Source organism: Octopus bimaculoides, chromosome 6 (genome assembly GCF_046866305.1).
Source record: "Octopus bimaculoides isolate indiv1 chromosome 6, ASM4686630v1, whole genome shotgun sequence".
NCBI classification, from domain to species: domain Eukaryota; kingdom Metazoa; phylum Mollusca; class Cephalopoda; order Octopoda; family Octopodidae; genus Octopus; species Octopus bimaculoides.
In genome coordinates, this window is record NC_142933.1 from 42,556,966 (window position 1) to 42,817,772 (window position 260,807).

Below are 260,807 nucleotides of genomic sequence, written 5' to 3' on the forward strand. Positions count from 1 at the left end.
GTTTCATTAATTATTATTTTTATTCTATTCCAAATATAAATGGTAGGTTACATAATCTTTGTCATCTTTATTGTTTTATATATACATATATATATATATATATATATATATATGAAATCATCATCAAATGATTCATTCCACATATTGACTAACATATATATTCTAGACCAGATATAATTGTGTAAATGTGACATGGCAGCGTCATCAGAAGTTTACTTCCCAAGCATATGGTTTCCAGTTCAGTCCCACTGTGTGACACTTTAGGCAAATGTCTTCCACTACAGATTCCCAACGCTATGGTAGAAGATGGAAACTGAAAAGAACCCCATCGTATCTTTTATCTTTTACTTGCTTCAGTCATTAGTCTGTAGCCATGCCACAGCACTACAGCCTTGAAGAATATTAGTCGAACGAATTGTATCCAGTACTTACTTTTTTTAAGCTTGGTAATTATTCTATCAATTTCTTTTGATGAACTGCCAAGTTATGGGGATGTAAATACATCAATACTGGTTGTCTAGCATTGGTAGAGGACAAATAAAGACACGTATACATGTATATATATATATATACATGCACAACAGGCTTCTTTCAATTTCTGTCTACCAAACATTAACTATCCATGAACTCTGAGTTCAAATCCTGCTGAAGTCAGCTGTGCTTTTCATCCTGCCAAGGCTATAGTAGAAGGCACTTGCCCAAGGTGTCATGCAGTGGGATGAACCAAGAACCATGTGGTTGGAAAGCAAACTTCTTACCACCAAACCATGCCTATGCTTCTGTGTATGTGTGTGTGTGTGTGTGTGTGTGTGTGTGTGTGTGTGTGTGTGTGTGTGCGCGTGCGTGCGTGCGTGTGTGTGTGTGTGTGTGTGTGTGTGTGCATGTTACTGTCTTCTTGTCTTGACATCATGTGATAGTTGTAAACAAGTATCACCATTAAGCAAGTTATGTCCTTCAATCCAATGTTCCACAAAAATATGTCTAGCCATGGGTTAATATTACCTTGATTGGAAACTGGTGAGGACTGATGACAGAAAGAACAACCAGCTGTAGAAAATCTGCCACAAAGAATTCAATCTACTCTATGCAACCATGGAAAAATGGACATTAAAATAATGATGATATATTCTGGACCACATCCAAAAACAAGGCCACCTGACTAAATAGCATCGGACTACTTAACCAACACATTCCAAAATCTGCTCCACAGATGTGCTGCCTTTCCTACTACTATTACAATATAGCAGTGTCTTCTCCTTGGACCTAGCTGGTCTTGTGCCCCCTCCACCTAATCTTGTGATTCTCAGGGTTTTGTAGCTTAGCATCTCCCTTCACCAAATAGCAGTTTACAAATGCATCCTTCATGTGTTTTGAACAAAAAAAAAAAGGTAAACAACAGATTATTTTAATAGGCACAGTGATACTTCGCAGTACGAGTTTAATTTGTTCCATGACCAAGTTCATTTTACAATTTACTCATTTTACAAATCAATTTTCTCCATTGAAATTAACTAAAATATAATTAATCCATTCCAGCCCCCAAATCTACCCAAAAATAATTTTCTATGGGTTTTAAAACAGAAAAGGTGGAGTTACAAGTAAAATGACAATTATCAAAAGAGAATGCAAAAGAAATATGTAAACTGGTTTTATTAACTGAAGCACCTTAAAGATGGGACGATTTGTACACGAGGAAGATGATAGAGCAAGGAGGAGGAGGATTACTGTTTGGAAGGAGAATCTCCTTCCATTAAGACTTCAGGAAGAACAATTTCTGGCGTTTTCTCTCTCACTTTCCTAAATTTAGGCTTTTTGGACACACTTTCTTCACTTTCTACACTTGCAGGTCGTTTCATTAGAAACATATCAAGAAAAGTCTGTTTTTTTTCTTGCCTTTGAAAATGTTATGAAAATGCGTTAGAGCAGAGTCATTAAATAAAGCAGCTGCACGACCTGTAGATACTTTTTCTAGGTGATTTTTTTTCCTACAAATTCAAAAAGATACTGCCACTTTGCCAACACTGCCTTTATGTCACTCGTAGAGATAGTATTCTCCATTACACTGTTCTCCTCCAGGGAACCAATCTCTTCCACCACGTCAGAATGCTGCTGCTCCTGAAGCTACAGGAGTTCATCTGTTGTCAGTTCCTCTGAGTGTGCCTTGATGGGATCGTTAATATCCCCATCATCAACCTCAAGGCCCATGAACTTGCTAAGAGATATTATCTCTTCAACTACAGGTGTCTCAGGCTCAAACCTTTTGAAGTATCTTTCAGATATGCTGTCAGGCCACAGTTTCCTTCATGCAGAATTCAGTATTTTCCTCATTACACTCTGTCAGGCCATATTAATGATTTTTCAGGCAGTTTACAATGTAGTTCTCCTTCCAAAACTCACGAAAGGTCAGATTTGCATTTTCAGTGACTTCAAAGCACCGACAAAATAGGTGCTTGGTGTACAATTTCATAAAATTAGAAATAATCTGTTGGTCCATGGGCTACAAGATAGGGGTGGTATTTTGTGGAAGGTACAGAATTTTATGAATTTAAATTGGTTCAAGATATCATTTTCGAAATTAGGAGGGTGAGCAGGAGCATTGTCAAGGATGAGAAGGGCCTTGAGAGGAAGACTGTTCTCCAAAAGGTACTTTTTCACTGCTGGTCCAAAGGCAAGGTTGACCTGCTTGGAGAAGAATTGTCTGGTGACCCAGACCTTAACTTTTTTCCCTCTATATGACCTGCAGCTTCTCCTTCAGGATTTTGTGTGACTTCAACACTCATGGGTTTTTGGAATGGTAGACAAGGAGTGACTTAATCTGCAAGTTTCCACTCGCATTGGCACACAGGGCGAGAGTTAGCTTTTCATAAGTTTGTGGCCTAGCATCTTCTCCTCTGAAGTTATGTAGCTTCTTCTGGGAATTTTTTTACCAAAAAGGCCAGTTTCATTACAGTTGAATACCTGTTGAGTGATGTATCCCCCGGCTGTGATAAGCTGATGGAATTCACACATGAAATTTTCAGCTGCCTTCCAGTCAGAACTCACCACTTCTACATATCTGACAACGCTATGAACACCAGTCCTCTTCTTGAAATTATCAAACCAGCCCCGACTGGCCTTAAACACATCTGCTAATGTCTCCTCCATCGATGTTCCAGGATTCAGGAGATCCCCATACAGCACTTGTTCTTTCTTGCAGATGATGGTCTCCGTAATCATATCCCCTGTGAGTTGCTGCTCATTGATCCACAAGAGATGTAATTTTTCCATCCTTTCGTGGACAGATGTGCATTGCTTAGAGAGCCTGGAGACAACCTTTGGCTGTTGTAACAACCTTGATCTCATCCATTTTCTTCAGGATGGTGCAGATCATCGATGTTTCAGCCATATTGACATGCAATGTCCATTACACATCTCTCTTATGCTTATCAATAATTTCCTTCTTCAATTCTATCATAATCAGTTTTTTCTTCTTCTCATCACTGTCCTTTGCACTAACCTTCTTAAGACCCATGGCTAACACAACTAATTATTATAAAATAATAACAAAAAATGGACAAAACTACACAAAAACATTGGGAAAAACACAACAGGGATGCTGCCACAATGAGATAAACACATGAAGTGAGCGAGCAGAGGCTGTGTTTGTTGGCAGATTTCTGCTCGTACTTCAAGACAAAAATTTGCACAAGCCTCGGTGCATGCAGCAAATTACTCAGTCAAAGGTGCACTCGTACTGCAAGGTTCTATTGTATTTGTGAGAATTAGTGCCCATAAGTTAAATTCTTGTGGACATTACTAAAGAACACAAGGACTTATATAATCATATTATATTGGACCTTGGCACATCATTAGTCATGATTCTGCTCTAAGAGGAAATACAATGTCCTACTCATATTTTAATCCCAGTTTTTTGGGGGTTTTTTTTAAATGTATTTAAAATATAAGTACTGTATCTGGTTTGTATATTTTATTTCTAGAAAAATAAAACTCTCTCAATATATAGTACTTACCCCCACTCACCAACCACAATGCCTCCTTGACATCTGCTGAGCTTACAATGCCTCCAAGGGACTTATGTTACCACTCAGTTTAAGAATCACTGACTAAGACTGTTAAAACGGACTCATCTCTTCTCCTCCTCCTCTTGCTACTCATATTGTATTTGTTCCTTCCCTACTCCAGAATCTACATGACTCACTGATCCAATCCTTCTTTCCCAGATCATCCTCCCTCTGTACTTCCCTCCCTGCCCATGTTATTTTCTACAGTCATCAACTTGTAGTGGATCAAAATGAACATTATCAGCTTTGAATAAATAGTCATACAAAGAAGAGTTAAATCAAATATCCTCATTATCACATATAAGTGCAATCTAACATGAGAAGACCATCATCATCATAAACATCATCCTTTAACGTCTGTTTTCCATGCTGGCATGGGTTGGATGGTTTGATCAGAGCTGGCAAGCTGAAGAGCTGCACCAGGTTCCAGTATGATTTGGCTTAGTTTCTACAGCTGGATACCCTTCCTAACACCAGCCACTTTATAACGTGTGGTTTTAACATGGCAGTGGCATGAGCACTTTTATGTAGTACCAGCACAGGACTCTTGCAGGCCAATCCTCTTCAGGCAGTAGAAAATTCTATTCCTAGAAATGTGTAAAAACACATTCTGAGCTGTGAATGATGCCACTGGATTGTAGGCCACATGCATTCCTGCGTTCTTTCACATCATCAATAACAAACACAAAGCACACAAAACAGCATTAAATAATATATATTCATGTAATAATATATATTCCTGTAAAGTCGGATTTATCACGCTCAAGTGTTTACAGATGTGAGAAGATCTTCCACTGTGGAAATGGTGCTGGGAGAAAATTCACCTACTGCACATGTATAAAAACGCATAATGGGCTGTAAATGACGTCAATGGATAGTAAGGATGCATGCATTTCTGCATACTTTCTCTTCATCAACTTCTAACACTAAATCTAGCGTTCAAAAAAGCTTGATAAGAATGAATTAATTCTTAGAACAGTTTATGGTATGTTTGAGGTGTATTTAAAGTTTGATCAAGCTAGAATTAAAGTCACACAAAGCAGCATTGAATAAAATATATTTGCATAATGTTGCATAATGTCCTATTCATCATATTCAAGTGCATTTGAATGTTAGAAAACCCTCCACTGCAAAAACAGTCTCAGTCTCAAGAGAACTAAGTAAAGTTGCACAAAACTGCACTGATTTCACCAATCACAGCATTGTAGTTCTTGAACTCAGAAATATTTCATTCATTCTATCTTTCTTCATTTTTTTCATCACACCATGTACTCCTGTTTCTGTTACAAACAAGTTACTTGACCTGCTAGAAATAAATGCCCAATCTCCCATATATAATAATACTATACTATCTTAAAAAGGGAAGGACTCATTGGTTAATATAGTTGTAGATATCATCATCATCATCATCATCATCATTTAACATCTGTTATCCATGCTGGCATGGGTTGGATGATTTGACTGGGCTGGCACGTTGGAAGGCTGCACCAGGCTCCAGTCTGATTTGGTATGGTTTTCTACAGCTGGATGCCTTTCCTAACGCCAACCACTCTAAGAATGTAACAGGTGCTTTTATGTGCCACTGGCATGGGTGCCATTTGCATGATACCAGTATCTGCTACAACTGCGATTCTGCTCAGCTTGATGGGTTTTCTTCTCAAGCACAACATAATGCCAAAGGCTTTGAAAGGAACTCAGCCAGTCTCCAGTTAATGTATGGGATGTGGTCAGTTTTGATTACTCCAGGGCTATTGTCTTCTCAACAGAAGTCTGAATAGGACTTTCCAACAGCAACAATCAATATCATACTTGGGGGCAAGTGAGTATACTGAACCTTGACATGAAAACATTTATCTCAAGAAAGATGAAAAGAAAGATATGCAATAGGGTCACTAAAATAGAACAGTGAATAAGAGGTATGAATAGGAAAAAGAGAGAGCCCACCCACCAAGTTATGCAAAAAGAAAGAAGAGTAAAGAAATTAAGGATACCAAAGCGAGAGATCTTCAAATAAATTTGCAACCCCTCAAATACAGTTGCAGACCTCCAAATATTGTTGCATATCTTCAAATACAGATGCATACATACAAATATAGCTACAAAAAAGATTAAGAACACATTTGTCATTCTCTTTTACTCTTGTACTCGTTTCAGTCATTTGACTGCGGCCATGCTAGAGCACCACCTTTAGTCGAGCAAATCGACCCCAGGACTTATTCTTTGTAAGCCTAGTACTTATTCTATCGGTCTCTTTTGCCGAACTGCTAAGTGATGGGGACATAAACACACCAGCATCGGTCATCAAGCAATGCTAGGGGGACAAACACAGACACACAAACACACACACATATATATATATACATATATATACGACGGGCTTCTTTCAGTTTCCGTCTACCAAATCCACTCACAAGGCTTTGGTCGGCCTGAGGCTATAGTAGAAGACACTTGCCCAAGTGAATTATGAGAAAGAATGACATTAAGCACTTTGTTTTAGTTATCGAAAACAGACGTTAAACGATGATGATGATGATCTCTACAAAATTCATTGCTACAACTCAAGAACTATGTAATGATGAACTGTTACTGCTGCTTCCATTATTTATATCAGCTCTCTCTCTCTCTCTCTCTCTCTCTCCATTTCAGTGAAAAACCCTTGATCTTTTGAGAAGCTCCAGAATTGGTGGGAGGATGGGAGAAAGTTATCTTCAGACAGAAAACCTGTTTGCAACAGCATGAAGTCTGCTAAAGGTACCCATATGGGTTTGATAATATTGTTAAAATATGTGAAAGATAAAATGTATTATCCAGAAAGATGAGGAGTCTCTCCAGTAGACTTTCACATGTTTTCTGTCAAACAAATTTTACTCAAAAAGCTTTGGTCAATCCAAAGATATGATTTCTCAAGCTATCATGCAGTTGAATCAATCTTGAAATCACATAGTTGTAATGCAAACTTATAAAAGACATAGCTCATAATGAACAGTAATGGATACAGAGAGACTGTTTCATAGACATATCCAACCCACGCTGGCATTTCAAAAAACAAACAAATTATTGTTAAAACAGTGGTAGAGGGTTGGTGGGGATGGTGATAGGTGTTGTGGTGGTGGTAGTATTAGTAGTGGTGGTCGTGAATCAAACATCTTGTAGAGTAATTGCAATCGTTGCACTTATTGACCAACAGTATGATTTGCAATATAGAACACAACCTGAGAGTCACAATAGAATGACCGGCTACTACAAACTAGTCTAATACAGATTAATTCCTCTAACGTACCTTTTACAAAACAAGAAAAGTTTAAAGTTGTCATCAGGCTAACCTGGAAATTATTTACAGCCAGCAACATGCCAGATGGCATGGGGCCAATTGGGTTGTCACAAAATTTATGACCAGCAGAGTGCTGTTATAAAACACATACACACATATATAAGTCAGTCAGTGGATTATATGAACAAATATTGACTGTAAAATTTATATTAGTGTCATTCATAGGGTTATTTGTGAATACCTTCCAGGATCCAGCATGCAAATGCCAAACAATGTGAAAAGCTTGATTATATCTAAACAGAAAGAAACCCAAATAATAGATACATAGGTTCATTCATGTCTGTGTGGTTGAGAAGTTTGCTTCCCAACCCTGTAGTCTTGGGTTCAGTCCCACAGCACTGCCCCTTGGGCAAGTGTATTTTACTATAACCCCAGGCTGACCAAAGCCTTGCGAGTGGATTTGGTAGATGGAAATTGAAAGAAGCCCAGAGTGTGTATGCATGTATGTGTGTGTGTGTGTGTGTATATATATATATATATATATATATATATATATATATATATATATATATATATATATCATATCATTTAATGTCCCTTTCCTCCATACTGTCATGGGTTGGACAGTTTGACAGGAAGTAATGAATCAGAAGGCAGCACCAAATTCTAATGCCTGCTTTGGCTTGGTTTCTACAGGTGGATGCCCTTCCTAATGCCAACCACTTTACAGAGTGTACTGGGTGCTTTTTGTGATACCAGCACTGGTGAGGTCACCAAGTACTCAATACAAAACCCCCTGAACTGAGCAGGGTATAGAATGGCAAGATAAGAAACTAAGATAGAGGGGCAGGAGCAGGAGTTTTGCTGAAGAGGTGAATACATGGCTCACCCATCTCAAGAAAGGGATGTTAGGTCAAGGAACAAGGTGAATATGAGACAATAGGATAGAGGAGCAGTAAAGGATGTGTAGGGAAGTACACTGAGAGAGAAAAGTGTGACTGACGATTAGAGATAGGGAATGAGTTGGATGCAGAGGGGAGATTAAGGAGATTTGTTAGCCCTTCATAATAGCTGCACCAGGCTCCAGTCTGATTTGGTATGGTTTTCTACAGCTGGATGCCTTTCCTAACGCCAACCACTCTAAGAATGTAACAGGTGCTTTTATGTGCCACTGGCATGGGTGCCATTTGCATGATACCAGTATCTGCTACAACTGCGATTCTGCTCAGCTTGATGGGTTTTCTTCTCAAGCACAACATAATGCCAAAGGCTTTGAAAGGAACTCAGCCAGTCTCCAGTTAATGTATGGGATGTGGTCAGTTTTGATTACTCCAGGGCTATTGTCTTCTCAACAGAAGTCTGAATAGGACTTTCCAACAGCAACAATCAATATCATACTTGGGGGCAAGTGAGTATACTGAACCTTGACATGAAAACATTTATCTCAAGAAAGATGAAAAGAAAGATATGCAATAGGGTCACTAAAATAGAACAGTGAATAAGAGGTATGAATAGGAAAAAGAGAGAGCCCACCCACCAAGTTATGCAAAAAGAAAGAAGAGTAAAGAAATTAAGGATACCAAAGCGAGAGATCTTCAAATAAATTTGCAACCCCTCAAATACAGTTGCAGACCTCCAAATATTGTTGCATATCTTCAAATACAGATGCATACATACAAATATAGCTACAAAAAAGATTAAGAACACATTTGTCATTCTCTTTTACTCTTGTACTCGTTTCAGTCATTTGACTGCGGCCATGCTAGAGCACCACCTTTAGTCGAGCAAATCGACCCCAGGACTTATTCTTTGTAAGCCTAGTACTTATTCTATCGGTCTCTTTTGCCGAACTGCTAAGTGATGGGGACATAAACACACCAGCATCGGTCATTAAGCAATGCTAGGGGGACAAACACAGACACACAAACACACACACATATATATATATACATATATATACGACGGGCTTCTTTCAGTTTCCGTCTACCAAATCCACTCACAAGGCTTTGGTCGGCCTGAGGCTATAGTAGAAGACACTTGCCCAAGTGAATTATGAGAAAGAATGACATTAAGCACTTTGTTTTAGTTATCGAAAACAGACGTTAAACGATGATGATGATGATCTCTACAAAATTCATTGCTACAACTCAAGAACTATGTAATGATGAACTGTTACTGCTGCTTCCATTATTTATATCAGCTCTCTCTCTCTCTCTCTCTCTCTCTCCATTTCAGTGAAAAACCCTTGATCTTTTGAGAAGCTCCAGAATTGGTGGGAGGATGGGAGAAAGTTATCTTCAGACAGAAAACCTGTTTGCAACAGCATGAAGTCTGCTAAAGGTACCCATATGGGTTTGATAATATTGTTAAAATATGTGAAAGATAAAATGTATTATCCAGAAAGATGAGGAGTCTCTCCAGTAGACTTTCACATGTTTTCTGTCAAACAAATTTTACTCAAAAAGCTTTGGTCAATCCAAAGATATGATTTCTCAAGCTATCATGCAGTTGAATCAATCTTGAAATCACATAGTTGTAATGCAAACTTATAAAAGACATAGCTCATAATGAACAGTAATGGATACAGAGAGACTGTTTCATAGACATATCCAACCCACGCTGGCATTTCAAAAAACAAACAAATTATTGTTAAAACAGTGGTAGAGGGTTGGTGGGGATGGTGATAGGTGTTGTGGTGGTGGTAGTATTAGTAGTGGTGGTCGTGAATCAAACATCTTGTAGAGTAATTGCAATCGTTGCACTTATTGACCAACAGTATGATTTGCAATATAGAACACAACCTGAGAGTCACAATAGAATGACCGGCTACTACAAACTAGTCTAATACAGATTAATTCCTCTAACGTACCTTTTACAAAACAAGAAAAGTTTAAAGTTGTCATCAGGCTAACCTGGAAATTATTTACAGCCAGCAACATGCCAGATGGCATGGGGCCAATTGGGTTGTCACAAAATTTATGACCAGCAGAGTGCTGTTATAAAACACATACACACATATATAAGTCAGTCAGTGGATTATATGAACAAATATTGACTGTAAAATTTATATTAGTGTCATTCATAGGGTTATTTGTGAATACCTTCCAGGATCCAGCATGCAAATGCCAAACAATGTGAAAAGCTTGATTATATCTAAACAGAAAGAAACCCAAATAATAGATACATAGGTTCATTCATGTCTGTGTGGTTGAGAAGTTTGCTTCCCAACCCTGTAGTCTTGGGTTCAGTCCCACAGCACTGCCCCTTGGGCAAGTGTATTTTACTATAACCCCAGGCAGACCAAAGCCTTGCGAGTGGATTTGGTAGATGGAAATTGAAAGAAGCCCAGAGTGTGTATGCATGTATGTGTGTGTGTGTGTGTGTGTATATATATATATATATATATATATATATATATATATATATATATATCATATCATTTAATGTCCCTTTCCTCCATACTGTCATGGGTTGGACAGTTTGACAGGAAGTAATGAATCAGAAGGCAGCACCAAATTCTAATGCCTGCTTTGGCTTGGTTTCTACAGGTGGATGCCCTTCCTAATGCCAACCACTTTACAGAGTGTACTGGGTGCTTTTTGTGATACCAGCACTGGTGAGGTCACCAAGTACTCAATACAAAACCCCCTGAACTGAGCAGGGTATAGAATGGCAAGATAAGAAACTAAGATAGAGGGGCAGGAGCAGGAGTTTTGCTGAAGAGGTGAATACATGGCTCACCCATCTCAAGAAAGGGATGTTAGGTCAAGGAACAAGGTGAATATGAGACAATAGGATAGAGGAGCAGTAAAGGATGTGTAGGGAAGTACACTGAGAGAGAAAAGTGTGACTGACGATTAGAGATAGGGAATGAGTTGGATGCAGAGGGGAGATTAAGGAGATTTGTTAGCCCTTCATAATAGCTGCACCAGGCTCCAGTCTGATTTGGTATGGTTTTCTACAGCTGGATGCCTTTCCTAACGCCAACCACTCTAAGAATGTAACAGGTGCTTTTATGTGCCACTGGCATGGGTGCCATTTGCATGATACCAGTATCTGCTACAACTGCGATTCTGCTCAGCTTGATGGGTTTTCTTCTCAAGCACAACATAATGCCAAAGGCTTTGAAAGGAACTCAGCCAGTCTCCAGTTAATGTATGGGATGTGGTCAGTTTTGATTACTCCAGGGCTATTGTCTTCTCAACAGAAGTCTGAATAGGACTTTCCAACAGCAACAATCAATATCATACTTGGGGGCAAGTGAGTATACTGAACCTTGACATGAAAACATTTATCTCAAGAAAGATGAAAAGAAAGATATGCAATAGGGTCACTAAAATAGAACAGTGAATAAGAGGTATGAATAGGAAAAAGAGAGAGCCCACCCACCAAGTTATGCAAAAAGAAAGAAGAGTAAAGAAATTAAGGATACCAAAGCGAGAGATCTTCAAATAAATTTGCAACCCCTCAAATACAGTTGCAGACCTCCAAATATTGTTGCATATCTTCAAATACAGATGCATACATACAAATATAGCTACAAAAAAGATTAAGAACACATTTGTCATTCTCTTTTACTCTTGTACTCGTTTCAGTCATTTGACTGCGGCCATGCTAGAGCACCACCTTTAGTCGAGCAAATCGACCCCAGGACTTATTCTTTGTAAGCCTAGTACTTATTCTATCGGTCTCTTTTGCCGAACTGCTAAGTGATGGGGACATAAACACACCAGCATCGGTCATCAAGCAATGCTAGGGGGACAAACACAGACACACAAACACACACACATATATATATATACATATATATACGACGGGCTTCTTTCAGTTTCCGTCTACCAAATCCACTCACAAGGCTTTGGTCGGCCTGAGGCTATAGTAGAAGACACTTGCCCAAGTGAATTATGAGAAAGAATGACATTAAGCACTTTGTTTTAGTTATCGAAAACAGACGTTAAACGATGATGATGATGATCTCTACAAAATTCATTGCTACAACTCAAGAACTATGTAATGATGAACTGTTACTGCTGCTTCCATTATTTATATCAGCTCTCTCTCTCTCTCTCTCTCTCTCTCTCTCTCTCCATTTCAGTGAAAAACCCTTGATCTTTTGAGAAGCTCCAGAATTGGTGGGAGGATGGGAGAAAGTTATCTTCAGACAGAAAACCTGTTTGCAACAGCATGAAGTCTGCTAAAGGTACCCATATGGGTTTGATAATATTGTTAAAATATGTGAAAGATAAAATGTATTATCCAGAAAGATGAGGAGTCTCTCCAGTAGACTTTCACATGTTTTCTGTCAAACAAATTTTACTCAAAAAGCTTTGGTCAATCCAAAGATATGATTTCTCAAGCTATCATGCAGTTGAATCAATCTTGAAATCACATAGTTGTAATGCAAACTTATAAAAGACATAGCTCATAATGAACAGTAATGGATACAGAGAGACTGTTTCATAGACATATCCAACCCACGCTGGCATTTCAAAAAACAAACAAATTATTGTTAAAACAGTGGTAGAGGGTTGGTGGGGATGGTGATAGGTGTTGTGGTGGTGGTAGTATTAGTAGTGGTGGTCGTGAATCAAACATCTTGTAGAGTAATTGCAATCGTTGCACTTATTGACCAACAGTATGATTTGCAATATAGAACACAACCTGAGAGTCACAATAGAATGACCGGCTACTACAAACTAGTCTAATACAGATTAATTCCTCTAACGTACCTTTTACAAAACAAGAAAAGTTTAAAGTTGTCATCAGGCTAACCTGGAAATTATTTACAGCCAGCAACATGCCAGATGGCATGGGGCCAATTGGGTTGTCACAAAATTTATGACCAGCAGAGTGCTGTTATAAAACACATACACACATATATAAGTCAGTCAGTGGATTATATGAACAAATATTGACTGTAAAATTTATATTAGTGTCATTCATAGGGTTATTTGTGAATACCTTCCAGGATCCAGCATGCAAATGCCAAACAATGTGAAAAGCTTGATTATATCTAAACAGAAAGAAACCCAAATAATAGATACATAGGTTCATTCATGTCTGTGTGGTTGAGAAGTTTGCTTCCCAACCCTGTAGTCTTGGGTTCAGTCCCACAGCACTGCCCCTTGGGCAAGTGTATTTTACTATAACCCCAGGCTGACCAAAGCCTTGCGAGTGGATTTGGTAGATGGAAATTGAAAGAAGCCCAGAGTGTGTATGCATGTATGTGTGTGTGTGTGTGTGTATATATATATATATATATATATATATATATATATATATATATATCATATCATTTAATGTCCCTTTCCTCCATACTGTCATGGGTTGGACAGTTTGACAGGAAGTAATGAATCAGAAGGCAGCACCAAATTCTAATGCCTGCTTTGGCTTGGTTTCTACAGGTGGATGCCCTTCCTAATGCCAACCACTTTACAGAGTGTACTGGGTGCTTTTTGTGATACCAGCACTGGTGAGGTCACCAAGTACTCAATACAAAACCCCCTGAACTGAGCAGGGTATAGAATGGCAAGATAAGAAACTAAGATAGAGGGGCAGGAGCAGGAGTTTTGCTGAAGAGGTGAATACATGGCTCACCCATCTCAAGAAAGGGATGTTAGGTCAAGGAACAAGGTGAATATGAGACAATAGGATAGAGGAGCAGTAAAGGATGTGTAGGGAAGTACACTGAGAGAGAAAAGTGTGACTGACGATTAGAGATAGGGAATGAGTTGGATGCAGAGGGGAGATTAAGGAGATTTGTTAGCCCTTCATAATAGCGCTCTCATACCTCTTTCTTTTTAAAATCACTAGGTGCAAGCATGGCATTACCTTCCACACATACACACTTCTCTCCTCCAACATCTCAATTTTCTCTAATAGACTGCCTTTGCAATGTGGAACACCTAATGCCATTGGTCCTCACACTGTAGAACATTGGCAAACCTCTTCTTTTCTGCTTCTCTCATTGTTAAATGGACTTGACTCTTAATTTCTCTTTTAGCTACCTGGTAAAGTTCTCTGCTACCCTCATTCTTCCAAACCTGCCTCTTTGCTTTTATCTCTCTCACAGCACCCACTACACTCATGGAGTGGTTGGTGTTAGGAAGGGCATCCAGCTGTAGAAACTTTGCCAGATCAGATTGGAGCCTGGTGTAGCCATCTGGTTCACCAGTCCTCAGTCAAATCGTCCAACCCATGCTAGCATGGAAAGCGGACGTTAAACGATGACGATGATGATGATATATATACATATGAGAGAGAGACAGGGAGAGATAGATATAGATATGTATATTTGAATAATGAGAGAGATGGAAGATACGAGAATATTTATTAATCACTACAGTTGTTTCGATCCATCTAGCATCAATTAAAATAACAACTGATCCGCAAAATATCATCTCAGTTTGTGTATATATAAACACACACATAATCTTACATATGTATTTATACATGGATGTGTCTTTGTGTCTGTCTCCCACAACCACTTGACAACCAGTGTCAGTTTGTTAACACCCCTGTAACTTAGCAGATCAGCAACAATTTCATCTTTGGATCTAACAACAATTTCATCTTTGGTGTCCATTTTCTGACAAAGACTACCACTATACATTAGCACATATTAGCTACTAGAACAAAATGGCAGATTCAGACAGCGGACCAGACACAGAAACAGTAGTCAGCAGACAGTAAAAAAATCAGCAGCAGACCAGAGCACTGTGACAGCAATGAAACAAAAAAATGGCTGACAGTAAGAGCAACACACAATGATGATCTAACATCAAGAAACTCACAGTGATTACTATGATACCTAGTTCAAAAACAATAAACTTTTAACTATCTCAGTGTTTCTCATTCATAGTAATGACAACACTTTTTTTTTTTTGAACTAAGAAAGGCTATACAATCCCTCAAAAATGGGAAAGCGGGAGGTGTAGACAATATTCCAGCTGAAGCAATGAAATCAGCTATAGAAATAGCGGTAGAAATGTTTCATCCATTATTTTCTAAGATATGGCAGGAAGAAAATGTGCCTAATGATTGGAAAGAGGGATTCATCATAAAATTGCCAAAAAAAAGGTGATTTAAGCGTTTGCGGAAATTATAGAAGGATTATGTTATTATTGACTCCCGGAAAAGTTTTTAACAGGATATTTTTGGAGTGGATGAGGACAGCAGTTGACAAATTGTTGTGTAAAGAACAAGCCAGATTTAGGAAGAACCATTCATGTGTTATATATTTTTTTTTTTTACAATAAAAAATTTTTTTTTCATCAAAAATCTCAAACAGATTTCAGCATTCTTTATTATAATAGCCTGGGTGTCCCAAGAGGATTAAAGACCAAGGACACACATACACAGACACGACAGGCTTCCACACAGTTTTCGTCTGTCAAATTCACTCACAAGTTATAGGTCAGAAGACACTTGCCCAAGATACTATACAGTGAGATTGAACCCCAAACCCCTTTGGTTGCAAAACAAGCTTCTTAACCACTCAGTCTTCATGATGTACAGTCTTAATTTTTACCCTTCATTGGGAGATCCCTTCAGAAATATCTACACGACTTCACTTTGTTTCTTCTGTTATTTTAGAAGTTTCTCATGTGCATAATTGTTTATAACTTCTTTAATAAATAGTATTTAAAAAAAAGTTACAACTGCAGAATTATAATGCTTAAACCTAAACTTTTACATGTTAGATTACTGAACTGTAGCCTGATGATTCACACTGCCCATGAATGTTGCATAATTTTAGTCAACATGAGAAATATACAATTAGTCTAATTACAGATAAAGATGTTGGGCCTCACGGAAGAGATGACAAAGGACTGAGACTCCTGGTAGGTTGCTCTGCTTGAGAAGATGTCAAGCTAAGTAAAATCATGGTTGTCCTTGCATTCAGGCATATCTCCTGAATCCCTCTTCAGCTGAGCAATCCTAATCTTGTGGGCACGTGGGCACTGGGACCATGTAAAAAGCACCTGTGCCCGTGTCATGTAAAAAGCACCCATCCTGGTGCAGCATAAAAGCACCCAGTACACTTTTTAAAGTGGTTGGCATTAGGAAAGCCATCCAGCTGTAGAAACCATGCCAAAACACATGGAGCCTGGGCAGCTCTTTGATTGGCCAACTGTCAAACCATCTAACCCATGCCAACATGGAAAACAGATGTTAAATAATGATGATGATGATGATGATGATGATGATGATGATGATGGGCAGAAAATACTATAAATTGAGGAGATGGCGTGCAAATCAGAGATTTTGTGAACCAATTCTACAGCTCTAGTTTAAAAACCACCTTTTGGTTTTCTCAGCAATATGTACATCCTTTGTCAATTATACACCGATGAAAGATATACAAGTACATATAGAAAAGGGAAGGCATGTGGCTTAATGGTTATGGTATTCAGCTCATGATCATAAGTTCGATTCCCAGTGGTGCATTGTGTCCTTGAGCAAAACACTTTTTTCATGTTACTTCAATCCACTCAACTGGCAAAAATGAGTTCCATCTGTAATTCAAAAGGGCCAACTTTGTCACATTCTGTGTCATGCTGAATCTCCCAGGAAACTATGTTAAGTGTATATGTTTCTGTGGAGTGCTCAGCCACTTGCACGTTAATTTCACGAATAGGTTGTTCCCTTAATCAGATCAACTAGGACACTCATGACCGACAGAGTACCAGGCCACATATATACATATACACACACATTATATATACCCCAACACATCATCATCATCATCTCTATTATCTCTTTTCAGTTGGGATACCCATATACCTCCTCTATAGCAAGATATCTATTCCTGTCCCTCTATCATATCTAGCCCCTCAACCTGAAATAAAGCCACCTCTATCAATGCGACATCCCAATCCCAATTCAGTTGGGAGGTCTTGTCTTTCAAATTATTTGGTGACCTCACTAGTGTCAGTGAGCTAACTCTATAAAGTGGATGGTGTTAAGGACATCCAGCTGCACAAACAATGCACAAACAAAGCAGACATTGGAAGTTGGCGCAGTCCTCAGCAGTGGTGGTGGTAGCAGCAGCAGAATGATAGAAATGGCTGAGTTTCATCCTTCTATATTCTAGTAGTGGTGGTGGCAGTGGTGAAGATGATGAAGCAGTGTTTAAATCTTAATAAGGACCTTTTCTGTTTGGCTGCGCTTTTTGAAATTTTAGAACTAAGAGAAAATTTTCGAATTTAGTGTATTGATGTAATTTTTCATGCTGAATCTTAGGGCCTAATTCACTTGTTCCAGAAATTTCTTTTTTGTTTTTTTTTTCAAAGTTACAGAGGTTTAAAGTTTGATAATTTTTACCCAGTCAGAAAACAGGATTTGGAAGCAGTCATTTTGTGTATGTTACTGCAATTGTCAGACGACAAAACAATAACGTAAACATTGCAATGATAGCATGCATTCTAAGCATTTAATAAGCAAGAAATAACCAAAAAAAGGAGTAAACAACTCATATTTTGTAGTTTTAAGCATTCAATATGCATTTAATGTGAAAAAAAGAGTAAACAACACATTTTATAGTTTTAAGACCCCCAAAACTTAACTGTAAACAAATGAAATATCTTTTTGTAAACACACAAGGTTTTACAGGAGAGTTGCTAATGCTTGGCTTGTTATTATGTTTGTGGCTTTCGAGTGGCTAAAATTACCTAAAATTTGCAAACTTTGAAAGTTATTAACTATTTTTTATTGATTGATGGCAAAAATGAATTTCGTGATAATAATGAGCATACAAAACTACATCAATACACAAAATTTGAAATCAATTGGAACAAAATTTAAGAAATTGAAAAGAGACAGCCAAACAGAAAAGATCCCTTAAAACCACTAACCTTCACTTGCAACAATTACCATGTAAATTTCATAAATTTCAACTTGTTCTTTAGCATCTGGTCAACTGTCATGCAGCAGCCCTTTGATCTACTTCATGTCCCAGCCATAACCATCCTTTTTTTTTTTAATGGAAATGTGTCCTTAAAACATTATCTCATTTGTGTTTTCTTCATTTAAGACAGTTGGATGCAATTTCATAGAGAGTTGCCAGTACCGCCTGACTGGCATTCGTGCCAGTGGCACGTAAAAGCACCCACTACACTCTCTGAGTGGTTGGCGTTAGGAAGGGCATCCAGCTGTAGAAACTCTGCCAAATCAGATTGGAGCCTGGTGTAGCCATCTGGTTTCACCAGTCCTCAGTCAAATTGTCCAACCCATGCTAGCATGGAAAGCGGACGTTTAATGATGATAATGATGATTTGGCTACTGTATCTTGCAGATCTAAACAATATGCTTAGATGGCCCCTTTTAGGCCATCCACGTTGTGTTGTTTTCACTCAGTAGAACACACTACTGAGTGACAATACAATTAATGTGACATTTATCAGTGGAATTAGACAGTTTTGGCTGACATATGTTGGTACACACTTGTCAAATGTCAGCTTCTTAATTCAAGTGCTACTGTTATCTCAAGAACAGACATCCTATTGACTTCCTCCTCTTCCTTCTCCTCCTCACCTTTGACCTTCACTACTCTCAGTTTACTAAATTATCATTCATTCATGACAGTGACATAGTTGACAGTGACATAGTTCTTCTACTACTACCAACACCACTCTTAAGGGGGAGGGATTCAGTCAGTATATGGCCATTCCCCACGCCCATGATCCAAGGAGCCTCCCCACCAGATCCAACTAGCATGGGAGTGGGCTTTATGAATTTCTGCTGATGGGGAGAGTAGGCCTCCATTAATGAAGTGAATGATCGATAACATTATCATCATCTCTATCACCACCACCACTATTATAATCATTATCATCGTTGCCACCACCATCATTATCATCACTATCACCACCACTATCACCCTCATCATCACTATCACCATCATTATATCCACCACCACCACCACCACCATCATCATCATCATCAACATCGTTGTCATCACCAATACTAACATTGTTATCACCACCAGTTGAGAGCTGGATAACCAGGAAACACAACATTAATGAACTTGTCAGGGAGCTTAAATGTTGCTCTACAGCTTTCAATATTATTTCAAGATCCTTGTGTATAGTTAGAGCATAACACAATGTGAATGAAAGAACAAGATTAAGATACCTTCATTCCTCTCAAGAAATCATTAGCAATACTGATGAGTCAAACAGCACTAATTAGTAAACGAACCTGTTTATAACCATTAACTTATCAGATATATTTAGCTCTGGCTCAGGTAATTGCTACAGAAGTAATTAGTAATGGTTTAGTAATATAGGCGTGGCATGGCTGTGGTAAGAAGCTTGCTTCCCATCCACATAGTTCCAGGTTCAGTCCCACTATGTAGCACCTTGGGCTGACCAAAGCCTTGTGAGTGAATTTGATAGATGGTAATTGAAAGAAGCCCATCATATATATCATCATCATCATCATCGTTTAACGTCCGCTTTCCATGCTAGCATGGGTTGGATGATTTGACTGAGGACTGGTGAACCAGATGGCTACACCAGGCTCCAATCTGATTTGGCAGAGTTTCTACAGCTGGATGCCCTTCCTAACGCCAACCACTCCGAGAGTGTAGTGGGTGCTTATATATATATATATATATATGTAATGCACTGTTTCCATGATGGTAAGATCAGCAAAAAAATAGTACTTCCTCTTGTGAGAGATAAATATTATTTAGTGGACAAAATATATGTTTTTAGGTGCTACTATTAGTTTCATGTGCTGTGAATACGCCAAACATTGTTTGATAATATGTCTAGTGTCCCAGCACAATCATCAGATACTACCTTCATGGCAGTGTGTGTCTTTGTATCTGTGTTTGTCTCCCAACAACACTTGACAACTGGTGCTGATGTGTTTACATCCCCATGACTTAGCAGTTCAGCAAAAGCAACCCAACAGAATAAGTACCAAGCTTAAAAAAAAAATAAATACTGGTGTTGATTCATGCAACTAAAAAGTTCTCCAAGGTGGTGCCCCAACATGGCCACAGTCTATTGACTGAAACAAATAAAAGATAAAAGATAATATAGATATAAGCTAATCAACGCTGAAGTAATTAATAAAGAGGCAAACCCTTTCATATTATTGACAGCTTCTTCCATACATAGCAAAAATATAAGTTTGTATCAGTAATGAAACATTACTTGTTCCTTTTTTCCACTTTCAGTACCTTAGCATTTAGCAGAACTCACCCATCATGTTGGTAGCCTTTCATACAAAACATTCATAACATTGATGGTTGAGATATCTCAAATAGTTCCATATTGACTGGAAAAATGCAGGGAGCCTTTTCTACTGATGTTAGACTAAATGTTGCATGCTTGTTCCCCCATAATTGAAGTTGGATTTTTTGAATTTTTACATGAGCTTTTTTAGAGTGGAAGGGTAGCATCCATGAGATCCTTTCAGAGCCCATGTGACTGGTGGAATGGTGGAAGGAAAGGAAAAAAATTTTCTTCAGACCAGAGATGATATTTGAATGTTTGCAATAAAGAGTAACCTAGAACAAGCATCTAATGGTATGGTGGTGGCGTTAAACTGGGCACTAGAATAGGTCTGATATCCAAAAACAAGAACAATCCATCTGATAGGTTTCTACAGTTTCCATCTACTGAATTACACTGACTAGAATTCCGTCAATCCCAAACTATAGTGGGGAAACACTTGCCCAAGGTACTATGCAGTGAGATAATAACTTCAAATTAATTACATAGTTGCAAAGTGAAATTCTTAACCATACAGGTGTGTTTGCACCAACAGAGATGAATGTTTGATACCTTAGAGAATTTCAGGACAACTGTTGCTAATGATATGTAATGAGTACTCTACAGTAGTCAATTCAAAGAACAAAATCAGAAACCATTTAAATGTACATGTACAAAAAAAAATTATAAGGCCACCAGCTGGAAACCATTTTAAGTATACATGTATAGCATACACCATAACACCTCCAGCTGAAGGTCATTTAAATACAGATGTACAACATATATTGTATGGTCCCAACTGGAGGCCATTTAAATAAACAAGTACTACATACAATATAACAGCTCCAACTACAAAGACAACCAACAAACTGTATTTAAAAACCAGATGACTCATTGATAGAAAGCAGGCATAGCTGTGTTGGTAAGAAGCTAGCTTCCCAACCAAATGACCTTGGGTTCAGTCTCACAGCTAAGCACTTTCAACAAATATCTTCAAAAAAGACTCGTCAAGCCAAGTGAAACCTGGTTGAGAAGACCTGTCAAGTGAAAGCGTAGTCATAGCCAATGCTGGTGTCATGTAACAGGTACCTGTGTCAGTGGCACATAAAAATAACCCTTTGAATGTTGAGCCTCATGGTAGTGATAAGTGACTGAGATCTTCAGTGATACGCTGTGCATGAGAAGACTCATCAAGCCAAGTGAAATCAGTCATGGCTGATGCCAATGTCACGTAACTGGCACTAGTGCCAGTGGCACATAATAAGCACCCATGACATTCTTGGAGTGGTTGGCATTAGGAAGGGCAACCAGCCATTGAAACCATACCAGACCAGATTGGAACCTGGTGCAGCTCTCCAGCTTAGCAGTTTCAGTCAAATTGTCTAACCCATTTAGCAGGCACTAAATGACGATAACTGTGGGCCAGTCAAAGCCTTGTGAATGGATCTGGTAGATGGAAAGTAAAAGGAGTTCATTGTATATATACATACATACATACATACATACATACATACATATATATATATATATATATATATATATATATATATATATATATATATATATATCACCATGATAGATCGCTGACCACGACATTTAATTTTTTTTCTCCTTATTTCTTTCTGTTGAAGAGCGTAGCTCGAAACGTTAAAGATTTTCTCTGTTCCCAAGCGTTAAACTAATACATCCTTTTGTTGTTTACACCACCTGTCCTCGTTTGTTGTTGTTTTTTCGTAAATTCTCCCATATATATATATATACATATATGGGTAGTATCCCCCACCCACTGTTTAACAACTAGTGTTTGTTTAAGTAGTACCCATGAGTAAACTTTTCAAGGTGGTGCCCCAGCATGGCCGCAATCCAATAACTGAAACAAGTAAAAGATAGATACATACATACAATAAATAATTCGTGAGCTTTACAGATACTTACAATTCCAAGTGTAACTCCTGCAGTTCTGAGTGTAAGTCCTACAATTCTGTGTGTAAATTTCAACTATCTAGACCTGTAGAATTGAGAAAAGTAAATATGTATGACGTAAGAGGAATAAGAAGTCACAACTTCAGTATATTTTATGCCAAATTTACTGATATTTGTGGGCCACCCTCTATGTGTTTGACTGAAACTTCAATCAAATGTCTATCTAACAACAATGAAAACAACTTTCTGACCTTTAAACTTTTTTCCTGCTTTTGAAATTTGAGAATGGCATGTGTATGTAAATATACATAAATATATATATATATATATATATATATATATATATCTTCTTTTCAAGTGAAATTCTTCACTGATATCGAAAAGGTGAAAACAAGCAATGTTAATTCTCTAAATGAAGTATTAACAGTAACTGCACGATAAAGTGTAGTATATTGCCACTTAAATATATATATATATATATATATATATATATATATATATATATATATATATATATATATAAAGAGAGATAGAGACATTACAGATATAATATAATCTTGGCTATCACCTCAGAGTTGTTGGTTGCAGGTTTCTAACCAATCAATCACTAATTCACTGCCTTTCTGTCACTCCTGTCAACAAACTGCTTAGTAGCTCTGTATTTTTCACAGATTAACTGAATAAAATGTCTTTTCTACTCTAGGCGCAAAGCCCGAAATTTTTGGAGATGAGACCAGTTGATTGAATTAACTCCAGTATGTAACTGGTATTTGATTTATCAACCCCGAAAGGATGAAAGGCAAAGTCAACCTCGGCAGAATTTGAACTCAGAACATAAGGACAGACGAAATACCGCTAAGCATTTTGCCCAGTGTGCTAACATTTCTGCCAGCTCACCGCCTTGAACTGTATAAAATGTCTATTATACCAATTGATAAGGTATCCAGCTGTAAAATAATATTCTAACAATATGTATTCATCTAACCCAGGGTAGCATAGAAAAAGATGTAAAACAAATAAATGAATAAATATGAATGTATGTAGGCGCAGGAGTGGCTGTGTGGTAAGTAGCTTGCTTACCAACCACATGGTTCCGGGTTCATTCCCACTGCATAGCACCTTGGGCAAGTGTCTTCTACTATAGCCTCGGGCCGACCAAAGCCTTGTGAGTGGATTTGGTAGACGGAAACTGAAAGAAGCCCGTCGTATATATATATATATATATATATATATATATATATATATATGTGTGTGTTTGTGTTTGTCCCCTCACCATCGCTTGACATCTGATGGTGGTGTGTTTACGTCCCCGTAACTTAGTGGTTCAGCAAAAGAGACCGATAGAATAAGTACTAGGCTTCCAAAGAATAAGTCCTAGGGTCGATTTGCTCAACTAAAGGCAGTGCTCCAGCATGGCCGCAGTCAAATGACTGAAACAAGTAAAAGAGTAAAAGAGTATGTGTGTATAATAAATAGCAAAATAAAAATACTGGTTTCTAAAGTCTAATTTTTTTTTTTCATTGCTTTATCAGAGAAGGGTCCAGCACATGACCCTTTATAGGATCTCCACAAATGGTGGGAAGAAGGGAGAAAGTTCTTGTTAGCTTCAGACTAGAAATTAGGTCAAAATGAACTCTGTTGAAACCATCAAAGGGCTAAGTGGGTTAAATCAGGCAACTGATTAATTCTATACAGCCAAAGATCAAGAGAATGAGCTCTACTAAAGATAAATCTGAAGATCAAATGTCTATGTTAAACTGGGTGTCAGATTAATTCTATTCCACTCAACACCACTTGAAGCATATTTACAAACCCACATCATCATCATCATCATAGTTTTTTAATGTGCACTTTTCTAAGCTTGCATGGGTTGGACAGAATTTTGCTGAGGCTGATTTTCTGCAGTCAGATGCCCTTCCTGTCACCAACTCTCACTTGTTTCCAAGTAAGATATTTCCCCTTCACCAAAATATCACAGAATATTGAAAATGAAGGACACCACTTGCATTCAGTGACACTTGTTTACAACTATCACACAATGTCAAGTCAAAGAGACAGTAACGAACACACGGTGCTCCAGCATGGCCACTGTCAAATGACTGAAACAAGTAAAAGAATATATATACATATATACATGGCAGGCTTCTTTCAGTTTCTTATTTCTTTATTACCCACAAAGGGCTAAGGGACAAACAAGGACAGACAAAGGGATTAAGTCGATCATATCGACCCCAGTGCGTAACTGGTACTTAATTTATCGACCCTGAAAGGATGAAAGGCAAAGTCGACCTTGACGGAATTTGAACTCAGAATGTAGCGGCAGACGAAATACCGCTAAGCATTTCGCCCGGTGTGCTAATGCTTCTGTCAGCTCGCCGGCTTCTTTCAATTTCTATCTACCAAATCCACTCACAAGGTTTTGGTCAGCCCTGAGCTTGAGTAGAAAACATTTTACTCAAGGTACCACACAGTGGGACTGAACCCAGAACCATGTGGTTGGGAAGTAAATTTCCTAACCACACAACCACACCTAAACATATTTACAAACCTACACATACACATTTACAAAAACATCAACATATATTTACAAAAACACAGGCATAGACATATCGATAAACATCTGTACCAGTAGATCACTAAGAGCACTGTCCGAGCGTGATCGTTGCCAGAGCACCAGCTGTCTGGCTTCCGTGCTGGGGGAACATAACTAGCACCATTTGAGCGTGATCGTTACCAACGTCGCCTTCCTGGCACTTGTGCCAGTGGCACATGAAAAGACATTCGAGCAAGTTTGTTGCCAGTACCGCTGGACTAGCTCCTGTGCAGGTGGCACGTAAATTACACCATTTCGAGCATGGCCGTTGCCAGTACCTCCTGACTGGCCTTTGTGCCGGTGGCACGTAAAAGCACCCACTACACTCTCGGAGTGGTTGGCATTAGGAAGGTCATCCGGCTGTAGAAACTCTGCCAAATGAGATTGGAGCCTGGTGTAGCTATCTGGTTCACCAGTCCTCAGTCAAATCATCCAACCCATGCTAGCATGGAAAGCGGACGTTAAACGATGATGGTGATGATGTACACATTTACAAAAGTCCCATAAACACATTCGCAAAAGCAAATACTTTCATAAACACACATGCACATTTACAAACATAATCATACATCAGCGTATCCTTCTATTGACTAAGCAATCAGGTGATGTTATACACCACTGGTCACAATGCACTTCCTTGCATTGTTGTAGCTTTCAAATGATGCCACTTCGCTGGCTAGGCAGGCCAACATTCCCCCTGAACAGAATGCCAGTCTGTTGCAGGATTACCCATTTAAATTAAGGTAAAGTTACATTCTTGAGTGAAATCGACTCATTAGGGCCAGTTTCCTGGTTTCTATGGCGTATCTATTCCCCACCTAGACGGGATGCTGGTCCATCAGGGGATTACTCATTTTTGCCAGCTGAGTGGACTGGAGCAACATGAAATGAAGTGTTCTGCTCAAGAACACAATGTGCCGCCCAGTCCAAGAACTGAAATCACTATCTAACAATCATGAGTCCAACAACTAACCACTAAGCGATGCACCTCCTCTAAAAGGTAAAGCTTCCTTCTTGAGTCATACCAACTCATAAGAACCATTTTCCCAGTTTCCATGGCGCATATATTCCCCACCTGGGTGGGATGATGGTCCGTCAGAGGATTACTCATTTTTGCCAGCTGAGTGGACTGGAGCAATGGGAAAATGAAGTGTTTTGCTCAAGAGCAAATGCACATCCAGTCTGGGAATTGAAACCACGATCTTGTAATCATGAGTGCAACACTCTAACCTCTAGCCCACACACCTTCATAACTCACACATACACATTTAGAAAAAAAGGCACATTTACAAACAACTACACACACATACATAAACACCATTTCCATCATCTCCATCTTTATTACAGTCCAGTCATCCAAGCCCAGTTCCAGAGGCTGGTTTGAACCAATAACCAGAATGAAAAGAACTGAAGAAGTTATGTAAAGGGAAAATGGCAGAAGGAACAAAATTTAGTCAACTGATTTAATTTTAGTATTTGACTGGTACTTTTTCTTATTAGTCCTGAAAGACAAAAGATAAAATTGATCTCAGTATGATTTGGGCTTAAAACATAAAGGGTTATAAATAAAGGTGCAGGAGTGGCTGTGTGGTAAGTAGCTTGCTAACCAGCCACAAGGTTCCGGGTTCAGTCCCACTGCGTGGCACCTTGGGTAAGTGTCTTCTACTATAGTCTCGGGCCGACCAAAGCCTTGTGAGTGGATTTGGTAGACGGAAACTGAAAGAAGCCCATCGTATATATGTTTATATATATGTATGTGTGTTTGTGTGTCTGTGTTTGCCCCCCCCCCCATCGCTTGACAACCGATGGCGGTGTGTTTACGTCCCCGTAACTTAGCGGTTCGGCAAAAGAGACCGATAGAATAAGTACTAGGCTTACAAAGAATAAGTCCTGGGGTCGATTTGCTCGATTAAAGGCGGTGCTCCAGCATGGCCGCAGTCAAATGACTGAAACAAGTGAAAGAGTAAAGAGAGTTAAGAGTATTACCTCAAAAATAGAAGTCCATTATCTACAACCACTGCCCCACCAAGACCACCACTAGCATTACAGCTATGACAACCATCTTCACCATAACCATGATCACTATCATCACCATCATAATGAACAACACCAACATCATCCCCGTAGCTCTAACTACCACCAATACCATAAATTACAATCACTATTACTAAATGCAGCTACCACCACCATCAGCACAAACACCTACACCACAACGACAACCATCACCACCACTGCAAACCATAAATATCACCACCACCACCAATACCACCATCATGGCAAACAACAACTACAAGCTTTCTTCTAGACAATATTCGAATTATTTTTATTGACTTCACAGCAGTTATGTAGTAAATTACTACTAGTTAAGATGCTACTAACACTAAGTTAGAAATTAATAATTAGTCAATTTGTAAGTAGCAAGTCAGTTGCAGTCAGTTAATTTGTCCAAGCAAAACAGCAGAGAAAATAGTGACAACATAGAGAGGTAACCAACAGTCATTCTGAGTTGGTAGGAATCTTAATTAATGTGTATTAGACACAACAAAGTAATAATTAGTGTGAAATTCATTTGACAGAAACTATTCTGGATAATCTTTGCTTTGTCACTTTGTTGCAGGTTTTTTTTTGTTTTGTTTTTCTAGAATTATCTCCATGAACCATGATAAATTGTAATAGACTTAAATTTTTATGTTTTTGACTGAATGCTCTCCAAGTACTAAAATGAAACCAAGTCTCACCTGAGAAACAGGATTTCACTGACATATTTTTCTACTTTTAATATATCACTAAGACATAACAAAAGCATTAATGTGTTTAAAAGCTGTCATGTTATAAATATACATTAATCTCTCGACTACCGCAGTTGTTACATTCCAGATGCAATAGGTGAAAATCCACAAAGTAGAAACAGTACTGTACTGTATATTTCTTTTTATCATTATAATATGTATATATTTATTTTATTATAAATGCAAAACAACACCATGGAGGAATCAACATAAGCTTAAATATTAAGCCGCGATAGGTAAACAACAATATGGCGAGGGATTACTGTATATTACAAAGTGAAATAAATTGAAATTATACAACTTATAGCCTCAGTTATCATGCAGTTACCTTAGACACATATACACACAAAACATGTACTCTTTAGCATTTAAACCAGCCTTATCCAGCCCAAATATTCTGTTATATGTTCAAATGGGCCAGATCAGGCCTCTCACATCTACCTTACATCATCAAAATTTCAAAGCTACAAGATATTGCATGATTAATTCAAAACAATGTCAATAAGCATTACAGGTGACAGAATAATCTGAACACTAAAAGGTTAAATCAAATCAGGTCCAGCTTTAACAATGTCAATGTTACAACACATCACTTCATCACTAAATAATATAACCTCACTAGTAGTGATATGTACTGTATTTTGACATGCATAAGGAACCCCTTAATCTGAGGGGGGGGGGGGCTTAAAATTTGGAAAAAAGGTCTTGTAAGGGATTATAATACTATCCATGGGTAAGAAACTCCCACATTTTTTTTAACCTGATTTTTGACAAAAAAAGAGTTCCTTATATACATTAAAATAAGGTAGTTCAAGATTGTATCAGCAAGTACTTCAAGATTGAATTGATAAGTAGTTGTAGCAACCAAGTTATTTATTCGTTTATTTATCTATTTAATAAGGCAATTGTTGAATAATGCTGTTGTTGGTTACACAGATATTCAAGAAGATAATTACTAGTTTCATGAGATTTCTTACAGCAAAAGTGAGATTGGAGTGCCTATAACTTAGAGCAAAACAAATATTCTTTTCTACTCTAGGCACAAGGCCAGAAATTTTGGGGGAGGGGACCAGTTGATTAGATCGACCCCAGCATGCAACTGGTACTTAATTTATCAACCCCGAAAGGATGAAAGGCTAAGTTGACCTCAGTGGAATTTGAGCTCAGAACGTAAAGACAGATGCAATACTGCTAAGCATTTCGCCCAGCGTGCTAACGTTTCTGCCAGTTTGTTACCTTGTGCAGAGCAAATACTGCAAGAAACTTTACACAAAGAGTATTGATTTTTTTTCTGAAGGAGAGAGGGAAGAGTGGGGGGGAATCTTAATATTTTTTCATCTTTTGTAGATATATAGGCGCAGGAGTGGCTGTGTGGTAAGTAGCTTGCTTACCAACCACATGGTTCCGGGATCAGTCCCACTGCGTGGCACCTTGGGCAAGTGTCTTCTACTATAGCCTCGGGCCGACCAAAGCCTTGTGAGTGGATTTGGTAGATAGAAACTGAAAGAAGCCCATTGTATATGTATATATATATATGTGTGTGTGTTTGTGTGTCTGTGTTTGTCCCCTCAACATCGCTTGACAACCGATGCTGGTGTATCTACGTCCCCGTAATTTAGCGGTTCGGCAAAAGAGACCGATAGAATAAGTACTAGGCTTACAAAGAATAAGTCCTGGGGTCGATTTGCTAGACTAAAGGCGGTGCCCCAGCATGGCCACAGTCAAATGAGTGAAACAAGTAAAAGTGTAGAGTAAAGAGTATACATTAGCAAGGTGTACACATTCAACTGCAAAAACAACAGAATACAAATCTCCTGGAGTCAAAAAAATGACAAGGGTGTATCTACAGGGTTGTTCAACCTTCCAGAAATAGCAGTCAACTTTTCTTCAAATCTTAAAAAACAAAAAAGAGGAAGGACACACTGGCCAATGTTGTCTTAGCTATACAAAGACAGGATGGTCTCAACTGGAATGCCTTTGATTATAGTTCGACTCGATCAGTATTGACCTGGTGCAAAGAAGAAAAAAAACGAGATCATAAGCTAACAAGGGACCCTCTACATGGTCATTTGGACTGCTAGAAACAGTAGCTAAATCCTCTTCAAATCTACATACAGCTAGTGTTAAGAAGAAAGGCCACAATGGATAATGTAAATCCTACAAAAACTACAGTTGAGAAAAAACTGTAATGGTCATAGTTGTGATGTGTTTCATTATGAAACTGCTTAACAGACTTGGATTGAAACAACAACCACCAAGGTTTGACCCATGACCAGCTGGTACTTAAACTTGTCTAATACGATTTTATCAATATCTAAATTTATTTTATTATTACATTAGAAAGAAGTGAGTCAGACAAGATTTTTCAGAGATCTAGTACACACAACTGTCGCACTATTTAGAAACCCCACTCTCCATCAGATTGATTCATGTACAGGTATATAATACCCCGTTGCATAGCAAACATTAAAAATTATATACATATAACACACAGATACGTGGTTAAGTGACAATCAATATCTTTTTACAGAGCAGTTTTACAAGTAATACCCATCTTAGATGAGTACAGAATTTCCATTCCAGGATGGCATGACAACAGCAAGATCACATGATAAGTTTTTTGTTTTTTTTGACTGACATGATTAATTCTTTCCTCACCATACTTCTAATGAACTACAATGTCCATATGCATTAATGAATTTTGAAAATAAATTAAGTTACTAAAATTAAAATTTATATTTATTTCTAGATATGTTGTTGTTGGCACTTCGTCGCTTACGACGTCGAGAGTTCCAGTTGATCCGATCGACGGAACAGCCTGCTCATGAAATTAACGTGCAAGTGGCAGAGCACTCCACAGACACGTGTACCCTTAACGTAGTTCTCAGGGAGATTCAGCGTGACACAGTGGGACAAGGCTGACCCTTTGAATTACAGGCACAACAGAAACAGGAAGTAAGAGTGAGAGAAAGTTGTGGTGAAAGAGTACAGCAGAGTTCGCCACCATCCCCTGCTGGAGCCTCGTGGAGCTTTAGATGTTTTCGCTCAATAAACACTCACAACGCCCGGTCTGGGAATCGAAACCGCGATCCTATGACCGCGAGTCTGCTGCCCTAACCACTGGGCCATTGCACCTCCACTATTTCTAGATAAAGCTGATATTTAAGAGTTTAGTTAAAAAGCTGAGATATAAAATTCATGAAGAAAGATTTTAATTTACATAAGAACATTTTATATTAAAGAACCAGGAGTGGAGGTCATGAGTGAGTTGGTATGAAGAAAAGGGTACAGTGTTTTTGTTTTCGTCATGGTATTTTGGGATAGTAAACAATTAGACTTGATACCTAACAAATGAATTTGTAGAAGACTTTAAGATGATTTTTCCAAGAATGAAGAATTTTGCTTTAGACACACTTCTTCCCAGAGAGTGAGAGGAGAGAGAGAGAAAGAATATACCATTTAGGTCACAAGCAAGACAACTGCACAAAATACTGGAATTTTTCTCTTCTCATGAGAAATTAACCCTTTCGTTACCAACCCGGCTGAAACCAGCTCTGGCTCTGAGTACAAATGTCTTGTTTTCATAAGTTTTGAATTAAAATCTTCCACCAAACCTTAGTCACAATTTATGTTCCTAACACTAGCTGAATGATAACTAAGTTATTTTACTAAATTCTTTGTTATATTTAAAGTAATTGAAAAAAACACAGAGCATCTCAAAATAAAAACAGTAACAAAAGGGTTAATGAACCAAACTCTTGTACAAACCCTCCTAATTTTTGCCAATGCAAACCACTAACAGTTTGCCCTGATTCTTGGTTGAACCACTGTCATTTTTCAGGCTATCATTTAAGCCCTTGTCAATTTTATAAATTTCTCAACAACTAACTTTTATACATCGGTGGTAAAGGTATCTTTTGATGTTATTTACCTCCAGGTCTAAATCTAACTTTTTTGTTACCATATTCTTACTAAAATATACCACCTTTGTTTCAATCAATTTTCAAAATAATGAAGAATTTAGTAAAACAACTGTTACTCTTAATTTGCATCTCCAAATATAAATTAACACGAAATATTGCTGATAGGCTTTAATTTAGATCACTTTAAATTAGAAAGCGTGTATCATAGAACCAAGGGAGGTTGAAAGTGAATTGGTCAAAATAAAAATAGAAACTAATTAAGATTCCTAGGAATAGTATCATTTATTTCAATTAATACATTTAGAATTATTAATCTAGATTATAATACTAATATAGAAGAGAGTTCTCCTAAAGATTTAGGAGTACATATGTTGTTGGCACTCCGTCGCTTATGATGTCGAGGGTTCCAGTTGATCCGATCAACGGAACAGCCTGCTTGTGAAATTAACGTGCAAGTGGCTGAGCACTCCACAGACATATGTACCCTTAACATAGTTCTCGGGGATATTCAGCGTGACATAGTGTGACAAGGCTGACCCTTTGAATTACAGGCACAACAGAAACAGGAAGAAAGAGTGAGAGAAAGCTGTGGTGAAAGAGTACAGCAGAGTTCGCCACCATCCCCTGCCAGAGCCTCGTGGAGCTTTAGGTGTTTTCGCACAATAAACACTCATAACGCCCGGTCTGGGAATCTAAACCGCGATCCTATGACCGCGAGTCTGCTACCCTAACCACTGGGCCATTGCGCCTCCTTAGGAGTACATATAGGACTATATCATCTATCATGTCCTTTCAGTATTTGAGATTATATGATGGGGGAAATTTTGTGGCTATTTCTTGCAAATTGAGAAATTCCTACATTTGATAATTTCAGTTCTAGGTTGGTGAGAAAAAGAAAAAAAAAATATGTTGAGATGTATATATTAGTGACAGAAGCAGTATTAATACTGGGAAGTAATATTTATTCCCACTTAAACATGGCGGTTTTATTTACCTCTCTGCTTCTGTTGCTAATATATATATTTTTCAACCAGCTCACTAGCTAATCGCAACATCAATACTTGTTCAGCACTGATTTTCTGTTTATTGCTGGCAGAGAGGTGAGTCATTGCAATTTCTAGCAGTCAAGTGTCCATCACCAATGAGACCAAGGAAGGTTGAAATCACATGATCTGGTGGTCTCAGCACTGAAGTTGATGGGGATTTATCTCTCCACTAGTGATGTAAACAAGCGTGTACACTTTACACCAAAAGCCAATATGAGAGTTTCTCTCATGGTATCTACCGCAGTAAAGTTTGTTGTAACAGAGCATCAGCATTTAAGTGGGAATAAATATGTTTTTATTACCATATTTCTACTGAAATAAAGTGCCCTTCTTTCTATCAATTTAGAAAATAATGGAGAATTTAATAAAATAACTTAGTCATAATTAAGGTGATATTTGGAACATATTTATTTGACATTTTGGCATAAAGCAAGCAATTTTAGGGGAGGGGTAAAGTCAATTATGCCAACCCAGTACTCAAATGGTACTTGAAAGGATGAAAGGCAAAGTCAACTTCATTAGAATGTGAACTCAGAGTGTAGAGATGGGCAAAATGCTGCTGAGCATTTTGTCCAGTGTAGTAATGATTCTGCCAGCTCGCTGCCTTATTTGGAACATATATTCACATGGAATTTTGATGGAAAGTTTCAATTTAGATCACTTTAGAACAGGACGTTGGTATCATAGAACTAAAGAAAATCTCAGGCAAATTGATATCAAAAAGATTAATGGTTTCTAATTTAGGTACACAATTAGTAATTTTGAGGGGAGGGACATTAGTTGATACCATTAACCTCAGTACTAGTACTTTATTTTATCAACTCTGAAAAGATGACATACAAGGTTGATCCCAGTTGGATATTGCAAGGCATTCTTTCCAACATTCAAGTGATTCCACTAGTTTGCCACCTTTAAGAGGATATTAAATGGAAACAGTTCAGTGATTCACAGACTTCAATTTAATCATAGACAAAATGGTCTCTAGGTGACAGACCATGTGAAGTGAGAATTCTAGAATTCATCTTTACTGCCTCTTAGGAGATTGGAGGGAGAGTATAGAGTTGGAGAGCAACCGTTCATATAGAGCATTATGCCTCTTTTGCTTTTTCAGAGGTAGAAAGGTAATAGCTATGATTGTTTAGCAGGATCTCCAAGACTGGTGGAGAGAGAGGTAGAATGAAAATATGATTCATTGGTTGTCTGCAGCTAGGAGGGCGTAGAATATCCAAGAAAAAGATTCAAAGCATCCTCAAACTTGACATCTAGTTTGAATACTTGCAACAGCATTAACAGGAGTGGCTAAGTGGTAAGTAGCTTGCTTACGAACCACATGGTTCCGGGTTCAGTCCCACTGCATGGCACCTTGGGTAAGTGTCTTCTACTATAGCCTCGGGCCAACCAAAGCCTTGTGAGTGGATTTGGTAGATGGAAACTGAAAGAAGCCTGTCGTATATATATATGTATGCGCATGTATATGTTTGTGTGTATGCGTTTGTTCCTCCAACATCGCTTGACAACCGATGCTGGTGTGTTTGCATCCCCGTAACTTAGCAGTTCGGCAAAACAGACCGATAGAATAAGTACTAGGCTTACAATAAAACAGCATCAGAACCCCAGGAGTTTATTATGGTTACTGCCTGCCATGAGATAAAGTACCACACATTCTTTATCACTTGAATTCTGCAAGAGAACCCCCTAGCAAGGGCAGTGAGCCCCTTTGGACCACTTTTAAAGTTCATATTATGGTCACAGCAAAGCATTTTAACTTCTGGAAATAACAGTCAATTTAAACGAAAGATGACGTATTAGTTACTCAAGTCCTACAAATGGAGTAGCGAATTTTTAAATCTCCCTGACTAAACTTTGGTTTGCTTAGTTAATTTTAGGATGATTGAATTTAATTTTGCACCCAGTTGTTTCCATGTAATTTCACCACAATCAAGTGTGGAATGGGGAGTTAATTTTTTTTTTTTCCTTGAGCTTTGGCATCCTTTCACGCTCCTAACCAAGAAAGCACAATTTAACCCAGGTGTAAATTTTAACACTTACTGTATGTGGATTGTTAATTACCCCACAGAATTTCTTAACTCCCTTAGACCCTCCTGGATTGCCACCACACTTATTGCTCCTCAGGAATTTGGAACGAGTCTGGTCATCCAAAAGGTGATGCCTCATGTTATTGAGGCAACAATATTTACAGGATGTGGTAAGTGGGATACTGTCTTCATACCAAGAATACCTCTCATTCCATTCTGTAAAGACATTTCTTTCACATTCAGAGGGCTGCAATTCCCTCTCCAGCTCAGTTTCACCATGTCGATTAACAAATCACAGGGTCAGGTGCTGACAGTTGTAAGGTTTAATTTAGAAGAACCATGCTTCTCCCATGGTCAACTATATGTTGGCAGCTCTCGAGTTTAAGAGTGAACAATCCAAGGCCCTCTTCAGGGCCACCAAGTTTAAATTGTTACCATCGGATTCATCTTTGCTGGCAGCACTGCCACTGAGATAATTCAAAGTGAACATTAAAAGGTTCTCTTCAGGACCACCAACTATAAATTATCACTGGATTTGTCTTTGCTGGCAGCACTGCTGCTGAGACTTTTAAGAGAGAATGATCCAAGGCTCTCTTCAGGACCAGCAAGATTAAATTGTTACCCTCGGATTCATCTTTGCTATCAGCACCGCAGTAGAGATATTTCATAGTGAACGTTCAAAGGTCCTCTTTAGGGACAAAACATGTAAATTGTTACCTCTACAGTCATGTTTGACGGAAGTCTTTTGGTTCATTTGAATGACTACTCTATTGAGAGTTATGCCAGGCAATGCTGGGTACCTCTGCTAATTTTGGTCTAAAAAAAAAAAAAAAATCGATTTGCATGCCAGAAAATATGATAATCGATTTCTGAAGATGGTTTAATAAATCTTGTCAGACTGACAGCTTATTTTTTCTGTCCACAGAGAGTCAAGATTGTGGATTAAACATGTTTTCCACAGTGATGTTAATGATGTTGATGCTTTATCTATCAATAATACCCATGTATCTATACTATATATAGAGAGAGACAGACAGACAGACAGAAGTGAGAAAAATATATACATACACACACACACACACACACATATATATATATAATATTTTACTTGTTTCAATCATTGTACTTGCAGTCATGCTGAAGCACTGCCTTGAAATATATATAAATAAAACAAATTTGGATAGTATGAGAAGAAATGAAGTAGCAAATAATTATCTGTACCTAGAGGCTAAGAAGAAAGCTAAACATAGGTTCACCGAACTAGAAGACAGCCAAACAGAATATATTTGTCATTAGGATAGAATGTTTCAAATTACAATAAAATGTGTCAGCACTAATCAGCTTGTCATTGGTATGAAGTGTGTCTGAAATGTCAAAGACACACCTGTTACCAAAATGATAACAAGAATGAAATACGGAAATTTTACAATGACAACGCAATGCTCAAGGGTGTCCAGCTGAAATAAGAGAGACAGGGAGTAGAACAATTAGAGATAGTTAAAGCTATCTGAGTTGATATTAGAAAGTAGCCATTAGGTTGCCTGTTGTTACCGTTTCTCTCTTGAAATACGCCTGTATTTCAATTAATTTTGAATATAGTGAAGTCTGTAGTAAAATAACTTTTGTCTTTATTAAACCAATGTTTGGAAGATAAATTAACATAAAATTTTAATTTTGATCACATTAAGCAGGAAGTTTGTACCATAAACCTAGGGACAGTCTTAGGTGAACTGGTATCAAAACAGTTAAAATGATGTTGAAAAGATTTGTTAATAAACAATACAGTATAAATTGTCAACCGTGGAGGCGCAATGGTTAGGATCGCGGTTTCGATTCCCAGACCAGGCGTTGTGAGTGTTTATTGAGCGAAAACACCTAAAAGCTCCACGAGGCTCCGGCAGGTGATTGTGGCGAACCCTGCTGTACTCTTTCACCACAACTTTCTCTCACTCTTACTTCCTGTTTCTGTTGTGCCTGTAATTCAAAGGGTCAGCCTTGTCACACTGTGTCACGCTGAATATCCCCGAGAACTACGTTAAGGGTACACGTGTCCGTGGAGTACTCAACCACTTGCATGTTAATTTCATGAGCAGGCTGTTCCGTTGATCGAATCAACTGGAACCCTCGACGTCGTAAGCGACGGAGTGCCAACAACAACAACAAATTGTCAACCGTTACAAAAGTAATGAAGTAAAGAAGGGAAAGTACAAGTTTAACTAATGGTTAAGGTTTTGAAGGAAGTTGACAAAGTTATAACAGAGATGCATCGAGTTGAGAGGAATGTGGTATAGTTTGGATTTGAACCAGAACCCAAAACAGATATTACATTCAGGTAGGAGAGAAATCCACAAGACATGAGAATGATACGGAGTCCAATCGCCAAACAGAAATGACAGTTTATATCATGAACCAGCTTAATTTTTTTAAAGTCAAATTATCATTCATTGGAATGACATTAGAAAAGTTATAAATATGGTTAGTGTGTGTGTGTATATAGGCAGCTAAATGAATCGGTGTCAGGAAGGACATCCAGGCATAAAATACTGCCTCAAAATGTTTTGTCCTGTGCTGTTATAGAAAACCTTTGCACTGAGAATCAGAGACATGTAAATAATAAAATAAAATTTCATGCCACACACACACACACACACACACACACACACACACACATACAGACACACACATGGGTGGACATGGATGCATACACATATGGAAATATACACTTGCTCAAGCTATCGAGATATGCATACACGTCTGTACTTGTGTGCGCGCTCGCGCACACACACTGGAAAATGCATTTCTGCCAAATGTCATTTAAAAGACGCATTTTAAAGTGAGTCATGAGGAAACAAAGTCAGAGAGAGAGAGAGAGAGAGAGAGAGAGAGAGAGAGAGAGAGAGAGAGAAAATGGTTCGAAACTTCTCGAAAAAAAATTCAGAAATTTATGAGGAAAGAAAGTTGGGGAGGAGCACTTAACCATAACCATACATACATACATACATACATACACACATACCCTGTTGTAGATGTTAAAATTCCAATGAAGGAACCTTGAATCTAGGTTAGAAACCGGGTCTTTCTCTATTGGCAAGAAATCTTGAAATAAACTGAATAATAACATACATACATACATACGCATGAGAATTACACGCATAAAACAAAACATACAAATATGCACATGCACTGACTCCAAATACTGCACATATACACGCATACATGCAAAAATACACTGTTGATGTTGAAATTCCAATGAAGGAACCTTGGATCGAGGTTAGAAACCGGCTCTTTCTCTATTCGCAAATCTTGAAATAAAACTGAATAAGGACGTACGCACACACACGAGAGGATACACATACGAGTGAAACACATACACGAGTGGACACAACAAAAACTGTTTGAAAGAATGAATAAAATAGACCATATAACTATATTAACTTATAAGATTGAATAAAATAAATGTATTTGGAGAATGAGATGAAAATCAAACTTCATTGCTATTTAAGAAATTTCATTAAGATCTTATTTACAAAAGTGGCTAAAGTAAATTTATCGTGTTAAATAACAACTCTTCGTCTTTAATTATAATTCTATTCACATCTAGAATACATTATAAGAAAATAAATCGAGCCCGGACTAAAAGGCAAAAGCTGATGTCATTGTGATTTGAACTTAAAACGTTAAGGGCTATAACTAAATACTGATAGTAATTCTTTTTTTAATAGGCACCAGGCCTGAAATTTTGTTAGGACGAGCTAGTAGATTTACATCGACCCCGGTATTTAACTGGTATTTATTTCATCGATACCAAAAGGAAGAAAGGCAAAGTCGACCCCGGCGACATTTGAACTCGGGACATAAAAACGGAAGAAATACTGTTAAGCATTTTTGTCCAACGAAGTAACAATTCTGCCAGGTTGCCGCTTTAAATTGCGTCAGACACTATTGATTATAATAGTCTACTACTGCCTTGTAATCGAAAGCTAACTGCAGCATTACAGCAGACAACCGGAACATTAAAGCTTCTACGTGGTTACTCCAAAGACGAATAATAGCAACCAAATCTCCCTCAACTAGGGTCTTGATAAAAAGAGACATTAAATAGTGTAATCCTATATACCCCTAAAAAAGACGAGATGGTTAAGTCTGTGACATCTTTGATTATAGGTCCAACAATAATATCTACAACCTGTGATATACGACCGCTACCCGGTCGTTCAAACTGCTAGCAACAGCAGCCAAATCTCCCTCAAATCACAACTTACTGTCTTTATAAAAGTCAGATTTTTCTTCATGTATGATAATTACAAATAATAGACAATCTAACATTTCGGATACTATCTCCAAACGATTTTTTTTTTTGCATATTCGTAATCTCCGACATCTAAATCCTAGGAACCCGAAGAATTTTTTTCACAAAAATGCATTTTTCAAGGCGAATCTGCATTAGCCCGGGATTACCCCAACACTGACTTTTCTTTATCAAAAGACGATAAGACTGAATTAAGAATTAACTTGTTTAAAGCCTTTCGTCACAGCTTAAGGGAACGTGTCCTAATGCACCTTCTTCATGCTATTATTAATAATAAAAGTGAAGTGAAATACAGCCAGTGCGTGTTTTTCACTGGCACCATAACCCTTCCAACGTATCACACTATTTACTTTAACACACGTTAATGAAAAATTTAGGAAAGCAAATACGAAAACGAATGTGCGTGTGTGTGAGAGAGACAGACAGAAAGACCCAACAACATAGTTCCCGGTTTAGTCTTACTGCGTGTTAACTTGGGTGTCTTATACTATAGCCCCGGACCAACTCAAAGCTTTGTGAGTAGATTTCGCAGATTTGTATATCTACGTGCATATGTGTGTGTGTGTCGTTGTGTTTATGTTTGTCCCCTACCACCGATTTGTTTACATCCTCGTAACTTAGCAGTTCGGTAAAAGACCGACAGAATAAGAACTGGGGTCAGTTCACCCTTTAGGGAGGTACCTGAACATGACCTTAGTCCTGTCTATATATACATATAACGAAATGTTAGCGCCAATCCGTTTGTAATTCATAAGATTGATTATTATTATTATTTTTCCCGATTGTGTGTGAGGGGGAGAAGCACAATTTACAAACGTAAACATTTTTTTTTTAAATTACAAATAAACAAACAAATCAAAGAAACATACACACACTCCCTCAATTATACAATTATAAAACCACTGTTTCCACAAACTTCAATTCGTTTTTATAATCATTTTTTCATGGCCAATATCCATAATGTGGATAGATGGACTAGAATGGCCCTAGGAACATTCATCGATGTGACTGAAAGAAAGCGATTCCAACCAGGAACCGAAACCGTGACACGGTCTATGTTTAAAATAAAATAGAGGCGTAATAGACTGAAAGTGATATTAATAAATACGGCACCTGTTGCGAGGTAAAAATCCAGTAATATTATCATTGAATTCCTCGAAGAGAAATCTTTGAAGAGCAAATAATTGAATTAACTTTCCATTTTGTGTCAGTCAAGTGAATGACAGAAAGAATATGTATGTTTATGTGAGAATATATATCAGCGTGAGAGTATGTGTGAACGTACGAATATGTATGTATGAGAGTTTAAGTAAAGTGAAATGTCAGTGTCAATATGCGAACAGTTTGTGGTCAAGTATGATAGACTTACTTGATTTAGGTCCAACACATTTATCGATAGACAAGGATACTGGTCAACTTCTAACTTGAGTCATACTGCCTACCACAAAATCAAACAGGAACAACGTCAGCCAAAGCGATTGATAAAATTAAAACCACATGTAAATGACTTCTTTTAACTTTTTCTGCACAATAATTTTTTAACTAGGTGATTTCACGAAAAAAAAATACATACATAATCACACTGGCATACAAACCACTATACTGCATTTATACTTTGTATATATATCAACATAGTTTCTACACAATTCAATTGGTGACATAAACTACACATACATGTATTTGTATTTACATACTTACGCGCACACACCTATATTTCTACACCAGTACACGCTGAGTAGATAAGCCGTCACTGATACATGTTATCTATGACAATTGCTATTTATCACAACGCAATAAACTTTTTATTTTCTTTTAGTTATTTTCTTCCTTCCTTTAACCAACGAGTGAATTACATTCAGACGCCGCTGATACTCATAAGTGAGACACAAGCATCATGAACAAACGCAGAGGTGACAGGTTAAATTTATCGTATATGATACTTTTTTTTTTTTTCCTATACAGCTACTCCAGACTCCTCCCACACCACTTGTTGAGGCCAACTATTTACATATTAAGTAGTCTGTGCGGTCATTAAGAATCTCGAAACTGGAATTTGTTCGTGAAGTAGGAAGGTGTAGCGAAACGAAGAAAAAACTGAGCTAAAATGTTGATAAATTAGATGTATCACTCATTCTGTAATTATAGCTAACTATAACAGTTGGAGGTGTGGTCGGCTGGAGAAATACAAACACGCTCTTGTTTCGGATCTGAATATATAAAAACAACCAGGAAGAAAATGCACTCTTGCAGATTGAATTACTGATATGTTAAACAATTAGTAACGGATATAGAGGAAATTAAACCGCTATCCCTGACCAATTAATAGAAAATATCGAAGGATGACTTTTTTGTTGATTCTCATTATCTTTCGTTATTATTCTGGAACAAACAAAGGATAGAAATAAGTTTTCTTTCCCTAAGTTTCTTAGATACATATTATAGAAGTCTCGAGAAAAATAAAACAAAATAACGAGTAAGAATACAAGATGTATAATTACGCTGTGAAGAAATCAACGTTTCGGACAATAGTGCTTCGTCAAAATCAGAAAAAAAATTACATAAGCAGAATTGTAGACAGCTCGGTGAATAAAAAGTTATATATTTGTACTGTTGTTTTATTGTAATTTCTTTTTCCTCAAAAGCTTTTGGATATTACAGGTGCAGGAGTGACTGGGTGGTCTTAGGGCGGTTACTCGGGGCCCTCGCGGGTCTGGGGACCCAGTTCTGATGAGGCTTGCTAGCAATAAATAAATATCATAGGGCCCAGGTGACTGATTAGCCCTGGGACCTACAATGCTGCTAAGACGGCCCTGCTTTCATCCTCATTTGAGCTGTATGATAGTATTAGTACCAGTGGTGTACAGGGAAACATTATAATCTTACTACATCCACCTCCAAAATGTGTTGCTTTGTGCCCCCAGTAGAAATCAATGTTATCCTTGTAATTTTTATGTTTTAATTAGAAAATTCTACGAAAGTTTGGTGTGGTTTTACATCACAGTTGATTTATATATCTGTATTCTTGAGCAGCCACTCTACGAATTTTATTGAAAAGAAGAGGTCTAGTAATGATAGCAAAAATATATTCATTTAACAGAAAGCTTCGTTAATCTACTAAATGTTCGATTTACTGAGTGCATTTCGGGTCGTTTCCTCATTGTTCTCACTGTTGTTAAAATTACATTTATATTAGTATGACGAGTGAACTATGAGCATTCACTCAACATGGTTGCATCAGGTCCCCCAAAATCAAGTATCATGTTACGCCGACTTATCAACAGCACCCACCACTACCGACGGCGTCAACACCAACTCTAAGAGCGATGAAGATACAAGAGCTGACCCGAGTGTAGCAAATCGCCGATATTCCTCACGGGAAAGCATGTTTTTATATGGTGCTTCGTCAGAAGTTAATTTTATTGATATTTTACAGATTTTGGGGCAGTTAAAAACAGAGAATTAATTTTTGACTTTTAACAAACAAAAGAAATATATCGTTCTCAGTTTCTCACATCTCTAAACTTGTAGCATATAGTAACTTGACTTCTAGAAGTTAATATGCGGTTTAAGAGTTTTAAAAAATGAAAATAGATTGAGCTGAAGTGATATTCCGTAATTTCATAAAGAAAACATAAGAGTACTGGTGAAATGCCTTAATTTTATTCTTTTTTAAATCGATCATTATGCCTATGTAAGTAGGTTTACATACACTTCCTCGTATAGTTCCTTCTGGCAGGATTTATATAAAAATAAAAAAAAGATTACACCTAAAACTGCACGTTAACTCTCTGAGGAAGACAACATTCCATTTGGTAGACTTCGTTTTTTAATTTCCTGTTGTTGTGTCGGTTATTGATATAGTTGTGACTATCTTTATTGTCACTGCTGTTGATCGCTCAGATTTATGGCCCAAGATCAGAACGATCGAGACCTAGTAACGAAGCAAGGTAACGTAGTAGTAAAAATCATGTGTCTATATATACGTCTATATGTGTCTTGTTTCTTTTATTTTCTTTCACTTGTTTCAATCATTGGACAGCAACGAACAAATCGACCCCCAGTACTTATTTTTCTAAGTGTGATACTTATTGTATGGCTGTCTTTTGCCGAACCGCAAAGTTATGTTATGGGGATGTAACCAAACCATTATCATTTGTTAAGTGGTGACAAATAATGGACACACACACACATAAGATTGGCTTCCACAGTTTCTATCTATCAAATTCACTCACAAGGCATAGCTCGGCCCGGGATTGTAGAAGAAGACGCTTGCACAAGGTGCTGCCCATAGGGACTGAACCCGAAACCACGTGGTTTGCCAAGCGAGTTTCTTAACTGCAAGGCCGTGTCTGCGAGTGTAAATTAGATATTTTATGAATGTGTGTTTACTAGTAATTGCCAAATAATTCGGTCAGTCTAGATTCTTGGACATTCTCTTTTAACACGCCCCGAGGTGCGGTGTAACTGTTTGTCACACCTTCTATTTATAGTCCTCTCCTTCATTTGGGCTCTTGCGTGGCGTTGTTTTTGCTCCGTTGCCTTCTCCTCTCAATCTTATCTTCGCACCTCTTTCTCACTGGTCGTCACTTTCTTACGTGTTACGTCATCCCTCTTCTATAAATAATGTTCTACGAAAGCTTTTATCGCATAGCTTTAAATTGCATTGTAAGTGATATGCCTATCTCCAGCACCATTTACGCAGCTTTTTTTCTATCCCTTAATTTCATACCACTTTCCCTTTCTACCTAGTCTGAGTCATTAACACTTTCCAAATTCCCTCTCCAATTCTAGCTTCACTCCAAGATAACCAACCCTCTCATGATCTCCCTATATCACTATTTTCTTCAGTCCCTTCCTAATTTAACTATTTACACCCAAAAGACAATACCACTTTCTCTCTTTCTTCCTCTCTCCCAAACAAAGATTCTGTATGTTATTATTTAATCTTGTAGGGAAGTGGTTATACACCATTAGGTGTATCTCAATTCCTTACATTAAATTTCTTAAGGAAGAAAACGGAACGCAGACTCTAAACTAACAACACAACAATATTTTATTACAGTAGAATTCTGCTCACTCTAGGAGGGAATTCGGTAGCATGTCGCCTTTTGGTTAGATGAGACGCCGTCAATGAAGTTGCGTGGTTAGAAGTCATTTCTCTCCTCTCTGGTTATCTATGTGGCTCCATTGTAGAGTTGTCGGAGAGCTGCTATTGTGACGTCTAGCTTCCACGAAGTTCAGCGTACAAAAGAGATCGAAAGACGCGGGAACGCTTGGATATTGGATGACTACGCATGCGCATGAGACTCTTCCTACATTCCTTCCGGAAGACTAGTCCCTGCGCATGCGTGGATAAACTCCAGAATGGCGACTGATATTAGGCGCCACTACAATCTTATTTCTAGATTTCTTGCCAATGGAGGAGGGACCATTTTCTAACCAAGAGCCACGACTCCTTCGTTAGAATTCCAACAACATGAACAGGGTAGTTGTGCATGTATGTGTGCAAGTATTTGAAGTCAGTACATGTGCAGATCTATATTTGTTTTACGTTTTATACTCATAGGCATCGTTCAATTTGATATCTCTTCTTCGGAGGCATTCAACATATGTAGCGGCGTGAAGCAGGGCTGTGTGCTCGCCCCCACACTGTTTGGCATCTTCGTAGTCATGTTGAAACATGCATTTGGAACATCATGGTATCTACCGTCACACCAGATCAGACGGTAAAACGGTAAACTGTTTAGTCTGTCGAGACTGAAAGCAAAATCCAGGGTTCGTCAGGTACTCATTAGAGAAACGCTGTTCGCGAACGACGCAGCACTGATAGTGCACTCTGAGGAGCAAATTGCAACACCTTGTAGACAAACTCTCAAAGACCTGTCAGGAATTCAGCCTGACTATCACTCTGAAGAAGACCAACGTACTGGTGAAACGTATCTTGGATATCAAGTGGACCGACCGCATCACCAACACCGAAGTCCTCAGCCACGCTAAGACACCCAATATATTCACCCTGCTCTAGCAGCACCGTCTGCGCTGGCTCGGTCATGTACATCACATGCCGGATAGGAGGATCCCAAAAGACCTCCTGTATGGGGAATTGGCCTCCAGCACAAGAGCACGAGGACGACCTCACCTTCGTTTCAAGGCCGTCTGCAATAGACATGTGAAGTCAATAGGTCTGGACGTCCTGAGATGGGAGGAGGTCATAAATGATTGCCCACGCTGGAGACAAATACTGCTAAAGGGGATAAAGCGAGAGGAGGAGAAACAGGAAATTGCCACAAAAGAAAAGCGCACTCGACGAAAGAAAAAACCAGTACCCCCGGTGGAGAGCTCTTTTAAATGCAGTCGCCGTATGCATGACTGCCACTCCCATGTGGGCCTCTATAGCCACAGCTGATGCTGCACCATCATCGGCAGCTGACACAATTTCTCCGGGTGCAAATCCATGCTCTCTCGAGACCGACGGATGCCTACTATATACAGTTGCATGTCTAGATATGTGCATATGTACTTGTATGTTAAACTTCCAGAAAGTTTTACATATTTTGACAGTTCTATTGATGACTTGTATCTGGAATCTTCTAATTAACTTTCTCCATTTTTGGTTGTAAGAAACCTAATTTCTCAAAACTTGTGCTGAGGTAGTATGCTGCTCTAATAATTATGGGCATAAATCTAAACTTGAATTTCTGGTAGAGTACCTGTAAATTTTTCAACAGTTCAGCGTAGATGTTTTCTTTTTCGTTAATCTTTCTTTTGCTTTATGTTGAAATCCGCTGGGCAACTGATTTCCACCACTGTACATAGTTTCTCTTCTCTGTTCCAATCTCTATGTTTGGTCTATTGTTTTCCTTTTTTTTTTTAATGTTTTCACGGGTATATTCCACCAATAATCTTTTATATTTTGAGTAGTTATAGTCTCTACCATGCTGTGAGTTGTTATATCTTTTGTTTCAAGTGTAGCGACCGTGCGACCAGGAGATGGTGACGAAGGAACGGCTCCTTTAGCGCATCGCACGGTCGGCACAAATATGAAAAAACAAAAGATGGAATGAGTTAAGTGCCAACAAGGAAAGAGAGAGACTCAACCGGTAAAAATGTATAAAAGTAAGGTTTTATTGGTTGTCAACTAGAATGTCTGTGTATGAGTGAATGCGACATAATAAAACACAATATAATACAGGCCGTCTTGTAAACAGAAAGTGTGTGTACACAAATATGTATGTGAATGTAAGAGATACAGAGCATAGAAAACAGTCTATAAATAAGGACGTTAAAAATCCAGACACAAGGATGTGAAATACCAGTTCGTAGCTAAGGTACACAGTAGGTTGAAGGGCTGTACAAGAGGTTGTGGGGTCGAGGCAGAGTCGAAGAGTCACATGTCGTGAGAAGTTGAGGCTTTCATGCCGAGCCGGTTACTTGGTACAGGAGTTCTCGCAGGTTGAGTTCTGGCTGTTATTCATGGTGAAGCGATTCACACAAACAGTGTTGAGAGAAACAGTGCGGGAGCTGTTGGTGGTGTGTACGTAGAGATGTCGGTGTAGATGCTGGCGACGAAGACGCTTGTAGTAAACAGTTAGTTGAACGGTGGTGTTGGATCTCCAGTGAAGTGCAGTCATGTCGTCGTTGGAACTGGCTGGTGCTCTGTGGTCAGCGGCTAGACCTTAGAAGGTCTAAGGCCGAGACAACTTTAACGCAGACGAGCATGCTATTTAAGAGAAAAAATCGGCTCAAGCAGGGGTTCAGAAACCCATTCTACGTGACATTATCAGAAGGCTGCGATTGGTTGGTATGCACCCTGGCGCGAAATAGAACTAGAGAAAAAAATACGCCAATACCAACCAATCAGAGTGGTGGACACAACAGGATCCAAGATTAACCTTCCGACGGATATCATTGTGCAAGATCTTGGCCACAACATCATGTCTCGTGGATATATAATAACACGATGACATTTTTGGACAACAGCTTACGACGTGAGTAATATCTTCGGGCTTAACTCTGCGAATTCTCACTTGGCTATCACATTTCGGTGTTTTTCCTGTGAATCTGTCACTTTTGTGCATCAGGAATTTGGTTGCTATACCCTTCAAAGGTATGCATGCATGTATGTATGTCTGTGTGTATGTATGTATGTATGTATGTATGTATGTATGTATGTATGTATGTATGTATGTATGAGTGAATGAAGGCACGTGGCTTAGTGTTTAGGGTATTCGGCTCACGATAGTAAGGATGTGAGCTTGATTCTCGGCGGTGCCTTATGATCTTGAGCAAGACATTTTATTTCCCATTGCCCCAGTAACATTTTGTGTCAGGCTGAATCTCCCTGAGAACTACGTTAAGGGTAAGCGTGTCTGTGAAATTGTCCGTTAATTTCACGAGCAGTATGTTCTGTTGATCAGATCAACTGAAACCCTCGTCATCGCAACCGACGTACATACATACATACATACATGCATATTTACATACATACATACATAGCAGAATTCAGCATGTGTTCTAGTACGAATAATTCTTAGACTTTAAAAGCAGTATCAATGGAGGACGCATCCGTACATGCGACCAAAGAACAACGATTTCCCCCACGTGTCCTCATGAGCATGACTTAAGACGGTACAATTGAGCTTTCTGACATGTAACGCATCTTCTGGTCTATTTACGGGAGTTCTAGGTGATACCAACCCATTCAAAACAGGCAGATATCAACTTCTGTGATACCAAGATGTAGTAAACAGTGCAAATCAGTGGAAAAAAATTGACGTTTATGCTTCTGTGGTACAAACGAGCATTCTTGACTAGTAGAGACGCCATACCAAATATGACTCGTAGAAGATGAGGTGACTCGCTGGAATTTCAAGGACAAAGAATTCTGGAGTTTTACAAGTTTTTTTGTCAGTTTCTTGATCAGCTGCGCAATATATTGAAGATCAATAGTGGCAATGGTGTGCAATGTGTTCGGCTGTATGCGAAAAAGTGCGTCGGTCGCTGAGTTAGCCAAACCAGTGATGTGATGTACATCCGTGGTATATTGAAATGTAAAGTCGCGACAGCAAGCTTCTCTAAGGGAGTAACGATCAGGCATCACGGAGAATGTGTATACGGGTGGCCTGTCAGCTACATAAAGAAAGCAGTACTTTCTAACATGCATCAAAATTGTTTTTTAACAGTCAGGTATGCTGCCAATAATTCCCGAGCGAGAAAGTACTGTATTTAGATTTCGTGGGCTACAGTCGCATGGAGGAGAAAGACAATGGTTGCCAAACGTTAACTAACTGCTGTAGCACATCCCCATTCCGACATCGAATACATCAACCAACAAGCAAAGAGGAGCACCAGCATTGCAGTTTATGAAAAGAGCGTTTGGTTCTCTCTCTCTCTCTCTCTCTCCCTCTCTCTCTCTCTCTCTCTCTCTCTCTCTCTCTCTCTCTCTCTCTCTCTTCCTCACTGGCAGATTATATGTATTATTCCAGCCTTTTGAACGGAGCCATTATTAGATGGTTTCACCACGCTTCCACGACCACCTAAAAGCTAAACTCGTTTACATTCAGGGTTATAGGCCGAGTTCTGTGTATGCTTGTTACGATGTTGAAACTCCTATAAAAATTTATCAAACCAAGATATTCATGCAGTTTTCGCAGTGGTGCAGGCACTGGAAAATCTACAATCGACTTCACTTTCACAGAGAGTAGGCGAATTACGTCCTTGTCGATGATGTATCCGAGGAACAGAGATGTAACTCCAAATACACGTTTGTTGGGGGTTCATAATGAATTCTGTACTCAGTCAACTGTTCGAAAAGTCGTCGTGGCACTCCGTCGGTTACAACGACGAGCGTTCTAGTTGATCTGATCAACGGAACAGCCTGCTCGTGAAATTAACATGCAAGTGGCTGAGCACTCCACAGACATGTGTACCCTTAACGTAGTTCTCAGGGAGATTCAGCGTGACACAGTCGTGATGCGATAAAGTAGTTGTATACTGTCAACTTAATGTGACAGTCCCATGAAGGGAATAATACTACTGCATAAATCTCTCTGAGAGATTGAGAAATATATTATTTTTATTTTTGAAATCAGTGAATGTGTTTCACTAGAATTATTATATGTTTACAAGAGCTTGACAGGCATCTCCAACTAGCAAGCCATGCTACTCCAGACTGATGATGAGCAAAGACTCAGAAACTAGTCTCTGGATGTAGGCTTAGCTAAATTGAGGTGCTTGTCTCCTCCTTGTAAACATAAGGACACAGGAAATGTATCAAGGCCGACAGAGAGCGGTGCTGCTTCCTAGGGCTAAATAGCAGTAATATTATTCCCTTCATAGGACTGTCACAATAAATTGACAGCATACAACTACTTTATCGCATCACTACTGCATAAATCTCTCTGAGAGATTTAGAAATGTATTATTTCTATTTTTGAAATCAGTGAATGTGTTTTACTAGAATTATTATATATTTGCGAGAGCTTGACAGGCATCTCCAACTAGTAGGCCATTGCTACTCCAGACTGATGACGAGCAAAGTCTCAGAAACATGTCTCTGGATGTAGGCTTAGCTAAGTGGAGGTGCTTGTCTCCTCCTTGTAAACATAAGGACACAGGAAATGTGTCAAGACCGACAGGGAGCAGTGCTGCTTCCTAGGGCTAAATAGCAGTAATATTATTCCCTTCATAGGACTGTCACAATAAATTGACTGCATACAACTACTTTATCGCATCACTACTGCATAAATCTTTCTGAGAGATTTAGAAATGTATTTTATATATATATATATACTAGCAGAAATACCCGGCTTTGCCCGAGTTAAAGAGAATAATGAAATCTAAAAACGCCGTCTAGACTACGCAACCCTCAACTGTTAGTAGCTACGATACCATATTTCTACATTAATAACTCTCCAATCCATGCCAGCATGGAACATAGACATTAAGTGGAATGCCAGTCTCTCATCTAGGAGGGCCTTGAAATCAATGTTACCAACTGGGGATTATGTGTGTCGCAGTGATAATAAAAAGACCCAAAGGAGGTCTGCAACGAAATAATTTTACTCAACACTTTGCAAGTGAATCAGTGGAGGCAAAGATGGGTCTCATTTACTTGACAATTTATGCACCACATTGCAGAAATCACAATGTAAGTATATCTGAAAGGGTAGTCTTACACTGTTGTACCGTTGAATTACAAATAATGCTCATCTGTTATGTTAGGGTTAAAATTTCATCAACATCAAAAATATATGAATTTTCATGGGAGTTATGGCCGTTATACATAGAATATAATTTCCAAATTTCATAAAGATCCGTTCAGTACTTTTGGATAAGAAAACAAATGACTAATGTGTGTGTTTGTGTGCATGTGTTTGTGTGTGATGGGTGTATATATGTATAGATATCTGTATACATGTATATATATATATCTCTTTTACTGGTTTCAGTCATTTGACTGTGGCCATGCTGGAGCACCACCTTTAGTCGAGAAAATCGACCCCAGGACTTATTCTTTGGAAGCCTAGTACTTATTCTATCGGTCTCTTTTTGCCGAACCGCTAAGTTACGGGGACGTAAACACACCAGCACCGGTTGTTAAGCGAAGCTGGAGGTACAAACACAGACACACAAACATATACACACACATATATATATATACATATATACGACGGGCTTCTTTCAGTTTCCGTCTACCAAATCCACTCACAAGGCTTTGGTTGGCCCGAGGCTATAGTAGAAGACACTTGCCCAAGGTGCCACGCAGTGGGACTGAACCCAGAACCATGTGGTTGGTAAGCAAGCTACTTACCACACAGCCACTCCTGTGCCTATGTATATATGTGTACATATTACATGTACATCTATATATATATACATCTACACATATGTATACATATACATGTATGCATATCGATCTATATCTATATATATATCTATGCATATACGTGTACATATACATGTATATGTATACATATACATCTCTTTCTCTCTCTTTCTCTCTTTCTGAAAGTATCTGTAATTACAGTATCGAAATGTGATTGTTTCAGTTAGTGGAATAACGTGTACATATACATCTATATGTATATATATATATATATATATATATATATATATATATCTTTCTATCTTTCTCTCTCTCTCTCTGAAAGTATCTGTCATTACAGTATCAAAATGTGATTGTTTCAGTTAGTAGAATAGTTTCATTTTTAAAGTGAAAGTATTTGACATGAGTGTTTTTGTTTCACTTTTGACACGTAATACTTAAATAGTGGAGGAGATATTATGTTGCCGTGGGCTCGAACTCTGCAAGAAGTTAAATTTTTTTTTGACTAAAACACAACTGGAACCCTAAGTAAGGCAAATACCACTGAGTAACCATCTAGCAACATGTGGTCATCAAACTTTTATTATATTTCCATTCCATAAACTTTATAACCGGAATGAAATTGAAAGAAAATGCAAAGAAAAGGACTTTATTAAGAAATTCAAACCCACTCTTAACAAACAATGATTAAATCCATCTTACTTGGGGTTTAAAAATCTTATCCCTGTAACCAAAACACAAAAAATCTCTCAGATATCATCATTTCTATAAATAGATTTGGCATCATTTCTAAGAACAGCCAAACACCTACTGGGGTTTAAAAATCTTATCCCTACAACCCACACAAAACAAGAAATTAAAATATCATCATTTCTAAAAATAGATTTAACATCAATTCTAAAAATAGCCAAACACCTACTGCTGCCATCCAAAGGAATTGGTATAAAAGACAGAAAACCAGTCAACTTATTACAGTCTGTTAAAGTCTGTCATACCGGCCATGACGAAGGGAAATAGCCCTGAAACTCGAGTCGCCTTTATATATATATATTTATATTTATATATTTATATATTTGATCCTTTATATTGAACACTCAATATTTCATCTACATTCAATACTTTCTTTCATGGTGCCATCCATTTTTATTTTATTTTATTTTATTTTATTTTATTTTATATTGTATATTGTATATCATATTATATATTGTATATTCCATATTCTATACCCCACATTAGTTCTGCAGGAATATAAATAAAACATAAAAAACAGACAGTGTTGGAACTCTTTTAAGCAAAATAATATATTCCTCTATACACAATCATACAAAAAAACCCACCTTTTTTGTATTTATTTTTACTCGCATATATATATATATATATATACATATATACGATGGGCTTCTTTCAGTTTCTGTCTACCAAATCCACTCGCAAGGCTTTGGTCGGCCCGAGGCTATAGTAGAAGACACTTGCCCAAGATGCCATGCAGTGGGATTGAACCCGGAACCATGTGGTTGGTAAGCAAGCTACTTACCACACAGCCACTCAGTTTTATAAAAAGTTCACAAAATAGAATAAATTACGTCCTTTGTAAGGAAGAAGAGGAGTGTAAGATTTCAAGTAGCAAGATAAAATCTTTACTAATAGTGCTGAATAAATAGATAACATTGTTTAAAAAAGAAAAATTCATTCTTCCCCCTAAAATGTTAGACTTCTCTTCCTCACTACAAAATTGTTTATTTCAGTTTGTGATTTTTTTATTTGCTGACACAGACTAACAGTAATTTCCTCTGATTCTACTTTTAATAGTAGTTTTATGGTTCCGTTTCCTAATGAATAAAAAAAAAATGAAAGAAATCTGTCTCATCTTGGAGCATATATATCTAAGTCCTTGCTGATCATTCCATACTGGAGAAACTGACATAATTGATACCTGGCTTGAAATATGCCCAGTAAATAACAGTACCCCAGGATGACTATTGCTAAAACTGGTTAAAACCAGAAAATGAGTAAAACTATATATAATATAGTTGATATCTTCTGAACAGACATTCCTATGGTTGGAGATACAACTGTAGTAGTAGTAGTAGTAGTAGTAGTAGTAGTAGTAGTAGTGGTGGTGGTGGTGGTGGTGGTGGTGGTGATGGTGGTCTTGGTAGTAGTAGTAGTAGTCATTGCATTTTAAAAAATTAACCTTATACATGAGAGAGAATGGAGGAATGCTCACTACAGTCTTAAGGCATGGACAGACTAGGTAGTTGCCTGGAGACCCCAGAGGTCTATGAGTCCAATTCGGATCTATGTATGATGTGGCTTGCTGTCAATAAATAGATATAGGGCCTAGTATATTGATTTGCCCACAGCCCTATGATGCTGCTAAGATGGCTTTGGGAATGCTCACCTACATAAAGGATAATTGAGATTAAGGTAATTATGGTCCAGTTATACATCTTAAGCAGATCAACAGCTGGAGAGGTAACACAAACAGAAAGATGTACTAAATGAAACATTTAGACCAGGCATAGGCAACCTTTCTTGAGAAGCAAGTCACATGACACATGGATGATCATCATGTAGACTGGACTACAAAAAGAAATTCAAAGTAATTTTTCATCAGGTGCACCATTCAGAAATTCATGTAAGCTGCAGTTCATCCATGACTGATTTAGACCAATGACTCTGGAACAGTGTACCATAGGCATGTGCTGGGATATCAAACATATAGGAAAACGTATCATTCATAATTTTGTTATACAAATATGATTAATAAAATAAGGTAAACATATAGGCACAGGCATGGTTGCGTGGTAAGAAGCTTGCTTCCCAACCACATGGTTCTGAATTCAGTCCCACTGCATGGCAGCTTCGGCAAGTGTCTTCTACTATAGCCTTGGGCTGACCAAAGCATTGTGAGTGGATTTGGTAGATGGACTAAAAAAAGCCCATCATATGTAGGTGTATGTCTGTGTCTTTGTGTCTGTGGATGTCTCCCACTGCAGCTTGACAATCGGTGCTAGTGTGTTTACATCCCTGTAACTTAGCAGTTTGGCGAAAGAGTACTGGGGTTGATTCATTTAGTTAAAATATTCTGCAAGGTGGTGCCCCAGTATGGCTACAATCCAATGACTGAAACAAGTAAACAAGATATAGAAAATTAGTCTTTAATCTTTTACTTGTTTTGGTCATTAGACCTATCATTTAAACCCATTTCTAGGTTTAAACAATCAAATCTATTCCAGCACTCATTCTATTGATCCCCTTTTGCTGAACCACTAGTTCAGGGATGTAAATAAACCAACACCAGTCATCAAGCAATGTGGGAGAGGGACAAACACAAAGACATGCACACACATGTGACAGGTTTCCACAGTTACCATTAGCCAAATTCACACATGAGGTATTGATCAGCTCAGGCTGGTGGACTGGACCTGAAACTACATGGTTGCAAAAGAGCTTCTTAATCACACAGCCATGTCTGTACCTAAATATTTAAAACTCTAAAACAAGGATTTTTCTCTAAGCTTTCCATGCCAGTCATTTTTAACTTTCCATGTGAAGTACACAAGTAATTTTTTTGTGTTTTTTTTTTCACTATATTATCTCCCGAAATCAAAAGGCTTGAGAACCACAGTTTTAAAGGATTCAACTGAAAATCAAACAACAGAAGAAAAAAAAAAAAAAAAAAATAATAAATATTCCAGTTTGGAAACTTGAAACATTTTCGGCAGTTAATTAAAATCTAATTCATGGGTTAAGCCACCATGATAGGTATTAAGGGGTAGCAATGTAGAAGTTGGTTTGCCAAGGGATTTTTCAATGAGAAGTGTCCAGGTAAATGTGATAAGATGCAGAGTAATTCCATGGTGTAAGTTGTTGGGAAAACAGTCCTATGCAGTAGTACGGTACCTAACTATTTATTTTTTGTCCTTTTCTTTGTGTTTCAGAGAATATTACACCTTAAGAAGGTGGGGTTTTTTTTTCAAATATTAGAATTTAACCTCAAATAGTCATACAGCTAATGAAATAAGCTCTCAACATAACCTCTCGACCCTGGATGATCCTGTTGAGTTTCATCTTTTTCACATCAAGCTATATCAGTAGCTATAAGTTTCACCCAGCTTTGTATAAGCAGACTACTAAACTATTTGTTGACTCACTCCCCTCAATTGTGATTCCTCCTTCATTAGTGTGGTGCTCCCTTGAAGCCCCAATTACTGACCTAGCTTTCTAGTCCATCTTTAGATCCAAAATGGCTAAGCTCAAACAACTTTTAAAATACCTTTAAATAGTTGAGCCCCACCAAGGCTTTTTGTATACTTAGGAATTACTTGTCAATTCCTGAGCTATTGTATTTTCTGAGAGTTAGCCCCTCTTACAGATTCCTGTCCTCCCTCCAATACTTTGACGACCTCATCTTCAGGAAACTCAAATTCCTGGTCAATGTCAAACTCTCTTCAGGAAACTCAAATTCCTGGTCAATGTCAAACTCTCTCCAGACTCCCATGACCAAGCTGCTTTGCCCAAACAGTTTGGGAGTTTAGGTCTATGCAAGTGCTCGTCTTTATCTCTTCCCTATTTTCTTTCCTCCATTCACACTTGCTCCCCTTTGGTAGGCAACATCCTCTCCTCTCCAACATGGACAAATTCAAACAGGGAGATGAATGAAGCTCTATCACAGTAGAGAGAGTTGGGTTTGTCAGTTCCAGTTACAGTGGAGGATAGAAGAAAACAGAGAATATGGGACAACCTGCATTCAGGTGTCACTTTCAACTATCTCCTTGATCAATCTGATCAATTTTCAAGGTGTCACCTACTTTCAGCTAGTGCAAAATTCTCAGGGGACTAGATTGATGCCCTGCCTGTGGCCAACATTGGAGGTCTGCTCAGTCTAGATGAACTCCTCATCTCCATCATACACAGAGTGGGAGCTGACGTTTGTAGGGGACTGAGATGTCACTGTAGTAGGCCCCTCAACCCCACAGGTCTTCACAGTCTGTCTTTCCACCTAAATGCTGGTCACTTTGCTCATCACACCAAGCTTAACCTAATCCTTAAGCAGGCCCTGGCTCAGATTAATATCCGACCAGTTCTGGAGCTATCAGGATTATCCAAAAGTGATGGAAAGAAACCAGATGATCTTACCCTCTGTCCCTGGGTTAGAGGTAGGTGCCTCATTTGGAACACCACAGTCTGTGACTCCTTTACTCCCTCCCACATCCTGGATGCCGCAGTTAATAGGAGGGTCACTGCTACCATAGCTGAATGGAAGAAAACCTTGAAGTATCGGGAACTGACAGAGAACTATCTCTTCTAGCCTGTTGAGTTTGAGACATTCAGAGGGACAGAGCAACTAACCACAAAGTTCTTGTCAAAGTTGGCAGCTCACCTCATCAAGGAGTCAGGTGATGCCCTTGAGGGCGCTTGGCTTTCCCCACGCCTTAGCCTCGCCATCGCCCGTAGTAATGTTGCAAATGTGCTGGCTTGTTTCAGTAGGTTCCGCTAAACCTTGTGGTGTGTGGCCAGTTGCTATGATAAAAAGAAAAATTCCCTACAAATGGTTTCAATACAGTTTTAACACAAAGATTTGGAAGAGTTAGATGAAAGTTCTCCAGTAATTTTCGTTCATGTAAATAAATGTTTATGTTAATTTAAAAATTTGCCAGCAAAATCTTATAAACTATGTTCTGAAAGATGTGCATTTTTATATGTTATATGTGAGAATTAATGACATTGTTACCGAAACATAAAATTAATAAATATAGAATACAATTACATATATTATAACTAATGAAATATTTCGCATTATATAAGAGAAATTAGTTAAAAATCGTTTGGTATGGGTCACAGTGCCCTTTTTTTTTTTTCTGCTCGCTCCTCCTAACTTTACAACCTGTCTATGCTACTGGATGAAAGGCAAGGTTAAGCTTCAATAGATCTAGTGCATTCTCTGTCTTGGTGATGTCATCCACAAGGTGTGTCTTACTTTGTACTGGATAGTGCTGCATTCAATAGCATTAAGTGGATCATCATCATCAACAATAATTGGCATGAGTTGAACACATCTACTATCTTGCTATATTGCTACTCATCTCGGTCTTTCGTTATCTCATTTCTGAGGTTCAAACAGATCTATACCACTATGTTTTCTATCTATAGGAATCCTCAACCAAATAACACATTATACTTTTTCACTTAACACTCTTCATCCAGCCCATACCAGTGCAACACACATCCATACAAGTCAAATATTACACATTCAAACAGCTCATCTAACAGACGATCATGTTCGCCTCACAAGCGATGTTCAATTACTGGAAATTAAATATCCTTTTTACGATAAAGACGTAGTTTTGCAGTTTATGGGTCAAGTGTCACTGGAGTCGAACTAGCTTTTCATTATGATATAATATTTAAAAAATTGTAATTGTTAAACTGATAAAGAGGCCACAATTGACTAAAACAATGGTAGCTAGCTGGTAGAATTGTTAACACATCGGATAAAATGTTTAGCAGCATCTCTACTGGCTTTACGTTCTGAGTTCAAATTCTGTCAAGGTTGACTTTGCTTTTCATTCTTTCGGAGGCGATAAAATAATACCAGCTGAGTATTGAAGTCGATGTAATAGACAGGTCCCCACTCTTCGTGTTTAAGTAGAAAGTTAAAAAAATTGCGTGAAATGTTCACCTTCACTTTTTCTTTGTTTTTGTTATTGTTACAATAAAGAAGCAGAATATTTTTATGACACCCAACTCTCAGATACAGACATGGATCTGTTGACAGAACATAAGTAAAATATACTATTTATTGTTAGTTCTGAAATCAATATGACATACTTAAAAATAGGTTTGACATATTTTGTCATAAAAATTACTTTAAAAAGAAAGCAGGGAATTGAGGCAGAACAAACTTTGTATGAACAGTTAAAAATATGAATGAATTTTTATACATGTTGAGTGTATATGTCTGGGAGTGTGAATAAGAGAGAAAGAGAGAGTGAGGATGAGAAATTTGCCGAAAAGAGAAAGAGACAGAAAGAAAAATAGATAACAGCATACTTTCAAACATTATAAACATAACTTCAATTTTTAAGTCAAGCTGATAATGGTTTCTACTGTTTTAATTTTCTGTATTCTTTTTTAATGAGAGAAATGAATGACTGGTAGACAAACAAACGGACAGACCTTTACTTATAAGAGGTTTTTGATAACCTTTCCTCCTCCCCCCATCTCACGAAAAATTTTATCCTGTTTAAAAAGAGTCGACTATGTTGTGGATATGAAAATAAAATTCAATTAATGACAATTGGTGTCTCTAGAGTGGAGAAAACTTAAGATATACGTGACTGAGGAGGTGCAAGCATGGCTGTTTGGTACGAAGTTTGTTTCCCAACAACATGGCTCCGGGTTCAGACACTCTGCATGACACCTTTGGTAAGTGCCTTCTACTATAGCCTTGGGCCAATGAGAGCCTTGTGAGTGGATCTGAGATATATATATTCAGTTATTCTGAAACTAATATCAGTCTTTGACTGTGAGCATGCTGGAAAACTGCCTTAAAAGGATTTTAGTCACAGAAATCAACCCTAGGACTTAGTCTTTGTAAGTCTAGTACTTGTTCTATCGTCTCTTTTGCTGAACCACTAGATTATGAGGACGTAAACACACCAACATCAGTTCTCAAGCGATGGCTAGGGAACAAACACAGACTCAACACATATAAATATATGCATATATATATATATATATATATATATATATATATATATATATATATATATATATATATATATATATATATGTACGACGGACTTTCATTTTCTGTTTACCAAATCCATTCACAATGCTCTGATTGGCTCAAGGCTATAGTAGAAGGCACTTGCCCAAGGTGCCATGCAGTGGGACTGAATCCGGAACCATGTGGTTATGTATCTTTGTACCTGTGTTTGTCCCCAACTCCACTACTGCTTGACAGTTACTTCCCTGTAACTTAGCCATTCTGCATAACTGACTAATAGAGTGAGTACCAGGCTTAAAAAAGGTACTGGAGTTGATTTATTCAACTAAAAATTCTTCTAGGTGGTGCTCCAGCATGGCCACATTCTAATGACTGAAACAAGTAAAAGATAAAAGACATTCAAAAGTAAATGAACATCAGAGCAGATTCTTGTCAAGTTGTACACACACACACACACACACAGAAATGCATACATATATATCATATACATGTATGTATTTGTGCATGTATTTATGTATGTGTGTATATGTTTATGTATATATGTTTTATCTTTTACTTGTTGCAGTCATTAGACTATGGCTATGCTAGGGCACCATTATGAAGAATCTTAATCAAATGTATTGACCCCAGTGAGTATTTTCTTAAGCCTGGTACTTATTCTGTTAGTTTCTCTTGCTCAACTGCCAATTCATAGTGCTGTAAACACACTAACTACAGTTGCCAAACAGTGGTGGGGAACAAAAACAAAGACACAGACATACATATATGTATATCTCCTTACATGTGACCAGTGTTCAGCCAGCCATGATCTTTCTTTCTTGGTTTGACTGCCAACCGACAACATCTCTTATGTCCATCTCCTGTGTTCCTGCCTCAAGGCTTTCACTTTATACATGCCAGCTCAATTTGTCCTCATTAGTCAAAAGACACCTGTTGTTATATTCTTGTTTGTATTTGTAATTGTGAAATATGTTCTCCGTTTTTTGTCTTTGTTGTCATACACATTCGCTTGCTTTCTTACAAAAAAATCTAATGCTCTTAGCTTAGACTTTTTGAGGGGCAACCAGACTGAACAGCCTCAAGTGTAACTGCCTGAAACTGTAAGGACATCTGGAAATCTGACTGACAAAAGAAGGCCACGAATGACCTATCCTTTTTTTCCCTATCCCTCTATTTGTTGTTTTTCCTGTCTGCCTTTGTATCATCTATCTGTCTGGATGTTTTATTGTCCTCTATTGCATTTTTGTTCAATTTTATACACACACACACACGTTTCTCTCCTACCACTACTTGACAACTGGTGTTGATGTGTTTACTTCCCCATAACTTAGCAGTTCAGCAAAAGAGATAGATAAAATAAGTACCAAGTTTTTAAAAAAAAGTACTGGAGTCGATTCATACAACTAAAATTCTTCAATGCAGTGCTCCAGCATGGCTACAGTCTAATGACTGAAAAAGATAAAAGATAATATATATATATATATATATATATATGTGATAGGCTTTTAGATTCCATCTATCAAATCTACTCACAAGGCTTTTGTTGGACTGAGGCTATAGTAGAAGATACTTGCCCAAGTACCACACAGAAAGACTGAATCCAGGATCATGTTGTTGGGAAGCAAAAAGCAAACTTCTTACCACACAGCCACATCTGTGCCAATGTGTGTGTGTTTGTGTGTTTGTATATATATGACAGGCTTTCATACAGTCTCTATTTACCAAATTACTCTCAAAGCATTATTAAACTTGAGACAATAGTAAAAGACACTTGTCCAAGATGCTATGCAGTGGAACTAAACTGAAAACCACATGATTTCCAAGCAAATATTTTGACTTTACAGTTATACTTGCAGCTATATTACTGGTATGTTTTTTTTAGAATCCACAGCTAAATGGGACAACTACAATACTCATTCACTGGATCTATAGGTTTGAATCTTAGACACTTGAACTTTTCTCTGATATGAAAACAAGGATGTAATACATCACATTATGATTTGTTAAAGTTTTATTAAGTAGTGATAGTGTTGAAGACTAATGTCTTCAGTTTCATCCCTTAGTTAAGATTATTTTACCTCTTGAAGTAAAGAGAAAAATGATTGATAACAACACTCAAGATAGAAGAGTAACAAGTGTATAACAAAGAATATAGCTTTCAAAGATGTTGTCTCTTAAGACTGTACCTTCAGTACAGCCTATGTAAACTTTTATACCTTCTCAAGATTAATTTGTTTTAGAAAATACAATTTCAAAAGAAATTATGTTTTTTGTGGTTCTCTATAACCTTCCATTTATTTCACAGTTTTCAAATAACTCAGGAATTTCTATCGGTGCTGCTAGTAAATATTATTCTCTGTTCTGTTTCACGTTGTCAGGATGGCTGAGTTGTCTAAGGTGCCAGACTTATTACAGGCACCAAACTCAAGGCATAATTTATACATTTTATTATAGGCACCAGATTCAAGGTATATCTTATTATAGGTGCAAGGTTCAAGGTACACCTTATTATACAAACCAGACTTAAAGTATACCTAATAGTATGTACCAGACTTAAGTATGCCTAATTATAGTCAGCAAATTTACGGTATACCTTATTACAAGTGCCAGACACAAGGTATACTTTATTATTAAATATATATACAGGTCCTCGTCGACTTACAACCTATCCGACTTACAACCAATTGACTGTATTTTCAATTGGCACACCAGCTCCCGGTAGCAATAATAAATAGTCCAGTTAGAAATTAATCCATCTACGGATGATGTCAGCTAACAAATGCTTCCCTTAGGTTTGGTTATCGATTGCCACTGTATTGGATGACTATCCTGTCAGGGAGACACTGAGGCAACCTTATATTTATTTATAAAACGACTGCTTGAGACTGAAATGTTTGACTAACGCCAGTATAATAGTATAATATAGAATGCTGTGTGACTTTTACCTGAAAATGAACCATAAGAATGTAAAAATATAAAACAAAGCTATGTAGGCCTATAGGCTGACTTATGATCAAATCAACTTACGACCAACTGCCGGAGTCTCGTGGAGCTTTAGGTGTTTTCGCTCAATAAACACTCACAACACCCGGTCTGGGAATCAAAACTGTGATCCTATGACCGTGAGTCCGCTACCCTAACCACTGGGCCATTGCGCCTCCACAACACACACACACAACAATTGCTAAACCTCACGAAAACTGAGCATCTCTTCGGGCAAATGCACATTTTCAATATAACAAAGACAACATCACGAAGACTTATGTTTCTTTTCTGAGTCAGAAAATGCTTCACCCTCCATCAATTACTAACTCTGTATATAGCTCTGGTGAAACCCACATTGGTGACAGGGCCATTGTCACATATAGATGGTGATACTTTCACGCATACAGAGTTATTGTTACACACAGTGTAACTACTTCACACACGGATGGTGTTACTGCTAAACATGCAAGCTAATAGACATAAAAAAAAAACATCACCAGGTGTTATAAAGTCAGGCAGCAATACATTCCAACCACTGACCAACAGACATGTTGTCTCCTCCCTCTGCCTTTTCTACTATTGGTCTCAAGCCACTTTCATTCAGATACTCCCAACTCATTTCCCACTTTTCTTATTAACCATATTGTGCTCACTCCTGCAACTCAGGCCCCACAGAAACTACTATGTCCAGTTCTTCTTTTCTCCAAAATACCATCCCTTTACAATTCTCTTCTTGCCCATGTTTTTGACTGCTGCTATCAAGAGAAGCATTTACCAGTTATGCAGTAGACATAGCTCCTTCCTCTAAATTAGTGGTTCTCAACCAGGGTCCACATGACTCTTGATGGTCCATATAAGATTTTGTCATTAAAATTTATCTGCAATAAATTAGTTATACTTCTACAATACACAAAATATCTTAACTTATTTTATGCAATTCCTAATAATATTTATAAAAATATGATAGGATATTTTAAACATCAAGTGGTTATGAGGATCCATTTGGGTCAAACAAGGGGTTCCTTAGGAAAAGAAATGGTTGAGGACCACAACTCTAGATGAATCCAATATAAAATCTCTGGAAAACAACGAAATACATGATGTCTGAAAAATAGACAAGATGATCAAAACTGGGACGTCTTTAACCATGGATCTAGCTCATTCTGGATTGACCTAGAATTAAACAACAATGACAGTGATGGTGGTGACAGTGACGACAACAAAGACAACAATAACAGCTTGAATATGATAAACAGGTATTATATCCTGTAATAATATTTTATTTGTACAGGTTTCTATGTATTAAGGAAGATATTTACCTGTCATCTACTTCACTGTAGTAAATCTGGGGCCAGGTTCTGGCATTTGCAATTCCTCTATGTTAAGGCATTGACTGTTCAACATTGATTCCTTGCATTTATTAAATGATAAAAAAAAAAAAAATGAAACATGGAAATTATGATGGCAATAAATACCTTATTATCACAGATGGATAATAATAAGGCAAAGTCACCCTTGGTAGGATTTGAACTCAGGAAGTAAAGAGATGGAAATGCAGCAAAGCATTTTATCCAATGCAATAATGATTCAACCAGTTCCCTACCTTAATAATTCTTTCTACTATAGGTACAAGGCCTGAAAGTTTGAAGAAAGGGCTAGTTACTTACACTGAACCCAGTGATCAACTGGTACCTATTTTATAGATCCCAAAAGAACAAAAGGCAAAGCAAGCCTCAGCAAAATCTGAGCCCAGAACATAAAACTGAAAGAAATGTCGCTGCAGGAGTGGCTGTGTGGTAAGTAGCTTGCTTACCAGCCACATGGTTCCAGGTTCAGTCCCACTGCATGGCACCTTGGGCAAGTGTCTTCTACTATAGCCTTGGGCCAACCAAAGCCTTGGGCCAACCAAAGCCTTGGGCCAACCAAAGCCTTGCGAATGGATTTGGTAGACGGAAACTGAAAGAAGCCTGTCGTATATATGTATATGTATATATATATATATATGTGTGTGTTTGTGTGTCTGTGTTTGTCCCCCCAACATAGCTTGACAACCGATGCTGGTGTGTTTATGTCCCTGTAACTTAGCGGTTCGGCGAAAGAGACCAATAGAATAAGTACTAGGCTTACAAAGAATAAGTCCTGGGGTCGATTTGCTTGACTAAAGGCGGTGCTCCAGCATGGCCACAGTCAAATGACTGAAACAAGTAAAAGAGTAAGCATTTTACCTAGCATGCTAACAATTCTGCCACTTACAGCTTACCTTAATAATGATAGTAATAATAATGATAATACTACTACCAATAATCTTTTTAGTATAGGCACTCCATTAATAATGGTTTCAAATTTTGGCATGAGGCCTGAAATTTTGGGCGATGGGTTAAGTCGATTACATCAACCCCAGTGCTCAACTGGTACTTATTTTATCAACCCTGAAAGGATGAAAGGCAAAGTCAATCCCAGCCAAATTTAAACTCAGAACATAAAGATGGATGAAATGCCACTAAGCATTTTACTCAGTCCACTAACAATTCTTTCAGCTTATGGCACTCAATTAATGATGACTTTGTAATTCCTACTTGTTGGAATTTTGATTGTTAAGGTAAAATCCATTTGTTGTCTCTTTTTTTTTTCTGTGAAAAATTGCTTAGTCAACAAAAGCCTTTTTTCACCCAAAGCTGGTTTTAAATTTTAGCTGGGAAATACTCTATCATTCTTTTACACATCAAACAAATGTCACAAATCTTCTGTAATTTTGAATTAAGGAAAATTATGTATGATGGTAAAAAGAAAAACATATTTTCAAAACATTCAACATTATCTTTATGCAGTTTGCCCATTTACCCTTCATGGCTTTACTTGGGACTTTGAGTCACATTATATTACCAATTGTCATCTATAGGAGAGAAACTTGGACAATGTACACAGCAGTAGAGTAGACAGAAGCCTTTATGTGGTGGATCTTTGGCAGATTGGGCAGGATAAACAGGAAAGATAGGGTAACAAGCACTGCAGTGCAAGAAAAGTTCAAAGTTCAAAAATACCTACATTTGAGAATCCAGTCCACGAAATTTTCATTTTTGGACATGCAATACACCATGAGTCACTGCCTCAGACCATCCTGACAAGAGATATGGACAGCTAGAAAGCACGAGACCGTCAAAGATGTTTGTAAATAGACAACATCAAAGAATGGACTGGAAATAAGATCCTGGTTGATTGTATATATGCAATAGAACACAGAAAGAACTGAAAAGTCATGGCAAGCCAATTCCTTGGATACAAGGAGGGCACTTGGCTGACTGATGGTATTGCAATATTATTCAATAGATTTGGTGATTCAAAGAAAATGAAGTTTCCCTCCTGGTTAACTCAACCATTGCTAATGGATATCTCTGAAGTTCCAGTGCAGTTCCAAGAAGAGTTATCAGAACTGTAACATGATGAATCAGTGAATACTTTGTTCAAAATGAAAGTTACCAAAATGTGACTATGTGATGAAGTTGAAAGGAAATACTCTAACACTTCCATTTCAGTAAAAGAATTTTTGATTCATTTTCCCTTTGTCTTATTTGGTTGAGTGTGGCTTTAGTGATGTTTGCTTCAAGCCAAGAGAAGCAGACTTGGAGCTACAAAATGTGATTTACAGCTGAAGCTAACAAAATTGTCTCCTCATATCAAGGAAATATGCCATAGTTGTTAGTCATAGGCTAAAGAACCCCTTCGATCATGAATGATCTTGGGATTGCACCTAGAAAGTTCCCCTCCAAGGCACAACTCAAGCAAGGTTGTTTATGGAAGACCAGAAGTCACCCATGCATACCAGCCTCCCCCTCACCATACCACTGATACAGCTTGGCACCAGTGGTGTTGCAACTCATTTCTACAGCTGAATGAACTGGAGCAATGTGAAATAAAGTGTTTTGCTCAAGAACACAACACGCAGCCCAATCTGGGAATCAAACTCACTACTTCGTGATTGTGAGCCCAATATTCTAACTACCAAGCCATGTGCCTTACCAGACACAAAGTTCTCATTTAAGTGATTCACTTTTGTTTTTTCTTAGTCAATAATGTACTTTTTCATATTCAGTACTTAATCAAAGAGTTACCAGTAGATGGTTTTGTATTAAATAATTGTGATAAAATATTAAAAATAGAGTTGTTTTTTTTTTCCAACCACTGGTAGGAAATATATTTTCCTGGAAAGTTGTCGTGGGGCCTGGGGGAAAATGGGTTGGGAAACACTGGTCTAACCCATACCAGCATGGAAAGTGGATGTTAAATGATGATGACGATGACAATGAATGTATCAGAAACATATACCATTGTTTTCTATGCGACACTGAAAGTTTCAAAGATGATTTTAAAAACTGCACCAACAGTTCTTTGGGTGATAACTAACTCAAGTAACATGCAGACTTTGCATATCAAACTGAATGAAGACTTGTATTTTGTAGTCTTGATTTAATAAAACTGACCACTTATTATTTGCTTTTTTTCTCTTTGATATTTATAAAAAAAAACTCTCATTTAATACATACAAATACATTCATTTGCTGATTGTAAATTGTAGATTTTTCTAAAGATAAATTCTATAGTTTTTTTTTTTATTTATTGAAGCCATTATTCTTTAAGCAAAAAGAAGAAAATATTGGTATTTAGCAATGCAAAAATTTGAATATGCAACAGATTTGTATTTTTATGTGTTTTTTTTTCTTTGTTTTTTTTTTTGTTCTTTGTTCCATTGATTAAAATTCTCCATAATTAAAAATTTTCTCTGGCACTTAATGAATGAATCTAATTAAAAATATCAAAATATATTAAAGCAATGCAAACAAATTAAGTTTAAAATTTTTAAAAAATATATATATATAAAACAAAATAAGAAAAATTAAAAGATAAAATTTCAATTGAAAAAGACAAAATAGTAAAGAAGCTATTTTAGAGATGAAAGTGATATTAAATGACATTTATTGAAAAATCATAAATTGATTATCTCTTATTACTAGTCATATTTCCTCAAACAGGCTCTTTATATGCTAAATATGTCAGTCAAAGTGAGTGCAGTTTCAAAAGGAACCAGAGAACAGCAGGCAGGCTGCCACAATTGGTTCATGTTTCAAAGAATCTTTTGTTGATTGCTTTAAGTAATCACTCACATTTTCCCCACTTAAATCATTGCAAATTATTACACTGTAGCATCAAACACAAACAGAACTTAACAGCAATTGTTTTTACAATTTGGCATAGACGCATGTACGGCTGTGTGGTTAAGTAGTTTGCTTTGCAACCACATGGTTTCAGGTTCGGTCCTGCAGTGCAGCACTTCATGCAAATGTCTTCCACTGTAGCCCTGGGCTGACCAATACCATGTGAGGAGATTCGGTAGAGGGGAAACAGCAGGAGCATTTCATGTGTGTACCTTTTCTTTTACTTGTTTCAGTCATTAGACTGAGGCCATACTGGGGCACTGTCTTGAAGAAGTTTAGTTGAATGAATTGATTCCAGAACTTTTTTTTAAGCCACATACTTATTCTATCAGTCTCTTTTGCCAAACCAGTAAGTTATGAGTTAATACCATTAATAACAGTAATAAAACATCTTTATTTAAAATTATATATATATTATATATTATGTTAAGAGAGTGCATATGGTGGCACCTGTTTATCCTGCCAGCCAGCACAGTTGTCCAGTATGTAATGGCGGGGCTTAAAAGTCATATAAGGGCAGGCATATATACATATATAAACAAACATATATATAAACCTATCTATATATTTATATATAACATAAATAATATACAGTTATATGCATATATCCATACATATATGTACATACTGACATCTATATGTATACATACAAGCATATATGGGTACAGGACATCACAAAAAAAACGTTAAACACAATGAGAAACGAAAACATATATATATTCCTTGTTGAGATTATCACTAGTCAATCTGTATGTTCAAATACCTATGGAATAATGAATTCTCTCACTTGAGAAACATGTAAGGGTTGGTAGCAAGAAGACCATCCAGCTGTAAAATCCTCCCTCAACCTATGCTAGCATGGCAAAATGGATAATAAACAAACATGCACAAAGCAATAAATATATATAATCAAAGATTATAGCAGAATGAATTGATCCGCCAAATAAGTTATTGTTAACATAAAAGGAGCATTTTACAAAACTAACCTGATATAAATATGCGGTGAGAAAAAGAAAAAAAAAAACACCATTAATCAATGATTGATATGATTTTCATTTTGGGGTGAGAAAATGATTCTTGTTAGTAAACAGTATATATAATTCATTTAGGTAAAGTAGCACAATGTTTTGAAAAAAGCAGGTTTTTCCAGAAAATAAAATATGTAAGGATAAAAGTTTTTTTTTTTTATTCTTTATTGTTTTATGTATTTTTATGAAGCACAGTATGAGTCATCTGAATTGCTTGGGTGGAACAGTTCTGAAGGAATCAATATTCTTAAACCAAATGAAGGTTTATCATTGATGGTTGCCAAAATCTTTAGAAAGTAATTTATCTAAAATATAGTGAATTCTTGTTATTATTTTAAGTATTAATAAACCCAGGTATAGCTGCTAGCATATACATACATATATGTGTGTGTGTGTAAATATATATATATAATATATATATCATCATCATCATCATTTAACATTCATTGTCCATGCTGACATGGGTTGGATGGTTTGACCAGGGCTGGCAAGCTGGAAGGCTGCACCAGACTCCAGTCTGATTTAGCATGGTTTCTACTGGTAGATGTCCTTCCTAATGCCAACCACTCCAAGAGCGTAATGGGTGCTTTTACGTGGGTCTTCATCGCAAGCTCAGCATAATGCCAAAGTTTTTGGTAATTTTGTCATTGCACTCGAAAGGTGCTTTTCACATCCCACCAGCATTTACCACCTTGCCTCTGTGAGACCCAATGCTCAAAAGGTGCTTTTTACCTGCCACCGGCTCGGGTCTCAGTTACATGACACCAGCATTGGCCATGACTGTTACATGATGTTAACATTGGCTATGACTATGATATGTATATATATATATATATATATATATATATACGAATTTACCTACTTAACTACCTGGTACCGTACAACTTTACAGAGGACTGTACCTACTCAGGTAATCACCAGGAGTGCCTTTGGATTTAATTATCCCTTAGAGATTTTAAACTCCTCTGATACCTACACTATATACATATATACGTATATATATATATATATATATATATATATATATACACACATACATATATATGTATATATGTCTATATACATACATATTCTTTTATTTGTTTCAATCAGCTGATAACTTAGTAGCTTCTAAGTGGAAGGAAGGGCAACAATGTTCTGTGTCTATCTCTTTAACTTCTTGGAGATTTTAGGCAAAATTATACTTATGTGTCCATCTGTTTTAATTCAATTAAATTCTCTGTCTTCATGCATGTAATGGTTGCATTGTTCAATTAAATGGAGTTGCGTGAAATGATCGTACTGCATTACCTCTGGATATCCTTGTTGCTTATTTTGATATATATAAATGTACAGCAATGAATTCCGGGTAGAGGTAGGGGTCCACCAAGGTTCCGTCCTCAGCCCCCTCTTATTTATCATAGTCCTCCAGGCAATCACAGAGGAGTTCAAGACAGGTTGCCCCTGGGAGCTCCTCTATGCTGATGACCTTGCCCTAATTGCGGAGTCACTATCAGAACTAGAGGAGAAGTTTCAGGTGTGGAAGCAAGGTCTAGAATTGAAGGGCCTTAGAGTCAACCTAGCTAAAACCAAAATCCTAATAAGTAGGAAGGTAGATAAAACACAAACCCCTTCAGGTAGATGGCCCTGCTCAGTATGTAGAAAAGGAGTAGGTAGTAACTCTATAAGATGTACCCGGTGCAAGCTATGGACACATAAGAGGTGCAGCAACATCAAAGGCAGGTTAACTAGGAAGTTAGTTTTTGTTTGTGGCAGATGTTCAGGTGCAATAAAGACTGTAAACAAACAGGAAACAACTTCTATCTCATTCCAGGGTGAAAAACCAGAGGTAGTCGATAGCTTCCGCTATCTGGGCGACCAAGTTAGTAGTGGGGGTGGGTGCGCTGAAAGTGTAGCTGCTAGAATAAGAATAGCCTGGGCAAAGTTTAGAGAGCTCTTACCCCTGCTGGCGACAAAGGGACTCTCACTCAGAGTAAAAGGCAGACTGTATGACGCATGCGTACGAACAGCCATGCTACATGGCAGTGAAACATGGGCTGTAACTGCTGAGGACATACGTAAGCTCGCAAGGAATGAAGCCAGTATGCTCCGTTGGATGTGTAATGTCAATGTGAATACCCGTCAGAGTGTAAGTATCTTGAGAGAAAAGCTGAACATTAGAAGCATCAGTTGTGGTGTGCAAGAGAGACGATTGCGCTGGTATGGACATGTGGTGAGAATGGATGAGGATAGCTGCGTGAAAAAGTGCCACACCCTAACAGTTGAGGGAACCCGTGGAAGAGGTAGGCCCAGGAAGACCTGGGCTGAGGTGGTGAGGCAAGACCTTCGTACATTTGGCCTCACCAAGGCGATGACTACTGACCGAGACCTTTGGAAATGTGCTGTGCGTAAGACCCGGCAAGCCAAGTAAGATCGTTGCCAGTGCCCCTGGACTGGCTCTTGTGCGGGTGGCACATGAGATGCACCATTTTGAGCGTGGCCGTTGCCAGTACCGCCTGACTGGCTCCCGTAGGATTTTCGAGTGAGATCGTTGCCAGTGCCCCTGGGCTGGCTTGTGCGGGTGGCACATAAAAGACACCATTTCGAGCGTGGCCGTTTTTGTGCGGGTAACACGTAAAAGCACCCACTACACTCTCTGAGTGGTTGGCGTTAGGAAGGGCATCCAGCTGTAGAAACTCTGCCAAATTAGATTGGAGCCTGGTGTTGCCATCCGGTTTCACCAGTCCTCAGTCAAATCGTCCAACCCATGCTAGCATGGAAAGCGGACGTTAAACGATGATGATGATGATGATATATATATATATACACATATAGGTGCAGACATGGCTATGTGGTAAGAAGCTTGTTTCCCAACCACATGGTTCTGGTTTAGTCCCAGAACCTTGGGCAAGTGTTTTCTACAATAGCCTTGGGCCAACTAAAGCCTCGTGAGTGGATTTGGTAGACAGAAACTGAAAGAAGCCCATCGTAATATATACATGTGTGTGTGTGTCTTTTGTGTCTGCATTTGCCCCTACCACCATCACTGGAAAACTGATGTTGACGTGTTTACATCCCTGTAACCTAGTGGTTCAGCAAAAGAGACCGATAGACTAAGTACTATGCTTACTAAGAATAAGCTCTGAAGTCGATTTCTTTGACTAAAAAAACTCTTGAAGGCAATACTCCAGCATGGCCACAATCAAATGACTGAAACAAGCGAAAGAATAAAAGAATATATATATCAAAATAAAAGGTCTGGGTATGTGGTTAAGACGTCTGCTTGGATTCAGTCCCACTGCATGGCCATGGGCAAGTGTCTTCTACTTTACCCCTGGGTCAACAAAAGCTTTGTGAATGGATTTGGTAGATGGAAATTGAAAGAAGTCATTGTGTGAGCACATGCACATGTGAGTGTGTATATGTGTCTGTGTGTACCCTTTTCTTGGCATAATTCTTGTAAAACAAGCATCACCATCAGATATACAATGCTGTTTATTTGCAGTCCCCCATCAAAAACATGCCTGGCCTGGGAAATATTATCTAACTTGGAAACAAGAGAGAAATGTCAACAGGAATGATATTTGGCTATAGAAAATTTGCCTGAAAAAATTCCATCCAGGGAAAAGTGGACATGCAACCAGGGAAAAGTGGACACTAAATGATGATAAATAAACGAATGAGTGAATGAATATCAAAACAACATCAATACATTGTTCTAGAATTTCAATAAATCAATATCTGACAAAATTTGATTCTTACTTCTCAATATTTGTACCAGAAATATAAATTTATGTTATAAAATGAACATTGGAATGAACAATATGGAAATAATGAAACTGTAAACCCAGCCATAAATGCATCATATAACATTTTATACTCTTTAACAAAAATATACATTCATAACACAGACTCAACAAACAATGGCATTGAAATATATTTATTATTTTTTTTTAATGAAACAAAATTTAATGAAAACAACCAGAATGCAAGTTCTTTAATCTTCAATAAGTTCCTCCAATAATTACTTTCAATTTTTTTTTTTTATAGTGTCTGTTTCACTTCAGTCTCCATATTTACTTCTCTTAAATGGCTAAACTTCAAAACATTCTCACATTTTTTTTTTCTCAAACTATTTATGGAGAAATCTAAAGAAACTGAATATCAGCCAGCGCTTGCTTCTACTGTTCTTCATCAATTTGTTTTTTGTTTTTGTTTTATCCATTATGCTCCCCCTCTCTCCTTTCAATTAGTTACTTCATTTTTTTTGTTCTCTCTCCTAAACTTGCATGACAATTTTGTGGAGTAAATAAACTAGATTGCATCAAATTTTGGAACAAATATTCTGTAGTCCACCATTGCTTTCATCCATTTTGATCTTCAAGAATATGTTGGGCAATGAAAATCCTTCCCACACAGCAGCTTGGCAACACATATACACATTTAAAAAAAAAACAATATTTTAATAACATTCTAGAATTTCAGATTAATTAATGGATTAAAAGTTGTTTGGTACATAATGCTAAACTAATTCTTTAAATGTTCCTTGTAACCTACAGTATAAATATAATTATCATAACAACCATCCACCTGTGTCTGCTTAACATTAATTAATATAATCATTATAACACAGTTAAATGTGTAATTATGTAATGCTGATATTCTGTTTGAGTAAATATTTTTTGTGCTTCACTAACAAAATATTTTAACAATAAGCTAATAAATTTTACATCATAGTATATTTGAGATTAGAGTTTATTAACCATGTTTTCAATAAATTTCATCAAGAATTTTTTGTAACTTTTCTTGCAACTCTGAAGAATTATAAACATCAATACTCTAAAAGTTCTTCGAAGAAAATCTACTGAGAATTAATCTTTTTTATTTTATTTACTTTTTTTTTTTTTTTTTGCAGAAACCAATCCACTGGAAGCTTCCTCTAATAGGTTTAGTTTTATAAATTACTTCAAAATGTTTTTAAAAAAAGGAATTTTTGTAATCTTAAGCATTTAAAGAGCACACTAAAACTATTGTTACAATTCTGGGGAATTTTCTCTTCTAAAAACACAATTAAAAGAATTAATTTAGCCTCTAAAAGATGATCACTTTTTCAAGATTCCTTCTGGTTAAGAATTAAAAGCTTGAAGAAGTAATTTTAAAAGTAGCAACATTTTAAGAATACTTTCTATCAAAAGAATATTTTAAAACCATCAGTATTTCAGCATTTGATTCTCCAATTCTTCCAAATTGGCATAAATGGACAAACTTGTACAGTATAGCTCTATTCATTCCTATTCACCATTATTTCATCTATAAAACCTAATTTTCTTATCTCAACGTCTTTACAACATATTTTGTCCCCTCATGCATTATTCATTTGCAATATATGTCTATATATAATGCAGATGTCTTTTTTTAAACACTAATCAATATTCTTGTTTTAATTCATTATACCTGGTCTAAATCTAAAGTTCACACAATTCCAGCAGTTGCTAACGAAAGAACTAGTTACATAAATGTTTTCTCCCTCTATTGTTGTTGATTTCATCTCAATCCTAATTACTCTACTTAACCAGTCAAATGTATTACATAAAAAGTATTGAGGAATCTTTGGCTATTCATTTTGGCAGTGTTGATCCTTTGTCAGCCTGTCCACGTAAAAGCCAAATTATACCTAATATCCTCCAACAGTACTAACTACCATCTATATTCTTCTACACAACATGGAATGTGCAGAACCTTCTACTACACTGTAATGTGATAACTGTGTTTATATTCATTTTGCCCAACGTATGTTATATATATTTATAACCAATCTCTTAATGGAAAATATGCACAAATGTTTCAACATGGTCTGTGAGCAGTGATTCAAATAAACAAAATGCTTTATAAATATCATCCATCTGATGGTTTAAAAGTTGAAAATTGCTGTTAATTCACAAAGGTTAAGACGAAAGCAAAAAATACAGCAATTTTGGCAAACTATAAACTATATTAGAATAAACAGTCAATGGAAGAACCTTCTGAAAACAGTACTGTATTGAAGGAACTGACAAAGCTATATATCCAGTATAGTTTATTCTTTTCATATTTAAAATGAATTTTATAATTTTAAAAAATTCCATAAATTTCTTACATGAAAAAAATTTCCTTAAGAATAAAATTGACATCCTTGATGTAATAATAACTTAATGAAGATGAGTGCAAGCTATTAAGTAACACTAACTTTATTGGTTGGCAATCAATATGATAATAGACTTTATGTTGTACCATCCATCTTTACTGACACTATGGAAGTTTATTGCTCAGATTTGCCTGCCCAGTCATCTTCGGACATCATACTCAGTTAGCTGAGGTGATGATCATCATTTCAAGTGATAGAAGAACAATAACAACAATCTACCACACACCACTAATTCTACAAGCAATATGTCACAGGTAAACTGGGAGTTGAACCCATTAATCTCGCATAATCACAATTACAAATTACATTTTTATCTTATTCAAAACAATAAGAATTCAATGTCTTTAGAAGCAAAATTTCACAAAATTCTTGTCAGGTCTTACGTACCACAAAATATTTTAACTGAATAGGCAGAATCATTAGAGCATCAGATAAAATTGCCTTGTGGTATTTTGAGGCAGCCCTTAATGTTGAATTCTCACTAAAGTAATTAACATTACTTTACAACTTTCCAAGATCAATAAAGCATAGAACCAGTTAAGTACTGAGGTTAATTTATGTTCCAAGACATGAACAGAATTATAATAGAAAAACAGTTTCAAATATATCTTCTTGAGTTTCTGATGCAAATATTTACAAGAGAACCAAACTTTGTGGTATTTGCTGTACCAGTCAGAACATAGGTGAATATTAGCTTTAGACTGGTCAACCAATTAGCTTGAGTATTAAACTATAAAATATGCCACAATTCAATTTATAATTATAGCAATTAATTATATATAGATTTGGAACTCCAGTAATGAATCACTTTAATTAAACAGCAGTCATTATGTTGTTGTAGTATCTGTAGTTGTTGATGTTATTATTACTATTATTATCAAAAAGATACAATGATTTTGTTTCTAAAGGTAAATACTATATTCTCATTAATAACACAACATTACTCACTTAGTAGACAAGACTTTAAATATACAAAGTTCGTTAACCAAATGTAATTAAAATATAAACCATCAAAAGTCAGAGAATTTCCTTCTAAATGCAATTTTTAATAAATATGAATTTTGATTTTCTCAAATTTGAGTTTGCTTTTTTTGTTTACAGTTAAAATTAAATTGAAAAACAAACAAAATGCATCAAATCCACTGATTAAACAAAGTCAGTTTATTTGAAACCTAATTTTTTAAAAATTCATAAATGCTTAGAATGCTAAATGTTTTGCTTTTTTTCTTCTTTCTTTCACTTCGAAATAGAAAATAAATTATTAAAAATAATATTGTGTTTTCTCTCTTAGCTTCTTCGAAAACATTTTAAATGCTTTATTGAATATGACTATATATATATATATATATATATATATATATATATATATATATATATATATATATATATATGAATGTATGTATACACATACATACATGTTAACACACACACACACACACACACATACATATATATGTGTGTGTGTGTATTTTTATATATATATATATATATACACATGCATACATATATATATATATATATATATATATATATATATATATATATAAATTTCTTTTGATTGAGACTTCAAGTTTGTCCTAATATCTTATTCAACCATAAAACTAAGTTAAATAAGCTGTTTTGTGAAACTTGAAGTCGCAATCAAATCTAATAATATAACAAATTTTTCTCAACATTTAGTATTGTCATTGTAAAAAATTGCTTTAAAATAACAACCTCAAAATCAATACATACACATGTGTGTGTGTATATATGTATGTAGAGATATATATATATATATATATATATATATATATAACAAACATGTGTATGTATATATGTGTGTGCATATGTATATATATTTGTATGTATATATGTGTATGTATGTATGTGTGTGTGTATATATATATATATATATATATATATGAAAAATGAGATTAACGCTTAAAAGAAAGTTTTGGGTAAATTCCCAAAAGTGGAAGAATTAAGGAATGTTTTAGAATCCTTTCAGAGTCATCAAAAATAACTTGCAACAGTCAACCACCTTACACTATTAAAAAAGGAATAAAACAATTAGGAATATTACTTAATTATTTCAAATTTCACAGAAAAGGAATCATTAATGCAGAAATATGTATATCTATTGTGATACTTAGGGATGGCATCTTTTGCTAATTAAACACACTATTGGTTTGAACTTTACTTTAGCTTTATTATTATTGTTTATAATAATAACAAAACTCAAGTAAAGACCAAGGATATGGTGCATGTGTTTAATTGGCAAAAGATGACCATCCCCAAGTGTAACAATATCTGTTTCAACACACAATTTCACATCAAGAATCTTGCAAAACATACATACATATATATATATATATATATATATATATATATATATATTATATACACACATATATAGATATGTGTGTATATGTATGTGTATAAACGTGTACATACCCACCTACAACTATATATATATATCACATATATACTTAGCCCATACATACTTATATGAAGGTGTATGTATGTATATGTAGATAGATGTTGCATATATATATTACATATGATGTATATTATATATGAATATATTATGTTTCATATGTTATACATATACATAGTATATATACTGCACATATATATATTTTATATATTACACCCATACATACACTATTATATATATATATATATATATATATATATATATATATATATATATATATATATATTTATATATATATATATATATATATATATATATATATATATTTATATATATATATATATATATATATATATATATATATATATATATATATATATCCCCAGAGAAGAGACTTAATTTTTTTTCCTCTTATGCACTAAAGCGAGAGGAGGAGATCCAATTCATTTGATAGATGATAAAATAACTAAATGTCTAAAATTCTACATAATTATCTGTTGAAGAAGCGTTTGTGTACAAAGAAAGCGCCGGCAGAGAGGACAGCAATGCCTGTCACCAAAAGCAGGGCTGGGTAAATATAATCTGTCATCGATTGCTTTTTGTCATGGTCTATTTTGCGATTGGCAGCCTTCTGTAAAAGAGAAAATAAACTTAAATGAACACCAGTTTTAAGTAAGTGTAAAATATTAACAGCAAATGTTTTATAAGTATTCAATTAAGGTATTATGTCAATATTAAACATGTTATCATTTGATTGATAGATACATTTATTTGTTTGATTGTTTATGATTGTGCGTGCATGTGTGTGTGTGTGCATGTATGGCTGCTTGTTTCTAAAAACCATCAATGTGTCTGAGAAAATGTAAGACAATTGCAAAATTATAACTAATTTGAAATGATGTAAGTTTTGACAGACATACAAATGAGGTAGTGAAGCTATTAATGTTCATGTTATATTTATATTATATGAGTTAGAAAAAAAGTAGTGGTGGATGAACTACATCTGGAGGTCCTAGCTGATGTATTCACCCAACCACACAGATCTTGATGACAGGCACAGTTGCTGCCATTAAGCTATCAAATAAGCTCCATTGGTAACTAATCCTTCCCCTTACAAAGACAAGTATTTTCCCAGTGACTATCGACTTCCACAGTGGTAACCAAACACTCTCCTTAAATTACAGAGAGACGCATCTGAGAAACTAGACAGTCTGATCAGCTATCAATATATAGAAAGGGTTCTACCCTCATCACATACCAGAGGCATAGTTGCCACAAGCTGCAATGAACGCAGCCCATCCAGGAGAGGAGAGCTGTAACCTTGAATGAAAAATAATACAAAATAGAACGAACTCTGTTTTCTGGAATTGGGTATTTTCAATTAAAATAACCATCTCCACTGGCAAACTCCAAATTTTTTTCACCATTCCTCTTGCCATATCCATAACTCCTATAAGCTCCATGAAAACCATGTTTACTCCTTCCCACATGTCCACTGAAGACTTTTGCTGCTACGAAAACTTCTAGATCTTTCATGTTTGTCATTAGCTTTTCTGGCACATACCAAAGCTTACTCTCTCCTTCTATCAGCAGAGCATATCTATCCTAAGATGACATACACTGAGAAGTTCAAACCACTAGTTTCATCATCGTCAACCTTACACCCACTCTAGCTACATTCATCACAATTTACAAATTCTTCAGAAATCAGGAAACCAACAACAGACACACTTTCAAGTAACCTTGCCACATAAATGTGTTCTTCTGTTCCTGCTTCCCCCTTCCCATTATTGCACAACTTCCTTCTATCTCACAACATATCTTTTATCTTCTACCTTTTATTTGTTTCAGTCACTAGACTGGAGCCCTGTACTAATTTTTTTTTTAAAGCCTGGTACTTATTCTATTGGTCTCTTTTACCGAACCACTAAGTTACAGGGATATAAACACACCAACACTAGTTATCAAGTGGTAGTGGGGAACGAACATTGTCACAAAGGCACACACATAGATATGTATATACGACGGGCTTCTTTCAGTTTCTGTCTGCCAAATCCACTCACAGAGCTTTGGTTAGCCCAGGGCTACAGTAGAAAACATTTGCCCAAAGTGCCACACAGTGGGACTGAACCAGAAACCAGGTGAATGGGATGCAAGTTTCTTACCACACAGCCATGCCTGCACCTATACGTTCACATTTCTTCTGATCAGTGCCTCTACCACTTCTCCTGATATCCCTACCATAATTCCTATATTCCATCCGAAACTACAGATACTGATCTCTTCAAGAGACATCAGGTAGTTGGCCATCAAAAAGGGACTGAATTCCTCCCTTACTTTGATTAGGTTTCCCACCTTTAAATTTGACAAAACCAGAGACAATTCCTACAAAGTACTTTGGGTTATGCCCCAACTATATGTAACTGTACTTATGGGAGTTACAGTTAGATGTCCTTCCTAACCCCTGTCAGTCACCACTTGTAATGTACTTTTTGTAAACCTTCAGGAAATGCTACTTTATATTCTTTTTATCTTTATCTTTTACTTGTCTCACTCATTAGACTGTAGCCATGTTGGGGTACTGCCTTGAAGAATTGTTTTTTTAGTAGAATGAATCGACCCCAGTACTTTTTTTTTTAAAGCCTGATACTTATTCTATCGGTTTCTTTTGCTGAACCACTAAATTAATACACCATCACTGGTTGTGAAGCAGTGATGGGGGACAAACACAGACACAAAGACACACACACATATACAATGCGCTTTTTTCAGTTTCCATCTACCAAATCCACTCACAAGGCTTTGGTTGGTCCAAGGCTATAGTGAATACTATGTTGCAATAATACAGACTAGACCCTCTCCACCAATGATTTCTTACTAATATCAACATGTAAGATGATACTCAAGATCAGGTTGGACATCATCTACATTAATGTCAACCGTTTGAGAGAACAACCAGCAAGTGCGATGGCCACTCCCATTCTGTCACTAACTTATATAAACAAAATAAAGAAGGGAAAGTGAAGGAAAAAGAAAAACAAAGTGAATTAGGATATGAGAGCGAGAGAGAGAGGGGATATAAACAATAACAGTGCAAGGGATATGACAAAAAAAAAAGGGGGCTTGTGTAACCTACCACAAGGTTATCCATTGCACCATGTTGGACCTTTAGTTTTACAACATTTCCAGCTGAGAGAAATATCTTGACTGCTTCACTATGTGGTAAATTCTCCAAACTCTGACCATTCACCTGAGCTCAACAACAATAAAAAGATAATATGACAATTATTTGAAATAAACCAAATTTTTTTTATAACAAAGAAGATTAGACAAATCCAATGCAACTTTATCTAATCTTTAAATAAGTATTTGCAATAATCTGAATGCTTAAATGGCTAAAAAAAACACCACGAGAAAAAGCATTGCAGCCATGACCAACTGTTCCCTCAGGCATTGTATATAGGTAGTTGTTGCTTTCTGAGATTCTGATTTGTGAGTTTTACATCCTTACAAGAATTTTCAGTGGCAAAAATAAAAATTTTGTTTTTTTCTTGTTGCAATTTAAAAAAATTTCTGATTCAATGCATGCTGCATCCCAAAATTAGGTCTGAGAGTAAATACACTGATCAGCTGAACCAGAGGTCAGATTATATTGGTGGGAGTTGGCAATATCTGTCTCTGCTTTATAAGTTCTAGAATCATCATCGTTGTCATCTAGTACTATGACTGGTGCACATAGTCATCTAGTACTATGTGCACCAAGTACACATCATAAAGTTGTTGGTAAATGAGTAGAGAAAGCTTAAAGTCACTTTAATCCTTCCTCTCTCATGAAAAGACTGTTCAAACTCGCTAGTGTTGGTGCCATGACGTCATGCACCTACTACACCCAGGTTGAAGACAGGAATGGCATCCAATCAAATGACATGTATGAGCTCTGGTCTATAAGTGCAGTGGCTCCCAGTAGGAAATGGCTTGGATTGTGACACCCTATCCAACCCATGCCAGCATGGAAAGCAAACAAAATGTAGACATAGACAGTGGTGGCGGTAACAGTAGTGGCAACAACATCCCACCATATTCCCTGGATTTGTAGGCTTGCAAGCTGCATGACAACCTCACTAGTGCATTCTGTAAAGTGGTTGGCATTAGGAAGTGCATCTAGTCACAGAAACCAGACACTGGAGTATGAGGCAATTCTTGGACCCATTAGACTCTGTCGAACTATTCAGCTCATGCAAGCATGGAACATGGACGTTAAATGGAGATGATGATGAAAAACAACAATTGCAACAAAAAAATTCAATCACAAAGTAAAGCTAATTTTCCAGTACCTTCAATCCAAAAGATATTATTTTCACTGCAAAGCAGTTGTGGTGTGTTGAACAGCAGTCTAAATTTTAAGTTATAATCATTTAAACGATTTATAGTTTGATGAAAACAAGTTTTCATTGGTCATTTTCACTGAGTATAATTAATCAAATCATATTAAAGCAGAAAAAAAATAAAGAAAAAATAAAGAAAAATGTGATTTACCTCTAAAATTTTATCTCCTTCTTCTAAACGGCCATCAATATCAGCTGCTTCTTTTTCTTTGATTCGAGCCACAAAAATTCCTGTATCCCAGGCCAGGGGCATATCAATTCCACCCCGAATATTAAATCCAAGACCAACTGAAAAAATAAATAAATATTATGAAATAAGAGATTGCAAAGAAAATCAAATCCAAAATAAGATCAAAGAATTTATGACAAAAACTCTGAACACGATACTGAAGTTCTCGCAACACACCACCCCACACCTTAAAAACTAGAAAACATTCTGAAAATGAATCTGTGGATGTTAATGACTGAAATTAATGAAAAGTATAAAAGTATTTTCAAATAATTTTGAAAATACAAGGGAGATAATTCCCGACAACCAAAAATTACTTTTTAACCGATGACTAAAAGCACACGAAAAACTTGAATAAAAATTCTGTTCTGTTCTATTCTAAGGTCTACTAAGCAGGGTAAAGTTGATCAAATTTTTTCATATGAAAATTTCCGTTCCAGAGTGCAGGCCTGGGCAATTTTCTTTCTTTTTTTTTTAAACACCGGCAGTTTTTTTCATTAAAGAAGTATCCTCCACCTCCCGATACAGCTTATAACGATCGATTCAGAAGAAATATCGCAAGGCATTTTATCTGACGCTCTAATGATTCTGCCAATTCACCTTCTATACTATATAAGGTGAATATTTAACACTGTACCAAAGACTGAAAGGGGAGGGGGCAATTTATACATTTCTGCGTTAAATTTAAACGCCAAAAAGCTTTTATTTTTATTATTATTCCACAAGAAATAATAGACTCAGCTTAAAGAAATTATTTTAATGGAAAATTTACTGATTTTCTGGAAAGGGGGGGGGGGCATTTAATTGAAAACAGTCGATAATTTGGAGTAACAATAAAAATGCTTTGGTTCTGTATCTTGTGACCAGATATTAAAGGGAAATAACTTGTGACTCAAGAACATTTAATGGCCAGATAAGAAAAAATTAGAATGCATTTTTCTATGTGCACACATATTTCTCCCAGCTGACACGTGATAGTTTTAGCAGTAAGCTTACGCGTGGGATTGCATTTATGTTAGACAACAACAAATATATTGCTCAAAATAATTCCTTTGTCAACCAACAAGCTTGACATTGCAACAGAGCTCACCTACAAATCCAATCGTCTCTGCATACATATTCAGTAATGTGCCTGGCTGATCGAACAGATGCAGTTACGAAAAGATGTTTTCGTTTCACTTGTGGACTAATCACCTCACCATGGCCATAACTCACTGGCGAAATGAAATTAACAGATAGTTCCTTTAAACACTTTAGAGTAACTTCAGTGAAAGACCAAAATTTAAGTTATATTATGTAAGAATTATCGGTAATTTTTTTCAGATTAAGACCCTCACGATCTTCCCTAGGGTGTTAGGGTTAGGGTTTTAGGGTCAGGGTTAGGATCTTAGGGTTACGGTTAGTGTTAGGGATGGAATTCCCTAACCCAAACCCTAACCGTAACTCTAAACCCTAACCCTGACTCTAAAACCCTAACCCTAACACCCTAGTGAAGATCGTGCGGGTGTTAATCTGAAAAATTACCGAAATTCTTATGTGAAGCAATACTTATTTCTTCGCACTACAAACCTATATACTTTGATTTTATTTTGTTTTATAGAAATTATTCCTGCTGATATAGAACACCGCAAGTTGCTTCAAATTCTAGCTATTATAAAAGAGTAAATGTTGGCAGTTGTGTCTAAAATAATGGAAAAAATACAAGAGACACATTTAGTGATGGTGATTGCTATCAAAAAGGATAACCCTTTTGATAACAATCTGCATAAAACTGCCCCTGGTTCTGTGATATAAATTTACTGTTTTCAAGTGATCTAAGTTAAAACCTTTCATCAAAATTTCATGTTAATTTATGTTCCAAACATCAGCTTAATAATGGCAAAATTGTTTTACTTAATCCTTCAATGTGGAGGCGCAATGGCCCAGTGGTTAGGGCAGCAGACTCGCAGTCATAGGATTGCGGTTTCGATTCCCAGACTGGGCATTGTGAGTGTTTATTGAGCGAAAATACCTAAAGCTCCACGAGGATCCGGCAGGGGATGGTGGCGAACCCTGCTGTACTCTTTCACCACAACTTTCTCTCACTCTTACTTCCTGTTTCTGTTGTACCTGTAATTCAAAGGGTCAGCCTTGTCACACTGTGTCACGCTGAATATCCCCGAGAACTACATTAAGGGTACACATGTCTGTAGAGTGCTCAGCCACTTGCACGTTAATTTCACAAGCAGGCTGTTCCGTTGATCGGATCAACTAGAACCCTCGACGTCGTAAGCGACGTTGTGCCACCAACAACCAATCCTTCAATATTTTCAAAATTAATTAAAACAAAAGCTATGTATTTCAGAAGAAATATGGTAATGAAAGGGTTCCGTCTTTCATACAAAGGGTTCCGTCTTTCATACGAAGGGTTCTGCCTTTCATATGAAAAACAAGTGAACTGAGATATAGATTTGTATCATATTTTTCTTGTTTATATGAAGTTTATACAAGCATGGATATATCATATAAAGGAATTATAAGGAATGGAGAAAAATAAGTGATGACAAAGAAAGGAAATAACAGACAAAACATCTTATTTAAGCACAGTTGATGGCAGATTCCACATTAGTTTTAGTGGTGAGCATCAAGATTGTTCAACCAGCTAAATTTCTATTCATGAAATGAATGTGTAAGTGACTGATTGAATCAACGCAGTTTCTAGAGCTTCACATCTTATACTGATAACATAATTCTCAGACCAAATCAGTGCAACAAAACTGGATCTTTAACTTAAACAAATAAGTAAAGAAAGAAAGAAAGAAAGGAAGGAAAGAAGGAATGGCAGACAGGCATGGTTAACTTTGGCAGGAGAAACAAGTACTGCAAATGATTTAGTCAATTTACCACATTGTAAATTCAACATATGTGAAAAAAAAAAAAGTCGTTGCCAGATTCCAATATATATATATATAGATATATAAATAATATATAAATATATGCATATATACATACATATATGTACATACCTACATATATATTTATATATACATGCATATGTGGGTACAGGACACCAAAAAAATGTAGACAGAATGAGAAACAAGAACATAAAAAACAAAAACATAGAAAACGAACTTTTTTTCGAACAACGAAAAAAACAAACAAACAGAGAAACGAGATAGAGCCTCCCAAGCTGGACAGGTCAAAGGCAGAGGCTAGGCTAATATGGAACACCTCTGCCCAGGAAATAAGTTAACACTAACTTAACCAGAAGTGCAAAAATATTTGTGGGCATCATATCACATACACTCTATTTTTAGAAAACTGGCCATGTAACTTAACTAAAAAGAGATCCTTAATAGCAGCAGTAGAGACCAGAATTGTACTCAACAAAACATTAGAATAGAATCAGGTTTTTCAAAAAGTAATCCTGTAAGATCAACATGACAATGTCTAAGGATCAATATCAGATATTAAACATTAATTATTTCATGTTGGCACTCCGTCGCTTACAACATCGAGGGTTCCAGTTGATCTGATTAACGGAACAGCCTGCTGATGAAATTAACGTGCATGTGGCTGAGCAATCCACAGACACGTGTACCCTTAACGTAGTTCTCGGGGATATTCAGCGTGACACAGTGTGACAAGGCTGACCCTTTGAATTATAGGCACAACAGAAACAAGAAGTAAGAGTGAGAGAAAGTTGTGGTGAAAGAGTACAGCAGGGTTCGCCACAATCTCCTGCCGGAGCCTCGTGGAGCTTTAGGTGTTTTCGCTCAATAAACACTCACAACGCCCGGTCTGAGAATTGAAACCGCGATCCTATGACTGCGAGTCCGCTGCCCTAACCACTGGGCCATTGCGCCTCCACAATTATTTCATATCAATATATGATCAGTCTTTGAGACTATCAATCACATCAACCAATTACTATCTTTTTAATTATCACTAATAATTCCCAATTTTAGTACTTTTACTGTTTTTATATTAACAACATACAATGGCTTTCAGCTTATTTCATCATCATCATCCCCATCATCATCATTATCATTAGCAACAGCATGAATTAATGCTAATTTTTCATGCTGGCATGGGTTAGATGGTTCAACAGAATCTGGTAAGCTGTAGGACTGTGTTGGGTTTCAGTGTCAGGTTTAGCATAGTTTCTAAAGATGGATGTCTTCCCTAATGCCAACCACATTATGGTGAGTACTTGGTCTTTGTTTTTTCATGTCACCAGCACTAGTGGGGTTACTGAGTAACCTGCAAGACTGAAAAAGGACAAGGAAAAAAAAGAAAAGCTCCCACTACTAAGTGAGGGTGGTTTTATCCCAGATGTTGAAAGGTTAAAAAGTATGATAGAGGGACAAGCACAAGTGTGTTGCTTCAGAGAAGATACATAACTACCCCATGTTACCCCATGTGGGTAGGGTAATTGAGAAGGAGATAAAAGAAGGTGGTGATGCAATGCCAGAGAAAAACTCTTGAGGTACAAGAGAGTGAGGTGAGCATAATACAGTAATTGCGTAATTATTGATTTCTTACATGAGCGTGGTCGTTGCCAGTACCGCCTGACTGGCCTTCGTGCGGGTGACACGTAAAAGCACCCACTACACTCTCTGAGTGGTTGGCGTTAGGAAGGGTATTCAGCTGTAGAAACTCTGCCAAATCAGATTGGAGCCTGGTGTTGCCATCCGGTTTCACCAGTCCTCAGTCAAATTGTCCAACCCATGCTAGCATGGGAAGCAGACGTTAAACGATGATGATGATGATGTACAAAGCTATATTTTGTCAACAAATGAGTGTGTGTCCCAACACTTAACAACTGGCATTGGTACGTGTTTACATCCCCAAAACTTAGCAGTTCAGCAAAAGTGAGTGAAAGAATAAACACCAGGCTTAAAAGTTACTTGAACTGCTAGAAAAAATAGCAGCCCAACTTTCCTCAAATCATACTCTATCATCTTAAAAAGGGAAGAACACAATGTAATCCTCGATATAAAAAAGAACAAGATGGTTAAAACTGGATTCTTTATGGTCACAGACCTACTCAGTCAGGATTGACCTAGGGCTATACATCATCAACAACAACAACAACAGATATAAAGATTGTGCTTTCCTCAAGGGCCATTTCAATGAAAGTGAAATCAAAAAATAAGTTGCTAGAAGATGGTAGGGGTTTGCTCCCTGCTTAATATATATATATATATATATACCTGTAAAAATATGTGACACTTATTCGGTAGCCATGATAAAACTCCGAGTTTCAGATGCTGGGGTGGGAGCCCACGCCAACATCTCTAGTTATCCGGCAATTGTTCACAGGAATTTTCAATGGCCAGATAACTGAAGAGATGTTGGCGTGGGCTCCCACCCCGGCATCCGAAACTCAGAGTTTTATCATGGCTACTGAATAAGTGTCACATATTTTTACAGATAAATTCCTCTATTTACATAATATCGAGGTCTCTTTCTTTCTTTTGTTGTCCCTCCTATCAATATATATATATATATATATCAAGTGCAGATTGCATTGATAACCAACTAGAAGATACGTCCTCTTGGGGTTAAAAAATGGTAGTAATGTCGGTTCGTATAGAACAGCCATGTTGAAGTGGTGACAAACATTACTTCTCAGTATAGTTACTACTTTCTTCTCTTATAGAGATTTTCTAAAAAGCAAATATATTTAGCCCAAAGCTTACTACTTGAACCTCACTACTGGCCCCCAATTATGTCATATATTGGAAATATTATATATATATATATATATATATATATATATATATATATACAACAAATAATAAATGAGTATATGCATATATACGTACAGGTATGTGCATACCTACGTCTACCTGTATATATAGGTGCATATCTGGGTATAGGACATTGCAAACAAAACGTAGGCAAAAAAATAATAATAACCAGAGTACAGAACACACACAGGCCACATAGAGAATATTTTCCTTCACCAGTTACCCCCATTCTAACACAGGCGTTTCGAAGACACACACACACATTTATCCAAGTTAAAGAAATTCAAGAATAAAGAAGAACAAAAATAATAATAATTCTTTCTACTATAGGTACAGGGCCTGAATTTGTGAAGGGGAAATTGGTCAGTTACATTAACTCCAGTGCTCAACTGGTACTTATTTTATTGGGCCTGAAAGACAAGTTGACCTTGGTGGAATTTGAACTTAGAATGTAAATAGCCAAATGAAATGCTGTTAAGTATTTTGTCCAATATGCTAACAATTCTGCTAAACAATAATAATTCTTTCTAATTTTGGCACATGACCAGCAGATTTTAAGGGTAGGGGAAAGTCGGTTACATCGATTCCAGTGCTCGGCTGGTACTTATTTAATTGACCCTGAAAGGACAAAAAGCAAAGTCAACCTCTGTAGAATTTGAATTCAGAACATAATGACTCAGAAGAAATACTGCAAAGCATTTTTTCCGATGTTCTAACAATTCTGCTAGCTCACTGCCTTAATAAAATAAATAAATAAATAAATAAATAAATAAATAATAATAATAATAATAATAATAATAATAATAATAATAATAATAATAATAATAATAATAATAATTAATAATAATAATAATAATAATAATCATCATCATCATTTCAGCAAACAAGTATGGTCCGTTTATCAGATGCCAACTAATTATTTACTTTTAGCTGAAAAAAGTATCCAGACAGAAAAGAACATGATGCCAAGTACCAAAATATGTATCTCAATAAATGAATTCATAGGAAAAGGTTGTTGAGTGGGGGGATTGCTTATCTTTCCCAAAATTTTCCTTAGATTATCATTTGAAGAACTCCAAATGCTAAGTTTAATTAAAAAGTTCATATATTTGAGATTAACAACTCAAACATGCAACTCTCAATGATTAGTGAGGAAAGAATATTTTTCCAGTTAGATTTGGCATGGTTGTTATATCCAATATATTGATAGCATATATAAGGAATGAATAATAACGTCATAAGCAGAAAGTACCAGGTTGGAATTTGTTAAATATAGAAAACTTTGAATTATTCAAAATAAAGAGCTACAAACCACATCTTTTTTTTTTTTTTAGGGATAAGAAAAACGTTTTGAATATGAATATAATAATATTTGCTATCTAAAAATAATTCTTAGATAAGTATTTTGGTCAATAGAGGTCAAATTAGAAAGGTGTATGAGTGTGTGTAAGCAGAATAATACTTGTTTCAAATTTTGGCACAAGGCCAGTAATTTCAGGCAAGGGGGTAAATCAATTACACCAACCCTGTTCTTGACTGGTACTTTTTTTTTATCAACCCCAAAAGGATGAAGGGAAAAGTCAACCTCAGCAGAATTTGATCTCAGAATGTAAAGACAGATGAAATGCTGCTAGTATTTTACTCAGTGCACTAACATTTCTGCCAGCTGGCTGCCTTATGTAACCAGAATAATATTAAAATGAAAAAATTTATAACTTTATTTTTATTACATTCTAAGAGAGAGAGAGAGAGACAGAGAGAGAGAGAGTGTGTGTGTGTGTGTTTTCAATGCATAAGTAACAGTTTCAAAATTGTAGTAGGTTAAGATATGCTATGCGAGGATGTCAGGGAATAAACAAACACAGAAGATGGTGGGTAATAGAGGAAAGAAAAAAAAGTTTGGAGAATTGTAAAAAGGACTGAAGCAAACATCAAGACACAACCAAAGAACAGGTAATAGTGAAACAGGACTTAATAAGCAAGCCAAGAGATCTTTTAGCAGGTAGGTAGATATAAGTATGCTTATGATTAAGTAAGAAGCATCTTAGTAGTGAAAAAAACTCTTGCTAAAGTTGATAAGTGCATCTAAATAAAATAAATACGTAAAATGAAGAGGTATAAGGTGCAGAGGGGGAAATGTTTGCCAACATACTGAACCAAGAGGACAAGAGACATGAAGTGTGTTGCAGGGCAAGACGTGTGTATCCATAAAAATCAGGAAAATCAACAGGAAGAATCACATCCCTGAGTGACAATGGAAAGAAAATGACACAAAAAGTGGAATCTACCATAGCCTTTAGTAGACACTAACTATGCTGATGGTCTCTTTCTCTCTCTCTCTCTCTCTCTCTGCGTGTGTGTATTCTTTTATTCTTATACTTGTTTCAGTCATTAGACTGTGGCCATGCGGGGGTATCACCTCGAATTATTGGTCAAATAAATCGACTTCAGTACTTTTTATTTTTTAGCCTGGCTCGTATTCTATCAGTCTCTTTTGCCAAGCCGCTAAGTCACAGGGACATAAACACCGGTTGTCAAGTGGTGGTGCAGGACAAACACAGATATACACACACACACACTTATATCTATCTATATTTATATATATATCTACATACAATTGGCTTCTTTCAGTTTCTGTCTACCAAATCCACTCACAAGGCTTTAGTTGGCCTGAGGCTATAGTAGAAGACACTTGCCCAAGGTGTCACTCAGTTGGACTGAACCCAGAACCATGTGGTTAGGAAGCAAGCTTCTTACCACACAGCCACTCCTGCACCAAAGTGATACAGTCATTACAGTTGTTGGAATGTCTTGAAGTATTTGTTCTAGCTCTCTGTGCTCCGAGATCAAATCCCATTTAGGTCAATTGTATCTTTTATCAGCAAAGTTTACCATCATGTCTGACATGTGAATCTCCAACAGGAACTATGTACAGACTCTATCCAGTTCAGCTAATTCCAGTAATTCGAACTTTTCACAAAATGACAACATTTTCATAAGTACATGATGAGTTTAGAAATGTTCACCAACCCTAGATTAATCAGATTAGCATTGCTCCATTATATACCCACTCTTTATTCCTTTGTTTTATCAAGTATTTTCTCCACAAAACTCAAAACATTATTCTCTTACAATCTCACAAGGTATCATTTTTCAGGACCTCTTGCTCTGTTTACTCTAAACTAAAGAATAATCTCAGAAAACTATCCAAACTGTTTTAGTGCTACTAATGTCTTTGTTTAAATTTGTCACTTCAAGAGAAACTACCCAACTCAGCTAACACACAACACCCCACCCAAAATTAGGTCAATAATCAGTGTGAATCCATCCCACCCCTATCAGAGGACACTCTCCTTGCTGCCTAATAATAATTTTCCTTTTATTATTGAAACAGATGTTACTGATAAAACTATTGCTGCAACATTATCACAATGTCACAGTCTGGTAGCTTTCTCAAGGTCTTTAATTCTTCAAAAAACTCTTACCATGTTGTCGAAAAAAATAAAAAGATTAAGTAGCAACAGAAGCTATGAGAAAATGTTAAACATTTCCTGGTGAAATATTTTAATTTAGTGACAGATCAAAAATCTGTTGAAGTTGAAGAAGTAAAATAAGCCTGCACCAACTTCAATGAATATAGTAAAATCAAACCTAGTTTTTGTCATCTGAAAGTGCTTCACTTATAAAAGCTATTCATTGATCTGAACATTTGTCAATAGATTCTAAAAGACTCTAATTTTAATAATTCAAACGTCTTCTATTATTCTTTTACTTGTCTCAGTCATTTGACTGCAGCCATGCTGGGGAACCGCCTTAACGGGTTTTAGTCAAAGAAATCGCCCCCCCCCCCACACCGGACTTATTCTTTGTAAGCCTACTACTTATTCTATCAGTTTCTTTTGCTGAACCACTAAGTTATGGGGACATAAACACACCACCATTGGTTGTCAAGCGATGGCAAGGTGAATGGGGGACACAAACACACACACACATACATATATATATATATATATATATATATATATATATACATATATATATATATATATATATATATATATATATATATGTATATATATATATATATATATATGACAAGTTTCATTCAGTCTCTATCTACCAAATCGACTCATAGTTTCTGGTTGGCCTGGGGCTATAGTAGAAAACACTTGCCCAAGGTGCCACACAATGGGACTGAACCTGGAACCATGTGGTTGGGAAGCAAGCTTCTTACCACGCAGCCATGCCTGCACCTGTTTACTATATTTTTGAAGTTTCCATTTTTCATTTGCCTATCCATGTTGTTGTACATGTATGTACACCATGAGAAAGGGTCTAACTTATCTCTTCTCTATTTTGAGCATGTCATCATTTATTCCTTCAGATAAGTGGTTCCTTTTGTATCTACTGAGTTGAAACAATTCCTAAATGACTATATGACTTGCACAGTTATGATCCCATATAAGCCCTCAAGGAACTTACCATACAAAAGCTATGAGATTATCTGGAACCATATAATGAATGTTCTTGAAAGCAAAAAAATAAAATATTTTACCAGAGGAGACTGTTATACCAGATGCTCTACATGCTATACAAACATAGCCATGTACAACTTCCAACAAAACACTTTATCATTATCACCATCATCATTTAATATCCATGTTCCATGCTAGCATGGGTTGGATGGTTTGACAAGAATCCAATGAGTCTAAGGATTGTATCATTCTCCAGTGTCTGCTTTGATATGATTTCTATGGCTGGATGCTCTTCCTAACACCAACCACTTTATAGTGTGCACTAGGTGATTTATTCGATCCACCAGCACTACTGAGGTCACTGTATAGCTTGCAAGTCAACAAACCTGAGGAGAAGTAGTCTATTCTCATTTTCCAGGAAAAAAATTTCTACCGGGGAAATGTTCCCATATGTGGCTTTTCAAAGTAGTACAGTTTATCTATGTGATCATGTATTTCAAAATTCAAATCATTAATAAAATTCATAGAACTTCTAGCAGCTAATCTCATTTAAACTCTCATCATAAACAGCAAGGAAGATAGTTTCTACAAAAGATCTAAGTTCTTGTGGACATACCAAACATCAAACTACACTAGTTATTCATAACACAAGACCATGCCAAACAAGGGCAGTGAATAGGTCATCTATGGCTTAAGAAAATCACAAAAGAGATCAAAGCCACTGATGATAAGCATACAACCAAGACCCCTAACTTTACTGTAAAGAGTCTCAAATGCATTTAGCTTCCCAAATCAAATTTAAACTTGTAAATGGATTACAAGTTTAAATTTGATTGGCTGTATTATATCACTTCAATAATTAATAACTGACATGAACTTGGAAACTAAGTGAGTGTGTGCAGGTAGTCACAATCTATAAACTGGAGGAGGCGGGTATTTTGATTAGAGTTGCTTGCCTATATCTTCATCTGTACCATACCAGCTATGGCATCTAATGATGTGGGTCTCTTTTAAACTGAGTAGAGAATAGTATTTGGAACGTTCTGTATCACTAAAACAGCTACTGAGACAATAACAATTCTTTAAGGGCGAGATATCCTGGGAAACTTTCTATATGTTGATAACCTGGCTGTCACTTCAAAATACGTTGAACTGCAGGGTAAGCTTTAAACTTGAAATAAGAATCAAGAGTTGGAGGTCCTGAAGATGTTAAGATGATAAAACAAAAAGTTTTAGTCAGTAGTAGGGAGGCTGGCGAGAGGGGAAGACAAAAACACAGCACAAGTGGGAAAGAGCTTTACTCAACATATAGGAACTCAATATTGCATACTCAATGCATGTAAGTAATACATACTCAAAGTGTGCAGTGGGATCTTAGTTAGCTGACTGAAGGGGCAAAAGAGAGATGAGAATTATTGGCAGCAAGAATAGCCATAGAACAAACTCAGATGTTGTAATGAGAATAACATACATAAACCCACCATTTTAATCACATAAGTATGGTCAGTGCCTGCAATTATAATTAAATCAATAATTAACCTCATTTACCTTGTCACTTAATGCGTTTTATAAGTAACACTATGGTATAAATAACACTTTTTTATAAATAATACTATAGTAAGTTTGTTAGGGCAATGATGAAGGCCATACTCCCACTGATGGAATCTAATAGAGCTTACATGTTCAGTGTTGTCTCCCTTGCTTGTTCAGCCACACAATAATGTTCATTAACACCTAATATATGTTTTTCTCACCACTGTATTTAATTAAAAAAAATTTTTTTTTTTTTCTGATGTTGAAAACATTTGAAATAATCAGACCTACATTTCTATTCAGAAAGTAGTTGTGCATTATAAGTGTCTGCCTAAAAGTCATCTGAGCTGGTATGGACTTGTAATATGAATAGATGATATATGTGGGATGAAACCGTGTAAAAAGTTTACAAATGGAGAGTACCATAACAGAAGAAAAACAAGGAATAAACAGGAAAGAGATGAAGTTCAGATGTAAGAATAGTAAGAATAACTGTTAAAATGGCACGAGATCACAATAAAGGGAATTATGTTGCATGACAACACAAGACAGCGAGAAGAAGAAGAAGAAGAAGAAGAAGAAGAAGAAGAAGAAGAAGAAGAAGAAGAAGAAGAAGAAGAAGAAGAAGAAGAAGAAGAAGAAGAAGAAGAAGAAGAAGAAGAAGAAGAAGAAGAAGAAGAAGAAGAAGAAGAAGAAGAAGAAGAAGAAGAAGAAGAAGAAGAAGAAGAAGAAGAAGAGAAGAAGAAGAAGAAGAAGAAGAAGAAGAAGAAGAAGAAGAAGAAGAAGAAGAAGAAGAAGAAGAAGAAGAAGAAGAAGAAGAGAAGAAGAAGAAGAAGAAGAAGAAAGGTGGTGAGCTGTAGAATTGTTAGCATGCCAGAAAAATGCTAAGAATGGTAAGAAGCATTTCTTCCAGTTCTTTATACTCTGAGTTCAAATTCCATTGAGGTCAACACTGCCTTTTATCCTTTCAGGATCAAAACATACCAGTTGAATATTGAGGTTATATAAAAAACTAACCCCTCCTCCTAAATGTCATGCTTTGTGCCTATAGTAGAAAAGATGATGATGATAGTGGTGTTGACTGTATGTGTGTTTTTCACCTTGTTCAGTTATTTAAAAATTACCTTTTCAATACAGTAATATATAATGGAACCTGTCGGGCTAATTGAATCATTAAGATGGTACACATTAATAGAGTTAAATTGTGTTTGCCAACTGAATCTAAGTTTTAACAACCCACTTAAAAGTTTTAAAGGACCAACTTGAAACACCTAGCCAAATTGGATTGTGTCATTCAGTGACCATAAATTAAATTACTAAAGATAGGCCAATAGCTTCAAATGTTGACAGCTGGCCATTTTTTTTTTTTAATATAGCTATCACAGAAATACAAAGTCATCATCATTATCTAATTCCCAGTCTTATTTTCTCTGCCTCTAAATTTATTATTCAGTGTCAATTCCTTGCAATCATTATAATCTGATACCAATCACCATTGAATGATTTTTGAACTTCAAATTAATACTGGTTTATAGATTTACGTTAATGTGGTAGGACTAATTCACAAGCAGTTACAACATGGTCAGTTTCAGGTAAGAGATGTAACTAATTAAGTAAATTTGTATTGTACAAATATTGTGGTTATTTCTTTTAATCTATTTATATTGAAGGACAGAAAAACTAAAATATAGTTGTGGCTTTTTATCTTAGTATCTTTTATCTTTGACTTGTTTTAGTCATTACACTGCAGCCATGCTGGGGCACCACCTTGAAGAATTTTCAGTCAAATGAATCGACCCCAGTACTTATTTTTTGCTAAGCATGGTATTCTATTCTGTTGGTCTCTTTTGCCAAACCAATAGAAGAAATATCAGACTTAACAAAAAATAAGTACTGGGGTTGATTTATTCAACTGAAAATTAGACTGCATGGCTGCAGTCTAATGGCTGCAACACAAGTCCAAAACTATACCAAATGGTGGCATTCCATCACCATCGGAACCAAAACCTTCAAAGCCACCAGAAGAGAAAGGGATGAAATCAAACGACAAGAGAGAAAAGCTTGAAAAATCAACCTTATCCTCTACCACCATTGCCATACAGTCAATGCATCAACTTTTCTTTGCAAGAATTGGTCTACAGAGACATCAACAGCATCACCACAAAGGAAGCATTCAGTAAAGAAGAAAATAAATACTCGGATATGAGATAAAGCTGCCACCTTCTATTGGTCTCTTTTGCCAAACTGCTGAGTTTCGGGGATATATATTTATTATATCAAAGGATAAAAAAAGACTAAAATCAATATTAAAATTTAATCTTATATTTAGATAATGGGGGTAAGCATTTCCTTTATTCCTTGACATTAGGTCATTTTTCTCAATCAACAATCAAAGGTGCTCTAGCAACAGCATTGATTTCACCTAATGAAATGCTTAGTGGCAATTCATCCGTCTGCACATTCTGAGTTCAAAATCCACTGGGTTGACTTTGCCTTTCACCCTCTCAAGGTTGATAAAATAAGTACCAGTTGAGCACTGGGGTCGATGTAATCAACTATTCCCCTCTCCTGAAATTTCAGGTCTTGTGCCTCTAGTTGTGTAAATCGGTTACTCTTAGGCAGTAAATATAGATCTGAAAACGAGACATAATCTTGGAGAATCTGTGAAGGCCATGGGTACAGTTCTGTCTTTCTAGCTAATTATTAAAACAAATACTGTAATACTTCTGTCAGGATTGGTAAAGTGGCAGACAAAATGAGTATGAATTGGAGAAATAGTAGAGTAGTGGATGGGTAAAAATAGTGGTGAATGCTAGTGGAAGAGGGTAAAGAAAATTCCTCAACTAGAGACGGCAGTGCAGTCAAGTGCTATTTTCTATTTCATTTGTGTCCCTCCCGAGGCATTTGCTGCCTTGTACCTAAATTAGAAATTAATATCACATATTTGGAAAACAATATTTTAATGTACAATTGGGAATATGTGAAAATATGCCAAAAATATAGAGATACAGCAATGGTAGATATTCTACAAAGAACATTTAGAGATATTGGGGATACTAAAAGTTTTAACAACTTAAAAAGGGAACAAATGGGTAGAAATCAAGAAATCAAATACCACATAAAGAACTACTGAGAACTCCTTATATTCTATCAATATTGTATTGTGAAGACTTCAATTAAACTATAGAAGTTGATATTACTTCTGTAGTTAACAAAAGAAATATAATGCTTTTAAACAGACCTTTCTAAAGTTCAATTTCAAAGGACAGTTGTGCATAAAAGGTGAGCTTGGTGATATATATCTTCTACTGAGTTAGCTATTCAAAATTTACTAATAGAAAGTGAGAATTCCACAAATCAAATAGCACAGACACATACACATACACACATACAATGGGCTTCTCACTTTCTGCCTACCATTTCCATACTCGAAACATTGATTGCTACATAGCTATAGTAGATGCTTACTCAAAGTGCCACATACTGGGACCAAACCTAAAACCATGTGGTTGCAAACTTTGTAATCACACATGTCCATGTATTCACACACAAAATATAGTTTAGTACACCTTTCTGTATATCATTACAGGGTGCATACCCACTGTTCATCTGTACAGGGAAACTGCATGACGAACAGTGCAATGTAGTTACAAATAAAACCAAAGCATAACATCATATAGTATTCATTAGTTTTTATGGATTACCCTGCCCAAAATATTTCATTAGCAACCACCACACCTGGGTCTCCTCAATCAGAGCTTATTTCAAATACTCAACTAAATATAATTTATTGGGATTGTAAAATCAATATTTTACAATTAACTATAGTAATTAACTAATTAACTATAGTAGGTTTAATATACTCTTTACTAAACAATTTAATTGCATCTGATAAAGGTTGAGGCAATCCTATCAAACCTACTTTATTAGACCCTTTACGTATTTGAAAATATCTCAACCCTTTTCGCTCCAACAATGTAAAAAAAGCAACCGCCAATAATGCAGAAATACATGATACTATATAAGAAACTAAATCAACAAACATTATTAAGAGAAAATAAATAAACTTTTCATAAAAGGATCTTAAATCCTTCACACTAATCTGCCACCTTAATATAAAGTAAAAGCTATACTTTTATAAAATAATTCTAAAAATTTTCAATAGAGAAAATAAACTATAAATTAACTATCTCTGATGTGCCACTATGTACCATTTTCAAAAAGTTATGAGTAGCCTGAATGTTTTTGAATGTTGTGATTCATGTATTCACCTGATGAAAATGTTTTTTTTCTAATGATGTAATGTCTTCATTAATCAATTAAAAATTTGTTGTAGTGGATCGACACATTATTCATCTGTTGTTATTTATTATTCACCACACTTGGAACCTTCTTGCGTAGATCCAAAGTATATTATGGACTGTACATTTAGTTCCCTGATTAACCTCGGGATTATTGATATACTCAGTCAGGTCCAGTTAATTGTATATATAACCTGAATATCTTTCTGCCTGTACTTCAATACATGCGTATATATTTGTCTATCTTTGTTGTGTACACATTTTATTTTTCGACCTGATCCAGTGCCTTACCATTTAAGTGCATGATTCACTCGAATCCTGATCTATTATATATGTATGTATGTAAGTGTGAATGAATGTGTGTACAAATGTGTGTGTGTGTGTATGTATATCATCATCATCATTGTTTAACGTCCGCTTTCCATGCTAGCATGGGTTGGACGATTTGACTGAGGACTGGTAAACCAGATGGCTACACCAGGCTCCAATCTGATTTGACAGAGTTTCTACAGCTGGATGCCCTTCCTAACACCAGCCACTCCGAGAGTGTAGTGGGTGCTTTTACGTGCCACCGGCACAAAGGCCAGTCAGACGGTACTGGCAATGGCCACGCTCAAAATGGTGTATTTTACGTGCTACCTGCACAGTCCAACAGCACTGGGAACGATCTCGTTCGAATGACTTTTCACATGCCACCGGCACAAGTGCCAGGAAGGCGACGCTGGTAACGATCACACTTGAATGGTGCTCTTAGCGCTCCACTGGTACAGGTGCCAGATATGTATATATATATATATATATATATATATATATATATATATATCTACTACATATGTGAGAAATTGTCTGTGGGTGTGTTTGTGAAGTTGTTAGCTAACTCCTCCTACATTGGTTTATCGATTTTGATGGAACTTGATACGTGAGTAGAGCTCATGTCTGGAAACCTCATGGCATACTTAGATTGTTGAAAAAAATCGATAAATGGGCCCCTGGAAGGGATCCTTATATATATCTAATATATTTCATTTTAACATCCAAGGAAAATAACCCATTCATTTTCCTAAATCATGTGTTACAAATCAAATGCTTATTTCTTATTTCAGTTAGTGACTTATTCACGAATATACCAACACTAGTGCCGCTGAGAGTAATATTCTCTGGGAACGCACAAAAGCCCTTTTCAAAGTTATTTACTTTGAATTGCTCTTATCTCATGTCTGATTAGCCTGTTATTACGTAACATGCTTCAAGATTTTAGTATACATACCTTAGTATTTCCTCCTATGTTCTATATACTCTGAGAATGCATTAAAGCCCTTTTCAGGGCTACTTTATTTGAATTCTCACTATCGGGTAACTAATTTCATGTTATTACATAACTGACTTTACAATTTGGGTATTCATAACTTATTGGGGAATTCCTAAAAACAAGATTCTGTGTAAGACAGTTTGGTATTCTCTGTAAATGCAGGAAAACTGTTTTAAGGGTAACATACTTTGTATTGTTGTTATTGGATTAGCGAAACAATTATGAGAATGGAACCAAGGGATAAACCCCACTTTCCCAGGAATTACCGGGTATGTCAGCTAGTATAAATATATATATATATATATATATATATATATATATATATATATAGAGAGAGAGAGAGAGAGAGAGAGAGAGAGAATTAAATATTAAATAACAATATGGTAATATGACATGTACACATGTAAATACATGACGTTACTGAATAAATAAGCTAGTCTGGCCTTATCCAATAATGTATAAGAGGTAAATGTATTTAGCACAAAAGAAATATTTTCATTGCTATGGACCAAATCCAAGTTTTACAGCCATAATTATATTTTTCCAATATCCCTCCACTGTTGAGAGATAGAGAGAGAATAAATAACCTGTGTTCATAACTTCAAAGTAAGGAAAATTAGTTACAGGAAGATTAGGTTGGTAGGATAATTTGATGCAACCAATACTCTCCTGAAATTCCTGTAGACCTTACCATAGTGAAAAATCAAAAACATATATAAAGAATATACCTAATTAAATAAACAAACAAAAATCATACTGTATCATTGATTGATCAGGAAACAAGATCTAGGAGAAAAACAACTGATAGCTAAAAATAAAATTTACTCTGCATGATAATTCAACCTGATGGAAATAGAAAAATCTCCTTCAAATCACATTGTATCACCTTAAGAAAAGGAAGGACATACTGAATAATGGAATATTCCTAGATACATTAAATCTAGGGAAAAAGCAACAAAAAAATTAAAGGATTTCTGTGAGTCGAATGGCTTTGATTGTAGGGCCACCCTGGGGCTAAACAGCAATGTCCAGTCATCATAAAGCTATCTACCTAGTAACTGGATAGAGAGGACAGACAAGTCTTATTCATAAACTTATTAAGTTAGTGTTACCATATTTAATATAAGGATCATTAATAAGCAAATTAAAAATAATTATGTGGTGAGCAAATGATAGTATTAGTCAGTGACAAATACTTTAATTATTTTGGAAAGCACAAGAGACAACTCCAAAGACTTCAATATACTTGCCAAAGTAGTGATGAAGGAATTACTCAGTGGATATAAAATATTGTATCATGGTAAAATATTCTCCAGGGAGAAGAACAATGGTTTGTGTTTGCAAACTTTGTATTCCTTGTTAAAGTTAAGAAGTTTCTGAAATTTAAATGTCAGGGAGCAGGAAAAGTTTCTCTTCATTCCAAGAACAAAGAAGGGCTTGAAGTAGTTGTATGCCGTCGACTTAATGTGACAGTCCCCTGAAGGGAATAATACTACTGTTGGTTAGATGTAGGAAGCTGCACCAAGGTGCTTGTCTCCCCCTTGTAAACATAAGGACACAGGAAATGTGTCAAGGCCAACAGAAAGCAGTGCAGCTTCCTAGGTGTTATGTTTCCCTCGGACTGACTCGCAGAGATAACATAACGAGTTATACAATTTAATTATTACATTTATTGTTCAATTACATACAAAGAACGCACTCACCCAATGTTCGTTATGAATAAACAAAAGTCATGTCCGCCATATATATATCAATGACCTTTTACTACGACAGTCCCACAAGACAACAACAATGAAACAATGAACTCAGACGAACCACATGACACACGGAACGTCAGACGAATTACATATCTAACAGTCCATATAACACCTCCCCACTGAAATTGATGCTACACAAGAAGTATCAACAGCAAAGTCTCTCTTGGGTTTTACGGGTTCTCTTGGACCGTCTTGGGTTGTCTGGTCCATACTCTGGAATGGGTAACATGGTCTTGGGTCTGGTTTGTCTTTGTGTTAGTGGCACAGTTTCCGAGATCTCCATCGGGTGATCTGTTGCAAATTCAAATACAGTGTTTTCTGCATCACCAGGTTCATTGTCTTCCTCAGTTGTGTACCGCGGTCGCAGCTGTTCCCAGTGTCGTCTCCACATCGGGCCATGAGGTATGACCTTCACGTTAAAGCAGCGAGTACCCAATGACTTCTTAATGATTGCTGGTACCCATCGGGGATCTTTGTCTCGGCGAGGTCCATAGTATAGTGCATACACAGGATCTCCGGCCTTGTACTGCCTGGTAACTTTAGCGACATCAGCCGAGCTTGGAGTCACCTGAGACTTATGTGCTTCCTTAGACTGTTTGCCTTGAGCAATGTGTACTGGCGATGGCAGCAGAGAATCAATCCTTGTTCGTATCTGCCGGTGATTCAAAAGTTCACTTGGAGAGAATCCACAGGATGTCGGTGTTCTCCGGTACTGCATCAAGAATTCTTGAAGTGCTCGTGTTGGCGGAAGAGAAGACTTCCTCAGAGCTTGTTTGAAGGTCTGCACCAAACGTTCCGCTGCTCCGTTGGTAGCTGGGTGGTAAGGTGCACCTGTCAGGTGTGTGATCCCGCGTTCTTTGCACCAGCTCTGGAACTCCTCAGACGTAAAAGTTGGTGCGTTATCGGTGACCAGTGTGTGAGGAAATCCGAAGTGCGCAAAGTCTTCCTCAAGCAGATTCAAAGTGGCTTTGGAGGACGTGGAGGAAGTGGGATGAATGCATGGGTACTTGGAATAAGCATCTGTGATCACCAGCCAATCTCTACCCATAAAATTTATTGCATGATCCAGGTGTAAGCGGCTCCACGGCTTTTCTGGTAACATCCATGGGTGAACTGGAGGCTTAGATGGCTGCCTTTGATGTTCGTTACATGAATCACATCGTCGACTGGCTATCTCTATAGCAGCATTGATACCAGGCCAATATACAGCAGTTCTTGCTAGCTTTTTCATGCGTTCCATGCCAAAGTGTCCGAGATGCAGAAGATTGAGGATCTTTGGCTGCAAGCTATGTGGAATCACAACTCTAGATCCATGTATAAGGCATCCATGACAGATACTAAGTGAGTTTGATAACTTACGGAACTTGTTGACTTCGTCATTGATCTCCATGTTCTTTGGTGGCCAGCCTTCACGGACGTAGCGCATCACTGTAGATATCACTGGATCTTTCCCTGACTCTTGACGGAGGACGTTAGCATCCACAGGTTGGACTTGAATACTAAGAGCTTTGATGGCACACACCATGTCTATGTCTTCACCATTTTCCTTTCTGTCAAAGTCGTTGTCATCACCGAATGGCAAGCGACTGAGGGCATCAGCATTGCCATGATCTGCTGATTTCCGATATTCAATGGTGTAGTCAAACTGGTTCAGCCACAGGGCCCATCGTGCTAGTCTGTTAGCAGCGAGAAGTGGCGTCCCTTTCCTCGGACTGAATAGTGATGTCAGTGGCTTGTGGTCAGTCACGAGTACGAATTTACGACCGTACAAATACTGGTAAAACTTCTGCAAGCCAAATATGATAGCTAGGGCTTCCTTTTGAATTTGACTGTAGTTACGCTGTGCAGAAGTGAGAGTCTTGGACATATTGGATATTGGGCGCTCGCTTCCATCAGGATAGCGGTGAAACAGGACTGCTCCAATACCAACGTTTGATGCGTCACAAGCCAGTCCCAAAGTTTCGTTTGGATCGAAGTGTATCAGAACTTGACTTGATGAAAGTACATTTTTCAAGTGATCAAAAGCTGACTGTTCCTCATCTCCCCACTTCCAAATAGTTGACTTTTTCGTAAGGCAATAGAGTGGCTCTGCTATACTGGCTAGGTTTGGGATAAACTTTCCATAAAACTGAACTGAACCTAGGAAAGATTTCAAGCTTGATTCGTTCGTTGGAGATGGCATCTTTAAGACTGCTTCGACTTTGGATCCCTTAGTGATCCCTTCAGCCGACAAAATGTGTCCAAGGTATTCTACACTGGGTAGTGCAAACTGGCACTTTTCACGGCGACATCTGAGTCCATTGTCGCTTAGACGTGTGAGCAGACACTTTAGGTTGTTTAAGTGACTGTTTGCATCTTTCCCACTGACGAGCATGTCATCATGGAAGACGGCCACTCCAGGTAGATCATGGGTCAGGTTTTCCATGATCTCCTGAAAGTAACCAGGTGCTGACTTGATTCCGAAAGGGAGTCGTTGTTGCAGGAGTACTCCACGGTGAGTGCTGAGTGCGAGTCTGCGTTGACTTTCTGGAGCCAGTTTGATCTGATTATAGGCATCAGCAAGGTCTATCTTTGTATATCTGAATCCACCTCCGAGTTTCTGCATCAGTTCAGCAGGGAGTGGCATTGGATGACGGTGATCAGCAAGTTGGTCATTAATTCCCACAGAGTAGTCACCACAAATCCGTAGTTTGGGCTTCAGGTTGCTTGAAGCGTGTGCTTTACGAATCGGTACCACTGGCGTTCCGTATTCATTGAATTGAACAGGCTTCCAGATTCCCTTGGCGATGCCTTCTTCGTAACCTTTGGCCAGGTCATCACGAAGAGCAAATGGGACCGGACGTGCCTTGTGAAAGACTGGTGTTGCGTCCGATTTGAACTTCACTTCCAGTTCAAAGTTCTTGAGACATCCCAATTCTTGCTTGAAAAGATCTGGAAATTCATCACACATGTTGTTACAATCTTGCTGCAGGGAAACATAGGGCTCGCTTGAGGTCTTTGGATACATCCCTTCTGCACCTTCCCTCTTAGCTTGGCTGTCTATGCTTTTCAAACCTAGAGCAGTGTCTACGGAAATTCCCAGAGTCTGGATAGCATTCCGACCCAGCAAATTAAGATCAGAGATCTTGGTGACTATGTAAGGTATAAGATCCTGCTGACCAGTTGTTGGATCCTTGGTTTGGCCCATGAAAGTTCCTAGAACAGGCAGGTTGTGCTTGCTGGCAGATTCATAGCGATGCTTGACATCTTGCAGCTTTGGTCTTCCAAGTTGTTTCCAGACTGACAAGGAAACAAAATTGCCTGTAGTAGCAGTGTCCAATTCCATTGTGAACAGTCTGTTCTGGATTGTTACTGGCACAATTAAACTGTGAGTGTCTCGGGAAACTTCACCTAGGATCGCCTTGACTAGCTCAGCTTTTGTGATTCTTTTCACGGGAGTTTGTGAACGGCCATTGCGTTGCTGATGTTGTTTTTTCCTACACACCACTTGCAAATGACCCTTTTTGTCACAAAAATGACATTTGGTTTCCCTGAAAGGACAGTCTGTTGCTTTGTGGGCCTTTCCACATCGGTAGCATTTCTCCTGGTTTGTGGAATAAGACTGCTGATGTTTCTTTTGAGGACTCTTATTCCTGTTCTGCTGGACCTTGTACACCTGCTTGGTTTTGGAACCGTATACAGTTTCTTTTGCAACCTTTGCTGCGTCTTCAGTCTCAATGGCAACCTGGACAGCACGGGCAAAATCTAGTTCTGAGTCTTTTATCTTAAAAAGCGCCTTCAGAACCGCTTCATTGTTAACCGAACATATGAATCTCTGTCTCAGAGCTTCATCCTGTGGGTTGGTGATCGCTGGAAAATCACAGGTAGCTGCATCCTGGCGTATACGTGCTGCCAGCTCCTGGAGAGTTTCGCCTGGCTTCCGCTGCATATCACTCCAAAACTTGAAACGCTCTCTCACAATGAAAAGTTTAGGGTCGAACTGTTCCTTCATGAAGTCAACGATTTCGTCCATTATCAAGTTGTTGATATCTTTAGGCGGATTTTGTTGGGTAGCCAGATTAGCAAGTTGTTTGTAAACAGTAGCAGTCTGATTGGTCAGGAACACTTGTGCCATGCGTTTTTCAGGTACAGCATTAGCAGCCACAAACGTACGGAATCTTGACCAGTAATCAGGCCATAGTTCTGTCGCTGAATCAAATGCAGTAAATGGTGGAATCGACACTGTTGTTGAAGCAGCTGAAAAATAGCCACTAGAATCACCTTCAACTTGTCGAGCACCAAACAGTTTTAACAGAGCGTCCATATCTCTCTGATGTTGTTGCATTTGCTTGTCCATTTGTTCCCTAAACAATTTAATAAGTTCTACTGTCTGTTGTTCAGCCATTGTTATTACGATGAATAATTTTACGGTAAAGTAAGCATGTATCCTACCGGCGACGCCAATAAACTCTGTTATGTTTCCCTCGGACTGACTCGCAGAGATAACATAACGAGTTATACAATTTAATTATTACATTTATTGTTCAATTACATACAAAGAACGCACTCACCCAATGTTCGTTATGAATAAACAAAAGTCATGTCCGCCATATATATATCAATGACCTTTTACTACGACAGTCCCACAAGACAACAACAATGAAACAATGAACTCAGACGAACCACATGACACACGGAACGTCAGACGAATTACATATCTAACAGTCCATATAACACTAGGTTTAACCAAGTATTATTCCCTTCAGTGGACTGTCACATTAAGTTGACAGCATACAACTACTTCATTGTATCACTACTGCATAAATCTCTTTGGGAGATTTAGAAATGTATTATTTCTAAAAAAGAAGGACTTCCTATGAAATATGGGATCAGTTCTCCTAACGACATTCAAATATAAAATCTTTTTTTAGCAAGATTGTAATTAAACTGGTGCACAAAATCTCTAAATTTTAAAGAATAAATTACTGGGAGACAAAACAGAAAAAAAAAGTGAGAGAATAAGGAGGAGGAGCAGCAGCAGGAGCCACCAACACCACCATCATTATCACCATTTAATGTCTGTTTTTAATGCTGACATGAATTGAATGGTTTGACAGGAGTTGGTGAACCAGAGGACAGCACCAAGCTCTGTCTACTTTGGAATGGTTTCAATGGCTGGATGCCCTTTCTAATGACAGTCACTTTACAGAGAGTATTGAGTACATTTTACATGGCACCAGCAAAGTCAGAAGTAACTTGTAAGACTAAGACCCCTCAACTGAGAGGGGAAGTAGTAATGAGGGAGGTGGCTTTATGCCAGGTGATGAGCAGTTAAAGTATATGTTACAGGGACAGGAAAAGGTGTTTGGCTGCAGAGGAGATACATGGTCATGCCAGTTGGAGAGGAGAGAAAGGGAAAGAGCAGATGGTGGTAATGAACATACCCTCATGGTACAAGGAAGGGAATATTAGTGAAATGGTACAGAGTATTATATAGGGCAAATGGGTAGGAAAGTTTGCAAGAGCGTGAAAGAAGAATGAGTGACAGAAGGGGGGGGGATGCAGTGAATGGTGAACATGGGAGGAGCTACGGTGAAAAACAAACGTTAAGTTTGTAATTAACATATATGATGCTTAAAACATACAAAAAGAAAGAGAGAGAGTCAACCAGTAGCGGAAAGTGTGTCTTGGCAGCTTTAGTAAAAAATTGCAGTCACTAGAAAGAGAAGGAAACTTTGAAAACCAGCCGAGGAGAAAAGTTAGCTATTTTGCTGCTCTATTAAGGATCCATGCTAACAATATTCTACTTACAAAAACCAACAGCACAGAAGCAGCAGATCAAAATGGTTGTAAGTCATGCTACATCTAGCAGTTTGGATATGCCATACTTTTAATTTTGTCTAAGAACAGACTGCAAACTTGTCATAGAGAGATTGTCATAGATCAAAATGGTTGTAAGTCATGCTACATCTAGCACTTTGGATATGCCATACTTATAATTTTGTCAAGAACAGACTGCGAACTTGTCTAAGAACAGACTGCAAACATGTGGGCATAAAGAGTGTCAGTTAGGGTTTACTGTAAGTCAGTGTTAACATGTATGATGTAGGGAACTAAAAGATTTCCACTCCAAAACGAAGATGGGTAATGTGAAATGTGTTGTACAAAAAGCTGAGTAACAACATAACAGATTCTTTGTTGGTACAGTCTCCCAGTGTGAGGAAAAGATCAAAGGTATGTGTGTGGTGTGTCTATGTGTATGAGTTGTGTTTGTCCTCTACCACCACTTGGCAACCGGTGTTGGTTAATTTACATCCCTGTACATTAGCAGTTTGGCAAAAGAGAATGATAGAATAAGTACCAGACTTTAAAAATAAGTACTGGGGTCGGTTCATTCAACTAAACACTTCAAGGCAGTGCCTGAGTGTGGCTGCAGTCCAGTAACTGAAACAAGTAAAAGATAAAAGATAGAGAAGTTGAACTTAAAATTCCAAGACATAAATAAACAGCTTCAGAATGCAAATACATTCTTTACATTGATTCCTACAACTGTCAAGATTTGGAAAGGAGAAAGGATAATGTAAGGTGGAGTGATAAAGATCAAATCCACATTTACTGACTCGCCATTAACTCAGGGTATTTACATTCATAGAAGAGTCATTATCTCCTTTGTATTTACATACACCTTACAACAGAATAGTTCTTTCAAATAATCACATAAGAGATTCAAAACAAAACATCTTGGAAAATTTAGTAAAGGAATTTCCAGATACTTAATGGCAAAATCATTATAGTGCACACAGGAGGGGAGAAAGTTGCAGCTGCAGTGGTCATTGTAAATTTATAGAAGTTAGCAGCTGTAATAATAAATATTAGTAAAAATAGCAAGAGAAAGAAAATGTAACAATGGAAAAATAAGTAAAACTAGAGAAAAAAATCTAAGTCTGCTAAAGAAAAATATAAGAGGGGAAAGCTTTTTATTTTTGTAACAATAATCATAAAATTACTTAGTTAGACCAGACTAAATCAATGAGGGACCTCTGGTTGATTTTTTATCATTACTGTTGCACTTTGTAACTGAGAAATGTTTGAATTAAACAGAAAAACTTTTCTGCTATATATATATATATATATATATATCACGTAAAATACACCATTTCGAGCGTAGCCGTTGATCGTTACCAGTGGCACGTTAAAAGACATTTGAGCGAGATTGTTGCCAGTGCCGATGGACTGGCTCCTGTACAGGTGGCACGTAAAATATACCATTTCGAGCTTGGCCGTCACCAGTACCGCCTGACTGGCCCTCATGCCGGTGGCACATAAAACACCCACTAGACTCTCGGAGTGGTTGGCGTTAGGAAGGGCATCCAGTTATAGAAACCTTACCAGATCAGATTGGAGCCTGGCGTCGCCTCTTGGTCCACCAGTCCTCAGTCAAATCGTGCAACCCATGCTAGCATGGAAAGTGGACGTTAAACGACGACGACGATGATGATGATGATGATGATATATATATATATATATATATATATATATATATATATATATATATATATATATATATATATATCTATATATATATATATACAATGTAATTACACACATGCTGTTGGCAATTTCTTTTTCTTTTCTCCTTTCTGACTAAGAGCTATGCTTGAAACATCAAACTCACTCTTTTCACCAAGCATCAAACTAATACATTTCTTGTGCATGTCCTCTTGTTGTCCATTAATTTTTACAGAATTTTTAGTATCACTGAAGTCATGACGAAAACACTTTTTAAATAGAAAACACTAATGAGGATTTCTTATTTTCTTATATCTTATTTTCCAGATGGTCGGTCGCTTGACTGTTCAGGAGTGAGCTAAGATAGCAGCACACTATAAAGTGTGGAATTCCATTGTTTTGGTTCAGAGATGGTGGCATGCATGGAAAGGTAAGCATACAACACTACATCCAGAGACAATAACAAGTTGTCATCCAAAGCTGATGACTACAGGCTCAGAGAACAATGCAAGAAGAAGTTGTCATCCAACCACATCCCAATCAGCAGAGAATGTGGCAACAGTGCAGGAAATATTTAATTGCAGCCTGCAAAAATCAACACATCAAGCACCTCATGAAAGTGGACTAACAAAACACACAATACATACGGTGTTGCATAAAGAATTGAATTTTCGTCCATGGAAACCCCATTATGTGCAGGAGCTAAAACTTGAAGACTGTGACTGCAGAGGTCCAGAAGTCCAGAACTCCAAGAAGTCCAGAACTCCAAGAAGTCCAGAACTCCAAGAAGTCCAGATCTCACTCCATGTGATTTTTACTTGTGGGGTTACACAAAAGAGGTGCACAAGACAAAACCTTGCACACAGAAGGACTTGGAGATATGGATTCAGGAGGTTCTCAATGATATCCCAGATGACATCCTTCAGAAGTTTGTTCATTCCATCCCTGGCTGTTTGAAGAAACTTGTTGATGCCATTGGTGCTTACGTTGAATTATGAAGATTTACTTTCACTTTCCCATGTAATAAAGAACATGTACAATTTGTTTCAATAAATTTGTAAAAGAAATATGGATTTTATTAACAATCCTTAATGCCTACTTACTTTTCACCCACCCTATATATAACTAGGAGAAGTATGTGTTGTGTGAAGCTGTCTTGCTGTAGAGATACAGCATGAAGTCAAAGTGTTCATTACTGACATCATCAATCTAACTGTTTATGAAATTTATCAACATAGGTGCAGGAGTGGCTGTATGGTAAAAACTTTGTTTCCCAACCACATGGGTCTGAGTTCAGTCCCATAGTATGAGACATTGGACAACTATCTGCTACTACAGCCCCAGACTGTCCACGGCTTTCTGAGTTTATTTGGTAGATAGAAACTGAAAGAAGCCCATCATCTATCTATCTATCTTCTATATATATATAAAATTCTTTATCTGTCTGTCTTTGCATTTTCAAACGGCTTGACCAAATCAAATTAAATTTTACTAGGTAATAATATCAGACCCCAAGAGTGTCAACATGTAATTGTTTTTTTCATTTGGATTAAAACAACATAACATAGGCACTGGTTTGGTATTACATGTCAAAAGTGAAAGAATGAGATCTATATTACAATGTGATATAATATTGTTTCATTTTTAATTCTAATGTGATAATGCTAAGATCATTTTATTTCTAAAGAAAATTAGCAGTTCATACATGTGCTTCTATTTGGTTAATTTATACTGCATGCAAAAATAAAGACATACTACATATATACAACTGCTTACAAAAATAGAGATTAATGTGTAATTTTTTCTATGTTCATAATTTTTGTTCACAATGTTGAAAAAAATATGCCACCAAAGAAAAGACGTAATCTCTCCAGAAATAAGTATAAAGCAAGGAAGATTGTAGAGAACTGAACATGAGAGTCTCAAGAGAGAAGGGAGATGAGACTTTCTCAAGATCACCAAACGCATGCTGCAGCACATCAAATGGAGTCTCAAGAGAGAAAAGAGATGAGACTTTCTCAAGATCAGCAAACAAATGCAGCAGCATGTCAAATGGAGTCTCAAGACAGAAGCGAGATGAGACCTTCTCAAGATCAACAAAGGCATGCTGCAGCATATCAGATGGAATCTCAAGAGAGAAGGGAAATGAGTCTTTCCCAAGATCAGCAAATGCATGCTGCAGCAAGTCACATGCAGTCTCAAGAGAGAAGGCAGATGAGACTTTTCCAAGATCAGCAAAGGCATGCTGCAGCGCACTTAATGCTGAATCATTAAAACAACATTTAGTATGCCAGATTACACAGAGGTCCAATAGAATAGCTCTCAGAAACAGACTACATACAAATTCATTCTTCACAACTCCTGGAGCTGCTTTCAGATATGATCCATCCCATTCTTATAAAAATGATAATTTTGTCCAAACTGGTGTGCTAAACTAAAATTGTCATTTGTGCAAAGCTTTAAAATTTCCAGATGAAACTAATGGGATGTGCTGCTCAGGCGGTAAGTTAACATTGCCAGCTCCTCCTCAACCTCTTATGGATTTCTGGAAGGCACTTCCATCCAGTCAAAAGATTTCCTGAACAATATCACACAGTACAATTCTGCATTTCAAAGGACATCGTTTGGTGCATCTAAGGAGATAATTGAACATGGATTTACGTCGATGTTCAAAGTTCAAAGGCAAGGCTATCACATCATTGGTTCCCTGTTACTCACAAATGAACAACCACAGTTCCTCCAAATTTACTTTATGAGTGAGAAAGGACAACAAACCCAAAGGAGGTGTCAAAACTTCAGATGATGGGTCGTGTAAGATGCAGTGCCGACTGCCACAAAGGAGAGTATATCCACTGACAGCTTTTTGGTGCATTCAAAAACCACATACCCCACCCACCCCCAATTTTCCATGACAGGTTAGGGCTTGGAATACTCCAAATGGACGCATGGTATGTTGCTTAGTCAAATTAGCTCATCATTTACTCCACAAATGTTTAGTCGTGAATGCTGCACTTTCTTGTATCACTTGTTTCAACGTAACTGTAATATATATACAAACTCTGCCATTTTAATCCTGAGCAATGCTAGGTATCTCTGCTTGTGTGTGTGCATGTATATATGTTATTTACACCACCTGTCCTCGTCTGTTGTTATTTTTTGTATAATCTCCCATATATATATATATATATATATATATATATATATATATATATATATGTATATATCTATGTGTGTGTCTCTTTGTGTCTATGTTTTCCCCCACCACCACCACCACCATTTGACAACCAGTGTTGCTGTGTACATCCTCATAACTTAGTAGTTCGGCAAAGGAGACCAATGGAATAAGTACAAGGCTTTAAAAAAATAAGTCATGGGATTGATTTGTTTGACTAAAATCGTTCAAGGCGGTGCTCCAGCATGGCTGCAGTCAAATGACTGAAACAAGTAAAAGATAAAGATATATATATAGATATATATATTGAGAAGTCTCTTTGAACATTGGGTCTCACGGAGGCAATGATAAGTGACCAAGACCTCTGGCAACATGCTATGCTTGAGAAGACCTGTCAAGCCAAGTGAAATAGTCATAGCCGATGCTAGTGTCATGTAACTGGTACCTGTGCCAGTGGCATGTAAAAAGCACCCATTGCACTCTTGGAGTGGTTGGCGTTAAGAAGGGCATCCAGCCATAGAAATCATACCAAATTGGACTGGAAGCTGGTGTAGCCCTCCAGCTTACCAGTTTCAGTCAAACCGTCTAACCCATGCCATCATGGAAAGCAAACGCTAAATGATGATGATGTGTGTGCACACATATATGTATATGCATATACGTATGTGCATGTGTATGTGTGTGTCCCCGTGTTTGTCATCCACCACTGTTTGACAACCAGTGTTGGTTAGTTTATGTCTTCCTAACTTGGCAGTTTGGCAAAAAAAAGATCAACAGAATAAATACCAGATTTTTAAAAAAATAAGTACTGGGGTTGATTCCTTCAACTAGAACCCTTCAAGGCAGTGCTCCAGCATGGCTGCAACCAAATGACTGAAACAAGTACATGATAAAAGAAAATACATGAACCAATGAGCAAAACTCTATGTGATCCCTGAACACAACTGATAATTTGGTTGTAGCTATGCTATGCCTGAATAAGATGTGGCTGGAATAATTTTGATCATAATTTCTGCTTGATCGGGACCGACAAGGAATTAAGCAACATGATAACAAAATAGTCACAGAGCATCTGTATGATTTCTATTCATTTGTACTTTGCTTGTTTATCACTGAAATAGTGCTTAATTGGTTAAACAACAACCAGATTAGTGTATCTTACATAAAAACCACTTCTGACATATTAACACTTTTTCTAATGAAGGCAGAATGCTGTATTTAATCCACTTAAGCATGTTGATTGTAAATAGATGTACACATGTATAAATATATATAAACAATGTCCTCTTTTTTAAACCAGCTTGAGCAAATAGCAAGAATGACCTACGTCTACCTCGAAAGATTTAAATGTTAACTGTAAAAAAAAAAAAAAATGGAGTAGTTTTAACTGAAAATATTTGTAATAGTTAAAACAAGTTGATAAGAGAATGGTTTCTTTTGTTGTAGCACTGAAAAATTGACAGTAGCTTTATAGATGAAACAATAGCAATGAATGGTGAATGTTTAAATAAGGATATAGAAATATTTTGAATGGATTAAGACTGTCAGTATGTTTGTGTATCTATGTATAGCTACTATAAAAGATATATTTAAAACAAGGTCTCTTTAATAGTTAGTTAAGATATGCATTTGACACAGAAACAAGGGCAGTGAACAAGATATCGGATAGTATTTCATTGTTCTCACTTAATCTTTTTAGAGTTGACAATAAATCCACTGGATGTAAAGTTTAGACTGGAGAGGAACACTGAGTAGTAAGTACATTACATTATTTAGTAGACAAAAGGCGGCAAAGTGACAGAGCTGTTAATGCATCAGACAAAATATTTAGCGGCATTTGTTCTGGCTCTTTACATTCTGAGTTCAAATTCTGCCAAGGTCAACTTTGCCTTTCATCTACCAGTTGAGTACTGGGGTCAATGCAATTAACTTACCCCACCCCTCATATTGCTGGCTTTATTCCAAAATCTGAATCCATTATTTAGTTAATAACATATTGTTCTTAACAGTTAAGAAATGCAAACTAGTTGAGCAAATACTTTACTCTCTAAGCTTTCAAAGCTCTTTTGGTTTGTCCACTCTTTTGATTTATATTTTCACACCAAGATTGAATATATCTAATATTTAGAAAGATCATCCATCCACAGAAACTATGCCAAAACTGCAGAAGGATCAAAGGCAGCGAGCTGGCAGAAACGTTAGCACGCTGGGCGAAATGCTTAACGGTATTTCATCTGCCGTTACGTTCTGAGTTCAAATTCCACTGAGGTCAACTTTGCCTTTCATCCTCTCAGGGTCGAAAAATTAAGTACCAGTTACACACTGGGGTCGATGTAATTGACTTAATCCGTTTGTCTGTCCTTGTTTATCCCCTCCATGCTTAGCCCCTTGTGGGTAATAAAGAAATAAGAAACTATGCCAAAACTGACGTTAGAGCTTGACACAGTCTTTTAAATTGTCAAAGCCTGTCAAAAGGTTCAGCCCATGTCAGCTTGGAATACAGATGCTAAATGATGATGAAAACATATTGTATATAATTTCCATAGACACATTTGATAATGTAAATACAAGGACATGCATGTATATATAAAATGATGTATGTACAACGTTACTATGTCAACTAAATTGCCTCATGATTAATCAATTCCTATTTATCCTTACAGAGTACTGCTTCCACATCAACCAAACAACCAAGGTTATCCAATATCAAGTCAGCACTTTCTAGAGACTTCCATCACACATTTTTCTCTCTCTAGATATTCCCCAATGTTTACTATTACATGTTAACAAGACTTTTAGGAATTAGCAATTGACAGAAGATATGAAAGCCCAGAGGGAGTAGTTGAAATTGCTGGTAAACAAACTAAAGACATGGAAAATGAGTGAAGACTATAAGGTTTCAGAGTGAAGAGGAAGGTACTCCTGGTTAGGACTAGTGTACACCTTTAGTAAAGTTAACACTGTTACCACATTTAATCCAGGTTTCCAGTTTGAGAATGATTTCCTCCCATCAATCTTTGAGACTCTGAAAAGGATCCAGAGCAGTGTTCTTTCTCATCAGACAAAAAGATGGCCTGGTATTTATTCTATTGGTCTCTTTTTGCCAAGCCGCTAAGTTACAGGCACATAAATACAGCAATGCTGATTGTCAAGTGGTAGAGGGGACAACCAAACACACACACACACATATATATACACACACACACACACACACACATATATATATATATGATGGGCTTCTTTCAGTTTCTATCTACCAAATTCACTCACGAGGCTTTGGTCAGCACAAGGCATAGTAGAAGCACTTGCCAAGGTGCCATACAATGGGACTGAACCCAGTACTAAGTGGTTGGGAAACAAGTTTCTTACCACACTGCCACGCCTTCACCTATACACACACATACACACAAATGTATAGCATTATCAGACTTAGCAACTATGAACATGGAGTTATGAAGGGTAAACAGTACAGAAGTAACGGAATTATAGTAAGTTGGAGATCAAAATACTTTCAATAGGGCGGTGCCATAATAAAGTACATCCATTTTGTAAAGTGGCATTAGGAAGAGCATCCAACCATAGAAATCATAACAAAAATGAAATATCCTTGACCTGTCTAGGGAAGCAGTAACATCAACTAAGAACAAGTTCCACCCCACACTAACATGGAAAAGCAAAGAAAATGGTTATGATGATGAGAGTTGAAAGAAATGCACACAATGTTTATAACAGCTTTGTCTTCAAGAATATGACTTGTAACAACCTCTGCTGAGAAAAGATGGGTGGAAGGAAACAAATTACATAGCTGCAATTGAAGAAATTGGCAACTTGGACTCACAAGAAGAAAATACATATTTTACACTCTGGACAGTTTCTCCTTACAAGAATTGCTCTTGTGTATGAATGTGTTCTGAGTTGTGATGATGGGTAATTGCCTCCAAATAATTTATTATAGGCTGTTTATTTTTCAACAACAGATGAAAGAATTTGATAATGCAAAAGCTATGAAGAGAAACATACAAGAGAATTTCTTTGTTTTCATTAACTTTCTTGTTTTAGATAGGATGAGAATAAAACTTATGCTTGCATAACATTAGTTTTTCCAGTTAGCTAACCACATTGAAAAATTTACATTAACTATTATGGAGTTTTTTTTAATAATGGTGAAAGAAGTAAAAATTAATCTGAAAATTTGAATCATTAAAAAGAAGGAGTGGCTGTGTGGTAAGTAGCTTGCTTACCAACCACATGGTTCCGGGTTCAGTCCTACTGCGTGGCACCTTGGGCAAGTGTCTTCTACTATAGCCTCGGGCCGACCAAAGCCTTGTGAATGGATTTGGTAGACGGAAACTGAAAGAAGCTCGTCATATATATATGTATGTGTATATATATATATATATATATATATATGTGTGTGTGTTTGTCCCCCCACCAACGCTTGACAACCGATGGTGGTGTGTTTACGTCCCTGTAACTTAGTGGTTTGGCAAAAGAGACCGATAGAATAAGTACTAGGCTTCCAAAGAATAAGTCCTGGGGTCGATTTGCTCGACTAAAGGCGGTGCTCCAGCATGGCCACAGTCAAATGGCTGAAACAAGTAAAAGAGTAAAAGAGTAAAGAGTATCAAAAAGGAACAGAAGAATATAAGTACTCAATACCACTGTAGATCTGAAGACATAGACAGGTGTTTTAGAAGTTCACCTCAACAATGTAGCTTCAGTTTTGATCCCAAAGAGTAGTAAATTGGGAAAATGTTTTCTACTATAGCTTAGGGTGAAACTGCATGGAAAGCAGTCATAAGGACTGTTCTTGTCCCTAGGCAGTAAATTTAATTCATTGGCTGGTGTAACCCTACCATCTGGTTCTTGCATGAGTTTAGTAGAGTCCATACTACTATAAGAATAGAGGCCAAATTTGAAGATAACTTCTACTTCCTCTCATCAGTTTTAGAGGCCCTGGAATAGTCAAGAATGTTGCTTTCCTCCTCTCGTTAAGTCATTAAGAGGACAAAAACAAAATTCATAAGAACACATAACAATTGCAGTAAGGGAAAAGGCATGCATTAATCATTGGTACCAAAGTTGACAGCACTCCTGATTAAAATGGGGAGCATTCAATGCTGATATCCATTGTAGATAAGTGGGAAAGGATGACAGAAGAGAAAGATGTGATAAAAAGAAGAAAAGTTGAAGTTCAATTCTGCTCTACACATAACAGATCTGAATACACTGAAAAGAACTAGAGCATTTAAAAGAGAAATTGGGTATCAAAGATGACAACAGGGCTCAAGAAAATGTGAACATATGTACCTAGTATAGTAGCATAATTATTTGCCAAAGGAGCTTCAAAATGTTAAAAGCTAAATTAATTACCAACAATTGCTGAGATCACATGTTTAGAAAACATGAATGAAATCATTATGTATGATTCAAAATTAAAGTCCCTTAAGTAAAGCTTTGAAATCAGAGCCTCTATTGTGGCTTATATTTGTCTTTTCTCTCATCAGTGGCATTTGTAAAATGATTAAATATTAATAGTATTCAAGTCAGTTCTTGTAACATTAGAGAGAGAAATAACACTTGATAGCTAATCTCTACTGCCATTAACAAAACAATAAAAGGAGAACTTTCAGTTTGAAACAAAAACGTCGACACTCAAATTTACCCCAAACTTTGATAAAAACCATGTTCGTACTTATTTGTGAGCAAGTAAAGGTAGAAGTCAAAATTTTCTTATTTCTTTATTGCCCACAAGGGGCTAAACATAGAGGGGACAAACAAGAACAGACAAAGGAAATAAGTCGATTACATTGACCCCAGTGCGTAACTGGTACTTAATTTATCGACCCCGAAAGGATGAAAGGCAAAGTCGACCTTGGATTTTTTTTTTTTTTTAATGCTTACAGCACCTAGGTTTTCCAAGCGGTCACCCATCTAAGTACTCACTAGGCTCAACGTTGCTTAACTTCGGTGATCGGACGAGAACCGGTGCTCTCAGCGTGATATGGCCGTAAGCGTGATATGGCCGTAACAATTCTTGTTACAGTTTTCTTAGTAAATTGTTTTATGAGTTTGCTTCCATACAAGTCATGGATACTTCAATCAAGGTAACATAAAAGAACATTAGCACTCTTTAGAGACAAACTGCTACAAGTAACCAACTGACCAGTGTCAGTGCAAGAGATAAGAAATGACACAGTAGTGAATGAGGTAAAGAGGTTTGGAAGATAAGGAGAAAGGAGGATATCAAGAAGCTAAGTAAAAAGTTAGACATTTAATTTACTTAAACAGAAGAGACACAGAGTGGAAGGGACTCTTTAGTCTTGATTGAGACAATCAAACTTTCTAGTGGTGGTCTGATTAAATTGCATCCAATCTATCAATCTATGCTATGTGTTTAATAATAGGAAGAGCATCCAGCTGTGAAAACTATACAAAAAAAAAAAAAGACCAGGCCAAATTAACATAGATAAGACAGGGACTTTTTAGTTTGTCAGACATGGCCTCTCTTGTGCAAAGGTATCAGGTTTTTGCCAGATGCAAAGGGCTATAGTAAATGATGAGGCACTGTGAGACCCGTCCAACCCATGTCAGCATGGGATAAAAAAAAGGGGCATAAGATAATAATGATGATGATGATGATGCTAATGTTAGAACTTAAAGCCAATGACAAGGAATGGAGGACTGAATTAGATATATTAAAACCACCAAGTCGGTTACTCCAACAATTCTTGAAAACATTATGATTTGTAAAACTGTTCAAACCCCATTAATATGAAAAAAACATTAGAAATGCAACATCAAATTTTTGAGAGCTTTAAATTTTGTTTTCTATGTAGGCTAATTACTGATGACTATAAAGTTAACTTTTAGAAATTGTCTGTATGAAATTAATGAATCTATATGGGAGTGGGGGGGGGTGATCTGATGCTTTTAATGAACTTTACCAAGAGCTTGTTGCCAAATTACACACACATAGTGAGACATACAATGACCTTGATATTTAGAGGACAACATGATTATGAATCTAAGGTATATTGCATGTATACTTAAAACTAACATTTGTAGATGTGTTAGTGTTGATAACATGAAAAAGTCTTGAACTTTCATGTCAATTCATTTGTTTACAGGTATTACCTTTCAAACTGTCTTATTTGTAGTCTCTTCCAAATCTATGTCAGTTCAAAACCTTCAAAATTATGAAATGTAACATTTTACACCTGTGCATCGAGATACCATCTCATCTTACATTCATGAGTCAATTTCAGTGCACTTTTATTATAGAAAGTCTGTGCTATTGGGAATTGTTATTAAAAAAAAAACCCAGAATAATGACCTAAATAAAATCTAAAATTTTTCATAAACATACCTCGTGTAAACACAATTATGACCAGTGGACATATATACATCAATAAGAGAGTTCAGTAAATACAACTACTATAAAGAGTGAACACTAACATTTTGAACCTTTGCCCTTTGTCTGGGAGTGAGGAAGAACAAAAGTGGTGGTGTTGCTTTGGTTACAAGCTAGTAAATAATAAAATTATCCATGCAATCAGTCAACAAAATCTCTATCAAGTTTTACACAATTTCTGTCGACCAAGTTTCACTTGCAAAGGTTTGCTCAACCCATGGCTCTGATAGTAAACACTCGCCCAAGGTGCCATAAAGTCGGGACAAATTCAAAACTCTGAAATTGTGAAGTAAACTTCTTAACCACACAGCCTTGCCATGCATTTACAGACAGCCTCTTTGATAGAAGGCACTCACAAACACAGTAGTACAGACACATACATAGATCCAGGAGTGTGTGGGAGTATACACATATATATGCCTATAAATCAAAACAACATTTATCTTCCAGTCACATGAACACTAACTGAACTTATCAAATTCTTCTTCCAACACTCCTGATGAACATGTAGCTGTCAAGGTAACCATCACTAGTTACCTTGGCCTCCAGGTTTTACTCTATTCACTGTATACTATGCACCGTTATTACAAACATTTATCTAACCAAACTATAGCAGTTCAACCACATCACCAGAAATTAGCTGTGCATAAAATTGTGAAAATGTAGAACACATTTGACAAAATGATAAACTTTATTTTCCCCATATATATATATATATATATACAGCTGATTAAGGAGAAATTTAATGAAGAATGCAGGTCAGCTTTAATCCACACATGTACCACATCTTGGCAACACCACTGCCTATGGTCAGTATATACGAAGCTACAGAGTTTCTAATTGCTCTAATTATAAGACAATTGTTTCAACCTGACAAGATAATGTTCTATTCTTGAAAAACCTAATAAATATACAATCTTTTACAATTGGTTGTTGTGACATCAAAGTATATAGATTATAATATAGCTTCTTATATAACTTCAGTCATCAGTGTTTCTTACAGAAAAGATGAATGAATACTCTTTTACTTGTTTCAGTCATTTGACTGCGGCCATGCTGGAGCACCACCTTTATTCGAGCAAATTGACCCCAGGACTTATTCTTTGTAAGCCTAGTACTTATTCTATCGATCTCTTTTGCCGAACCGCTAAGTTACGGGGACGCAAAGACACCAGCATCGGTTGTCAAGCGATGCCGGGGGGACAAACACAGACACACACATATATATATATACATATATACGACAGGCTTCTTTCAGTTTCTGTCTACCAAATCCACTCAATCCACTTGGTCGGCCCGAGGCTATAGTAGAGGACACTTGCCCAAGGTGCCATGCAGTGGGACTGAACCCGAATGATAAAGTTTTTTTATTTTTATTTTATGAGAATTATCCCAAAAGTACTGCAGAAGTGAGCATAACTTTTGGTAACTAACATGGGTCATTCAAACTGAATATGTTGGTAGAGTAACTCTTCTTCTTATTTTCCTTCATTGCAAACAAAAGTTAGGTTCCATGCAAAGAAATGAATTCTTGATGAAGGAGGGGTACGGGCTGTCCAACCGCCACTGAAGGCTACAGAATGTTTATGGATATTACACAATTGACAAGAGCAATGTGCACAGATGGATGAAGAAGTTTTAAAAAATAGAAACCAGGATTCACCATGACAATGCATTACACACATTGGCAACAAAGCACACAAATGGCAAATAGGATAGGTCAGTGATTCCCCATTCACCATATAATCTGAATCTGGTGCTCTACCACTTTCACCAGTTCAGTCAAATGAAGGACAGTCTTTGGAAGGAAAGATTTGATGACAGAGATAAAGTGAAAGCAGCTGTAAAGAAGTGGATACAGCAGTTCACACTTGAATTATTTCAGAGAAAATTTGAGAGTTGGTTTCAAGGATGGAGCAAATAAGTGCATCATTTGTGATAGAGATTGAGTTGAGTAGTATCTTTTATACAGAAAAGTCACTCTACCAACTTGTGCAATTTGAATTACTGATATCACTTGATAAAAAAAAAGTTATTCCAACTTTTGCATTACTTTCAGGACAACCCTTATGCAAACAGAACAAATCAGTGTGTAACACACAGCAAATGATTTTACAGAATATATTGACAACATCCGTGTGATTGATAAAATACATACCAGTAATAACATGGATATTAACTCTTTAACACCAGCCCTTTACACAAAATATATTGTTACTACTACTAAGAAATCAATATGTTAAAGAAATACAAGATTGTTTCTTTTATTTAGTGAATTGGAATTCATTTCCAGCTATTAAAAGTAAGTGGAAGGAGGCATGAGATTAAATATCAAGTTGACATTGAAGGATGCAAATGATCCTTATCAAATAAACATTAAGTCAATATTAAACTGCATGTTCAGTTATCAGCTACTCAAATTCTGATTATTTCTCCAACACTGCGTTTCCTAACAAGTTCTGCACGTCGTCTACTGCATGGCTGTTGGATGACACTGCTACCCCATCAGGTAAAATTCCATCATCGCAATTGTCAGTGTGTAAGTAAATCATAACTGAACACAGGTATACAGGTACACAGAGCTGTCAAACTTCAGTTTCAAAACCAGTTCAAAAGAGAAGCTGCTTTTTATGTATTTGGAAGTGAAAGTGTGAAAGATAAGAAATGACTAATAGTGATGAAGCAGTTGGAATTCAGGTCACCCACCTATCGATTGTCGGCCTCAATCGGAAATGCATATAACTACTGATAGCAAGAGAAACATTATTTTAAAATATCAGTGAGGAACGAAAATTCGATTACGAATTTGGCTTAAACGATTTTAACATAGAAGTAAAAAAGAAAAAAGAGATGCAACAACAGATACATTTTGCGCACAGCATCAAGTATCTGATGGCTTTATTGAAACTGAGAACATACAATATTTTTGAAAATATACAACCATCATTTAGTTCCTTTCCTATAGCGACCAACAATTCATATATATGTATATATATAACCTTCATCTAATGATAGAGGTTATTTGATTGATACGAGTATAGAAAAAGTGAAATTAACTGTTTTTTGTTAATTTTTAAATTAATTTTAATTTCCCCCCTTGTGTCATCTACGTAATTGAGGTTCAGGAAAAGCAGGAATTTTGTATACCCCAAAACCCAGGTCAGAAGAGTTAAGAGAGTTTAGCTTCTACAGGCTGGAATCTATTTAAAAAAAACAGTTCCTGATTAAATTTGGGTGTCAGCATGACAAAAAAATCTACGATTGAAAATTAGGAAAGAAAACAATACTTTTTCATTACGTTTGAAACAACCAAAGCCTAGTCAAATTTAAAACCGGACAATCAAGAACAACAGAACATTTTAATTATATTTGTAACTGCCCCAAAATCCTGAGCTACTGTTTAGTCTCATCTCCGAAAGGTGTCGATGGCTCGTGGTTGTCCTCTGAAGAAGGACATACAGACGAAACAAACAAATAAAAACGCCGAATAAATCTACTGAAAAAATAGTCGACGAGTTTCTAATCTTTGCGGAAAACAATCTACCTTAAATCACCGTTAAATAACAGAAAATTGACGACAATTTTCACCTTTGTAGAAAGGTGTAGCGGAGAAAATAGAAAGGAGTTAACGATGTATTTATTTTTCTCTAAACTGAGGGAGTAGCAATTAGGTGATCTCAACAGGCCAAATTAACTGAGCGAGAGAGAGAGAGAGAGATAGAGAGAGAGAGTATAGCTATGCTAGAGAGTCGAGTTCATTAGGTACAAGTATCAATTAGAAATGATAAACTGTTATTTATCAATACTTCAACAGATAATATAAGAAAATGCGTAAACATTTGTTCATTCGAGACATGCCAACCCTCATCGAACAGGCCAATGCTCAAAGATGTTCCCACCAAGTCCACCACGTTTAGCCCACGCACATTGCGACTGCTCTCACATTATTTATCCAATATACCATTCTTTACAAAGACTGTACGGTGTGATAATGAGGGAATTTAGCTACTATTTCTAGTAGGTCGAGCGACCGCAGTGCAGACAGGTGAGATGGCAGCAGAAATAACCACTCGCCTGACAATAACGTCTTCTAACCTTCAAAAAGTTGGTCTTTTACTCGAATTAACGAAAGACCAAATACTTTGGATAATATTTACTGTTTGCACTGGAACTTTAATACCAAATAGATGAAAATATTTTCAGTGTCAGCCTTTTAAAACCATTTTTTGAAGTCAACAAGGAAAGACGATGAGAAGGCGTTTATAATTAACCCATCTTGATAAAAATTAAAAAAAAATTAAGCCATAGCAAGACTACTAGATTGTGTTTTCTACTTAGCATTTAATTAATGCCAACTACAAAGACAACTTATACGAATGAAACGATGCAAAAACGGTGTCTTTCCCCCAGCTATTTACAAACTGATCTTGGATTTAAGGTGTAAAACTATTTGCTTCATTTATAGTAAAATATATGGCATAAGATGTTATTTTTGTAATAAATTCTTTTGTTTTGTCTATAAAATGACCACATCAACAACCATAGTGATCAACGTGAAACTTGTGGAATTAACCGGCAAATAAACACGTGAAATTACTCTCGGTCACATATAGTTGCTTGTTTTAAAGATCGTCTTTTAAATATTGCTGTTTAGCCCAAGGTCAGCCATGATCAACTGGTCTAAGATCAAAAACATCCCAATTTTGATCATCCCGTCTTTTTTTTTTTCTGTTTTTGTATCTAGGTGATAGAATGTGATTTGAAGAGAATTTGGCGGCTATTTCTAGTATATTGAGCGACCATGTGGGCACCGCCCTGGTTACTAGTGTCTGTCTATTATCAGACTCCAACAATTAGGCAGGAACACGACGACACAAAGAAAGACGAACATAAATAACCTGACTCCATCATTCTCTGACGAAAAAGAAGTCAAAAAGAAAACAGAAATAGTGAATCAAACAATTTTAATCAACAAAACATGGATGAATATAATCGTATACACACACAAAGAAAATCAGACGGCCAGTGCCTCAACAAAGTTGCTCAATTCGTTACAAATAGCAGCCGAATCTACCTCAAATCACACCATACTATGTTAAATAAAGAAGTAAACATTGGATACTGTATACCCCGGTGTATATAAAGAAGGAATGCTTATAGCCGAAAAGTGTTTGATCATAGATTTTCTCATTTTAGGTCTGATCTAGGGCGAAACAATAACAAGAGCCACGAACGAAATAAATCTATAGAAATAAAGACATGTTGAATGAGTATAGAAGATTTCTGGCACCGAGTGTATAAATAATTATAGCTATAATTTCAGACTCTATTGAAAATTGTAAATAATATACGAGAAATAAATATATAGACTGACTGCAAGCATATTATATTGACAAGTTTCATAGAGTTTAAGAATCTGAGGATTTGTATGTATTCCGGTTTCATTTTCTGGGATTATTTTTTAAAACGGTCAATTAGGTTTATGATATTTTCACATTTAGCAACGGCATGACTATATACACACATATATGGATCGGTGTTGCTCTACTATTGTTATAAATAAAACAAAGTAGAATTTTTAAACCTTGGCTATGAAAGTTTTCGAGTTCATAAAAGGAGACACAATGCTAACAGAAAGAAAATTTGAAATACTGTGGGACGAGAAATCGGGACTAATTTTTACCATGAAATGGGCTACATATTGGAGTGTATGATGGGTGTAATGAGAAGAAAAACGTGTTGCTGCTGAAATGTATGCAGCACATTATATATATATTTATTTGTATGTATGTATGTATGGTAGAGTTTATTCGTTGGAAGCCTGAAGGATCACACGTGGCGGTACGTGAAACTCAGAGTAGCAACGAAGTCAATCCAACAACTCGTTATATCTCGATGATGCTATACTACATTCCGGTACCACATCGACTTTGTTTCCTCATACCTTTCTGAAAAATGCATGTTTTTTTTTTTACAAATGAAATTTTGCAGAGAAATGTTTTTTTTTTGGGAGGGGGGGTATAGGTTACGATGATTTTGATTACCATTAAATTTTATTTTTAAAGAGTTTAGGATCATTCTACCCCACATTCCGGCTATTGCTTAAATGGCATTTTGAAGAAATACGTTTTCGAGGACGTAGATTGCGTAATATTGATATTTCAAATATGTAAATTTGAAACAAGTGAAAAATGCTAAAGTTATGTAAATTGGCAATATCAAAGGTGAGAGGCGAGGTGATCCGAAACTCCTTCAAATTGTTTCCTTAAACTATATCAACTTAATTGTAATCTACACACTCAAAAACGCATCTCAGGAAAATTTCTTTTAATAAATGTGCAATATCAGAAAGTCATGAGGAAACCAAGTCGAGTGAGGAGAGGACCAATTCGTAGTTATATATATATATGTATATATATATGCATTACACGCTTTAATGCGTGGGCGAGGTGCAGCAATATTGAAATATTACGGGTAGATGGAAGAAATGTATTCATATAATACTGAGGAATCAAAGCAACAATAAGAATCACACTGATACACACACACATATATCTATATATATATACAAATATATATGCATGTATATACACATATCTATACACGCATATACATTTATATATACACACACGTTTATATGTAAAAATATACATATACTCTACATTTACGTATTGAGTTTTGTCATTTATTGCTTGGTGAATCAACAGAAATTTTATATATGCATATATGTATGTATGTACGTACGTAAAGGTCATCTACAGGACATTTCAAATGAGTATCGGACACAAGTATTTCATTTGAAAAAAGAAGTTATCATTATTATTATTTTATTCTTCTTATGTTTGTCATTAACAAACGTGAATGAATCTGAAGAATAACGGTAAAAATATTGAGTTCGGAATAAGTTTAGAGATAGCTGAAGACAAATATATGGTAAATAAAATGTGTGGAAACGACTGCAAAGGTAGATTGTGTGATAGGAATAGTTAAGTTTGACGTTTGATGTAATTGTATTATGCCTTACCGTGTTCATCTCTGTAGAGTACTATTTCATCAATTGGAAGGTCCATGTCTGTTGGCTTCAGACTCATACTCTCACTCCTCACTCACGCATCGAGATCTACTGACTTAGAGAGAGAGAGAGTACGGGAGGGTGAGAGTTAGAGAGGGAGAGTGAGGGTAGATGAATGGGACAAGAGAGAGTGAGAGTATGAAAGAGAGAATGTGAGGGTAGATTAAGAGAGGAGAGACAGACAGGAAGAATAGATGTGTGAAGGTAGATTAGGCGAGAGATAGAGAGATAAATAGACAGGTAGAGGCAGAGAAGAATGAGCGGTTAAAAACGCCAATTTATATGGTTGGTAGAGAATGTTTGACCATGGGAAAGGTGAAGTACCTTCACCTTTTAGTGACAATGATTTGGAACTACGAAATCAAATGAATTTAAAACAAGTAGAAAGAATCATGCGAAAACAGAAACGGGAAAAGGAATGAAATGATTAAACGATGAAAAATTTATCGGAAAAAAATTCGAAATGTTGTGTCTAGGGAGACAAAAACGAAATTCGAAATATTACGAGATGAAAAAAGATTAGGAAAGTGAAGAGAGAGAAAAGTGTGAAGGATAAAATTGAAAGAAAGAAATAAGAGAGGATGAGACGGAAAGGAAAAAAGAGAGGGAGAAAGAGAGAGGAATAAAGAGAAACTGAAAACAAATAAAACGCTTGTGAAACGTGCAAAGTACGGTTACTTCCCCTGCTTAATGTTTGTGTGTGTGTGTGTGTGTGTAAATACAGATATATACTTCTGCCTGTATATATGTCAAACACACACGTACAAACATCTAACTCCAGGATGGCGTTGGACTTGTGGCCCAATAAGCTGGTGTTTTGTTAACGCATACACATATAGGTATATACTGATGAATCAGGGATGAATGTTCTCACAGAAACTGAGATGTGAAAACGCTGTTTTAATTGAAAGCAAAAAAAGTGAAATATAAAACTATATTAGTTTAAAACTAAAACATGTTTGTTGTGTTTCCATATCTTGACTTCCGGCTTTTTACAAAAGATAAAAAAACAATCGTTTCTAATATAGGCGCAAACACTTATACTGAAGGAGGACGTGTAGTCAATATCAACCCCTCCCTCAAATGTCCATGACCTCTGTACTTGACTGGTACGCAAGAACTGCCAAAAGCAATGTTGGCCTCAGAGGCAGCATTTTCCGACGCTCTAACGACTGTGCCAGCTTGGCCAGAAATGATTAGGGATAAGGCAAGTCACTACTTTAGCACTTTATTTTATTGATCCAGAGAAGAACGAAAGGCATAGTTGATTTTGGAGGGATTTGAACTAAGAGTTTAAGAAGCCGGAACAAACTCTGCAATATATCTTCTCCGATACCCTAACGATTCTGTCTCATTGCCACTCTTATGATTACTATTTCGTGCGACATGTCTTTTCTGCAGCTCATCTTTACCAAGCTGCGATCATATGTCAAGCGGAGACCGGGGTTGGGCTTTTGGCCTCTAGAATATTGTCAGGCACTCGCGCTGTATACCAGCTGGATACGACTGTAAACAACTCTAGATTTCTGTAGATAGCTACTTGAGAATATGAGCGATGATAGCATAGGATTTAATCAAGGCATCGACAAGAACAGTCCGAGTCGCCTCTTTTGGAGAACTTTCAGGTCGGAGATGATAGACAATTTTCAAAAGTCCTTGGCATAACAGTGCTACAGTCGGGATTCAGTTGTTCGAGACATCTTTCAGTGTCCACATTAGCAATCTGTCGGCTTGCATCGAACAATTAGTGACGTAGGACGAATCTGGCTATTTAGCAAGTCTGTAAGGAAGATTGGCCAGCCACCTTCTTTTAGAAGGGAAAGGAGATTAGTACTTTGCTTGGTGGCTGTGGCAGAAGAAACTTGTGAACTCGTCTGAGAGGTTTGAAGATTGGCATTTTCCAAACTGGCTGCTTTCATCAATTTCGTCAAGTATCATTTGAAAAGGAAGGTGAGAGTAGACAGGGAGATACTACCTTCTTTGTGTTTATAGAAAGAAGAGAGGGCATTTTTTTATGCTTTGAGCATAGCTGCGTAATCCGGGTTTTTTGTGGAGGTTTTCCTCCAGATTATCCGAATGGATTGTCCTGTTATGAGGAATTATTAGTGCAAGTTCGTTTCGATTCAAAATTACTGCTCTCTTAGAAGGATCAATATAAATCTCATTCTTATATTTAATTTTTGACGAAGTTTCTATAACTGGATGCTTTTTTTTGTGTTCAGCCATTTTGAAGAGTCTACTGGGTACATGTTTATTATGGCATGAACACTAAAGTGGTTGTCATAGTCTCAACAAGTCTAAAGAGACTTCTTGATCCCTGCTTCCAATGCTACTTAATGTAAAATAATTTTTATATACAAACACACACACAAGTTTATAAAAAAAAATATATATATAGTGGTTGTCTACTCCTTACACAGAGTTTGACCACCTCCTGCACCTACACCTTAGCCCTTTCATGGCGTGTGATGTGGCTTTTTAAACCAGACAATGTTCTGAAAAAACACCCACACAGATTGCACCTCTGATTTGTACTACCAATACCTACAGGTAAGTTCTGCTCATTGTGGATCTGAACATATATATATATATATATATATATATATATAAACTTTATTTAAAAGCATATGCAGTACCGGCACGTGTATTTTATGTGGCACCGGCATGAATGCATTTTACACTGCACTGGCATGAGTGGTGTGTATGTGTGTGTGTGTTTTTCTCCTTGTATCTTAATGGATCAGAAAAAGAAACTGATAGAATAAGTACCAGACTTTAAAATAAAGGGTTTTAATTGAATGAATTGGCCTCAGTATCTATTTATTTTAAAGTCTGGTATTTATTCTATCAGTCTCTTTTTCTGATCCATTAAGATACAAGGAGATAAATACACACACACCACTCATGCCAGTGCCATGTAAAATGTATTCATGCCAGTGCCACATAAAATGCACTTGTGCCGGCACTGCATAAGTACACTCATGCTGGTGGCACATAAAAAGTACCCAGCACACTCTGTAAAGTGGTTGGCATTAGGAAGGACATCCAGCTGTAGAAACCATACCAAAACAGACAATTGGAGTCTGGACAGCTGACCAACTCTTCTCAGACCGTCCAACCCATGCCCAGCATGGAAAACGGATGTTAAACAATAATGATGATGATGATGATGATGAGCTTCTTTCAGTGTCTGTTTTCCAAAGATTTTGATTAGCCTGGGGCTTTATTATAAAACACTTGCCCAAGTCACCATGCAGTGGAACTGAACCCAAAACCATGCACCTGGAAAGCAAACTTCTTACTACACACCTATGCCTGTGCCTATCCATACAGCCATGCAGCCTGAAAATTTTATTTATAGGTAACACTTTTTTTTTTATTTCATAATTATTTTAAAACCGATATTAATGACTAATGAGGAGAGAAAAAAAACAAAACAAAAAAAACAAGCAACATAATCTGTAACATTAATTAATAAGGTTAATTATCATAGCTTTTAACTATCATAGGGATGCTCCTATATTAATTGCAATATACATAATATACTGATGCTACCCTCACAGGCATTAGATTTTGCCCTTCACTATGTCATAAGGTTTCAAGGACATTCACCCTGTTTTGATTTCATGACAAGATCACACAGAATGTCAGTTATATCTACAAAACAGAAACAGAAAATGTCAACAACTTTAGCATTATATTTTCAGTACAGTATATGTTTATTACCTACCTTCTGTGTACATCATATTATTTTTTTTTAAATACCATTTCTAGCAATTTTCTACCCGCTCTTTCATTTAAAAAAGAAAAAACAAATCCAATAATTTATCTTTTATATACTTTAATCTGGAAAGTGTGTGGTGGGAGCAACCAATCTTTTCAATTATTTTAAGTACCGTCTTTAAAAAAAAAAAAATACTAGGTGTATTTTAATATATGAAGCAATTCTTTCTAGACTATTTCTTTTGAGAATAGGCTTAAATGCTATAATCTTCATGATGATGATCATCATCATAATCATCATCATCGCCATCAACTCCACCAGCACTACTACTATCACCATTATATTATTGTCATTGTCATCATCATCATCATCATCACTTACCTTATCGTTGTCGTTCTCATCATTGTCAGCATCATCATCACCACCATCACCACCATCATTATCTTCATCAATACCACCATCATGACAGTAGTTTTAATATTGACTCTTTCATGTAAATATCTAAAATTCAGATATAGTTTGTATAATTTATGTTTACTAAACAAAATTCCTTACCGAATTCCTGTTTTACTCAATAAAATCTATGATTTAAAATCTGAAGAAAAATAAATAGAAAATAAATTAAAATGTAGAGAAGTATAATAAGAAGAATTTACAATATATCATTATTACTTGTAGTAGAAGTATTTTTATTACTGAAATGGTTGTAGGCATGGCTGTGTGGATGAGAAGTTTGTTTTACAATCATGTGGTTGTTAGGATAACGCATAGGATAAAGGTTGTAGGTCTTCCCTTTGAATTTACTTTCTTCCTTTCCTCTTGACCCATCAAAGGGCATTCTACATGAACGTTGTGAAAATCATGTAGAACACATTAAATAATATAGTCCTAGATACACTATATGTGAATGAAAGGCAGCCAGCCAGTGATGGCTAAAACATCATTGAAAATAAGTCTACTAGATCAGAGCTGGCCTTCAGCTAACCAACAGTCACAACATAACAACAACACTACATCTTAATTACTCATTACACAACTCAAACTATAACACTATTACAAATGCAAGGCCTTACTATCTCCACCCTAGCCTAATTCCAATTGACAACAAAGCTGAGGCAGCTTACCTTTGTGTGTATTTTTTACGGCTAACCACCTACTCATTGTTGCATTTGTTCATCCACTGAGGACATCATCAGTGGACAGTTGTATGCTATACCTGACGAAGAGTTACTTTTACTTCTTCAAACAGTAACCTGTTGAAGATCTATTTTCTGTTCACTTAACCCTTTTTTACTGCATGGTAGTTACTACCATCCACTCACTTTATTCTGCTGAATTCAGTAAGAAAATCCTCATCCTTGATCCCTGAAATTGGTTTGCTTTTCTAGGTTACAAAACACTTCATCTCTAAACAGCCACAAGCCTCATGAATGATCAGAGTTTTTTTTTTTTTTTATACTGGTGTAAAAGGTTGATAGTTGCAATAGAGACATTAGTCTCTCTTTATCACCTTTCAACATAATTATGTATGAAGTAACAGTAGAACAATTAACAACATAATAAAAATAAGTTTTATTTTTTTCGATGATGCTTGGTTTTACAAATCCCGTGTCATTCAGCTTCGCAGCCGCTGATTAAGTTGTAATTTGGTATTGGAAGGTTAAGAGCTTCCTTGATGCATGCCAGAGGAGCAAGTAGCTATCACATCGATGGCATCGTGGTGAGGAGTGCTTCGTTGAGGAGCAAGGTGTTGTCACATCGAAGGTATCGCGCTCAAGAGGCTTAGAAAGTGAAACAAACTCTTTAAGTACTAGTTTTACTACGCATGCGCACTTGAGGGGTTTCCAGAAAGGCAAGTCCCTTGCGCATGTGCAGATAGTACTTCCTCAATGGTGGCTATAATTTGGCGCCACTACACTGGAATACTTCCCACATTGAGGATAAGGTGAGCAAAGGGCAGTGTCCATGATCCTTTTTCTTTTCTTTTTGTTGTCTGTACTTGTGGGTGGAAGGGAGGAAGTTATCCTAAAACCAGAAACCTGGCCCAAATTACTGTGATAGAATAAACTTCAATAAAAGAAGCCAAGGATCAAATGATGGTATGAAACCATGCAATGAATTAAATTTACCATCAAAGAGCTTGAAACACAAAAACCTAGGACGAATACTAGGAAGTATTTCATTGGATACTCTAACAATTTTATCAATTCATCCCTTAAGTAAAATTAGCTTCAGGTAGTTTTGAACTCAGAGTACAAAAAACCAAAGCAATCAATACCACAAGGCATTTTGACCTACTTCTTAATTATTCTACAAGTTCACCATGTACTTCACTTACCTGTAGTGCCTTTCTCTGAGGACATAAATCCATCATCATCATCATCATATGGTCGGGTGGCTTGCCTGGACCAATGCAACTTTTCCATACTTGATATCTCAGTCAAATGATGCAGCATGAATGCATAGCTGGAGTTTTAATCACATTGGTCTTTCACTAGCTGAAATATCTCATCGGCATATGCCACGACTACAGACGATAGCAATAGTTTGCTAACTGGACTGGTTGATCCTAGCCATTGACAGTTTGTTCTCTGTTCATCTACTCAGCATCTAGTGATATTCATTACTTATTCAATAAGTTCATTTGCCAAAATAGTTCAGATCGACCATACTGCATCCCATTTCAATGTTCCCTGGCTTGGATTGTTATATATAATGAAAGTAAAATGTTGCATTTGATATTAAAACATTTGTACGTTTTTCTTTCTACTCTTGTACAAAACTCAGTTAAAACTAGTCTACAAAGAAGTACTGGGGTTGACATGATGGACTAAATCCTTAGAAGTTGGTACCCCAGAATGGTTACAGCCCAATGACTAAAAGCAAAAATAATTACAAGTGGCATTCCAGAAGATTTGAGACTTTTTCACGAGAGACATTTATTAATTTCAAAAAAGTACAAAACTCTAATGTCCTTCGAAGCAGGATGCTCTGACTTCAATGCATTTTTTGTAGCACTCCAATTCCATGGAAATCCTTCAAAGGGAAGGTACCCAGGACTCTTGTCACAGCATCCTTCATCTTCTCACTGTCTTCAAAATGACTCACCTTCAAGTTCTCCCTCAGCTTGGGAAACAACCAAAAATTATAGGAAGCAGGGTCTGGACTGTATGGAAGGCGAGGGACAGTTTTGTCATGTAGTTGGTTACATCATCATCATCATCATCATCGTTTAACGTCCGCTTTCCATGCTAGCATGGGTTGGACGATTTGACTGAGGACTGGTGAAACCGGATGGCAACACCAGGCTCCAAGATGAAATTGTGGACTGGTGCAGGTGCTCTGGCCTTTTACTGCAAAACCACTTCCTCCACAAACTTCTCTTTGTTGACCATCTGGCCAGTGGATGTAGATGACACCCTTGCTGTCGAAAAAAGGGATCATCATAAGCTTCCCAGGGGATTTGCTTTATCTGGTTTCTTGTGCCAGCAGAAAATGACTCATGCAGTTTAGTTCAAATTCAGTCTGGAGAATTTCATAAGCTTCTAAAGCATTTTTGCCCAGATTAACACAAAAATTTTATTGCACAACAAGCTTCCAAATGGTCATCACATCTCAACTGCATTCTACAAACTAGTCAGCTGTGACAAACACTGTTTAGCAAGATGTATTTAAAGTGTGGTTACAGCCATCTCCTTCTACCTGAAATAACAAAAGTTGGCAGGTCAGTTTATTAGATGTCTAGTAATGATGTATTAAAATTACCATAATCTAGGACAGTTATAACTGCTTCTCCCCAAAAAGCTTCCAAACTTTTGGAATGCATCTTATATGATTGTAATAATGATGATGACAATGATAATTTTTCTTTAATGGATTAATCAGAGGTGGGTGGAGGTCATGGCCTGTGACTTTTGTCAGTCAAATACAGTTGACTGGTAATGGTAGTGTTAAAAGGAATCTTTCGTTCATTATTTCTAGTTTAATAAAGCAGCAAGCTGGCAGACTCAGAACATCAGACAAAATATCTGTGTTTCTTCTAAGTCTTTACTTTCTGGGTTCAATTCCTTCTGAGCTCACTTTTGTCTTTCAGTCTTGTGGGAGTTAATAAAATGAAGTACCAAGCAAGTACTAGAGTTGATTTAATCAACTAAATCCCTCCTACTAAAATTACTGGCCTTGTGCCCAAATTAGAAACAATCATTTCCAGTCATAATTTTCTACTCTCACCCTACCTCCAATGTTGTTCTCTGCTTTTTTTCTTTTCCTGTACTAGTCCCACTAAATATTTTGTCCAACTCTTTAACAATTCTACCTGAACCAGTACTTTGATTTATCAAACCTAGAAGGATAAAGGCAATGTTGATCTCAAACTCAAAATGCAAAGAGCCAAAACAAATAGCACAAGGAAGTTTGTTGGATGCTCTATCAATTTGGCCTATTTGATACCTAAGAGTTTTGATTAAAGTAAAATAAATATTTTTATAACAATGACACGGAAAAACCAAAGTTCACAGTTTTTAACCTGTCAGTAGTTTTGAATGCCATTTAGAGTTTTTGAGTATATCTAGTTGGGTTTAAGAAGGCCAACTTAAAAAATCTGATAAGCCAAAAGTAAACATATACATAGTTTTGTTTTTAGGAAGTTAGCATTGAATCCACATGGTTCCATGTTTAACCTTACTGTATGACACCTTGGGCATGGTGTCTTCTACATTTGGTTGAGTTGCACCATTGTACCAAGCTTCCTGATACAATTCTCTTCTGCTCCCATTTTTCTGGTCTTTTCAATCCTAATTTTCATTGTTATGGCTGTCTATGTCACTATTCTACCACCACATCACCCTCAATCTGGCTGGGACTTTGCACCAGTCACAGATTTGGTCTGTAGCCCTCAGCAGGTTGTCTCATAAGAAATTCCAGTTGCCTTTTATGCTATATGTCTTTATCTCCTCTTCTTTTTCATCAAATGTTTCAATTACTACTTTTCTAAATTTCTAACCATTCAATGGATCTTTAATCTTTTGTATCTTCCTTTCCCAAACTGGCTTATGTCTCTGAGTCCTTCTAGCCTGAAATCTGAACCACTAACTTATGTTGGGTTGTACTTGCTTCACCAGGGAATGAATTTGCATTCACAAGCATCTATCTGTCCCTATTTCTAGTGAGAATGTAGTCAATATGGCTGTGAAATTACCAGAATAATAGGTGATCAGGTGAAATCAGTATTGCAGATCAACAAATCATCTGCATCACAGAACTCCAGCAGCCTTCTTCTTTCCTCAGTTCTAGAACCTCTATGTACACCATTGAAGTGCTTCCCAACATGACTTTGAATTCACAAGCAATGATAATAAGGCCATTGTTATTTGTCATTGAGCTAACCTGCAAAAGGGCCTCATAGAACACAGTCCTTCTGTTCATCTGCTAGTCCAGCTTGTGGACCATATGCAGAGAAAAATGTTTGTGTTGCCTTATCAAAGATTAGCTTTGGATAATACTATCAAATACTCTGACTACTTCAATGACTTTATTTGCCCATTTCTCTGTCAGGAGTATGCATATATAACCCATACCATTACTGTTACCATTACAAAAATATTTTACTTTGTTCCTGGCCCATGAAGAGTCTGACTGAGGCTCCCCTCCACCTTACCCCTTGCACATAGGACACATCTACATGTCTCTATTGTTGCATTTCAACAATCTTAGTAGACCTACCTATCATTGTAGCAGTTCTGAGGTTGTAGACTTGACGGGAAGAGTGGGAGTATTGTTGGATAACTCTTTTCAGCATCTAGAGAAAAGATGATTTTTTAAAACAATTGCAAACAGGCAGTAGGTCCTTGCACATATTCAATGAAACAAGTACTTATTACTCAACATGAACTATAAATTCCATCAATCCCACTAAATATTTAAGGATAAACACCTGCAAAGATGAAGAGAGAAGCAGAAAGAGGCAACGAAAAAGTGAATGCTTCTAGCTGGGCACAAGTGGCTTCTGGTAACATTGAGTGTATGTGTGAACTTAAGCACTCAACCTATATTTTATATACATGTGAGCATATACACACACTCACATATGCACACATTTGACATAAAATACACATATTTACCAATGTGTGTGTGTGTGTGTGTATATATATATATATATATATATATATATATGCGTTGTGCCCTTATACTTAAACATATGTAATCAAGTGCACACTACATCATACTTATACACTAGTGAGAGCTGGTAATGAGTTGTGAGGGGAAGGAGACATGTACATCCTTCATAGAAGCAGTAGTAGAAAAGGGTGGGTGGTAGAAGGGAATAAAGTGGTACAGACACGTATTAGTGTGTTCTTTAATAAGATCAAACTTTATAGCTCATGCATTGCAATCATTTAAAAGGTAAGGGATAGAGGAGAGAAAAAAATTAACATATAGGAAACAAAAGCTACCAGAAATTTTTTATTGACATAAACTATTGAGCTATTTAATGAAAATATGCTATTATTTACTATTAATAATAAGTATGGTCGGTGATTGGTGTTAAAAGCTAAGGGATCAATAATGTTATGTGCATGTGTATGTATATATATATATATCATCATCATCATCATCATCGTTTAACATCCATTTTCCATGCTGGCATGGATTGGACGGTTTCACTGAGGTCTGGAGAACCAGTGGCTGCACCAGGATCCAATCTGATATGGCAATATTTCTACAGCTGGATGACCTTCCTAAGACCAACCATTCCAAGAGTGTAGTGGGTGTTTTTTATGTGCCACCAGCACAGGAGCCAGTCTAGTGGGCCTGGCATCGATCATGTTTGAATAGTGCTTTTTACATGCCACTGGCACGGGAGCCAGTCAGGGGGTACTGGCATCAGCCACGTTTGGATTGTACTTTTTACATACCACCGGCATGGGGCCAGTCAAGGGGTACTGGCATCAGCCACATTCGGATAGTGCTTTTTACATGCCACTGGCACGGGAGCCAGTGGCATGTAAAAAGCATGAACCTAATTTGAAGTGCTTTTGCTTTTTATCCTAAATCTGATTTTAGTCATTTAATATAAATAGCTTCAATTCACTATGAACCACATGAAAAAAAAAATGGATTCCTATCAAAAGTCCTTCAGTAACAGTAAGCTGGAGTCATTTAGGCTTGTTAAATATTACTTTTAGAAGTTGTCTTATCAGAAATCTACTTATTTATAGTACCATGACCTACTATATATTTCAATCACATCTAATTAACTGTATTCTGTATCTTCATTAATTTGAGATGCCTATAATTTCCTTACTCTATTCACCTAATTAACAACTTTCAAATAACACATCCTTGTACCATTTCAGTGTTGTGTATTTATTTGTATTGCAATAACAAGCTCTTGCAGCTTTCCCTGTCTTCGTGTTTATTGATGGCAGTCACAACACAAATGTTTTTGTTACAATCCCGTCATAATGTTTTTGCCAATTGTGCTAAAACTATTTTCGGCCTTTCAAAATGTTTCCTAGACCCACAAATAACAATTCCAGATTCCAAGACATCTTACTTGATTTGATATAAAAACCTTAATTACTTCATATAATGTCTCCTATGAGGTATCTGCTACTGAGTTCCATCATATAGCTGAAACTGGATAATATTCTCTAGACATCATTGAATATCTTTGTCCAACACTTCCACCTAGCATTATACAATACTAGAGTGTTACCAGTCATATGATAGTAAATATGCTTTTGCCACCATGAGTAATATCAGAAATATGATATACATAAAGTATAATGTAACTTTTATTAAATTTATTGGTGCTTATAAAAAAATAATGAAATAAAAACTAATTTTCAACAGTAAAATATTTATTATCTTAAATGAAATTTCTTGTTTGTATATCTCCTCCTCTTTCTCTATCTCTATGATTTTTTTCTCTCTCAGTGGGTGTGAGAGTAGCATTTTACTCATTGTCTGCCACAAAGCCTAGTATGTGCACTCATCCTGCACCCTTTATGTTAACTCTCTCTATACAATGTAAAACATGACTGAAGAATCAACCAACGTTTATATCAGCTATTATTATATAGGGATCATTAAAGACACACTTATTGCCAATGATCTTGTTCATCTTCACACTTTTGTGTTTTCATATCCACAAGAGCATTGTTATACCTATCTGTTTCTTTTTATGCAAGATACAACTGTGTACCTTCCTTCTTTACCCTTAGCTAAATAACCTGGATACTTTTGGTCCAGGCAAGATACACCTACCATAATTCGGTCAAGTTTCTTTTTCCACCACAATAATCCATCTATTTTTTTAATGCTATCTCTGGATCATTATACTTTAGTATTTGCCATCAAGACATCCTCTTTCTTTCTCCTACTGTCATAGTTTTCAACCCAAATCAGCCTAACTTGTAAATTATAATGGGTGCAGTTTCCTCTCCAAGGCTAGAATATATTCATAACCGTTTATTCTTTATTTTTGAAACAGACCAAAATAAATTAGTCTCGATTCTACCATTTTAGCAACAAAACAGAAATTCAGGAAACTTGCAATTTCTTCAGCCTTGCACAACATTTCAGTATATGACGGTGTTCCCAGTTGCAGCCATTAAAATTCCCCACCAGGAGCAAATTCCTGTTACCTAATTTCAAGGTATTACTCAATGGAATCTCAAAACTATTGCTTTTTTCCCTATTATTATGGTTCTATTACACATATGAACCCTTTAGAATTTAAACCAGCCATGTCTGGCCCAAATGTTTTATTCATTTTATGTTCAAACTGGCCATATCTAGCCTCACGTGCATACCCTACAATATCATTCTAAAAATAAGCAATCACATCACTGGAATCTCAAAGCGATGATTAATTCAAAATAATGTGAATAAATAAGGATTACATTTGACAGAATACTCTGAATGCTAAATGATTCAATATATTAACTGCACAATCCAAAACCCATGAGTGCAAATATTAGTAGAAATCTTCAATTGGGATTATTGGGTGATACTTAGTTTTGTAACCCTAATGGGTTGATGGAGGACCCGGTCTTCATGTGAAGAATGTATTAGAGAAATTTTCCCATTATTTTCTCCAAGACTATTGAAAGACTTGAACACTGTATCACAGGATAAGCAACCACTTAACAGTTTTATAGTGCTGCTGCTTACAACAATGAACTATGTTATACTACAAAAATACTATTAGTTATACAGAAACTCATCATCATCATCATCGTTTAACGTCCGCTTTCCATGCTAGCATGGGTTGGACAATTTTACTGAGGACTGGTGAACCAGATGGCTACATCAGGCTCCAATCTGATTTGGCAGAGTTTCTACAGCTGGATGCCCTTCCTAACGCCAACCACTCCGAGAGTGTAGTGGGTGCTTTTATGTGCCACCGGCACGAAGGCCAGTCAGGCGGTACTGGCAATGGCCATGCTCGAAATGGCGTATTCTACGTGCCACCTGCACAGGAGCCAGTCCAGCGGCACTGGCAATGATCTCGCTCGAATGTCTTTTCATGTGCCACCGGCACGAAGTAGATAGACAGTGGAAAATTACTCATATTTGATACCACTCACCAATAAACATACTACATGAAGCACTACCACAATAGCTATAAATATTGTTAATACTAGTAGCATTATCAATATTACATACTTATTGTATGTGTTGTTAAATACATGTAGCTGTAGTGTTTTGTTTAAGGGAGGTCCCTTTAAAGACATATAACATTCAAAAAACTCAGTACACTTCAAAGCTAGGCAAAACAAAATCACCCCAGAAATGAATGAGAACAATATATGGTAGTTTTTTCTCATCATCAGTGTTGTGTACTCAGCCTACTTCGGAAATGAGTCTGCAACAGTTACCTAAAAGTATATACAAATAGCATAAAATCTATTTGTTGATGTGAAAAAGTGCTGCTTAAGTAGAACAAAATTCAAATTTTGTGCTAGAAGTAGCTCAGTGATGTAAACGTTATCATCAAATACAGAAGTATGTGATAATGCTTAGATTATTGAGCTACTTCTAATACAAAACTTGAATTTTGTATTGGTAACATTATTCTGAATTTTGCTGTGTAATAAATAAATGTATTAAGATTGCCATTTCATTAGTTGTGAATACATTCCTGTTGTAGGCATTCCATTGCTCCTAGGCTGAACACTTAAGTACCAGAATTCTTAAAAGAACATCAGTAAGAATGACTTGCAGTATTGATGTGACACTCTGTATTCTGAGTTCAAATCCCACTGACGTTGACTTTGCCTTTCATTCTTTCAGATTTGATAAATTAAGTACCAGCCAAGTACTGGGGCTGATTCTTCTCCCCACCACCACTTTTTTTAATCAGCTATATTGCATGGTGAGAAGGATCATGAGGGACAAATCATAGAATTCATTTCTTCATCTTCACATATGGAGAAACATTGGATGAGGAGCTAAAAATCTATCATCATCATCGTTTTAACATCCACTTTTTCATGCTTGCATAGGTCAGATGGGATCTGCTGGGGATGCCCTTCCTATAACCAAACCACTTAGCAGAGTAAACTGGGTACTTTTTCATGTCACTGGCAGTAGTGAGGTCACTAAGTTGTTCTCAAAACAAGACCCTTGACTGAGGTGGGTGTAATATTGAGGGAGGTGGCTTATACCAGGTGTTGAGAGGCAAGAGTATGATTTAGGGATAGGGACAGGTGTTTTGCTGAAGAGGAGATTCATAGCTACCCCAGCTGGAAAAGGAGAGATGGTGGTGGTGATGAGATGTCAGGATATATTAAGGTACAAGGGGGTATTACAATTCCTCAGCTAACAAGATGTATAATTAGAGAATATAAAACAGTGTGAAAAGCAATTAACAGACATTCCGGTTATTTATTCAACCAAAATATCTTAAACAATGCTCTATATTCTAATTACATAAATATATAGGCCTAGCGTATCTGTGTGATATAAGAATTGCTTGCCAACCACATGGTCTCAAGTTCAGTCCCATTGTGTGGCAACTTGGGCAAGTGTTTTCTACTATAGCCCTGGGCCCTGTGAGTGGATTTGGTAGATGAAAACTAAAAGAAGCTCACTGCATATATGTACATATCATGTGTATGTACATGTGTGTGTGTGTTACTGTTTCCCTGCCTTGGTTTCATGTAATAGTTGTAAACAAATGTCACTGTCATGCAAAGGGGTCCTTCATTCCCAATCTTCTGTGTTAACATGTTTGGTTGTGGGGAATATTACTTCACTTGGAAACAGGTGAGGGTTGCTGACAAGAAGAGACAAGAAGCTATAGAAAATCTGCCTCAACAAATTTCATTCAGCCCAAGCAAACATGGAAAAGTGGACATTAAATGATGATATGTCAGATTAGTGCTTTTCTGAAATTCAAGGAGCCATTTAATCAGTGTTTAATTCTACTTCAGGGGCTGCTGATATACAAACATTCCCTTGATATTATATCCAACTCAGCAGTTCATATATTTTTCTCCAACAAACAATGAAATTAAATATTAATAAAAAAAAAAAAACAATGAAAAGGAAAAAGAAAACATTACATTTTTTTTATTACTTTTTTAATCAAATCACAAATTAAAAAAAAAATATATAAATTCATAAAGGGGGGGGGGGGGAAATGTGTGATAGAAATATCAAAGAATTGTCTGAGTCTAGCTGGAATCAATCAATAGAAATCAAAAGCTAATTAATGTAAACCTATAGTAATTAACTCATCAAAATCACACTATTATCATTTCATAGTTCAATAGCACAAGAGTAGAAAGGAATAAAACTTGGTAGATAGTCGTCATCATCATTATTATTATAAAAGAGACCAGCTCTTTAGTAAGGAATCAAGTTAGTAAATGCCTATCTTATATAATGATGCCATTGTTTGTAGAAACTAACCTATTACTGTGATGACACAGTAACTATGGAAACAATCATCATCTGTGAAGCAAGTTTTAAAAAGGGTTTTAAAAGCAAACCCATTTTTTAAAAATCTTTGTCATGTTTATGGCATTACACGAAATTAGCATATAATTCCAATCAACTTCTGATTGTAAATAATTCTAACTGAGGTTGGCAATTTATCAAATTGCCTTCTTTATATGCAAGCAACTTCATTGTACACATGCACATGTGTATGTGTGTATGTAAGAGTATGTTTGTTTGTGCATGTGTGTGTGTGTGCATGAATAATTCTTCATAAGTACAGAGATCATAGCCATGTTAGAATTTTTGCTTCAAAAAGAAAAAAAAAACATTTATGGAAGGAATTATATTTTGGCATTAAAGAAAAAAAAAGACCCCAAAAAACTCAAAATATTAAATAAATAAAAACATGGCAGTTTGGTAAATTAGTGCTTTGAGATAATGGCAGTTCAACAGACTCACCAGAAGGGACAGTATGGGCTTATATGACATTTAAAGGCTGGGGGGCATAGTATTGGATTCTTGAAGTGTCTGTATGCAAGAGTCAGAGAAGATAGTGCTTCAACATACAATAGCACAGCAAATTTTCATAGAAAGCGAATAAAAAATTAACTCTAGTTAATTCGAGCAAGCTTCTGAATAGAAAATACTTGGCAGTTATAGATAAAAAGGCATTTTGGCATTACACCTTTTGTTACACCTTTTAATTAGGGGCTTGATTTGCAAACCTCTATTTCAACAAATGAGACAAGCCCTACCCCCTGCCCAAAAAGCAATAATAAAACAGCTTCTTTCACCTCCGAGAGACTGCAATAACTAAATAAATTAAATATCTCAAGAAGTTTCAATTTTCACAGCATTATTTAACCTATTGGAATCAATACTCTGTTACAACAGCAGGTTGTATATATATGTGTGTGTGTGTGTGTTTTCAGAATTAGGTAATGTTTAAAAGGAGGGTTATAGCCAAACATACAGCAATACAGAATTTAATAAACTTACTTTTAAAAAATGCAAATTCTGAGTGAATTTTACAAGTAAGTAAACTGATGAAATGAGGAAGAAGAAAAAAATTCAATGGACATTTAAAATATGGAATAAAGAATAATAATAATAAATGCTGAGTACTTTTGAAAGCATCTAAGGTACCCAAGTTTAACATCGCAGACATACTCCGAATAGAGTATAAATGTAGGCAACAACATGTCAATGTTATTGCAATTATAAATATTTTAAGGACAGCATAAATATACCTCCACACGCATATATTGTCTGCAGGCCACAAGTTGGAGATACTTTGGGGATTAGAAAAAAAAAAAAATGTAAGACACACACACACACACTCTGTCTGTTTCTCTCTCTCTCTCTCTCTCTCTCTCACATACACATAGAGGTAGACATTTTTGAGGCTCACACAAACTGTACATAAAAGTTAGTGATAAAAAGAACTAGGAATTTGTGACTATACTTTAGGCACTAAGTCACTGATCAACTTTCTTTAAGAAGCAATTACAAAGCAGTATTAATTAAAAATATAAAAAAAGTTTTCAAAATCATAAAAGTTGCATCTTTTTAAGTAAAGGTTCTAAACAGTAATATTTTAAACATAAAATTTATCTAAGTTATCTAGAAACAATTAACTCAGACTCAATTGAAAACATTTTTCAATAATCTAGCAGTTGAAAAATTTAATGAATGCACACACTAATTACTTTGATCAACAGATGATAGAGACAGGGATTTTTAAATCAAAATAATATTCACCATTTAACAAGGCTAAGATGTAATTTTTCAAAATTGCTCACATACTAAATAAACCCAAATATATTTTCTATAAATGACTTGGAATTTTCTACAGCCATTAACAAGAGCTCAATCCACAACTATGAAGTTTTTACAACTTAATATTGATGAAAATGGATGAACATCTTTTTATTCAAACTGTATAAAGAGAGTGATGAAAATAGGATGCAGGAAAATTGAAAAGTATGGTTTAGTACTAAGTTATTTACTTATCTGAATATGCTGTGTTATAATACTGTGTTTACTGATTGTACTTCCTTCTGGTTAAAGTCGTACCATTACATAGAATGGTGAGGTAATAGGTTTGATATCGTAGAACAAGTGATCTTGCTTATAACTGGAGAGTTCATAGAGGTTAATGTTTTTATTGATTTCCAGATGGGTGAAATGCAAGATGAAATCCACATGGAATTTGAATACAGAACAGTGAAGCACCAGATTACATAGCATAGGGCATCTATGGCCATCTGCTTAATGTTACTAAGGATTTCTTAAACATGAATGGAATTTTAGAGCTGAAACAAAAATACATTTGAGTATCTGAGACAAATTGATGAACAAACATTAATTCTTGATTTCAAAGTTTTTTTGTTTTTTTTTTAACCTATGATAAAGGATAGGAGAGAAGTTTCTATATCAAGGACACATTACAATGCCTGTAGCATTAATGAACAAAAGAATCGGGAGTAAGGGGCCTATTGTCATATAAGATAATTATTTCAACTTTAGCAGAAGGCCACAATTTTGGAGGGAGGAAAAGTGAAATCTACCCAATATTTGAATGGTAATTATTCTGTTAATTCCAGAAGGATCACAGGTAACAATAGACCCTGGCAAGATTTGAAATTGAAGATAGAGAATTAGAATAAATAATGTAAGCCATTTAGTGTGGTGCTCTGTTTCTGCCCAGTACACCACAGAGGATCCATTTACTTTAACCCCTAACAATAATAATTACAATAAAAATAATAATGATACTTAGGCAATATGCCTGAGATATAGCAAGGAAAGAGAAGATTGCCAATAAAAAATGAAGGCAACATGCTATCACTGACAATGAAAATCAATTTAAAACAACAAAAATTCCATCAACAATATGTTAAGATTATATCTCACACAGCTTCTTTGGATGTGTTGAAATGTAACTATTTCTGTTAAAGACAAACCTAACAAATTTATTTAAAAACAAATTATTATTATTATAAGACTAGAAAATAGATCTATCTCTTCTTTTTCATGTAGTTCCCTGTATAGCATATTAGTGTGCGTTGAGTGGCAACTGGTCTACACCAGAGTCACATAGTATTTGTCTGCTGTCTTCTTTTGGCTGTTTAGGTTTTAAATAAGCAAACCCATTTAAATGATAATAAACATTTCTCTTTGATCCCCACCCCTCCCTTGCTTTAAAGTCTATCAATTTTCAGATAACTCAAAAAGAACACAGAAGAAAATAAAAGAAATAGGAAAGCCTGAGATTAGATCGGAATTGGACAAATTACAGCAACAGTGTTTGAATATATAAAGATCCATAAACTAATATTTAAGTGTGTGTGTGTGTGTGTGTGTGTGTGTGTGTGTGTGTGTGTGCGCAAATATTTTGTATGCTTATTCCTATACATAAATGTCAGGTTTGTATAAATTTTGGATTTAAGGCAGGCACACCAATTGTAGAAAAATGTTTTGTTCTTTTTATTAAAAGGATTTTTTTCTCTTTTCAAAATTATAATCTAAAATTAGATATTTTAATTTTCAACAGTGTCATATTAAAATATTTTTATCCTCAAAATGCATATGTAAATGAGCCAAGATTTTTCAATGATTTTTATTTGTAAATATTAAACGTGAACATGTGTAAACAAACATGATTGAATAAGAAATACTATGGGCAACATGGAAATTAAACCAATTTCCCTTTACTATCAACCTACTGCCACTGCACCATTTATTAAGTTACATAAACTTACATATCTATGTCATGTAGATGAGATCATTTTAATTATACTAATATAATTTACTTCAGCTTCAACATCTTCTCGCCCTATTTTCTCTGTTTTGTTTACACATGTTCTTATTATAATATTTTCTTTTAATAATCCATTAAACTTTAACATTTTATAAAACTGAAACAACAGAAGCTCATAATGGCAGTTGTAAAAAAAGAAGGTTTGGCAAACATAAAGAACCTACATGACAAAAACAAGAGAATGCAGTGCATTCATTATTGAATACTTTCAAACGGAATTAACGTACGTTCAAATTGTGTAACTGGATAGACTGCACTTAATAACCAACATCTTACAGTTAATTTATTTTCTTGATTTCATTCACCCTGTTACAAGTGCTAACAATGTTAAAATATTTGGGCTAAAGACTACAAAAAACCCCAAAGAGAACCAGTGGCAGCCAAAGTGGATTAGAATGGGTCCATTCAGAGGATAGCTTGAATAAGCATTGGTTTGATTTTTTTCTCAGCAATACTATTACATAACTTTGGTAATATTTCTAAATCATATCGCTGAGAAATATTCTTTATCAAGCATTCCTGTACATATTAAAATGAAAACATTTTTGAAAGTATTTCATAGTTCTTATCATTGTCCAGGTAGGCATGGGTAGACAGGTGAGAAATATATATTATATATATAATGCTTTTGTTTTTGATTCTTTATATTTGCCAAGAGTTTAACAAGAGAAATTAAAAAAAAAAAAGAATCTCACAGTTCTAAAGAACCAATTCTTCTTTGTTTCAAAAAGGATTTATATTTAAGGTTAAAAACAGAATATCATTGATGTCACTATTTGTTTTCAATGGAGGGTGTCAGGATATTATAACAGTGAGAGATAAAAAAATGCTAAACATTCAAGAAAGAGTGGTTTAGGAAGAGAAATGAAGAAACAATTCAGTGTACACCTCCAATTATTTATGTGGAGGTGTGCCATTAATTAAAATTATGATTATAAAGTGAATTTTACAATTTTTTAAAGGATTCGTTTTTCTGTCCTTTCCATGCAGCTAGCAATATTGGATGACTTTGTTCAATTTCTTTTTAAACAATTCAATGACATTTCTAATCTTAAATTTCAACCATAAATAGGAGTAGCATGTGTCGTGTTTTTTTAGTTTAGTGACAAAGGATAATATAACAGCTGTATCAGGATTTGATCTGTTGAACTGGTGACTGGTAGTCTAGCACTGTAGCCCTACAGCCACTGTGTTTTTATTATCATTATAATGCAATACTGGAATTTACCATAAATCAATATTTGGTTTAATGCAACCAGATGTATTAGATTTTGGATGTAGAGCAATAAAGATGCTACTAAAATCCAAAATTATGATTCACAGAAGATCAGAAATAAAATTTAGAACAAGTGATTGAAGACGATTTAAAAGTGTGATTGCATCTGAGAACAGCTGATTGTAAGTCAAGCCGCCTGACCATTTTTGCTGTTAACAGAAGTATTTCATATGAAATACTAAAAGAATGGTAAGAGAATACCTGAGATTTCATCAGCCTGTCATTGGTAAAATATTACTTAATTGGTTAACAGGAATTTCATAATTACTCACTGTTTAAAGATTAATCTTAATATTGTCAGATCATTCTGTTATGATTTTGACGTGTAAAAGACAAATCCAATGCCAAGACTGGTCATAGTATATCTGGTGCATAAGTAATTTAGAGATCTGTTATTTGATTAATAATACTTAGGGATTGTTTTCTCTAGGGCAGGACATTTGGTTTAAATTCCTTCAATAGTTTTATCAAATGACTTGATGACAAGGCATACATCAAATACAGCCACTGGTGCAAAGGCATAAGTCAACAGGTCATGGACATGCAGAGGTTCATTATGCTGCCTGGTAAGTCATTCCATTAAGTGACAAACTGTAACACACAGCAACTTAACAACCAGGGTGTGTCAATAGGTCCATATGTCTACGGAGTACATTCTTGACAATGACATAAACTGCCACAGTTGCCAAATTGGCTTAAATAGGAAGCCTAATAAATTACTTTATGCTAGTAATTAAAATAAACCAAAGTCTCACAAATACATCAATGCATTATAGATCTTTTTTTGTATGACAATTAGAAAGCAATAATGAAATAATTATTCTAAAAATAAATAAAAATGAGAAACTGCAATTCCTTCACAATGATAATGAATGAAGATTTTGGGGGGAAAACTGAAAAAAAAAAAAAGTAAAATTTCTTAAAATAGATGAATAAATAATTATAAAAAAAAAACAAAAAATAATAAATTCCCTCATCAATGCACCTATTTTACCAAATTAGATTTAGAGTGAAAATGAGTTGTTGTAATTAACAATATCTCATTAATAGATGGTCAACTTAAATGGCCAATATGCAGTTCTTTGATGGAGAAACCGTTTGTATGGCATTTTCAGCTGCCTTCGCATAGAAGCCGACATTGGTAGTGGTCAGTGTCTGGTCATAGAGCTTATACAACAACCAGTGGGTGACGGGTTTGTTGGCACTGACTCTCTCCTCCTCGTCTTTATTCTATGTCTCCTCATTTTGTCATGGGTTTGGCTTGGACCACAGCTCAGCTTGAAGCATTAGGAACCTCGTCACTTCGATAAACAGGGTAACAAGGAAATGATTTCAGAAGAGGAACATTTCATGTTACTTTACACCACTTGAGGAAGCTGGGAACATCCTTCACAGGAACATTGTAAGTGTGGGCTTTCAGACGTAAATTACGATCATCGGTGAGAAGGACTACATCACGGTAAATGCGGTTAGGCTCATCTGAATAACAAAAGTAAACAAAAAAAAGGAATGCTAATGAAAGAAACAAAACAATTGAAAAACTTTCTTTGTCATAAACATTTTTTAAATTCAATAAATTCTAATTTTAAATGTAAACTAAAAAGTAAAATTTAATTTTTTTTTGTTTTTTTGTGAAATCCTTTATAAATGACAATATTTACAATGTGACTTAGAATGTAATAATGGAGACAGAACAAAACTAGGACTAAAGAGAAAAATAGAGACACCCCTCCACACAATACAATATTAACCCAACCTCATATTAAAATGTTTATACACATGTGCACACACACATATCAAATAAAGTATGTCTGTATGTCAATTGATATGTATGTGTAATCGCACACACACACACTAATGATTGTTTGAAGGCAATTCGAATTACACAACTTACTGTCACAATACAACATAATACTTCTTTATGACAGTAGTAGTGGCAGTAATAGTAGTTTGTTGGCACTTCGTCGCTTACGACGTCGAGGGTTCCAGTTGATCCGATCAACGGAACAGCCTGCTCGTGAAATTAACGCGCAAGTGGCTGAGCACTCCACAGACACATGTACCCTTAACGTAGTTCTTGGGGATATTCAGCGTGACACAGTGTGACAAGGCTGACCCTTTGAATTACAGGCACAACAGAAACAGGAAGTAAGAGTGAGAGAAAGTTGTGGTGGAAGAGTACAGCCCCTACCGGAGCCTCGTGGAGCTTTAGGTGTTTTCGCTCAATAAACACTCACAACGCCCTGTCTGAGAATCGAAACTGCGATCCTATGACCGCAAGTCTGCTGCCCTAACCACTGGGCTATTGCGCCTCCACAGTAATAGTAGTAGCAATATAAAAAAAAGAAACAGTTTTCAAGGTACACGGGTAGTTTTGTAATTTTAGAGCTGGAATCAACTTCAAAACTGAGATGCTGAATTAGAAACCATATTTCATTTAGGCAGTACACTATCATGTGCATCAGGGGTTGGCAACAGGTAGATTGTGACCCACAAGTGAGCAACTAAGGTGTTCTCAGTGAGACTTGAACCTTTTCTAAAAAAAATTTCAAATTCAATATAAATGCACACCCTTGATCAGTTGATGGCTTTTAAACAAACTTTTGTGTCATGATTTGTTATTGAATTTTTGCTAGCATACAAAGGTGGTGCTCCAGCATAACCCCCAGCCTTTAGCTGAAACTAGTAAAAGATACACACTGACAGTGATGGAAATGAACTGATTTGCGAGGATATTTTTAAATGTAAGATTATCAACATCATTATTTTACGTCTGTTTTCCATGCTGGCATAGGGTGGATGATATGAGAGGATTCAACGAGTTGAAAGATTACATCATGCTCCAGTGTTTCAGTTTTGGCATGGTTTCTATGGTTGGATGGCCCTCCTAATGCCAACCACTTTACAAAGTGTACTGGGCACTTTTTTTCTTTTTTTTTTTTTTGTGGCACTAGTAAGATTGCTTCGTTACTTGCCAGACAGAAGAGATCCCACAACTGAAAGGAAACTAGAATTATTGACCATGTGCATATGTAAAAAAGAAAAAAAAAAAAAATCAAAAGTGAGTTGTTACTCTCACTACTACAATTATAAAAGTTACACAAACTATCAATGCTTTTAAGGAACGCTAGGACAGTTTACAGATGAGATCGAGAATGCAATGTAAGGTCAAAATTTGTTGGTCCTGCTTTGATGTTGATGATTTTCTTTGACCACATAACATCCTTACATTGGGAATAGTGACATACATTCTTCTATTATCAATCTCTTATTGATTAGATTGAACCTTATTACCTTTACTCAGATGCCAATAAGGTAGCCATTAGGTTATTTATTATGTTCACAAAATATCCTATGATTATAGTTGTACATACAGTTGTCTCTGGCCAATAGGCTGTGCACCAGTAGATGTTTCCACTGAGACACATTACAGTTTCATATCCTAACTAAAAAATAAATGGAGACTAAGTCAAATGGGAATTTTATTCAACGCTCATGCCATGTCATATCTTTAACCTGATTTTTGTCGATTGCATGCTGTGAATAACTTCTTTCATCTTAATCCAGATTGTGTAGAAGAAGGAGATCAATTCACCAAACTAATTTATTTTACTGGCTCCAAAGAAATGGATAAATCATGAATAATATAATTATTAATTATATATAATCATAGAAGTTCTGCACAAAAACAATAAAGTTTTAGTCAGAATATCAAGGGGAACCCAAAATACTGGTTTGGAAAAGCTAAATACTATATAACACTTGCATTAACTGGACAGTCATATTTAGAATACTTAAAGGTTGAAGAGATTAAATTATATTTGCATATAAACATATACAAATAAAATAGGATATTAATAGGTGCAGGTGTGGCTGTGTGGTTGAGAAGTTTGCTCTGCAACATGTTTTCAGTTTCAGTTGTAATGTCTGGCACCTAGGGTAAATGTCAACCAAAACCTTGTGAGTGCACTTGGCAGGCAGAAACTGAAAGAAGCCTGTCACATATATACATATCATCATCATCATTTAATGTCCATTGTCCATGCTGGCATGGGTTGGACGGTTTGACTGGGCTTGCACGCTGGAAGGCTGCACCAAACTCTGAGATATTTCAGGTACACACAAACATCTCTAGAGTTTTAGTATTATTAAGATATATATATATATATATATATATATATATATATATATATAGAGAGAGAGAGAGAGAGAGAGAGAGATACAGAAATATAAAATTGTTCAAACCTTTCCCTTTTGGAATGAAATCTTTAGTAGTGTCTTTGCAATAGTGAAGGCAACAGGTAAGAATTAGGTCATCATTGTTTCCCTGAAGGAAAAAAAAATGAAATGTGTTTCAAATAACCTTACTAAATTTCTTTAGCAATATGGCATCCTATATTTCAGTTCAGTCATTTACAATGATACAAAAAGATGAAAGATAATTTAACAAACTGTAATGATGCTTTGTAAAAAGAAAAATGTGGCATCTTGGTCAAGAATTTTCTACTGTACTCTTAAGCTGACCAATGCCATGTGAGTAAAATTAAATAGAAATTGTGTGGAAGCTCATCACTCACTCCAAACTTAGACACATACACATATATGTGTACAAATATTAATGTGTGTGTAGTATATAATTCAATGAGTAGGTCAACCAGTTGATAGGAATGGCCAACTGCAAATCAATGAGAGACCATCATACAGACACACACACATCATCATTTTAACATCTACCTTTCCATGCTTGTATAGGGTAGGTAGCATTTGTTGAGGTGGATTTTTCCATGGTTGGATGCACTTTCTGTCACCAACCATTACCGGTTTCCATTCATGACCAGACATGTTTTCACAGAAGATTGGAAATGACAGACACTGCTTGTATGACAGTGACATTTGTTTACAACTATCACACAAGTCAAATCAAGGAAACAATAACACAAACACATGCACACACACACACCTCTTTCTCTCGACCATAAAGACTTTTGTCAGCCTGGGGTTATAGTAGAAGACACTTGCATAAAGTGCACACAGTAGGACTGAATCCCAAACCAAATGGTTGGGAAGCAAACTTCTTACTACTTCAATAAAATATAGAATGATAAGATATGTAGTGGAGTTTGATGCTATCAACTAAAAAGCCTTGAAGGTAGTGCCCCAGCATGGCCACAGTCCAATAAGTGAAACTAGTTACAAAATACAAAAATGAAATTTACCTTAGTGTCAGTAGCTTCACTACGATAGAGAATTGTTTGAAGCATGGTGCCTTTAGTTGTTTGAGCTCTTAGATGGGGGTTTTTCTGTTCAAATTGCTGCTCAAGAAATGTCATGGCCAACCTTGCATTTTCCTTCACCATGTCACTGTGTTCAATTGATTCATAATGTCCTTCTAAGTTACCACGGACTAAGCCATCCAACTCATTAATTACTGCAATGAAAATAAAGAAAACAAAAGGTGAGACACACACAATTATAACACTGTCATTATAATCATCATTATTTATCATATACATATATACATATATACACACGGTGCAGTGAATATATTGTCATCTAAATTACGCAAAAATTTTAACAGGTGTATTTACCAAAATTACATAAAAATATCTTGAAATGCTAAAGAGTAAATATATTCAATAAAATTGCCATTGGGTTCAACCATGGCCACCAGACAACTTCGAAATTTCCTGCAACTCTTTTGGACAGCCTCTTGTTTAAGTTGGTGAATGCTACCATAATCCTTGCCTTCAGTTCATCTTTGGTGTTACAAGGAGTTTTGTTGGTCTCTTGCTCAACTGCGCCCCACACATAATAATCAAGGGGGTTGCAGTCTGGGGAGTTATGTAGGCAAATGTTAGGAGTGATGTGGTTGCAAAAATTGTCTGATAGTCATGACTGGGTTCTCTTGTGTGGCATGGTGCAGAGTCCTGTTGCCAGACATAGGGTCTTTCAGAAGCCACCGTCTTGACCCAGAGCAGTGTTCATCATTTTCCACCTTCTGCGAAAACCCTCTTGACCCAGGGCAGCACTAATTCCTCCAGGCACTTGAAGTAGGCCTTATGTTGAGTCTGAAGCCATGGGGAAGAAGAACAGAGACATAACGTCACCATCACTAGTGATCACTTCAAACACCATGATGTTGACTGGATGTTTGATTTTTATCACTCTCGGTACATAACACTCTGAAATATTCATATTGGAGCTTCTGGCGCGAATGCCAAGCAATACAGTATGTTGTTTCTAAATTTCTGGCAGAGTGAATTGCATCATGGTACTGTTTTTCTCACAGACAGTGCTCAACTGACCCTACTATACTGTGTAGATGACAAAATCAAAAACAAACAATGCGCAAAATTAAAAACATAAAATGGCAACAATTTACCCATCGCACCCTGTATTTATATACAAACACACTTGAAGGTGCATGGCTTAGTGGTTAGAGCAATCAGGCTTGCAATCATGAAGTAGTGAGTTTGATTCCTTGACTGGGCTATGTGTTGTGTTCTTGAGAAAGACATTTTATTTCATGTTGCCCAAGTTTACTCAGCTGTAGGAATGAGTTCTGACATCACTGGTGCCAAGTTCTATCAGCCTTTGCCCTTCTCTTGGATAACATCGTTGGTGTCTACCAAATATACTCACAAAGTTTTGGCCAGCCCAGGGCTATAATAAAAGACACTTGCCCAAAGTGTGATGCAGTGCAACTAACTGGATGGATGGATAGATAGATAGATAGATAGATAGATAGATAGATAGAAGGAAAGAAGTTTGAAGGAGACTTCCACTTCAGCTGGTAACATAGGTTTCTTTTTCTGTGAACAAACAAACAAACATAGTCACAAACACAACTATCTTTTCTAAGTAACGAGGGGAAAACAGATTTTAAAATAAAACATCATAATGCTTAACCCTTGTTTTGAATTAATCAATGATGTGATTGTTTATTTTCACAATGATATTGTAGGATAAGTATGAGAGGTTGGATCTGGCCAGTTTGAACATAAAATGGGTAGAATGTCTGGGCCAGTTATGGCCAGTTTAAGTGCTAAAGGGTTAATAATGAACATTTATATGTTGCTTCAAGAAAAAGAAAGAATTCACAGCCAAGACACCATTAAAGATGTGCATCTTCAGTGTTTTAGTGGAAGTATAACATATTGATGAATCCATAAATTATTAATAGTACACACAACAATTATAGTAGCAAGTCAAGAGCCTCCTATTTTTATCTTTTATTTTTCACTTGTTTCACTTGTGACTGAAGGTTTAGTCACAAATAAATTGACTCCAGTACTTTTTTTTAAAGACTGGTACTTATTCTATTGGTCACTTTTGCTGAACTGCTAAGTTATGGGGACATTAACAACCCAACACTGGTTGTCAAGATAGATACACATACACACACATTGTGTGTGTATATATACATATATATATATATATATATATATATATATATATATATATATATATATATATATATATATATGAAACATTCAAACACTGAGATTTGAAGTTAGATGTCACTACTGTTCATATCTGTGGATAAATTCAAAATTTGATGATATCACCAGTAGTGGCATGGGTGGAACGCAGTTATAATAGCTTTAAACAGCTATGAATTATAAATTTGCACGAAGCGTAATGATGCTTAATAAGCATCTACCTGCTAGAAATAAGAGCTAAGTCTTAAATTAATCCACCGTAGCGCACCAATATAACAGAGAAAAACAGTATGCGAGGGAAACAGAAAGAATTAAAACATTTAACAGCACAAATAAAAATATTATGCAATTAGGGATATCCACAAACCAGGTTTCGGCTTTTGGGTATTTAACTCTGAGCCTCGTCAGTGTGGACCACCAGTTTAAATCCGTGACTGTTCATGTTAGTCTCTGAGTGTGCAACTGGTTTTGTTTTGCGCCAAAAACAGAGCACATGGTGCATAAAAATTTATAAATGAAACATTCACACACAATGGACTTCTTTCATTTTCTGTCTACCAAATCCACTCACAAAGCTTTAGTTGACCTATGGCTATAGTAGAGGATGCTTGCCCAAGGTGTCATGCCATGCAGTTGGTACTGAACCCAGAACCATGTGATTGGGAAGCACACTTTTTACCACAGCCACGCCAGTGCCTATGACCAATAGTAAAACATTCTAGCAGTGTTAGGGTAGATCAGTACAGCAAATATCTCATTATAAACAATAGCATAAAAACTATAACATTACATATGTTAAAGACTAATCCATTTAGTTAGGATCACTTTTACAAGAGATCAAATTCACTGAAAGATCACCTTTAATTACAGTATAGAGAATATGTTGCATGTACACTGGGTTCCTTGCATGTTCAAACAGGTGATTAAAAAGCTAGCAACAGGCAAGCTGTGTGGCCATAAAACATTGCCTCAGAAAAATTGTCCAACCCATATCAGCATAGATAAGTGAATGTAAAACACTGATGATGATGAACACGGGACAAATGTAAAACAAACAAGTACATTCATAAAGCGAAACTAGTTTTGTGCTCTAACGAATTAAATTGTGCTGTTAAGCTATATATTTCATCTTCATTCATGTTTTAAATTTCAGATTTCAGAAGGAAAGGGAAGGCACTTTTAATCAAATTCATTGGTTGTTTAATTTTACAGTAAATAAACAACTAGTATTTATGTAACAACTGGCTGTAACGGTACAGCACATACTCACCAATTAGTGGAACAGAGATAGTGTAATTTTCACTGAAAATTAGTTTCTGTAAACCAAGCAGATGATCAATGAAGCAGTTGGTATCTGGTATAAGGTATACTGGCTGGATTTCAATCTCAATACAACAGTTTCTCTGTTTGCGTAAGAGAGCCTGAAATGAATACACTTTAATTATGAGGACATTGACATTGGAGATGAAAATGAAAGAAAAAAATAAAATGACAGGTTAACCACAAAATTTGAAAATTCAAGATTAGCTTCAATGAAATACATAATTCAGACTCAAAATGAAGATGTGTTTGTTTCTTTAGCTGCAGCTCAAACTAAAAACAAAAATGAAAATAACTGAAAGACAGTGAGGCATGGGTTATACATAAAAATCAAAAAAGTGAGAAATTTGGATTGGGAATAATAATAATAAAAGATTATTAAAGAAATGGTAGCAACAAAATTATACATTACTGATTATTATATTTTGATTATTATTATTATTATTATTATTATTATTATTATAGATGATTTGGCTCAGGTTTGTTCTTATTCCAAGCAGGATTTATGTGGGTAGTAGATTATTACCTAGTAGAGGCGCAATGGCCCAGTGTTTAGGGCAGCGGACTTGCAATCATAGGATCGCGGTTTCGATTCCCAGACCGGGCGTTGTGACTGTTTATTGAGTGAAAACACCTAAAGCTCCACGAGGCTCCGGCAGGGGATGGTGGCGAACCCTGCTGTACTCTTTCTCTCACTCTTACTTCCTTTTTCTGTTGTGCCTGTAATTCAAAGGGTCAGCCTTGTCACACTGTGTCACGCTGAATATCCCCGAGAACTACGTTAAGGGTACACGTGTCTGTGGAGTGCTCAACCACTTGCATGTTAATTTCACGAGCAGGCTGTTCCGTTGATCGGATCAACTGGAACCCTTGACGTCGTAAGCGACGGAGTGCCAACAACAACAACAGATTATTACCTATAACCTTAGATATCCACAAGCTTTCAATAGTCTTTCAAATACTTAAAACCCTCCTGATAATTTTTACTGTCCCTAAGAGGCAAACTTTTAGTAGGAGCTCTACAGGACATTCTATTCCAATCTCCTTCAACCATTTGTCAATATCTTTACTTACAGTCCATAACACACCAATTATTACAGGCACGACCTTTACAGTTTTCATACTCCAAATTCTTGCAATTTCAAATTTTAAGAGATTGTATTTTTTTTGTTTTGCATCCTCTTTATTATTATTATTATCTTTTTTTTTTCTTCCTTCAAATTTTCTTCCATTTCTCACCGAGTGTTTTCCATACACCTAGGGCAGAGAAGCTCATTGTATGCATTCCCAGTTTACACACGCAAATTCACAGGTAAAATATGTATTTAAAAAAAAATTAATAAATAAATAAATTCATGAATGGATGTTGTTTTCACAGCAATAATGCTCTTCTCAGTACGAGTTGTTCCAGTTAACAAGATTTTTTGCACTTCCTGTAGGGATGGTGAGCCTATTATTATTATTATTATTATTATTATTATTATTATGGCACTATGCTGGCAGAATCATTAGCATGCCAAACAAAATGCACAGTGGCATTTCATCTGTCTTTATGTCCTGAGTTCAAATTCTGCCAATGTGGACTTTACCTTCCATCCTTTTGAGGTTGATAAAATAAGTACCAATTAAGCACCAAGGTCGATGTAATCAACTAGCCTCCTCCCCAAAACTTGTTGGCCTTGTGCCAAAATTTGAAACCATTATTATTATTATTATTATTATTATTATTATTAAGGTGGTAAGCAAGCATAATCGTTAACATGCCAGACAAAATGCTCAGCAGCATTTCATCTGTCTTTACGTTCTGAGTTCAAATGCTGCCAAGGTCGACTTTGCCTTTCATTTTTTGGGGTTGATGAAATTTGTAATTGTCAAGCATTAGGAGTTGACGCAATCAACTAAATCCCTCCCCACCAAAATTTTGGGTCTTGTGCCCAGAGTAGAAAAGATTATTATTTTTAAGGTGGCAAAGTGGCAGTATCATTAGCATGTCGGAAAAAAATGCCACTAAGCATTTTGTCCATCTTTATGTTCTGAGTTCAAATCCTGCAAGGATCAACTTTGCCTTTCATCCTCTTGGGGTCAATAAAATAAGTACCAGTCAAGTACTATGGTCAATGTAATTGACTAATTCCTTTCCCATCAATCAGGCCTTGTGCCTATTGTAGAAAGAAATAATAATAATAATAATAATCATCATGATTTCAAAGAACTATTTCAAATCCCACCAAGGTTAACTTTGCCTTTTATTCTTTTGGGGTTGATTAAACGAGTACTAGTCCAGTAATGGCCAAAATTAGAAAGAATTATCATTATCTGGCAGAACCATTGTTGAATAGGACAAAATGCTTAGTGACATTTCTTCTAGCTCCTTATGTTCTGAGTTCAAATTCTGTCGAGATCAACTTTAACTTTTATCTTTTGGGGTTGATAAAATAAGTACCAGTGGAACAATGGGGGTGATGTAATCAATTTAGCCTCTAACTTAAAATTGCTGGCATTGCGCCAAATTTTGAAACCTTCATTATTATTATTAAACTTGATGTCCATGAACCAATTTTTGGCACTTGGCCATTGCATTCCTTCCTAATTAAATTATAACATAGTATGAACTATGAATACAGGTTTTAATGGTCATCTTTTACTAGCTCTGGCATTTTGTAGTTTTTCTCACATATGTGAATAAAAATAACTGAAATTGAAATTCTAGAATTCTAGGCCCTTTTTTTTTGTAATAAAAAGCATTATCAATGTGTACAAGAAAGAAAAGTCTTATCCAAAGCCAACTGTTGGCTTGGTGAATGAAGATAGAGAGTGTCTATAATTAGTAGGAAGAGAATTTTCTTAAGGGAACTAAACCTTACATATAACTTTTGGTTCTGTGTTTAAGGAGAAAATTAATACAGCTGTTGAGGTGTTGAAAAGTAGGGGATGGGGTGGGGTGAGGTACAACTGGCAACTTCTACAAATAAATACCATCTTATATGTAATGGTTGCACAATAAATATCAGGTCATCCCATAAGTTCTGTCCGAATTTTGAATAAAGAAAACAAGTGATCAAATGTTATATTTAATTGAAATTTAATCATCAATGTACTTTCCCTGATTATCTATGACTTCCTTCCATCTATTTACAAGCTTGTTAATCCCATCAATGTAAAACTCTTTGGTTTCAAACAGAAGAGCTCTGAAATTTCAGTTTCGACCTCCTCCTGGCTTGCAAAAGTTATGTCCCCAAATGATTCTGTAAACTACAAAACAAATGGTAGTCTGAAGGAGCAAGGTCGGGAGAATAAGGTGGATGAGGAATTTTTTCCCATCCAAGCTCCCCGATCTTCTGTGATGTGATCTTTGCAGTGTGGGGTCACACATTGTCCTGATGAAACATCACTACTTTTTGATTCACTAAAGCGGGTTTTTTTCTTCTTAAGCTTAGTTCAAACATTCTAATTGCTGACAGTAGACTTGAGCATTGATTGTTGCATTAGGTGGTAACAATTCAAAGTGAATTACTCCTTTGCAATCCCACCAGATAGAAGTTCCCTTCTCGGTTGTGGTTGAGCTTTTTCCCTTTTACCAAGCGACTGCTTACAACATTTAACATTTCAATAGAAGATCCATTTTTCGTCACCAGCCACAAGTCTATCCAAAAAGGGTGAAATGAGTTATCGAGAATGGAGAGAAGAGCGGATGTCAACTTGGGATTTGTGGTTGCTTTCAGACAATTCATGAGGCGCCCATTTTCCAAATTTAGGAACCTTTCCAAATTGTTGAAGATGACGATGAACAGTTGTATGGTTTGAACTAAGCTTTATTGCCAATTCTTTAACTGATAATGCAGGATTTTCTTCAAGTAATGCCTCAAGCAGCTTATCATCAAATTCAAATGGATGTCCTGTTCAATCTTCATCTTCAAGGCTAAAATCTCCACTTCTGAATTTTGCAAACCATCTTCTGCAAGTTCTTTAATTCAAGCATTCTTACCCATAAACTGAATGTATGTTTCAAGTCGCTTCGGCTGCAGAGTTTCCTTTTTTGTACTCATAAAGCATTTTGTGCCTTAAATGCTCTTTGGATACTTCCATATTAGAAAGGGTTTTAATCAAAGAAATTGTAATTCTATTATTCTGTAAAATAATATTTAATTAGTTTAAATGTACACAAATGCATAAAAATAATTTTTAATTCCATTAGACATTCTAAAATACTATTAAATTTCATTCAATTTTAAAAAAGGTAAAATCGGACAGAACTTATGGGATGACCTGATGTATCAATACATGTAACCAAGACTTTACAAAATCTTTTGGTTCAATCTAAAATTATAGCAAAACCTTAAAATTCCAATTTTGATATACTGATATAGTTTAATAAGAAAAAAATAAAAGTTGCTTTTATTTTCATTTTGAATGCCATCTTGGTGCAACACACAGAGCTCTTGCTATGTTACTCTTCCCAACTCTCATTCACTGCAATCACATCCTATTCTTTTTCTTGTCTCCATTTTAAACTTAAATTCACTTCTTTGTCACTTTCACCCACTAGTCTAACTGACACTGATTTTCACTGTGATGGCAATATTGTTATAGCAATTATAATTAAAAAAACAAATGAAGGATTTATTCTTCATGTATAGCAAGGAAATGATTTGTTGGTAGGAGAAGTGACAGAAACACCAGCAACCATAGTTTGTAGCTTCTACACAGCACAAATATAAACAAACACACAAATGCACACTTCTATATTTGGTAGAACTGGATAAATAGAACTTAATACATGAGTAAATGTACTTCATTATTTTCAACAGCAGAAATCACAAAGTGACTCAAAGGCCAAAAGTTTTATGCACAGCTAAGTGATATACGTGAAACACTCGACCCTTGAGTCATATTGTAACTTTTGCCTATCAAAATAATAGAAAACATACATAGTTTCCAGCCACCAATTCTTTCACAATTGACAAGGTGCCTGGCTTTAACAAAGATGCCTGTGATAAAGGAATCTGTACTAATATAATATAGGAAAGGAATACATAGTGTACTGGATTGTTGCCATGCTGGAGCACTACCTTCAAGGGGCATTTAATTAATTGTACTGACCAGTACTTGGGTACTTACTTTATCAGCCTTGGAGGATGATGAAAAGCATAGCCAAATAGGCATTTGAAAGGACATAACTGAGATGAAGCCAAATACCACAAAGACTAAGCATTTTCATCCAACATACTTGGTTCTGCTTTTCCACAGCACTATGCACTTACATACACATTATTCCACAGGTTTCTGCACAGTTTACACCTGCTAGATTTCACTCACAATGCTCTGGTCAGTCCTAGGTGTTGTGCAGTGAGATTGAACTTGAAGACAAATAGCTGCAAACTAAACTTTCTTAACCAAATAGTTATAAATGCTAACTATTATTATTATTATTATTGTTGTTGTTGTTACTTAGGCGGTGAGCTAGGAGAGTTGTTAGCACACCGGGCAAAGTGCTAAGTGGCATTTCGTCTGTCACTACATTCCGAGTTCAAATTCTGCCGAGGTCAACTTTGCCTTTCATAAATTAAGTACCAGTAAAACACTAGGGTTGATTTAATCGACCAGTCCCCTTACCCCAAATTGCGGGCTTTGTGCCTTTAGTAGAAAGGAGTATTATCATTATTAAGGCGGTGAGCTGTCAGAATCGTTAGCATGCAGGATGAAATGCTTAGCAATAGTTCACCTGTTGCTACATTCTGAGTTCAAAATTCCGCCAAGGTCAACTTTGCCTTTCATCCTTTTGGGGTCAATAAATTAAGTACCAGTGAAACACTGGGGTTGATGTAATCAACTAGTCCCCTCCCACCAAATTTCAGGCCTTGTGCCTAAAGTAGAAAGAATTATTATTATTATTAATTTACAGTTGCAATTTATTTTATTGTCAGAAAAATAAAGAACAAAAACTCCAAACATTGTCAATATATTAAATATTTGTTTCAACAAAAACATTTAGAAAAACTTTGGCTACCTTAAGAGAAAAACAACAAACAGAATAAGCACAAAATATTTTTTTTAAATGACATGTGTGCGCATGTGCATGCATACACACACACACACACACACACACACACACACACACACACACAGAGTTTAGTTGACTAACCAATGTACATATCACTTCAAAAGCAGCCAGATTGATTATATTTAGCCGAACTTAAACAATATCTAGTGCTAATATAACCACATTATCCACCATTACATTCAGAGTTCAAATCCTACCAAGGTTCGCTTTACCTTTCACCTTTCCAGGGTCAATAAAATAAGTACCTATTAAGCACTGGGGTTGATGTAGTTGACTTCATTCCACCCCCGAAATTGCTGGCCTTGTATCAAAATATGAAACTAATATATCGATATTATATATGTATATTATAATGTACATATAAATATTTACAGGAATAACATCGATAAGCCTTTTCAGATTACTGATGTTTCCAAACCAGAGGTAGCCACCATTAAGGTAGAAAAATATTAGATTTACTCAAATAGCTACATGAAATATAGGTTTCTGTAAATTAATATAATTGATACAAGTTTGTTAATATTGTACTATGCAAGGTACTGTGAAACAGGGCCAACCAACAAATTAGTCTGGTGGCTGTGGCAATTTGAATTCCTACTCATAAATTGACAAGTCCTTTAACCCTTTGGGGATCGATGGGGCACTGCAGCCATGCAGCATATCTAGGGTGAGAAAGCTTGGCATAGCCCATCCCTCCACAGGCTAAACTCATTTCTACAGCTGATTAGACTGGAGCAACGTGAAATGAGCTGTTTTGCTCAAGAACACAATGAATTGCCCAGTCAAGGGATCGAAACCACAATCTTATGGTCATGAATCCAACAACCTAACCATTAGGCAACATGCCTCCACTAGTGGTACACATTTCTACAACTGAGAGGAATGGGGTGATGTGAAGTGAAGTGTTTTGCTCAAGAACACAACACATCGCCTGGTCCAGGAATCAAAACCAGGGTCTTACGATCATGGGTCCAACACCCTACCCACTAAGCCATGTGCCTCCACATATGCTACACACCTCCAGCAATCCACAGCATTTTCTCTGTGGATCATTCATAAATTAGTGCGGTCTATATGAAGTTTTGGACCATCAGTGTCTGGAAAGTCTGCTTTATACCTGTACACAAATATATATTCATTGCATTATAGAGGTTATGAGAGGTAATGGTGTGTCAATAAGACCGAAAGGTGTCAGGTAATGCTGAGTAAGTGCTATGGACAGACTATAGTTAAGCTCCAGTAAAGATTCCAGTACTTTGTGAGTAAGGTACTGGAATCATGTGTATACCATTCTGCCTAAATAATGGATCTACAGATGCAATATCCCTGCATATATCTCGCATCTATTTTCATTCCTCCACTTCATTCTCTATTTCCTATCGTATCTAAATTAACTATTGCTTAACCATTTTCTCACACAGTCTCCAATGAAGGGATATATAAAATATCCCAGAAACAGCTGTAAGACTTATTTATAAATGTTCTAAAATCTTTCACAACCTTGGATTTTTATCTCATTCTGAAATTTTTTTTTATATATACATTGTTATACAAATATGTATTATAGTATAAATATAAATGTACATTATAATATACATATACATTATGATATACCTATAAATACATTCATAACAGATATAAATTTCTGTAATAATACACATATAATTGTATATTATAATATGCATAAAGGTCTATTATGCTTATATATGCAAATTACAATCAGATTTTTCTAATAAAGACAAGAGTAATTAAAGCAACAGACCCAAGCCCACCCCAATTCATTAATTTATAGTCAAGAGAAAATAGGAAAAATTTTCCACAGTTTATCATTGTTGCCATTGTTGTCTAAATACCAACAAAAGACAATTGTTAGAGATGGCCTCTTGCTCTGTTTATGAAAAAAACCTACATAAATTTATATATCTAAGATAGTGTTTTAGGTAGTGCTCTCTCTCTCTCTCTCTCTCTCTCTCTCACACACACACACACACATACACAGAAAGCAAAGTTGTTTATATGAAAAATACCCAAATATTTTGTGTAAAGTAATCAGACTCCATGCAGTCAATTTGTGTTCATTATGTTAGAAGTTAGTCACATCAGTCATCATTCAATTAACGATTAGTTTTAAGCACAACTTCAAAGCAATTAGATATAAATATTAAAATGCAGACAACAAAAACAGATCAAATCCATTGGTTATAATGTACACATACGCCAATATAATGAATGTGCGTATGTTTTAATGGTTAAAGGAGTGTAGCAACTCTGAAAATGTTGGTCAAGCAGGCAATCACTGGTTAATCAAATCCTTTAAAAAAAGAGGTTAAAAAGAAGCAGTGGGGAGATTAAAAAAAAAGTTTGTTTCTTTTAATCTGAAATATATGCTTAAAATATTGAATATCCAACTATATCTCAATAAGAATGGGATCTGCACTGAGAGGGAAAATGAGATTTAGTAGAAAAAGTACATGCTTTGAAGAGTAGTAACAATGATGAAATGGTTTCATTAAGAAAACTTCCCAATTGAATTAATAAAAAAATTTTGTAATGATTTACTGGTGTTTAGCTCTATGCCAGATATGAACATTGAGACTTGTGGTGAAAAGACATTCCAACCATGACCATTCTGCTTCTTGAGACACAGTGTATCTAGAAGTACTTTGCTCAAGGTGTTCTTCCTTTTAATCCTTTACCATTCAAATAGGCTGTATTTGGACCAAATATTCTGTTTTATATTCAAACCAGCCAGATCCAGCCTCTCACACCTATCCTACAATGCCATTCAAAAGATAAACAACCATATTATTGAACTCCCAAAGCTATGAGATAGTGCATGGTTAACTCAAAACAATGTAAATAAATAAGCATTACATTTGACAGAGTAATCTGAATGTTAAAGTGTTAAAGACAGTAGATGTGATTTGGCAGCTATTTCAATCAAAATGAGCGACCACAGTGGCTTTGTCATTGTAACTAGTAGTCAAGTATGAAGCTACTAGAAAATATTTTCAGAGCAGATTATAAGATGAGGAATATTCAGACAAAGCCATGATTCATGTACTGCACACACACACACACACAGATTAATAATTTAATAAATACATTTATTGCGGATATATTATTACCTACATCTAATCTAGTATATATAAATCGCAGTAGGTGTGTGTATAATGATTAACGCATACATTTCCACAAGTCTCAACCGATTTTCACCAAACTTTATGCACACATTACTTATGTCCTGCAGATGGTCATGCACTGTAACATTTTGCCCAGAACTCCAGCGTAAATGGACAGGTTTTTTGTATGTAGGGTTTTCCATACTTTTTTAATCTTTTCATAAAAGTGAAAGGATTTTGTCTATTAATTTCCACTGTATACCTATATAAATCACAGTATGTGTGTGTATAATGACTAAAGCTTACATTTCCACAATTCTCAACCGATTTTCACCAAACTTTACACACATGTTACTTATGTCCCAACGATGGTCATGCACTATAACATTTTGCCCAGAGCTCCTGCCGTAATTGGACGTAAATGGACATAGTTTTTTTTGTATGTAGGGTCTTCCATACTTCTTTAATCTTTTTATAAAAGTGAAAGGATTTTGCCTATTTATTTTCGCTGTCCACCTACGATGGTGATTCAGTTGACTAGGACGCTGTACACGATGAATATCGAATACCAAACTATCTTAATCTACATATTTAAACTGCATTAAACTGTGGCAAGCTTACTTTTACCTATTCTGAGTTACTTGAAAGGAGATGTTCCCTTCCCTCTCTTCTATTTGTTGATACCTTTGTTTACCTTTGATACCATTGTTTCACTTTAAGGATGCTTATTTACCCATCCATTATGATATTTCAACTGTTGTCCATTGTTTCAAATACATTTTAACATTGTCGTTCTAGCCCTTTTCCAACAATCACATATGATTCATCCCAAAGAATCAACCTTTAGATAAGAGTTTTGCTTCCACTAGCGAAAGTTATACGTATCTTTCATACAGCTCCATACCAATTTAACTATGTGGAAAGACAAAATAAAGGGGCTTCCTTCAGATTCCTTACACCATTTATGTGGCTGTTTCTGACAGGAAATTTTGCTTTCTACTCACAAAACACTTCAGTAGCTCTACTTTGCATAGCCTGCAAACTTATATGTACTATGATCATTAAAGTGCAACAACTTCCACAATAACTCCCTTCGATTTCATTTTCTGTTCCTAGGTTAATGAGAAACAGATTATTGTGCTACTCATAAACCTTCTTGGTAGTTCAATTATTTGGTGAAAAAAATACCACCAAAGCAACTTAAACCGTCCAAAGAATGGGTGTGTTTATCATAAACGTTTCATATTTTACTACATACATTAGTAACTGAGCAAAATGTTAGTGCTTACTTTTTGCTTTTAAACAACAGCTGCAACACCTACAACTGTTACATCATGTTGAATAATTAATAAAAAATAAAGAAGTAAAATAACAAGAACCATTAACAGTCATGAAATCTGATGACAAAAGTTATTAAGAAAATAAGAACTGATATTCAATATCACAGGATATATTTAGTAAGGTAAAAAAGCCAGGTTAGTTTTAAGTGTGTTGCTTGGATGCTACAGTTAATTTAGTTTGTTTACTTCTATTTTTTACATGACTATTTAAAAAAAAAAAAGTCCAATACAATATGCTCTAGTAGCTAGTGTACAACATTGGTAATGGTTAGCAATATAGCTACTTTGGAAAGGAAGCATATTAAAGAATGGGGAAAATGTACAAATGTAAGGTATGTCAGAACAGTTTCAATGAAATAGACTTTGAAATTTTATTTAAAAGATTTAATCTTTTGTTGTTAGATGAAATAAGCTGTAAACATACAATACACAAATAAGTATTATATATCAACTTTCTGACAAACACTTACCAAACTGAAAGATGGTAGAGTGATGGTGAAGATGGTGATTAAGTAAAGTTCATTAGAAAAAAAATTACAAGGAAAACGTCTGTTATTAAAAAAACAATATTAGTTATTTAGCTCAAATAACATTGAAGACATCAGAATAGAAACAAAGCTCACACAAAAAACAACTTAGGAAAGTGGGTTAGCAGACATTCAATCTGAATAAGGAAACAAAATTGTTACTGACTTGGATGTTCTGCTTACGGCTGGCCTGTTGATCAACTTGCTGCTGGAGCGCATCTCTCTTGGCTCTCAACATCTTTGGAAATGACGATGGAGCAGATGTGATAAGTGTGCAGATAAGACAAAAATTACATAAAAAAAAAGAAGCATGCAAGCAAACAACATGCAGTTTAAGGTTTTACAAACAACAGATATTTATTTACAAGTAGTCCATTGATTTACTTCAAGTGCAAAACAGATCAATTCATACATTTGTTTGCAACATGCTAATGATTAAGTACACCATGTCAAAAATAGGATCACAATTGTTTTTGTCACATTTAGTCATTGTTTTATTGTGGAGTAGCTATTTCAGTCTGATGCTATCTGAAGTAACTTTTCTCTTTAATGAAGACTGTGCTATCTCATCAGGTTACTGAAGAAAATATTTAGTTGCAGAGCAACACAATCAGAATCTAAAAGCAGACAACTCTTGTCTCTACAGCAGAAATATGATCAAAGATACAGCTAAAAACATAAAAATAAATAATAACGCAGTAGAAAATCTTAAAATAAATCTTTAAGAACTGGCTGGTTACCCAAAACAATTCTAAAACCACAACTGAAAACAGGAATCTAAACTATCTTTCTTTTCTGTACATGTATTTGAATATAATAATATCAGAACAGAATAGGCATGTTACCATTAACAAATCCTCTGATAAATATCACTTTAACCAACAAAATTACAACTATGCATGAATTCTGCTTTTGCAACAATTAGGCCACAGCTATAGTCCAGTGAAAGATACTCAAAATCTATCGACAACTTTCTATTACAGATTACTCGACCAAATGTAATGCTTATTTACATTGCATAAGCGCATGCATGGCTGTGAGATCAGAAGCTTGCTTCCCAACCACATGGTTACATGTTCAGTCCCACTGTGTGGCAACTTGGGAAAGCGTCTTCTACTATAGCCTCGGGCTGACCAATGCCTTGTGAGTGGATCTGGTAGATGGAAACTGAAAGAAGCTCATCATGTGTGTGTGTGTGTGAGAAAAAGTCTTTGTGTTTGTCCTCCGCCACTGCTTGACAACCAGTGTCAGTGTGTTTACATCCCCGTAACTTAGCAGTTTGGCAAAAGAGACTCATAGAATAAGCACTAGGCTTGAAAACATAAGACCTAAGGTCAATTTGTTCAACTAGAACCCTTCAAGGCAATGCCCCAACATAGCCACAGAAAAATGACTGAAACAAGTAAAAGATTAAAGATAAATGGTTATTTTTAATTAATCATGCACTATCTCATAACTTTAAGATTTTGATGATGTGATTGTTTATTTTTTAGAATGACACTGTAGGGTAGGTGTGAAATGCCAGATCTGGTTGGTTTGAGCATACAATGTGTAGAATATTTAGGCCAGATATGGCTGGTTTAAATGCTCACAGGTTAATGTAAATATAAGGCTCTACATCTTGAAACTGTTGAAGACATAACATTATACCTTTCGCATTAAGCTACACTGTCTGCACTACATGTTACACGGATTGTTACCAGATGTGGAATTACTTCTTGCAATATATTATTTGTAGTCAGGCATATCGTAGTTCATGTTTCACAATCATCATCATCATCATCATCATTTAACGTCCGCTTTCCATGCTAGCATGGGTTGGACGATTTGACTGAGGACTGGTGAAACCGGATGGCAACACCAGGCTCAATCTGATTTGGCAGAGTTTCTACAGCTGGATGCCCTTCCTAATGCCAACCACTCAGAGAGTGTAGTGGGTGCTTTTACGTGTCACCTGCATGAAGGTCAGTCAGGCGGTACTGGCAACAGCCACGCTCAAAATGGTGTATTTTATGTGCCACCCGCACAAGAGCCAATCCAGGGGCACTGGCAACGATCTCGCTCGAAAATCCTACGAAGGTCAGTCAGGCGGTACTGGCAACAGCCACGCTCAAAATGGTGTATTTTATGTGCCAACCGCAAAAGAGCCAGTCCAGGGGCACTGGCAACGATCTCGCTCGAAAATCCTTACACATGTCACGGGCACAAGTGCCAGAAAGGCGACGCTGGGCACAGGTGCTATCCCGATTTCGCTTTCGCTTGCCGCAATAAGAATGACTATGAATAACAATGACTATCCATATTCTAAACATTGATAAACTGTGCAAATTATTAAAGTACAGAAGATTTAATTGGTTATGATATTCCTTTTAAATAAATTGGCCACTGTTCTTATTAAAATATAATATAACTTATAGCTTTAGAGCTATAAAGTTTCAAACAGTTGAATGGAAAACTGGAAGCTTTCTGTTATCTAATTTCATGGTACAAATTTCTCAGTTCTAATACATCAGAAGTCAGTTTAGTATTTCTTTTCACTAGTGTCATGGTAATAACTAATATATATCGGAAAATAATTGGTATCAAATGAAATAACTAATATGCTAATGTCTGATCAACCAAAAAGGTAACGAGCTGTTAGAACGTTAAATTGAATACCTCGCTGTATTTGTTCTGACATGTTGTGTCCTGAGATCAAATCCTGTTGCAGTCATCTTTGACTCTCATCATTGTGGAGTTGATAAAATGAAAAATACCAATCCAGAGCTGTGAGCTGTAGATTAGTGGGACTGTAAGAATGCCAGACCAAATACTTTGTGGTGTTTGTTCTTGCTCTCTGCATTCTCAATCAAATTCTACCCGGGTGAAATTTTAACTCAGAATGTAGAGAGCCCAAAAAGCACCCATGCCAATCCACAAGCCAGGCATGGCAAGTAAGGTAAATCCTCAAAGCAATGACCAGAACCAAACAGATGGCGCTGGGTTTCAAGAGAAGGGTTTCTCTGGTAAATGAATGAATAAATTCAATCAACTATGTATCTTTCATCCCCTCTGGTCTCAATGACGTGACATAGTGATCATTATTCAATCAATGACAAACCTTTCCTATAAAAAGTGCATAAATAAAACTACAAACTTGTTTTTAACCACAAAGAGAATGCCATTTTACATTGGCTAACACCAATATATTTAATTTAATTCATTTTTATATTTATTTCATTTAATTTATAAACAAGAAGTACTGCCAGTGATTCAACTAATTCCCAATATAATATTATTGTTTGATTCAATTTATTTTTCATCCAACTGAGTTGTTACTGCAATTTAATCAATGATCAAAAGTATTCCAGCTGTTTCCATCCTAATTTTGCCTATAAGCAAGGAATCCAAGACCACATTATCCAAAGTATCCATTTTAAAAACAGTAATGTGATTTAAAGATTTGGCTGCTATTTCTCATTGGCTTAACTCAAAATAAGTCCTAATAGTAAGGTGTTAAACCAAGAAATGGGAAGAGGCATAGCATCTTAACTATACTTTACTAGTTCTGCCTTTCATAAAAGTGGTTTTTAACATAGATACAAAGCCACATGTTTTAAGGATAGGGATATGTTGTGTATTGTGTATTGCTGAGAGGCTCTGTGATACTTCATCAATATTTAGAGGTATTTATTGTGGCTGTGTGGTGAGAAATTTGCTTCCTAACTGCATTGTTCTGGGTTCAGCCCCACTGCATGGCACTTTGGGCACTTATCTTCTACTATAGCCTCAGACCAACCAAAGCCTTGTGAGTAGATTTGGTAGATGGAAACTAGAAGCCTGTCGTGTGTGTGTGTCTTTGTGTTTGTTTCCTACCACCACTTGACAGATGGTGTCAGTTTGTTTACATTCCCATAAATTAGTAGTTCAACAAAAGATACTAATAGAATAAGTATCAGGCTTTAAAAAATAAGTACTGGGGCCAATTTGTTTGATTAAACCCTTCAAAGCAGTGCCTCAGCATGGCTGCAGTCCAATGACTGAAACTAGTAAAAGATCAAAGAAGTTTCAGTGGAATAAATACAATTAACATTGATGTTATTTTTAGGATGATTCCTGAATTTCTGTTGACATTTTCCTCAATCCTATTTGATATTATCTCAATCATTAAGAATTTTTCTCTATCCAAAATTATACTAACCATCAGAAATTTTATGAAGCAAATCTTTCCTTTGTTATGGAACGATGATTGTTCTGCAAACCTCAAACTAACGTAAATGTGAGAAGCAAGCAGTATAAAGCAAGTTTTGAGAGAGAGAGAGAGAGAGAGAGAGAGAGAGAGAGAGAGAGAGAGAGAGAGAAAGACACACACAAAGAAAATAAAGGGGAGCAATAGTGATAAAATGATATATAGTTTGGCAACAGAAGAAATCTAAATACAACAGCTACAACAACAATAACAACAACACCTACAGCAACAACTACAACAGTTAACCAACCTGACCAAGTCAATCATGCAAGACAAGAAGACACTGGAGAAAAGAGGAAGAGAAAAATTACACTTTATATACTTACTTGGATATTCTGTTGGTGGCGGCTTTGTTTTTCAACTCTCTTTTTCAGTTCTTCTTTCTTTGCTTTCAACATCTTCATCTCTTCCCCATCAGTAATATCATCCTCTTCTGTTTCCATTACAGCCTCATCCTAGATGAAACAAATGACATGAATATCATTCAATAACGAAAAAAATTTGATTGGATTTTTAATCAATTTTATTGACTACAATAACAAAATCTTTGTTCATGAAATGTAGTGTCTCTTTAATGTAGGAAATAATGAGTGCTTGAATCCAGATTGACAACAGAATTTTAAATGGTATTTTTAGCTCCAGTTCCATAATAATAATAATAATAATAATAATAATAATAATAATAATAATAATGGGAAATATGCAGGTTGTGGGCAATGAAGAAAATGGACATGATACCAATAGTGTATTATAAATGTATTTATAAGTGTATTATAATGTATATGTGAATTGAATGAACAGGAGCAATGTGAAATAAAGTGTCTTGTTTGAGAACACAAGACAGCCTAGCTCAGGAATCGAACTCACTACCTCATGATTGTGAGCCTGACACTCTAACCACTGAGCCAAAGGGTTAAACAATTGCATGACAAAATATCATCATCATGCATTTTCCACACTGGCATGGGTTGGATGGTTTGACAGGTGCTAATGAGCCGAACTGCACTGGGCTCTGTTGTCTGCTTTGGCATGGTTTCTAAGGCTGGATGCCCTTCATAATGCCAACCACTTTACAGAGTGCACTGGGTGCTTTTTACATGGCACCAGCACCAATAGGATCATCAAGTAACTTGCAAAACAAAGACCCCTTGTCTGGGAGAGGCAGTGGTACTGAGGGAGGTGACTTTGTGCCAGATGAGAAATTAAAGTATAATAGAGGGATAGGGATAAGTGTCTTAGAATAGAGGAGATACTAGGCTACCCCAGGAGGAAAAGAAAGGAGAGGAAAGAAAGAAAGATAGAGAGAAAGTTAGAGAGTGAACTCAAGAGAATCAACATTCTGCAGGAAAAAGAATTAAGAGTTAGTGCAGGATCTAGAGGTGAGAGCTAACATGAGTGAAATGAAGAGTAAAGACAAGTGAGTTGGTAGGCCTGGATGGAAATGGCATGAGACCAACGAGCTCCAAGGAGCAGAGGCCATATGTATGTAGTAATAGTACTAAAAGCAGAGAGGGGACACAGCATGCCTGAAAGTCAGAGGGTTGTAATTTGTTGGTGAAATTTTTGCTATGTTGTGGATGAGAGATCACAAGGAAAGGTTATTGATGACTGTGGGGTCTAGAATTTGTGGAGACAATGTTTTAGCTATGTGACAGTACGGAGCTTGTTAAAAAAAGAAGAAAAAGCAATCTCCCTTATGATGGTTACCTTTTTATTTTTTTTGCTATGCTGAGAATGTAGATTTTCAGTAAAAGGTCATTTTTGATGGCTAGCTGTTAGGATTAACTTATTTGTGGCTATCATTGAAGGTGATGAGAGAGAGAGAGAGAGAGAGAGAGAGAGAGAGAGAGAGAGAGAGAGAGAGAGAGAGAGAGAGAAAAAGAGAGAGAGAGAGAGTGTGTGTGTGTGTGTGTGTGTGTGTGTGTGTGTGTGTGTGTGTGTGTGTGTTGTGTGTGTGTGTGTGTTTGTGTGTGTGTTTGTGTGTGTGTGTGTGTGTGTGTGTGTGTGTGTGTGTGTTCATAAAAGGCAAAGACTCACCTCAGATGTAACATATTGTTCAATATTCATTTCAAGTTCTGCTTCATCTATTAATAAACTGGGTTCTGTTGAAGAGTAACATTTAGTTTCAACATCAAAAGATAGCATTGGGGTTTCAATACCACACAAATAATCTCCAAACATCTGAAGGCTTTGAATGCGAAGACAATCTCGAGCTATGTCCTGAAGAAAAAAATAAAAAAAATAATAGAAAACAATGATGACAATGCATTTAACAAGGTCATTTTGGAAATCTGTCAAATAGAACTAACACATTTAGAAGTTTAGATTAACCCTTTTGTAACCATATTTCTACCTTCGTGTTAATTAATTTTGAAAATAATGAAGAAGTTAGTAAAATAACTTTGTCATTATTAAACTGGTACTCGGAACATAAATCAACATGAAATTTTGATAGGTTTTAATTTAGGTGACTTTAAAACTGGAAGTTTGTGTCACAGAAACAGGAGCGGTCTCAAATGGGTTGGCATCAAAAGGGTTAATGACGTTTAATAAATATGTAAAGACAAAGATAGTAAATATCTAAATACTGAACAACTTAAATAAATTCTGAAAAAAATGTCAACAGTTCAATTACTACTAGTATTCTGTGCTCAGACTATTTGTACCATAGATGTTTGTTGAAAATAGGACAGACATGGTATCATCATCATGATTTAGTGTCCATGTTCCATGCTGGTATTGGTTGGATAGCTTGACAGGATCTGATAGGTCCTAGGATTGCATTGTACTCCAGTGACTACTTTGGCATGGTTTCTAGGGCTGGATGCCCTTTCTAACACCAACCACTTTACAGTATGTACTGAATGCTCTTTTCATGGCAGCAGCACTATTGAAGTCATCATGCAGTCTGCAAGACTACAAACCTGAAGGAAGTGGGTGTGGGGGGAAAACAGCAGGTTTTTATAGAAGAGCTACAAGACTACTCACTTTAAAATATTTTAAACCATGAAATGGCAAATGCAACAATTAAAAAAACAAAAATATTCACAGGAAATAGAGTGGATAATTTCTGCTACCTAGGAGACCAAATTAGTAGCAGTGGAAGATGTACAGAAAGTGTAATAGATAGAATAAGAGTGGGATGGAGAAAATTCAGAGAGCTTTTACCTCTGTTGGCAACCAAAGGTTTCTCTCTCCAGGTGAAAAGATTGTATGATGCATATATATGAACAGCAATTCAACAGAGTAGTGAAATGTGGGCCCTGAATGAAGAGGACATGCAGAGGAATGAGACTAGTATGCTCTGCTGAATGTGTAATGTAAGTGTACATGTTCAACTGAGTGCTGGTGCATTGAAAGAGAAGTTAAGCACAGGAGGAATTAGATGCAGCGTGCAAGATAAAAGACTGCACTGGTTTGGTCATGTTATGTGGATGGATGCTGACAGTTCCATAAAGAAATGCTGATCTCTCTAAGTGGATGGAACTCATGGAAGAGGGGAGACCCAGGAAGACACAGGATGAAATAATGAAGGAGGACACTGAACCATTCAGATGAGATGACAAAGGACCAGGATAACTGGTGCCTTGTTTACTCAAGGAGACCTGTCTTCCATAGCAGAAGTGTTAAGGCCGCATCTATTGGTGAAAAGGATTGGCCTGCAAAAGACCAATGCTGGTGCCATGTAAAAAGCACTCATGCTGGTGCTATGCTAAAAGCACACAGCACACACTGTCAAGCGATTGGTGTTAGGAAGGACATCCAACTATAGAAGCCAAGCTATATCAGACTGGAACCTGGTGCAGCTCTCTGGCTCGCCAGCTCTCTGGCTCGCCAGCTCACTGGTTTACCAGCTTTGGTCAAAACATCCAACCCATGCCAGCATAGAAAATGGAGGTTAAAGGATGATGATGATATCATAAAGTACTTCAGAAAAATATCTTACAACAGACAGTGGTGTTATCATAAACAAGATACTATGAAAAAAAATCTAGTATTTACAAGTAACTAATGCAGGCTAAAAACTGTCCAGTTGCTGTTTACAAAGGGAAGAAAATTTAGATTGTGTTGGGCCTTCGTTGGTCAATGTTTATCACAAATCTGTATGCATCTTACTCTCCCTCAGAGACCTACCTGCATATAATTTGTTCCTGTTAAACCTCCTAATATCCCCTTTCCTCTACCTGTGCCCACTCATTGGATTTTCTCCACCTTCTCCATCTTCCACTCTCCTTTTTGCAATCTCACAAACTTAACTTTCTTTAATCCCCAGTCCACTTCACTATATATACCTCCCTGTAGCTTGCAAGGTATAACCACCACCACCACCACCACCACCACTATCTCCTCTTCACTATCTTCTCTCCCTACTACCCCCAAGGTAGTCATATTTTTTCTCTACTGCAACACACTTTTTTTCTTTCCCTCAATACTACTCCCCACCTTGGTCGAGAGGTTCTTGTCTTACATGTTACTTGGCAACCTCACCAAGGCTGGTGCCATGTAAAAAGCACCCAGTGTACTCTGTAAAGTGGTTGGCAATAGCAAGGGCATCCAGCTGTAGAAACCATGCCAAAGAAGGCAGCAGAACTTGGTGCAATCTTCTGAACTGCTAGTTCCTGTTGAACTATCCAACCCATGCCAGCATGAAAAACAGATGTTAAATGATGATGATGATGATGAGTATATCATCTGCAGATCTAGGAAAGCTTCTTTTGAAGAAGACCAGCAATTGCTTACGCATGCAAATCTCCCCTCTTCATGCCACTGTTGTTTATCCAAGGGAAATATTGCTGACTTGGGCGGATACAGCTTGGCACTATCTCCAGCTCCCTCAATACTGCATGGAACAGACTCTTTAGCTACAGTGTGTGTATTATTGTATGTTCTACTGTATAGTATATGCACCTCTTCAGCTGCAGTGTATGTACTATTGAGAAACAAATAAATACAACAGACATTGATTACTGGCAACACAATTGTGAAATTGTAAAAGCATGAAACTGAAGTTTTTTTGATTTTTCTTTTCATAAAGATAACCAGTTCAACCTCCTGTATCAAGATAGAAATAGTCAGAGGTTTTAAAGAAGCTGTGTAGACTGAATAAAAGATATAAATAAGGCTTGATGTTGATACTTACCTTATCAACAGTAGAATGAACATAGGTAGGGTTGAACGGAGCACTCAATAATGGTACAAACCCACACAACATTGTATCTTCACTTAGAATAACAGGTTCACAATCTAGAGGTAAAGAGATGATAGAAATTAAATTAGTGAATAGCTTTGTCAGGTTAAAAAGGACATCTGTACAAAAAATAAAACTAGATAAACTCTAATCTTAAAATACTGGCTTCAAATTTTAGCACAAGCCCAGCAATTTCGGGGGAGAAGTTAAGTTGATTATATCAACCCCAGTACTCAACTAGTACTTATTTTATTGTCCCTGAAAGGGATGAATGGCAAAGTTGACCCCCAGTGGAATTTGAACTCTGAACGTGCTGACAGACAAAATGCCGCCAAGCATTTTATCTCCTGTGCTAATGTGCTGCCTGAAATTCTAATCTTAAAATATTGCAAATACAGTAAAAATGGCAACAGCATCCCAACTACTGTTCTTTTAACTTCAGTTTTTCTCATAATGGAATAGATAGAATGGTTGTACAATGCAGAATATCATCATTAATATCAAGTCATCATACACACACACATACTCAGTAATATAACCCATGCCAAACAAAATGCCAGATATTCAAGATCACAGTTTGTTTCAATATATGTAGTCCTTTCCTATCTGATCATGATAAATAATACAACATGCAAATACAGCTGCAACATCAGTTTCCTCTCCAGGTATAGACTGTCAGTCATTATTCACCCTCTGCACTAAGGCACCACCCAAATCCACCTTGCTCAACATCGAAACATACCAAACCAACAAACCTGATCGAATAGCTTTAGATTGGACTCAATATAACCAAATAATGTAGGAGAGTGTGAAACATGGTTTAAATAAAACTAGAGTATCATGTATTTTGGATAACTTCATAATGTTAGATTATGTCCCACCATATTAGAAATCTACTCAAACAATTCTAAATGGGACTATTATTAAAGTAACATAAACCCATTATCTGCACTTAATATAAAACATGAACAGCAGTAAAATGCATAATACACAAATAAGGGTTTCAGATTTTAGCATAAGGCCAGCAATTTTAAGAGGGGTGTTAGTCAATTATGAGTGGGTGCTATAAACATCCTGGCTTTTAGGGTGGTGTGAAAGGCCTAGTTGGAGGTCCAACCTTCCAAGTTCTTTTACAGGGCTTAGAAAAACTGAAGGACCACTGCAATAAGTGTGTGAATCTGAGAGAGGAACATGTTGAATAAAATCATAATTAACTGATCCTCCTGTATTTTCTTTTAACCAAAGCCAAGAACTTTTTAGCACCCCCATTGTACACCGACCCCAGTGCCCAACTGGTACTTATTCTATCAACCCGAAAAGGATTAAAGGCAAAGTTGACTTTGATGATATCTGAACTCAGGAAAATACTGGGAAAGCTATTTATGAAGAAGACTAGCAGTTGCTCATGCATGCAAATCCCCCCTCTTCATGCCACTGTTGTTTATCCAAGGGAAATATTGCTGACTTGGGCTGATACAGCTTGGCACTATCTCCAGCTCCCTCAATACTGCAAGGAACAGACTCTTTAGCTACAATGTATGTAAGTATTTTGTCTGGTGTGCTAATGATTATGCCAGCTCACTGTCTTTTAATACAACAACTGCCCCCACTTATACATCATATTAGCATCATCATAACAATGCACATCATGATGGTATCATACATACACAGGTTGTAATAAAATATAAAACATCCAAGATTGATATGGAAGAATATATTCAATGGTTAGTTTCATATAATAGTTTAAATTAATATTTACTTTCACGCTTGTCCTTATAAAGTCGCACATGAGAGATATCTACTTGTTTGAGAACATTGCATAGCTTAGCCAGCGCCTCCCACACATCAACGTTAGCACTGAAATAAAAAAAAAGGAAATGATTAAAATAGGAAAAAAAACCCTCTTACAATATACTTTTTTTTTACTTAGATGAGGCATGAGACACTAGAAGCCTGGAAATAGAAATTGGAGCTTTTTTCACATCTGTGTTAGGAAAAGTTAGACTGATGTACACAATAAGGTTTCATGGAATGAAATTTATTCCATGTTTGAAATATTTGTATTACCTGTAGCTGATACAGATTATCACTAGTTTCTTCAGAACCTACTATAGACTACAGTCTAATGTATTGTCAGTTTCTAAACTGAAGTAGGGTAGTGGTAACATTTAGATTAGTTAAGTAGTACCCTTCAAGACAGAGATTTACCTGGTTAGGGTTACAGTCCAGATATTCCTTGCTTCAGTCTGATCAGAGAAGAATGCACTCTGATATACAGAGATTAGTGTTCAGAGGTGAAGTGTAGCAACCAGATAGTCATACATACAATTTGTCTCTATATGACAGAAGGCTATGACGGTAGCTAAGAGGAGATGGTGCAAGTCTGACTCCAAGCTGCATAAATTGAATTAGTTGAAATTCTCAGAGAGCGGCTTCAATTAATGTCAATGATAATGAGCCAGTACCAGTAATGGTCTAAAATATCATGACACTGATCAAGTTAAGGCGTAAATCTATGATTTTTAAATTCTTTTGTAAATTTAATCCTTTAGCATTCAGATTACTCTATCAAATGTTATTTTGAATTACTCATGCATTATCTCGTAGCTTTGAGATTTCAATGGTGTGATTGTTTACTTTAAGAATGACATCGTAGGGTAAGTGTAAGAGGTCAGATCTGGTTACTTTTGAACATAAAACAGGAAGAATATTTGGGCCGGATATGGCCAGTTTAAATGCTGAAATGTTAAAGAGGATATCCAGCATTCATAGACTTTATTAGCTCGACCAGACTAAAAGACAACCAGGTAACATTAATGTATTTAAATTCAAGTGTTGTGAAGAAAGGGACAAACTGTTTGGTACAGTGTAAGGGAAGAAAGACATGACTGGAGAAAAGACATATGATGGAGAAGCAAGTACACAAAGTGGATCTGAAATGTGCTACATGTTAACAAAAGTTGAAATGGCTTTTTGCAGTAAAAGTAAGATGAAACAAAAAACAACACAGTTTAATGATGAGAAATTGGTCAGAAAGGATTAATGTGAGATTATTTATTAGTAGGGTAGTTGCTTATATCATGCTTTTATGCATGTACATATGCACCATTATAAATATGATTAGTAGTCTAGTTCTATGAGTATTTGGGCTTTGTAAAGCGTTATCAACTGTTTAGAGTGAAAATATCTGCTGAACCCTTGAAAATAAAGGTAGACTTTGATAACTAGTGTGGGATATGTAAAGAATGTAAGACTCCCATAAGAAGTTCTTAGATATTGTCAAACATCCAACATATGTATAGAGTATTGATATCAGTTGATATATATGTATAGAGTATTGATATCAGTTGTTCATGGCTAGAGGAGGTGTGATATTAAGGCTTTCTTTTCTTAAAAGTTTTAGTGTTTGTGTTTTGGCACTGCTAAACAAGACCAAGTGATGAGGTCACCATTGAAAGATATTTGTAGGGTTGTTGTGAAAGAATGTGAATATTTAGTGGGGGATGAGTGAAATTGTATACACACAATACTAGTGTGAAGATAATAGAGATGACAAAGTAAGTTATTAATAACAAAAGTGTTAGAAATCTCAAGTTATGCAATGTTACACTCTAACAAGCTTGGCTACTATTAAGAGCAACAACCTTGCTTTCACTCACCAAAGGTTTTAGAATAGGTTTCCAACAGATTAGTCTTCATGGAATCTATGATTGAGGTTATTGAGTAAAGAGATATTAAGATGATGTTGGTAGATCATTTGTAGTTGCTGCAATCACCTTAATGTTGGTTAGAGGAAAGTTACTGGCAGAACGGTTGTATTGTGTGAATCTCGGACTGGCAAACACAAATCAACAACAAAGCAACAAGAGGGTTGCTACACAGTTACTTGACCAATTAGAAATAATAGGCAGATCTTCCTTAAATTACACCTTATTTTCTTGAACATGAGAAATATACATTCTTTTATTATTATTATTGTTGTATTTTGATCTGAAGATTAGCTATATTTTTGAATAGAATTGATTTTTAATAGTTTTAATCGATTTAAATATTCTTTCTATTTCAAAATTGGTTATGAAACACGTGTAGTCGTTTTATTATCATTATCTTATGATATTTACTTTGTATTATATTATACTTATTTATTGTGCTTTTACTTATTAGTTTTTCTATATGTGACAGTGGATTTTCATCGATGAGTTCATGAACCTTGGTTCCTTTCCCTAAAACTATATATATAAAAATATATATATACACACACACACGCATATATATACATGCATATATTTTTATATACATATATATACATGTATATATATATATATGTATATACATGTGTATATATGTATATACATGTATATATATATATGTATATACATGTATATATATATATATATATATATATATATATATATGGGAGAATGTACGAAAAAAACAACAACAGACGAGGACAGGTGGTGTAAACAACAAAAGGATGTATTAGTTTGACGCTTGGGAATACGGAAAGTCTTTAACGTTTCGAGCCTACGCTCTTCAACAGAAAGAATACGGAGGAGTGTGTGTGTGTGTGTTTGTACCCCTGCCATCGCTTGACAACCGACATTACTGTGTTTGCATCCCATAACTTAGCCGCTTGGCAAAACACTGCGATAGAATAAGTACTAGGTTTAGAAAGAATCAATTCTGGGGTCAATTTCTTCAACTAAAGACAGTGCTCCAGCATGTTAACAGTCACATGACCGAAACAAGTAAAGCAATAAAAACTATGCCATTTTATAGCCTGAGCAATGCCGGGTATCTCTGCTAGTTTATATACATATTGTAGTATATATCCACATATATACTAGTATATATAGTAAATATATATATATATATATACATATATATATTATAGTATATATGCATATTAAAGCCTTGTGAGTGGATTTCGTACATGTGTGTGTGTGTGTACTCCCACCATTGATTGACAACCAATGTTGCTGTGTTTATGTTCCCATAACTTAGCAGTTTGGCAAAAGACTCTAATAGAATAAGTACTAGGCTTACAAAGAATAAATCCTGTGTTCGATTTGTTCGACCAATGGCAGTGCGCCAGCATGGCCACAGTCACATGACAGAAAGAAATAAAACAATAAAAAAACCATGCCATTTTAATCCCGATCAAGGCCGGGTATCTCTGCTAGTATAATATATATATTTTAAAATGCTATGTAGACAATTATATAATATATGCTGTGTTAAGATGCTATATATAATAATATATATTGTGTGTTAAAGTGCTATGCACACAATATGTTAATGTGGTATGTACACAAAAATATATACTTGTTCTGATTTTATTACAAAGCTGATGTTTATTTTATCATAGCTTTAGTAAAAATTAGAAATCAAAAGTAAAATACAAACACAAAAGCATCTATAACAGAGAGCTGAATTATTCAAGATAAAACTCACCCGAGATCAAAGTTTTTTACACAGTGTTGAGGCATCCACAACTGTAAGTGACAAATCATCCAGTCTGTCCAAACTTTTACTGCTGGAACATAGTGACTTAGCGTGTAACTCAAAATCTCTCGAGCAGAATTTTCACACTGCAAATGATTATGCAATAGTTCAGCACATCGGTCAACTAAAATAGCAAACATATCAAGGCCTAATTGTACTGCATATTCTTGAAGTAACAAACGGCAGTCCTCATCATCTTTATGGTCACCTAGAACAACAAAGTGAAAATTAAACAAAATTAATAAAAAAGAAAAAATTGTTTTCATACCGTATTTAAGAAGGTAATTAATAGTTTATTTTTTAATGTATGATAAATGGTTTCATATTCTATTTAAGTTCATTTTCTTACTTCTAAAACTTTTCTCCATATGAGTGCCAGGAAGGTGACGCTGGGCACAGGTGCCATCAGTGAAATCGTGATGGCACCTGTGCCGGTGACACATGTAAAGACATTCGAGCGAGATCGTTGCCAGTGCCGCTGGACTGGCTCCTGTGCAGGTGGCACGTAAAATACACCATTTTGAGCGTGGCTGTTGCCAGCACTGCCTGACTGGCCTTCGTGCCGGTGGCATGTAAAAGCACCCACTACATTCTCGGAGTGGTTGGCATTAGGAAGGGCATCCAGCTGTAGAAACTCTGCCATATCAGATTGGAGCCTGGTGTAGCCATCTGGTTCACCAGTCCTCAGTCAAATCGTCCAACCCATGCTAGCATGGAAAGCAGACGTTAAACGATGATGATGATGATGATGATGAACAGCTTAATATAATTGATGAGGTTGCTCTGAATGTCCTCTGCTCATGATTTTTTTGCAGAAGTTTACATTCAATAGCTGCTATAACTAGTGGGTGCACATGAATAAAATGACACTTCAAACTAATAATTCATGACTTAATTTAGTATAATGTTGGAACCTAAAATATAAAAAAAACTGGTCAAAGAAATGAACTATTGTAGAAGACACAGTGTTATGTAAAACTGTCAAAACCCATGTGAACATGGACAATATGAACATGATATATAGCATCATCATCAGACAATACTACAGTGGAGCCAAATTTCTGTGGCTGGATACACTTCCTGGTGCCAATCGTTTGTTTCCAAGCAAGGTAATAATCTCCTAGTCTATTAAGCAACAAACAACACAAACAGGGTTATGTGAAGAACTGGAACAAACAGCACTTTTTAAATGAGCCTATTTGTAACAATGCTCACCCAACATGTCAAGAAACCTGGAACACTGTCTGTATGAACATTGAGTCTATTGTTTACAGTCAGCAAATGCATATGAAGATGAGGTAGGGAATATGAACTCATTCACACAAATATACATAATACATATGAGAGGCTTCTTCAGTTTCCATCACAATGAAATGGTCAAACTGTGTCTACAGTGTAGAATGCCAGTCAACAGCATCTAGAGAGTGGTACCAAATTTCTAACCATGTAGTTCCAAAGTGAACTTCTTAACACACAGCCATGCCTGCACATAAGTGTGTGTCTGTGTGTAATTCAATTATTAAAAAAACGCTTTCTCTCAAATAATATAAAACTAGAGACAGAGAGACCGACAGTGAAACATAGTTAAAAGTAAAGTTTGAATAATGAAGGGAAATAACGGAAAAAATTATATATAGAATTAATACATTCTGTGTATAAGCCCCAATGCAAAGCGATTAGGAGGTTTTGAAGACTTCTACTTAATCTTTTATACAACATACCTTCCTCATATACATAAACATAGCCAATATGGCAAAGTAGATGTAATTAGCATTGTGTATTTTTTTAAAGGTTTAGTCAAGAGGAAAGAGCTCCAGCCATGACATTACACTGGCAGGCTTTATGAGATCAATACGGTTGATGTCCATCTTGATAAACTGCAAGCTGATGACTGCAAGAAAAACATGAGCAGAGGTCATTGTAGCAGCAGAGTGAGAAGATAGCATATTTGTTGGCTAGAGATTGAAGTATATTGGTGAGCAATTCATTGCTAATTAGGTTTTATTTTTCTTTAATTAAAAAAAGCGAACCAAATTGTTTCTCTCAAACCGTTCATATCCTTCAACTTGCCTGTGTAATTATCCTTAAATTAGATTAATTAACAAACAATACATTTACATTGCTATGTGAACTGATGGAAATAGAATGTTGTTAATTGCTTTACATTACCAAGCTACACAATATGAGCAGCTTATATTTCATCTCATCATAAAATATCTTCCAAGTACATCTAAATGGATAAAATTTATGATAGCAAGGTAAATCATAAAAAAATGTGAACTAATTAACTGCAGAGTAAATCAATGCTCCACAAGTCTGATGATATGCATTTAAGCACAGTTCCTTATCATACTTTCAGTATTTAGCTAAGCAGTTGGAAAAGAAAGCTCAAAAAACACTTGTTCCGATTAAGTCATATGCAAATATCAAAATACAGATTACATAATTCATGTATGCAAGCGAAGCAGAATTAAAAATAAATGAAACAAACCTAAAATAGAAACAGTTGAAGTACAATCACTGTGTTGAGTTAAATGTAAACAAAAACACAAGGTGTCAGGGGCATGCTGCTGCAAGGAGTTCATATAAGTTGCTATATATATGTCATCATTGTTTAACATCTGCCTTCCATGCTGGCATGGGTTGGATGGTTTGACAGGAACTGACCAGGCATAAGCCTACACCAGACCTCTGTTTCTCTTTTGGCATGGTTTTTACAGCTGGATGTCCTTCCTAATGCCAACCACCTGGCAGAGTGGTGACACACACACATATAGATAGATAAATAGACAGCTGGATAGATAGTTGTCCTGGGTATGACTTTAAGTTACATCTGATAGTGGGGTCCTGATTCAGAAGTTTCAGGTTTTTGAGAGAAGTGTGGAATGACCTCTTAGTCACTATTGCTCCTAGGTCTACTCTTGATCCATAGTACTGGCGCCTGTCAGAGTCACAGCTATGGGTTAATTAGCATGTTACAGAAGAAACTCCAAGTACAAACCCTCACTGCCTTGGGGAAGGAAAAGGCTGTCAACCTCGACAGCAAATTGCAAAGAGTGGAGTCTGACACCCTTCCAGTAACTTCAGGGTATGTTCAGCTCTCCAGGACAACAAGACAATTCATCTAGGAGAAAGCCACTCCAATGCAAAACCTATTGTTTGTTGGCCACTACAACCACCTTAGCCCACTGAGCCACTGGGGTTAGATATCCAAGTCTAAAGAGTGGGATCAGATTGTGCAGACTGACTCTCAATTTAAAACTACTAAGTGCAGGCAGAAAGAAAAGCTCTGCAGCATCAAGGATCAATTTACATAGCCACTTGAGGGCATGCTGCTCTTCTTCATAACTTTAGACATGAAGAAACTGCCATCATCATTATATATATATATAGTAGGCACAGGCAGGGCTGTGTGGTAAGAAGCTTGCTTCCCAATCACATAGTTCTGGGTTCAGTCCTGCTGCATGACACCTTGGGCAAGTGTCTTCTATTATAACTTCAGGCTAGCCAAAGCTTTGTGAATGAAATTCATACACAGATACTGAAAGAAGCCTATTGTGTGTACATATATCCGCGTGTGTGTGTGTGTGTGTGTGTGTGTGTGTGTGTGTGTGTGTGTGTTTGTCTGTCCTCCATCACTGCTTAACGACCAGTGTTGGTGTATTTATATCCCTGCAACTTAGCAGTTTGGCAAAGATATCAATAAAAATAGTACCAGGCTTAAAAAAAAATTCTTTAAAGCAGTGCCCTAGCATGGTTACAGTCTAATGACTGAAACAAGTAGAAGAATAAAAGAATATAAAAGACTCCCTTGGGTCATGAATGACCAGGAGATTGCACCTACAAAGTTTTCTTCCAAGCCTGAGCAAGATTATTTATGGAAGACCAGCAGTCGCCCATGTATGCCAGCCTTTCCTCTTCATGCCACCAATGTCGTCCAAGGAAAAGGTAAAGGCCGATACAACTTGGAACCATTGACGTTGCAACTCACTTCTACAGCTGAATAAACTGAAGCAATGTGAAATAAAGTGTCTTGCTCAAGAACACCACACACAGCTCAATGGGAATTGAACTCACAACCTCACAATTGTAAGCCAGACACTCTAACCACTGAACCATGCACCTTCATATAACAAACGCTCAACAGTAGTTATATGCTGTTATGACCTTGGACAAATCATCATCATCATCATCATCGTTTAACGTCTGCTTTCCATGCTAGCATGGGTTGGATGATTTGACTGAGGACTGGTGAACCAGATGGCTGCACCAGGCTCCAATCTGATCTGGAGAGTTTCTACAGCTGGATGCCCTTCCTAATGCCAACCACTCCGAGAGTGTGGTGGGTGCTTTTACATGCCACCGGCATGAGGGCCAGTCAGGCGGTACTGGCAATGGCCACGCTCAAATGGTGTTTTTTACGTGCCACCCGCACAGGAGCCAGTCCAGCGGCACTAGCAACAACTCGCTTGAATGTTTTTTCATGTGCCAGTAAGGCAATGCTGGTAATGATCACGCTCAAATGGTGCCTTTTACGTGCCACTGGCACGGAAGCCAAACAACTGCTCTGGCTATGATCACGCTTGGATGGTGCTGTTAGCACTCCACTGGCACAGGTGCCAGTCATCGAATTTGGTTTGATTTCGATTTCACTTGTCTCAACAGGTCTTTACAAGCAGAGTTTAGTTTCCAATGAAGGAAAGGTACGCATAAGTGGGCTGGTTACACCCCTGGCAAAGGCCACGGGTTATGGTCTCACTTGGCTTGCTGGGTCTTCTCACGCACAGCATATTTCCAAAGGTTTTGGTTACTAGTCATTGCCTCGATGAGGCCTAAAGTATTAATAAAATATATTAATAAAAGAAAAAATATTAAAATTAAAATATAAAAAAATATATATATTCATTGCCTTTGAGTGTTGTATTCTCAATAGTAAACATATTGATGGCCATTAGCTGAAGAATACGGACATTGGTAATAGTAGGGTGTGCTTGCTGCAATAATGTATGGAACTCGCGTAACATTTGAGAACACATCTCTTGGAAAGTTTCCATTCTGCAAAAATAGAATCATGAAAATACAATAAGTTGTGAAATTTGTTTTAAATTGTGAGGTTATATCACAAAGGGATAATGTTTGTTCAACAGATGTATATTGGAATAATGCTTGTGATTAAAAAAAAAAAAAAACGAGAAAATGATGAACTTAATCTTTATCTGAGATCATTGAGATTGAAAGTGTGCTTGAATAGGTAATATATAACTATAAATAAACATTTGGTCAACAAGTCATTTGGAAATAAATGCCAAACTTTTCAAATTAAGCCTTGTTCTTGCAGAGTAACATCACACATCCAGTGGATCATGCTCACCTCATTTCTTTCCAACTTCGCACATCCTCTGAATTCGTTGTCCACATTTCACTACCATGCAGTATCACAGGTTGTACACATGCACTGTACAATATGCCCTTTACTGGGAGAGGGGAAACTCTTACTCAGTAGAGGTAATAGCTCCCTGAATTTTTTCCACCCTTTTCTAATTCTGGCCACTACTCTTTTAGTACACCCTCTAGAGCCCTCTGAGCATTGCAAAGAAATTTACTTTACTTGCTCTAAGGGTTCACTACTTCAGCATGTTTACCACAGAAAAATTCTATTCACTGTCAGCCTACCTTACCTTTGATTCCACTACACCTCTTGTGCACTCACAGATCACATAAGATACATGGAATTTCTACCTACTTCTTTTCTGCATATCATAATCATTTCCCCAATCGTACCAGTGTCCCGTCCTCTTTCCTATTTACTAAAACTTTAGTCATTCCAAAGATTACTCTGAGGTATCTGGATTCTGGGTTTTGTTTCAACATCTGGAATATTTTCTCTAAATTTCTCACAGTCTCTGCTATAAGAACTAGGTCATCAGCTTTCATGGACATCTGGTTTTAAACTCCACTTGAAGACAATAAAAAACAGAAAGGGACTAAGAACTGAGCCCTGGTGCATACCTCCTTGCACTCCAGATTCTTCACTGAAATCATTTCCAACCCTCACTTTCTTTGCTGACTGCATCTCTGTATATGGCTTGCACAGCTCTCATCAGCAAATTGGCATGTAAAAGCACCCATTACACTCTTGGAGTGATTGGCATTAGGAAGGGCATCTGGCGGTAGAAAACCATGTCAAATCAGATTGGAGTCTGGTGCAGCCTTCCAGTATGCCAGCCCAGTCAAACCATCCAACCCATGCCAGCATGGACAACGGACATTAAATGATGATGATGATATATATATATATATATATATATATATAGAAAGAGAGAGAGAGAGAGAGAGAGAGAGAGAGAGAGAGAGAGAAAGAGAGAGAGAAATGAGGAATATAAAATAGAGAAAAAGTTGTCATAAAATTTTCATTCTGAGACATCAACAAATGTTACTAAATTTAAATAATTTCATCGATTAGCCTTTGTCTCAGTTCTACTTACTGTGTCGATAGAAAAAGTTTGATTCATATGCGATACCTTAAGCACATAGCAAGACAGAATCTATGTATATATATAATCTAAACAAAAAATTTGAAATCAAAGATTTGTGGATTTCCAACTGGCAATGACTAGTTCTACTCCTTCACCAACCAGAATAAGAATATTCTAATACTAAAGACAAGTCAAGATGGCGAATGTAAGATTAATCTTTAATGAGCTGAGCAGAAACCATCTACAATATTTAATTCTGCTAAACCCAGTGAGGGATAAGCATTTTAAACAATAAGTAACATTTAAATACTTTTTAAAATTCAATTAAAATTGTGTGTTAGTAAATCAGTTCATTTAAATTGCTGGTTAATTATGTTTAAGAAAGTTAATGAGTTAAGAAAATTCAAGGCTAAATAGCACTTATGCAATATCTTGTCTCTAAAATGAAAATGTAGATATTTCACTTACCCTATTTTAGTAAAGAGTTTACCATGTACATTTAAAAAACTTTGAACAAATCTTCGATTTAGCTGTAAAGAATAAACAGTAAATTGAGTAATTTGTTTACATACATTTAACTGCAGTGAATTAGTATCAAACTGAATGAATTTTGTAGATACTGCTTTATAGTACATGTTTTACAAATTAATAAAATAACCAAGGTAATGTATTTGGCAAGGATCCTTAATGTATAGTATGACTAGCAATGAAAAAAGCTAATGAAGAATGATTCTTGACTGCTACTCGAGTTGGTGGAGGCGCAATGGCCAAGTGGTTAGGGCAGCGGACACGCGGTCATAGGATCGCGGTTTCGATTCCCAGACTGGGCGTTGTGAGTGTTTATTGAGCGAAAACACCTAAAGCTCCAGGAGGCTCCGGCAGGGGATGGTGGCGAACCCTGCTGTACTCTTCCACCACAACTTTCTCTCACTCTTACTTCCTGTTTCTGTTGTGCCTGTAATTTAAAGGGTCAGCCTTGTCAGACTGTGTCACGCTGAATATCCCCAAGAACTACTTTAAGGGTACACGTGCCTGTGGAGTGCTCAGCCACTTGCACGTTAATTTCACGAGCAGGCTGTTCCGTTGATCGGATCAACTGGAACCCTCGACGTCGTAAGCGACGGAGTGCCAACACGCTACTTGAGTTATATTGACAGAACCCTAACTACTCAATGAAGAATATAAATAAATGTACAAGCTGGTTGGGGCACTCCATTGGTTACAACAAGAACTCCAGTTAATTTGATCAACTAAACAGCCTGCTCATGGAATTAATTTGCAAGTGGCTGAGCACTCTACAGACACATGTACCATTAATGTAGTTCTTGGGGAGATTCAGTGTGACACACCAAATGTGACACAGCTAGCCCTTTGAATTACAGGTACAGTTCATATTTGCCAACTCAGTGGATTAGAGCAAGATGAAACAAAGTATACTGCTTGAGGACACAATGCACCACTGGGAATCGAACTCACAGCTCTACAATGGTGAGCCAAATACACTAACCACTAAGCTTTTCTTCATTACTGCCTTATTTTCAGATAGTGGGAGGCGCAATGGCCCAGTGGTTAGGACAGCGGACTCACGGTCATAGGATCGCGGTTTCGATTTCCAGACCGGGCATTGTGTGTGTTTATTGAGTGAAAACACCTAAAGCTCCACGAAGCTCCAGCAGGGGATGGTGGCGAACCCTGCTGTACTCTTTCACCACAACTTTCTCTCACTCTTACTTCCTGTTTCTGTTGTGCCTGTAATTCAAAGGGTCAGCCTTGTCACGCTGAAAATCCCCGAGAACTACGTTAAGGGTACACGTGTCTGTGGAGTGCTCAGCCAGTTGCACGTTAATCGGATCAACTGGAACCCATGACGTCATAAGCGACGGAGTGCCAACAACAACAACATTTTCAGATAACAAAAAAAAAATTGGCAAATACAAAACCTGTTTTATTACAACTTCTTTAGAAACATTGATATTTTATAAATAACATATGAAAAAAAAAAAAAAAAATCAAAAAAAGCATGATATAAGAATTAATGCTTATTGTAGTTTTTAAAATGTTGGCTGCAAAGACTAAGACTAGCTATTTTCTCAAATAAAAGCAAAAGAGGCTTTTAAACGAAAAAGGCTTCTTAAATGAGTAAGTGAGGAAAACTTTCTGAATGGCATGCCTAACAAAAAGTTATCTTGAATCATTTTAGGTGCGCAGCCTGCCTGATGATGAGCCATATCACATGCAGCTCACTTCTTAAAAAAGTTGACCATACTTGCTCTAAGCAGTTGTTTCAATTGCTAGAAATGGCAGCCAAATTTTTCTAAATCTCATCCTACCATAAATAAAAGATATATCAGATGTGGTAGTTCTTCGTATGGCAATAATAACAATAATAATAATCCTTTTTACTTTAGGCACAAGGCCTGAAATTTTGGGGGAGGGGACTAGTCGATTACATCAACCCCAGTGTTTCACTGATACTTAATTCATCAACTCCAAAAGGATGAAAGGCAAAGTCGAGCTTGGCAGAATTTGAACTCAGAATGTAGCAATGGGTGAAATACCACTAAGCATTTTGTCCAGCATGTTAACAATTCTGCCACCTTAATGACAACAATAATAATAATCTTTTCTACTAAAGGCACAAAGTCTGAAATTTTGGGAGAGGGGATTAGTCAATTACATCAACCCCAGTGTTTCACTGGTACTTAATTTATCGACCCTGAAAGGATGAAAGGCAAAGTCAACCTCAGTGGAATTTGAACTCAGAACATAAGGACAGACAAAATGCTGCTAAGCACTTTGCCCAGCATGCTAATGATTCTGCCAGCTCGCCACTTTCAATAATAATAATAATAATAATAATAATAAATTTTCTGTATTACTAACTTTATCCAGTGGCAATTTGGATAGATCCTCCTCGTATGAGTCTTCCAGTTTATCTTCATGACTAGTACCATCGGGAGCAACCCAAATTTCTCGTCTCTGGCCCTGCTGCCGCTGTTGACTTTTCAACTTTTCAATTTTCTCTCTCTCAGCCATTCGTTTCTTCTCAGAAGCTTCAGCCTGAAATATCAGTCTGCAATTTACAAAGATGACAACAACAGAGAAAAAAGGACATTGAAATACTTTTAGCCTGTATCTCAAATTTGCAAGAATGAAACTATTCATCTAGATCACATGATAATATATCTAAACAACACAATGTTTTTGGTAGGCTTCAATTTCAAGTCCAACATTTTAACCCTTTAGCATTCAAACTGGCCACAGCACACCAATACTACAATATAATTGTGAAAATAAACAATCCCATTATTGAGATCTTAAAGCTACAAGAGAATGCATTTATTAATTCAAAACAATGTGAATAAAGAAGCATTACATTTGACAGGGTAATCAGAATGCTAAAGGGTTAAACATACACATACCACACTTCTCAAATTAAAGTTAAACATACAATCCTAGATCTAAAGTTTTTAATGGTTATATATATTTTCTCTTTACATTATTTACATTACGCCAGTGCTGCTTGACAGGCTCCTGTGCCGGTGGCACATAAAAAGCACCATTCAGGCGTGACAGATGCCAGTGCCAGCTGACTGGCACCTGTGCCAGTGGAATGTAAAAAGCACCATTAGAAAGTGGTTGATGCCAGTGCCGCCTGATTGGCTCCTGTACTGGTGGCATGCAAAAAGCACCCACAACACTCTTGGGGTGGCTGGCGTTAAGAAGGGCATCCAGTTGTAGAAACCTTACCAGATCAGATTGGAGCCTGGTGCAGCCTCCTGGCTTGCCAGTCCTCAGTCAAACTGTCCAACCCATGCCAGCATGGAAAGCAGATGTTAAATGATGATGATGATTATTATTATTTACTTAATAAATAAAGATCAAACAAATGGAAAAAGTCATCCCACACTTATTGGATTAACATCTTAATTAGCTTTAATTAGATACTTTGACACCTTTGTCAGTAAGTAAATACTTTAGTGAAAACATCAGAAGTTATATAAACTTGACAAGTAAAACTAATGTTATATTCAACTAATGTTGAAAATGGGTCTCAATGACAATTTATCATTCAGTTACTTTCTTGTCTATATAGGGCTCCTTGTCCAAAATAATATAAGCTTTTATCTTTTATTTGTTTCAGTCACTGGATTACGACCATGCTGGGGCATTATCTTGAAGGGTTTTAGTTGAACAAATTGACTCAAGCACTTATGCTTTTTTTTTTTTGTAAAGCCTGGTACTTATTCCATCACTGTCTTTTGCTCAACAGCTAAGTTACAGGGACATAAACAAACCAACACCAGTTGTTAAGCAGTGGAGGGAGATGACAAGCACAGACGCACACAGATAGAAAAACACACACAATGAGCTTCTACAAAGTTTTTGTCTTCTGAATTCACTCAGAAGACATTGGTCAACCCAGGGCAACAGTAGAAGGTGCTACGCAGTGGAACTGAACTCAAAAACCATGACTGCAAAGCAAGCTTCTAAATCACGTGGCCACGTCTACATAAACTCTTTTACTTGTTTCAGTCATTTGACTGTGGCCATGCTGGAGCACTGCCTTTAGTTGAGTAAATCGACCCCAGGACTTATTCTTTGTAAGCCTAGTACTTATTCTATCGATCTCTTTTGCTGAACCGCTAAGTTATGGGGGACGTAAACACACCACCATCGGTTGTCAAGCGATGTTGGGGGGGACAAACACAGACACACATACATATATACGACGGGCTTCTTTCAGTTTCCATCTACCAAATCCACTCACAAGGCTTTGGTCGGCCTGAGGCTATAGTAGAAGACACTTGCCCAAGGTGCCACGCAGTGGGACTGAACCCGGAACCATGTGTTTGGTAAGCAAGCTATTTACCACACAGCCACTCCTACGCCTGGAAAAAAAACCTTTTACTTTGCATAGTTTTATATTGAATTAAAGCAGTCAAACATGTACAAATTACAAAGTGATGAACAAAATTTCTTACCCTTTTTCTGGCTTCATCAAATAGTGACATTAAACTCTCCCGTGCTGTCATAAAGGGATTACTGGCAGCAAGGCTACGCATATAGTAATAAACAGAATCTAACTTCCGTTTCTGGAAAAAAAATAATAAATGATAAGCATTTTATAGTTAAATTTAAAAAAAAAATATTATTTGGAAATTGAATTCTCAACCATTTTTTCTCTTTGGACCCCTTTGATTACTATTTTATTCTGGTGGACCCCCATAGCGATTCAATGCTTAAAAACTAGCTTTCTAGAAACGTCTTTCAAAACTCCTATTTTGTTTTTCGCACATTAACTTGTGTAGGTTGAACTATGTAAAATGTTAGAGAAAGAAACCTAGCTGTTTCTTGAAATACATACAACTAAAGCAAAATCTTTTAAAGGGCTCTATTGTGGATCTCCAATTTACTATTTTGTTACGTGGAGCACCAAAAGTCTTATATGGAGCCTCATGGTTCACATGAACCCCAGTTGAGAACCACTGATCTAAGATAACACTCAAAGTAATTGCAAATCCACAAACCATGCTGGGGTCACATAGAAAGAGAAAGCACTGGTGATGGTGCCATGTTAAAAAGAACCCAGTACACTCTGTAGAGTGGTTGTCATTAGGAAGGACATCCAGCCATAGAAACCAAGCTAAAGAAGACTATAGAACCCTGGTGTGGCCCCTGGCCTTGCAAGTTCCTGTCAAGCCATCTAACCTATGCCAGCATAGAAAATAGATGTTAAATGCTGATGATGACGATGGTGGTAAGATGACTTCCACCACTGGTCAGTCATTTCTTAACGTACAAAGTTACAAAATCTCACAGATTTTCACAGAACTGCAAATATAAGTATCTATGTCGTCTGCTTAGTGTCAGTGACTGATGAGAGATATATTCTCCATGAGTAGCTTGTTCCCCAGTTCGAACGTGCATCAAGCATATTCGGACTGATAAAAACATTGCAATATCTGTTCTTTATATTTAGCATGACTTCATCAAAAGACTTAAATTAACAGTTTTCTTTTTTCCTAGTATGTTTTCCTCTTTCCTTCCACTCACTGTCTCACATTTATGGACATTCATATTGATGTGTGTACAGATACTGAAACATGTTCTTACGCCTTATGACAATACATTGTCCTTTTTCACCCAACCTTTTCTCCCTACTTTGTTGTTTTAATGTCTGTGTGAGTATTCTTTTATTCTTTTACTTGTTTCAGTCATTAGACTGCAGCCATGCTGGAGCACCACCTTGAAGAATTTTAGTCAAGCAAATCACCCCCAGGACTTATTCTATCAGATGCTTTTTGCTGAACTGATAAGTTACAGGGGTGTAAACACACCAACACCAGTTGTCAAGCAGTGGTGGGAGACACACACACACTCACTCACACGTTATATATATGAGCTACTTTTAGTTTATGTTAACCAGATCTACTTACAAGGTTTTGGTCGGCTTGAGGCTATAGGAAAAAATACTTGCTCAAGGTGCCACACAGTAGGACTGAACCTAAAACCATGTGGTTGGGAGGAGAACTCCGTACCACACAGCCATGCCAGTGTCTATATGTACATATAGGGTAAAAAGGGTAAAGACCACTTTTAGTCAGAAATGATCATGGGGTTGTTTTATGGAAGACCAGCAATTGCCCATGCATACCAGCCTCCCCCCCTCTCCACCCCACTGATGTTATCCAAGGGAAATGCGAAAGACCGATACAGCTTGGCATCAGTGACATCGCAACTCATTTTTACAGCTGACTGAACTGGAGCAACATGAAATAAAGTTTCTTGTTCAAGAACACAACACACAACCCAGTCCAAGAATTGAACACACTACCTCATGATTGTGAGCCCGACGCTCTAACCACTGAGCCATGTGCCTTCACAACATGTACATATATAGCTAAGATAATATTGCATGCTTGTTTGTGTGTGTGTATGTGTGTGTGTGGTTGCATGTATTTGTTTGACCTTGACCTTGAAAATTACTCTGATCTGCTATTCACTCATACAGGATAAATAGATAATCAGCCTTCAACATCTGGTATAAAGACACCTCCTGCTCTCACAAATACTCTCTCACTTAGTCGAGGAGACTACTTTTTCTTTCTTTACTTCATCTTGCAAGTTACTTGGCAAACTCACTAGCGCTAGTGTCATGAAAATAAAAGAAAAAAAGAAAAAAGTACCCATTAAACACTGTAAAGTGGCTGGTGTTAGGAAGAGAATCTAGCTACAGAAACCATACCACAGAGCTGTGCAGCTCCTTGGATCTTGTCAAACCATCCGACTCCATCCGACATTAAATGATGATGATGAGAAGGATAAGGATAAATGCAGCTACCAAGAACTATACTATTTAAAATACCACAGATATAATGACAAGGACCTACACAAGGTAGTGCAGAGTTGTTGGCACTCCGTCGCTTACGACATCGAGGGTTCCAGTTGATCCGATCAACGGAACAGCCTGCTCGTGAAATTAACGTGCAAGTGGCTGAGCACTCCACAGACACGTGTACCCTTAACGTAGTTCTCAGGGATATTCAGCGTGACACAGTGTGACAAGGCTGACTCTTTGAATTACAGGCACAACAGAAACAGGAAGTAAGAGTGAGAGAAAGTTGTGGTGAAAGAGTACAGCAGGGTTCACCACCATCCCCTGCCAGAGCCTCATGGAACTTTAGGTGTTTTCGCTCAATAAACACTCACAACGCCCGGTCTGGGAATCAAATCCGCGATCCTATGATCGCGAGTCCGCTGCCCTAACCACTGGGCCATTGCGCCTCCACGCAAACAGAGTAACAATGTTGGAAAAAACTGTCACCATTATTATGTACACTGAAGTTTACCAATGTTAAAACCTTTTCTGTGTAACAATTAAATTCCCTTTATATTTAATTCATATAAATATATATAGATATTCTGTAAGAACACCTGCTGTCCTTGCCTTTTTTTTAATATATTATAACTATAATAATAGAAGCAGCAACAGCAGCTATATTAGCTTAGTATCAGATGTTGAACATGCCCTTGACGTTACCTTTTAAATAGTTTCATTTTTTTCAATCAATCATTTTGCTTTTGTTTGTTTGTTTTTTTTACCTTATTTCATTTTTGTAAATTTTTATTCGACACCATCAATGACAACAGCTGCTACTGAGTGCACATGCAGACACACACAAACACACACATATATATATAGAAAATAAAGTTATTTTATTCCACATGGGTAGACATATCATCATCATCATCATCATCATCGTTTAACGTCTGCTTTCCATGCTAGAATGGGTTGGACGATTTGACTGAGGACTGGTGAAACCAGATGGTTACACCAGGCTCCAATCTGATTTGGCAGATTTTCTACAGCTGGATGCCCTTCCTAACACCAACCACTCAGAGAGTGTAGTGGGTGCTTTTACGTGTCACCCGCACGAAGGCCAGTCAGGCGGTACTGGCAACGGCCACGCTCAAAATGGTGTATTTTATGTGCCACCCGCACAAGAGCCAGTCCAGGGGCACTGGCAATGATCTCGTTTGAAAATTCTACGACGGCCAGTCACGCAGTACTGGCAACGGCCACGCTCAAAATGGGGTATTTTATGTGCCACCTGCACAAGAGCCAGTCCAGGGGTACTAGCAACGATCTCACTCGAAAATCCTACAAAGGCCAGTCAGGCGGTACTGGCAATGGCCGTGCTCAAAATGGTGTATTTTATGTGCCACCCGCACAAGAGCCAATCCAGGGGCACTGGCATACATATATATACACAGCTATGTGGTAAGTAGCTTGCTTACCAACCACATGGTTCTGGGTTCATTCCCACTGCGTGGCACCTTGGGTAAGTGTCTTCTACTAAAGCCTCGGGCCGACCAAAGCCTTGTGAGTGAATTTGGTAGACAGAAACTGAAAGAAGCCTGTCATATATATGTGTATATATATATATATGCATACGTGTGTATGTGTTTGTGTGTCTGTGTTTGTCCCCCCAACATCGCTTGTCAACTGATGGTGGTGTGTTTACATCCCCGTAACTTAGCGGTTCGGCAAGAGACCGATAAAATAAGTACTAGGCTTACAAAGAATAAGTCCTGGGGTCGATTTGATCGACTAAAGGCGGTGCTCCAGCATGGCCGCAGTCAAATGACTGAAACAAGTAAAAGAGTAAAAGAGAGTAAGATATATATACATACACATATATACACACATATATATGCATGTCTATATGCTCACATCACTCTTCAATCCATTGCAACCTTTCAGCATCTCCCTTGTCTGTAGCTGTTTTTTTTAATCACTATATAATTTCCAACTGTCTTCCCACTACACTTCACTTTAATGCTGAACACGAAGGAGCCTTTATGCGATTGCTCGACTCATCCAGCTAGAAATAGCAGCCAAATCCCTCTCAAATCACAACCTATCATCACAAGAATAGACAGGATATATTAGATAATGTACTTCTAAACATCTTAAAGAAGGATGGCCATGGTTGGAGTACATTTTGACAATAGGTCTGTTCAATCAGAGCTGACTTGTAGCAAAAAAACGTGTTTCATTCATTTCCCAGTACTGCCATAAACTTTTAAAAACTTTCTCTCTCTCCAACCAGGATGAAATACTTTACTCAAATAATTTGCTTGTCTCGTCTCAGCTGAATTAGTCTCATATACAAGAGATATTTTAGTTTTTGCCTTTTGCATGTGTTCTCTAAAATTCTTTATTTAGGCTTTAGAACTTAAGTAAAGATGCTGGGTTCAAATCCAGTTGATAGCTACATAATTAAATATTTATATTGACATCAGAATGGCATGAAATTACAAAATCTTTGGTTTTCCTTTATTAACTGTTGGAGTCAAGTGAAATCGTTATCATGGCCAATGCTAGTACCACCTGACTGGCACCCGTGCTGACAATATGTAAAAAGCACCATTTGAGCATGGTCCCTGCCAGTGCTACTGGACTGGCTCCTGTGCCAGTGACATGTGAAAAGGACCACTCATGTGTGGCCAGTGCCGCCTGACAGGCTCTCATGCCGGTGGCACATAAAAAGCACCATTCCAGTGTGGTCGATGCCGGTGCCGCCTGACTGGCCCCTGTGCCACGTGACATGCAAAAAGCACCCACTACACTCTCGGAGTGGTTGGTATTAGGAAGGGCATCCAGTTGTAGAAACCTTGCCAGATCAGATTGGGGCCTGGTGCAGCCTTCTGGCTTACCAGTCCTCAGTCAAACCGTCCAACCCATGCCAGCATGGAAAGCGGACGTTAAACAATGATGATGATGATGATGATGATTGTATTTAAATGCAGGATATCAAGCAATTTCAGTTGGCTCTCATAACATTTATTAAGCTATACATTTTTCTTATACATATGATTTAACAAGCACCTCTATTTGCTCATAACTAATCTGAAAGAGAAGAATAATACGATTTTCAAAAGAAACCCTTTTCACTCATCATCATTTAACATACATTTTCCATGCTGACATGGGTTGGATGGGAGCTGACCAGCTGATGGGCTGCTCAGGCTCAATGTCTGTTTTGGCATGGTTTCTACAGCTGGATACCCTTCCTAATGTCAACCACTTTACATAGTGTATTGGGTGCTTTTATGCAGCACGGGCACGAATACATTTTTAGGTGGCACCAGCACTTACAAACCCGCAAGATTAGGGATTCTCAGCTGGAGATGTATCCACTCAAAATTTCATTACCCCTAATTGTGCAAAACATTTTAATATACTAATCTAAATCTATCTTTTGTTGAGGAATGTCATATTTGAAACTATTCTTGTTGAGATATGTCAAATTTATTGAAGCAGTGGGACTTGCAGAAAATACCAATTCTATGTTTTGGTAGATATTTAATATTATTACTGGAATATTATTGACTTTGCCTATTGTGAAGTGACAACAAAACATGCTGGCAATATCTCATCAGTGAAGATGAAAATGAGACTGTGAAGGTCTAGAAACTTTGATGAGAGAAATAGGAATTGTGTTATTTCAAACAGCAAGAAACACATTAAAAAAATTGAGAGAAAAAAGAAATATTGAAAAATATAAAACTAGACTAGCACCCACTACACTCTCGGAGTGGTTGGCGTTAGGAAGGGCATCCAGCTGTAGAAACTCTGCCAAATCAGATTGGAGCCTGGTGTTGCCATCTGGTTTCACCAGTCCTCAGTCAAATCGTCCAACCCATGCTAGCATGGAAAGCGGACGTTAAACGATGATGATGATGATGATGATGGAATAACCACAAAATTTCATTTTGCAGTGAAAGGATTAACTTACACTTGCTAAACTCATTATTATGTTAGTCCTAACTGAATATCTTTGTATTAGTTTATCAACAACTTAAAAATAAAAAATGCAAAAGGAATGTTACATTGAAATACTTACTGTATAGAGAGCTAAGATTGCAAGTTGATTGTAAGGTCGACCATTTTTAGGGGCAAGTTGTTGAGCCCTCATGTACCAACTGGAAATGGAAAAAATGTTCAAGTCAGTATGATTAAAATTCTAGTTTAACCTAACAAAAATTCCATTTTACAAAAATAAAAATGGTGATTTAAATCAATCTCTGATCTGGTTCAAGCTAAATTATACATATCTATTGTTCTGCATAGGATAGATATTAGCTAGCTGTTCAGTTAATCAGAGATTAGTTATAACACTAATTAGTATTAGTACTTTATATAAAATCATTAACTTTGTTGCAGTCTTGTTAGAATAAATGATATAAAGTTATAAATTACTGTGCTCATGTTTTCATGCTGTTTAATTGAACAAGTTTTTCCTTGTTTTAAATAAATTTCTGATCATTAAATCTTACTTTAAACTTCAACATGATTTTAGAGGATCAGTTTAGAAAGGAGATAAAAGAGAGTCAAGGTACTGGAGCAATAACCACATAATCAGCAGTTCAAAACTTACTCCAACCATCATAGTCAGCTTTGTCATCTACTGATAATCATTCTCACAATTAAATCACCATAGACAAGTTAGCTGCAGAAATGGTAACTGTTTTTTTATAACATTTCCTCCAAATTAAAAATATTCAAATTTAAAAGATTCACCCATCCATACTAGTAAGCAAAAAAGAACATTGTCAGTATCATGATGGTATAAACAGGATTATTTCTTCAAATATGAAACACTGTGCACAGTTGAAATGATACTGAATGTAAATGAGAAAATATCGACAAACCAATGATGAATTCAAAATCAATTACAGAATTCAACAATCACCTTCGTGCTCTACCATAGTTTGTAGAATCATTGGCCAATTCTCGATATCGAGCTATGTCACCAAGACATATCATAATTCTTTGGGCAGTGAGTAAAGCAAGTTTGACTGTTCTGTTGCAGGTTTCAGGAGGGGAGCCATTGGTGTCAAGAAATGGTGTCAAGGAGAAGTTGTAAGTTGTCTGCAAATGTTCTAAAAGACCTTCATAGAAGGAAGTTCCCTAGAAGACAAAACAAAAATATTAAAAAAATATAAGATCACACAATTTAAAACAAAACTCATCAGTGTTTAATTATTAGTTTCTTCCCTCATCACTCTAACAAATCAAGTATTTTAAACTGTTAACAATAACAAGATAAGCATATGGCCTCCATGAAGGGAGTTTTAATTTTTGTTGTTAGCAGAATTTCATTGAATCTATAAATCAATTATTTATTGTTTTTAGTGAAGCGAAAATAATATACATTAGTTATTGCTATTGTATATAATGCACAGAAATTTGTATTTAAAACAATTGTTTTGCTACCTCAATAATCAACTGAAGCAAACTACACTATACAAGTCTAAATTTTCAAACATCTTCAAGTACCGTCTTTGAAAGAATAAAAAGAAAATGAGAATGATTCTACATAATCACTCAGCCTACTCGGTATAGCAAACAGAAATGCAATGGCCACAACTAGACTGCTGAAGTTTGGGGCAAATGAAACATCAGACATATTGTAGGAGCAGGAGTGGCTGTGTGGTAAGTAACTTGCTAACTAACTACATGGTCCCGGGTTCAGTCCCACTGCGTGGCACCTTGAGCAAGTGTCTTCTACTATAGCCTCGAGTCGACAAAAGCCTTGTGAGTGGATTTGGTAGATGGAAACTGAACGAAGCCCGTCGTATATATGTGTGTGTGTGTGTGTGTATGTTTGTCCTCCTTCATCATCGCATGACAACCGATGTTGGTGAACTTATGTCTCCATAACTTAGCGGTTCAGCAAAAGAGGCCATTAGAATAAGTACTAGGCTTACAAAGAATAAGTCCTGGGGTCGATTTGTTCGACTAAAGGCAGTGCTCCAGCATGGCCGCAGTCAAATGACTGAAACAAAACAAAGAATATGTCTTGAATCACTAAGCTTTCAGTCAGCAAGTTCCACACCATAGACTTGTTTATGTATACACAGCTGATCAGAGCTACTCAACAAGATCTGCTAGAATTATTCAATAAAGCTAGCAAGAGTTATTCAACAACACTGGCTAGATTATTCAGTAAGTCTACCTAGATCTATTCAACAAGTTTAGCTAGATCTAATCAGCAAGTATTAATGACTTGTAGGGATAAGGTATTTCATTATGCAACTATGATATACTATAAAGTATATTAAACGTTTTTATAACACAATGCCATGTTCAACTGCTTTAGCAGTGTGCTTTACATCACTTGTTGGGCTTATCTCTACAGATATTCTCTAGAAATTATAGTACAGTAACAAAAATCAGTGCTGGCTATAATTTCTGTAGAATATCTGTAGAGATAACTTCAACAACTAATCAGCAAGGCTGGCTAGATCTATTTAACAATTTGGCGAGAGCTATCCAACAATTTGGCTACAGCTATTCAGCAATTTGGCTAAAGCTGTTCAACAAATTTGCCTAAAGCTGTTCAACAAATTTGACTTGAGCCGTTCAATAAGGCTAGCTATAGCCATTCAACATGGCTGGCTACATATAGCTAGTTAACAAGACTTGCAAGAGGTATTCAACAAGACTGGTATTCAACATGTTTGGTTAGAGCTATTCAACAAGGCTGGCTACAGCCATTTAACAAGACTAGATATGGCTATTCAACAAGGTTGGCAAGAGCTATTTAAAAAAGAGCAAAAGAAAAATCGCAAGATTTACTTCAGGTATATTGTAAGCTAATGTTGTCATGCAGATAATTCTCAATATGCTAGCTTAATCATTATTAATCAAACTAACCTAAAATGTTTTAAAAGCATTAATAAGTGGCTGTGTGGTAAGTAGCATGCTTACGATCCACATGGTTCCGGGTTCAGTCCCACAGCGTGGCACCTTGGGCAAGTGTCTTCTACTATAGCATTGGGCCGACCAAAGCCTTGTGAGTGGATTTGGTAGACAGAAACTGAAAGAAGCCCGTTGTATATATATATATATATATATATATATATATATATATATGTGTGTGTGTGTGTGTGTGTGTGTGTGTGTGTGTGTGTCTGTGTGTGTGTCTGTGTTTGTCCCCCCACCATCGCTTGACGACCGATGCTGGTGTGTTTGCGTCCCCGTAACTTAGCGGTTCGGCAAAAGGAGACCGATAGAATAAGTACTAGGCTTACAAAGAATAAGTCCTGGGGGTCAATTAGCTAGACTAAAAAGGTGGTGCTCCAGCACGGCCACAGTCAAATGACTGAAACAAGTAAATGAGTATTAGAAATTTCATTGCAATAATGTAAAGTGATTGATTAAATGTACAGCAGTATATACCTCATCAAGGACAGTAAAGAGTTGCTCCTTAATGCTTTCTGTAGAAATGTTTCTGGTTGATGGCTCCTCTGATAACTGCTTACGGTAAATTTCTATCAGCTGATAGTATACTGACTTCCAGAGCAGCTGTTCAACATTTTGCTTAATCGATACTTCTAAATCCAACAGAATTATCTGCTCACACTTGGTTTGCAAATCCAATCTAAATTTAAAGGATTAAAATAAAATAAACATTATTTGCAGTGCAGGACATATTTAATGAGATTGATTGATTATTTGTAATCTAAAAGATTACAAATAATGACCACTAAAATCTTATCACAAATGAACCATGTGTATTCTGATCTTTATAACAGGCAACCATATCCCTCTCTATTCTCCTCTACAAAACAGAAAAGTGACCCCTCTCAAAGACCCTGGTAAAGTGGATCAATGGCTCCAATAGCAGAGCCCTGAGAACCACTGAGGACATCAGATGGTACTATCACATTTCCAATAAAGAACTGTGTACAAACTTTTTCACATCCCCATCACAAAATGGTTTCAAATTTTGGCACAGGGCCAGCACTATTTGAGGAGAAAGGTAAGTTGATTACATCAACCCCAGTACTTGACTGATCAAACGTTGGGCCTCATGGAAGCAGTGACAAGTGACTGAGACCTTTGGCGTTATACCATGTTTGAGAAAACCTGTCAAGCCAAGTGAGATCATAGTTGTAGCGAATGCTGGTGTTACATAACTGGCACCTGTGCCAGTGGCACATACAAAGCACCCTCTTGGAGTAGTTGGCGTTAGGAAGGGCAGCCAGCTGTAGAAACCATACCAAATCAGACTGGAACCTAGTGCAGCTCTCCAGCTTACCAGTTTTCAGTCAACCCATCCAACTCATGCCAGCATGTAAAATGGATGTTAAATGATGATGATGATGAAAGGGTGAACGGTAAAGTCAACCTTGGCAGAATTTTAACTTAGAACATAAGGACACATAAAATTCCACTAGGCATTTTGCCTGGAGTGTCAACAGTTCTGCCAGCTTGCCACATAATGTGATTGGAACAGGGTTTCAATCATTTTTACTTTACTTAACTACAAATCCCATGAATATAACACTTCTTCACTTTTCATTCCTTTTTAATACAGAGATGTTTGTTGTGCCTCATGAAAAAAAATAAAGCAACATTCTTTTCATTTTAATCAGAGTAGTTTTACATCTGTAGCTCTGAAATACACCTGAAAATGAGCATCTCTCATTACATTTTAATTCAATGTCATTCATTGGTGAGGTGCAGACACAGCTGTGTGATTAAGAAGCGTGCTTCTTGATCATGTGATCTCAGTTTCTGTTCCTCTGCACAGACCAAAGCTTTGAGTGGGCTTGGTAGACCAAAACTGAAAGAAGCCCATTGTGTGTGTGTGCGTGCATGCATGCGTATGTGTGCATGGGCCCTCAGAATTCCTGGGTTAGTGTCTGGCATGCTGGAAGACCACTAGGAGTGAGGCCCTGCATAGTTTTTGTTAAAGCATATCTCTAGGTTACTCTGATGCAAAACCTGATATGCAGGAAATGGTATTGAACATTTTTGGGATCTTTTGCTTGCGTTTGAATTCATGACACTCCCACATTCCTAAGCCTGTGACCCATGCTGGCACAGTAGATTTTGCCCTGGTTTGTCTCTGGATCATGTCAGTAGGGTGGAAAGGGTCTCTTAGGTGCTATGCAAGCCTCACTGGGCCTAAAATTATAGGCCGTGCAATTGCCGGCAAGGCAACTATCTAATGCTTGGTCAAATAGGAGGGTTCCATAGCAAGCATGGAAATTACAGATGCAAACCCAGGTGAAGCCAACTGCTGGTGCAATCACTTCATGCACAAACATGCTTGGTATTTTATATGGGCAATGGTCAGTGATGGTCTTCCTCGGTCATGAGTGGACAGCCATCATCATGCATGTATGTATATGTATGTGTGTTTGTGTTTACCTTTGTCTTGACAACATGGTTGAAATATAAGCCGTGTTTCCATTCTTCTGTGAAAGACAAGTCTGGCCATGAGAAAATATTACCTCATTAGGAAACAAGTGAAGGTTGATGACAGGAAGAGCATCCAACCACAGAAAATCTAACTCAACAAATTCCACCTGACCCATGCAAGCATGGAAAAGCGAATGCTAAATAATGATAATGGAAATGATAGTAGCTAGTCTGATACAAACCAACACAACATACAAGTTTACATTTGTCTTTTTCGTTTTCATTACCTGAGTTGACTGAGTTTATTCATGGACTCTGGTTGGAGGCCCCTCGACACCATATTGCTCAATTGTCCCTCAAGTGGCAAGCTGTCATGAAATAACTGTTCAGCCATTGTTCGACAATGAGCTCGTGATCGTGGTGGATTACAAACTTCAAGGCCTTGTCCACTGTAAGTAGCAAAGAAAATAAGATTAATATTTTCAAATTGTCAAGTAAGAAACATCTATTTAAAACTTCCTTTGACTGAAAATAAGAAAATCATAGATGCAGCTTGATCAAAACATTGACAAAAATATTAAAATACCACTGTGCTACACAATATATCTATAGATTTTAGCCAACAAATTCTGTGTGTGTGTGTTTTACAGGTAAATACTTCAATTTCTATACAGTATTAAAACAAAACATTAAAGCACCAATGATTTAAATCCTTTAGCTTTTAACCTGCCCATATCTGGCCAAAATATTCTATCTGTTTTATGTTCAAATTAGCCAGATCTGGCCTCTCGCACCAACCCCCACAATGTCATTCTAAAAATAAACAATTAATTACATCAGTGAAATCTTGAAGCTACAAGACAATGCAGGATTAATTCAAAAGAATGTAAATAAAGAAGCATTACATTTGACAAAGTAAACTGAATGCTAAAGAGTTAAAATGCTTAAAAGAAAAAGTTCAGTTTAAAAAAAAATATTGGTTTCAGTGTATTTACAACCATATCATTAAGACAGTTTTCTACATTATGACACATAATAATAAATATAAAAACGTTCTGTAAGTAAGATATTTTAACATCAGGAAACCAGATGTACTTACAGAAAAAAAAAAACAGAATAAAGTTAAGATTTTGATACAATTAACAAAATAATATTTATAATTTTCATTTTATTAAATCACTCATATTCAGCATATTTAATAAGTTCCTTAATCTTTTGAATTGTAATAAATTCTCAATACCAAAATTTACCAAAAATATCATATTAATGTGAGGTTAGATAAATAAAAAGAAAAAAGAAAATATATAAAACTAAGGGGGAAAAAATGAAAAGATTAAAAAAAAAAAATTAAATATATTAAATCCACCAATAAAAACAAATTAGCAAATCAAACAAATCAAAATGATAACAATTTCCATATTTGTAAAAGTTAAAACTTTGAATGTGATGTATGTGAATGGTTAAAATAAAAAATGGTAACTATGATGGAGAATAGAAGAAATACCAAAGTTATGAACAATATCTTGAAGAATAAGACTGTGGGAAAGATTCAAGTGTTTAATTCTATTATATATATATATACACACACACACACACACACACACATATATATATATGTGTATATATATATATATATATATATATATATATATATATATATATATATATATATACAAATAATCATCATCATCATTGTTTAACGTCTGCTTTCCATGCTGGCATCGGTTGGACGATTTCACTGAGGACTGGCAAGCCAAGAGGCTGCACCAGGCTTTAATCTCATCTGGCAAGGTTTCTACAGCTGGATGCCCTTCCTAATGCCAAACACTCCAGGAGTATAGTTGGTGCTTTTTATGTGCCACTGGTATGAGATCCAGTCAGACGGCACTAGCATTGACCATGCTCGAATGGTGCATAGTAGAAGACACTTGCCCAAGGTTCCACACAGAAGAACAGAACCCCGAACCATGCCTTAGGAAGCAAACTTCTTACCTCAACGCCAACTAGTTTATACAACTTTGGAAACTCCTAGTACTGACTATTTACTGATTTAGATAATCACCAATTTTTTTTTCACATTCCATAGTTTCAGACTTTAAGTAGTTGGTTGACACTGCATAATACTGTTTCAAATTTTGGCACAAGGGTAGCAATTTTAGGAGAAATGGGGAATAGTCGATTACATAACCCCCCCCCCACACACACACACACACATGCACTTGACTGGTACTTTATTTTATCAATCCCAAAAGAGGTGAAAGGCAAGATGACCTCAGCAGTATTTGAACTCTGCATAATACTGATTTCAAATTTTGGCACAAGGCCAAAAATTTCAGGAGAGGGGATTAAGTCAATTATATCAATCCCAGTGTTCAACTGGTACTTATTTTATCAATACTGAAAGGATGAAAGACACAGCTGATTTTGAGTGATACAACAATTAAAATTTTTGCTAAACATAAATTTCTAACTACCTAACATAAGTACAAGAAAATACCTCAAATAAGAACCACCTTAGAGGTAATAAATCAGATTTTAATTCACTAGGACTTTCATTGACAGAACTACCAGAGGTAACAGTACACAGCAATAGAATCTTTTCTGTTATTATAATAGTATATGTTCTTCACAATCCCCACCACATATTGGCAATATGAATGACCAACCGAGTAAATTATTAGAAGAGTGTCTCAATATATTTTATTTTAGGTCCAACCATATCTTTTATTTGGTCTTCTAATGTGAATAGAACAGAGCCACAAAGTCTGTAAAAGTTTTAATTGGGTTATTGTGTAGGAATCAGGTTAAAGAAATCAAGGCTATTTTCAGGAATTTCAATACATTTAATTAGAGGACTTATCATGCTCAAACTCAGACTCATTGAGGGAATCTCTTGTTGGGGGCTAAGTCCCTAATTGCCACAGTATCTACTCTGCCACTGGGAAAACAAATGTGAGCATAGTGGTGATTTGATTCCAAAAGTACATTTTTGGCAAAAGGGTTATCCTTATTACAGATGTCTCTCCTTAACAGAACCTATCCTGGCAAGGAAAGCCTAATGAACAGATATTTATGGAGTTTGTGGATCACAGTGACTGTAACACATCAAAATGAACAGATTCCTTGCAGGGGTCAAGTTTTCTAAACAATACCAACAAAATGTTCACCATCTATTTCAAGTAATGTGGTAGGGGCAGCTAATTGAGTCATGTCAATCATACATGAAACACTTCAGTTCAGAAGACATAGAGGAAGTTCCTTGACCAGAATGGACATATCGAGTAAAATGATGAGAGTATTGTGGCATTATCCTTTGACAAATGTAGTATCCAGAAATATTTTTCATCATCTCATACAAGATCACCTCCTCCAATTCCCCCTCCCCACTCAAAATTCCTTGCAAGTCTTGGAAGTTACTTGGTGTTACTTGGAAGTTACTTGGAAGTTACTGGTGCTGGTGCCACATAAAAAGCATCTAGTTCACACTACTATGAAGTGGTTGGCATTTGGAAGGGCATCCAGCTGTAAAAACCATGCCAAAACAGACCTCACCTGTACTGGTACCATGTAAAAAGCACTCAGTTCACTCTACAGGATGGTTGGTATTAGAAAGGGCATCCAGCCATAAAAACCATGCCAAAAACAAACAGAGTAGCCTGGTGTAGTCCTCTACCTGGCTGGCTCCTGTCAAACAGTCCAACCCATGCCAGTGTGGAAAACAGATGTTAAATGATGATGATCACAAAGTAGTACACCAAGGATATTGAGATCAGTAGAGAGATTAGCAGAGTTTTGAGTGGTTACTCTGTGAAGCAGTACCACAAAAGTTACAGAATAGATATATCATATGGCAGTATTAAAGGGATTCATGATAATGTAAAATTTCAGAATAACAGAAATGGCATAAGTTTTAATTGCCAATGTAATATTTTCTCATTTTTTAATCTAACTTTTCTTTTCATTGAGCATATAAGTTACAGATTTCCAATCAGACACTAGGGAAAATTACTTGCCTAAGAGAAAGTGATGCCATTTTTTGACAGTTTTTCTACTGTGCAATGACTGTTCTAGGCAGAATTTAGTGACTGAAAAAACACTGCCAAAGGTCCACTATTTTGATTATGAGTAACCTTGATGGTAGCCTCAACTTTAACCTTGACAGGCCCCATAATGATAATTTTTGAGTCAGTGATTGCTATGATAGCTTCTCCTGGGAGCAGAAACCGGATTTTGATTAAGGGTCATATTCCTTCAGAGGAGTGGGGAACCCATCAACAATAATAAGTAATAAGACCTGTTGCTCATTTGTATATACAAATATGACTAAGTTAAATGTGGGAAACCAGGAAGCAATTTGTATGGTTAATTTGATAACCTAGAATGCAGAGTTAGTTGTGAATTTATATTTATCATTACTCAGTGCCACATATTAGATTTATGAACAACTTAAGTATTTAGCTGAATTTTTGTCATGTTCCTTTTTTTATATTTTACCACATACAACATCTGTCAATAGTTCATTGAAAGACAGGTAATACTGTTTGTAAGGCAGTTGAACAGAAACAATTGCTCAGTTGCCTCAAAAATGGGAAATACTTCATCAATGAGCTGTAACACAGTGGTACAGGTTACATCAGTCAACTGTTACAGTATTATCTCACATGATATTTTGTTCACAAAGTTGGGCAGTGGGTAAGCATCTAAATAAGTGAATTTATTAATAGTTTTGGAGCAGTCAAGCACTAAACATTTTGTTGTTATTGTTAATGATACATATTTGTGCTCACTGCAGTGACTCACTAGGCTCGATAGTATTTTCTTCAAGCATCTGAGACATTTCATACCGAGTAAACTTGGCATCAGATGATTTAAACTTAATTAACAAATTTAATATTAAGTGACAGAAAGTATTCTGGCTGGATCAACATTTAGTGAGGCCAAACGGAAAACCTCCAAAATTAGATGGAGGAAGAGGTACCAAATTCAACTGTAACAGATAAATGCTTACTCAAGAAATGGTGTACCAAGAATGTCTCAGCAGACAGAAGAAAGATATTTGGCTATACAGTAGTTTTTACTTTCGATATCAATTTGCAATATCTTTTGATTGATGCAGTCAATTTAACTGACATCATCAATATTATACCATACAGGAATCAGTCATTTGATTACATGTAACTGTAGTATTTTATAACTTAAACATTTAAAAGAGATTCCATGCAGTACATCATCAACATGAAAAATTTACAATGTTAAAGATTATAAAATAACAACTATGAAAGACACAATAACTTTTTATCATTTCAACATCCATTTTTCTCCATATTCAAGAACTAGATGTGAATTTATATTTGATATTATGACAATGTGACACACAGAAGATCTGTCCTATTCATTAACATGGCAAAGGATATATTGGTTTCAAATTTTGGTACAAGGCCAGCAATTTCAGAGGAGAGTTGATGTAATCAACTCTAGTTGTCAACTGGTACTTATTTCAATTGACCCCAAAAAGATGAAAGGCAAAGTCAACTGAAGCAGAATTTGAACTTAGAATGTAGAGACAGATGAAATGCGACGAAGCATTTTACCCAGCACACTAACACTGACTAAAAAAAAAAAAAAAAAAAAAAAACCCATCTTCACTAATTGTAAGGAAGACTTATGTCTTTAGCCAATAATTCCAAAGACACTCCAACAAAAGCTACACCAGATGCTCCACCTGAAAACTCAAGCACTAACTACTTCACAAGCTTCCACTCATATGTTATCGTCCTCTAATTACATTTGTTTTCTTAGATGTATTAAGCAAATCTGTTGTTCATATCATCATTATTAGTAACAAGTAACATGCACAACTACATAAGTAGATGGATTAAAATTTAACTTTTTCCACGTCTTTATTCTCAATGCTATTATCTTGTCAGTTTTAGACATGGATATTAAGAAGGAAGCTGCATAGATCTTTTTGAATTCAATAAGTTTCACGTTCCATATATGTGTTCTTCAAATTCAAAAATTAATCTCATAATTTCAACCCTTTCTGTACTTTTATAACAGATTCTTTACAATTTAAGATATTACAGGAAAATTTTCTAAAACTACAATCTGTACTATCAATTTAATTATCTTTGGAGTAACTTACATCTAAGTTTGTTGTTAGTGAAGTAAAATTAAATATTACTGACTCAAAGTTTTTAAATATGAAGAAAACATGCCAGTTTCCTCTACTTCACTACAATAACTTTAACATCATTCCCATCACACATCCAGTATGAACCACACACCTTTACCTTTAAAAGTCACTTTTGCCAATTGTTTACGCACCGACTTTACACTTAACCTTTGCATCATCAGTATAACCCCAATGCATTGTACAAAACTTACTCAGTATTAAATATCACCGAATATATCTCAGTTTTGTGAACAAAGAAGAGGAAGAAATAGCTACCAAAGAGATCAAAGATGTAAAATGATTAATTTCAATTTTTTTCTTCGTTTTATTACAATAGTTATACAAACCTTTTGAAGCAAAAACCAGCACAAGTAGTTAGTTTAGAATTGAAAAGTTAAAAAAAAAAAAAACTACACAACCAAAAACACAAAGTAAACCTAGTTGTATCAAACAGTGAAAGTTAGTGAACCAATTAAGGTAAAGGGGAAAAACAGTTTCAAGCCAATGCAGTCGAAATGGTCAACTAGGGAAATACTTACTACTCTCGAGGCATTGTCTCAAACTGATATTTCCGCAACTTTGGAGGACCTGCACTTGGATACCTGCTACTAGACCTAAATTGAAGTGCCAGTGGCAAAACCAAATGCAGATGCAACATGTTACAGGAATAATAAGGAATAGTTGGCACATACTGAGTTTGGTTTTTAAATAGATGATATCATAATTACATACAACATGAGAAACAATGAGCTACAACTAATAGAGCAGTAAATGCAATGATTTACATACAACACAGAAATAGCATCTCTAAAAACATAGTTCACTAATGATATCTAAGATGTCCATCAGACGGTTAAAAAACTGAAGGTGTATTTTAGAAAGATATATGAAGTAAAAAAAAAAAACACGCTAGTTGAATAGAAGCATGGTGAGTGAGTGTGTTTGTAATAAGAACTGAGTGAAATGAAAATATATTTTGGATTGATGGTTAGTAGGAAGGCTAAAATAATATAAGGTAATTAGGAAGTTGTAAAAAAAATGGCAATGATTTATGAGAATGGCTGAGACTAAAGGAAACTAATACACACTGGATTATCTAAAGCATGCTAGTATTTACAAGATAAAAATAGAGAAGGAAAAATACTAGGTGATGCTGGTGAAATCAATTCTCAGACAATACATCTTGTGATGTTCATGTATGTTTGTGCTTATATAATTTTTATATCTTAATCACTTCTGACTTGATGTCATTTTATTTTTCTGGTATAATCTGTGTTGTAAGTTCTTTATTTTTTACAATAATATATATATATGTTAAAAAGTAATCTTAATACCAAAGGTGTGAAGAGAAATCTTCTTTCTTTAGCTTCATAAAAAAATATCAAAAAAAAAACCAAAACATTTTCAACAGCTGAAAAAAATATGATTTCATCACTGGAGAAATAAAACTGGCCAAAGGCAAAATAAACAAAGATGTATTGGAACATTTTAATCTAACTAGATTTATTAAATAAATAAGACAAATCTTACAGGCACTACTATGGTTACTTTGAATAAACATGTACAGACAAGCAAACAAAGATTCAGCGGTTAATATCTGAATATATCACAGTCCATGAAGAGGATTAAAATACTAGATTTGATTGTGAACCAATTAGCTCACAAGGTGGGGATGCATTGATGCAATATCTGAATTAAGATTGCCTCAGAGTTGTTTCACAAAATACCAGTTCGAAATCTTTGATAAATCACATAAATATGATTTTACACTTAGTCATTTAGAAATATGTTTCATATTAGTTTATTCAAGTAATATATATAGAGAGAGAAGGTGTCAAATGGCAAATGACACACACACACTATATATATATGGCCCTGCTCAGTATGTAGAAAAGGAGTAGGTAGTAACTCTATAAGATGTACCCGGTGCAAGCTATGGACACATAAGAGGTGCAGCAACATCAAAGGCAGGTTAACTAGCAAGTTAGTTTTTGTTTGTGGCAGATGTTCAGGTGCAATAAAGACTGCAAACAAACAGGAAACAACTTCTATCTCATTCCAGGGTGAAAAACTAGAGGTAGTCGATAGCTTCCGCTATCTGGGCGACCAAGTTAGTAGTGGGGGTGGGTGCGCTGAAAGTGTAGCTGCTAGAATAAGAATAGCCTGGGCAAAGTTTAGAGAGCTCTTACCCCTGCTGGCGACAAAGGGACTCTCACTCAGAGTAAAAGGCAGACTGTATGACGCATGCGTACGAACAACCATGCTACATGGCAGTGAAACATGGGCTGTAACTGCTGAGGACATACGTAAGCTCGCAAGGAATGAAGCCAGTATGCTCCGTTGGATGTGTAATGTCAATGTGAATACCCGTCAGAGTGTAAGTATCTTGAGAGAAAAGCTGAACATTAGAAGCATCAGTTGTGGCGTGCAAGAGAGACGATTGCGCTGGTATGGACATGTGGTGAGAATGGAGGAGGATAGCTGCGTGAAAAAGTGCCACACCCTAACAGTTGAGGGAACCCGTGGAAGAGGTAGGCCCAGGAAGACCTGGGCTGAGGTGGTGAGGCAAGACCTTCGTACATTGGGCCTCACCGAGGCGATGACTACGGACCGAGACCTTTGGAAATGGGCTGTGCGTGAGAAGACCCGGCAAGCCAAGTAAGATCGTTGCCAGTGCCCCTGGACTGGTTCTTGTGCGGGTGGCACATGAGATGCACCATTTTGAGCGTGGCCGTTGCCAGTACCGCCTGACTGGCTCCTGTAGGATTTTCGAGCGAGATCGTTGCCAGTGCCCCTGGACTGGCTTGTGCGGGTGGCACATAAAAGACACCATTTCGAGCGTGGCCGTTTTCGTGCGGGTGACACGTAAAAGCACCCACTACACTCTCTGAGTGGTTGGCGTTAGGAAGGGCATCCAGCTGTAGAAACTCTGCCAAATCAGACTGGAGCCTGGTGTTGCCATCCGGTTTCACCAGTCCTCAGTCAAATCGTCCAACCCATGCTAGCATGGAAAGCGGACGTTAAACGATGATGATGATGATGATGATGATTGTTAAAGGTGTGAAATTGTAATGACTTTTTTTGGTCGATAGCTAACAAGGAAAAAGCACTTCCATGTTTTGTGTGTGAATTTTCTGTTTTTTCCTTTGTCAATCTTCTGTCTAATTTTCGAAACTCACACACACTCTTTTATTCTTTCATTTGTTTCAGTTATTTGATTGTAGCCATGCTGGAGGACCACCTTAAAGGGATTTTTAGTTGAAGAAATCAACCCAAGGACTTATTATTTAGAAGTCTAGTACTTATTCTATTGGTCTCTTGCTAAACTGCTACATTACAGGGATGTAAACACACCGACATAAGTTGTCAAGCGATGATTGGGGCACAAACACAGACACACACACATAAACACATTCATATAGACATATACGATGGGCTTCTTTCAGTTTCTGCTTACCAAATCCACTCACAAGCCTTTGGTCGGCCTGAGGCTACAGAAGACACTTGCCCAAGGTGCCACACTCAGACTGAACCCAAAGCCATCTGGTTAGGAAGCAAACTTCTTACCACATAGCCATATACTTAGGAAGGCAGAGGGCATGGCTGAGTGGTGAAGTTTGCTTTTCAATCACATGGTTTTAGGTTCAGTCCCACTGTATGGCATCTTCGGCAAATATCTACAACTATAATCTTTATCTGACCAATGTTTTTCACATGGATTTAGTAGGTAGAAACTGTATGAAACCTGTTATATATATATATATATATATATATATGCGTGCACGTGCACATGTGTCTGTGTTTATACATCTATGCATAATGTTTACATCCTGTGTACTTTGCATGAAAAGTTCCTGAGCTACAAAATAGTAAGGCTGTCACTGTTGTTTACAAATCAACAGCTGGCTTAGCTCTACACTTTTGAGAATGCAGAATAAAAGATTGCTTACTTGAAAAGTTGGGAAGGGTAAATGACAGAATAGGCATCTGGCTGTAAAATGATGCCTTAATAAGATATATTCATCAAATGTCTAACATGGAAAACAGACATGTATGTGTACATGTGTATGTATATATATATATATATATATATATATGTATATATATATATGGGAGGGCTGAAAAGTTTCTGGCATATGGTAAAAGAAAATACAGGAAGATCAGTTAATTATGATTTTATTCAACATGTTCCCCTCTCAGATTCACACACTTATTGCAGTAGTCCTTCAGTTTTTCTAAGCCCTGTAAAAGAACTCAGAAGGTTGGGTTTCCAACCAGATCTTTCACACCTCCTTGTGTGTGTGTGTGTGTGTGTGTGTGTGTGTGTGTGTGTGTGTGTGTGTGTGTGTGTGTGTGTGTGTGTGTGTGTGTGTGTGTGTGTGTGTGTAAACATAAAAATCAACAAGCCATATTTAAGTGTGTAGTCTTAAAACATCCAAACTTATTACTGAAATTAGTTTAAATAAACTACAATTGACCAAGTAACTGTTTGTTAATGTAACTTAGTAGAACACTGAACCAAGCAGGATCTGAGTTTGTGCCAAGTTGATATTACACACACACACACACACACACACACACACACAGAGGATGACCAGCAACCAAGAGGGCAAACATTTCCATAAAAAACTACAGGACAATGGATCACATATTCACTCTAACACAGCTTATACAATGAGCAAAAGATTACAAGCTGCTTCTGTGTGTTGCTTTTGTGGCTATGAAAAGGCCTTTGATAGTGTTGAGATGAATGCAGTGCTGAAATCTCTGGAAATGCAAGGTGTTGAGGTGCAACACAGCTCTTCGTGAATAGAGGTGGGAAGCAACGAAATTGAGCAAGTAAAGGAGTAAATTTACTTGGCGTATACCCAGTGAATATACATCAAGACATGGATGTTAGAAGTCTTGAGAATGAAGGCAGCAGGATAGGTATTTACTTCAATAAAAGATGTGCTCAAAGCAAAGCTTAACAAAGCCCTATGTGCCAGTCTCTTCAACAGCACATTCCTACTTGCACTTTCATACACAAGCAAGATACAGGCGGAAGATACAGAGAGGAAGAACATAGACTGGCTGCAACAGAAAGGACCATAAGAGCTGTACTAGGAATGTCACTGTGAGAGCATACCCAAAATAAAGTAATTTGAGAACAGAGTGATCATGATCTGGACAGGACATGTCAAAAGGTTGCCGACAACAGGTGGATCCGTGCAGTTGCTGAGTGGTAATCAAGAGACTGGAAAAAGCCACTTAGAAAGCTTCCACAATGATAGGAATATGATTTAGTTAAACAATTTGGGCCAAGATGGAAAAGAATGGCACAGTCAAGAAACAACTGGAAGCACATTGTGAACTGTGGCGTATAACATCTAATAGTGTGATCAATACAAAGGGACAACGTAAAGTGAGGAGATGCGAAAGGTGAATATAGACTTATTTTTTGCCATATGATTACAGCCATTTAATAAGCTTTATCATATAGTATTTTTTGATTACAGTATATAAAATTATATGTACATGTTTACAACATGGTTAGCTCAGCATTATACAATTATATAGTCACAAATTGATGCAAATAAAGAAAGCTAATTCCTCAGATCACCGGATGCATCATAGGTTTCTATTGCACAGACACGCAATACTATACTACATAGTAATTGGTTACTACATAAACTGATAGCTGATTCTGAATGGGGATCTTACTGTGAATGTCATTTGATTCTCTGAATCCAACATTTCTACTACCCATTCATGTGTGTTGGGGCAGGAGATGTATGATTAGAACAACTAAAGACAATAAAAAATACCCCAGAAATATTGAATACATATAAAACACAGGAACACAAAAGATGGTGTTCATAGTGTGAACATGCTGAGTTTTCTAGCAAGAAGTTATTTGAGATATTTTAAGTATATAACATTTCGTTTCACTGTAAATGAACCCATGAAATAACTGCCCAGCATTAAGAAAGCATCCTGTATCAACAGCCTTATGTACTTTTGGGCTGGAGCTAGTCCTGAGGATTGTATCCTACAGATGAAAATGTAATGAATGTGTGTGTACATACACACATACATTTACATATGTACTGAGTACTGCTTTTTATCATTTTTGCTTGCACTGTTTGGTATCAAGGCAACTGTGTGTGTGTGTGTGTGTATTAATACAGACATGGACTGTGGTTAAGTCTGTTTCACAATTACATAGTTTCAAGATCATTCTCCTTCAGTGGAACTCTGGGCAGGTTGTCTTCTGCTACAGCCTTGGTAGGCTGACTAGTGCCTTGTGAGGTGGAACTAACAGATAGAAACTGTAGAGAACCTGTTTTGTATGTGTACGTGTGTCTTCCCATTGTCTTGACATTGTTTGCATGTTGCATAAACAATGTTACTATATAGGCAGCACACTTATGTTTGTTTTGATAACTTGCCCAATGTTTGAAAGCAAGTGAAGATTGGATGCCTTTTCTCTCACTAACTACTTCACAACACAGACTGAGTATATATTATATGCTCCCAGTACTAGAGTAGCTAAGTTGACTGCACCAAGACAAAAGAATCCCCAAAACTTTGGTCTGTCTTTAGTTCTTTTCATCATTTTAACATCCATTTTTCCATGCTTGTATGGGTTAGACAGTTTACTGAGGCAGATTTTTTATGGCCAGATGCTCTTCCTGTCACAAACCCTCACTTGTTTCCAAGCAAGGTAAACATTTCTCCATGGCCAGACATGTTCTCAAGGAATATTGGAAATGAATGACACTGTTTGTATGACAGTGACAATCATTTTACAACTAACACACAATGTCAAGACAAGTAAACATACACGTACACACAATGGGCTTCTTTTAGTTTCCATCTACCAGACACACTCACAAGGCTTTGGTCAGCCCAGAGCTAGTGTACAAAGTCATAATTTTCATTGTAGTGGATTTATTTCTCTTAGTGTGACTCATACTGCCTTGCCCTCTCTATCACCCTCACCTACTCCCTTTTAAATAACCTGTTCCTGCTGGTTCCACAACTCCTGCCTATCACCTTTTTTCTTCTTGCAATCTTCACACTAACCACATATGTTTGATATTTCTCTCTCTGCATTAGACTGCATTTAGTCAAAAGTTTTTTTCTTTTTAATTTCCTTCTATGCAACCATCCTTTCTGTTTGTTTCTATCTCAAGTCAAATGACACCTTTCTCTTTAATACTTTGTGGGCACAGGCAAGGCTCTGTTGCAAGAGGTTTGCTTCCCAACCACATGGTTTCAGATTCAGTACTACTGTGTGACACCTAGGCAAAATGTCTTTCACTACAGCTCCAGACTAACCAAAGCCTTGTGGGTGGATTTTGTAGAAAGAAACCCATCTTGTGTGTCTTGGTGTTTGTATCAGTTCCTCTACTGCTTGACAACTGATAATGGTTTGTTAATGCCCCTATAACTTAGTGCTTCAGCAAAAGAGACTAATGGACTAAGTACCAGACTTTAAAGAAGTACTGGAGTATATTTGTTGGACTAATATCCATTCAAAGCAGTGCCCCAGTATGAGTGTAGACCAATGACTAAAACAAGATAAAATTGTTTGTCCAGGTCCCCCACCGCCCAGCTTTACATCTCCACCCTATGTGTTCTCAACCATAAGATTTGATCTTGTTTTGTTTCTTACCCTAACACTTTCCAGTGTTAGAATTGTAATGATTCCAGATAAAAACCTGGCTGACAATATGGATTTATCCAAGTTTATCTTTTGTTCTTTCCATTAATTGTCATACAGGTTTTTCACACACACATACACACATATATAGTTGCTATTATGCAAAAATATTGAGAGTCCAAAATGTTGCTTTTCAGAAAATGAAGAAATAGTTTCATACAGACATACACACATATAATAATGCTGAAATGTATTCAAACTTAAACTCCAAATTCTTATCCAGGGCAAAGCCCACAGTACCAAGAGGGGCCATAAGAGAAATCCAAATTAAGTTGATATGGCAGTAGTAATGCAGATAAGTGGTGGCGCAATGGCCCAGTGGCTGGGGCAGCGGTCTCGCGGTTTCGATTCCCAGACCGGGCGTTGTGAGTGTTTATTGAGCGAAAACACCTAAAGCTCCACGAGACTCCAGCAGGGGATGGTGGCGAACCCTGCTGTACTCTTTCACCACAACTTTCTCTCACTCTTACTTCCTGTTTCTGTTGTGCCTGTAATTCAAAGGGTCAGCCTTGTCACACTGTGTCACGCTGAATATCCCCGAGAACTACGTTAAGGACACACGTGTCTGTGGAGTGCTCAACCACTTGCACGTTAATTTCACGAGCAGGCTGTTCCGTTGATCAGATCAACTGGGACCCTCGACGTCGTAAGCGACGGAGTGCCAACAACAACAACGCAGATAAACATAGTTAGGCTTTATTTATATATATATATATATATATTATACATATGGTCATGTGACCGACCAGGCTACCAGGTGTTGTCATACATCGCTGGTCACGATGCACTTTGCATTGTTTTAGCCTTCAAATGACGCCACCCTACTGGCTAGGTGAGCAGGCGAACATTCTCCCCTTCTCCCCTGATTGAAAGGGGGACTGGAGCAATGTGAAATAAAGTGTTTTGTCCAAGAACACAAGGTGTTGCCCAATCAGGGAACTGAACCCATAACTTAGCCGTCATGAGTGTAACAGCTTAACCACTAGGCCATGCACCTTCAAGTGTGTGTGTGTGTATATGTATATATATATATATATATATATATATATATATATATATATATATATATATATATATATATTAGTATTAGGAAGGGCATCCAGCAGTAGAAACCATGCCAAATCAGACTAGAACCTGGTGCAGTTCTCCAGTTCACTGGTTCCAGTCAAACTGTGTAACCCATGCCAGCATGGGAAGCGGACGTTAGATGATGATGAAGATACACATATATATATATATATGCATGGAGCACAAAAAATACATAATCAAGCCTATGTTCATCTGTATTACTTCCTCCATAAGAGTTTGATTTGGATTTCCCTTATGTTCATTCTTGATGCTATGGACCTTGCCCTGAATAAAGAATTTGGAGTTTAAGTACAAATTCATTTGAGCACAATCATGTGTTTTCTATATTGAACATATCTAGCTCTCACCTATTCTTTATACACACACACACACACACACACATATATATATATGCAAATATGTTGGGCTTAGTACAGTCGCCAACAATCAAATTCACTCAAATGGAATGGGTTGATCCAGGACTATAGCAGAAGACACCTACTCAAAGTGCTGCATTGCAGGACTGAACTGGAAATCATGTAGTTTAAAAAGGGAACTTCTTAATCACACAATACTAATATTCTGCACTCATTTTCTTAGCATGGGTGGAATGTATGATCAAAAACTTAGACAAGAATGAATTTTTTTTATATAGTAGACAATTGTATGTAAATGTGAACCAATGAAAAGAGTAACTGTAACTGTAGCAAAACAGTCAATTGTCTGGTACTTCACAGCCAATGTGTTTTATGTTACTATGATAGCTATATTTCCATTTAGTTCAGTGAATTGAGTTAAATACTACAAGGCGAATGACTAGCTTTGAAAACGTGATTATAGTAAGTAATTCAATATATTTAACTGTTTCATCTCTGCAATTATAACACTAATCTCCATTCATACATATCAATATTTATTTTTCCAAACTGGATCATGTTAATCTTCAGAGATAGGAAATTTTTAAAAGTTATACATAACAACAATAAAAAAAAAATCACATGGATTTTAGAACCAATCTGACAAAATGTCTTTGAAATACCCTCCTTATATTTTTTAGAATTTAATCACTCTTTTTTGACAACTTTACACCAACAGTTGTTCTAAATAGAATTTTTATATATTTGGTCAATGCCATGGAACCAATGATGCTAGTAAGATTATGTTGTTCGTCTCATCATCACTTTGAGTTCCACATACTATAATGACATTTAATCTGATTTAATTATCTGTGTGCTATGTTCATCATAATCATTTAATGTCCCTTTTTCTATACTGGATGGAATGGGTTAGATGGTTCGACTGGAACAGATAAGCCAGAGGACTGCATCAAGTCTAATATCTGTTTTGGCATAATTTTTACAGCTGGATGCCCTTCCTAACACAAATCACTTGCAGAATGTAGTAGTTATTTGTAGCACCAGCATTAATGGCATCACCAAGTACTCACAAGACAAGCTCTCTCAACTCAGTGGAGTATAGTAGTGAAGGAAGTAAAAGTATGATAGAAGGCCTGGGACAGATGTCTTACTGAAGAAGTGGGTACATGACTTCCTTAGTCACATAGAGAGACAGACAGTCAATGGGGCTTACCCTCATGGTACAAGATGAATATGAGAGGGACACAAGTCCAGCAGCCCCAATATTACTAGTTTGGCAGTTAATGTGATCTTCCTCAGCTGTGGCATAACTGGTTCCATGGTCTCTTGTCTTGACATTGACTAAGTATATAAAAATCCTATCTAGAACAATAATTTGTGTAAAGTTGACAAAAATGTGTTGTGTCGTTAAACTATTCTCAGTGAAAAATAATACAGAATTGCTGGATATCAAGATTAACAATATTCTCGCTATATTTTGGAGCTGTACTTGTCTAGCATGTGACTGAAGTAATTCCATTGCAGAAGAGCCATTTTAACCATCAAAAAACCCATACACTGTAAAATTCACTTTATTTTATGAGATGTCAAATTTTTCATCACAACATTGCTACCTGTTCACAGAAATCTCAAAAAATAAATGGAAATTGAATTTTACACTTTTGAAACAATTTTCAAATTACTATAATGGCTCTGCCACAATTATTTCTATAATTTTTTTAATATCTAATTACTGACAACTGCTTTTAGCTCATAGAGAACTTGAAAACAGGCTTTGTTTTCAATACTATTGTTTTTCGTTTTTCTTTTTAAGTATCAATGGAATGTTGGACTTTGTAGTATTTAATTACATCTCGAGTCTGAATCTTGCCAAGGTCGATTTTTGTCTTTCATCCTCTCAGGGTCAATAAAATATCATCAGAAATACTGGAGCAGGGTGGTGGTAACTATCTTAATTGACCTCTACTTTTTTTTATGTATTACCACTTATCCTCACCTCCTCCTCCATGACCCACTCCTATTTTCCTTACATCCCCCCAAACTGAGACTTACCATTGCCCTTTCCACTATCCATGTTCACCATTCACTGCTTTCCCTTCTGTCTTAATCTCTACCGTCTGTCACTCTTCTTTCATATTCTCAAAAACCTACTTCCATACCCAGTCATCCTTGATCATCTACCTTCTTGTTCCTTGAGGGTATGCCCTGGTACCTGCTCTCCACCATTCTACCTCTCTTTCCATGTATCGGCTCTGAAGCAAGGCACTAGCTCCTGTCCGTCTTTCATACTTTAGCCTCTCAATACCCAGCACAAAGCCACTTCCCTCAATACTGCATCCTTACTGTCAAAGGGTCTTGTTTTGTGATTTACTTGGTGACCTCACTAATACTGGTGTCATGAAATAAAAGCACCCAGTACACTGTAAAGTAGTTGGCATTAAGAAGGGTGAAGAAACCATGCTAAAGTAGACGTTGGAAACCAACACAGCTTTCAGGCTTCCAACTCATTCCAGCATGGAATACAGATATTAAATGACGAAGATAATGAATCTAATGAAGAGTGCTGGGTGAAAAAGTGACAAGTACTATCAGTGAGAAGTCTAAATGGAAGAAAAAGACAGAATGAGGGAAGTCAGGTCTAAGGATGTTTGGTCTGGCAGACAAAATAACAAGGAAGTAAGAAGAGTAGTGATGTGCTGTAAAGCAGATCTATTCAACTTATACCAGCATAGAAAAAATTGGATATTGTAGCGAAGATGAAATACAAAGTATGTTAGGTAAAAAAAATAAAAGAAAAAAAAAACCCAATTATCTCTGTGTGTGCATGTGTGTGTGTGTGTGTATGTATATATATATATATAGAGAGAGAGAGACAGATGATAGAGAAAAATAGGCATAACAATATAATTGAAGTAACTTATACTTACTTTTGGTAGCAGGAATCCTGGTTAAATATATCATCAGAAGAAAGTCCAATTTCCTTAGGTAGTGTGTGGAAACGTGAAATATAGGGGTCTGAATGGGGACTTGATGGACTACCACGGTAAGTGGTACCATCAGGATTATTAGAATCAGAATAGAAGACAGGTAAGTTTCGAGGATAAGCATCTACAGAGTCAGAATGCTCATAGGTATCGTAAAATTTTAATATAGAATTCTTAATAATAATGGGCTTTTTAGGATTTTTGGGGTCAAAGAGTTTCTTTTTTGCCTCACCCCCTTGTTCTCTAGGCCGAGACTGCATGTTCCTTGGCGCCAAGGAAGGCTGCACTGTGTCAGATTGAGGACCAAAGTGGCCCTGATGATCTGGCACAGTTGATACATTATGTGGTAAGTGTATTATACCACCACCTCGAGGAGCAGAACTTTTCTCAGAGTTCTTGTTCTCTCCTGACTTACCGTTAGCAGCTTGGTTGACTTCAACTTGACGGTCACTTTTACCAAATGTTACTTTGATACCCAGTTTTCTTAAGTCATTCTCTTGTTCATTGTTTTTACTAGACTCATATGTGGTCTTCTTCCTTCTACCACGACCTTTGCCCTTTCGAGAACCTTCTCCAGGACGTTCAGGCTCATATTCTTTGGATGGGTTACTTTGAATACTAGAGTCTCTACTTTCAGTTTTCGAGTGCCTGGAGCTTCTACGCCGATCTCGTTTACGGCTACGCACATGCGAAAGCTGATCACTGTAATTACTACCTGAACTCTCGGTTCGTACACGACGATTTTCCACTACACCACATCTGGGCTGCTTCCCTAAGTAATCCATGTTCTGCATGTCTTCAGTCATTTGCTGAATTTTCTGAGTTCCTTCTCGTAGTTCTTCATGCACTGACTTGGACATTTGATGCTCAACATCCTCATCCCAGTCAAAAGTCTGACCTCCATTGACATCTTCCATGCTAGCATCACTAGCAGCACTAAATTCACTGCTGATACTGCCAGTACGTTGCCGTCGATATTGAGAAGTATAACATTTCGTTTTCGTATAAGAGCGCCGTTTTGATTGTCGTTGGCTCTGGCTACTTACAGAATCACAGTCATCGTCTCTTGAAAAATCAATACTCTTCCGCATTCCTTCAAATTTATAGCGACACATTCTGGCACCAGGACTGATTGGAGCTTCAGCTTCACTTTCTCTTGAATAATCAAGGGACCCTCGATGTTTCGGTGATCGATAAAAGTCTTCTTCTCTGTAATGGCCATCTGCCTTATCGTGAAACTGTAAGTTTAATAACTGGCTGTTATTTCTACGTGACTGACCACCACCGCCACCTCCACCCTCTAATTGATCATTTAAAACAGTTACAACCATTTTGTTTAAATCATGTTTAATATCTACTTTTCGGTTAGAGCCAGAACTAGAGAGTATTTCTTTCTGTTCAACATCAGTTTTAGTGTCACTTTTACTGCTCTGCTCAATCAACTTTGCACGGGGAATATACCTAGGAATCTCAGGTTTTTTATAGGTTAATGTTGATGTTTTCCTTGGATCTTGAGAGGCAAGTTGACTGGTTTTTCTGGGTAAGGAGTTTGAGCCATGTACATAGAACGTGTTTAAAGTACCAGCAATGCTGTCAATCTCCTTCTCCATGCTGCTGTCTTTACTGTCTCGATAACTCTCATCATCAGATGTGAAACCATCAGTTCCAGATGTAGACTTCTTGAACCTTTCTTCTCCTTTATTTTCTGTACGACGACTGAGACGAGTTATTCCTGGCTGATATACTTCTCTTGTAGGTCGTTTTGTTCTTGGTTTACCAAAGTATTCTTTTAATTTTCCTTTATTTTCTGAAAAATAAACAAAAATATATATAAGTATGAAATTCAGCAAGAGGAGTTAAAGATTATAAATCAGAAGTTTTTTAAAAATGCGCTACAGTGCACTACAAGAAGTATACAGGTATACTGTAGATTTTAAAAATATAATTTATGGGTTTTTAAAAAAATCTATACTAAAATTTGAACATCTTGAAAACAGTTTTCTGTATTCTGTTTTCTAAATTTTTTATTTTGAAATAGTTTTATTTAAAATTTCCTTGCAAAACAATTTTCTATTTGACCTCCAGTTTGTTGCGAAGTCAAAAAGATCAAGAACAACTGCTATAGATAATAGCCAACAGATGATATCAAATCAAGAGAACCTTCTTCAGAACCAGGAAATTCTTCAGGTTTGATAAGTTGTTCATCCTTTGTAAAGCTCAGTTAAACCACCAAGTGGATTACTGTTGCTATGCACACTAATATACTATGCTGCATTCAAAAGAAGGCCATTTGACTAACTGATCAGGAAAGACTCACTCACCAATGCACTATAAATTCTGATTCATTGACAAGTCTCCTCTCTATGCCTATTCTATTGCTACTAGAAAACTTCTGCTCATATGGACTATGTAGCTAGATATCATATCTCCCATTGCATCATACTAACCCCTTTTCTCAATCATTCCATGTTACACTATCAGCCTACTATGCATTTTAGGGGAGTTGATATCTAGAAAGAGATAAATTATAACAAGTTCATTGTCTTATGCTTTACATTAGCCATGTAGCATTGACACAACGCTAATTTTTATTTAAAAGGCAAACATTTTTGTAATAATATGGGATGTATGGCTGCAGAGTTGCAGTATTGGTGCTGCAAATCAAAATATTGACCTTATTTTAATTTACAAACGTGTTTGAAAAGCTAAATTAAAGTTTGAATGCTGTGCACTAGCTTTGAATATAAAATGTTTTTACTCAAAGCATCAAAAATTTGGCTCAGTTGTGAGAAATTGATTGTTGATGACTAATTTAGCTACTTCATCCATGTATATGTAAAAAAATTAAAGATTTGCCAACTTCTTCATTTGAGAAGAACGGTTCATAATGTTGATATTAGTAAATATATTCTAGAATTAGCAAACTGAGGTTGCTGCTTCAGTTTCAACCATTTCCTCTTGCTGGCTATGTCCTTTCAAAAATCATGTCTGTTACACAATTCTATGATGAAACTTTATAAATCCAATTCAAAAACAAAACAATCATTCGTGTAGATATATCAATGCAGTTAAGATGTTCATTTTGCAACTGTGGTCCCTGATTCAAAACCAATGCATCTCTATATCTTTGAGTTGACCAATGCCTTGTGAGTGGAATTTAGTAGATGGGAACTGAGTAGAAGCCCATCAATATGTGTGTGTGTGTGTGTGTATGTTTTGTGCACACTGGGTCTGTGTGTCCTCTACAGTGCAAAGACCTGAACCATGCTCAAACAAGACCTGAACAAAGCTAGAGGTTTCCCAAATGTAGTGTCTTCCTCAGATCCTCTACACAACTGAATCTCAAACAACATCCAAGAACAATGGCAGCAACAGTTCACCATTGAAGACCAAGTCAGGCAGCATAGGCTACAGTGGTTTGGCCATGTCTGCAAGATGAGCATTGGAAGACTACCACACCAACTTTTGTGACAGAAGCAACTCACTCACTGGAAAGTCCAGCACAAAGCACCAAAGAAGACATGGGCAAAACAAATTCAGGAAGGCCTGAAGTCACAATACCTTGACCTCAAGCACACCAAGGTCAGTGCGATGGATTGGAATAACACCATCTAAGTGTGGAATGACACCCACAGCAATGCATTGGTTGAGAGGACAGCCACTCCATCTGGTCACCAGCTAGGGATTGAAGAAGATGTATATTTATATAATTTGGAAGCAGGTATGGTCCAGTGGTTAATAGTTTGGTTTGTAATCATGAGGCCTTGGGTTTGATCTTGTCTTAGTACCTTGGGTATGTGTCTGTTACTATAGTTTTAAGTCAACTGAAGTCTTGCAAGTGAAATTGAGTAGATAGAAGCTATATCAAAGCTTGTTGGATGGTCCAAACATACTGTGCTATTACATAAATGCACAAGTCAGTGGAATATTCAGCCACTTGCACTGTAATTCAATGCGTAAGCAAATCAGTTGATTGAACAACTGTAAAACTCATTGTTGAAACTGATGACAGATTCATTTATAATTGCTTCGTAGAAACTGAGTCATGTGTAAATTGCATTTCTTTATCAAAAGATAACCATTCAATAAACATATCAATAAATAACTACCAGGGTTGATATGGTTAACTAAAATACTTAGAAGTGATGTCCCAGCATGGCTGCAGTCCAATGAATAAAACTAATAAAAGAATAGAAACTTTGTATCTCTTGATTCTTTGTCGTAGATGAAATAATATATTCCAGTATGAAATCTAATTCATGTTTTGTCATTCTACTTCTAACTTACACATCACTTAATATATTTATACACTTATCTATAAAAAAATGTACCATCTATTCACGTTATAATGCTCACAGTAGTTCTCTCTTGAGTATATAAGCTACACCTTTTTTTTTTGTTTTTTGAGGTACTTATATTGATCCTCTCATATAACTAGTTAAAACAAGGTACCTTTCTCAATATAGTCTATTGACTCAAGGCAGTATGAATAGCTAAGTCACCATAACCTTAATTCACGTCTGTACACTATCAAGCATCTCATCAGTTATATAATCTAGAGCACTTTACACTGCATCATATGTTGGTAGTTGTGAAACTTAGAGATCAGCATCTGTAGCCATGACTATTCAATCTATGTTGAGTGCCTTAGCAGCAATCTTGATGCAGTTAGGGGTTTAATACTGAGATAAATTGGGTTACTTTCTAAGCAACTCAAATTTCTTGCAATATCTCATTGCAGAAAGGGTAGCTATAACTGTAACAAACATACTTAAGTAGTTATTATCCTTGAAGTAGGGGATATTGAAAGAGAACGGTTACAAAGACGAAATGCTGTGATAAAGAGCAAAATTTTAAAAAGATTACGTTTTACTTTGTTTAAATGAAAAAGTTTCAATTAGATGAACAGAAGGGGCCGCTATCCTTCCTCCTCCAAGGATGATGTGTATATGGTGGTGGGGGGGGATGCAGCGCTTACCCATCGCATAATGTCTATACAATTCCCATAAAACCTAGTAACGTAGGATGTATGGTGTAATGGAGGGAACAGTTTATAAAAAGACTGAAAATAAAACAATGCAGGGTGGTACTGTAATTGTTAATAGGGAGTATGAAGCCTCCCCTTAAACAACAAAAATCGATCCCAGTTGGCAATAGACGCTACTATATTACTCATCTATACCAGAGGAAAAACAAAATTTACTGAAACACATCAATTATGGTATTTATATCTGAACTGAAGAGAAGAATGAAACCTAAAGTAATTTGTCGTTGTTTAGCCTCGTCAGTCCTGATCGAGTAGGGTCTATGAACAAAGCTATCCCAATCCGTTTTTCCCCCACATAAAGTTCACCTGGGAGTACATTATCCAATGTGTTCTTTTCTAAAACAGTGGGATGTGATCTAAGAGATTTAGCTGTTATTTTTAGCAGTTTGAGTTACTACATAGCTCGAGTGATTGACACTATCGGTGTAAGTTTTCCATTATTGATTGCCCTGTCCTATAAATGGAATAACAGGAATGGCAGATTGGGGGTTCTATACAGAATAATAGGAAGGGGAGAATCCATACATTCAATAGTTTTAATAATCTTCCTTGCAGACTCTCGCATTCATATCCCGTTCATAAACAAATTTTAACATTACTATGATATCGTAAACAAAGAAACTACATTTCCTATTTTCTTGCCGTTATATCAGAATATCTACTGAAAATCAAAAATAATTAATATTTTCCAAACAAAACCCAAAACATTCTAACGAAATTAATATGAAACGTTAGTCATCACCCAAACATCGGTTTTTGGGAGGGTGTATTTAAAAATAGCAGCCAGAATTAATCATAACTTTCAAACTGCAACTTAGAACCTCTCTTTCTCTCCTCGTCTCTCACTCTTCAAATGATGGTAAAGTACGTTAATACTAACAACAGTTATGTAGTCTTCTAAAAGTATTATGCCAGTCGTGAGCACGTAGGCAAAAATCCATGCTATTCAATTTTACCTTTAATTTTCTCCATGATATAAAACTAGTTTTCTTTCTTTCTTTCTTTCTTTTGTAAATTATTCTATGAAAATAAATAGCCATGTTAGCAACAACTAAAGTTCCACATGTGTAAACTGTTCCATCTTGAATCAGCTGTTGGAAACAGAAAGGTATTGGTATATATTTACTAGAAATGAGAATTTCAATATAACATAGTTAGTATATAATATAATACTCCAGTGAACAACAAACCAGGTTCTAAAGAAGCAAAAACAAAAAGGTGTTGGGTTAATTAGTAATATTCTCTTCTTCCACCACAACACAAAATAAATAACAAAAACAGTAACTGCTCCAAGAATGAAGAAATGTTCTAGCAACTGTCTTTAATAATAGATTGCTGGGGGGGGGGGGTTCTGCCACGAACCAGACTGTGTAATATTCCAAACACTTTCTCTACTACTAACTTGTATTTTCGATATTAAAACTATTATTTAACATCGTCGAGTGTGTGTACTTTTAAACAGAAAATAAACCGAATTCCTACTACTTTGATTTCAAACATTTTAGGGAGAAACAGAAAACTGATAGGTAGAAACGATGACATGAAAACAACTTCTATGAGATTCCAACTTTAGTTATTGCCAAAGTCTGCGAGTAAAACTATAAAAATACATAAAAACACATAAGGCAAACTGCCAGCACAAGCGAGAAGATACTGGTTTCTCCATCTCTTTTTATATCTATCTACCAATCTATAACTATCATGTACAACAATCATTTTGATTCACTATTCTGTAAAGGTTATAAACACGAATAACATTAAAATACATTTAAATGTGAGTGTGTGTTTGATTCATGTACTGAACACATCGACCGAGTATCTCTTTTCCATCAGCATTGTCCGAGAATACCGCTTGCAGTTTGTTTTAATACTTTCGTTATTTTTCTCGCCTCAATAAACTGTCATGGTGAAACATCTTTATAAATATGAGTCATTTATATTTTCATGAGGTTTCACTTTCCCCTAGAAAAAACGTAATAAGATCATAGAAGAATATAAACTTTGTGTCTGTCCCTTTAATTGAACAAGTGGGGAGGGGTATATTAAGAAAGTAATAGTAAACTGTGGCGTCTATGCCTTCGTTTAAAGATAACAGAACGACCTTTCCTTATACAAATAAAAGAATTGTTCCTATAACTATTGACGAAATGGGAGCAGTTAGGGAAAAAACAGTTATAGTTTAGCCCCAAGTCAACCTTGATTGAGAGACCCATGATCGAAAGCATTCCGGCGATGACTGCCTTTTTCAATTTTTTTTAATGATTAGGTACATTATCCAATGTGACATTCCTTTATTAAAGACTGGAGGGTATGCTTTGCGGTAATTTGGCTGCTATTTTTACCACGGTTAAGAAAATCACAGCGAGACGAGAATATTTCAAAACTATTCTAGTCTCTGGCAACAGTCTCTCTCAGCTTCCAGACTCAAGTGTGGAATTAGATTTAAAACTATAATTAGATACATATTTTGCAGATGAAGGTTTCCATTCTCACGAATTTTCTATGAACAAACAGAATCGACGGTATGTGTGTATGCAGACTAAAATGTTCGTCAGAAAATGAAGATGTAACTGGAACAGATATCACGAAGACGGTGGTATCCCGCAGGTAGATGGGACAAAAATAATTGACTCTAAAGAAACATAAAATATTTACACATAAACTTCAACAAAGCCCATTTCGAAATATCGGGCCCCAAAAGATATAGAACCAACATAAAAGAAGCAAAAAAGGTGTAAATGTTGTGTTTGTTTTTAATAAAGGGTTGGAAAAACAAAACACCCTAAGCAGTACAGTCATTCATCTAATATCTTTATGGTTTATAACAGAACAGTTCCACATCGTTGCTTTATATGGTTTGTTTGTAAGGTTTCATTATTTACCATTTCCTATTGATAAGGGTCATGTTGCTATCTTATGAGTCGAAACCTAAAGTAAACACGTTGGGAAAACTTCATTTTCGGTTGGAGATAACGAAGCAAGGTAGAGACCGTAAGTTAGAAAATTGCTAAATTGTAATATGTGGATAGTGGCGTTTACTGAAGAAGAGCCAGTACTAAGAAACATTAGACATTAGAATAAGTAAAAGCAAGAAAGTAAAAAAATAAAAAAAATCTTCCAAACCTACAAGTTGCGTAAAGAAGCTGCGCAGGAAGGGAAGAAAAATGGTTAAGTTTACAATTGCTGGTTATAAAGACGGGGATTAATTTCTTACTTGGTTTACGTTACAAAATGATCCCTCATTTCTCACAACAAACTAAGACTTTGTAGATCTAATATATATATATATATAAATAGCAAGACCCAACAGATGATTAGAATAAAGGTTTTGATTTATACCTTTGAAAGTGTCGCTCTTTATATAGAAACAGATATATAAAAGTTTAGGTATTAGAAACATATTGTTTAATCGAATAAACTCTAATTTCTAATTCAAAGTAAAAAAGAAAACAACGCGCAGCAGACAGAAAAAACAAAAACAAAAACTGGATTTTTTGAAAAAAAAAAGCATTGATGAATTTTAAAATCACACAGGTAAATCCTAGTGTCAAGATGAAGTTAACAAAGGAGAAAACATACCTTTACGAGTCTTTTCAACAGATTTATCCAAATTTGTATCCTTTTGTGCTGTAGAATCGCCAGCAGATTTAATGTAAAGTCCTCTAACTTTCTCTTGCTGCTGCGCCATTGCTGCTACCTCCATACATTAAAGAGTTACACTAAACTTTTAGCAGATGCCAAAAAAAACAAAAACAAAAAAATGTTTTCTTCTTCACAATGCATTCCAATTTACTTAAAGCTAGGAAAATAAAATAACATACTAGCTTGATTAATTAGCAATCAATTTTATTTATTTATTTATTTTTTTGCTGTTCCTAAATAACAAATCTTCTTGCAATTACACTCATATAAAAGATAATTCTCTTGTAGTTGACAAAAATTTACTTTCTCCTATCCTAGCTTTCTCTCCTACCTCTTTTTTGTTTGTTTCTTTCCGTTCTTAGTTTTGTTGTTTTTTTCTTTTGTTTCCCATTTTGAACATCAAATAAGGAAGAAAAAAAAATCTATTATTTTCTACTGATTTATCATAATTAAATATCACAGTCTGCAAGAAATTACATTCCCAATGCAAATTACCTACATTTATATGATCTTGGGATATATTTATTGGTTGTCTAGAGATCCAGTATTCTTTCTTATCTAATAAAAAAAAAAAATTTAATAAAATATATAATGAATAAAAAATCGATAATTTTTTAATTTTTTTTATAAACATTGATTTTAAAGTTGCACTGAATAGTGACATGCAATCGGAAACTGACATGAAGAGAATCAACTGATAACTTGACATTCTGACACCAAAACAGATATGAGAGTTCATCATCATCATCATCATCATCATCATCATCATCATCACCTTCTTGAACACCTGCATCTTTTCGGTATTATTTTCTTTTCGGGCTCTTTCTGTTAATATTTTGAGCCTTCATGGGAATTAATAATCACTAATACTTTTAAGTAACTAATTAACTCTTTAGCTTTTAATCCAGCCATATCCAGCAAAAATATTCAACATGTTTTATGTTCAAACTGACCAGATCCAGACTCTCACACCTATCCTGCAATGCCATATTAAAAATAAGAAATCACATCATAGAATCCTTGAAGCTACAAGATAACGTGCAATTAATTCAAAACAAAGTGACTTAATAAGCATTACATTTGTCAGAGTAATCTGAATGCTTAATGATTAACGTTCTTTAAGACGGAAGCAACTGGCTGAAGGTGATACATTTTTTTTTTCTTCTTCATCAAGACACTTAATTCTGCATCAATAGTCCCAAACTTTTTTTGTATCACAGGCCAGGAGACCACATGCATAACAGAAAAAAACGCAATAAAGTGCATAATATATTATTTAATTATCACATATAATACATATGTAATGCAAAAACATCCTGCAGATTGTGATAGTCAATAAAATAGAAATAAAATTTAAAATTTCTTTCTGTGCAGTCAGGTTCTGATCCATGGCCCAGTAGTTGGGGACACCTGTTCTACATGATTAATTAGGAAGCATTGATGCAGGCATGGCCGAGTGACTAATAAGTTTTCTTTGCAATTACAAGGTCCTGGGTTTGATCCCACTTTTTGGCACCTTCTGCTGTAGCTGCCAGTCCACCCAAGTTTTGCAAGTGAAACTGAAGAGGATTGATTGTACCTTATCATACCCTGATTCAGCCTGAGAATTATATTAAGGGTATATGTTTCCCTAGAATACTCAGCCACTTTAAATGTTCATTTCTGTTATTTGAATAAGTGAGTGCTCATCTTTGAAGCCAACTATTTTTAAAAAATTAGATTGGTCTCAAGGAAAGGTTTCTGATCATGGTTCTTTTTCAGCTCCCAAAGACTGTTATTGATATATTCTTTGTTACCCCCTCTAAAAGGTTTATGGAAGAGAATTTTGGCAGATCAGGTTTGTAATAATTCTGGTATACAATTACAGTATTACTAATTTCAGTTTTGTTTAGAGGAGCATTGCCTCTATTGCTTAACTTCATTATGAAGAAAGTCAAAGAGAATTTTCAAAAAGAGTTTGTGTGTCTCTGTGAACATCAATGAAATAAAACTTGTCATGCAAACATTTTTGACATGACATAAAACAAGTAATAAATCCAAATTCAGTAAAAAAAAAAAGATTGTCTTGGAAATTATTGTAATCCAGACACAACCAGTAATAGTGAGAAGAAATACATCTGTTCAAGTTGGCAACTAATAATAATAATAATAATAATAATAATAATTCCTATTATAGGCATAAAACCTTAAATGTTGGGAGAGGAGGGAGCTAGTTGATTATATCAACTCTAGTGCTCAACTGGTAGCACACATTCACTCTCTGCATGCAATTAGACTTGGAAAGTTTGTGAGGAACCCATTGACCCAATTTGCTGACTTTTCCAATGGCACACAGTTGTTGATGAATAGTTGAATGACCAAATCCAAGCTTCTCTACTAGTTTCTCAACAGTAATGATGGGATTTTGTTCCATCAGAGTTTGCAAGACGTCCTTGTCAAGCTCTACAGATCTTTTAAGATGAGTCTTGTTTTCTAGGCTGTAGTTTCCAGCTTGGAATTTCTGGAACCACCACTGACACTGGTTTATGCTTATTATGTGATCCTCATATACTGCATTAATATTCTTCACACTTTCTGTTGCATTGTTGCCTTTATTGAACTCATAAAGCAAAATATGCCGAATATGCTCCTTTGTCACTTCTGTTGTAGCTTTGAAAAAATAACTGTTAAAATCGAACTGCACTCTTCAAAACTTGCATTAACAATAAGAAAAAGGTAAAATTACTACCTGCTTTTATAGCTGCAAGTTGATGCAGGTACTTTATCCTATCCCCTCTGACTTTTAGTTCAGGCAATTGGAAAAAACCGCATTATTTATGGGATGACTTGATATATACAAACATATGTACACACACACAAATATATATATATATATATATATATATATATATATAAGATCCAAGGACTGAGGTGTAGGAAGAAAATTAACTTCAAGCAAACCATACTAAATAATATAAAAAACAACTTTCAGAGACAATAGTGGTTTATTGAAATGGAAGGTTGTAGATTTTTTTCTTATTGAAATATGATAAATTGAAAAGAGTTCTTTTCATATTTCATGGTAGGCAACCAGGGTTGCCGGGTACGTGAATAAGAATACAAGAATTAAGGAATGGGGTGGATAAGATCCAGGCTACATATGATTCATAGTGAGTGGAACCTCAGAAGTGGGCTACTCTTCAGGCCAAAGATATCTTGATTAAATAAAAGTTTACATTGTCACAAGGAGGTGCATGTTAACACATGGAGTGTTAAGACACACCTCCTTGTGACAGTGTAACCTTTCATTTAATCAAGATATCCTTGACCTGAAGTGTAGCCTGCAGTCTCACTTGGATATTTACCACTTCTGAGGTTCCACTTGCTATGAAACATATGTAACCCAGATTTCATCTACTCCATTCGTTAACTCTTGTTTATATATATATATATAACACCTGCGCTAGAAGAAAAATGACAATTAGGATAATGCTTGGCCACATACTGCGAGGGTGACGTTCTAAAATTTGGAGCAGTTTGAATGGGACACGATGCCCACCATGTATATATATATCTATCTGCCTGTGTATCTATCTATCTATCTATATGTACAAAGATATGTGTGTGTGTGTGTGTGTGTATTCAAAGATGATTTAGTAAGACAAATGAAGCCAAGAAAGAAAATAATGGCAAAATCCAGAAAGTACTGAAAACACATTGTAATCAGTGGTGCATAGTAACATCCAACAGCCACATCAATAGAGGTGATATGGGTAAAGTTGATATATATATATATATATATATATATATATGTTGTCAGTGAGTGTCTGTGAAAGTGTAAGAGAGAGAGAGAGAGAGAGAGACAGAGAGATAGAGAGAGAGAGAGAGAGGGGGGGGGAAGAGATGGAGGGAGGGAGAGAGAGAGAGAGAGAGCTGTAGTTTTCTAAACTTTCTGCCTTCCTAGAATCTTTAGTACTGTCAAAACCATTATTTCTAACATTAAATTATATCATCTAAATAATAGAATTTGTTTACTAATTTCCATTAGATTGTCTACAGTAGTATAAGTATTTAAATATATTAGTTTGAATTAGGATAAATGATAAGAAACAATGTGTAATTGTTTAAACTAAAAATCTTAATAATATTAAAGGGTGGGAAAATCAGATGTAATGTTTTCTACTTGTGATCTACTTGTAGTATGTGTAGGTAGATTTGAATTCTAAAAGTAATGTTGTTTAAGTCATCTATAGACATTTTTTTAAAACATTAGATCAAAGATTTTTAATATTTTTGACATCATGGTCCTAAGACAAAAAAAAAAAAGAACCACTTGCAAAGTTTAACCATAAAATCATCATCATCATCATCATCATCGTTTAACGTCCGCTTTCCATGCTAGCATGGGTTGGACGATTTGACTGAGGACTGGTGAACCAGATGGCTACACCAGGCTCTAATTTGATTTGGCAGAGTTTCTACAGCTGGATGCCCTTCCTAACGCCAACCACTCCAAGAGTGTAGTGGGTGCTTTTACGTGCCACCGGCACAAAGTCCAGTCAGGAGGTACTGGCAACGGCCACGCTCGAAATGGTGTATTTTACATGCCACCTGCACAGGAGCCAGTCCAGTGGCACTGGCAACGAACTCGCTTGAATATCTTTTCACGTGCCACTGGCACAAATGCCAGGAGGGCGACGTTGGTAACGATAACGCTCAAATAGTGCTATTTATGTCCCCCGGTACAGAATACAGACAGCTGGTGCTCTGGCAACGATCACACTCAGACGGTGCTCTTAGTGATCTACTGGTACAGGTGCCATCACGATTTCGCTTTAAAAATTTAGAAAAATTATAAAAACTAATGCTGACACCATTTTACTAATTACATGATAACTGAAATGAAAATAACATATTTTGGGGAACTCAAGTATGAATATTGATTTTTCTAAAACACTTAAATTATATTAAAAACAAAAACAAAATACTATGCCACACCATGTAACCTCATGCAATGGACCATTGCATTAGATATATAAAAAGAGCTAGGAGTAATTTTTCTTTTTTACTAATTGGATCGAATTTAATATAAGAAGGAAGAGGAAATATTAATTCACATAAACAAATGGTTTTATTAAGCAGGGATATTTTATTACATTAAATACAACATAGTGATATAAATCAATGAGGTAATTGTTAATGCTTTACAGACTTTTCTTTTGTTGTTAGCTAAAAGAAAACAGAAATTTTATCTTTAATCCCCATTTACACATGAAAATCCAACACTTGGAGGATTGCACTCCAAAGGAATTTAAAAACTTCAACACTTTAAACCAAGGGAGATAATAATTTATTTTCTCTAAAACATTACAAATTCCATGTTATATATGTAAATGTGTTTATGTAATATATATATATATATATATAACGAAGTTAAATGTTACAGCCAGTATAGAGTGACCATTCATAGATGCAAAACCAATGTTCACTCAATGACTGGTTATAACATTTAATTTCCGCCCCTCCCAAATATATTACTGCTCTAATGTTTTAGAATATGCTTCTGTTTCCGATATATGAACTCCTGACGATTTATATATATATATATATATATATATACTAGCAGAGATACCCAGTGTTGCCCATGTTACATGCAATGGAAGAATTAGACTTTTCTGTTATATTTTCTCTAATGAACTGGAATACCTATGATTCGAATTTCATCAAAATTGTAGATGAGGGTTCTTTCCCTCTTTACACACCGTAAAAAAATTCTAATCCTGACACATGGATCCCATACTACTGATCTTTATGTGCAGATTCCAAAATTCCAGTCTTATGGAACCTGTTAAAAGGATTTTGTTCCTGAAAAATGGAGGTCATGGAGCTCTAAAATGTGGGAGTTAAGGCCCTTATTGGGGGTGGGTGTCTTAATGTCAACCAGAGAAGTTGAATTGTATATGTATAGTTGTATATGTATACATGTATATGTATAGATGTATATATATAGATATAAATGTATATGTATACATGTATATGTGTAGATGTATATATATAGATGTACATGTAATATGTACACATATATACATGCATACATATATACACTCATACACACACACATATATAGGTGCAGGTGTGGCTGTGTGGTAAGAAACTTAGTTCCAAAACCCATGGTCCTGGGTTCAGTACCACTGTGTGGTGACTTAGCATGTGTCTTCTGCTGTAGCCTCAGACCAACCAAAGCCTTGTGAGTGGATTTCGTAGACAGAAAGTGAAAGAAATCAATCATATATATATGTATGTATATATGTAAATGTATGTGTGTGTCTTTGTCTTTGTGTTTCTCCTTCATCACTGCTTCACAACTGCTGTTCGTTTATTTACATCCCCATAACTTACTGGTTTGACAAGAAGAAAATGAAAGAATAAGTACCAGGCTTATCAGAACAAAAAAAAAAAAAGCTCTAGGCAGTGTCTCATATTTTTGCTTGCCCACTCAGTTGTATCTATCAATCTAACTTAGATATTAGACACAAATGAAGTAATATTTCTAAAATTTCATCTTCTTAGAAGTCAGAAAGACCTCTTCATGGGAACTTAACACCCACAATTTTATCATTTTATCTAAGCAAAGATGAATACAGTTGTATTCTTCAAAGCTGTAGGGTCACCCGAGCACAAAAGATGAGCGTTATTTGTAATTCAATGGTTCAACAGTGTAAGAGTGTGCTTTGAGATATATTTGCACTGTGATTTCTGCAATATGGTGCATAAATTGTCAAGTAAATGAGAGGCATTCTTGCCTCCACTGATTCAGTTGCAAAGTGTTGAGTAAAGTTATTTCATAGCAGACCTCCTTTGAATCTTTTTATTACCATTGGGTCACACATAGTCCACAGGTGGTAACACTGATTTCAAGGCATTCCCAGATGAATGACTGGTTATTCAAAGACGTTTATAGATTGTAAATTTATTCTGTCCAGTTACTGATTGGTATAGTGGTCAGTTGTAAACTCCAGAGGAGACACTTTCATTTCCCCTTAGCCTTCACGTCACACAGTTGTTAATGTCTATTTCAATTGGGTCACGCCCTTCCAATTGCTATAGATCCATAATGCATGTTACGGCTGTGCCTGTCACCTGTATGGTGAGGAATTCTACATTGGGGAGTAGTAACAACTAGGGTAGGGTAGCTGACTGCTTATTGTGATCATTCGTCTTTTGATTTCCTGTAGCTTTGCTCTCTTTTACAAACCCAGTGAACATACATATATTTCCTATTTCAAAGAAATTCGAACAATAGATATAAAAACACCCAAGTCAAAAAGATTCTCAGCAAAATATGAAGAAACTTTGTTAGAAATTGCCCTTTGTAACCCTCCAAAGTAAAGGATGAAATAAAATTCAACCTCTTCACCCCCCACCCCCCAATAATCTGAAAATGGAGAAAACTTTTGATCAACAAACAAACAAATTGAACCACATCAGTTGATTATTTTTTAATACAAAACATGGCATACCATTTCTTACAGCCATTTCCGTTTCTACTGTTAATCGGCGCTTATGAAAGGAATTATGAAAATAATATTCGTTATCTTCATAGGACATTCAATCTAGTATATGGAGCTTCACCAGAGTGAATACAAATGTGGGAAATAAAATGAATGACGGGAATGGGGAAAAGGAAAGGACAGGTCCTCGAGAAGATGCCAGAAGGCTCAATATATTAAAATCTTACCATCTTACAGTGTGGAGCTTGAAGTCAGGCAAAAAAAAGTATATAAGTATAAAGATATATTTTTCGACGCGTAAATACTGATAGAACAGCATATATAGGATAAAATCCTTTTAGAGCAGAAAAATTTGTCATGCTGACAAATTTTTCTGGGACAGGGAGTATGTGATTGCATGTTGGGCATTTGCAATGAAGCAGTGGTTAGATGGTTGAATAGGTACAGTGATGGACATTGTTTGGTAGAGGTTAGGCTTTGGGATGAAAGAAACATCAAGGGGTGTTTGCAGTATGTGTGTCAGTGTGGAATGCAAAGTGATGAATCAAGTTGGTGTACAGAGTTGAGAACAGTGAAGAATTTGGTTTCTACATTAACAGCATCAGTGTTAGATGAGTGGGAAAGCCATGAGATATGAGTGTTGAAGTCACTGAAAACATTGACTTTGGAGAAGGAAGAGATGAAATACATGTTCTCAATAAAAGAGGGGATGTGAGCAAAGAGTTGCTGGTGGTTTGAAGAGTTTGGAGAGCTGTAGTGGAAGTAGATGTATTTGAGGAATAAAAGAGAGAGTGGGGGGAGAGAAAGAGGGGGGACTTTAAACTGGAGAAACTGTAAGTCATTATTGCCTAGTGAAAGAGATAGCACAAGTAGCGTTTATATACATGCGAATGCCACCTTTTGGAGTGAAATTTAAATAGAGAGTGAATCCTGGATAGCTGAGATGGGTTGTAGATAGAAATTAGTTTCCATGTAACTAAGAGGTGATATCTAGTGAGATCTTGGTTGAAAAGAAGTCCTCAAATGTTGGAAAATGGGAGGTTTGAATCTTATTTTTGGCATTGAGGGATGTATAGAGAGTGATGGTGCCTAGAAAGTTCATGAAGTCCCAGAGGTAACGGCCTGGTCTGAATGCTTGCAACAGAGTGAATTCTGCTAAAGACACTCAAGAGCTAGATAGTGGTGTTAAACATGACGACGTGGTGTACCTGTGAACTTCTATGCCAAATAGAAGAGGGCTAAATTGGGATGAACAATAGAAGAAAAAGCAAAAGAAAAAGAGAACTGTAAAATATTGTTGTTGTTGTTATTAGTATTGGTAGTAGTAGTAGTAGAAGAAGGGAGGATGAGGAGAAGAAGGGAAGATGGAAGAGGGGACGGAGGATGAAAAAAGCAAGAGTTGGAGGAATGGAGTAAGAGGAAGAGAAGCAGGGGAGGAGGAAGAGAGGAGTAACTGTGGTAGCAGTGCAAATTGGGATCAATCCACAACTTCAACATTAATAAAAAGGAGAAAATGTTACTTAGAAAAACATAACAGAAATAGTTGGTAGGCTTTTATAGATATCATGGCATACTTTGAACTATATTAACTAATGTGTCCTTTTTTTAAAAGATGCTGAGTGCTATGTTTGCGGTTGAACGTAAAGGTTCCATAGCATTCTGTTGAGAGTTACTTCCCCTCATTAACCATGACTTCTCGGTGAAAAATAGTTATACACTTTATTAATTAAAAATTAAAATTCAGAGTAACTTCCCATTACCCTGTCTCCTTGAAAATTTCCAACTTCTGTTGAAGGATGCAAAGAAATTTACTATCTGTCCTGATCGAGCAGATCATCGCATCTTTTATTCAAGCATAGGTTATCTAGGATTACATTATCGAACTTTTTTTTTTTAAAGATGGCAAGGTACAATTTGAAGGATAATTTGTTGGCTGTATTTTTAGCGTGTCGAGCTACTACTTATCATCTTCAGAAAATTCCTGATTGAGAAAAGATGCATACGACTAACAGGAATTTAAAAGTCAGCAACGAAATTGAGAACTGTAAACTGTTCCTAGTGAATTAATATACTAGTAACAACATTTCACATTCGTTAGAAGTGAATCGATGAAGAGAATGAGGTAGGTTAGAGTCGAAGAGTTAATTGTACTCAGATAATAAAGTACAAAAGCAGAAGTCTTTAGGATAAGCTCTACGTGGTTATTTCATCTGCTAAAAATAACAGGTCGATCTACCGCAAATCATATCATACAGTCTTAAAAATGTGTGTGTATGTGTTAATGGGGTGGCGTGAAATGTATTAGGTAAAACTAGTAACTGGAACAAAATAGTAATATCTGATTTCTTGTTATTCTTTCCCAACCTGTTTGAAAGCATTACATTGCAAGTACTGCATTGTCATGTTGTACTGTTGCATCATATTTAGGAGTAAAAATTGGTCAGCATAGTTGCTGTTGAAGTTGAGAGAGTTTGAAACATAGTCGGTGATAGGTACATTTTTTTTCTGGGAAATTTTTTCTCAAATTTAACCCGATTGTAATTGAAGTTGCTAATAAAATATCTAGATATTTTTTTGTGTCTAATAATCAATATTCTTTTCTCTGTTGGGTTCCAAATAAATTCTACCCCCACTGTCACTAATGTCCAATTTGATAATTTTCAAGTTTCAAAAAAATGATATCTAAAATGGAGAAAAATATGTAATGACTAATTTCAATAATTCCTTCTTTTTAAATGCATGGTATGTAAATATATCAGGAAGAAAGGCCACTCCAGCAGATTGTGAAGAAGTTATAAAGAATATTTTATGCTGAGTTTTTAGATTTAGTCAAGTTTCATTAATTTCATATGTGCATTTTTCTATGAACCTTTTCCATTTGACCTCGATATTTAAAATTTTTGTTGCTTTTCTGATGTCTAAGGATGGGTATTGATGTGTATGAGTTTAAAAGAAATTTTTTTATTCAAATGTAATTCAAGAGAATTGAAAAGGTAATTCATCTTACTCATTTTTCCCAGCAAAATTTGTTTTACATTCTCAAAAAGAACAGAGACAATTTTCTGAAATAGTGTTCTGAATATGTTATGTTGTTTTTAATGTATTTAGAAGAAGGTCATTTGTTTAGCTGATATAGTTTTTGTAAGGTAGTGGACATTTATAAAAAATATTTTTTCTTAAAGTTAAAAATGCAGTAAATATTACTCATTGTGCCCCGCACCGAGTATAGTCATCAGACGGTCACAGTTGGAACATTTTGATTATGGGTCTCAATCAGAGCTGATCTAGAGTTACACAACAATTAAAACATTTACAGAAGATACCATCAATGAACAAACTGTCAATAAAAATGCTTGTCTTGGCATAGTATATGAATAAGACATTTAACCAGAAGGTTTTCAATAGTATATCTATCTATCTATCTATCTTTTTTCAGGGGTGATGAAATGAGTACCACTGAGGTTGATGTAATTGACTTATCCCTTCCACCCAAATTTCAGGCCTTGTGCCTTTAGTAGAAAGGATTATCATTATTAAGGTGGCAAGGTGGCAGAACCTATAGAACATCAGAACAGAAGTGCCTTATAGTCGTTGTTCCAGCCTTTTACGTTCTGAGTTCCAAGCTTGCTGAGGCCAGCTTTGCTTTCATACTTTCAGAGTAAGTAAAATAAAGCATCAGTGAAGGACTTGGGGGGGGGGGGGTCAATGGTATTGTGTAACTGCCTCTCTTTAAAATTTCTGGCTGTGTGCCTAAATCAGAAACAATTATTAAAAAGTAGAATGTTAGATGAAATATCTCAGGATTAGAGACTTGTCTTCAGTTTCAATGATGCTAAATAATATAATCTGGATATGGTGACAATTTATTGCAGGTAATTTTCTCATAAGTGGAATCAATTCAACACATTGAATTATACCACCCTATAGTACTTACTTATAATAAAAGAAACTTTGCTTTTCAGAATTAAATTTCTTGGCTATGGATATAGCCTTGGCACATACATAGCATAAAATTGAGAATGTATCAAAGCAAATAGGAAAAAGAAATCATTGGTGTAGCGTTGTGAGGTGCATCTCAGTTGTAGCCTTTTGAAAAACAATATCCCAGAGGCAATGGCAAGGTATAAATTGATTTCATGACTAGCTGTTCCTTATTCATGCATCTGTTACAATGACAAGCTATAGACCATTGATCTGTAGCAAGACTCTTAGCTAGCTGTCCATCATATCCCTGGTACTACTAAAGCAGCACGGTCCCGAACGCGCGTCCGCGCTAGCTAGTCGTGAGTGGTTGATCCTAACCCTAACCCTAAACACGTATTCATTTGAACACGCGGGTTAGGGTTGACCACTCACAACTAGCTAGTGCGACTGCGCGTTCGGGACCGTGCTGCTTTGGTAGTACCCATATCCCTATCATAAAAGCAATGACAAGCTATAAACCATTCATCTCAAGGTTAGTTGTTCATCATCTCTAGGTCTCGATAAGTAATGACAAGATATAAATTACTGATCTCAATGCTGGTTGCTCAATACTTTGTTGACTTCAATATCAGTTGAGGAAAGAATTTGTAGGTTAAGGTGGGATAAGATATTATTTAAAAATTGCTTTCTCCATCACTGTAGAAATTTTGGGGCTAAGAACAATAAAATTTAGTCATCTCTTTAGGCTAATCTAACTTAAACGTTTTTAAGTACAATCTCATGTAGGTGGAAGTCTAGAGATTAAGAACATTAAACAGCTAAAATATGTACACGTGTAATAAAAATGAATGATAGTCAATTATTGTTTAGCTAATGTAAAAAAAATAGTCATCAATTTTTAGTACATATATGAATACACTTTTGTTGTTTAATTAAAGATACTATCAAATAATAATTATAATGCTTACACAGTCTGGACAAAACCCCATCTCTGGACTATGTTAATGAGAGGAAGATCATCGTGGAATTTCTGAATGATATAGGGTAGAGCACCAGGTTGTAAAACGAACTTTAAATAAACATCAACACTTAATGAGGTTTTTAATATTGTATTTGTTTAAATTTTGCAAATATATGGTATGATGTTCTTTTTATTATGCACATTTTTGTGTTTGTGGTTACGATTAATGTAATTTTTTTTACATCTCAGAGAAGTGTTCATAAACTACAAACAATACAAAGAAAAATTGATTTAAAAATTGCTTGTTTATTTTTTTTTGTCTTGTGATTGTTTCGTCAGAGTTTTTTTTTTGTAATGCTTATCGTATTCAAAACTGACTATAGGTGTCTTATGTCCACAAAAATATAAATTTTGAACAAAAATAACAGAAGATGCAGAATTTGTTGATAAAAAAATATACTAATTAAAGAATTACTAAATTTCCAGAGTAGAAGAAGTAAGTTGTACTATTTTGGCATTTCTGTGAAGCGAAATGTGCTAGAGACCATCTCAAAGTCATTGGTTGCTTTGGGATAGCAACAATACAATAATACTTTATTGTATATACATATATATAAATTCAAATTTATATATAGCAGATATATAAGTGTGGGACATTCATCGGTAAGCAGTGTGTCAGTCTTATGAACATGGTATCGAGGGAAAATAGAGTGCGGAACAATAAAAAAGGAAAAAAAGCTGGTGAAGATTGGGAATATTTGAGAATTAGTAGCAATAATATAGTATCAATAGAAGTTATGCACCACTCCATTGTCCTCCTACATACTTATATTCCAATGGTAGTTGTAATAGTGGTAGCTATAGCATTCTCTCGACATCCGCTCCTAGTCCATTATAGTAAAATTGCTTTATAAAGCACCCAATGAAACAGAATTATTACATAAAACGTACCAATGAAAACCATTTATTAGCTCTCTCTCTATATCTGATGTCTAGCCGAAGTAAATAGTGTTTCAAACGTAAATTATGACGTCACGGTAACTTGTGTAACAACAACATTATATCACATGTAGAAATTTGTTTTTAACAATTTGATATAGTACTGAAATCTTTACAGGTTTGTATTGTCATTATTGTTTATATAAAGGCAGTGTGATGTAGTACTATAACATGGAATATATATTGATTAAAAAACAAACAAACAATAATTCTTGTGATACTCGATCACTTTTGGCATCAATTATATAATCTGTAAGTGTGCCATCCAGATGAACGATTAGTTAATTTTGGTACATATAAATTAATATTTTAGTTGTGTTGTAAGTTTTACTTTTTCATATTTTTTTTTAATAACTGATATCGAAATTATTAATATATTTCATTAAAATCATCTTTGTATATTCTGTGCTGGATAAAATAATGTCGAATTGCATGTGTCCTTCCTCCCATATTCGATTGTTTAAATCAAATGATTGTTGTTATTTTGTTTGTGTTCATATATAGTCTGGGTTCAAATTCTGTCGAAATTAACTTAGCAATTAATCCCTTCGGGGCCGTTAACATGAATAATCAATCGAGTACTGGGTTTGATTTAATCGACTATATTCTCCTATTAAATTTGAGACCGCGTGTCTATAATTAGAAATAAATATTTACTTATTTTATTATTACTTTTGATTGATTATAAATAAAAATAGCAGCTGAGACAAAGTTATAGATGGGTAGATAGAGACAGATGCAGAGAAAAGCAGAAAAAAGTCAGGATGATGAATAAAAGCGCGCGAGAAAGGGTAAGAGTAAGCGAGAGGAAGATGTAGAAAACACGAGGAAGAAGAAATAATATTTGAATAGAAAATTTAAAGTCAGTGGTAATTAACAAATAATTTCTAACGAGCGTCGATAAGAGTTCAAACAGATCAAAATAAAAATAGTTCTACACTCATCAGTGAAAGTAGAATTATGTAACAGTGAAAGTAAGAGAAAATGTATTAGTACAGAACACATGGAATAGGTCACCTGAAGGTGCATAATAGAGACTATACTTTTATTGAAGACAGAGGCAATAGGTGATGGGAAAGAGGGAAACGGGAAGAAAAAAAATTATAATGAAATCGGAAGCAAACTAGCGACTGATAACGGGTAGTTAACATGCCGTGAATATTCGATTATAAAGAATATTTAGCGTCGACTTTTATCTTAATTTTACCAATCAGTGCGCGCGTATTGGCCTTCCTCCCACTACTATGCTGTGGGCGTTGGCGGCGGTGGAAGGCAAGGCGCATTGCCGACTCTCTCCTGCACCTTTAACAACTACTATATACAGTAGACGATCACATTACCAGTTTATATTACTATTTATATATTTTTTAACCACACTTCTTGGATTGCCAAAGATCTGTTGTCACCACACCATTTGTTTTATAACATGCAAGTCGGCTGACGTTGCGGTAATTTCAATATTCTATTCGTCTATACCTGCGCAAGTTTATATATTTGAAATGTTGCATGTATTTTACTTTTCTTAAGAAAAAAAAAATCAGTTACTGTTTATCATCAATATTCTTATGTTTTTTTTTTGTTTTCCCTTAGTGTACGGGTGGTCTATATTTTATTATTTTTGCCTGCAATTTCAATTTTGTGATAATTTTAATTGCATTATTTGCGTTATTAATTAGTGACTAAACATTATAATACCGTTATAGTAAAATAACATCCACTTAATTCATCGATTATCCTTTTTTTCTTATCTTCACTACCTTGATTGATATGATTTCGAAAATTATATCAATCAATAGTGGTGATACGAATTACTCTCACACACACACACACACACACATTATATAAGATATTTCCATCATCGCATATATACACAGACAAAACAAAGCACAATATGCCAGTGTCCTTCTCTTTGCGATTGTTTTTAATTTCTTTTCGGCAAATAGTTGGTATATCGTTGAATTTGTCAGTGAAATTTTTTGGAACTTATAATTATTGAGTATCAGAACTTCCATAGAATACAGCAATAAAGCCATCATACTCACATCCATCCATACATCCACCCCTCTTTCTCTCTCTCTCTCTCTCTCTATATATATATATATATATGTATATATATATGTATATATATATATATATATATATATATATTCATTCTTGTTTCAGTCATTTATTCAAACAAATCGACCCCAAGACTTATTCTTTGTAAGCCTACTACTTATTCTATCGGTCACTTTCGCCGAACCTCTAAGTTACGGGGACGTAAACACACCATCGGTTGTCAAGCGATGGTAGTGGTGGTGGGGGGACTAACACAGACACACAAATACACACACACACATATATACGGCGGGCTTCTTTCAGTTTCCGTCTAACAAATCCATTCACAAGGCTTTGGTCAGCACTAGGCTAGAGTAGGAGACACTTGCCCACTCCTGCGCATGTATATATATATATATATATATATATATATATATATATATGTACACACACACATGTGTGTGTGTGGTACACGTCATAAAGCTTAAACTCTTTATGGGTGGGTAATTCCATAAACTGGCCTTCCCCACTTTTGATATATATATATTGTTATACATGAGAATGCTCATATTTTATCAATTAAACACAGGCACAAGAATCTTGCCGAATAAATATATAAACAAATACACATAAACAAATATTTATGACGGTAGCGCCTCAGCGTGACTGCAGCTTTAAAGTTGAAACAAGTTAAAGAGTTCTCCCTCTCTCTCTCTCTCTCTCTCTCTCTCTCTCTCTATATATATATATATATATATATATATATATATATATCATCATCGTTTAACGTCCGCTTTCCATGCTAGCATGGGTTGGACGATTTGACTGAGGACTGGTGAAACCAGATGGCTACACCAGGCTCCAATCTGATTTCGCTGAGTTTCTACAGCTGGATGCCCTTCCTAACGCCAACCACACAGAGCGTGAAGTGGATGCTTTTACGTGCCACCGGGCCCATCAGCCTGGCTAGGCTTTAAAAGGGCGCATTTGATTTGATATATATATATATATATATATATATATATATATATATATATATATATATATCTTGCCTCAACAGGTCTTCGCAAGCAGGGTTTTCAGTGTCCAGTGAAGTAAAGATACGGATTAGTGAGCTGGCTACACGTCTGGCAGAGGTCACAGATTATGCTCTCACTTGCCTTGCACGGTCTTCTCACGTACTGCATATTTCCCGGTCACTAGTCACTAGTCATTGCCCCGAAGAGGCCTAAAGTTCGAAGGTCGTGCTTATATATACGTATATATACTTTTTCTCCCTCCTCTCTCTCTCTCTCCACCCCTACACATTCAATAATACTATAAAATGAGACAAATCCTTTCAAAAAATTTAAATCTGAAGAATCTATTAAAGTAGATGCAAGCGCTAATATATGATTTATAAAAACATGTGACATATTAATAAAATCTGTATTAATAAAAATCTGTAAATGTACAACCATCCAGATCTCTGATTATTTTTTCTAATATGTACAGGAATTACATATTGGAAAAAATAAGGTACTCAGATATCTGGATGGTTGTACATTTACAGATTTTTATTAATATGTGATATGTTTTACAAATATTAGCGCTTGCACCTATTCTTGTAGGTTAAATATATATATATATTATATATATATATATATATATATATATATATATATATATATATATATATATATATATGTGTGTGTGAGTAAAAATAGATACAAAAAAAGGGGTTTTGTATGATTGTGTATAGAGGAATATATTATTTTGTTTAAAAGAGTTCCAACTCTGTCTGTTTTTTATGTTTTATTTATATTCTTGTAAAATTAATGTGGAATATGGAATATATAATATAAAAATGGATGGTACAATGAAATAAAGTCTTGAATGTCTTATTGAATATATATTTAATCCTTTATATTGAACACTCAATATTTCATCTATTCAATAAGACATATTCCATATATTCAATAAGACATTCAATACTTTATTTCATTGTACCATCCATTTTTATATTATATATTGTATATTCCATATTCTATATCCCACATTAATTTTACAAGAATATAAATAAAACATAAAAAACAGACAGAGTTGGAACTCTTTTAAACAAAATAATATATAAATATAAATATATAAATATAAATATATATATAAACATAAATATATATATAAACATAAATATATATATAAATATATTTTATATATATATATCATATATATTATATATATATATATATATATATATATATATATATATGTGTGTGTGTGTGTGTAGGAGAGTATTGTAGTTCGCTTGAAGCATTGTGTATTGTTTGTAAAGAATAAAAAAAAATCTTGTATTATATTTTGTTCCTGACTGATATACAGATAAATTTCAGTGTTACAAACACAACATTACATATAATTGTGATGGGGGTGAAAGACCAGTTGTGTTACTCTTTTGCATCTCGGTTCAATAAAAGTTAAATGAACCGTATTCTTTATTTGCATGTCTCTACTCTCTCTGTCTATGTTTTATTCGTGCCAAAGAAAAATATATGAAAAAATTCTATAAATATGCACACTAGATTGATATGTAGCAATCAAGTCATATAAATAGTTTTGTCATATGTTGATCTATGTGTGTTTTTAAGGAAACGTGTTTACAAAGTATCGTGTTTATTTTATGCTTGATAGATTTAATTCATGCTCTATTTAATGTAACACCAAATGTTTACGTTTAGTATGATGTCCAATATTGGAATCAGCTGTATGTGGGGGGGGGGGTGACATTTGAAAATAAAGTATTTGCCATAGTTTCGTAAGATAAGTCTTGCCTAAGTATTCAAATAAAAAAAAAAGGAAGTATATGACTTATTCTCGTAATAGTAAATCAGTTTATTATATTATTTGCACATCGTTCACAGAATATTTAATATTTTAGGGGTATTTCTTTATATTCCTAAATAACTTCTTTCTCGGTGTATCATGAATGAACAGGATTTCGTTGCTTCATATTCTTAACTCGTCTTTTTATTCAGTTATCGAATTTGTGTTTCGATTTTCATAGATATTGTGTAGGATGGATATGTAGAAAAAGGGACAAACGAAAAACTATTTTTAACACTGTTCTCTTAATCTAATGAATTTACTTGATTGACTGACTGCCCCACACACACACACATCGAGAAAAAACAACACCCGAAGTAGAAATAGTTTATCTTTCGGACTGATTGGTATTTGCTCGATAAATAGCCATATTATTCAATATCTGATATGTTGTTATCGACTAACACATATTGATTACGAAAGGACATATAACATCGCTAGTCTCCTTGAACGTTTATTTGTCTTTTAATTTAACTCATGTACGGAATGGTATGTAGCATGTCATTATTGTCTTTGAAAATACTTTGGTCATTGGTAATATGAAGATATACATTCAATTATATGATACTTCTTTTTTCTAGTAAAATTTTAATTTCTGTTTAGAATCGATCTTCCTTTATTTCTCGGAAAAATTATTCTTTCACCGAATCTATTCCTTTTTACAGAACTAAACTATATAATAATACCTCGTTCAGAGATTTAACATTGTTTATATAAAAAATATATCTACTTTTAACAACTGTATCTAACCAACAGCAAATTGATAAAACCGTCTTCAAAAACGTCTCATTAATACTGAGAGGCCTTATAGCATTTATCAAAAGAAACAACACTACCCTGCTTAGTTTGTTCAAACTCAAACAGCTTATCCAATTACCTTGTCTTCAAACTACTTTTTATGTTTTTGAAATATTAGAATCAACAAAAGGAAGAGTCTGGTTAATAAAAAAACAACAACAAAAAGCAAACAAACATACAAACAAAAACAATGCAGCTGCACTTGGTGCTTCATCTTACTCAACTCTAGTTTCATTCAGCAGGTGTTGCAAATGCTTCCACACCCTGTTATGAGTTGATCAGCCTAACCTAACACATATCTGGATGTTATAAATTGTGATTGCGATTATCCATGCAATTAGTAGATAAAAAGTTTCTCCATAGGTGTTTGAAATGTAAAAAAAAAACAGTAGGCGCAGGAGTGGCTGTGTGGTAAGTAGCTTGCTTACCAACCACATGGTTCTGGGTTCAGCCCCACTGCGTGGTACCTTGAGCAAGTATCTACTACTATAGCCTCGGGCCGACCAAAGCCTTGTGAGTGGATTTGGTAGACGGAAACTGAAAGAAGCCCGTCATATATATATATGTGTGTGTGTGTGTGTGTTTGTCCCCCCACCAATGCTGGGCAACCGATGGTGGTGTGTTTACGTCCCCATAACTTAGCGGTTCGGCAAAAGAGACTGATAGAATAAGTACTAGGCTTCCAAAGAATAGGTCCTGGGGTCGATTTGCTCGACTAAAGGCGGTGCTCCAGCATGGCTGCAGTCAAATGACTGAAACAAGTAAAAGAGTAAGAGAGTACAAACTGGAGCAATAATTCATATAAAATCAGTTGATTGAACATTTTGGAGAATAAAAGCAATGCAGGGGATGGAAGTGGATTTTTTTCTTTCACTCTAACTAGTGAACTCATTATATTATTTACAAATGTGACCTTGGTGATGTGTATTTAGTTTTCCAAACACTTTCTTGTGGTATTTTCCCTCTACTGTGCTGTTATAATTTTCATTTGTTGTTTAAACTCAGGTCAGCTTTGATTGAACAAACCTATGATCAGAAGCATTGTATCTGTTCTCATCCCGTGTTCTCTAGGGAATTAGTGACTATATTGTATCATATGTGGTATGGGGTTGATTTGGCTACTATTTCTTGTAGGTCAAGCAATCACATAGAAGCTCTCATTTTAGCTTTCTGCAGCTGTATATTTAAAATTGTTCAGCTTACTCTGTTTGACAATACTGCATTTTTTCCCCCAATCCTACCTGGCATTATGCCATTCGGTGTAACTGCATATGTTGTTGAACCATCCTGTGATGAGATAACAGCCAATAGACTTGCTACTAATATAGCTTCCTCTCTGACATTAGCAGTAGAACCTCAGTACAGCTGGTGGACTCCCTCGAAATTGTTCATTTTAATACTTTTACTTTTATAGTGCTAATCGGTGCTTCTTTAGCATGAGGCCTACCACAGTATCCTGTAGCTGATACAGCCTATGTTGTCAAATTACCTGATCTGGGTTAGAGTTAAGAATTACAGGTTAGAATTTGGGTTACTGTACACTGAAGAAGCACCACTGCATGTTTATGAGCATTTTTGGTGGGGTATAGAAACAAAAGTACCCTGAAGTTCTTTGATATTATATTTGGTTCTGTGGCCAGTCCATAATTTGTCTTTGTTGAATAATATTTATCAAACTTGAGTCTTTGATGCAGCTGAAAAATTTCAATATGGAGTTATTCTTTTATTCTTTTACTTGTTTCCGTCATTTGACTGTGGCCATGCTGGAGCACCGCCTTTAGTCGAGCAAATCGACTCCAGGACTTATTCTTTGTAATGTTATTTACATTGTTTACATTTGACGCGGGTGACACGTAAAAGCACCCACTACACTCTCTGAGTGGTTGGCGTTAGGAAGGGCATCCAGCTGTAGAAACTCTGCCAAATCAGACTGGAGCCTGGTGTTGCCATCCGGTTTCACCAGTCCTCAGTCAAATCGTCCAACCCATGCTAGCATGGAAAGCGGACGTTAAACGATGATGATGATGATGATGATTATCCTCATCTTGTTTGTAAATTATGTACATAATTCCTCATCTCTTAAATATAGAACTGTGTTATTCTTTGTAAGCCTAGTACTTATTCTATTGGTCTCTTTTGCTGAACCGCTAAGTTACGGAGACGTAAACACACCAGCATCGGTTGTCAAGTGATGTCGGGGCGGGGGGACAAATATAGACACACACATACATATATATATATACATATATACGATGGGCTTCTTTCAGCTTCCATCTACCAAATCTACTCACAAGGCTTTGGTTGGCCCGAGGCTATAGTAGAAGACATTTGTCCAAGGTGTCATGCAGTGGGACTGAACCCAGAACCATGTGGTTCGTAAGCAAGCTACTTACCACACAGCCACTCCTGCGCCTATGTATAGACTTTGTGTAAGGCAAGATGATGTTATTTTGCCATTGTTCTGCTGAAACACAAAAATGTTCTCAAGGAGGAATAAAACAGTTCACCATGTGGAACAAAAGTGGTCTAATGTTTTAGACAAAACACTTCACTGAGAAGAGATGAAATATTTTGTCATTTCATGTTTCCAACAAAAGATTTGGCTTACAATGAAGGATTTCTTCCTCACAGCAAAATACTTCATTCCACTCAACAAACTTTTTATACTTATTAGTTGCCACATTGGTTTTCTTGATGTCTACTGTTGCAGTCTTTTCAGTAAAGTATTGTTCTTATCAAACTAGTTTAGATTGTTAGTGACCTCAACAAAATATTTAAGAGAATGGTTTCTATTTTGTATCCTAAGCATAATTGCAACCAACTTCCATAGATTTATTATTGATCAGCTTTGTGGAATTATGTCTCTACCTGCAGATTCACACTGTAAGATGGTATTTATAATTTCTTGTAATAAGGTTTCCATTTCCAGGCAAATATCTTTATACTGCAGTTCTTTAGGTTATTTAAGATGAACTCCTTGTCTGATTGCTGCTTGACTCGGCTCCATTCTTTGCTGTCTCAGCATCATTGAAGTAGTTTTTGTTTCTGGTGTAATCAATTCACTTGACAATAACCAGTCCCAATTGTCTTAGAGTGTCTGTATCAAGGATTACCAACATTCCAGTTACCATCCATTTCCATACGAGATGAAATACCTTCATGGCAACATATCCAAATACCTCTTTTTGCATGTGACAATTGTTTTCTTCCTCAGACAGCTGTTTAGCTGGGACTCTGAGATGGATAGTTGCATCATAAATATTCATTCCACTATAGGCACAAAGCTTGAAATTTGGGGTGAGTGAGCCTCTTGATTATATCAACCCTAGTGTCCAACAGGTACTTAATTGACCTTGAAAGGATGAAAGGCAAAATTAACTTTGGTGGCATTTGAACTCAGAATGAACGTAAAGCCTGAAAAAATGGTACTAAGCAGTTTGTCCAGCATACTAATGATTCAGCCAGCTTACCACCTTAGTTACATCATACATATGGACCATCACACAGTAACTAGTTAGAAATTCCATCTGTTTAATAACTGCTATATTCATCTGACTGCTTGGTACTTCCACACAAATTTTTCTAACAAACTATCTTCATGTAATGTCTCTAACTTGTAGACTCAAGCCATGCCCAACAGAATTTCCGTGGGCAAACTGAATATCTGGTATAGCTTGCAAATGTGCCACAAATATATTGTTAGCTATTAGTGCTCTGAACATTACTTATACCATTCCTGTTAAACATTACAACTGTTAATTCAATGTCAGTGTGATTCTCTTTGTCATAAAATAATGCCATATCACAATTGAGGGCAGTATAACAAGGCACTCTGTTGGTTATGATGATGATGAGGGTACCAGTTGATCCTATCAATGGAACAGTCTGCTTGTGAAACTAATGTGCAAGTGGTTGAGCACACTGACATGCGTACCCTTAACATTGATCTCGGGGAGATTTAGTGTGACTGAGAATGTTACAAGGCTGGCTCATTGAAATACAGGTACAACTCATTTTTGTCAGCTGAGTGGATTGGAGCAATGTGAAATAAAGTGCTTTGCTCAAAGACACAAAGCACTGCTGGGAATCAAGGGCAACATATTTTGGCAATGTCTCTCTTGGAAGATTGTCCAGTTGTTCATATACTCCGAAAATAAAATCAACTAGAAATGAAAAATGTTCAAGTCAGAGAATATTGCGAAAGTCATGCAAAGATGGTAGTGATACTATGAATTTTGTTTATAGTATTGGCAATCTGAATTTCATTTTACGAATTATTTTCAGTTTGCAGTTTAACATGATAGTTTATAATACCAGAGAATAATTATAACATAATCCTCCAATCACCTTGAAATTAAAAATCTGTTTGCATCTTTTGTATGTACAAATTATAATCCAGTGGTTTTTGTCTTCCACATCACTTGTATCCTCTTTAATCGACTTTTTTTCTCAGTACAGTAGTATTTTCTTTGTCATCATCATTGTCATTGTTGTCATCATCATTCTTGCCGTCGTTGTCATCATCATCATCATGTAAAACCATTCAGACTTAATTATATTGGAGAAGTCTTATGATTACTAATTAAATTCATATGCACTATTATAATTTATTCTGATTCCTTTGGTAGATATTGTTCCTTCTGGCAGCTTCTGATTGGTTAAATGTTATTCTCTGTTTCTTTGTATGTTGCCCAACCATACATTTGAAACATTTTTGTTTACCAGACATCCTGTTTCATAGTTTAAAAAAAATACCTTTTTTCAATAGTTTATTTAGATTACAAATATGTATATTTAGCATGCATAACTAAATATATATATATATGGAATCATATTCATATATATTTAATCTCACTGTGATATTAAGTCATCATATGACCTTTTCAGTAACCTGGAATGACGATTGAAGCAGCAACTAGTTTTTTCATACTCTGAACTCATTAGAATTTACTTAACTCTCTTTTCCAAGCTGCTCAGTGTTAGTAGTGGGTACCATGATATTTTTCTTCTGTCTCTTTATATACTCTTGAGCATTATATTATCTACTTTGCTATACAAACATGAGTTTGAAGTTTCTATGAATAGAGATCTGTATCTATTTGTGAAACTGGTTAGCTGAATGCTTTTGTTTAGCATGCAATTGTAACATGGTGGTATTACCTATCAGTCTCATGTATTGAAAATGCTAATATATTTTGTTTAATGAATCTATATAATGGTTGGTTACTTTAATTAATGATGCAGTATTGTTAGTCATTTACCTTAAATACTCAAGCACTATCTTTTATTTGTTTACCTAACTAGGACAGATTTTTACTATGAAGGTCAAACTTGCTTTTTGAAGCTTGTTGCATCAGATTTTTGTCAGTGATAGTATTGTGAATTGGTTAATTTACCCGAATGACATATTTGCAGACCTATTCAAAACATGAGTCACCTACTTGTTTGATTATTACTGGATGATTTAAGAAATCACTCAAAGAATGTACAAAATTGCATAAAATTGGGAAGATTTGAAATATATCATCATCATCTAACATCTGTTTTTCATGCTAACATGGGTTGCAAAAAGTAATAATAATGATAATCTTTTCTACTATAGGCACAAAGTGGGAAATTGTGGAGGAGGGGACTAGATGATTACATCGACCCTAGTGCACAACTGGTACTTAATTTATTGACCCTGAAAGGAAGAAAAGCAAAGTCGACCTTGGAGGAATTTGAACTCAGAACGCAGCAATGGGTCAGATACCATTAAGCATTTTGTCTAGTGTGTTAACAATTCTGCCAGCTTGCTACCTTAATAATAACAATAATAATAATAATCCTTTCTACGAAAGACGCAAGGCCTGAAATTTTGGGGGATGCTTAATTGATTGACTCCAAAATGATGAAAGGCGAAGTCGACCTCGGAATTTGAGCTCACAAGGTAAAGATGGATGAAATACTGCTAAGAATTTCACGCGGTTGCTAACGATTCTGGCAGCTCACTGCCTTAATAATAATAATAATAATAATAATAATAATAATAATTTTCTTATTGAAGTACAAGGCCAGCAATTTTAGGAGGAGGATGTTAGTCATTGGCCATCGTACTTGACTGATTGTTTATTGTATTGATCTTGACAGGACAAACAATGAAATTGAATTCAGAAGATAAAGAGCCAGAACAAATTATAATAATGATGATAATAATAATAATAATTAGAAAGGATGAAAAATTTTGCCTTTCATCCTTTTGAGGTTGATAAACTGAGTACTAGTTGAGGGCTAGGATTGATGTAATTGACTAGTCTCCACCCCTGAAATTACTGATCTTGTGCTAAACTTTGAAACCAATATTCAGTACAACATGGAACAAAAATAAAGAATAAATAAGTTAAAATGGCAGTGAAGCAGCAGAATATTGGAGTAAATACATCTAGTTCTTTGTTCTGTGTTCAAACCATACTATGGTTAACTTTTGTCTTTTATTCAACCAAGGTCAATAAAATAATTACAATATTAGTTTCAAATTTTGGCACAAGGCCAGCAATTTTTGGAAGGGGTTATGTTGATTATATCGACCCCCAATGCTTAACTGGTACTTATTTTATTGACTTCCCCCCCCAAATGATGTAAGGCAAAGTTGACCTTGGCGGAACTTGAAAATGATTACAATATTGACATTACATGTGTCTTCTGTGGTTACTTGATTCAAATTCATAATAATTCATGTTCATACCATTTCTCTCATACTCTGTCAAGATCTTTTTTTTTTCTCAGTACTACACAATACATTAGTAATTATTACCAGTAGATACTATGGACATAGAAAATAATGGTGATTATGATGAACCATCATAATCACCATTATGATTATGGTGATTATGATGAATTTTTATAGGCCATGATTAATATATTGAGCATCATAGATCTCAAAGTATCAGATGTTTGTACGCTTCAAAGTAGAATATAATCATCAATGAAAGACAGATTAGATTACATGAAAAAATGTTTGAATGATAGCAATGGAAGGAATAACTACATGTAGAAAAAACAAAGCAAAAACAAGAAAAAAAAGTTTGTTGAAAGATATAATGACAAGATTGAGAGAGAAAAAAGAGAATAAAGATGAATTCCAGTGTTTTGTTCAAACATATACAGGTCTACACACATGCACTCGCTGTCAGTCTGTCTGTGTCTGTCTGTCTCTCTCTCATGCACACATACATACACATCGTTAATAATACTATTTGATTGTTTACATAAGAGTATCACTGCGTTTTACAAGAACAATAAGTGTAGATTATTCAATGTATTAGAACAAGATTCCAATCATTGAAGCAATCAAGTCAGAAAGAGAAAGAGAGAGAGAGAGGGAGGGAGAGACAGAGAAAGAAGATGGGTCAGGTTGTTAGAGTAGTGGACAATCTGCCTGATGGTCAGTAAGGGTAGTTGACAACCAGTCAAAGGCTGGTAATTTCTATCCTGGCCTATACTGGCAAAAGTGTTGGTGATAGGGTAGATTGTTATCTCCTGTATAAAAAAAAACTGAAATTGTGTGAACAGTTGAGAAATATAGGCGCAGGAGTGGCTGTGTGGTAAGTAGCTTCCCTAACAACCACATGGTTCCTTGGGCAAGTGTCTTCTACTATAGCCTCGGGCCGACCAAAGCATTGTGAGTAGATTTGGTAGACGGAAACTGAAAGAAGCCTGTCGTATATATGTGTATGTATACATATATGTATATGTGTGTGTGTGTTTGTGTGTCTGTGATTGTTCTCCCAACATCGCTTGACAACCGATGGCGGTGTGTTTATGTCCCCATAACTTAGCAGTTCAGCAAAAGAGACTGATAGAATAAGTACTAGGCTTACAAAGAATAAGTCCTGGGGTCAACTTGCTCGACTAAACGCAGTGCTCCAGCATGGCCGCAGTCAAATGACTGAAACAAGTAAAGAGTAAATAAAACAAGGTTAATTATTTCTATAACTCCTTCATCTTTTCTTCTCTTTTGGTAGTAGGATGAATTCAAAGTTTGTTGGAAACTGAGGTGTTCTGTAATGTAGGAGCAGAGGTACTGAGCTTATTGATTAGGGTGTTGGACTAATCATCATCATCATCATTGTTTAACATCTGCTTTCCACGTTGGCATGGGTTGGGCGGTTTGACTGAGGGCTGGCAAGCCAGAAGGCTGCACCAGGCTCCAATCTGATCTGGCAAAGTTTCTACAGCTGGATGCCCTTCCTAATGCCAACCACTCCAAGGGTGTAGTGGGTGTTTTTTACATGCCACCGGCACGAGGGCCAGTCAGCTGGTGCATCGACCATGTTTGAATGGTGCTTTTTACATGCCACCAACATGGGAGCCAGTCAGGCGGCACTGGCATCAACCATGCTTGAATGGTGCTTTTTACATGCCACCAGCATGGCACCAGTCAGGTGATAATTGTAAAATTGTGGTTTTGATCCTTGGACTGGGCAATGCATTGTCTTCTTGAGCAAAACACTTCATTTCATGTTCTAGTTCATTCAGCTTGCAAAAATGAGTAATATGGTAAAGTCACAAGAGGCCTGGCAAGCTAGCCATAGATTGGGGACTGACCTAAAGGGGAACTTCTTGACTGATGGGCCAGAGGCCTACCTTGTGGTTGGGTACTACCTTTTTTAACCTGTTATTTGGAAGGTTGTTAAGGCACTGCTCATTAAAGACATTGTCATCATTTATCATCATTATAATCATTTTACATCCACGTGCTGGTGTCACATAAGAGCACCTGTGCTGGTGCCAGGTAAAAAGCACCCATGCTAAGGACCCAATACACTTTGTAAAGTGGTTGGCATTAAGAGGGGCATTCAGCTGAAGAAACAGTGCCAAAACAGAGAATTGGAGCTTGGGCAACTCTCTGGCTGGCCAGCTCCCATCAAAACTGTCCAACCCATGCAAGCATGAAAAATGGACATTAAATGATGATGATGATGATGATTTTCCTGGTTGGCATGGATTAGACAGGTTTTCTGTTTTATAGTTGGATGCCCTTCTTGTTGCCATCTTTTGTTCTCTTTTAATCATTTTTTATAGTACACAAGGATGTGGTGTACTTATTCTAAAACTGAGACTTTCATAGCATATCTCAATATAGTCAGCTTGTTGGCATTTGCACTTCTCAGCTATGCTTATAGAAGGATTTGTGTCTGGTAATGCAAAATAACAATGCACTGATAAGTTATTTAATGAAGTGTCTACCACATTTTCTGGCATACAATTTGATGTATTATGAAGTATAAACATTGTCATCGTATTTCCAAATCCTGCTGCGTTTCATATGGAAATTTTGGTCATCCAAATCTATCTTAGTGTACAAGTTAACCTACCTTTTTTGAAGGGTGTAAATTTTGGTCTGAAAAGTTTGAGTTGTATACAGGAAAATACAGTATTTAGACTGGGCTATTGAAAGTGAATTGTGTTTTCCATGGACATAATGTTGGATTGTGATAGTAAAAACTGGGCTAGAGGCAGGGTTATCCATTTTTGGTGGTAACGTTGGCTTAATGACACTATAATTTAGTTGGTATGAGAGAAAGAGGGTCATCATCTCGTTCACAACGAGAAAATAGAAATTCACGAGATGCTTGTAATAAGTCATAACTTTTATTGCTGGAGGTAATGTGTTAACATACAAGGTTAATTGAAGGAAAGCTTATAACATTACAAGAATATGTTCTGTTTGCAGTCACATGTCTCCAAGTAGGGCGAGCATGTGCATGAGCGGGCGTAAAGTGCAGTGGCTTGACTCAATGCCAGCCTAAGGCTAGACAGACATGGAGTGGTACAAATTTAGAATTTCTTTCCTTTACGTAAGGGATGGACCGGAAGTCCCTGACTTCCACATAAACTGGAAGCTTCCAGAAAGTTCTCGAACATTCTGGAAGCTCGAGGGAGATTACTTGTTAAATCCCTTTTTTACTTTGCTTCCTGTCGTAGCCATCAGGGGTCACTACACCTGCCTCTAGTCCATTTTTATCATATTAATATGATATTAGCTCTATAATGTCTAAACTGTCATTTTTCAGGAAAAAATTTAACATTTGTTAATATTTTTCAACTTATTTTAGTGGTAAGGAGTATGTTTGAGGTCAGAATTAAAATTTTCTAAAATTTACATGAATATATAAATTACAAAAAATACCATATGTATTGATATATATTTGCTTACATGTAATATTGTTCAAGTATAAAAGATCCTTAGAGCTTGTCTAAGTCTTCTATTGTGTTATTTCTTCCCATAAAATCCTAGTTTTGAAACAATAATTATTAACAACAGGTGTGATAGAAATAAGATATGTTTTATAATGATAATCAGGATAGTGATAATAGGCTATTGTGTTTTGATTTATATATTGACCTTGGCAGAACTCAAAGTATCAGAAATTTGTACTCTCCAATGCAGAGTGTAATCATCAATGAAGGACAAATTATATTGCCTGAAGGAATGTTGAATAATAGCAGTGGAAGGAATAACACAGAAAAAATAAGACATACTTTGTAAAAAGTTTGATAAAGAAAAGATGGAATACAGATGAATTCTTGTATTTTGTTGAAATATATGCATGTGTACACACATGTGTTCTC

The 260,807-nt window shown here is 36.3% G+C and overlaps 3 protein-coding genes, 2 long non-coding RNA genes and 1 other non-coding gene across 13 annotated transcripts in view; 2 read left to right on the forward strand and 4 right to left on the reverse strand.

The window, feature by feature from the left end:
• Positions 1 to 40,869, reverse strand: part of LOC149135039 (uncharacterized) — a 65,317-nt gene extending 24,448 nt beyond the window's left edge. Inside the window, exons 1-3 of one of the 2 annotated variants that reach the window (XR_016242244.1) lie at positions 40,291 to 40,869; positions 22,494 to 22,566; positions 17,909 to 20,352 (exon numbers count right to left, since the gene is read on the reverse strand). This is a non-coding gene — a long non-coding RNA (uncharacterized LOC149135039). Of the gene's footprint in view, positions 1 to 17,908; positions 20,353 to 22,493; positions 22,567 to 40,290 lie in introns of those variants that run through there. The other variant, XR_016242243.1, reaches the window with a different exon arrangement.
• LOC128248151 (uncharacterized) lies at positions 38,127 to 41,784 on the forward strand. The gene is made up of 2 exons (XR_008264439.2): positions 38,127 to 39,692; positions 40,994 to 41,784. It is a non-coding gene; the product is annotated as an uncharacterized LOC128248151 (long non-coding RNA).
• A 30,081-nt stretch (positions 41,785 to 71,865) lies between these two features.
• LOC149135040 (synaptojanin-2-binding protein-like) lies at positions 71,866 to 126,035 on the reverse strand. The gene is made up of 4 exons (XM_089353797.1): positions 125,367 to 126,035; positions 81,081 to 81,217; positions 79,681 to 79,794; positions 71,866 to 77,175 (listed from the first exon to the last, which is right to left on the reverse strand). Exons 1-4 carry the CDS (start codon positions 125,431 to 125,433, stop codon positions 77,035 to 77,037), a joined length of 459 nt encoding a protein of 152 aa, XP_089209923.1. The 5' UTR covers positions 125,434 to 126,035; the 3' UTR covers positions 71,866 to 77,034.
• Positions 116,826 to 116,944, reverse strand: LOC128248184 (5S ribosomal RNA). Its single transcript, XR_008264484.1, has one exon. It is a non-coding gene; the product is annotated as a 5S ribosomal RNA (ribosomal RNA).
• Positions 126,036 to 144,555: 18,520 nt separating the features above from the next.
• LOC106871483 (telomerase-binding protein EST1A) lies at positions 144,556 to 231,632 on the reverse strand. 4 transcript variants are annotated; one of them, XM_089353798.1, is made up of 21 exons: positions 231,063 to 231,632; positions 222,380 to 224,243; positions 210,839 to 210,913; positions 204,412 to 204,573; positions 202,154 to 202,355; positions 199,662 to 199,879; positions 198,813 to 198,891; positions 192,384 to 192,494; positions 190,282 to 190,458; positions 187,867 to 187,928; positions 185,832 to 185,977; positions 180,872 to 181,130; positions 177,177 to 177,274; positions 175,370 to 175,473; positions 172,267 to 172,449; positions 170,556 to 170,684; positions 166,168 to 166,239; positions 154,902 to 155,052; positions 151,406 to 151,617; positions 150,435 to 150,516; positions 144,556 to 147,668 (listed from the first exon to the last, which is right to left on the reverse strand). In XM_089353798.1, exons 1-21 carry the CDS (start codon positions 231,184 to 231,186, stop codon positions 147,538 to 147,540), a joined length of 4,641 nt encoding a protein of 1,546 aa, XP_089209924.1. In that variant the 5' UTR covers positions 231,187 to 231,632; the 3' UTR covers positions 144,556 to 147,537. The 4 variants fall into 4 exon arrangements, with proteins under 4 accessions (XP_089209924.1, XP_089209926.1, XP_089209925.1 ...); XM_089353800.1 differs by lacking the exon at positions 166,168 to 166,239; XM_089353799.1 differs by lacking the exon at positions 210,839 to 210,913 and having other exon boundaries at positions 231,063 to 231,238.
• Positions 231,633 to 244,526: 12,894 nt separating this feature from the next.
• The window catches only part of LOC106871486 (phosphorylase b kinase gamma catalytic chain, skeletal muscle/heart isoform), an 84,715-nt gene continuing 68,434 nt past the window's right edge, over positions 244,527 to 260,807 (forward strand). The window contains exon 1 of one of the 4 annotated variants that reach the window (XM_089353802.1): positions 244,527 to 244,819. The gene's annotated coding sequence lies outside the window, so the exon portion shown is untranslated. Of the gene's footprint in view, positions 244,820 to 245,872; positions 245,948 to 249,594; positions 249,885 to 260,807 lie in introns of those variants that run through there. The other 3 variants (XM_014917967.3, XM_014917966.3, XM_014917968.3) reach the window with 3 other exon arrangements.

Bases quoted from the DNA above. Each gene is read 5' to 3' on its own strand.
- LOC106871483 (XM_089353798.1), bottom strand. From the start codon at position 231,186: ATGGAGGTAGCAGCAATGGCGCAGCAGCAAGAGAAAGTTAGAGGACTT. The intron at 190,459-192,383 runs GTAAGAAATTTT...CTGATATTTCAG, and splicing joins TTGATGAAGCCAGAAAAAGG to GCTGAAGCTTCTGAGAAGAA. The intron at 181,131-185,831 runs GCAATGAATATA...TTGTTGTTCTAG, and splicing joins TGAGAATACAACACTCAAAG to GTGACCATAAAGATGATGAG.
- LOC149135040 (XM_089353797.1), bottom strand. From the start codon at position 125,433: ATGAGTCTGAAGCCAACAGACATGGACCTTCCAATTGATGAAATAGTA. The intron at 81,218-125,366 runs GTAAGGCATAAT...TTATTTTTTCAG, and splicing joins ACTCTACAGAGATGAACACG to TTGGTCTTGGATTTAATATT. The intron at 79,795-81,080 runs GTAAATCACATT...TGTTGAGCTCAG, and splicing joins AAGGAGATAAAATTTTAGAG to GTGAATGGTCAGAGTTTGGA.